Source organism: Symphalangus syndactylus, chromosome 20 (genome assembly GCF_028878055.3).
Source record: "Symphalangus syndactylus isolate Jambi chromosome 20, NHGRI_mSymSyn1-v2.1_pri, whole genome shotgun sequence".
Taxonomy (NCBI): domain Eukaryota; kingdom Metazoa; phylum Chordata; class Mammalia; order Primates; family Hylobatidae; genus Symphalangus; species Symphalangus syndactylus.
In genome coordinates this window covers 49655096-49930273 of record NC_072442.2, presented here as the reverse complement: position 1 = coordinate 49930273, position 275178 = coordinate 49655096, and the positions used below count along the sequence as shown (strand labels likewise).

Sequence of the window (275178 nt, the reverse complement as noted above, 5' to 3'; positions counted from 1 at the left end):
CAAGAAAAAAAAAAAGGCCAGGCGCGGTGGTTCACACCTGTAATCCCAGCACTTTGGGAGGCCAAGTTGGGTGGATCACCTGAGGTCAGGAGTTTGAGACCAGTCTGACCAACATGGTGAAACCCCGTCTCTACTAAAAATACAAAAATTAGCCGGGCATGATGACAGGTGCCTGTAATCCCAGCTACTAGGGAGGCTAAGGCAGGAGAATTGCTTGAAACCAGGAGGCAGAGATTGCAGTGAGCCAAGATCGCGCCACTGCACTCTAGCCTGGGCGACAGAGTGAGACTCCATCTCAAAAAAAAAAAAAAAAAGCTAGTCAAGTACATAATTGGGCCAATTGGGAAAATTGAATATGGAATATATATCACAATATAGTATTAATGTTAAATTTCTTTCTTTTTTTTTTGAAACAGTGTCTTGCTCTGTCACCCAGGCTGGAGTGCAGTGGCATGATCATGGCTCACTGCAGCCTCAACTTCCTGGGCTCAAGCAATCTTTCCACCTCAGCCTCCGAGTAGCTGGGACCACAGGTGTGCGTCACCATGTCTGGTTAGTTTTTTGTAAAATTTGCAGAGACAAAATTTCGCCATATTGCCCAGGCTGATCTCAAACTCCTGGGTTCAAGTGATCCACCTGCCTCAGCCTCCCAAAGTGCTGGGATTACAGGCATGAGCCACTGTGCTTAGCCTAATGTTAAATTTCTCAAGCATGATAATATACTGTGATTATATAGAATGTCCTCATTCTTAGGGAATACATGGTGAAGTAATATTAGAAATATGATGCCTTCAACTAACTTTCAAAATATTTAGCAAACATTGAAATAATTTTTTTTTTTTTTTTGAGAGGAAGTCTCACTCTGTCGCCCAGGCTGGAGTGCAGTGGTGTGTTCTTGGCTCACTGCAAACTCCGCCTCCTGGGTTCAAGCAATTCTCCTACCTCAGCCTCCCGAGTAGCCGGGATTATAGGCGCGCACCAGCACGCCTAGCTCAATTTGTATTTTTAGTGGAGACGGGGTTTCACCATGTTGGTCAGGCTAGTCTTGAACTCCTGACCTCAAGTGATCCACCTGCCTCGGCCTTCCAAAGTGCTGGGATTATAGGCGTGAGCCATCGTGGCTGGCCAGAATAATTTTTTTGAGACAGGATCTCACTCTGTTGCCCAGGCTGGAGCACAGTGGTGAGATCTTGGCTCACTGCAATTTCAATCTCCCTGGCTCAAGTGATCCTCCCACCTCAGCCTCCTGAGTAGTGGGACCACAGGCACATACCACCACGCCCGGCTACTTTCTGTATTTTTTATAGAGACGGGGTTTTGCCCAGGCTGCCCAGGCTGGTCTCGAACTCCTGGCCTCAAGTGATCTGCCCACCTCGGGCTCCCAAAGTGTTGGAATTATAGCCATGAGCCACCACACCCGGCCAAAAATTAAAATAATTTTTAAAAAATGTTTGTGTGTGTGTGTGTGTGTGTGTGTGTACAAACACAGAGGAGGAGAGATAAAGCAAATGGGCAAAATGCTAGCAACAAACGAATCTAGATGAAGGATATACAAGTGTTCATTGTACTATTTCTTGTAACTTTTCTGAAAGCTTGAAATTTTCAAAATTAAAAAAAGGAGGCAGGCACAGTGGCTCACGCCTGTGATCCCAACACTTTGGGAGGCTGAGGTGGGCGGATTACCTAAGGTCAGGAGTTGGAGACCAGCCTGGCCAACATGGTAAAACCCCATCTCTACTAAAAATACAAAATTAGCAGAGTGTGGTGGTGGGCACCTGTAATCCCAGCTACTCGAGAGGCTGAGGCATGAGAATCGCTTGAACCCAGGAGGCGGAGGTTGCAGTGAGCTGAGATCACGCCACTGCACTCCAGCCTGGGCAACAGAGCAAGACTCAGTCTCAAAAAAAAAGAAGGGAGTATCACTTTTGGATACACTTTAAGTTGCAAGAAACTACTTAAGAAGGAGCCCTAGGATGTGTGGCTCAGGCAGCAACAGCTGAAGTAAACTTGAATCCCAACTTAACGCTTATCTCTGTTTCTCTGGCTTATTGTTCTTGAGAGGTTAAAGATCAAACCTATGAGTAGATAGAAAACTGAAGAGATGACGTCCTACGTCTCTGGGCTGTGGAAGGAATGCAGATGGGAAATCAGACACCTGTTTAAAAAAAGAAAGGGCCAGGTGTGCTGGCATTTGCCTGTAATCCCAGATGCTTGGGGCTGAGGCAAGACAACCACTGAGCCCAGGAGTTCAAGACCCTGTCTCAAAAAAAAGATAATTTATTTTCTTTTTTTTTTTTTTTTTTTGAGAAGGAGTCTCGCACCGTCACACAGGCTGGAGTGCAGTGGCGCGATTTCGGCTCACTGCAACCTCCGCCTCCCGGGTTCAAATGGTTCCCCTGCCTCAGCCTCCCGAGTAGCTAGGATTACGGGCTTGAGCTACCAAGCCTGGCTAATTTTTGTATTTTTAGTAGAGACGAGGTTCCACCATGTTGGCCAGGCTGGTCTTGAACTCCCGACTTCAAGTGATTCACCTGCCTCAGCCTCCCAAAGTGCTGGGATTACAGGCGTGAGCCACCGTGCCCAGCAAAAGATTTTTTTTTTTTAAGAAAAAAAATAGGTAGCTTACACCTGTAATCCCAGCACTTTGGGAGGCCGAGGTGGGTGGATTGCTTGAGCTCAGGAGTTTGAGACTAGCCTGGGCAACATGGCAAAACTTTGTCTCTACGAAAAATACAAAAATTAGCTGGGCATGGTGGTAGGTGCCTGTGGTCCCAGCTACTTGGGAGGCTGAGGTGGGAGTATCACTTGAGCCTGGGAGGTGGAGGTTGCAGTGAGCCAAGATCGTGTCACTGCACTCCAACCTGGGTGACAGAGTGAGACCCTGTCTCAAAAAAAAAAAACTGTCATCATGAAATGTCAAGATCTATCAGTGAATGGAGCTCATTGCAAGTTAGGACTTTCTCAGTCACTCAACATCCATTACTGAGCACACTATGGAAGGACGAAGGGTTGGTGGGTTGAAAGGGAAAGTCTGAGTAGAAGAGTTGAGGGCACTCAGCTGGAGGTAGACTGAGTCAGGCAGAAGCATTTCCACTCTGCTTGCTGCTGCACAATTGTGTGTTGACTTCCTTACTGTGAGGGTGGGAGGGCGATGGTCTTTGTTAAGGAAGGGCAGGGAAAGCCCAGGCTCACAGCCCCCTTGGCCTCCTCACCAGGGCAGGCTTAGCCCCTCACAAAGTCTCCAGGGCCAGCAGCCTGGCCTGACGGGCCCATGTGTACAAGCCCAGGAGAATTTCCCATTCTTTAAGTTGCGGGTGAGGGTGACTCCAGGGAAGGGACCTGTCTGGCTGAAAGCTTCCCAGCAGAGCCTGAAGAATCTCTTCAGCTCCTTCCCATCTGGTCAGACCTCTCACCCAGGCAGTTGCCATCTCTGGTTCTTCATACTGGCAGTACCCAGTGAGAAAATAACAGAGCTTGGCCCGGCTTAGTGGCTCACGTCTGTAATCTCAGCACTTTGGGAGGCCGAGGCAGGTGGATCGCTTGAGGCCAGGAGTTCAAGACCAGCCTGGCCAACATGGTGAAACCCCGTCTCTACTAAAATTACAAAAATTAGTTGAGCATGGTGGTGCACACCTGTAATTCCAGCGACTCAGAAGGCTGAGGCACAAGAATAGCTTGAACCCAGGAGGCGGAGATTGCAACAAGCTAAGATTGCGCCACTGCACTCCAGCCTGGGCGACATAGCGAGACTCTGTCTCAAAAAAAAAAAAAAGACAGAAAATAACAGAGCTTTAGGAATAAGATGAAGATGTAACCTCGGGCCTTAGCGTCACCCTGGAATCCTACAGGGGTAGATCCTGCCTTACTGCAAATGGTTTAGGGGGCCCTTTGACCTTCTCTCTGCCCTTCCTATTCCAGCAAATCAGCTTCTTTTCTTTTCTCTCTGTTAACCATTAACTCAACATTGCTCTGCCTGACCCCCAGCTCCACCTATTACTTCTGAGCTGATAACCAAGTCAGAAAATAAAATATCATCTTATATTTATATCATGCTTTGCAATTGACTGAGCTCTTTCAGATAATGTTCTCAATAAGCCTCATCCAATCATGTGAAGAAGGTATGATCCCATTTTAGAGCAGGGAAAATAAAGTTCAGAGAGGTCAAGCAACTTGCCCATGATCACACAGCTGATTGACAGAAGTTTCACAACTAGCCCACTTCCCCCTGCTATCCAACAACTTGGAGCAGAGGTTTACAAATTTTAGCTGCATATTAGAATCACCTGGAGATCTTTAAAAAGCTGATGCCTGGGTCCCATCCTCAAACATTCTCATTTAATTGGTCTGGGGTGAATTTGGACACTGGGAGGTTTTTAAAGCTGCCCAGGTGATTCTAATGTTTAGCCAGGGCCAAGAACCACTACTAAGCATGGCCCCTCCAAGACTGTCCAGACCTTTCACCTTTCACGGGAAACTCTTTAATACCAAAGCTCTTCAGGAATCAAAGGAATGTTGAATGGTGAGTTTCTGTGTGTGTGAGGTTGGTGTGGTGTGGTGTGTGTGTGTTTCCTTTCTTTTTTTTTTTTTTTTTTAGATAGAGTTTCACTATGTTACCCAGGCTGGAGTGCAACGGCATGGTCTCGGCTCACTGCAATCTCCACCTCTCAGGTTCAAGCTGTTCTCCTGCCTCAGCCTCCTGAATAGCTGGAATTACAGGCACCCACCACCACGCCCGGCTAATTTTTTGTATTTTTAGTAGTGACGGGGTTTCACCATGTTGTCCAGGCTAGTCTCGAACTCCTGACCTCAGGTGATCCACCCGCCTCGGCCTCCCAAAGTCGTGGGATTACAGGCGTGAGCCACTGCGCCCAGCCTCAGTCTTTTTTCTATTTATTTATCCACCCTGGCTATGTGTGTTCCAGAGGGGCAGGGGCTCTGTGTGGCTTGCCTTTTTATCCACAGTATCTGGCATGTAGTAGGTCCTCACTGAATATTGATTGAATAAATTATTTCCTTTTACATAAATAGGATTGTTTTGTACAGGGATATTTTTCCTTCGCCTGCTATTCTAATTTAACAGCAGATATTTACTTATTGTCTATACAGGTCTGTCTTATTGTTTTGGGTGTTTCGCCTCATTATTTTTAACTGCCTGGTATCCCACAATATGGAAGGACCCTCATTTATTTAACCAGTTGCCTGTTACTAGGTTTTTGTTTGTTTGTTTTCTAACAGTAGGGAAAATCCTTGCAAATAGCATTATGCACATGTCTAAGTATTCTCTAGGATCGAGTTCCAGAACAGGAGCTGTGGGTCAGAAGATGAGCATATTGAACATTTGAATGAACATTGTCCTCCTCATGGCGCTCTTCCCTCCTAGAAACTTCTCTTTCCCAGCTACATTGTAGATCCTGGAGCACAGGGGAGGGAATAATGGCCTTTTCCAATTTTTTTTTTTTTTTTTTTGAGATGGAGTCTCGCACTCTCGCCCAGGCTGGAGTGCAGTGGTGTGATCTCGGCTCACTGCAAGCTCTGCCTCCCGGGTTCACGCCATTCTCCTGCCTCAGCCTCCCGAGTAGCTGGGACTACAGGCGCCCGCCACCACACCCAGCTAATTTTTTGTATTTTTAGCAGAGACAGGGTTTCACCATGTTAGCCAGGATGGTCTCTATCTCCTGACCTCGTGATCTGCCCCCTTCGGCCTCCCAAAGTGCTGGGATTACAAGCGTGAGCCACCGCACCTGGCGGCCTTTTCCATTCTAAGGCAGGAATGAGCTGTCCAGACAAACTTCAAGAAACTCTGCCGGGGTGCCCTTGCTTGCCAGAGATGGATGGAGGAGGAAAGGGTGAAAACATGAAATATGACAGCTAAGAACATTGAGCTTCGGGCAACATTCTGCGCGGTGGGCGGCCAGTCCCCTGCCCACACTGTAGGTGTAAGTATCTCGGGTGAGATGCTGTCGGCTGAGAGGACCTGCCCGTTAGCTGAGTGTCTGGGGAGAACGAAACGCACAGGCTTCATCCTTCACACGTAGAGAGAGCAAAGCTTTTCTAGGAAAATGAAGTGATGGGTGTTTACAGCGTTGGCAAAATTACCAACCATGCATTGCAATTCTCAGTCTCTGCAAAAAGAAAATAATGAGCCTGTGTGTTCCTAGGATGATTAAACAGTAATTAGGCTTCAAAAGCTTGCTAAATGCCTCTCTTTAAAAACCACCCAGCTAGGCAATTTTTCTTTCACATTTAATAGCAACTATTCTCGTATTCTTTCTTGTCAAAAGTGGCCATAATTGTGGGGGTTTGATGAGACAAGCACCCTCGGAGGCTCCGGTGGGAGAAGGAAGTGGCACAATCTTTCTGCAGAGTACTTGATGATTTGTCCCGGGAGCCTTAAAAACCTGCCTGCCCTTTGGCTCACTAATTCCACTTCTAGGAATCTAAGGCAATAAATAGACCCAGAGACAAACAGTTATGTACAAAGATATTTATCACAACTTTGTAATACAAAAATATTTGAATCACCAGACCCTTAATGATGCATGATGTTGTACTAAAAGTAAGTGCTAGATACAGGGATGGATGAGTTTTAGAATCAGCTGGAATTTCATTAGACACATGTATGCACACATGTATACAAACACACACACACACACACACACACACTGAGACAGCAGCTGGGTGGCCCAGGTGCAGTGTGAGCATCTCTATTTTTAACAAGCTCACCCAGGTAATTCTTTTTTTCTTTTCTTTTTTTTTTTTTTTTTGAGACAAGATCTCATTCTGTCGCCCAGGCTGGAGTGCAGTGGCATGATCTTAGCTGACTGCAACCTCTGCCTCCTGGGTTCAAGTGATTCTCATATCTCAGCCTCCCGAGTAGCTGAGATTACAGGCATGTACCACCACACCTGGCTAATTTTTGTATTTTTTAGTACAACTGGGTTTTGCCATGTTGCCCAGGCAGGCTGGTCTTGAACTCCTGGCTTCAAGTGATCCTCCTGGCTCGGCCTCCCAAGGTGCTGGGATTACAGGCATGTAATACAGCGCCTGGCCAGTTCTTATGTTAACACCAGGAGGAAAATCATTTGCCTGATCCCTCCAGGATTATGGATTTTTCTTATTATTTTTTTAACATCCCACAATGGGCATGAATTACTTTTTTTTTTTTTTCTTTTTTAGAGACAGAGTCTCCCTCTGTCACCCAGACTGGAGTGCAGTGGCATAGCACTCCAGCCTGGGAGCTCATAGCTCACTGCAGCCTCAAACTCTTGGGCTCAAGTGATCCTCCTGCCTCAGCCTCAGCCTCCTGAGTAGCTGGGACTGTAGACATGCACCACCACATCTGGATAATTTAATTTTTTTTTTATAGAGAGACGAGGTCTCACTATGTTACCCAGGCTAGTCTCAAATTCCTGGCCTCAAGCGATGGTCTGGCCTCAGACTCCCAACGTGCTGGGATTATAGGCACAAGCCAATGCACCTGTCATGAATTATAGACAAATATATATATATTAAGAAAATACACTAAAATACAATAGGAAGTTGAGCTGGTAAATATCTGTTGCGTATCAGGCCCCTGTGCTTGGTGTTGAAGATTCTGAAATAAAGAAGACAGTCTGCCCTTTAAGAAGTTCATGGTCAGCTGGGCATGGTGGCTCATGCCTGTAATCCCAGTACTTTGGGAGGCCGAGGTGGGTGGATCACCTGAGTTGAGGAGTTCTAGACCAGCCTGGCCAACATGGCGAAACCCCATCTCTATTAAAAATACAAGAAATTAGCTGGGCATGGTGGCGTGCACCTGTAATCCCAGCTACTTGGGAGGCTGAGGCAGGGAGAATTGCTTGAACCCCGGTGTTGGAGGTTGCAGTGAGCTGATAGCTGAGATCGTGCCATTGCACTCCAGCCTGGACAACAGAGCAAGACTCTGTCTCAAAAAAAAAAAAAAAAAAAAAAAGAAGTTCATGGTCTACAATAGAAGACAGCCACATGAAAATAAATATTATTCAATATACACAGAGAGACAAGCTGTACTAAAAGTAAGTGCTAGGTACAGGGATGGTGCAATCATGGGGGAGGTGATTATCTCTGGTTAGAAGGCTTGGGAAAATGCAGGCCAGGTGTGGTGGTTCACATCTGTAATCCCAGCACTTTGGGAGGCCAAGGCAGGAGGATCACTTGAGGCCAGGAGTTCAAGACCAGCCTGGCCAACATGGTGAAACACCATCACTACTATAATTTAAAAAAAAAAAAAAAATTGCCAGGCGTGGTAGAGTGTGCCTGTAGTCCCAGCTACTTGGGAGGCTGAAGAATGAGAATCACTTCAATCTGGGAGGTGGAGGTTGCAGTGAGCCAAGACTGTGCCACTGCACTCAAGCCTGGGCGACAGAGCGAGATTCCATCTCAAAAAAAAGGCTTGGAAAAATGCTTCTGAGCAGGGGACATTCCAGCTAGTACATTCCTGAAAGCACATAGAGGAGGGAGGGCGGAAACAGAATGCCAGGCAGAGGAAGACCCTCATGGAGGCATGAATACCCTCTCTGGCTGGAGGAACTGTGAGCAGTGAGCCGTAGCCCGAACAGAATTTTGACCCAGGGCACAAGAGGAGGTGAAACCAGAGAAGCAGCACAGGGGCCTGTGAACCAACTGGGCCAAGGGCCTGCAACTTAAGCCAGAAGCCCAGCAGTTCCTAGACTGTGTGCCGAGGAACACCAGCCCTTCAGACTGACAGACGCGCTGTGCAAAAGGCTTCCATGGCAAAGTGCCCTTGGGAAACTCTGGGTTAAAGGGTTTTGGTTTTGTTCTTTAATTGCAGACGCATCAAAGCCTTTACTATAGTAATATGCCAGAAATTCTCCAAGAGGGGGCAACACAGGGAGCCAGTCCCAAATGGATTGAACCACAGGCCTCCCATGCCCTCCACCACATACTTTGTTGTTTAAGGAAAATTTATGGCCAGGTACAGTGGCTAATGCCTGTAATCCCAGCACTTTGAGAGACTCAGGCAGGAGGATCACTTTAGCCCGAGAGTTTGAGACCAGCCTGCGCAACAAGCAAAACTCCATCTCTACAAAAAATAAAAATAAATCAGTCGGGTGTGGTGGTGCACTCTTATAGTCCCAGTTACTCGGGAGGCTGAGGTGGGAGGATTGTTTGAGTCCAGGAGGTTGAGGCTGCAGTGAGTGAGCTGTGATCGTGACACTGGACTCCAGCCTGGGTGACAGAGACCCTGTCTCCAAAAAAAAGAAAAAGAAAACTTATTGTTAACATCTTATATGGTGATGTCCCCAGGGCACAGTTTCAGAAACTCAGCTGTTGGGCGGTGGGAAGCCAGTGAAGGAAACCAGTGAAGTGAAAAGAACACAAACTTCAGAATCCCACGGTCTTGAGTTCAAATGCGTTTCACTGTTTACCAGCTCAGTGACCTTGACCAACCTTGGGCAAGTTGCCTCATCAGTAAAGTGGGACCCACAGAAGCTACCTTGTAGGCTTTTGGAAATTAAATGAAAGAACCTAAGCAATATGGTAGACACTCAGTAGGTTCTGGGTACATAACTGACAGTCACCATTACAATCTTTTCATCATCGTGATCAGAAAGAGCTCATGGCAGCTGGCTTGGGGGGGTTGCTCTGCCCGGTCAGGCCTGGACACAGCGAGACTAGAGAACCGGCTATGCAACCGCCCCAGGAGGGAGGCCAAGGGGAATATCCCACAGCTGTGAGAGGCATGAAATCCACAGGACTGGGTGGTTGGATGGAGTCGAGAGTGAGATCAATATTGAGGACACCTGTGGGGCTAGGACCAGTGGGTCAGGGAGTTGGAAGGGCTTTTAACCAGCACAGAAAGTCCAGGCTGAGCAGCATTGCAGGGACAGAAACAAATTGTTGCGTGGAGCCTTCTCTCTCAAACTCAGGTATTTCTGGCACGACTTCAGACTAGCTCTAAAAGCTACTCCTTGATTTGTTTATTTTCTTTAGAATTGTTGACACAACGATTACTTCCAATGTTAAATCACATTTCATGTTGTTTTCTTTGCCAGACTCAAAGGGTTTTTATTATGTCCTTTCTCCAGACCATAATAACAAAAGAAGGAAGAATCAATTTTAGGTGGAAAAATTAGTCGCTCAGCCCTCAGCATGAAAATTACCATGGATGTGGGAGTCTAGGTGCCGTCTTAGAAGAAATATTCTATAGTTCCTCGGGAGCAGTGGGGCAGGGGTGGGGATGGTAGTGGTGCCCTTTTTTTTTTTTTTGAGACAGAGTCTCACTCTGTCGCCCAGGCTGGAATGCAGTGGTGCAATCTTGGCTCACTGCAACTCCACCTCCTGGGTTCAAGTGATTCTCGTGCCTCAGTCTCCCAAGTAGCTGGGATTACAGGCACACGCCATCATGCCTGGCTAATTTTTGTATGTTTAGTAGAGACAGGGTTTCACCATGTTGGCCAGGCTGGTCTCAAACTCCTGACCTCAAGTGATTCTCCTGCCTCAGCCTCCCAAACTGCTGGGATTACAGGCATGAGCCACCACACCTGGCCGAATTTTTGTATTTTTAGTAGAGAGGGGGTTTCACCATGTTGGCCAGGCTGGTCTTGAACTCATAACCTCAAGTGATCCACCCACCTCAGCCTCCCATAGTGCTGGGATTACAGGCGTGAGCCACCGCACTGGGCCCATACTGTTACCTTTTGAATGGATGTGGTAGCACTTAGATGGTTTTCTACCGAGAGACAACAGCACACCCCCCATTTGTGAACACGTGTGTTCAGGAATCCTAGTCACAAAGAACAAATGGTAGCAAGAGAACTGTGCCAGGCATTTTGCTCAAGGTAAACCTGATCCTCACAACATCCCAGGAAGATAGGCAAAGGTAGCACCATTTTGTAAATGAGGCTTATGATGCTCAGAGAGGTTGAGTCACTTGTCCAAGGTCACACAGCTAATTGTGGCAGATCTGAGCCTCCAGCTCAGATCTTGCTGAATTTAAGTGCAAACTCCACTAGCCTATTTCCATGCTGTCTTTGGAGAAGGACACAAGTCAACTGCTTAACACAGCACCTGGCACGCAGTAAAGGTTAGCCGCTCCTGCTATCATTATTGTTATTCTAAAAACTCAGAGCTGGGCGGCTGTCAGCAGGTAGAATCTTAGGGCCCCACAGCCCCAAAGGTAATGATAGACCATGTTTGCGCAGCATTCCCTTTAAGCTTAACAGCATTTGCAGCAGGAGGGAAGCCTCCTCTTCTACCCCATGTGGGAGTTTCACAGCTGGGGAAACCAAAGGCCTAGGATCACCCAGTGAGGAAGGCAGAACGGAACTTGAACCCAAATCTCCTGATTCCCACATCAGCACATTGATTCCTTGGCTGGGCTGCCCGCCCATTCCCGTGAAGCCTGCTTTGTGTTAAGGCAGAGGTACAGAAAGTCTTTTTAACCTAGCTCTGACCAGGCGCAGTAGCTCACATCTGTAATCTCTACACTTTGAGAGGCTGAGGTGGGTGGATCACTTGAGGTCAGGAGTGCGAGATCAGCCTGGCAAACATGGTGAAACCCCATCTGTACCAAAAATACAAAAAAATTAGCTAGGCATGGTGGCATGCGCCCATAGTCCCAACTACTTGGGAGGCTGAGGCACAAGAATCGCTTGAACCTGGGAAGTGGAGGTTGCAGTGAGCCGAGATTGTGCCACTGTACACCAGCCTGGGTGACAGAGTGAGACTCTGTCTAAAAAAAAAAAAAAAAACTAGCTCTGAAAATAGGATGGGGGAAGGTCATTTGACTTTATTGATGATTGCAGATAATTACTATAGATAATTACTCAATGACTGACTGTTTTAGCTTCCTAGCGCTACTGCAACAAATTAGCACAGAAGACATGGCTTAAAGAAATACACATTTTTTTCTCTCAGTTCTAGAGACCAGCAGTCCAAAATCAGTATCACTGCACTGAAGTCAAGGTGTAGTCAGGGACGTGCCCCTCCAGAGGCTCTAGTGGAGAGTGGATTCCTTATCTCTTCCAACTTCTGGTGGCTGCTGGCATCCTTCACTCCAAGCATCAAAGCCAACATCTTCAAACCATTCTCTGTTCTGTCTTCAGATAGCCCCTCCTGTGTGTCAAACCTCTCTCTGCTTCTCTCTTATAAGAACACCTGTGATTGGCCAGGTGCGGCGGCTCATGCCTGTAATCCCAGCACTTTGGGAGACCGAGATGGGTGGATCATGAGGTCAGGAGATCGAGACCATCCTGGCTAACACAGTGAAACCCCGTCTCTACTAAAAATACAAAAAATTAGCCGGCCTGGTGGCAGGCGCCTGTAGTCCGAGCTACTTGGAAGGCTGAGGCAGGAGAATGGCGTGAACCCAGGAAGCGGAGCTTGCAGTGAGCCGAGATTGCGCCACTGCACTCCAGCCTTGGCAACAGAGCGAGACTCTGTCTCAAAAAAAAAAAAAAAAAAAGAGAACACCTGTGATTGCTTTGTGAGCCTACCTGGATAATCTAGCATAATCTCCCCAATGCAAGATTCTTTTTTTTTTTTGAGACAGAGTTTCACTCTTGTTGCCCAGGCTGGAGTGCAATGACACGATCTCAGCTTACTGCAACCTCTGCCTCCCGGGTTCAAGCGATTCTCCTGTCTCAGCCTCCTGAGCAGCTGGGATTACAGGCACGTGCCACCACACCCGGCTAATTTTTTGTATTTTTAGTAGAGACGGGGTTTCATATTGGTCAGGCTGGTCTCAAACTCCTGACCTCAGGTGATCTGCCCGCCTCGGCCTCCCAAAGCACTCAGTGCAAAATTCTTAATCACATCTACAAAGATTCCTTCCTTTCTTCTTTCCTTCCTTCCTTCCTTCCTTCCTTCCTTCCTTCCTTCCTTCCTCCCTCCCTCCCTCCCTCCCTCCCTCCTTCCTTCCTTCCTTCCTTCCTTCTTTCCTTCCTTTCCTCCTCCTCCTTCTTCTTCCTCTTTCTCTTCTCTCTTTCTCTCACACTCTCTTTTTCTTTATTCTTTCTTTCCTTTCTTGACAGGGACTTGCCATGTTGGCCTGGCTAATCTTTTATTTCTGTGGAAACAGGATCTCACTATGTTGCCCAGGCTGGTGTCAAACTCCTGGCCTCAAGCAATCCACCTGCCTCAGCCTCCCAAAGTACTGGAATTACAGACATGAGCCACTGCACCCAGCTCCTTTTTCCATATAAAGTAACAGTCAGCGAGTACGGTAGCTCATGCCTGTAATCCCAGCACTTTGGGAGGCCAAAGCAGGTAGATCACTTGAGCGCAGAAGTTCGAGACCAGCCTAGGCAACATGGCAAACCCCTGTATCTACAAAAATACAAAAAGTTAGCCAGGGGTGATGGTGCATACCTGTAGTCCCAGCTACTTGGGAGACTGAGGTGAGAGGAGCACTTGGGCCTGGGAAGTGGAGGCTGCAGTGAGCTGAAATCGCACCACTGCACTCCAGCCTGAATGACGGTGTGAAACCCTGTCTCAAAAAAAACAAAAGCCATTCCATTTTCCAGGGATTAGGATGTGAATATCTTTCGGGGGAACCATATTTTAGCATACTGCAAGTGCTAAATAGATTCACTTATTACTAACTAACCTTCAAGACCCTGGGGGAATGAAATCTGGATGGAGAATGCCAGTTAAATGGAGAGAAGAAGAAGACAGGTCTGGGGCCTGGGGTGAGCTCTCATCTACCAGCCTTAGGTAGCCCCTCTGGGTTTTGGGGGTGCTGAATAAGCACTTATGGTACCCACTGGATGCTCTCGGGGAGAAATTGGCAAACTATAGACCATGGGTTGGCTGCCTGTTTTTATAAATAAAGTTTTACTGGAAGACAGTCACGCCCATTTGCTTATATATTGGCTATGACTGCTTTTGAGCAGAGTTAAATAGGCTGGGTTGAGAAGTTGCAATATAAACCATATGGCCCTGGCTGGGCGCGGTGGCTCATGCCTTTAATCCCAGCACTTTGGGAGGCCAAAGCAGGCAGATCACTTGAGGTCGGGAGTTCGAGACCACCCTGGAAAACATGGTGAAACCCTGTGGTGGTGAGCACCTGTAGTCCCAGCTACTTGAGAGGCTGAGGCAGGAGAATTGCTTGTACCTGGGAAGCAGAGGTTGCAGTGAGCCAAGATTGTGCCACTGCACTCCAGCCCAGGGAGCAGAGTGAGACACCATCTCAAAAAAAAAAAAAAAAAAAGGAAAGAAACCATATGGCCCACAAGCCTAAAATACCCACTATCTGTTCCTTTAGGTAAAAGTTTACCTATCTCTACACTAAGAAATATGGGAACAGAAAGAGAATGCTCTGTTTATTTCCCCTCTCCCCCACCAGGGACTATTTCCAAGTTCATTTTTTTCAGTCTTTTTCCCTTCTTGTTTCATTTTGAATATTTTTAAAGGTTATGTCTTCAAGTTTACTGGCATTTTCTTCTGTGATATCTAATCTGGAATTAGCCCATCCAGTGCATTTTCCCTCCACAGGCATTATATTTTTCATTTCTAGAACTTCAGTTTGGATCTTTTAAAAAATATTTTCCATATCTCGATTAAACATGCTCAATCCTTCCTCTACCTTCTTGAATATAGGATATGTAATAGCTGTTATAATAACTGTTTTGTTTTTGTCTACTAATTCTATCATCTGTGTTTTGTTTTTTTAAGAGACAGGGTCTCACTCCATCACCCAGGCTGGAGTACAGCGGCACCAGCATAGCTCACTGCAACCTAGAACTCCTTAGCTGAAGCAATCCTCTCACCTCAGCTTCCCAAGTAGCTGGAACTACAGGTGCATACCACAACGCCCAGCTAATTTTTAAATTTTTAGTAGAGACGATATCTCGTCGTTGCCCAGGCTGGTCTCAAACTCCTGGCCTCAAGCCATCCTCCCATCTCAGCCTCCCAAAGTGTCGGGATTACAGGCATGGACCACTGTACACAGCCTCATCTGTGTACTTTTAAAGGTTATTTCTATCGATTGATTTTTCTCCCCATTATGAGTCATATTTTGTCTTCTTTGCATGCCTGATTGTTTTTTATTGAATGTCAGACTGTGTCTGTACCAGCTGTCAATCTATTCTCTCTCAGCTTCAAATCTACCCTTCCTTGCCTGCCTGTGATAACTGAGCTGGACCCTGTAAGAATTTCTCCTTTGCTATGAACACGATGCTAAACTTTGTCAGTAGAGAACGCTGGAGATGCACTGTAGGTAAAAAGGTGCTTGCTTCTCTTTTCTTGCTTTCGTGCACTTCTACAGATTTCTTGCTCTTATTTCATGGTTGCCAGGGGAGTATGAGGGACATCCAGTGGTACTCACCCTCACCAAATTTTAGAAGTATCCCCACTGACAGCTTCCCATCAAGTTTCAGCAGTCCCCATGGGCAGATTCTCAGTGAGTCCCACAGGCCCCAGGGCGGTTCACTTTCCAGCTTTAGTCCATCTGCACCCTGGTGGGGAGATTTGTGCTTGCCAATCTTAGCCATAGTTCTGTGCCCACCAACCTCTACCTGCTTGCACCCCAGATGGGAGTTTCTGTTTGTCCAGCAACTGTGGACCAGCTGTGGCCTGGGACAACCCAGTGAACTTCATTATCCAGTGGGCCGTAATTTCACTTTGCCCCACAAAGTCTGAATTCCAGCTGTGGGTCCTCTCCCTTAGCCGTAGGATAGTCTTTGTTTGTTTGTTTTTGAGATGGAGTCTTGCTCTGTTGCCCAGCTTGGAGTGCAGTGGCGCAATCTTGGCTCACTGCAACCTCCGCCTCCTGAGTTCAAGTGATTCTCCTGCCTCAGCCTCCCAAGTAGCTAGGATTACAGGCATGTGCCACCACGCCTGGTTAATTTTTGTGTTTTTAGTAGAGACAGGGTTTCCCCATGTTGGCCAAGCTGATATGGAACTCTTGGCCTCAAGTGATCCTCCCACCTAGGCCTCCCAAAGTGCTGGGATTATATGCATGAACCACCACACCCGGTCTGTTTCTCTTCTCTCAAAGATTGTTGTCCTTGAGATCCATTGCCTGACATCCAATGTCTTGAAAACCATTGTTTTATATTTTGTGCAGCTGTTTGTTTGTTTTTCCTTTTTTTTTTTTTTTTGATTCACTGAAATCTTTTGTCCAATTTTTTACTTGTTTCAGGCTGGTCCCTGCTATTCCATCTTCACCAGAGGTGGAAGTCAAATCTAATTTTAAAATATTCATTTACTCAACACGTACACACAAAAAATTGTGGCACACCAGCCATGGGGATGCAGCAATGAACAAAACAAAAATCTCTGCCCTCCTGGAGCTCGCATTCTTATGACAACTGATTAAGAAAATGTCTAATGCTGTGCGTGCTCACCATGCATGTCCTGGCCTGGACCACCAGGCTGGGAATCCACAACAATACCTCCTTCCCCCTCGTTGCTACTGATCTGTCCTCTTTCCTTCCTTCCTTCCCTCTCTCCACCATGCCCACTACTCTGGAGGTGCCCCCTCCTCTTTTCCAAGGTAATTCATGGAATTATTCAAACTGCCTTGTCTGTGCAATGCCTCTGGAAAGCTACATGATAAATGTCTTCCAAGCCTGGAAAGTGTGATTTATATTTTTAATTATATCTTTCTGGCATCACAGGAGGAGTTTTCTTCTTCCCTATCTCCACAGCATCACACTTGGTTGTTTAGTGAATAGATTGAGATCAAACTTTGCTCCTTGCAAGGTCACAGATAAGCAGCCCTCATCAGCACCTTGCATCTGACAGCTACAAACCAAGATCTTATTTATAGGCCCTGTTACATACTCACCCCACGTCCCCAGCTCATCTTTTGTTGTTCTATTTTAAATTGGGAAGACAGCCAACCCCACGTCCATCTCTTTCTGCCTTATCACCCTGCAGCACAGGCTGGATAATAGCTATATATATATATATATTTTTAATAACAGCTTGATTGAGATATAATTCACATACCATGAAATTCATGCTTTTAAAGTGACGATTCAGAGGTTTTTGGTATATCCAGAGTCCTGCAACCAACACTACAATCAATTTTAGAACATTTTTGTCATCCCCCCCAAAAAAACCCCTACTGGCTGGGCGCAGTAGCTCACACCTATAATCCTAGCACTTTGGGGGCAGAGGTAGGAGGATCACTTGAGCCCAGGAGTTCTAGACCAGCCGGGGCAACATGGCAAGAACCCATCTCTACTAAAATAAAAAATACAAAAATTAGCCAGGAGTAGCAGGGTGCACCTGCAGTCCCAGCTATTCAGGAGGCTAACGTGTGAGGATTGCTTGAGCCCAGGAGGTCAAGGCTACAGCAAGCCATGATCACACCACTGCACTCCAGCCTGGGTGACAGAGCAAGACTCTGTCTTCCTCTAACCCTCATAGTCCTAGGAAACTACATATCAGTCTTCTGCCTCTGTGGATTTGCCTACACTGGACCTTCCATATAAATGCAATCACAATATATGACCCTTCGTGACTGGCTTCTTCCACTCAGCGTAATGTTTTTGAGGTTCATCCCTGTTGTGGCATCCATCAGAACTTTGTTCCCTTTTATTGCCAGATAATATTTCGTTGTATGGATACACCACATTTTATCCATTCATCGGTTGGTGGACATTTGGGTTGTTTGGCCTTTTTTGCTATCATGAATACTGCTGCTAAAAACATTCATGAATTAGCCAGTCGTGGTGGCGCACACCTGTAGTCCCAGCTATTGGGGAGGCTGAGGCAGAAGAATCGCTTGAACCCGGGAGACAGAGGTTGCAGCGAGCCGAAATTGCGCCACTGCACTCCAGCCTGGGCGACAGAGCGAGACTCTGTCTCAAAACAAACAAACAAACAAGCAAAAAACATTCATGTACACATTTCTGTGTGGTAGGCATAAATATTTAGCCTCAATTTCCAACAGCACTTTGGCTGAGGGTGGGCTTGGGACGCAGAAAATGAAGGCAGCCACAAAACCCAGCCTGTCTTCTGACTATGACACTGATAGAGCCCTCAAGGAAAAGGAAGACAGGAGAGCTGGCTTCCTCCTAGAAAATTCAGCCTAGACCAGGCGCGCTGGCTCATGCCTGTATTCCCAACACTTTGGGAGGCTGAGGTGGGCGGATCACTTGAGGTCAGGAGTTCGAGACCAGCCTGGCCAACATGGCAAAACCCTGTCTCTACTAAAAAATAAGATTAAAAAAATTAGCCAGGCGTGGTGGTGGATGCCTGTATTACCAGCTGCACAGGAGGCTGAGGCACAAGAATTACTTGAACCCTGGAGGCGGAAGTTGCAGGGAGCCAAGATTGCACCACTGCACTCCAGCCTGGGTGACAGAGCAAGACTCTGTTTCAAAAAAGAAAAGAAAAGAAAATTCAGCCTAATAAACAAGAGTTGAGGACTTGCTGTGTGCCTGGTTCTGAGATGGGAGCTGGGGGCTGCAGCCTCCCTCCCTCCTCCCTCTTCCTCCTTCCTTCTTTCCAGCATTCCTGTATTAGCATCTACTCTCTGTCAGACTCTCTGGGGGTACCCCCCAAGGGTCTTAACCTAATTTTAAAAGGCAGGCAGTTGAATTCAGAATTGTAAGTGCCCCGGTGACTGATGTCGGGCCAGGACAGGAACTACGGTCACCCATGAGAGGGACACCCAACCCAGTTCTGGGGAATTAGGGAAGGTCTCTCAGAGGTGGTGACCTTTGTTCTTCCCACATTATGTTATATAAATTTCCAAACATACAGAAAGCCTTACATGCTCACCACCCAGGCTTAACAGTTATTGGCACCTTGCTAGATTTATTTCTAACTTCCTTCTGAAGGATTTTAAAGTAAACTTCAGACACTGTAGAAGTTCACACCCAAATACCTCAGTGTTCCTTTTTTTTTTTTTTTTTGAGACATAGTCTCACTCTGTCACCAGGCTAGAATGCAGTGGTGCAATTTTGGCTCACTGCAAACTCTACCTCCTGAGTTCAAGGGATTCTTTGGCCTCAGTCTCCCAAGAAGCTAGGATTACAGGAGTGTACCACCACGCCTGACTAATTTTTGTATTTTTAGTAGAGACAGGGTTTCACCATGTTGGCCAGGATGGTCTTAATCTCCTGATTTTGTGATCCGCCCGCCTCGGCCTCCCAAAGTGCTGGGATTACAGACATGAGCCACCACGCCCAGCCTCCTTTTAAAAACAAGGATAGCTGGGCACAGTGGCTCACACCTGTAATCCCAGCACTTTGGGAGGCCAAGGTGGGCAGATCGCCTGAGGTCAGGAGTTTGAGGCCAGCCTGGCCAACATGGTGAAACCCCGTCTCTACTAAAAATACAAAAATTAGCCAGACGTGGTGGCACATGCCTATAATCCCAGCTACTTGGGAGGCTGAGGCAGGAGAATCACTTGAACTCAGGAGGCGGGGGTTGCAGTGAGCCGAGATCACGCCATTGCACTCCAGCCTGGGGGATAAGAGTGAGACTTCGTCTCAAAAAAAAAAAAAAAAAACAAAGATAATTTCCTACATAGCATACCTTTATCACACCAAACGTACGTCATCATATTTCTTTGATAATCCAATGCCCAGTTCATATTCAAATTTCCCCAGTTATTTCAAAGATGTTATGTATAGTTCTTTTGTTTGAAAAAGGATCTAATTACAGTGGAGGTGCCCTTTAATCTGCAACAAGAAGGCAGGGTGAGAAGGCTTTGTGGGCGAAGGAGCTCCTGGGCAAAGGCTCAGGGGGACAGTTAGGGCCTGGGGAAATCGACAAACTCAGAGCTTGAGGAAGATGGGCCCAGTCCGGAGGCCCTACTGGCCCTGCTGTGTTCCCACTGGAGGAGAGAGAGGGAGCCCTCCTGGGCGCAGCTGTGACATGCCCAGAGAGTGGGCCTCTGATGAAAGGGCTTGCTGGTTCTTGCTATAATCCCCAGGGCCTGACTCAGGACACACCTCGGGCTGGAAGGCCTTCTTCAAACCTTCCTTCAGTCAAGGGAGCAGTCAGTCCAACAATCCACAGCTCTGGAAAGTTCCCCCTGAAGATTGGTTCCTTCCTGCTCACCCTGTGCTCCCTATGGGGACAGGCCCTGCCTTGGACTCCAAGGACAGTGTCTTTCTACTGTCTCTCAAGACAGGCAGGGCACTTGTATTAATCCATTTTCACACTGCTGATAAACACATACCCCAGGCCGGTCACGGTGGCTCACGCCTGTAATGCCAGCATCTTGGGAGGTTGAGGCAGGCAGATTACTTGAGGTCAGGAGTTTGAGACCAGCCTGGCCAACATGGCGAAACCCCATCTCTACTAAAAATGCAAAAATTAGCCAGGCATGGTGGCAGGCACCTGTAATCCCAGCTACTTGGGATGCTGAGGCAGGAGAATCACTTGAACCAGGGAGGCAGAGGCTGCAATGAGGCAAAATAGCACCACTACACTCCAGCCTGGGCAAGAGTGAGACTCTGTCTCAAAATAAATAAGTAAAAATAAAAGACATGCCTGACATACCCGAGACTAGGCAATTTACAAGAGAAAGAGATTTAATGGACTCACAGTTCCACGTGGCTGGGGAGGCCTCACAATCATGGCAGAAAGTGAAAGGCACGTCTCACATGGCAGCAGACAAGGGAAGAGAGTTTGTGCAGGGAAACTGCCCTTTATAAAACCATCAGATCTCATGAGACTTATTCACTATCACGTGAATAGCATGGGAAAGACCTGCCCCCATGATTCAATCACCTCCCACTGGGTCACTCTCAACACGTGAGAATTGTGGGAGCTACAATTCAAGATGAGATTTGGGTGGGGACACAGCCAAACCATATCAGGACCCTTCCTCCAGCCCTGTTAGGACATGTGGCAGATACTGACTATAACAGCCCAAGACGGTGCTGTCTCTCCCCCAGGGCCCCATCATCCAGCCCTCTCAACTCCAGGATGGGCTGCCATGGTCCTCTGGGTGACTTTGCCTGGTTCTAGTCACTGTGTTGAATGTCAGAGAAAGAAATAGCTGCAGTCTCTGTTTAGAGCCCTGTCCTTTGAGAACAGCAGGTACTCTCAATGTGGGCTGTAGATGACCTTTTGAAAGTCAGACCCTGCTTCCCAGGAGCTTTTCATCGTGTTTCTGAGATGTTGCTCTTCTCTCTTTGATGGAACTTCAGACAGAAGCCACTCTGCAGCCTGAGGCTGGCCGGGCCTTGAGTCCACTTAACAACCTAGGAGCCCTGTTGGATGTGCCCGAGGAGTATTGATAATCAGGGAGCAGAGATAGAAGAGTTAGGCAGGGGCAGCTGGCCCTCTATGACCTCCTGGCACAGCACCATGAAGCCTAGGCATCTGGCCCCTGACAATTTGCTCCATGCAGCAAGGGGCAGGGTTGGGAGGGGTCTTTCTTATTCATCAGCCAGTCAATAAAGCATCTTTCCAGGCGGGGCTTTAGTTCAGGCCTTACCTTTCCAGAAACTTCTGTTTGTTTGTTTGTTTTGAGATGGAGTTTCACTCTTGTTGCCCAGGCTAGAGTGCAATGGCACAATCTCGGCTCACTGCAAACTCCTCCTCTCGAGTCCAAGCGATTCTCCTGCCTCAGCCTCCCGAGTAGCTGGAACTACAAGCGCGCACCACCACACCTGGCTAATTTTTTGTATTTTTAGTAGAGACGGGGTTTCACGATGTTGGCCAGGATGGTTGAACTCTTGACCTCAGGTGATTCTCCCGCCTCGGCCTCCCAAAGTGCTGAGATTACTGGAGTGAGCCACTGCCCTCAGCCTCTGGAAACTTCTTTATCAGCTTACTTCATTAATCAAGCTGTCAGGAGTTGAGTGAATAATTCAGGAGGCCAATTTCATTCAGTCATTCATTTATTCACTCATTCAACATGCATTTTTGAGCACACACTGTTTTCCAGGTACAATTCTAGGGGCTGGGCATACAGTGGTGAAAAAGACAAAGTTCCCACACTCACAGGGCGGTAGTCTGGCAAATTCACCTGCATTTAATTGGCTTCAGCAAGAAACAGAATGGCCAGACCACTGAGGGCTCAAGTCAGCTGACCCACCATGGATAGGATCAGCAGGAATGGTGTGGCCGGTAGACCTAATGACCAACTGACATAATTTGAATATATATCCCGGCCAAATCTCATGTTGAACTGTAAACCCCGGTGTTGGAGGTGAGGCCTGGTGGGAGATGTTTGGGACACGGGGGCGGATCCCTCATGGCTTGGTGCTGTCCTTGTGATAGTAAGTGAGTTCTCAAGAAATCTGGTTAAGTATGTGGTGCCCCTCACAACCACCACTCTCTCTCTCTTGCTCCTGCTCTGACCACGTGACATGTCTGCTCCCACTTCACCTTCAGCCAGGAATAAAAGCTCCCTGAGGCCTTCCCAGAAGCCAAGCAGGTGCTGCCACCATGGTTGCACAGCCTGCAAAACCATGACCCAATTAAACCTCTTTTGTAAATTACTCAGTCTCAGGTATTTCTTTATAGCAATGCAAGAATAGCCTAATACACCAGCTTTGGTCCCTGGACTACTAGAAGCATCTGAGTACCACAGTGGTGCCCACTTTGGAAAACCCTATTCTAGCGGATCACTTGAGGTCAGGAGTTCGAGACCAGCCTGGCTAACATGGTGAAACCCCATCTCTACTAAAAACACAAAAATTAGCTGGGTGTGGTGGCACGTGTGCACCTGTAGTCCCAGCTACTCGGGAGGCTGAGGCAGGAGAATCGCTTGAAACCGGGAGGCAGAGGTTGCCGTGAGCAGAGATCACACCACTGCACTCCAGCCTGGGCAACAGAGCGAGACTCTGTCTCAAAAATAATAATAAGGGCTTTGGGCTTTACCTATATTAAATAATTATGATTAAATGTAAATATAAATGTAATTAAATTATTACATTAAATAATCTTCACAACAAGCTTGAGAGGCGGGTACGAAGATTATCATGTTCTTTTCACAGATGAAGAAGCTGTGGCTCAGCAGGTTTGGGGGGAGAGCCAGGAGGAAATCTGCCATCTGCCTCCAGAGCCCTGCTTCGATGACATGTGTCACTCTTGAAACAATGCCACACTCTGGAGGAAGTTTTCCAGATTCCTCCGGAAGAGGACAGAGACTGGCAATTCCGGAAAGGTCGTCATCTCGGGAGTGCCAGGTCCCAAAACCCACTGAGCCTTTGTCAATTACAGATCCCCGGGGACCCCACCCCTGACCGCCTGCATCAGGATTTCTGGGCAGACACAACAAAATTATGTCAGAGCGCCCCAAACACTTCAGAGCCAAGTGGCCCCGCAGCTGGTTTAGGGGCCTTCCAGAACAGTTGGCCCCGGGGGGATTCGATGTGGGTGGAGGACGCAGGTATGGGTTCCTCTCGGACCACCCTCTCTCAGGTGGACTTCCAGCGGGCAAGGGCCAGCTTTTCTCTGCACTGTTGGGTGGGCTTGCTCCTCTCTGTACATTGGACACAGTGGAGACAAATTTCCAGAAAGGCTCAGGCTGAACACGGGATAGCCCTAAGGGTGGGCTAGATTCATGGAGAATGTATCGCGGACTAGACAGTCATATAAAATACTTGAGCCATATTTTTGTTCACCTGAAGTCAATTCCGTGAGGCCCCTGGGATACCCACTGGACCCATAGAAGCCCCAAGATAAAAGACCCAGCGTAACATTTTTGCTGCTTATAGAGCTATACCATTCCTCGTTTAATTCTTCCTTGAATTTTTTTTTTTGTCTAAGAGTAGTTGCTTAGTTTGACCACGAGGTAGCGCTAACGGGCTTGGTAGCCAATGGGCGGGGGCGTGGTAAAACTTGTGGACTTAAAAGGAAAATCTCAACATTGCCCCCTTATTGATTAATCAAACTTTGGATTTTTTTCCCCCATTCTACACTTTCCAAATTTTCTGTTATGAGTTTGCATTGTTTTTACAGAAGCAGAATAAGGGCAGGGGTGGGGGACGATAGGGAATCACTACGCAATGATAAACTGTTATTTTGACATATTAACTTTAGACACTGTCTTTATGTGGCTGTAGTTATAGGATATATGTATTTGTTTTATTGGAGTGCAGTGGCATGATCACAGCTCACTGCAGCCTCGACCTTCTGTGTTCAAGTGATCCTCCCATCTCAGCCTCCCAAGCAGCTGGGACTACAGGTGTGTGCCACCATGCCCAGGTAATTTTTTGTTTTTAATTTTTTGTTTGTTTGTTTTGAGACGGTCTCGCTCTGTCACCCAGGCTGGAGTGCAGTGATGCGATCTTGGCTCACTGCAACCTCTGCCTCTCAGGTTCAAGGGATTCTCATACCTCAGTCTCCCAAGTAGCTGGGACTGCAGCTGCATGCCACCATGCCCGGTTAATTTTTGCATTTTTAGTATAAACAGGGTTTCGCCTTGTTGGCAAGCTGGTCTCAAACTCCTGACCTCAAGTGATCCACCTATCTTGGCCTCCCAAAGTGCTGGGATTACAGGCGTGAGCCACCCCGCCCAGCCTGTTTTTATTTTTTTGTAGCGGTCTCCCTATGTTGCCCAGGCTGGTCTCCAACTCTTGGGCTCAAGCGATCCTCCGGCCTCAGCCTCCCAAAGTGCTAGGATTATAGGTGTGAGCTATTAGGCCTGGCCTGTTTTATCATTTTTAAACTTGACATTATAATAATTTTTTATGTTACTACAAGTTCTTCATGAACATTTATTACTGCACATTTTACAATGACCATATATTGAGGGTTCACTCGGAACCATGCAAACACTTTGCTGTCTTTGGTGCATTTTTGTGTAACCCTCACAATGGGAGGGCCTCACCCAAGAGGTGCATATTATTATCACCCATATTTTATCTGTGAGTAAAATGATGCTTCGAGAAGGCAGGTCACTTAATAGTAAATAAATGGTGGAGTGAGTCTGTCTAACGTCCTGCCTTTCTCTAATCACGATGCTATTTCATTGAGTATGACCACGACTTAATTTACCTAGTGTGCCCATTTAATTTGGCCACATTTCATTATCAGTAGCACTGCAGAAAACATCTCTATGTAGAAAGTTTATTCTGCATTCAGGAAATATTTATAGAAGTGGACTTTATAGCCTAAACATTTTGAAGACTCTTGATAAATATTCAATGCCAAATAGGAAGAAAAAAATCAGGAAAGCTTAACTCTGGCTGGCTATTTTATGATATTAAGGAATTATTGTTACTTTTTCTAGGCATGCTAATGCTATTGTGGTCATCTATTTTTAAAGATACATAATGAAGTACTTACAAATGAAATAATATATTTGGAATTTGTTTGAAAATACAATTGAGACAGGAGTAGGCGGTTGATGAAAAAAGATTAGGCATGTGTTGCTCATTGGGTTACAGGAATCACGGGCGTTGATTCCGCCGCTATCCTCTCTGCTTTTGTGTCTGTTTGAAATTTTCTTTTTTCTTTTTTTTTTGAGATGGAGTCTCGTTCTGTCTCCCAGGCTGGAATGCAGTGACAGGATCTCTGCTCACTGCAACTTCTACTTCCCGGGTTCAAGCAATTCTCATGCCTCAGCCTCCCAAGTAGCTGGGATTTCAGGTGCATACCACCATGCCCAGCTAATTTTTGTACTTTTAGTAGAGACAGGGTTTCGCCATATTGGCCAGGCTGGTCTCGAACTCCTGACCTCAGGTGATCCACCTGCCTCGGCCTCCCAAAGTTCTGGGATTACAGACATGAGCACCCAGTCTTTTTTTTTTTTTCTTTCTTTTTTTTTTTTAGAAGAGCTTTGCTCTGTCGCCCAGGCTAGAGTGCAGTGAAGTGATCTCAAGTTACTTCAACCTCCACCTCCTGGGTTCAAGCGATTCTCCTATCTCACCCTCCCATGTTTGAAATGTTCTATGATTAAAAAGCTTAAAATATCCAGATGAGGAAACTACTGAAAGAAAAAAAAAGCTTAAAATATAGCTATAAAACAAAAGATCTGATAGTCTACAGGACAAGCCAGCCCCATGGGATTCCTCTTCTGCCTAATTAGTGATAAATGCAGAAAAAAGGGGTAGCTTTCTAGAACAGTTTTGCTCAACCTCCTCTCCCATCAAACAAAAGTTATGGTCTCCCTAAAACCAAAACACATCAATCTATTTTGTTTTTCAAAAACTTGTATTTATTTATTTTATTTCAATTTTATTTTATTTATTTATTTATTTGAGACAGAGTTTCAGTCTTGTTGCCCAGGCTGGAGTGCAATGGTACAATCTTGGGTCACTGCAACCTTTGCCTCCCAGGTTCAAGTGATTCTCCTACCTCAGCCTCCCAAGAAGCTGGGATTACAGGCATGTGCCACCATGCCCGGCTAATTTTTGTATTTTCAGTAGAGATGGGATTTCACCATGTTGGCCAGGCTGGCCTCAAACTCCTGACCTCATGTGATCCGCCTGCCTTGGCCTCCCAAAGTCATGCCTTACAGGCGAGAGCCACCGCGCCTGGCCAAAAACTTGTATTTATTTTTAAATAGGATTATAAAGTTGGACCGAATGTTAAAGGTCTAGTCCTTATTCTTTTAAACTTCTGATTTTTTTTTTTAATGGAGTCTTGCTCTGTCACCCAGGCTAGAGTACAGTGGCACAATCTTGGCTCACTGCAGCCTCCACCTCCCTGGGTTCAAATGATCTTCTCACCTTAGTCTCCCAAGTAGCTGGGACTATAGATGCGCTACCAAGCCCAGCTATTTTTTTTTTTTTTACTTTTTTTGTGGAGATGGGGTTTCACCATGTTGCTCAGGCTGGTCTTGAACTCCTGAGCTCAAGCAGTCTGCCGTCTTGGCCTCCCAAAGTGCTGGGATTACAAGCATGAGCCGCCACACCCAGCCATAGTCAATAATCTTGTGACAATTTTACATACACACTTCCCAACTGTAGTTTGATGCAGGCTTTGTTAAATTTCTGGAAATGTCTAGTGTTCCCTTTATAGTGCGGAAACTCACCAACCTTTATTGGAGAAATTCCCTTGGGAGAGGTCACAGCATCAAAAGGAAAGAGAGTTACACCTCTTGTAAGTTTGTAAACACACACACACACACACACAGACACACACACAGACACACACACACAGAGACACACACACAGACACACACACACAGACACACACACAGAGACACACACACAGACACACACACACACAGACACACACACACGCACGCACGCACGTGCTTACACGTCCTTGGTTTTACTCACATCCCTATCCTTCCCCCTACTCTGTCTGGGCAGGCACCTCCTGTCCACCCTCCCACATTATTTTCCCAGGACACTCACGCCTTACCTGGCCAACTCTGCCAGAATCAGCAGCCAGGCTTGGGCCTGTCACACAGGACTCATGCTGCTTCCCAGTGGGCTAGACTCAAAACCACACCCCTCTTAATAGATCTTGGTTTTTCAGTCTTCAGAAGTCCTTAAGAGAAAGCAAAATTTAGCATACCCCATTCACTCTTTTTTGTCCAGACTCAGCCACAGAAACAGGAATTTCCTCATGGTACTGCCGTGTTCCCTAGATGAGACTTGTCAGTTTGAAGCTTTTGCAGCCTAGGAAGAAGTGATGTCTGTCACACCTTGCGGAACAAGAACAGAAACTCAGGGCCAGGCAGGTGGCCCACACACGTAATCCCAACACCTCGGGGGCTGAGGTGGGAGGGTCGCTTGAGCCCAGAAGTTTGAGACCAGCCTGGGCAACATAGCGAGACCCTATCTCTACAAAAAATATAAAAATTAGCTGGGTGTGGTGGTGTGTGCCTGTAGTCCTAGCAACTCAGGAGGCTAAGATGGGAGGATCTCTTGAGCCCAGGAGGTGGAGGCTGCAGTGAGCTGGGATGGCACCACTGCACTCCAGCCTGGGCGACAAAGCCAGATTCTGTCAAAAAAAAAAAGAACAGAAACTCTCTGGTTCATCCCAGCAGCTGTTAGCCTAAAAATATCTCAACTCAGCATGCGGTAACTTTTTTCTCTCTCTCTTTCTGGCAGATAAGGCTGGAGTCAGACAGGACCTTTCCAAACGCTAGCTGGATAGAGCATGTTGTGTCTAGAAAAGCTGAGAGAAGGACAGAGAAGAACTGAGAAGTGTTTCCTCGAGTTCAGCAGGCCCAGAGAGGGCCCTTCACGGGCCCCTAGTGGATTTCACTCTTTCAGCAACAAGTGTTTCTGGAGGGCCTCTAAAGGGTCTGGTCTTGGGAAAGGAGGGAGAGGACAAGGTCCAATTTCTGCATTCCTGGAGTCCACAGTTCAAGAGCAGAGATGCTAATAAGTATGTGTATGGCTCTTTTGATGTGTCACAAGGGAGATACACAAGGGGCCTCAGGAGAGGACCGGAGGGACCTAGGCCATTCTTAATTTACAACCCTGGGCCAAAGGAAATGTGTTATCAGGGCGACAAGGCTTGATTTCATCTTTAGAGGAAGGAGAACTGAAGCTTCTGAGTCCAATAAAGGTGAAGAGGTCTGAGAAGGAGATTGGTATTGATCAAAAAAGATTGGGATTGAATATGGATTAATCTCCAGAAAGAGAGAAAAGACAAGGTTTCAAGTTGTTCCCTGGGGCATTCTTTGTCAGCATAAAGGTTAAACAGAATATATAGCAGATACATGGATTCTATAGCCAAGTTGTCGAAAAGGTCACTGAGACACAATCCCAGCTGCACAGGAATCCTGAGTGACACCAGCTAGGCTCCAGCCGTCACATCCTTCAGAGCTGCCGTGAGCAGATCTCCATGAATTGCTGCCTGTGGTGGGGATTCTTTCCTGCTCACCGCCCATAGGCGGGATCCGTGCAGATGAGGGCCAAATCTTCTTATCAGGCATTGTAAATTTTGGCACTCAAATTTCTCTGTTGCCTAAACACCATGTTTTGTTTGTTTGTTTTGAGACAGAATCTCCAGAATCTTGCTCTTTCACCCAGGCTGGAATGCAGTAGCACGATCTTGACTCACTACAACCTCTGTCTCCCGGGCTCAGGTGATCCTCCTACCTCAGCCTCCCGAGTAGCTGCGACTACAGGCATGTGCCACCATGCCTAGCTAATTTTTTTGTGTTTTTGGTAGAGACGGGGGGTCTCACCATGTTGCCCAGGCTGGTCTCGAACCCCTGAGATCAAGTGATCTGCCCACCTCAGCCTCCCAAAGTGCTGGGATTAGAGGCATGAGACACTGCGCCCAGCCCCTAAACACCATTTGAACAGCAATCATGGAAATTGAGAAGGGAGAAAGAAACATCAGTGATCCTGTCACTCCCTGTATCAACGTTTTATTTATTTATTTATTTTTATTTAGATTGATTGATTGACAGGATCTTACTCTGTCACCCAAGCTGGAGTGCAGTGGCACAATCATGCCACATTGCAGCCTTGACTTTCAGGGTCAAATGATCCCCCTGCTTTAGCCTCCCGAGTAGCTAGAATTACGGGCACATGCCACCATGCCTGGCTAATTTTGTTATTTTTTTATTTGGTAGAAATGAGGTCTTACTATGTTGCCCAGGCTGGTCTCAAACTCCTGGGCTCAAGTAATCCTCTTGCCTTGGCCTCCCAAAGTGCTGGGATTACAGGCATGAGCCACTGTGCCTGGACTGTATCAATGTTTTACATTTTCTATTTCCAGCCCTGTGTAAAAGACAAAGAGAACAAGTTCACAGGGACATTGTCTGGTGATCCCAGTGGACATCTCATGGCCTGCCCTGGCCAACATTCCACCCTCGCCTTTTCCAGCACCAGCGGACGGATTGACATCCTTTCTTAAGTCGATCTGCTGGACCACCACAAATGTGTGACCTGAGTGCTGAGACTTGACATCTCTCCAACCTACCATGGGCTAGAGAGAACAGAAGAGCTCATTCTAAGTGAATCAGGCTTGGATAGATTGAGAGGTGGCCAATGGATGTTTTGATCTCTATTTTTGTTTTGTCTTGTTTTGTTTGTTTAGATGGAGTCTCACTCTTGCCCAGGTTGGAGTGCAGTGGCGTGATCTTGGCTCACTGCAACCTCCACCTCTGGGGTTCAAGTGATTCTCCTGCCTCAGCATCTCCATTAGCTGGGATTGCAGGTATGCGCCACCACACCCGGCTAATTTTTGTATTTTTAGCAGAGACAAGGTTTCACCAAGTTGGCCAGGCTGGTCTCGAACTCCTGACCTCAGGTGATCCACCTGCCTGGGCTTCCCAAAGTGCTGGGATTATAGAGGTGAACCACTGTGCCCGGTCTCAATGGATGTTTTGAAAAGAATTGTATAAGGGCCAAGTAAGACAGAGACCCAGACGTGACCTCTGGATTTGGTAGAGTGGAGATCATCAGTGATCTGACAAGAGCAGTTTTGGAGGAGCAGTAGAGGCAGAAGCCACTTATCAGAAACCACTTTGGAGCAGGTGAAAGAGGATGATAGGAGAGGAAGAGAACTCTTTGGAAAAGTTTTGCTGTAAAGGACAGCTGGGAATGGAGTAGCAGCGAGAGGGGTGATGGGCAAGAGGAAGGGCATTTTTCAGAAGGGAGATAGGAGAACATGTTTGTACATTGATTGGAATAAACTAGTAGACAAGAAGAAATTGATTATGCAGGAGAAAGGGGGAAATGGTTGCAATAGTAAAGGCTCAGGAAGCTAGAGAGGTTAGGCCTTCTGTGGAGAGAGTGGTCACAGAGGTCTGAGAGTGAGAGAGTGAACTCACCCAGGTAATGTAGGCTTGCCAGCCAGGGCCCAGTGCCCATTTGAGATTTGTGATGATCGTTTTGAAGTGGAATCATTGAGTAACAGCAGAGGCATGAGGTGAGAAAGGATGATGGCTGTGGGGTTGGATTTGGGACAGAGTTTGGACATGCCTAACCCAGGACTTGCTCATGGATTGGATGTGACCAGGAGAGGATGAAATTGAGGACAAGAATGAAACTGAGACAACTCATTGTTCTTGACTTGAACGAGTGGGTGGGTGGGTGCCATTGATGAAGAGAGGGTGGGCAGAGCCTAAGAGCTCTGTTTGATGCATTTAGACGTGGGATGATTTGAGATGATTATTAGCATCCAACAGGCGAGACCCAGAAGGCAGTTGGGCAAGTCTGGGGTGTAAGGGGACGGTTGCTGTTTTCTCCTCCGCTCTGCAATATATGAAAACATCCCATGGGCTGGGGCCAGGGTATGTGACATTCACCATCATAATGTGCACACAGGCAGAGGCAGGGCTTCCGAATTTCCCACTAGACTGCCAGCTCCTCGTGAGCAGGGCCTGGGTTTTGTTCACTAGCACCTTGTAGGGCACCCCAGAACCCAGCAGGCATTCAATCAGTATTTTCTACTGGATAGATGGATTATGTCATAGTCCCTCCCAGCCTCTGGAAACCAGGTGGCTTCCTAAAGTCTGGGACAGGTACCGTCTTAGTTTAATGAGGCCTTACTAATTATAATGGTGACAATGATGCTTTGGGGATGACTTATAGTCAGGAAGGGCCAACTGGTCTTCTGAATAATGATTTAAGTGGGTCACACTGTGATGGCTCAGAGTGACATGGCAGGCCAGGTGGGTGTAGGAGGGTGGAGTGGGTGACTGGATATAGAAAGAAGGCAATTCCAATTCTGCCAGTAAGCTTGGTTTGTTTTGTGACCTTAGGCCAGAGACTTGGCTTCTCCAGGCCTCAGTTTCCCTTTCTTTTTTTTTTTTTTGAGATGGAGTCTCGCTCTGTTGCCCAAGCTGGAGTACGCAGTGGCATGATCTCAGCTCACTGCAACTGCTGCCTCCCAGCTTCAAGCGATTCTTCTTTTTCAGCTTCCCGAGTAGCTGGGATTAAAGGCGCCCACCACCACACCCGGCTAATTTTTGTATTTTTAGTAGAGACAGGTTTCACCATGTTGGCCAGGCTGGTCGCGAACTCCTGACATCGTGATATGCCTGCCTCGGCCTCCCAAAGTGCTGGGATTACAGTCGTGAGCCACTCCTGGACCCTCAGTTTCCTTTTTACTTATTTATTGTTTTAATGGGAATGACAGAGATCTACTCGTGCCCCCAGATGGCCGTAGACACCACTAGTAAAAGTGATCATGATGTTTCTTTTCTTTTTCTTTTTTTTTTTTTTGAGACAGTCTCACTCTGTCGCCTAGGCTGGAGTACAGTGGCACAATCTTGGCTCACTGCAACCTCCACCTCCCGGGTTCAAGTAATTCTCCTGCCTCAGCCCCCCGAGTAACTGGGATTACAGGTGCCCGGCACCATGCCCGGCTAATTTTTTTATTTTTAGTAGAGACAGGGTTTCACCATGTTGCCCAGGCTGGTCTCAAACTCCTCACCTCAGGTGATCCACCCACCTTGGCCTCCCAAAATGATGGGATTACAGGGCCCGGCCGATCCTGGTGTTTCTATGGCAAATAAGGGAACCTGATAATCCCGAGGCTGAGCATTTGTTCTCAGAAGCAGGGTTCTCATCTCTGCTCTAGGAAATGTAGCCTGGGCTCTGGACACTGTGAAGGAGGCCAGTCATGTTCTAGCAAAAAGACGACTCCAGGATTTGGCCTTGAGGAAGGGTAGATGGCAGACAGTCTGCATGTGTTCCTCTTGTCACCTGTGTGTCGCAGGGCCCTTTTGGGAACATTTCTAGCGTCCTCTGGCTGAACTGAGCAGGTGTAACCCAAAAGGCAGAGGGCCTGTACTGCTCTCCTCCTGCCAAACCTCACAGCCCCATGATCGAAACGCCAGGAGAGCTTCAGGAGGAAGCGGGTACCTGGGGTGTGTGAGTGCCTCAGAAACAAGGGAGGAGGAACTAGCATGCGGTGGAGGACAGAGGCGCCACAGATGCTGGAGTTCCTGCAAGGATAAAGTGTGACCCTGCAGCAGGCAGCTGGGCTAGGAGACATAACACCACAGAGAGGTGGAGACTAGTAGAATGTGAGGCATGGAATAGCCTAACCTCTGCGATGTTACAGAAGAGGAAGCTGAGACTCAACAAGGGACACCCATGTGTTCACCAGATATTTTTCTCCTTTTCTTTTTTTGGAGACAGAGTCTCGCTCTGTTGCCCGGGCTGGAGTGTACAGTGGCGCAATCTTGGCTCACTGCACCCTCCCCCTCCCGGATTCAAGCAATTCTCCTGCCTCAGCCTCCCAAGTAGCTGGGATTACAGGCACCTGCCACCACACCTGGCTAATTTTTTGTATTTTAGTGGGGACGGGCTTTCACTGTGCTGCCCAGGCTGGCCTCGAACTCCTGAGCTCAGGCAATCTGCCCACCTTGGCCTCCCAAAGTGCTAGGATTACAGGCGTGAGCCACCGTACTCGGCCCGCCAGGTATTTTTCAAGAGTCAATTAGATGCCAGAAGCTGAGCCAGCTTATGGTTAAATATTGCAGTACAACACATCACCCCAAAACTGGGGCTGAAAACAACTGCCATTTTATTATGTCACATTTCTGTGGGTTGACGGAGCTCAACTGTGTGTTTTGCTCTCTGTGGTGATAGCTAAGGCTGCAGGTGTCTAGGACATGACACAGCTGGAACCTGCAAGATGATCCATGCACAGAGATGGCAATCAGTGCTGACTGTTGGCTGTGAGGTTCAGTGGGGCTTTCACCTGGAGTGCCTCAGTTCTCTTCTATGTGGTTTCTCCATGTGGTCTGGGCTTCTTACAGCATGGTGCCTGGATTCCTAAAGTCAGGAAGTGAAAGCTTCAGTTCTCCTAAGGCCTGAGCTTAGAAGTCCTGGAATATCACAGCTACTGCATTCCACTGGACAAAGCCAGTCATTGGGTGTTTTACTTATCATTGCATAATAATCCCAAAATGTAGTGGTTTAAAATGATGATAAACATTTATCTTTCATAGTTTCTATGGGTCAGGAATTATGGAGCAGTTTTTCTGGGCAGTTCAGGTTGGGAGCGTCCATCAGATTGCAGTGAAAATGTTGGCCAAGGTTGCACTCATCTAAAGGCTTGACTGGGGCTGGAGGATCCATTTCCAAGGTGGCTTACTCATATAATTGACAAATTGGTGCTTGTTTTTAGCGGGTAGTCTCAGTTTTTCTGCACATCAGCCTCTCCATAGGCTGCCTGAGTATCTTCACAACCTGATGGGTACTTTTCCCCAAGCAAGTAATCCAGGAGACCAAGGCAGCAACCCAAATGCCCTTCATAAGCTGGCCTGAGAAGTCATACATTGTCATTTCCACCATACTGTATCTATTGTGACCCCTGACTCATGGTGGAAGGAGAGATTATGAAAGAGCACGAATGACAAGGAAGTGAGAATCGTCGGGGCCATTCTGGAAGTTGGCTACCTCACAAGGCCAGCCCAAGATTCCAAGGGATGGAGAAATAAGCTATAGCTGTGGATGGGGGAACAGTTACGACTAAGTGGCCATCTTTAACCAATCAGAGCTCAACTGTCAGGATGTAACAGAGGACCAGTCAGAAGGGGCTCATTGTCCACAGAGCTCTCAGTCTAGAGGACCACATAGAAAACTAGCAGCAGAGAAGGGATGTGTCTATAATCTTGCGTGGTGGTGCGTGTCTGTGTGATCCCACCTACCCGGGAGGCTGAGGCGAGAATTGCTTGAGCCTGGGAGGCAGAAGTTGCAGTGAGCCAAGATCACGCCACTGCATTCCAGCCTGGGTGACAGAGCCAGACTCTGTCTCAAAAAAAATCAAAGAAAATGAGTCTTTTCTTCCGTCTTCTATTTTTCTATGTTTCTTTGTTTTAAAAATATTCTAAAGGAGCTTCTATCATGTTCATAACAGAAAAACCCAAACCATTTCTTGCTGCGGTGGATCCCACAGGCTCAGCAGGAGAGGGCTGTGGGGATGGGGCAGAGGTTAAAGGTGGGGGATTCCCCACCTGGGGATTTTGGTTCCTCCTCTGCTGTGGGGTATCCATTGCACTGCAAGTTTCTGGTTCTTCTGAAAGGCCTGTGGCTGTTAATTAACTCACTTCTGCAAACAAAACTGCCCCTTCAGGCGAGGTGTTGGAGGAAGAATCTCAGAAAAGAAGGGTTATGTTTCTGACACTCCAGGAGTGGGTGGAGCAAAGAAAACTAGGGGCCGATGTTTTCCCTCCTGGGTGGGATAGACCTATAACGCTGTTTTCTGGTTCAAGATCGAGGTGACTGCCTCTCAAATATGAGTTTACGTACTGGGACAACCAGAGAGAATATTTCAAATGGATGCTGTCTTGGAAATGCCAGGATACGTCATTGTAGATAGAAGCTGCTTGGTTGTTCAGAACATTTAGAAGTCTTTTTGGTTTCCTGCAACCATATGATATCTTCTTTCACTTCTATTTTTGATTTTTGAGGCTTTAGCACATCACCCCATTGTCTTCCTGCATGCCTTACATTCCATGGTCAGTAATTTTCTCTATAGTAAAAAACATCAGCTTCCATTAATTGGGCAACTATTATGTAAAGATGCTATACTAAGCAATTTACATACACAATCTTTACAAAAACATAGGATGTGGACATCGGCAATTTCTAGATGAGGGGCTCAGGGGAGTTCAATAACTTCTCCAAGGTCACGCAACTCAGAAACAATAGAAGTGGACCCTAAACCCAGGTCGAAATCTGAGCCCAGGTTGAAAAGACCTCAAAGCCACTAGCCTAATGCTGCCTCCCTAAAAGAATACTGTAACATTAAAAGACATTTGATAGCTTATATCCTTCCATCTTAACTTAAGATATCTTTTTTGGCTCCAGATTTATCCCTCTTTTTGAAAATAGTCTGTACCACACACCTCTTAAACACCCTCTGAGATCCTTCCAGCCACTGCTGTGGCAGTGAGAACTGTGAATGTTCCCAGCAGCTCTGGCAGGTGTAAATTGACAGTATCTTGCCTCAGGCCTGTAGCTGCCATCTCTCAACCCCAGCCCAGGGCATCTCTTTTGACACTGCAGCTTAGAAAGCACTGGAACCCATTCAGTGCCAAGCCAGTGCATTCTCGAAGCTCGGCTTAAGCAGGTGTGCAGAGCCTTTTACCTATGGGGAAGGTGCCAGTGGTTAAGTGCCCTCCCCTTTACCCCAGGGGCGGGTCCTGAGACACTTCTTACAGTCCTCAGATAGTCCCCTCCAAATCAAGCAGCCAGGAATGTGGCCACCCCAGTGACACACACTCAAGTGCTTCTGCCTCCCTCCCTGCATCAGTTCCCGGAGCCTCAATTATGCTCCCTGGGCTCGCACCCCCAAGTAGTGTATTCACACACAAGCTTTTGTCTCAAGCTCTGTTTTCTGGGCAACTCTCACAGATCCAAACATTTTCCTTGCCTAAACTCTCACCCAAATATCTTTGCTTCTAAATCAGAAAATGGGTGCTAAGTAACCATATGGAAACAATGAAAGCTAGCAATTCCACCATTTCCACTCACAATTCTGTGGAACAACCCGAGAGGGAGCCGGCATCTCCCACTTATTCCTAGGTACTCTATATCTGGGTGTATAAATCACCTTTTCAAGGTTACGAACCAAAAAACACCCAACCTTCCTCTTTGTTTGGGTGGATGTATGTCGTTAAATGGCCATTTGAGCCCTTCCACTTCTGCTATTTAAGGGGTGGTGTGTTCTGGTGGAGGTGAGAGGTGCCCCAGCTGCAGGGCTGGGGCTGTCATCCATTGGCTGTGCTGCTGACCCTCTGTCCCTGGAGTTAGAATCGTGTTTGGGGGTGATTCCAGGCAAGCTCAAGATTGGATTTCCCATGCTGGAGTGGAGGCAGGAGGATGGTAGTCAGGAGCAGAGGACCTTGTGGTTGGAAGGCTACAAAGATGGCGGGCAATGTCAAGGTCATCAAGAGAGGAAAGGAGTATCTGCTGAAAGGCATATTCCTTCTCTGTGCAGAGTGTTGGGAAGGCCCTGAGAGGCAAGGCGCAGAATCAGGGCAGAAAGGGAGGAAAATGTCAGTCTTTCTCCTTAGAAATTCCACCCTGGCACTGCTCCACATCAGTTAGAAGCCACCATTCCCCAGCAGGCCTTGGATGACAGAGCTTTGAGCCATTTATATTTAATAACCTCAGGCCTCACATGCTAACTGGCAAAGTAAATAATGGGCATCACCACTGTCTGTTGCCCCATTATGGCAGGGAATTATTCTCGTGAGTGCATCCACCACTTGAGGCATCTCTAAAGCCCCTGATGACGTCCCTCAAGGAGCCCTTCCCACAAATGCTCATATCTCAAAGGTGGTGGGAGTCCTGATTATAAACAGGTTTTCATTTTAGAAGGAAAACCAGTCACGAATGAGGCTCTCCCCCTGCCCCCGATCTTGGAGAGCCGTCCCAGTGCTGGTGCAGAGTGAAAAGAAAGTGTTGGAGGCTTGCCCAGTCCTCAGATTGATTATTTCCCATAAAGGAACCAGGGGAAGAGAAAACCCAGGAGTTGAGCATCTTTAGAAACTCCAATTCTGTGGCTGCACCTGACCTTGTCATCACTCGGAATGGTTCACCAATGAACAAAGTCGGCTTCCTCTCACCTTTCCTGCCACCACATATTTCCTCCCATCTATCCCTTCTCCCTTGGATTTCCTATCCAGCATGGAACCCATGACCTATCACTTCAACAACCCTGTTGTCAGTGTCCCCAACTGTTTGGTGTTTCTCCTGTCTGTCCATCCCTAACCCTGGATTCTCCATACCTGGCTTCTGTGGCCAAGCCCCAGAGAGCCATCCATCCAACTCTGTAGACCTGGTGCCACCACAAACACATTGGTCTCCCAGAATCCTCCCTCTCCATCAGGCAGCTCCCACTTTCATTCCTCTTGGTGGCTTTTCCAGACCCTCACGGTTCCCCTCAAAGCCCTTTGTCATCCCCTTCCCACCCACTCTTGAGAGATGACTTTGCTTCCAACTCTGACCCAGGGCCACTCTCTTGTCCCCTTGGGCCTCCTTGGACTCTATCCCATCAGACCTCCACTGCACAGTCTCTTCATTCCTCTTCTTCTCTTTTTTTTTTTTTTTTTTTTTGAGATGGAGTCTCACTCTGTTGCCCAGGCTGGAGTGCAGTGGTGTGATCTCAGCTCACTGCAATCTCCATCTCCCGAGTTCAAGCGATTCTCCTGCCTCAGCCTCCCGAGTAGCTGGGATTACAGGCACGCACCACCACATCTGGCTAATTTTTGTATTTTTAGTAGAGACAGCGTTTCACCATATTGGCCATGCTGGTCTCGAACTCCTGACCTCAAGTGATCCACCCATCTCGGCCTCCCAAAGTGTTGGGGTTACAGGCGTGAGCCACTGCACCTGGCTGATTCTTCTTTTTCCTTAGCTCTTCTCCTCAGCCCAGCTCTAGGGAGCCTCTACATTTCCAGCTGCATCTATGCTGCATGTGTCAATGACCCTAATCTTCTAATTTTGAAATCCCAAAGCATACTTTCAGGCCTCTTCTAATTTCACCCTTCTGAGGCATCTGTTGCTGTTGACTGCTCTCTCTTTAAATCTCTTCTCCCTTGGGTTTGGCAGCTCTTGCTTGGGTTTTTGTAAACTTTCTGGCTTCTCTTCATAATGACCTTCATCTGGCCACCCCTAAAAACATTATTGGGTTCCCCAGGGGTTCTAAGTGCCTATTCTGTGTCCCCACGGCTCCTGGGCTTCCCTCTAAGGAAGCCTATAATGGTCTATCAACGTGTCAGTTTCTCTACTAGATCTAGCGTCTACAACTGCCTTCATCTCTATCCCCAGTACTCAGCCCACCACCTGGTACTGAATGCACAGTGATTGCTCATTAATGGTGTGGCTTGTGGCATAATGATCCCTAATCTTTGTTAGATGTACAAGTGGATCAACTTTTTGGTTTTCTGTACTTAACCATTTCTATCTCCAAGAGTGCAATGTCAAAAACAGAATTAAAAATCTTAGGCTGGGCATAGTGGCTCATGCCTAATCCCAGCACTTTGGGATACCGAGGCAGGAGGATCGTTTGAGCCCAGGGGTTCATGACCAGCCTGGGACAACACAACAAGACCTCATCTCTACAAAAAGTAGAAAACAATTAGCCAGGCATGGTGGCGCGTGCCTGTAGTCCCAGCTACTCAGGAGGCTGAGGTGGGAGGATCACTGGAACCCAGGAGGTCAAGGCTGCAGTGAGCCATGAGTGTGCCAGTGCACTCCAGCCTGGGCGACAGAGAAAGACCCTGTTTCAAAACAAAAACAAAAAAATCTTAGAGCATTTTTTGGTTTGTTTAGAAATTGGTGAGAAAATAGGGATTATCTTGAAATGCAATAATTGGGAATCTTTCAAGTATATCAGAACCTATGTGGGCTTAACCTGATAGTTGAAACCTGGGTTTCAAGAGAGCCTGGCATGAGGGTTGAGGGGGTGGGGGTAGAGAAAGAGAGCAGAGTATTAGCTTGGGCTTGCATTTCTGTGACTTAAGATCCTACTCTAGGTGAAAAAATTTAGATCACTTTGTACATGCTATACATATAGAGTAGCTATCTGGGGGACAAAGTAAGGAATCTTGCTTGATATCTGAATTTAGCATCACAATCCCTAACCTTTTTCAGAGGTCACTACAATGAGTCACGGATGCCAAGCTCTAAAATCACTCTTTTAAGCATGATTTGGGCCAGGCACAGTGGCTCACACATGTAATCTCAGCAGTTTGGGAGGTTGAGGCAGGAGGATCTCTTGAGCCCAGGAGTTTGAGACCAGCCCTGGCAACATGGCAAGACCCCATCTCAAAAAAGCCTGGTGGTTACGGTCATGAACTGCTGGCTCTTCCTTCAACTAGCCCTGCTATCTTGGACACATCACTAATCTGTGAACTTCAGTTTCTGCATCCATAAAAAGGAAAAAATAATGGTCATATCTACCCTAAAGAGTTACTGTAAGGTTTCAGTGAACTACTATGTGCCAGGGACTTGGCATAGTACCTGGCACATAGTAACCTCTTAATAGGTAGGAAACAGGCCGGGCGCAGTGGCTCACACCTGTAAGCCCAGGACTTTGGGAGGCCAAGGCCGAGGTGGGCAGATCACCTGAACTCAAGAGTTCAAGACCAGCCTGGCCAACATGGTGAAACCTTGTATCTACTAAAAATAAAAAAAATTAGCTGGGTGTGGTGGCGCATGCCTGTAGTCCCAGCTACTCGGGGAGGCTGAGGCAGGAGAATTGCTTGAACCCAGGAGTTTGAGACCAGCCTGGACAACATGGTCTCAAACTCTTGGGCTCTCCTCCTGAGCGGAGGTTGCAGTGAGCCCAGATTACGCCACTGCACTCCAACCTAGGCAACATGACAGAGGCTGACTCCATCTCAAAAAAAAAAAAAAATAGGTAGGAAACATTATTGTGTTATGATATGTCATTTATTTTTCAATGCATCCAAATTCCTCACATTTCAAAAAGAAGGGATTCTTCTAAGTGTTCATGCTGGATCTTACTGGCTTCTAGTTTGAGATCTGGTTGGTAATGTATTAATTAATTTAACACTTTTGTGTAGCTTGGTAGGGAAAGGAGGTTGGTGGGCACTCTGAGAGGCACATTGCCAGCTTCCAAGGACCTTTCCAAGGGGCAGCTCCAGGGCCCCTGCCCTTTCTCTCTCTCTCTCCCTGAGGCAGGGGGCTGAAGATGTGGCCAAGGAGAGCTTCAGGCTGTGTCTCCATTGGTAACTGCCTTTGTTGCACATTTCCAGATAACCACAACTGGAAATCTCTCCTGTTGGGACATGAATTCTTTTTCCTTTAAGAAGGGCAATAGAAGCAAGTGGTGATCCCAGGCAGTAATGCCTGCAGCCCAGAGACTGCATTCTCTTGAAGCTGATCAATCCTTGTGCAGAGTTGTCCCTGGCAACACAACATCCATCAGAAATCACAGCACATACAGGGTTATTGTGTGGAGGCCATTCCAAGAGCCGGAGATCTGTGTGGGAGGCAGCTGAGCTGCAAGATCTAGGGGGCGAGGGCTGACCTCCAAGTCTGAGGACAATGACTTCTGGGTCAGGCAGGTGTCTAGACCTGCAAGATCTAGGTGTGAGGGGGCTGACCTCCAAGTCTGAGGGCAGTGACTTCTGGGTCAGACAGGTGTCTGGGATACTAGGAAGGGGAGAGAAATGTTGCCAGGAGGGTAGGCAGGGCTTGCTGGCATTGGAATGAGGCACCAGAGTAGTAGGGCATTCTTCTGGGATTATGACTGGGCCTGGTGGTGAGCAGGAGTATGTCTGCCATTAAGATATTTATGCACTGTCTCATGGGTCAGAGAACTAGCCTGGCTTCCCCCTGCTTGAGGCAGCAAATCTTCTTCCTGCTTGAGGATTTCAAACTTTCAGCTGTTGTTTCATCTGGGTTCAGTGCCCTTCTACACTCAGTTCTTGGCATGACTTATTCTGTTCTGAATATCTTAGTAGGTGACCTCCTCCCTTACTAGCAAGTCTCCCAACCATATTACTAATTCGGAGGATGAAAGGAGTTTGGCTTTCATTTTGCCAGTTGAATTGAATTTCATGACTATGATAGACTCAAAATATGCACCTGAGTGTGGTCCTTGTACCACTTGCATTAGAATCACCTGGAGGGAGGGGTGTCGAAGACCATCCCAGACTTAGTGAATTACAGGTTCTGGGGTGGGACTTAGAGATCTTCAAACCCTCCAGGATGATCTGACGTTGAAGATCTGACGTTTGGGACCCACTAATGCAGGAGACACATGGACGCATCTGTTTGTTGCCTTGGTCCTTTCTTGTGGGTGGGAAGTGCAGAGGGGCAAGGACTACAGGGGAAGGGGGAACTCTCCCTATGTGCCAGTGCTTCTGCCAGCCAACCCAGGTTCACAGAAGATAAATGCACAATGGGCATTGCCATCCCAGGAAGCTCATTCTAAGTAAGAATTTACCTCTAGAAGTCACTTTACCTCTCTGAGCCTCAGATATTGCCTCTCTAAAAATAAGCAGTTAATACTAGATAAGTTCTAAGCTCTAAGAACTCGTGGCCAGGCGCGGTGGCTCACGCCTGTAATCCCAGTACTTTGGGAGGCTGGGGCCGGCAGATCACGAGGTCAAGAGACCGAGACCATCCTGGCCAACATGGTGAAACCCGGTCTCTACTAAAAATACAAAAATTAGCTGGGCGTGGTGGCGAGTGCCTGTAATCCCAGCTACTCGGGAGGCTGAGGCAGGAGAATCGCTTTAACCCCGGAGGCGGAGGTTGCAGTGAACCCAGATGACGGCACTGCACTCCAGCCTGGCGACAGAGCGAGACTCCGTCTCAAACAAACAAAAAAACTAGTAACAGAGTTAGTTCAGGATAGGATGTGGTAGTGTGGTAGTCAGGTGGGGGAAGTACATAATGGGGGAAACTGGGAATTTGCCTTTTTAAATCAATGTCTGCAGTTGGATGGAGATAGATATGTCTGATGGCCCTCTAAAATGCAAATCGAGTGAATTTGCCCAGGGGGATACCCCGGTTCTCCGAGCCTCAGTCACCCCACCTCAACCCCCAGCCCTCGTCTCAAGGGCACTTGTTGCTGCCAGACTGCAGGAAGAGGAAATTAAGAAGTGCAAAGAGCTGGGGACAGTGCGCAGCCCCGTTGGGAGAGTGAAGCTCTTGTCCCTCTCACCTGGGGCTCTTCCAGGTAACCCTCCCCACCACTCCTCTCCCTAGCTCCAAGGGCGGTGGCCCCTTTAACAGACCTGACAAATCGCTCACCCATTTCCGCGGCCTCACCTCGGCGCGCGGTAGAACTGGATTGGTTAGGCCTGGCGTGCCGTTTGCTCCGCCCCCGCACCCTCTGGTTGGCGGCGGCGGCCGCGGGCGCGGGGCGGGTCCGCCGGCGGGGCGGGGCGGCGCGTGCCCGGGGGCGGGCGGGCGGCAGGGCGGCGGGACCGCGGCCGGTGCCCCAGCCTAAGCCGGAGTCGCGGCAGCCGGGAGCACGGGCGCCGGCATAGTACAATGAGGCAGCCAGAGGATCTTGGGTGAGCAGTCTCGGGGCCAGGCGGGGGCGGTGGAGGGAGCGCCCCGCGGATAAGGCCCGCGCTGGGCGCGGATCGACCCCGCGGGCTTCAGAGTACCGGTCGGGTCCGGCGGCCCTTGGCGTGGCGGGGCTCGGCCCCCCACCCCGCTGTCACGGTTCGGGTATTGACGGGGACGCCCACCCGCGACGCCCCCGGGCGATCCCTCCTTCGGGGCCCCGCCGGATGGCTCGGGCTCGACTCCGGCGGGAGGAGCTGCCGGCCCCGTCCCCTCAGCCTGCGGTCTCCGGCCCCGGGCAGGGAGGCACCGTCACGCGCAAACTAGAGGAAAACGGCTTGCAATTTTATGAATGGGGCCCCGGGTTCCTGCCGCCCCCCTCACAGGCGACGCGAAATGCTTGGAAGTCGAGAACCGCAGTTACTTTACTCGAATCTGTCAGAGGTTGTCTGCGCCCCGGTGGTTTTTCTCCAACTCCTGGAGAACGCGGGTGGCGGTGGAGTGGTTTGTGTGCTTTAGCAGGGAGGCAGCGGCGTGCCGAAATCCGGGGGATCGGAAGGTTAACAAGTGACATTGGGCTGAGGCCTAGCGCCAGGTGCCCTGCGGGGAGGCGGTGTGGCCGTGGACGCCGTCGCTGCTGGCTGCTGAGCACGGAAACCATACGGTGGGACCGGGGAAGGCGGGGAACGGCTGGCCACATTGCACCACACGCTGCCTAGAGCGTACGGCTGCCATGGGAGTTGGTGCAGGGGAGTCTTCCCCTTTTTAAAACGATTTTTGGAAAACTTGGCCCCTCAGTGGGTTGATAGTTACTTAAACCATCGGTTGTTATGGTTACAGGACGTCAAATGTAAGGGCAAAGTCTGTTTCCACCCTCGCTCTTTCTCCAGAGGTATGAAGTACTTTGTCACTGTATTTTACAGACACTGCCCAGGGAGGACATCGTTTTTTAGAGTTGAGGGAAAATCGTGGGCTCCTTGAGGGCAGGGCTCCTGCCACATTCACTTTTGAAGTGCCAGCGTCTTCACACCATCACCACTCTGCACATGCATTAAAAGGAATGAGCCTTTTACATGTTTTGAGGATTCTCAGAGGGTTCAAAGGAGTCATTTCAGGAACCAGGTGTAAGCTGGAGGGGAAACAACGAGTGAATTTTATATGGAAAACAATAAGGAAAAATGGAGGGCAGGTTATCCTTGAACTGTGGAGTATGGGGCGTTTGAGTAGTCTAGGTTTGTGAGTTTTAGAGCTGGGTCACACAGAGACGCTTGTCTCATATTGGAAGAATGAAACTGCCGTTTCTGTTAGCTCTTACCCAGCCCATAAGCAATATTCTTTCAGATTCTCCCCAAAAATGGTAGTTGGTCTAAAGTTATGGAAAACAAGCCTCCTGAGGTGATGTGGATAGAGTGGGATTTTGCCATATCATTTCTTTCTTTTTTTTCTGGGCCCCTTTGGGAGTGTGAAGGCTTGGAGGGAGAGGATGTGGAGGGCTCTGGGTGAACTGAACTTGCTTGCATGTTTATCTCCAGTAAAAGGCACTGTGCCCCAGAGGAAGGAGATTAACAAATTGATTCAGATCAGAGATAGTGGTAATTGAGTCTACTGACAAGCAACCCAGGGGCTGGGACAGACGAGGAGGGAGGAAAAATTCAGGAGTTTGGTTTGGGCTGATTGTTGGAGGTTTGAAGAGCAAGTTATGTCATCGTGTGAGAAGATTAGACACAGCATATACCAAACATAATGTTCATTATTAGAGATTATGTTAGAATGCTTCTGGAGAAGAAGCAGGAAAGATTAGGCTTTTAGATAGAATAAATATGTAGCATATTTTGGACAAAAAGCAGTTGCCTGGAGTCAAAAAAGAAATTATTTATTAAAATACTAGTAATTTTGCTGTATGCCAGAAACCACTAGACATTATAGATATGATGGAGGGTTTTTTTGTTTTTAAAGGATGAAGAGTTTGTTTCTATATGCCATATTAGTTGCCTTTCCTTCAAGTCAAAAGCTCCTGTTTTCTGGAAGGTTTTCTGAATCCGTTGAGGAAAGAGGGGAAAACTGCACAGTTTATTACTTAATCTGAGAACAGAGCAATGGGGAAATTCTCCTCACTGTAGATTACTTTCAGTATCAAACTGAATCTTCAAAGACCAGTTTTCTGTGTCAGGTTCAGTATAAAATTATATTAATCCTCACGTCTGTTGACTGGTATCTTTTGATGGAAAGTGCCTGTTCTTTCCTTTTTTCCATTTATCAATTCATTCATTCAGAGTTAGGAAGCTCATTAAACACACACTGTCTCTTGTTCTCTAGGTGTTTCTAGTTCATTTTCTTTTTTTTTTTTTTTCTTGAGACGTGTCTCGCTCTGTCGCCCAGGCTGGAGTGCAGTGGCGCAATCTCGGCTCACTGCAAGCTCCGCCTCCCGGGTTCACGCCATTCTCCTGCCTCAGCCTCTCCGAGTAGCTGGGACTACAGGCGCCCGCCACCACGCCCGGCTAATTTTTTTGTATTTTTAGTAGAGACGGGGTTTCACCGTGGTCTCGATCTCCTGACCTCGTGATTCGCCCGCCTTGGCCTCCCAAAGTACTGGGATTACAAGCGTGAGCCACCGCGCCCGGCCTCTAGTTCATTTTCTTTGCCTGAATATCCCTCAGGGTCTACTTTCTTCTGTCTGATCCTTACCTCCTGAAGGTCTCCTTGGGAATTGCTGAGGTCACAGGGAATGCTTGTTCTTTGATTCTGTCCCAAGGCAGAAGACTAGTATAGAAAAGAGAGCACTGTTGAGTTCCAACTCAGCCAGTTACTGTTTTCTGCCCTTTATGTGTATATCCTCTCCAGTCCTAGAGCAGCCCTCTAAGGGAGATGTGATAGCCTCATTTTACAGAAGAGGAAACCGAGGCTCAGAGCAAATCAGTAACTTGCCCAAGGTGACAAGCTGGTTAGATGGTGGAGCAAGAATGTCAGTCTAGGACATTGATTCAAAAAACGTGCTTTTTTGGGCCAGGCACAGTGGCTCACATCTTGTAATTACAGTACTTTGGGAGGCCAAGGCAAGAGGATTACCTGAGGCCAGGAGTTTGAGACCATCCTGGATGACAGAGTAAGACCCTGTGTCCAAGCAGACAAAACATGCTTTTTCCATTGTACCACGTTGTTTTTCCCTGGAGAGAAATGGCAGTTTATTAGAGATGTCTCTTGCAGTGCCCTCTTGAGTGGACATGTTCAGAGTGATCAGGTTCAGAGATGTTCAGAGAATTGCTGCACTAATGAGCTCCTGTGCTCCTGCTGGAGCCAGAGTTAGATGCCGGTGTCTGTCTCTGCCAGCTGCAGTTTTGAGTAATTCACGAGGCTGTTGGGAAATCTTTTACTGCCATGGAAAGGTGACTGGACTGGCTGGGTCTGTATCCTTGTGCTCTGCCTACCAGCTCTGTGACCTTAAGGGTAAATTACTTCTCTTTCTGTGTACCTCAGTTTCTTTGTCTGTAAAGTGGGAAAATATTCCCATTTCAACAATGCTAAGACAGTGTAATTTATGTAATGTTAACATTCCTGGGGAAAAAAAGCATCTTGTATGGGGCCTTAGACTTGTAGTTGGCAGTGGCTTCCTTTTTCGGCACATAAAATAACAGTGTGTCTTATAGTCAATGGTCTTAGATGAACTAGGGTAGTATATTATTTATGGGTAGTTGTAAGAATTAAATGAGATCACTCATGTCCCTGGTTCTAGTGAGCACTCAATAACAAGTCATGCTGTCCACTGACAGGATGAATGGTTAACTGGGAAAAGCTGGGAAGCATCTCGTAAGATTTGCCACTCAACGCCCAGGCAATAATCCATGATTTGTGGCTGGAGGAACATTTTCCAATTTGCCTGGAGCACTATCCTTTGGCTGACTCTTGTCCCTGTGAGAAGCATTAACTTCAGGAGCTAACGAGCCATGGACAAACAGCTCCCTTTGTCTTCCTATTCATTAAGGTCTTTGTCAACTTTAAGTCCCAAGTTTAAAGTAAATATTGTAATAAGACTGGAAGCCCACGCTGTTGTGAATATTCTTACATGTGAGTTTTAAAGCAACTCATAGGTTATACAAGATTTTGTGTTGCTCCTTTCCAAACTCTTTATAATGCTTAATTACACTGTGTGAAATGTCCATGAAACCCCATTAATGAGAGGGATGCTGGGAGGTCATGAAAGTTCAGAAGCCGTTGACTGGCATTGGTGAGGTGGAGAGAACACTAGACTTTAAGTCAGGAGGCTACAGTCCTGACAGTTTCACCTGTCATCCCCACTTCACCATCAGAAACATATTTCCCAATGGCTGCATGGATCACCCAAAATTGCACTGGGCAGCGAGGCAGGATACCAGCTGCACATCACTTCACTAATTTGGACTTTTAAAAGTCTCTCTTCCAGGACAGGGTGCTGTGGCTCATGCCTGTAATCCCAGCAATTTGGGAGGCCAAGGCAGGCAGATCACCTGAGGTCAGGAGTTCAAGACCAGCCTGGCCAACATGGTGTAAACCTGGCTCTATTAAAAATACAAAAAGTAGCCGGGCATGGTGGCACATGCCTGTAGTTCCAGCTACTTGGGACTGAATCAGGAGAATCGCTTGAACCTGGGAGGTGGAGGATGCAGTGAGCTGAGATCACACCACTGCACTCTAGCCTGGGTGACAGAGCGAGACTCTGTCTCAAAAAAAAAAAAAAAATCTGTCTTCCAAAATGGAGAGGTGATTTCTTAGTGCCATCCCCCACTGCCAGCGTCTCGTAGATTATATGAGTTTATGAATCTAAGAATCTGAGAAATTAAATGATTGAAAGAAAATGATTGTCTTCAGGACTTTTGAAGTCTCAGGTGTTTGTGATAGTGCTTTGAGAAACAAAACAATAGGCAGGTGATAACAATATAAGTAACTATCATTTACGGGGAATCATGTGCCAGGCACTGTTCCTATCTTTAAACTTTACACCACCCTATGAATAGTAGATACTATTATCAGTCTTATTTTAAGATGAGAAAACTGAGGCTCAGAAAGGTTGAATAACTTTCCAAGATTATACAGCAAGGTCAAGGACGGATACCTGGGCCTAGAATGCTGGCTTATGTTGCTCCCCACTGGATGCCTGAAACCATGGATAGTACTAAACCCTATATACGCCATGTTTTTTTCCTATGCAAATATACCTATAATAAAGTTTAATACATAAATTAGACACAGTAAGAGATTAACAATAATAACTAATAAAATAGGACAGTTGGGCCGGGTGTGGTGGCTCACACCTGTAATCCCAGCACTTTGGGAGGCTGAGGCGGGTGGATTGCCTGAGCTCAGGAGTTCCAGACCAGCCTGGGCAACATGGTGAAACCCCACCTCTACCAAAATGCAAAAAATTAGCCAGGCATGGTGGCGTGCACCTGTAGTTCCAGCTACTCAGGAGGTTGAGGCAGGAGAATCGCTTGAACCCGGGAGGCGGAGGTTGCAGTGAGCCAAGATTGCACCATTGCACTCTAGCTTGGGTGACAGAGTGAGACTCCATGTCAAAAAAAAAAAAAAAGAACGGTTATAACAACCACAAACCACATATTGTTCACAATTTTCGGAGATAGAAGATTCGTTCTTAACATAGATCTTAGCAACCTCAGTACAAGATGTTTTTCCTTTCCTAAGTTGTGAAGTTTGACTTTTTCACTTAAAGGAAGCACTTTACAGCTTCACTTTGGCATATCCAAATTGCCAGCGTCATTAATCTCATGCTTTGCGGCTATTACTAAGTAAAATAAGGGTTACTTGAACACAAGAACTGTAATATTGTGAAGGTTGATCTGATAACTGAGACAGCTAAAGGTGACTAACGAGTAGGTAGTGCCTACGGCTTGGATCTGCTGGACAAAGGGAGGATTCACATCCTAGGCAGGATGGGATTGGACAGTGAGAAATTTCATCACACTACCCAGAATGGCATGCAGTTTAAAATTTGCAAATTGTTTATTTCTGCAATTTTCCATTTGATATTTTCAGAACTTGGTTGGCTATGGGTGACTGAAACTGCAGATAAGTGGGGACTACTTGTATTGGGAGAACTTTGTTAAATTTAAAGAATTAACTCTTATGGGAGTTGCAGAAGACTTAAGTCCTTGAAAGGAAAGGCTTTTCTTTGGTGAACAAAAGCCATGTGCCAGGTCACTGTGAGCATAAATGGGACTATTGAGAGAAGAATCTAACCTTTCTGTGTGGAAGCTGGGAGAATGGGAAATGTGGGTGGGCTTTGAAACAACCAGGTAACCTTTGTCTGCTGGATTTGCCTGGAATATTGGTTCTAAGGGCTTTTCCCTAAGAAGATTATTGCAACAAACACATTAAGTGCCTCCCCAGCTTATTCTAACAGTTGAAAGCGGCACTGGGCAAGAGGAGCTGGCTTCAGTCATAAGCTTATTTAGGATTTGAGATTAAAACCTCGTTGGATTGCTCCTGCAAATAACCTTTCAGAATCCCAATATGCATTTTATAAGTTTCATTTCTCTTGCTGTTCAAAGCTGACATAAGCTGGCTTGTTTTCTTATTCAATTTTCAGTCCTTTCTTGGACCTCATGCTGTCTTTTGGGCTGTATTCTTATAGATGGTTGTATTTATTATTTTAGGCTCGAAATAGAGAATTTAAAAATCTTTTTACTGAAAGGATTGACAGAACAATGATCGTCATTCAGCAAGTATTTGAGCATCTACCAGGGCCAAGCGTTGTGCTTGGCACTGGAAATCTGATGGGGAGCAAAACAGATGTGGTTCCTTCCTGCACAAAGCATGTTATCTAGTCTAGACAACAAACAAGTCAATAGACATATGCATCATATATATTGGATTGTAATATGTGTAAAATCTCCTTCCTCTGAAGGAAAAGAACAGGGCACCAAGAAAGAAAAGGAAGAAACCAGCAACTGGGGGTCTTGGGCAGAGCATTTCAAGAGAGGGAGCAACGTGGATGTCTGGCTGCTGTGCAGAGGGGCAGAGAGGGGAATATGGGAAGGGCAGGCTCAGAAGGTGCCAGTCTGCAGAGGACATGTCACAAGGCAGCATAGTGTAGCAGGGAGAGCAGAAGCTTGGGAACCAGACACTGCTCAAGGGGCCTCGGGAAGTTTCTTAAGCTCTTTTGCCTCACTTTCCCACCTCCAAGAAGCTTTGAGGGTTGAATGAGCCTTGAGAGCCATGCCTGGCATGTACAGAAAGGACTGTGGGTAGGGTTTGCTGACTCTCAGGGCTGTGGGGAACTTGACTTCGAGTGGATGAGTTTCTCTTCTTAGTCAGCATTTCCCATGATTCCATGTGTAGCATAACCATAGGGCAGAAGGTAAAACTAAGACAGCTGAGTAGGTGTATCCATGGAGGCATTCTAAGGTAGATTATGTTGGACTTTCTGTGGTGTGCTAAGCATTCAGCACCTGTACCTGGGAGACTTGGCCCTACCTGTAGGCATCTCTGTGGTGGGTGCAGTGCTCAGTGTGGAGCAAGGTGGACTGGAAGCAGCTCTTCCTCTGCTCTTGCCTGCAGTTGTTTGCTTTAGTGTTTGGATGCGGCAGGAGATCTTTAGCCTTTTTTCCTGATAAGAGGAGACAGAGACTACTGGCCTTACAGCCAGGTGTTCAAACATGACAACTTGGAGTTGCTGTGTGCAAAACCTGCCTGAACCCCATCTCCAGCGAGATTTGATGATGTTTCCCCATTCAAAGGAACAACCACACCTCAGGACCATACAAGGAGAGGACTTCATAAAACAGGTCACTGGCTTGGGATAGTCAATAAAGTGCTATGAACCCAGCCATATTAAAGTTATAATTATCTTGTAAAGTATGTGTGAGGCCTCATCAAATTTGTATATAATTGACTAAGTTTTTCAAAATATCTTTTACTCTGGAATTTTTTTAAAAATACACAAAAGTAAAGAATAATGTAATGGATATCAGGCATCTATTACTCAATTTTGATAATTATCAACTTTTGCTAACCTTGTTCCAAGATAATTCCACAATGAAGCATTGTTGGTGGATTTTCTGTCACAGTATAAATGTGTCTTTGGACTATAAAATCATTTGGTAGATATTCTAGAGAAAAAAATGCCTGCACACTGCATAATTATAGGGCTGGTGTTAGGTAGTTGAAATTCAGAATCTGAAATGAACATTTAGTGGAAACCTCTTATAGACTTGTCTATGAGAAGTACGCATATAAAATTAAGAGTGCTTTCAAGATGACCAGTTAGTCTATGTATTTACTAAATAGCAACTGTATTGGGCAGTGTGCAAGGTACATTTTTTTTTTTTTTAAAGGCCAGGTGCTGTGGCTTATGCCTGTAATCCCAGCACTTTGGGAGACCGAAGTGGAGGATCACTTGAGGCCAGGAGTTTGAGACCAGCCTAGGCAACACAGTGAGACCCTGCCTCTACAAAAAAAAAAAAAAAAAAAAGCCAGACGCAGTGGCACACACCTGTAGTCCTAGCTACTTGGCAGGCTGAGCTGGGAGGAGGATCGCTTGAGCCCAGGAATTCAAGGCTGCTGTGAGCCATGATGGCACCACTGCACCACAGCCTTGGTGACAGAGTGAGACCCTGTCTCTAAAAATCAAACAAACAAAAAAGGACAGTGTTTGTCCACAGTAGCTTATACAATTATGAGCCCATGATGAAGTCACAGGTTATTTTCAAACATTCTTAGCAAATGAATTTTACACAAAACCCAAACTTTGAAACTGATTAAGAATCAGTATTTTAGTGGCGTATGTTACTTTAAGTTCAATTTATAGTATTCACTTGTAGCATGAAACAGGACACAAGTTAATATGTTGAAAGTTTCTATATGTTGAATTTCATTTTTATTTTGTAAAGGGGAAATTCAAATCAAACATGCAAACAACCTTGTAGCAGTGCCTCTGTGCATCATAGTACAACAGACCATTGAACATTTGAAAGGTGTTTAGTGCAACTGAGAATTGGAAGCTTTAATTTTAATTAAGCTGAAACCCAAGCTTTAATTTTAATTTAAATAGTTCCATGTGCCCATATTGGACAGTATAGCTCCAAAGTTTATTAAACCACCATTCCTGGTGATAGGATAGAACCCAGCACAAACTAATCTGGGCAGCAAATCAAAGGGCACAAGTCGCATGTAGGTTCCAAACTCAGTACATTTTAGAGAAAAGGAGTTTGATTATGTAGTAGAAGGAAGAACTGCCTGGTGGGACTCATGATCTTCCTTTAAGAGCAAGGCTCAAAGACCTGGGGAGTTTTGATTTGATGCTATGATGTCTCCTGGGGCTCAGAATATTATGAAATGAGGAGTGAATCTCTGAGTGAAAAGAACTCAAGCTGCTTGTTGCATTGCGGAATGTCTCTAAGAGGTAGAGAGGTGTCTGTTAAGTGGCTCGTATGAAGGTTTCAGAAGGTAAGATGAGCCCCGGCTTTGGGAGTTGTGTTTGCTGCCAGGAGGGTTTAGAGGCTGCCTCTAGGCAACACCCAGGGGCTCAAAGAAGACAGACGCAGAGAGCATGAGCTGCTGGTCACCTCTCTATCCCCAGAGCATAATAGATGCTTGATAAATGTGTTAAAAGTGGATGACAGTTTCAGGAATAGATTTAGGAGTAAATAAGAGATGGGCTTGAAATTTTTCTAGCAATTCTGAAAAATAGGTGCCGAGGGAAGTGCAGTGCCAGTGAGCTGCAGAGTTTGCTCAGCCTGTGCTTTCTGCCAGAGGTAATTGACATTTCTCCTCACTACAAATGCAAGCTCGACCTCCCTCCATTCGCCCTTATCTAGTCCTGCACCAAATACTGCTGATTTTTATCTTATAAACGTCTCTTGGATGGTTCTTTTCTCTCAAGCTTCTCTGCCACTGTTCTAGTCTGGTGCAAACCACCATCTTTTTGCTTGGAATGCTCCAGCAGCCCCTCACTGACCTGCCCTCATCTACCTCTACTCCTTTCTAATCTCTTCACCACCCAGCAGTCAGAGTGGTCTTTTAAAAATTCCTAACATGGCCAGGCATGGTGGCTCACACCTGTAATCTCAACACTTGGGGAGGCTGAGGTGGGAGGATTGCCTGAGCCCAGGAGTTCGACACCAGCCTGGGCAACACAGTGAGACCCTATCTACAGAAAAAAAAAAGAAAAGAAAAGAAAGAAAAATTAAAATTAGCTGGGTGTGGTGGCCTGTGCCTGTAGTCCCAATTACTCAGGAGACTGAGGTGGGAGGATTGTTTGAACCCAGGAGGTTGAGGGCGCAGTGATCTGTGATCACACCACTGCATCCACCCTGGGTGACAGAGACCCTGTCTCAAATAAATAATAAATAATTCTAACATGATCATGTCACATCCTTGCTCAAACTCTCTGAAGGTTTCTTTGTTGCCTGTGGGATAAAATCTACATTCCGAACATGTTTAGGTGCTGTGCGATCTAGCCCCTCCTGCCTTCTCCAGCCTGGGCCTCTGTGTCTCTCCTGGTTTATTGTATTCCAGGCACACTGGCCACCTTTCTCTTCTCAGTTGGAAGGGAGTTAGACTTTTTAGGAGCTGAACCCTCTGCAGGAAACAGCTCTACTCCCTACCTCACCCCCACCCCCATTTTCTCTTGTCCTTTGTAGCACTCATCACAGTTTGTTACTACATATTCTGTTGTAGATACCTGCTTTTCCCCCTTCTTCTAAGAAGGCAGGGACCTTGTTGATTTTGCTCCGCATTATATACCCAGTACCTAGCTTCGTATCTGACCCATTAGATATGCTGCTTAAATATTTTCGGGGTGAATGAATGAAAGAGTGCAAGCCACATTAGAAAACAAGGGGAAACTCAACTTGAGGAATTCTCTTTAAAACTTGATTATATGGCTGAGCACAGTGGGTCATGCCTGTAATCCCAGCACTTTGGGAGGCTAGGGTGGGAGGATCGCTTCAGCCCAGGATTCAAGACCAGCCCGGGCAACATAGGGAGACCTCCCCATCTTTAAATTCTTTACAAAAAATTTAAAAATTAGGCATGGTAGTGTGCATCTGTAGTCCTTCTCAGGGTGCTGAGGTGGGAGGATTGCTTGAGCCTGGGAGGTCCAGGCTGCAGTGAGCCATCATTGTGCCATGCACTCCAGCCTGGGTGACACCTCAAAAACAGACAAAAACAACTTGGATTTATTGGAGAGGTTAAGTAGTTTTTAGAGAATAACCCAGGAAGGGAAATGGGGGGAAAGAGTCCACAGGGCTCTATCATGAAAACTGTACAGAGGGTTTAGAGCATCCTACAAAAACATGTTCTGAGAAAGCATGTTCCATGCCCTTGTCCCAGACTTGAAAGGCATTTGCCCGTCATGTTGCAAGGATGGGATTTGAGAATGATCCTCTTGTCTGGATGGGTTTTCTGCACCCAGCCTCAGGAGGCACTGACATGAGGCTCCATTTTGAGACCTTAAGGTTGGAGTCTTCCATATACAGCCCACAGCCAGGGGCGCAGTAGTCTTCCGCTCTTCCTGGAGGGTAGGGATTCTGCCCTGCTCATATTTGCACCTTTCTCCTCCCTCTGACCTCCCTCACTGCCATCAGCAAACTAGAGTACTTTGCCTGTGGGGAGTGTTTGCCAAGTGTTTCTGAGTAGACCCCGGTACTACCTGGTGGACACTAAAGAGGGCTCTAGGCAGTAGTAAGAGGGAATTCTGGTTGTACCTTGTGCAGGGGAGGCTTCCTGCTGTTGCTGGATTCCCTGTTGGAAAGAAGCTGGACAGCTGTGTTTACACCTGACCCTGCAGATGGGGAGGCTTCCCCCTTCTCTCTCTTCCTGGGGGCTACTTCCAGATGAGTGGGGGAGCCTGCCAGTGCTCATCAGGTCCACCTGACATGTCATAAGGGAAAAGGAGAAACCTGGGTCTTCCCCGGGAACTTTGAAGTTATGAATAGGAAATCGAAGTATTTGATGCCAAGATAATGTTCTTTTGGAAGGAAGGGACTGGTTCCCCAGACCAGCACCTCTGGTAACCAGAGGATTGTTTTGTGAAGACTAGAGTGATGCGTTTTCTGGGAGACTGCAAGTTAAGAAGGCTTTAAGCTTTATATTAATTAGAAATTTGTATTAATGTATAGTAATTAGAGAAAAGGCTACAGGAAAATCACAGAATCGGATAATGAGGAGACTTGTGTGACTTAGTAGCATTCTAGGTACCAAAGTGGTGCTTCGGAACTCTCGAGTGGAAACTAGCACCAAAGCTGATTGGGAACACCAGTAAGGGAGGGGCTCCGGTATCTGTAAGTTCATGCCTGAGCGTGAGCAGCTCATGTCCCATGTGCTGGAAACCTTAACAGCACAGGCAGGCAAATACCATCTGGTGGTTGTTAGGATTGGAGTTAGAGCAAAGTACTATGGGGTACACCTAGCCCCAAAAGAAAATCCTGTACGTGATTTACTCTGTGTGCCCTGATCATGGAAACCTGGTGGCAAGCATTTCCTTTTATGATGGAAAGGGGAAAGCTGGGCCTGGTGGCTCAAGCCTGTAATCCCAGCACTTTGGGAGGCTGAGGCAGGTGGATCCCTTGAGTTCAGGAGTTCAAGACCAGCCTGGGCAACATGGTGAAACCCAGTCTCTACAAAATAAAAAACAAAACCAAAAATTAGCTGGGCATGGTGATGTGCACCTGTGGTCTCTGCTACTTAGGAGGCTGAGGTGGGAGGATTGCTTGAGCTTGGGAGGCAGAGGTTGCAGTGAGCCAAGATGGTGCCACTGCACTCTAGCCCAGGCAAAAAGTGAGAGGGGAGCAAGTTATGTTGTTGTAGGATGCTGCCTGCCAGACCGAGACGACAGTGTTATTTTCCATAGACAGATTTTAAAGTAGGCCTCCGGCAGGTGTAGTAGACCGTGCAGATGTTTGTATAAGGTGAAGTCTATTACAAGTGGACCATGTGGTAAACTCTAACCCTACCTTGCTGATAATTTTACATCTGAGAGCAGGTAGAGGGAAGTGTGTGTGTTGGACTTAATGATGACAAATGAGGAAAAGCCATCCAGAGGGCAATGGAGCTTGTGACTGAGGCTGGGAAGTAAGCACAGAGCTCTTGTTCAGGCAGGCCGGCTGGCACCTGCTCACTAAAGTTGCTCACTAACGGCTGAGCATTTCCTACCTTCTATTATTGTTGCCTTTGATAAAAATGATGGAAATGCTCCCACTTAACCTGGAGCAGGAGCCATCTTGGTATCCTCGGTGCCCGGATGTGTGTTAGAAGTGACTGCTTGACAGTTAGTCCCTGACAGTGGCTGATCTGATGTGGCCATCCCAGTTTCCTATCCACCTCACCTACAGTTAGGAGCAGAAACTGCTGTAGGAAGCCTGGCAGGAGCTGCCCTCAGGGATTGAGCCTCTTTGCCTGGCTAAGTTCAGGGGCAAGATCGAAATGGAAAATAAGTCAGTAGCTGAAAACTCGTGGGAAAGGAATTGCTTTTGTTTTAATTTCCCAGGGTAGGCTAATGTCTGTGGGGATACGGTGAGTGGTATTCGATCCTGATGGGGTAGGTTAATAGTGAAGCAGGAACATTAATTTTTTTTTAAGGCTAAAACTCCCAGCAGAAATGGCTATTGATCATGCTCTGAGCCAGAAACCAAACTCATTTGGTCAGCCTAGCTTTTGTCTTAAGGCTGACCGTGATCATTGTTCAGAGGAGCCCTAATAGCCTGAAGTGAATTTTATTTCAGGGAGTACTAAAATCTTAGGGAAGAGAAAAAACACATCTTGAGTTTAGTTTTTGAGTTAGATAATAGAGTTGTTTTGGCAGCAAGTGTAGCAAGTGCAGGGCCCAGAATTTTCTGGGGTGGATGATTAAGAGGTCCTTCCAGAAGTCTGTATGATTTTTTAGTGCCAAAGTGTTAATCTCAAAGAATAAAATTGAAAACAAATTATATATAGATATATATTTGTTGACCCACAGCTCCAAAGAAGCCTTCCAGAAATTGCAAATTTCACTATTTCTAAAACTTAGCTTTCTTATGGTCTATAAGCATTTTAGCCATTTTGTGGGATCTGTCCCAAAACTGAACCATTAGCCTCCATTTTCCCTCTCAGAACTGCCTTCCAGCTCCTCCTCAGCTCCTTCCCACAGTGCTCCAGTGGAGTGTCCTAGCCTCTCACCCTACACACTGCTGAGTAAGCACAGAGCAGGCTGTACTGTCGATTGGTTAATGTTGAGTGAGGTGGGTGCTTTATTCAAGCTAAGGAAAAGAGGAATTTTTTTAAACGATGTTTTTCTGCTTTAGGAGCTCGTTTATACAAGTGCTTAAGTCAGTATTTAAAGTTGGAATGAGAGGTTTTGGTTTCCTGTTCTTACAGCAGTAAACAGTAGGTAAGGGGGCAGGTACCTGGGGTCAGCCCTTTAGGTTTTTTCCTTTTTTTTTCTTTGAGACAGAGCCTTGTTCTGTTGCCCAGTCTCAAGTGCAGTGGTGTGATCTCGGCTCACTGCAACCTCCGCCTCCTGGGTTCAAGTGATCCTCCTTCCTCAGCCTCCCAAGTAGCTGGGATTACAGGCATGCACCACCATGCCTGGTTAATTTTTATATTTTTAGTAGAGATGGGGTTTCGCCATGTTGGCCAGGCTCATCTCGAACTCCTGACCTCGAGCAGTCCACCCTCCTTGGCCTCCTAAAGTGCTGGGATTACAGGGGTGAGCCTCGCCCGGCCAGCCCTTTAGTTCTTATTTCTGTCTGTCAATGTGGATACACAGGGACATCTTTTCAAGTGTGATGCTACTGCTAAGGGAGGGAGGGTGCCTGACAGACAAACAGGAAGCCTACAGTCTGGCATGGGAACCCTCATCTAACCACTGGGATGATTTCAAGCCAAATTCTTTGAGGCCTGATAAAGGGCTTATAAAATAGGCTATACCTGCATTTAGTTAATATGGACGGCTTATCCAGTGATCCCTTCAGCATTCAGCGGATGACACTGCGTAGAAGACAGTGGCTACGCTCGGGGACTGTCACTGGGTAGGTCCAGACACTGGTGAGAGTCAGCCTCCTGTGAATCTTTAAAATGAGGTCCTTACCCATCTTGTGTTTCCTTTTAGGGAAGGTCTTTGAAGAATCTTAAAGCAAGTATTTTAACTCTTTAAGTAGCATTAAGCATGGAAAATTCTTATAAAATAGATTCTTTTCTCCCAAATTAATAGCTTATAAATTAGTGTACCAGTTTGTCTTTTTCTCTCTTGTTCTTTATTATTTCTTATTCTTTCTCTCACTAACATAAAGCACTTAGGTATGTTTTGCAGTTATAGTTTGTTTTTCAGTAGATTGGTTATTTATTGTCTAGAAAGTAATCAGCTGTTTTCCCACTACAGTCTTGGTTCCAGGAGTAAAATTGCTGGCAAAGCTTTGGGAGGCACCAGAAGGCTGTCCTCTTCCTCGAGTGAGATTTCACGTGCTATCTCTGTCTTGCCCAAATGCCCTAGGACCATGCACTCACCATCCAAAGGGATGTAGATTAAAACCCTACTCCTCCTATTCAAAAGAGTGTAATGAATTCTGTACACCTGGGTTTTTTAATCTTGGGGAGGGGGAAGAGAAATATCTGTGTCTCCTTGAAAGTCAAGTGCAAAATCTTTTTTTTTTTTTTTTTTTTTTTTTTCGAGACAGAGTCTCGCTCTGTCTCCCAGGCTGGAGTGCAGTGGCGCGATCTCGGCTCACTGCAAGCTCCGCCTCCTGGGTTCACGCCATTCTCCTGCCTCAGCCTCTCCTAGTAGCTGGGACTACAGGCGCCCGCCACCACGCCTGGGTAATTTTTTGTATTTTTAGTAGAGACAGGGTTTCACCATGGTCTCGATCTCCTGACCTCGTGATCCGCCCGCCTCGGCCTCCCAAAGTGCTGGGATTACAAGCGTGAGCCACCGCACCCGGCCCAAAATCTTGAGGATATTTGTGTATGTATATTTGTGTGGTAGGGAGGGATCTTTGATGTTCATCAGGCTTTCAAGAAGCCCTCAACTGAGAAAGGGTAAGGAGGAACTTCAGGTCTAAATCTCTCATACCTCTCATCTAAAAAGCTCTAAAGCCAACTTTTTAGAACGGAGAGACCAATTCACAGTAGAAGAACCTGGATCACAGACAACATCGGTGAGCGAACTGCAGGTTCCCCGCGCAGGGGGTCCGTGCGCAAGCCTGGCCGCCTCCTCACTGCTCAAACCAGATCATCTCTGGAGCCCCGACATTCTCTTTCCTCACTGCTAGCCCCACTCCCCTCAAATCCTAGAAGACCTTTGAGGGAGAGAATTGGAGATACATGTCCTTCTAGCCAGGTATCCAGTGCCAGGATATTTTCTCCTTCAGTTTTCTTAGTCAATTTGTTTTGACCAGGACCCTACTGAGTTTTCACAGGGCATCTCTTTTTATTTTCCTTGGGTTTGCCTCTTTTATTCCTCTTCTTCCTCCTCTGCCTTCTTCTTTCTTTTCTTTTCTTTTCTTTTTTTTTTTTTTTTTTTTTTTTTTTTGAGACAGAGTCTTGCTCTGTCACCCAGGCTAGAGTACAATGGCCCGATCTCGGCTCACTGCAACCTCCACCTGCTGGGTTTACGCGATTATCCTGCCTCAGCCTCCCAAGTAGCTGGCACCTGCCACCACGCCCAGCTAATTTTTGTAATTTTAGTAGAGATGGGGTTTCACCATGTTGGTCAGGCTGGGCACGAACTCCTGACCTCAGGTGATCTGCCCACCTCAGCCTCCCAAAGTGCTGGGATTACAGAATTACAGGCGTCAGCGACCACACCCAGCTGCCGCCTTCTTCCTTTTTCTGTATTCTGAATAATCTGTTCCCCGTCATTGGCTTTTCTGTTACGTCTGATGATTCTTATCTGCAGCAAGAAAAGGGGGTCCCTGAGGTAGACAGAGCACCAGGAGGCTGGTCCTCCCAGTGCTGTGACTCTGGAAGGTGGATCCTGCCCTTCCCTGGAAGGCCTTAGGGCCTCAGCTCACCCCTTTTAGCCCAGAAGTCCAGCCTTCTCCTCATGCAGCCTCCAGCTGGTCCAGAACACACATCTGCTGTTGCCAGTTACTGACTCCTTCCTTTCCTAATGAACCTCATGTGTGTCCTGTGATGGTGGGCTCTGCTCATCAAAGTATGATTGTTTTATATACCTTTTTTTAAAGACAGAAGTTGCTGCTTTCAGAAAGACCATTTTTCCAGGGGGCGGCCCAATATTTAAGACAATGCTAATAGGCCGGACATGGTGGCTCATGCCTGTAATCCCAGCACTTTGGGAGGCCGAGGTGGGCAGATCACGAGGTCACGAGTTTGATACCAGACTGGCCAATATGGTGAAACCCCGTCTCTACTAAAAAATGCAAAAATTAGCCAGCCGTGGTGGCGCACACCTGTAATACTAGCTACTCAGGAGGCTGAGGCAGGAGAATTGCTGGAACCTGGGAGGCAGAGGTTGCATTGAGCCGAGATCATGCCACTGTACTCCAGCATGGGTGACAGAGCGAGACTCCGTCAAAAAAAAGGACAACGCTGGTGACAAATATGCATGACTGCAGCAGATCCTTGTTAACAGAAATTTAAATTAGAGTCAAGAATGGTCATCTTCTGCCTTTGGCCATTTAAGCTTCTTCCTCTCTCTGAATTTCAGCCTCTAGTGCTCAGGAGGAGGTCAGGGATCTGGCCCTTAAAGGGTGTTGGAGGAAGATCTCCTTTCCGTATTGCTTCTGAGGACTCCTTAGACCACTGGCAGCACACATCCTCACATGAAGGTGGGCGTATGATCTGGGAGACTGCTTAAGAAACTGGATCTCTTTATTGATAGAGCCATCTCATGAGCAAGTAATGCAAGCTGTTGGTAATTACAGAAAACCTACTGTGGAATTTCATCTAAAATTAATGAAGAGTCAGCACTGTGGATTTTAAATACAGAGGCAGTTATGGCTTTAGCTCTCAGCTGTCTGCGGGCTTTCCTTTGCTCTCCGTTGTGCCTGGGTGCTCCCTTCCCTCTTGTCCAGTTGGTTCGTATTCCTATGACACAGACCTGTTTTAATGGAACACCACCAAAATATGCAGTATATTCTAAAGTCAAAGGTTTAGGGTCAGAAAAGTGAAAAAGGTTCCTCGTATTAAAAAGAAAACAATAAAACGTGGAGAATAAAAACTGGGCAGTGAAATTTAGCTAGATGACCATAATATGTCTGCTTTTCTTGACTTTATTATTATTACTTTTTAAGGGCATTGTTCAATCTTCGATTTTGTATCTATGGCAGCAGCTGAAGGTCTCTAGATGAGCATTCACATACACGATGATAAATGGTTAAGGAATTTTGAGGCTAAAATCTTAACTGCTTAGATGTCATGTACTTTATAGGCATAGCATTTCTTGATTTAATAGGAAGGATCTCTGCTCTATATGTGCTTTTATGTGACTTGCAAAGGAACTAACTATTCCATTTAAATAGATTTCAATTAGGATAATGGGTTTGAGACATTTCGTAATGGTACGTTTTCTAGAGTCTTAAGACAGAATTGTCAAATTATAGCAAATAGAGTTAAAAATTATTTTGCAGTTTTCTCAGCAGATTGTAATTTCTCCTTCCATACGTGTAGTCATTGTAAAAGTAATAGTGTAAGGGTACCTTTTATAAAACTGATTATTTTCCAAATAGACTGGTACCTTTTGGTTTAGAAAAAAATGATGGAAGAAGATTGTAGTTTAGGAGAGCAAGCAGAAAGCAGTCATTTTTCAGCCTTTCATTTTATTGTACCTTTGGTCACATTTTTGAAGAAAGGCCCAAAATTACCATAGGTATGAAAGAATATTGGTAATGGGGTAGAGTTGGAATGAAAGTGAGATTTTCAGAGTAACAAGGTCACTTTCTTCTGTGGCTTGTAGAAACAGGTATGTGATCACAACAGGTCCAGCAGCCAGGGTTGGGGGGAGTAGAGAGTTCATGTAATTTGTATCATGCTTAAATTTCCATATTTGAAAAAGCAACTAGAGAACAGGGTTTTGTCAAAACAAAAAAAAAATAATAATTTTTTAAACGGGAGGGGGAAATGTATGTGTTATTCTTACAAGATGTTGAAAAATGTTTAAATAGCTGCGATACAGTTTGTTGAGGGGGCAGGGGACAGTCAGAACAGTGACTAAAGGGTTACATTTTGATGTAGAAACACCCAGTTGAAGAAAAAAGCTTGCCTGGGAGGAAAGTTTCTGTGGAGATGTGCCCTGCATTTTGAGTGATGTACTTAACCATCAAAGACTCGGCATTAATTTTGATCTTTCTTGGGAAGCTGGAGAAAATAATGCATTTCTGAGAAAAAATAGTAACTTATGAAATGTCAAAGCCTGCTCTGGACAATGTCAACATCTATGAGTGTGAGGCAAATTCAAGAATCCAAACCCTAAGTGAAGACCTTCCTGACCTGCTGTCTAGATGTCAGGGGCTGTTTGAGCGGTGAGGTCCAGCAGGTTGTTAGGCATTCCAGGGATACGAGAGGCCCACACCCACATCAGGATTGTGTGTTAGTTCTCAGGCTTCCTAGGATTTTTCTTAGGAAAAGGTTTTTGACCCCAAGTACCTCCCAGCTTGACAGAAATCTTTAGAGGCAGCTCAGAAAAACTTTGGTTTCCCAAAATAATCCAAAGGCTAAAGTTCTGCCACCCTTTAAAAGAGTAGTGTTTTGGCTGGGTGCGGTGGTTCACGCTTATAATTCCAGCACTTTGGGAAACCGAGGCGGGCGTATCACGAGGTCAGGAGTTCGAGACCAGCCTGGCCAACATAGTGAAACCCCCGTCTCTACTAAAAATACAAAACTTAGCCAAGCATGGTGGTGCACGCCTGTAGTCCCAGCTACTTGGGAGGCTGAGGCAGGAGAATCGCTTGAACCTGGGAGGTGAAGGTTGTGGTGAGCTGAGATCCCACCACTGCACTCCAGCCTGGGCAACAGAGTGAGATTCCATCTCAAAAAAAAAAAAAGAAAAAAGTGTTTTAACTTATTTTGGGACATAGTCACCATTAGGACTCTGAACACTATGAACTCTCTCCACAGAAATCCGCACATGTACACACAGACCAAAACTTGCATGCATGTATATGTTAAGAACCCTTCATTTAAAATAAGATGCAAAGTTTTGAAGAGAAAGTTTGCTGCTGTTACAGACACCATTTTCCCTTGAGTGTTAAAGCGTTCAGCTGGGAATGTCCCTTGTTGGTTGTTCCTCAGTAAGATTAGCAGAGCTGGAACCTGCCAGCCAGGCCTCATTTTGAGACTTGTACAGCCTGACAGTAATGCTTCCAAAAGATGCACCTCCCCACTCATATCAGGAGCTGAGGCCCAGTGTTTCCCCTAAGGGTCTTTTTGAAGAAGACATTTTTATCTAATAGCAGTTTTATTATTTTTATTATTGAAAAAGCGGTACCAACTCTGTATTCATTTTCCTGGTTATTCATATGCTTTTTTCCCCTGAGAGTCAAAAGATGGGTTTAAACTTTGACCTTGTGGGTTTTTATAGCCTGAAATTAATTTTTTAGAGAAATTGCTTTATATTTAAAAAAATTTTTGGCCGGGTGTGGTGGCTCACACCTGTAATCCCAGCACTTTGAGAGGCCGAGGCAGGCGGATCACGAGGTCAGCAGTTCCAGACCAGCCTGGCCAATATGGCGAAATCCCGTCTCTACTAAAAATACAAAAATTAGCCGGGTGTGGTGGTGTGTGCCTGTAGTCCCAGCTATGCGGGAGGCCGAAGCAGAAGAATCGCTTGAACCTGGAGGGCAGAGGTTGCAGTCAGCTGAGATTGCGGCACTGCACTCCAGCCTGGGTGACAGAGCAAGACTCCATCTCAAAAAAAAAAAAAAAATTTTTTTTCTCAAACTCTGGCCTCAAGTGATCTTCCCACCTTGGCTTCCAAACGTGTTGGGATTATAGGTATGAGCCACTGCATCTCGCCAAATTGTTTTTTACGTTAGTTATGAAGGAGGCATTGCGTGCTTGTATTATTGTAACACAATTTGAGAATACATGTTTTGAGAATACATGTTTTTAACAAAGTACGTTATGAAACCTGCATATGTTGAATTTGTGTCCTGCTTTTAAGTCCTTTGCTGTACTTTCTGACAGTCTGGGAGGAGGATGATTCTGGTTCAGAGGCAGGCCCTGGCACCACAGGTCTAAAACTGCAGTCCTTTTGGTGGCAACAGCCCTTTGATTTCTACTTCCAAACCCCTGGTAGATCGCATCCTGCAGAGGAGCCTTTATTTGTATGATCAAGATATGACAAGTTACCACCACCCAGAAGTAGTAATTCCTCCCTTTTCTGGAAGGATCCTTTTCTTTGATACAGCAACTGGATTAGATTTTCCATGTCCTAAAAGAAATGTATTTTCCCGGCAGAAACAACATTATACAAAGTGGTTCTGTGGAAGAGAGAGTTACCATGTTATAGTCCTCAGGAAGGCTTTTGTTCCTGGAAAGGATACCATTGAATAGTGACATCTGAGTTTTAAGTTAGATTTCCCTTTCTTATAGCAACAGTGCTGTAATGTTACATTATGGAAGCTAAAACCTGATGCTCAACTTGTAAAATATACTCAACTATAAATATTCCTCTTCTGAACTATATGGAATTTTCTAAAAAGGACATAAACAGGTTACTTAGGTATTATGTGCAGTGTTCGTTCATTCATTCATTAAACTGATAAATATTTCAGTGCCAGCATTGGAATACAGCAGTGAATAAACCTAACTTTCTGCCACATACAGCATATTTTTCTTATGGGGCAACAAGTAACAGGTAGGCAATGTCGGACAGTACTGTTCTCAAAAATAAAGAGAGAGCCAGGTGCAGTGGCTTACTCCTGTAATCCCAGCTCTTTGGGAGGCTGAGGCAGGAAGACTGCATGAGCCGAGGAGTTTGAGACCAGTTTGGGCAACAGTGAGACCCTGTCTCTATTTAAAACATTTAAAAACTAGCTGGGTGTAGTGGCATGTGCCTGTAGTCCTAGCTACTCAGAAGGCTGAGTAGGAGGATCGCTTGAGCCCAGGAGTTCGAGGCTGCAGTGAGCTATGATCGCACCAGTGCACTCCAGCCTGGGTGATAGAGTGAGATCCTGCCTTTAAAAAATAATAATATTAATTTTACAAAGATAATAAGGGGATGAGGAGGCCCCACTTTTAGGATGAGGTAGTCAGGAAGGTCTTTCTGAGGATGTGACACTTGAGCTGAGACCTGCTGTTATTTTTACTACAACAAATTTTAGGAGTAACAATTATCTTTGGGATCTTGGAATTCAGTGAGGCTTCTTTGCAGAGATTTTGATAGATTTGTTTGAAGGATCTCTTGAGGAGTTGGGACTTTGGTGTCAGTGTCCTTTTGAGACATATCTGTTTTTTCCTTATTGTCAGTTTTCCTGCGGCAAGAACTGGAGGAGAGATGAAGTTACCGCTTGGCCTCTTGGCCGCAGTTCAAAGCAGAACTGAGCATCTTCCTGCTCGCTGGTGGGCTTCTGAGCTCAGCACTGAACCTAGCTGCCAGACATTAGACAGTAGTTCCCAACTGTCTTCCAGACGCACGAACCGACCCCTCAGCAGTCACTCCATGAGCTCTGACAACCCCAAATGCTTTCCTGGATTCGTCACTGCATCTGGAGGCCAGCTGGCTTCAGCATGGCCCTGAATCCCAGACACAGGAGCCTGGGCACAGGGTGAAGGATTGCAGCTGTTGGCCTGAGGCGATTTTTCTTCTGAATGTCATTTTAAGCCCTGAGTCACAAAATTCTAAGTCTTTTAAGCAGCAGTATAATACTGCCAGTGATGCTGCTGCTGTTCAAAAATTTTTTCACATGTGATCTGCTCAGCCCTGCAGTTATTCCTATTACTCCAGAGTCCCAGAGTACATTAATAATCAGTATTTGTATAGGGCTGCAGTTGACAGATCCAGTGCCATACATCTTCCTTTAATCCCCACAGTACCCTATTGTTACTCTTGCCTTGCTTTCCCCTTCACCGACCAGGCAACTGACTCTAAACCGATCAAGGAAGAAGAGGGACTAGCCATCCAAGGAGACGCCTATGCCAGGAATTTTGTAGAATTCCTTTCATTCCCCATGCAAATGCTAGGAGGTAGACTTTATTTTTCTCATTTTGAGGCTCAGAAAGTTTGTGTCACTTGCCTGAGGTCACACAGCTGGTGAGGGGCAGAGCTAGAGTTTGCAGTGGGTCAGTCTGAATTGGAAGCGTATACTCTTTCTACTGCACCAGGCGCCTGTCTGACCTGCCTGAGGACAGCCCTGCTTGTTCCGTCCTCTTCGTAACTCCACCTCCACCCTCTTCCTCTTAAGTGTCCCCTCAGTCACCTTGCCCAGTGTCTGAGCCAGGACAGGGTGTCGTGGGTTGGCCCGTGGGTGGGCAGTGACAAGTGCTGTTATCTTAGGTTCCTGGAGGATGAATAGGCTTTTAAACATTTATTAACAAAGAGCTTTACACACACACACACACACACACACACACACACACACACACACACACCCCTGCATATACCCATACTTATATACATCTGTATATATAAAGATCATAGAGGAAAGTTAAGCTTCATATGACCCTACCATAGCAGGCATTCATTTACATTTTTAAACATTGTATAATCAGTGTACTTACTAGTTTGTATTTTCCCCCTCATTTATCATGATTTCATTTATGCATTTCTAGGCAGTGCACATACTTACCATCTGTAAGGACTTGTGATATTTCCTGTTAGCACACATAGAGTCCTTATTTAACAATTCAAGTTGTTAACCTTTTGTGGCCTGGTAAGGAACTTACCAGATAGCATTATTTCTCTTCTCTTCATTTTTTTTTTTTTTTTTTTTGAGACAGAGTCTCACTCTGTTGCCCAGGCTGGAGTGCAGTGGCATGATCTTGGCTCACTGCCACCTCTGCCTCCCAAGTTCAAGCAATTCTCCTGCCTCAGCCTCCCAAGTAGCTGGGATTACAGGTGCCTGCCACCACACCCGGCTAATTTTTGTATTTTTAGTAGAGACGGAGTTTCACCGTATTGGCCAGCCTCGTCTCGAACTCGTGACCTCAGGTGATCTGCCTGCCTCTGCCTCCCAAAGTGCTGGGATTACCGGTGTGAGCCGCCATGCCGGGCCAGCATTATTTCCTTAAGAAAATAAGTTGCTTTTGAAGATTTTTTTGTAAGTTAGGGTTAGTTTATTCATCATCATTTTAGTGGATTTGGGTTGGAAACATGCAGTAAGCATTTGACAGAAAACAAACATTTGTATTTTCCAGGTTTGAGTTTACATTTTGATCTAAATTCTGCGAACAGTTATAACTAAACTTACAAAGCTTTTTTGGGTATGATTATATGTCTAGGTAAAACTCTTTTAAGAAGATGAAGCAGAGAGGATTGAATTGACAAAGACAGCTCTTTAAAAATTAAGGTTATTTCGATACTAAGAACATAACTGCTTAATTGCAGGTAATAACAGAAAAAACTTGGAAATAAACATCCCATCATTTGACCTCCAAGGCAGAAGACTGGCACCAAGGAAATGGCAGCTTCGTCCCTTCTCTGTCTTGGGCATTGGTAAAAGGAGTTGCCTAGACCTGTTTGATTTCTGTTTCAGCCCTTATTAGTAGTTAAGCCATAGGCAAATTATTCAATTTCTCTGACTCAGTTTCCTTATTCAGAAAATGGAAGCATAATTTTTGCCTCATAGGGCCATGAAGATTAAATGAGGGGTGTCTTGAAGTGTCTGGGACATAAATCTTCAATAAAAGCTAATTCCTTTTTTTTTACAGTTATCTCAAACCTTTTAGTGAATTGGTGCATATCAGTGAGCTTTTTAGGTGATGCAAAGACCCTGCTTTGCTCATTTTAAGGAACAGTTATTTTTCTTTCTCCATTTTTAAGTTTCTTGTTTGCTGCCTGGTTGATATGGTTTGGCTGTGTCCCCACCCAAATCTCATCTTGAATTGTAGTTCCCATAATCCCCACATGTCATGGGAGGGACCTGGTGGGAGGTAATTGAATCCTGGGGGTGGTTACCCTCATGCTGTTCTTGTGATAGTGAGTGAGTTCTCACAAGAGCTGATGGTTTTATAAGGGGCTTCCCCCTTCGCCTGGCACTCATTCTCTCTCCTGTTGCCCTGTGAAGAGGTGTCTCCTGCCATGATTGTAAGTTTCCCGAGGCCTCCCCGGCCATGTGAAACTGTGAGTCAATTAAACCTCTTTTCTTTATAAATTACCAAGTCTTGGGTATTCCTTCAAAGCAGCATGAGAACAGACTGATACACTGGTTTAAATTAGAATGCCAAAATTTAAATAATTTTTATCTTGAATAGCAGATGGAATTAACTTTCTCTTGAAAGATATATTTTAAAAAATTGAACTTACACAGACAGTTTTGAAATGGTCTTATTTAATTTTATTTTATTTATTTATTTTGAGACAGAGTCTCGCACTGTCGCCCAGGCTGGAGTGCAATGGCACAATCTCGGCTCACTGCAACCTCCACCTCCAGGGTCAAGCGATTCTCCTGCCTCAGCTTCCTGAGTAGCTGAGATTACAGGTGCCCACCACCATGCCCAGCTAATTTTTGTGTTTTTAGTAGAGACGGGGTTTCACCATGTTGGCCAGGCTGGTCTTGAACTCCTGACGTCGTGATTCTCCCACCTCGGCCTCCCAAAGTCTTAGGATTACAGGCATGAACCACCGTGCCTGGCTGAAATTGTTTTTATTATGGATGTTGCTTATGCAGTTTTGTTAGAAGTTCATGACTTTTAACAGTGATGAAAATACTTCGTCATTCAACAAGTTATTTTTCTGCTGGTTGTAGGTTATTTGTAAGGAACTCTTAGTCTCCTATCTGGGTGGACATGTAATAGTATCAGTTATTGAACCAGAACTTTAAACACCTTTCTGATACTCACACTGGGAGGTCACCAAGTATCTCAGAATAAAATGTCCCAAACTGAACCTACCGTGTTCCCTGAAACCCAGCCCTTCTCAAATTCCCAGACTTGGTGAATGGGAGCCTGTCCTTGCAGTCTTGTAGCCCAAAACCTAGGGCTTAAGAACACCTTCTTCTTTACTCCGATTGGCAACCCATCAAGTTCCATGCATTTCATCTCCTAATCTCAAATCCCTTCATCCATCTCCACAGCCACCCCACTAGTCTGGGCTGCCATTGTCTCTCACTTAAAATGTTGTTAGAGTCTAACTGACCTTCCTGAACCCCTTCTTGCCTCTTTCCAGTTTATTTTCCACACTACAGCCAGAATAAGCTTTTCAAAATACGCATCTAGTCACCTCCATACCTGTCTCCAGACCACATACAATAAGCCTTCACTTGTTCCTCCTTTCCCTTAGGATAAAGGCTAGATCCTCAATGTGGCCTTCAAGGCACTGCATGACCCAGCCCCTGCCCCACTCCTGTCTCATACTGTGTGTATAATACTCACCCCCCAGAAGCTGCTTCAGATTCCCTCATGAGGCTCTGCGCCTGCCTCAGGCCCTTGCTCTTACCCTTCTCGTTTCTGGAATGCTCACGCTGCCATCACTTAGCCAGCTCAACTCATCCTGGAGATGTCAGCCCAATGCCCACTTGTTCAAGGGGCCTCTCTGTGATTAATACTCAAAATGGATCAGGTTTCCCTGTTGACTGTGATCTCTTGGTGCCCTTCACATCATTTCCTAGTTCTTGCATTGATTATGTGATTGTCTCGCTCGTCACCCCTCTCTAAGCTCCCTGAGGTCAATCTGAGTACTGCACCACTTTGCAAATTATAAGACAGGAAACAAATAAGTCCGGAATATTCAATCATTGCCTCCACTCTCAGAGCTCAAATTCCACGTGTCCAGCTGTCAAGATTTGGCTTACATTAAAATGTTTGTGCAAACAGACCTTTAACAGTGAATAAATTGTGAAATTAAGAGAGCCATAGATCTATAGCTAACTCCAAATGTTTGTGTGCATAATAAATTGAGGGAAAAATAAGAGTTTATCTTTAACTAAGTGTTATTTTTAAGTTAATTCCTGTATTGTAGTGTAATCGTCCCTCGGTATCCATAGGAGATTAGTTCTAGGATCCCCCATGGATACCAAAATCGGAGAGTGCTCAAGTCGCTTGTATAAAGTGGTGTTGTATTTGCATATAACCTGTGCACATCCTCCCATATACTTTATTTTTAAATTAATTAATTTTTTGAGACAGGGTTTTGCTCTGTCGCTCAGGCTGGAGTGCAGTGTCAACCTGGGCTCAGGTGATCCTCCCCACTCAGCCTCCAAGTAGCTGGGACTACAGGCGTGAGCCACCACACCCAGCTAATTTTTTTTCTTTTTTTATTATTAATTTTTTTTTGCACACAAAACAATAAACATTTTCTAAAAATACATACAAACAAAAAGATGCATATCAAACATATTAGGAAGGTTGCACATGGGAAGACGGGGAATAGAAATGGGGGGTGGGAATTAAAGAAAATAAATGAGAGAGGGACTTTGTGTGGATCAATGATAACTCAATCCTCTATTTGACAAAGAAGAAGGAGAAGGAAGAGGAAGAAAAAGAAAGTGGGATAAAGGGAGGAAAATAGAAAAAATTAGAGTATGACTCCAGGGTAGACCTGTTTTGTTGTCGCTGGGTTGGTTGGTTGGTTTGTCTGTTGTATTTTTCATATGTTTCACCATGTCGGCCAGGCTGGTCTCAAACTCCTAGCCTCAAGTGATCAACCCGCCTCGGCCTCCCAGAGTGCTGGGACTACAGGCGTGAGCCACCACGTCCAGCCCCCACATTGCTTCTGGCCTCCATGGTAGACCTCCCAGACGGGGCGGCCAGGCAGAGGCACTCCCCACATCCCAGACGAGGCGGCCAGGCAGAGGCGCTCCTCACTTCCCAGATGGGGCGGCCAGGCAGAGACGCTCCTCGCTTCCTAGACGGGGTGGCGGCCGGGCAGAGGGGCTCCTCACTACCCGGACGGGGCGGCCGGGCAGAGGCACTCCTCACATCCCAGACGATGGGCGGCCAGGCAGAGGCGCTCCTCACTTCCCAGACGGGGCGGCCGGGCAGAGGCGCACCTCACTTCCCAGATGGGGCGGCCGGGCAGAGGCGCTCCTCACTTCCCAGACGGGGCGGCCGGGCAGAGGCGCTCCTCACTTCTTCCCAGACGGGGCGGCCGGGCAGAGGCGCTCCTCACTTCTTCCCAGACGGGGCGGCCGGGCAGAGGCGCTCCTCACCTCTTCCCAGACGGGGCGGCCGGGCAGAGGCGCTCCTCACTTCTTCCCAGACGGGGCGGCCGGGCAGAGGCGCTCCTCACTTCTTCCCAGACGGGGCGGCCGGGCAGAGGCGCTGCTCACATCCCAGACGATGGGCGGCCAGGCAGAGACGCTCCCCACCTCCTAGACGGGGCGGCGGCCGGGCAGAGGCTGCAATCCCAGCACCCTGGGAAGCCAAGGCAGGCGGCTGGGAGGTGGAGGCTGCAGCGAGCCAAGACCACGCCACCGCACTCCAGCCTGGGCAACACAGAGCACCGAGTGAGCGAGACCCCGTCTGCAGTCCCAGCACCTCGGGAGGCCGAGGCGGGCAGACCACTCGCGGTCAGGAGCTGGAGACCAGCCTGGCCAACATGGCGAAAGTGCGCCTCCAGCCAAAGGAGAAAAAGCAGGCAGAGGTGGTGGCGCGCGCCGGCAATCCCAGCAGGCCGGGGCAGGAGAATCACGGGAGCCGGAGGCAGGGAGTCTGCAGCGAGCCGACTATACTCCAGCCTGGGCCACAGAGGGAAGAAAAGGAAGGGAGGGAGGAAGGAAAATTTTTTAAACTTTTTGTGGAGACGGGGTCTCACCGTGTTGCTCAGGCTGGTCTCAAACTCCTGGGGCTCAAGTGATCCTCCTGCCTCAGCCTCCCAAAGTGCTGGGATTACACTGGGCCCAGCCCTCATATATACTTTAAATAATCTTTAGATTACCTGTAATATCTAATAAGATGTAAATACTGTGTAAATAGCTGTTATACTGTGTATTGTTTTTAAAATTTGTATTATTTTTTGGTTGTATTTTTTTTCCCTAAATATTTTCGATCTGTAGTTGGTTGAATCTGCGGATGTGGAACCTGTGGGTATGGAGGGCCGGCTGTACCTTGAGCCATTTAGATTGCTGTTTCAAGGAGGAGTTTACATAGGGAAAAATCTGTGTAGCAGCTGCCTGAGGTGGCCAGTGTAAAGGGGAAGACAGAGTCATCAACAAAGTCACCAGGTAACAGTAATATGGATGAACATTTGCTACAGATGGAATTTCATAGGAAAGCTCATCTGATATAGCTTGTTTGTGTCTCGGTAAAGTCCTAGGCTAATGTAACCAACTTCCCTAAAGATGGAAATATATTCCCATAGCACTCAAAAAGGGATGTGCAGAATTTGGGAGTTTTTATGATTTTAGTACTTGTAGTAGAACATTTACTTATGTATAGCAATGAATTAGAGGAGCAGAATAGGATGGGTCATACTCAGGGATGACCTAGGCCTACTGGGTTTCTTTTTGCTATAAACTGTGGTTTACTGTTTTGTAAGAAAGTCTTCACAGTATGGAACATATATCCCTAACAGGCAGCTTTTTACCCCAAACAAGTTTTGAGGAGCCTATCACAATAGACAAAAGTGCTTTGTAGCCTTGTCTGTGAATTACTGTGACTTTAAAAGCACCTTTCAGTGCTTGCCTGAGTTGTCTTTACACTCAAGGTCCCCCAGAATTGATGTTCCCCCTGGGTAGATAGGGTGAAAGTCTTTGTCTTTCCAGTGATGTGCTCAATAAGTACTGAGTGGATGGAACACTTTCTTGGAGCACAGAGCGCCTGCAGAAAGCTTCCGTTGGCTCCAGATTGGTTTGTCAATGGAAATATCTGCATGAGGCAGTGCCGCACAGTGGTTAAGAGGATGGCCTCGGAGCCTGAGTCCTAGCTCTGCTAGTTAGTAGCTTTGTTACCTTGGTGAGTTGCCTAAACCACTTTCTTTTTCCTCGTGTATTAAATGTGGAAATGATGATAGTACCTACCTGGCAGAATTGTGAGGCTTAGATGAGATAGCGTTATAATGTTGGTAAAGTGCTTAGCTAGAGGGCTGGCAGTTATAAACGTTGATCGTTGTTCTCGTTGGTTCAGGGTCCCTCTGATACATCTTCACAGATCAGGACTGCGTTTGACTTGGATCTCTATGGCCCTTTTTTCCAAGAAGAATTCCTGCTGCTTTACTGGACTGGGTCATGCACTGCCCAGTACCTAAAGGTGTTCTTTACCACAGAAATTAAAATGGCAATCATAATGTTTTTGGAGAAAAAAATACCTGTATTTTCTGAAGAAATAAATAACCATTATATCTTTGTATTTAAATAGAGTAACTGCCAAATCAATAGGATCTTTTGAGAACAAGTGGTAATATTTCTTGGCGTAATTTACTCCATCATGAAGATCCATGGGGAGAGAGCAGTGTGGTTAATTATGATGTTCCTGTGCTGTCACTGCCTAAATTGACAGGGTATGAAGTGCCGTCCCATTTATTCTTCCTCCCAACAAGTTGAGGGGTGGGGTTTTACCATCATGGTCCTCATTTGACAGATCCAGACCCAGTGAGGCTGCTCCTGACCTGGTGTTTTTTCCAGTTAGCCTCAGCTGTCAGCTGCACCATGGAGGATGATTTTGGGTGTTGAGTTATCTGAGTGGTATTTAATGGGCTCCTAATTGCACATGGATGGCCAGAAAGTTCTGCTCCTGTTTTGGCGTTTTGCTTTGGCAGACAGTGCTCTCTGAGGACTCACATAAGCTGGAAGAAAAAAACCCACAACAAACTCAACACTAATCATCTGGAAAGAGCAGGATACTGCTGTTAGGCAGTTATTGGACCTGTGAACAGAAAAACATCAAGATCACAATTTTACAGCGTTTATTTCTTTGAAATGTCAAATGGAGCCCCAATACAGCCATCAGATTATAGCACCTCCAGAATTAGATTAGACAGTGTGGTTCCATGCTGTGTACTTGTATTTCTGGTTATGAAATGCTCCTTGTGCTTATTTTCCCCAATCTGCCGAGAAACACTTTTTTCTTGTTCCTTTATGCATTCACTTTTCTTTTTTATTCCACTTGCCTTTCTTCCTTACCCCTCATTTCTGCCTTCTGCTCTCCTTTTGGCCTTTAGAAAGCAATGGCACAGACCTTCAGGAATGGATGTCCATGGAGGCCCTGGCGGGGGCCAGCTCTGTACCTAGGATCTGAGTTGGGGGGTTAGGACCATGTCCCAGGAGGTAAGGCCACAACTCAAGGGCAAACAGTGCAGGCATGTATAGTGAAGATCGGGAGCAGGACATGGTCTCATTGTGCCCTGTGTCTGTGGAAGCAGCTGCCCATTTCTGATTCCTCATTTAAAATATCTAAAGTAGTTCATTGACCTTGATAGAGACTTGCCCTTCTTTGATGTAGTTACACAGCAATAGCCTGTTAGAAAGCACTTGCCTCTAACGTGGTGCCTTGTAAGGTAGGTGTAGACTATATTAACTAGTTATTGGTGCCAGGGAATAACTGGTACTATAGCTCCACCTGAATTCCTCGTGATTCCATTGTCTCTTTCTGTGTATGCATGTGTTTTTTTTGTTTGTTTGTTTTTTGAGATGAAGTCTCACTCTGTCACCTAGGCTAGAGTGCAGTGGTGCAGTCCCGGCTCACTGCAACCTCCACCCTCTGAGTTCAAGCGATTCTCCTGCCTCGGCCTCCCAAGTAGCTGGGATTACAGGCGCCTGCCACCGCGCCCGGCTAATTTTTTGAATTTTTAGTAGAGACAGGGTTTTACCATCTCGGCCAGGCTGGTCTTGAACTCGTGACCTCGTTTTCCACCCACCTCGGCCTCCCAAAGTGCTGGGATTACAGGCGTGAGCCACCACACCAAGCCACATGTGTGTTTTTAAAGTGTAATGCATTCCTAATGGTCCAAGTTGTTTTACACCAGTGAATCTCAGTTCCAGGGTGGGCCCTGGGGCAGGGTATGTGTGTGTGTTTGGGGGTGGGGTAGTTGTGTGTGTGGTTGTGCACATATAGGCTTATGATGACTGGGGAATTAAAAAAATGTCTTCCAATCCATCAGTTATGAAACTCCTCAATCATAAGCCTCAAGATGGATAGGGGTGGGCTGGGTCATTTGTGTGCTGAAGATGTTTCCTAGGATTTTCTGGTACACTAACCCTTCCCTCAATCCCAAATGCCTCTGCCCTTTTAGAACTGTGATTAAGAAGGTAATGATTAGGGATGATCAGTTGTCTTACCAGCACTCTGCTAGGTGGAGCTGACCTGGGCTCATGCCATCTGCAAAGGAACCCATGGGAGCCAGGGGCCATTTTCAGCATTTGAAAAGGCTTAACAGAAACTATGCATTTACCCAGGATGAAAATACAAAAGCTACCCAAACCATCAAGTTTCTTTGCTTTTGTTTGGAATTGCAACCCTGTATGGAAGGTTTCATGCTGACTCCACGTTCTGATTGGCTGTGGATGACATATAGGAGTTTCTGACACAGGATTGGTCTAACCGTAGACATTGTTACTAGAGCTGGTACAAGGTCTCACTTTCCACTACCTTTAGAATGAGGTTGACCTTGAATGTGAGTGCCCTTGACTACGGAAATGAAGCCACTGACTGTTTCTTGCTTGCTCAGCTATGCTTACTATCACACCTGCGGCAGTGACTTGATTTTATAACGTCATTGTGAACTCCTTATAAATATGGATTGTTGATTAAAATTTGGATCAGTATTGAAATGGAAGAATAATACACAGAATTAATCAGTTTACTGGTAAACAGTGTAAGAATATTGAAAAACATGTGGCCATCATGGGGAGGGGACAGAAAAAAAAGAGGTTGATGAAACTACAGATCTTATCCACAGCTCTCATTTAAAAACGATCCTTTTTCATCAGCTTTTCACTGAAATCAAACAATAACTCTTTCACCACGAAACACCAACTAGTAATACTTAGTCTCTATATGCCTCCTAGGATCCCGTTGTGTTCATTTACCTAGGTGATGTGCATCATCCTAAATTCTGCCTTTTCATTTTGTATTACGATGTATATGTACAATACATATTTTTACATTGTCATTGTGTCATTAATGGTCACAGCTGCCTGAACTAAACCTAAAGTCAGACAGTCAGGACAGTCCAGTGCTGGTGATTAGAGAAGGCTGGAAACAACTGTCTGTTTGATCCCAGATAACATGCCGGTGAGTCCAGAGGCCGAGTTGGCACGGATAAAAAGATGTGCTCACACCTGCTGTGGATGCTGATAATAGTAGCTTACATATGTTAAGTGTTATTTCTTAATTCTCCCAGCAGCCCCTATGAGATAGGCACTGTTATCTGCATTATATGTAAGGAAAAAGAGGCCTTTTGCCGTAACTTGTCCAGGGTGACACACTAATAAGAGGTGGAACTGGAATCCAAAGCTGGGTCTGTTTAATTTTAGAGTTTGAGTTCTTAACCAGGTTTTCTGTGCAATTGTGTTGCACCCCAGGACCTATTCACTTCTCACCTCCCTTCAGAGATCTAACCACCTTCCACCTTAATAATGACAAACACATCTATTAATATGCATTAAAGTGACAGAAGCTTAATACTGAAACAAGATAGAGTGGATGCTGCCCGCGAACAGGAGCCTCAGAGACGGTCCTGTCCACATGAGGCTTTGTTAGTTTTCCTAGGGCAGGGTGGTGTGAAGGGCCAGCCTGCATTCAGTCTCTCCTTTGGTTCCGTCCTTTAGTCAGCCTCAAAGTTTTTCAGACTTGAATGGGCACAACAGTGACCACACAGGGTTGCCTGAAGCACATATACAGTACTTGGTGGGAGACTCAAGATTCTTAGTGAGGCTGAGAAGTGGTGCTTGGAGTGATGTTTGTACAGCATAAGAACTAATGAAGCACTGGGATAGAAAGCCCCATGGAGTTCAACCCCATCACAGCCTGAGCAGGAGCAGCCTCAGAGTCACCTTCTGTACTGTTTGGCAGTAGGTGGGGAAAAGATAGGGGCTGCTGAGGAGGCCAAGTTGACACCTGTCCTCTGGTGCCTGAGCACACGCAGGTGTGGCTGATCTGCAGCTCATTCTCATAGGTTGGAAACTCTCCACCTAATGGCCAGCACACATAGGGATGTTTCTACAGCTGGGCTAAGCAAGACAAGTCTGGAAAGTCTAGAAGTATTTGTTAATGGGAGATGAGCTGTTTCGATACTATTTGAAAAATATTTTGACTTAATTGCCTTAGGCACATTAGTCAGCTGATGTGCACTCTGGTTTCCTTTGCTTGGCTTTAACAGTTGCCAAGAATTTCTCTTGTTACAAAAGAGAAAAGTAGGACTCTAAGTATGTTCTGTTCCATGGAAATTGAGTCATAGACTCATAGACTCATAGAATTTAGAGCCTTCTGGAAAATTCCTTGAAGACAATGGAGGAAGGTTCCCTCAGTTTACAGCAGAACCCCAGGCTCAGGGAGGTGAAGTGGGGAGCTCTGTCACTGTCATTTGAGGACCATTTGAGGGCTGTGGTCCTCCATGGAGCTCCTCCCTCTGCTGCCTCATGGCCTCACTCGGTCTGTATTTTCAATGACTGATTTACTACTAACTGAACAATTGTCTGAATCCCAATCATTTCATCACTGGGCAATCCTTTCTTGGCATGATCCACAACAGAGGTAGAGTTGGGTGGAGAATGTTCCCCCTCAGGGCCTATAGGCAAGTGGTTCTCCTCAGGGAACCATAGGGTGGCCAGCCGGCCAGGTCAGGACCATGCCTGTGCCAGGAACCAGTATCTCCTTACCTTGCCAGTTGTGAACATGGCTCTGGGTTTCTTGCCTCTGTTCCTTTTCTTCTGCTCTGTCCTCCACTTAGAATGTACTCTCCACTTTGTCTCGGTGGGGCACCTTGTCAGGTCTCCATGGGCCAGCTCACACGAGGCCCCTGGGAAACCTTCCACCATGCCTTCTCTTATTTCTCCCATCAATTCCTATTTCCCTCAGTCCCACTCTCTCCTACACACACATGTGCACACATACATGCACATACACATGCATGCACACATCTTCAACCTGGTTTTAAAAAATGTGTCTTCTTTGGGCCTCAGATGCCTTACCTATAAATAAAATTCTGATGTAAGATTACACTTAGCAAATTTACTGCCCTATATCAAGGTTAAGTCTGCTGATGCCTGTGTGAAAAGGAGTGTTTCTGACTGGGGGAAACAGCTAATTTTTTTGAGTTCTCAAAGAGTTTTCTCAGTTTTTGAAGAATTAATCTGAAATACATTCCTCACATGGAGAAGCTGAATGGCCAGTGATCAACCTAGATGTAAGCTAGGTTGTCTAATTTCCTAATATGATTTGAAGGGAATAAATTCAATGCTTTACAGTTTATTATAGCTAGAAAATACAAAGAAATGATTGTCCATATCAGTCAGTTTTTCCAAAGTTAAAATTTAGATCCTTGTATAGGAAAGAGCAATATGTGTGTTATGTGTGTTATATACACTATTGTCAGCGTTTTCTAAAAAGATTTCAAAGACGAATGTTTTTATGCTGATGGAATGGGAAGGCTTCATCAGGAAGCTGTAAAAAAATCCAGAAGCCATAAAGAAAAAGATAGAAAGCTTCAACATCTCAAAATGTAAAACTTTGTATATTAAAAAAAAAAAAACCCATACAATTAAAAGGCAAGTCAGAGATGGAAGGAAATATTTGGAACACATACAATGGACAAAGTATTAACTATCCTTGATAAAGAAGTGAATAACAAAAGTCCTTGGGCAAGAAATATGAATGACCAGTTAACAGAAGAAGAGAAGCAAATGAGGGAAAAGTATGAAGTGACTATTAAAGCATTGAGATACCTTTTCCCTGCCCATTGAATGGGCAGAAATTTAAAATAATATTCAGTCTTGACCAGGGTTCAAGGTGGACAATTTATACAATGTTAATTAGGAGGGTAAATTGGACAAATTGGCAAACAGTTTCAGAATTTTAAATATGTACCTCATTTGACCCAGCGACTCCACTCTAGAAATGCATCCTACAGATAGACTTTCTCTGTGCGCAAGATTTATATGGAAACACAGCTTTTAAAGGCAACATTGTTTCTAATGGTGAAAACAGGAAACCCTGCAAATTTCTATCACATAAAACAATGATTAAGTAAATGGTGGAATACCTTACTATGTAGAAAAGGGGTGTGTGTGTGTGTGTGTGTGTGTGTGTGTGTGTGTGTGTATACCTGTCAGTCCATAGGTATAGGCCATAGGAGGTGGTCCAAGAAATAGTAAGTAAAAAACAAATGCAAAACAATTTGTATAGTTTGATCTCATTTAAGAGTAAAAACAAAAACAACTTTATTTGTGCTCACTACCTTTTGTATGCACACAAAATGCCTATGAAAGGTCTGGAAAGATACATTCTAAACCAGGGGTCCCCAACCCCCAGGCCACAGACCGGGAATGGTCCATGGCCTGCTAGGAACCAGGCTGCACAGCAGGAGGTGAGCTGTGGGTGAGTGAGCAAAGCTTCATCTGTATTTACAGCCCCTTTCCATCCCTCACATGACCGCCTGAGCTCTACCTCCTGTCACATCAGTAGCAGCACAAATTCTCATAGGAGTGTAAACCCTACTGTGAACTGCGCATGCGAGGGATCTAGGTTGCCCCTCCTTATGAGAATCTAATGCCTGATGATCTGTCACTGTTTCCCAGCACCCCCAGATAGGACTGTCTAGTTGCAGGAAAACAAGCTCAGGGCTTCCACTGATTGTACATTATTGTGAGTTGTAGAATTGTATCATTATATACAATGTAATAACAATAGAAATGAAGTGCATAATAAATGCAGTGTACTTGAATCATCCCAAAACCATACCCCGCTGCCTCTGGTCCATGGAAAAATTGTCTTCCATGAAACTGATTTTGCAGGGAGGAGGGAAAAATTTCACTTTTCCTCTACATCTGTTTTTGAAGTTTTTTACAATGCGTTTGAAATTATATATTTTTTTCATTGAAGTGAAGATGTATACATATGGTTCAACTCTCTAATTTCACTTCTAGAAGTATTTCCTAAGGAAATAGAGGGCAGTCAAAGGTTTATCTATAGCATCACGTGCAGCATTGCAGTCTTGTTTGTAACAACAAAAAATTCAGGTGGTATTCTTGAATTACATTATGGAATATTCATTCTATACAGCTATTAAAAATCATGCATGAAATAATCTTTGATTTTAGAAAATGCTTATAAGAACAGTAAACAATTAGGGAGGGCCTGCTTTGTGCCAGGGATCATGCTCATTGCTTTGCTTAAGTTGTTTCGTTTAATCTTCTCAACAGTCAGTTGCCATTCCCATTTTACAGATGGAGAAACTCAGGCTTGGTTAGGGTAAATGATTTACCTGAGGGCCAGCCAGACTGCCACCAAGTTGGTGGAACTCAAACTAAAGGCCTTGCTAATGATAGATTACTTCAGTGTGTAATCTTGAGTATAAAAGCAGATTACATACATACATACAGGGTGACCTCATTTAATAAAAATAAATTTTTATTTATTTTTATTAAGTCTTTCTGCCTTAGTTTTCTTGTGGGTAAGGCATAGAGGGTTGGCTAGGGCAATTTTATATTCTGAAGATAATGATTATAATAATGGATTATAATAATTTTTAAAAGATTGACATGTGTTTACATATAATTTTTTTCCAGATCACAGAAGTATTTGGAAATACCTGAAATTAGCAAATAACAATTACTGTTAAGCCTGTTATATGGAGAAAATGAGCATTAATGCTACCCTTTCCTTTTTTGTGCCCAGTGCAGGCATTTGTACATTGTTGTCAGCTTGATGAGTACTTACTTGATGAGTACCATCTGTTTAGGACATAGCTGTCCTGAGTTTTCATTACTTATTCTAGGGTTTTTGTGCCCCCATATTGATGTCATTTTCTTTCTTTTTTTTTTTTTTTTTTTTTATATGGAGTCTCACTCTGTCACCAGGCTGTAGTGCAGTGGCACAATCTCTGCTCACTGTAACCTCCACCTCCCGGGTTCAAACAATTCTCCTACCTCACCCTCCCGAGTAGCTGGGATTACAGGCGCACACCACCAAGCCCAGCTAATTTTTGTATTTTCAGTAGAGACGGGGTTTCACCATGTTGGCCCAGATGGTCTCGATCTCTTGACCTTGTGATCCTCCTGCCTCGGCCTCCCAAAGTGCTGGGATTACAAGCGTGAGCCACTGCGCCCGGCCTGATGTCATTTTCTGATGTCTATGTGTTGTCTCCTTGAGTTTTCCCTGTGGATGCCCCCATTATTTTTTATAAATATTTTATGTTTTTTATACTACGGAAAAGTTTTTACTAATTTTCTAATTTCTAATCTTTTTTTATTATACTTTAAGTTTTAGGGTACATGTGCACAACGTGCAGGTTAGTTACATATGTATACATGTGCCATGTTGGTGTGCTGCACCCATTAACTCGTCATTTAACATTAGGTATATCTCCTAATGCTATCCCTCCCCCCTCTAGTTTCTAATCTTAACAGTTTTGAGCGAAGTTTTTGCTAATTATGTTCCAGCCATTAGTCCAAGAGAGGGTTAGTCTCATTGTGCCCTTGCCAGCATCATACATATTTTAATCATTGAGAGAAATTATTTCATCGGTTTGTTTCCAATTCTGTATTATTTTTAGTAAGGTTGAGTTTTTTATTTGTTTCTTGGTCATTTGAACTTTTGGGTGAGCTGCCTGTCCTTGTACTTGGGAGGTATCTATTGAAGATGCCTTCCTAAATTTGACCACTAAAGAAAGACCTTAAGAAAGACTGTAAGTCCTTCTAAGGGGAAGTTTTACTCTGCCAGGTGGAATGCATTTTTCTTACATTGCATGAAAGTTAAAAACATGATTTCTTAACCATTTGGAATTTATCTGACTTACAAGGTTTGCCTTTAAAATTTTAGGAATGATTGGTGAAAAGTACATGGAACCTCTCTGTACTACTTTGGCAACTTCCTGAGAATCTGTAATTATTTCAAAATGAAGCTTGAGAATTTAAGGAATGGTAAAACTTCAGCTCTCTCCTCTTACTGCCTGGAACCCTGCTTGATAATCCCAACTGGTAGAGCCAATAGGGACGGGAGAGGGGCAGCTCTCACGATATCCCCAAAGCCAAACAGTGGTTAGGAACGCTGCTTTTGTTTTTAATTTGGACATAGTTTCAAACTTTAAAATGGCTGCAAAAGTAAAAACGGAATCTTAAACCCTTTCCCAAATGTACATTGTTGTTAACATTTTACCCCATGAGCATCAGCTTTTGAAAATGTGTTGTTTTGGCGGGCATGGTGGCTCCCACATGTAACCTCAGCACTTTGGGAGGCCAAGGCAGGCAGATCACCTGAGGCCAGGAGTTCAAGACCAGCCTGGCCAACATGGCGAATTCCCGCTTTACTAAAAATACAAAAATTAGCTGGGTGTGGTGGCATACACCTGTAATCCCAGCTACTCGGGAGGCTGAGGCAGGAGAATGGCTTGAACCCAGGAGGTGGAGGTTGGAGTGAGCTGAAATCTTGCCACTGCACTCCAGCCTAGGTGACAGATCGAGACTCTGTCTCAAAAAAAGAAACAAACAAAAAAAAAAAACAAAAAAAAAGAAAAATGTGTTTTGAGACCACAGCCACGACACACTCTTCTCATATCTTGGGCTTTCAACACCACACTCTCTTGGCTTCCAGGCATTCATTCCCCTGAAGAAAAATGCTTACACCTCGTTTTCAAATTTCTCAAGAGCCTACGGTTTAGGAATGATTGGTGAAAAGTACATGGAAAGGTTTTCTTTTTAAGATTTAAATATAAATTGAAGCACGTTTAGAAGTTTGGAACAATTGATTCCATGCTTCTGAACTCAAATATTAATATTCTTTCCTCACCCCCTAGCACCACCCCTCAGCTTCAGGTAACCAGTTTAGTGTCCCTCTTGTGTAGCTGCCTTGTTCCCATCTCAGTGTCCTTCCATGTGCTGTTGCTTCATATCCACAATATTCTTTTTTTGTTTTTTTAAATAGAGATAGGGTCTCGCTGTATTGCCCAGGCTGGTCTCGAACCCCCGGACTCAAGCGTTCCTCCCTCCTCGGCTTCTCAGAGGCTGGAATTACAGGCTTGAGCTACTGTGCCCAGCCTGCAATATTCTCTTCTCTACATATCCTCCTTCTAAGACACATAGATGACTTTTCTGCTTTAGAAAAAAAAAAAGTCATTCCCAGACTTCTTTACTTGATGAGTACTATGTGTTTAGGACACACCTGTCCTGATTTATCATTACTTATTCTAGGGTTTTTGTGACCCCATATTGATGTCATTTTCTGATGTCTATGTGTTGTCTCCTTGAGTTTTCCCCTGTGGATGCCCCCATTATTATTTTTTATAAACCTCCACAGGCCTTGTATGGTTGTGCTGAACGCATGACCTGGTTTTCAGTGAGTTACTGTGAATTGAATTTGATTTTGTTATTTGAGCCGTCTAGCAATCTATAAAGCAAAATTCTAATTGTATTGATGCTTTCGAACCCCCTTTTCCTCTGGGATGTGGCACTCTTCCCAGAGTGGGCTTTCTTTATGGCAGGTAAAAGGTCTGTGCGGTGGTGGAAGGGAGTGGGCCTGCTAGTTTCTTCGTCTAAACCCTGTGCTGTGTTGGTGGTGGTGCAGGACCCTGCTGGGTCGGAAGAGATGGTGAGTAGGGGCCTGGGAACCTAACAACTAATGGGAAAGGATTTCCCATTAGTTTCTTGCCAGTGCTGAAGATAGAGTCTTGTCTTTTTCTTTTCTTTAAATGAAACTAAGGCAAGAGCTAGTTTATTATCTACAATGTAATATTGATTTTTGTTTGTGAGGTGGAGTATTAACAGATTAGAATGGCTGCTGGCAGTTCTCAGCTGCTTCATTGAATTTAAATGAATCAAGGGATAGCTATTAAGATGTACTTGAGATTTGTAGGCTAAATCAGACCTTCCTGCCTTGGTTGGTTTTGACCAGATTCACTGTTTTGCTCTGTGGCATCAAGGCAGAAAATACACAGAATCTTATAGCCTTTTCCCTCCTATTTACAAAACCAACGCCTATTAAAAAATGCACAGGTGAGAGGTATTAAGACATCCTCTGCAATAGAATGCAGCTTGCCTTTTTTCCTCTGCCAGGAGCTTTTGGATTGAAACTGTTGACTGACATAGCCCAAGCTAGCAGATGGTACTCATACATCAAATGTCCAAATGCAAGCTTGTTCAGAGGTAGCAAATGCCTAACAGGCTGAATTTTACAAAGACAAAGAATGTGAATAATGACCTTGAAGGATTAGGGATGGTCCCGAGAAAGGAAGCACACTCCACACCAGGTTTGCCCCTTCATATGCTGTGTTACCTGCCTTGGCCTCCTGGCCAACATGGTAAAATCCCGTCTCTACTAAAAATACAAAACATTAGCCAGGTGTTGTGGCAGGGGCTTGTAATCCCAGCAACTCAGGAGGCTAAAGCAGGAGAATCACTTGAGCCTGGGAGCTGGAGGTTGCAGTGAGCCTAGATGGTGCCATTGCACTCCAGCCTGGGCAATAAGAGTGAAACTCCATTCCAAAAAACAAACAAAAAAAGATGCCGTGTTACCATGCTCACTGTACACTGTATCTGGAGGCTAGTTCCATTTTCAATGAAATTTGCTTTCTTCCCTCCCTGCCTTACCCTGTCTCTCGTTCCTTCCTCCAGTACTTCCTCTAATCTAGTATATGAATTAGAAGTAAATAATATTAATGGCCACACTACTATTTGGCCTAGTGTGTTTGCTATGAACAAACACGTGTTGGTGATAATTGAGTGGCCTGGAAGGAACCATCTTCTCTTTTTATGGCTCTGATTCTAGGACCCCAGGATTGAATTGTTTCAAGGACAGATAGAGCTAGGAAAGGCAGTTATTAGTAGAAAATGAGACCAAAGACAAAAAGTAAAAAAAAAAAAAAAAAAGCCAGATTCGGTGAGGTTATCATTATCTTGGAATTAATAAATGCTAATATTGAGTCTTGAAATGGCTCATTTTTTATTATACAGCCTGATTTATTGTTGATTGGTTTTTCATGGCCTAATTGATGATGATGACCTTTTTGGGTGACTAGAAAGCAAATAAACTTCATCGCTGTTTGGTATGCTCACTCTGACTCCACTGATACAGAGCGCAGTTGGCTCCAGTTTGAGGCCTTTGTTTTTTATGAGTTCAAGTTAGATGGCAGTTAATAATTTGTAAACTAGATAGAACAGAATCCTACATAAATTCTGGAGAGAGAAGCCCTTATTAGAGGCTTTCTCAGTCTTAATGGGAGAGATGAACTTCTTCATAGGGATAGCAACCTTAAGGGAGGATTCTGGCAAAGACCTTAGGAAAGACCCATCAGCAGAAGAGTTTGAGATATCCTGCTTTCTGGAAACATACCTGATCAAGGCTAAGGTTTAGAGAGCATTTGGCTCTAAATAGCCTCCCCGCAACCCCACCCCCGCCCCGCCCCGCCCCGCCCCGCCCCAAGTGTATGGGAGCATAAATACATTTACATCTGTTATCTTAGAACTTAACCACACTGTAGTGTGAACACTAAAGAACAACGTGAAGTTTTTGAACAGAATTGTTTTAGTTGGCATAATAAGTAGTTCAGAGTATTATTTCTTTGTAGTTTTGAAGAGTGAAATCTTTTAAAATTTTATATTATTTATTTGTTTTTTAAAATAGTGGTGGGTCTCCTGTGTTGACCAGGCTGGTCTCAAACTCCTAGCCTTAAGCAGTCCTCCCATCTTGACCTCCAATTTTTGCCTTTTTTTTTTTTTGAGTTGGAGTCTCGCTCTGTTGCCAGGCTGGAGTGCAGTGGCGCGATCTCAGCTCACTGCAACCTCCGACTCCCAGGTTAAAGCGATTCTCCTGCCTCAGCCTCCTAAGTAACTAGGATTACAGGTGCCCACCACCACGCCCAGCTAATTTTTGAATTTTTAGTAGAGACGGATTTCACCATGTTGGCCAGGATGGTCTCAATCTCTTGACCTCGTGATCCACCTGCCTCAGCCTCCCAAAGTGCTGAGATTACAGGCGTGAGCCACCGCGTCTGGCCAATTTTTGCTTTTTAAAATGTAACTAACCTGCACATGTACTGGCCTTCAAATTTTATTTTTAATTATGATAAAATACATATAGCAAAATTTTACCATCTTAACCATTTTTAAGTTCAGTAGTATTAAGTATATTCACATTGTTGTACAACCAATCTCCAGAACTTTTTCGTCTTATAAAACTGAAATTCTGTATCCATTAAACAACATCTCCCCACTTCCTCCTCTGCCAGCCCATGGTAATCTTCATTCTCCTTTCTGTTTCTATGAATTTGGCTACTTTAGATACCTCTTGTAAGTAGAATCATACAGTATTTGTCTTTATGTGACTAGTCAGCTTGTTTCACTTAGCATAATGTCCTCAAGGTTCATCCATATAGTAGCATGTGACAGGATTTCCTTCCTTTTAAGGCTGAATAATATTCCCTTGTATTGTCCATTCATCTGTCAGTGGACACTTGGGTTGCTTCCACCTCTTGGCTATTGTCCGAAATGCTGCTGTGAACATGGGTTTGCAAATATCTTTTTGAGACCCTGCTTTCAATTCTTTTGTATATATACCCAGAAGTGGGATTGGAGGATTATATGGTAGTTCTATTTTTAACTTTTTGAGAAACTTCCATACCAGTTGTGCCATTTTACAATCTTGCCAATAGTGCACAAAAGCTGTAATCTCTGTACAACTTTGCCAACACTTCTTTTCTTCTTTTTTATTGTACTCATCCTAATGGATGTGGGGGTGATATCTCCTTGTGGTTTTAATTGCATTTTCCTAATAACTAGTGATGTTGAGCATCTTTCCATGTGCTTGTTGCCCATTTGTGTATCTTTTTGGAGAATTGTCTCTTCAAGTCCTTTGCCCATTTTTAAAAAAATGTAATTTAATTTTAAGTTCCAGGATACATGTGCAGGACTTGCAGGTTTGTTAACATAGGTAAATGTATGCCATGCTTGTTTGCTGCACCTGTCAACCTAGGTGTTAACCCCCACATGCATTAGCTATTTATCCTGATGCTCTCCCTCTTCGTGCCCCCTGCCCCCTGACAGGCCCCAGTGTGTGTTATTCCCTTCTCTGTGTCCATGTGTTCTCATTGTTCAGGTCCCACTTATAAGTAAGAACATGCAGTGTTTGGTTTTCTGTTCCTGTGTTAGTTGGCTGAGGATAATGGCTTCTAGCTCCATTCATGTCCCTGCAAAGGACATGATCTCATTTCTTTTTATGGCTGCATAGTATTCCACAGTGTATATGTACCACATTTTTTTAGTCCAGTCTATCATTGATGGGCATTTGGGTTGATTCTATGTCTTTACTATTGTGAATAGTGCTGCAGTGAACATATGTGTGCATGTATCTTTATAAAAGAATGATTTATATTCCTTTGGGTATATACCCAGTAATGGCATTGCTGGGTCAACTGGTATTTCTGGTTCTAGGTCTTTGAGGAATTGCCACACTGTCTTCCACAATAGTTGAACTAATTTATATTCCCACCAACAGTGTAAAAGCGTTCCTATTTCTCCACAGTCTCACCAGCATCTGTTTTCTCTTGACTTTTTAATAATTGCCATCTGACTGACGTGAGATGATGTCTCATTGTGGTTTTGATGTGCATTTCTCTAATGATCAGTGATGTTTAGCTGTTTTTCATATGTTTTTTGGCTGCATAAATGTCTTCTTTTGAGAAGTGTCTGTTCATGTCCTTTGCCCACTTTTTAATGGGGTTGTTTTTTTCTTGTACATTTGTTTAAGTTCCTTGTAGATTCTGGATATTAGACCTTTGTCAGATGGATAGATTACAAAAATTTTCTCCCATTCTGTAGGTTGCCTGTTCACTCTGATGATAGTTTATTTTGCTGTGCAGAAGCTCTTTAGTTTAATGAGATTCCATTTGTCAGTTTTTGCTTTTGTTGCAATTGCTTTTGACGTTTTCATCATGAAATCTTTGTCTGTGCCTATGTCATGAATCTTATTGCCTAGATTTTCTTCTAGGGTTTTTATAGTTTTTGGGTTTTCCATTTAAGTCTTTAATCCATCTTGAGTTAATTTTTGTATAAGGTGTCAAGTTGTTTGTTATTAGAGTTCTTTACATTTTCTGGATATTAACCCCTTATCAGATAAATGATTTGCAGATATTTTCTTTCCCTCCATAGGCCACCTGCATTCCTTGGCTCATGCTCCTTGCTCTCATTACTCTAATGTCTGCTTCTGTTTCACATCGCCTTCTCTGAGTTTCTGTCTTCCTTTTATCTTTTAAGGGCTCTTGTGATTACACTGGGCCCACCCAGGCAATCCAGGATAATCTTTCCATCTCAATCATATCTGCAAAATCTCTGTTGCCATGGGAAGTAACAGATTCACAGGTTTTAGGGACTAGGATGTGTCTCTGAGTGGGGGAGGGGAGGAGCATTACGTGCGTACCACGTCCCTCATCTCCCCTGCCTGCCTTCATGGGAACTAGACTTACCTCTTTAGTGACTTAAGTCAATTTAGACTGTTCCTCATGTTTTCTTTTCCTTTCCAACCTTCCATCTGGTCCTGTTGTTTCATTGTTTTCCATCTCTTTCCATCTGCCTTTTCTTGGTAGCTCCACATCCACTCCTCTAGTTTAGGCATTTCTTACCTCATGCTTAGGCTGCCAGAATAGCCTTAAAACTGGTCTGCTTGCCTGTGATTCTCCCTATAGATATTTTATTTTATTTTATTTTTATTTTATTTTATGAGACAGAGTCTCACTCTGTTGCCCAGGCTGGAGTGCAGTGGCCCAATCTCGGCTTACTGCAACCTCCTTCTCTCAGTTTCAAGCGATTTTTGTGCCTTAGCCTCCTGAGTAGCTTGAATTATAGGTATGCGCCACCAGGTCCAGTTAATTTTTGTATTTTTAATAGAGATGAGGTTTTGCCATGTTGGCCAGGCTGGTCTCGAACTCCCGACTTCAAGGGATCCACCCACCTCAGCCTCCCAAAGTGCTGGGATTACAGGCGTGAGCCACCGTGCTTTGACTCCCTGTAGATATTTTAAACTCATCTTGATGCATACTTGTAAAAACAAGTCTATACCTGATAATTCCATTATCTGAAGTCTTTGTTTTTCTGTCATATTCTGTTTCTGCTGGTCCTTTGTCTTGTTTCCTCGTCTGCTTGGTTACCTTTGGTTATGTGCTTACCATTCCTTGTATTTGAGAAAGTATTTCTAGGAATAACTTGAGGCTTCGGGTGAAAGTGCTTTGCTTTCATGGAGAGAATTTCTTCTGCCAGGTCCCTGGAGGTATTGCTGGTCCAAGACCACCTTGAAAGAAGCTCATGGTTGAGATTCCCTGGTTCTTTCAGAGGAGGCAAACCTAGGCCTCCAGTCTAAGTGAGGCCTGGTTTGCGTCTGGTTCACCTGTTACCTAGTAGTTGTAGTCCTGTGGGGTCCCGGCTCCTTGAGGAAGAGTCTCCAGTTGGTGTTCTACGCTGGCCAGCCCTGGATATTGACTTCTGCTCAGGATGCTGTTAAAGTGAAAGGCTGCCAGGTGTGGTGGCTCACGCCTATAATCCCAGCACTTTGGGAGGCCAAGATGGGTGGATCACAAGGTCAGGGGTTCAAGACTAGCCTGGCCAATATGGTGAAACCCCATTTCTACTAAAAATACAAAAATTAGCCAGGTGTGGTGGCGGGCACCTGTAGTCCCAGCTACTTGGGAGCCCGAGGCAGGGGAATCACTTGAACCCGGGAGGTGGAGGTTGCAATGAGCCGAGATTATGCTACTGCACTCCAGCCTGGGTGACAGAGCAAGACTCTGTCTTTTTTTTTTTTTTTTTTTTTTTGAGAAGGAGTCTCGCTCTGTCGCCCAGGCTGGAGTGCAGTGGCGCAATCTCGGCTCACTGCAAGCTCCACCTCCCGGGTTCACGCCATTCTCCTGCCTCAGCCTCTCCGAGTAGCTGGGACTACAGGCGCCCGCCACCACGCCCGGCTAATTTTTTTTTGTATTTTTAGTAGAGACGGGGTTTCACCGTGGTCTCGATCTCCTGACCTCGTGATCCACCCGCCTCGGCCTCCCAAAGTGCTGGGATTACAAGCGTGAGCCACCACGCCCGGCCCAAGACTCTGTCTTTAAAAAAAAAAAAAAAAAAAAAGTGAAAGTGTCCTTTGCCAGACTAGGCTAGGCCAATGCTTGAGGGCAAGGTGGCTTCTCTAGAGCTCATACCTCGGGGTTCCTGTTTTCTTTAGTTTCTGCACTGTTATTCCTTGCTCAGTTCTTGAAGCTTCAAAGCCTTTCAGACTTTTTTTTTTTTTCCTCGAGACAGAGTCTCACTCTGTCACCCAAGCTGGGGTGCAGTGCCACAATCTCAGCTCACTGAAACCTCTGCTTCATGGGTTCAAGCAATTCTTCTGCCTCAGCCTCCCTAGTAGCTGGGATTACAGGTGTGAGCCAACGTGCCCAGCCATTCAGAAATTTTTTTTCAATGTATTCATTGTTAGTTGTGTTCAGCAGAATTGTGGGCCTGATAATGGAGCCTGCCTTCCCAGACACCAGACTCCAGACCTGTTTTTCCATGTTGCCTCTGCCACGCTCATCCATTCTGGGATGGGACGTGATTAATTTTGCGTACCACTTTGATCACGTCATACTTTTGCTTAAACACCTCTCTAGCATGAAATCATACCTATGGGAGCCTGGCGACAACATGAGCCACAGCCCCCCTTCCCATCACAAGGCTTGGAGGGGTCAGTGTTAAAACTCCAGGGCTTTGTAGTCTGCTGGAACTATGGGAAAAAGAGACTATTGAGAAGGAAGCTTTCTTTTTGGCCTTTCAGTTCCTGAGGGCTCGAGAGAAGCTTGTCTCTTTTTTTGAGCCTGGGTATAATTGAGTTTCAGGAGTAGAGGGCAGGAGGCTAGCCATTTTATATGGTACCAGATTGTCAGATGGATAATGAGACCTTTCATTTCTCAGTGCGGCCAGTCACATGCTGCTGGTTGAGAACTGAGGTCTTAGCTTGTAAGCGAGCTGTCCATGACGGAGCACAGAGGGCAGGTACAAAGGCTGGGACAAAGCAGGAATAAAGAGCGTGTGTGGCATGTTTGAAAAGGCACCCTGCCGCAGAAGGGCATCGGGCCTCAGTGTCAGGAAGCCCATGTTGTCAGTGCTGTGCCCTTGGACAAACCATGTAGTCTTCCTGGGCGTCAGTCAGGTCCTTCCTCTTGGCCTTGGCTGTCCTGCATGGCTGTGGCTGTGGGAGGGTCGGCTCAGTTGGCCTTAGCAGCCAGCCATTGGGAGGACAGAGAGAAAAGGGAACTTGAAGTGGTCCCCAGGAGGAGGCAGAGGCAGTGACCACTTGACAGGTTGTCTAGAGCCCAAACCATGGTCTCTGGTTCTAGCACACTCAATTACCTAGCAGTTTGGGGCCTCGAAGCAGCCTTTGTTTAGCCTAATCCCCTCATTTTGCAGATGAGCAAACAGAAGCCTGGACATTTTCTTGTATTTAAAAAGAGCAGTAGTGATGCTCCAGACTCGTGTGGCTTATTTTAGTAAAAATCTGGAGAAGTGGAGCCAGGCTTTGGTTAGTGTGGGTTTGGGGGCATTTACTATGAACCTCTGAGGCCACTGTCTGAGTGAGCCCTGGAAGACAATAACAACAGTGAGCCAGAGCCTACCCCCATCTGGCCACCTGACTGACACCCAGCTCTCCCTGGGGCCCACCTTCCGCTCTCTGCCCAGTCTGATCAGAGGTCACTTTACCTGGCCAGTCAGGGGGCCCAAATGTGTGGAGGATTAGGCAAGCAGGACCCTGGTGACCTCCACACAAAAAATAACTCTGCTTCCTGAGCAGGTGCCAGCCTTTTGTTCCCTGGGGCCTGGCCTGACTGCTGAGACCGCAGGCTTCTGAATGCATTGCTGTTTTCGCCCTTTGGCGCTAGGCTGGGCCTAACTTTGCCCTTGGATTTCCAGGCCTTCTTACCCTCAACTGCAGACGGGCCTCTCCACTCTTGCCTTGGTTCCTGAAGGACCCATTCACTCTGTTCAACCTCAAAATCATGCACTTTGTACTTGGACTTGTGCCCACAGTTACCTTCATTTACAGCCACCACTGTGGGTGAAGCAGCCTCAGAATAGCAGAGCCTTACATATCATCCTTTTATGTTATGAAAGCAACTTAAATGAGTTTTTCAGCCCACTGAGAATTATCAAATACCAAACTTTGTTTTTAAATTACCTCTATAATTTTCTTTTTAAATTGCCCTTATAAAACTAGATGATAGTTAAATGAAAAACATATGTTGCTTCTGATATTTTTCTTAGTAAGCCTACAAACTCCTTAGCTTAAGATAACAGGGAAGGATTGTCCTGGACCCGAGGCTGTGTTTTTCTGGCTGCTGCCAGTTCCTGGATTTAAATTGCTTTGTTGGTGGATGGAGATCATTCCCTTTTCCTGGGTTCAGGATAGGAAAGCCTGAGGGTCACAAATGAGCCTGGACAGAACTGTGTGTGAAAGTTTTTATGAGTAACTTCTCTCAAATATTTGATACTAAAATTGTGTAGTTTCAGCTTGAGTCCATGTTGCGGCTGGGCCCTTGAATGTAATTCTTGTCATCCTTGGAATATTTCCTCCTTCTAGTGATCCAGGATCACTGTTTCCCAAACCCCCCATTCCCCTACCCATTTTATGATTTCTCTTGTTGGCAATATCAGTTGCCAGCATTTTGAACCTGAATATTTAGCAGAAGGCTTAAATTAGGAGCTCTTCAAATTAAAGAAATAAGGAAGCCACATAATGTTGATTGCGGTAGATTACTTGTAAGTGTATTGTGTTGGCTTGTTCAAAGTCCCACAGAGTCAGCTGTAGAAAGACAAGTACTAGAAGCCCTATGTCCTGGGCCCAAGCTGGGTGCTCTTTCCACTGCCCCACGATGCCCCTCTTGTCTCAATGGCCTCCCACTGCTCCCCACACTCACCCTCTGTCCTGGAAACAGAATAGAGCCAGGTGGCTGCACACACCATGCCCATTGCCATCTTTATGCCCTTGTCCCTTCCCTCTGCCTAATCATGCTCATCCCACTACAACTCACCCATCAGTTCCAAAGACCCGTTTGGTGTCCCACCTCCCACACTGGTGTTATCCTCCTCAGAATTCCTAAAGTGTGCCCTGTGTCTTGGCTCCTTTTACATGGTCTCTGTCCAGGGGTGGTCTTAATTTTTACATAGTTAGGGCTAGTGCCCAGTAAATGGGCCATGAGTGAATAAAGAGAGATGACTGTCCCATGTTACAAGGTGGGCGTGGCATCTTGTTTTGCTGCCCAACCTTTCAGGCTTCTGACTTCATTCCAGCTAAGCTCCAGAAAGGAGCAATCAGCTATTAAGCTCCAGAAGGGCAGAAAGCATAGCTTCCACGTGTCTCACCACAGTCCTTGGTAGAGTTCTTGGTTGGTGGTGGGTTACAGCAGTGATACTTCATTTCCCTGACACGTGAATCTTGCATTCAGTTTAAAATATGTTTACTTTATCCTGACACCTCAGAACGTGGCCATGTCTTCATGGCTGCCTAAATACTCTGGTCTTACGGTACCTACCATTTGAGGAGGCCAACAGGTCATGGTAATTAGTTTACAGATTTCTGCATTTGGATACCTTGCTACTTATTTGCAATAGCAGGAAGTTGGGAGATGCAGGCCAAATAATTGTTAGGATTGCTGTGAAAATTGCAGTGAACGCAATACCCCTCCTTGGTTAGCTTGTTACAGCTAGAAGACCCCTAGTGAAATTTTTTTTCCAAGATCCTCAAACTCAACAGGATGCTACATTTTATCCTGTTGGACTTCTGAAGCAATGCTGGTAACATCTATTGTTCAGGTATTTCAAGGCTTAAGATAGAGAATTGTTGGTAGAAATTAACCAGTTAAAAGGGAGGAAACGATTACTCAGATGTTGTGAAATAAGACAGATTGTACGGCATTTATAACATTGGTTATGTAGTTTGCTCATAAAAGAGAATGCCTAACTGGAATTTAGTGAAAATTAAACCATTAAAACCAATGAAGTGAAAAACAGTGGACATCTGCCAAGTAAAAGCATAATCACCACTTAAACAGCTTCATCTGTGCTCCTATCTGCGAATGACAGTGTCTCCTGTGGAAAAACTGCTCTCTGACTTCTGGTGTTCTCACTGTTTTCACAGAGCCTGAGCCCTTGTGAAGCCGGCAATGACAAGTCTGTATGGTCGCCATGCCGAGAAAACCACTGACATGCCAAAACCATCAGCCCCTAAAGTGCACGTGCAGAGGTCCGTGTCCCGAGATACCATCGCCATTCACTTCTCAGCATCCGGCGAGGAGGAGGAGGAAGAGGAGGAGGAGTTCAGGGAGTACTTTGAGGAGGGGCTGGATGACCAAAGCATTGTAACAGGGCTGGAAGCCAAGGAAGACCTCTATCTTGAACCCCAGGTTGGCCATGACCCCGCCGGCCCTGCTGCCTCGCCTGTCCTGGCAGATGGACTGTCCATGTCCCAGGCCTCTGCCATTTTGCCCGTCTCCAAGAACACTGTAAAGCTGTTGGAGTCACCTGTTCCAGCAGCACAAGTATTAAGTACAGTGCCATTGGCTCTGTCCCCAGGGTCGTCTTTGTCGGGGCCCTTAGCTAGCTCTCCCAGTGTGTCATCCCTTTCTGAGCAGAAAACCAGTTCTTCCTCCCCATTGTCCTCTCCTTCTAAGTCTCCCATCCTCTCATCCAGTGCCTCAACCTCCACCCTTTCCAGTGCAAAACCCTTCATGAGCCTTGTGAAGTCCCTGTCGACTGAGGTGGAGCCAAAAGAATCCCCACACCCCCCAAGGCACAGGCACTTGATGAAGACATTAGTCAAGTCTCTGTCCACGGACACTTCCCGGCAGGAGGCGGATACAGTGTCCTATAAGCCACCTGATTCCAAACTGAACTTACACCTGTTCAAGCAGTTCACACAACCCCGAAACACAGGTGGAGATTCCAAAACTGCACCTTCTTCCCCACTGACTTCTCCCTCTGATACTCGTTCCTTTTTTAAAGTGCCCGAAATGGAGGCTAAAATTGAAGATACTAAACGACGCCTTTCAGAAGTCATCTATGAGCCTTTTCAGCTCCTTAGTAAAATTATAGGGGAAGAAAGTGGCAGCCATAGGCCCAAAGCCTTATCTTCAAGTGCTTCAGAACTCTCCAATCTGTCCAGCTTGAACGGGCACTTGGAAAGCAATAACAACTACAGCATCAAGGAGGAGGAGTGTGATTCTGAGGGGGATGGCTACGGAAGTGATTCCAACATCCCCAAAAGTGACCACCCAAAGTCCACTGATGAGCCCGCAAGAGAGATGGAACTGAAAAGTTCCCAGGGGAGCAGTCTGAAGGATTTAGGCCTGAAGACAAGTTCTCTAGTTCTGGAGAAATGTTCTTTGTCTGCCTTAGTGAGCAAAGAAGATGAAGAGTTTTGTGAACTGTACACTGAGGACTTCGATTTGGAAATGGAGGGGGAGAGTAAAGTTGATAAGCTCCCTGATATTCCTCTCAAGCCAGAGGTGCTCGCGGAAGATGGTGTGGTCCTTGATAGTGAGGACGAGGCGGACTCAGCCGTGCAGCACCCGGAATTGCCAGTGAAGACGTTGGGCTTCTTTATAATGTGTGTCTATGTGTACCTCATCCTCCCCCTCCCCCACTATGTGAGTGGACTCTTTCTGGGAATTGGCCTTGGATTCATGACTGCGGTTTGCGTGATTTGGTTTTTTACACCACCAAGTGCTCATAAATATCACAAGTTACATAAAAACCTGCGACACTGGAACACAAGATCTCTGGATATCAAAGAACCTGAAATACTGAAGGTAAGCCTCTTCCCGGGAGCTGGCTAGTACACACACTTCTCACATACAGCAGTATTTTAGATCTGACTTGTTTTTTGGTTAGCTGTTAAAGATTTTTGCACAAGCCGTGTTTTTTAAGACCTTGGGGCCACTTCATTCTCCAGGCACCCAATCAACTGATCTGGTAAACCTCATTCTAACCCAAGCTTTGCAGATTCACAAAGTAGTTTCTGAAAGATCTCCGTGACTCTAGAGAGTAGTGTTTACATCAATTCCTGTTCTGGTCTGTCTCTAAACTTGCTTGGAATGTGCTACTTGCTGAGCATTTGTAATGGCTGAATCTGTTAGGGTTCACTATTCTTGAGACCTTGAAGAAGGGTTAAATACTCCCGGAATTGCAAGAGGAGGGAAGGAAGAAGAGAAGGCAAATTAATGTCAGCTGTTGGCCCCTGCTGGTGCTCCTCTTTCCTCTGCACAGTGGGGAATGGGATGGAGAAAGAGATGTCACCTTTCATTGCATATCAGATGTCAGGCTTTTGGGTCTCCTGAGGGGTACCTGGGATAATTCATTGGGAAGCAGGAAGAAACATTCATCTAGCTGTCTAATCTTTCAATTGAGATGGAGTCTCACTATGTTGCCCAGGCTGGTCTCAAACTTCTGGGCTCAAGTGATCCTCCTGCTTCAGCCTTCCAAAGTGCTGGGATTACAGGTATGAGCTGCTGTGTCCAGCCTAGAACTTCTATTTATTATTATTTTTTTGCATATTAAAATTTCTGGTTGTGTGTATACACACTATAAAAGTACAATTAGAGCTTATATAGTTTATAAGTTATATGTACACACACATTTATGTACAGTATCCAAGGGGGTGTTGGTTTCAGGACCCCCCACGGATACCAAAATCCATGAATGTTTAAGTCCCTTATGTAAAATGGCATAGTATTTGTATTAATATATAACCTATGCTCATTCTCCTGTATACTTTTAAATCATCTCTAGATTACTTATAATACCTAATATAATGTGAATGGTTATTATGCTGTATTTTTAAATTTGTATCTTTTTTACTGTTGGATTGTTATTTTTTGCTTTTTTTTTAATTTCATATTTTCAATCCAAGGTTGATTGAATCCATGGATACAGAGGGCTGACTGTATATGTTTTTAGAGATAAGGTGGAGAGCCAGAAAAGTTTAGAGACCACTGCTTTATAAAAGTTATCTAATTCAGCTTCACAACCATCCAGGAGTTTGATGCTTTCAGTTTTACACATGAGGAGATTCAGGCTCTGAGAGAGGTAGTCATTGTCCAAGGTTTCTTGCTACTTAATAAGTAATAGAGGCCGGGCATGGTGGCTCACGCCTGTAATTCCAGCACTTTTGGAGGCTGAGGGAGGCAGATCACTTGAGGTCAGGAGTTCAAGACCAGCCTGGCCAACATGGTGAAACCCTGTCTCTACTGAAAATACAATAATTAGCTGGGCTTGGTGGCGTGCACCTGTAATCTCAGCTACTTGGGAGGCTGAGGCAGGAGAATTGCTTGGGCCTGGGGGCTGAGGCTGCAGTGAGCTGAGATTGCACCACTGCACTCCAGCCTGGGTGACAGAGTGAGACTCTGTCTCAAAAATAATAATAATAATAATAATAAAATAAGTAACAGAGGTAGGCTTTGGAGCCTTTGTGTGTCCTCTTCCTGCTTTTCCCATGACACCTCTCTGCAGAAAGTTCACACCTAGACCTGTCTGGAGAATTCCTTGTGTTATAGGAGATGTATGAAAAGGAAAACTTGAGCCGGGCGCGGTGGCTCACGCTTGTAATCCCAGCACTTTGGGAGGCCGAGGCGGGCGGATCACGAGGTCAGGAGATCGAGACCGCGGTGAAACCCCGTCTCTACTAAAAATACAAAAAATTAGCCGGGCGTGGTGGCGGGCGCCTGTAGTCCCAGCTACTCGGAGAGGCTGAGGCAGGAGAATGGCGTGAACCCGGGAGGCGGAGCTTGCAGTGAGCCGAGATTGCGCCACTGCACTCCAGCCTGGGCGACAGAGCGAGACTCCGTCTCAAAAAAAAAAAAAAAAAAAGAAAAGGAAAACTTGGTTTCCCTGAAGCAATTTTGAACCTTAATTATTGGTTTTAATCTTTAGCTTTTCAAGTTCAAAGCTTGTTTGGCTTCTTGGTTAAATGAAAGGTATTATTTGCCCATCTATTTAAATGAGAATGCTCTAAAAATGGCAGCATGATCTCTCTTTTTTTTTTTTTGAGATGGAGTCTTGCTCTCTCGCCCAGGCTGGAGTGCAGTGGCGCAATCTCGGCTCACTACAAGCTCCGCCTCCCGGGTTCACGCCATTCTCCTGCCTCAGCCTCTCCGAGTAGCTGGGACTACAGGCGCCCGCCACCACGCCCGGCTAATTTTTTTGTATTTTTTTTAGTGGAGACGGGGTTTCACCGTGGTCTCGATCTCCTGACCTCGTGATCCGCCCGCCTCGGCCTCCCAAAGTGCTGGGATTACAAGCGTGAGCCACCGCGCCCGGCCAGATCTCTCTTTATTGCAAAAAAAAAAAAAAGCCAGGGATTGGGGAGAACTCTTTTAGGATCCAAAATAGTATTTGTTTTTAAATTTCATTGACTTTTTTCCTTGTTCAAAGGAAATACATGGTTAATGTTTTAAAAACACAGGAAACCCAAAGAAAAACAAAATTTGATCACACTAGTGGAAGGGAATTACAGTTAATGATTTGGCGTATATCCTAGTTTTTTGGGTTTTTAAAATTTCTGCATATAGGAAGATATACATCACATACATGCCTACTCACCCACTCTTTTTGTTTTGATTTAATAGGATCAGATATTTTGCAGTCTGACCTTTTTTCTTTCTTTCACATGGCAATATGTTATGACACTTTCTTCTTTAAGAGAAGCTGATGTTGAATCTTGTGGATGTGACACCCTTAAGCTTAGCGTTAATAAATGAAGTGGAGCAAAAATGACTCACACGTGGTTGCTAAGCTTTTTTTGATAGGGTGGTGCAGTGACTACCTGAAGTACATGCCCTCCAAGTAAGTTAGTGCTAACTTTAGCAAGGAAAAATTGCGCTTATATTAACTCCAGTACCTAATGACTGACTGTGGCATTCGGTTTAAACTGGTTTGAGCACTGACTTGTCTTAGGAAGATTTTAATTTTAATCCAGTCAATCTTTAGTGTTTTTTCCTACCCTCTTCTCACATGTAAATTATTTAGTGTCAATCCAATCACTGCAATGTGTCAAGAGTTTACTAACTACACAGGGTGCCGATGGAATGGGATTTTAATGTTATGGCACAGCCTGGTTGCTTTGATCCGATCACTGGAAGAATAAAGGCAACACTGTGATGCTGAGCACTGCAGTGGGCTAAGTGTTGGGTGTATTATCTCATTCAATCCTCGTCACAACTCTGTTCAGTTAGCGTATATGTGCTCATGCAGATGGAGGCCCACAGAAGTTAAGTTATTGCCCAAGGCCACACAGCTAGTGCGTGGTGGAGCCTTGTAGGACAGTGTTTTCTTTTAAGGAAAGTGTTTTGCCCACAGTGGCTGGGATAAATGTATTTGAATTTTCCTTGTAGAGAACAAGTACTTTAATGCTTTCATAGACTGACACCCCTAATCCAAGCAAATTGTCATAGACTAAGCATTTATTCTTCCTTATTGCTGTTTGGACAACTCTGATCACTTTGGTAATTCTTTTTTCATTCTTATCCTTAAGTTGTTTAGAATGGTTTCATTACTAAAGAGAAAACTATATTTTAGCCTGAAGTCTTTTGTTGGGTATGCAGTGTTGTGTTTAGAAACTGGGCTGAATGCATTCTCTATTTAGAAAAGGGACACTACTATGAATTAGAAGGATATGCTGTCTGTTACAAGCTAATTTCAAATGCAAATGTTCTTTGGACTTAGTTAATTTTACTGAATGGGAGATTATACTCTTGGGAACCATTTTTAAACTATAGTACTTTAAAACATTTAGCAGCGTTGACATTAACTTTAGGACCCAAGTTTTATTGTTAATATTCCATAAGCTTCATGAATGCATAGGCCCTGTCCATCTTGTTCATCTTGTATCCTCAGCACCTGCCATGTATTAGGTATGTGATAGGTAATTGTTGGCTGAATGGATGGGTAGATGAATGAAGGAGTGAGATTTTATCAGAAAATTTGAGCAGTGAGTTGGTATTGACCCTGTCATCTCCTGGTGACTTTGCTTTTTGAAAGAAATCCCTAGCTGGGCATGGTGGCCCACACCTGTAATCCCAGAGCTTTGGGAGGCTGAGGCAGAAGGATCACCTGAAGCCAGGAGTTTGAGACCAGCCTGGGCAACATAGCAAGATCCCATCTCTACAAAAAATTTAAAATAATTAGCCAGGTATGGTGGTACATGCATGTGGTCCCAGCTACTCAGGAGGGTGAGGTGGGAGGATCACTTGAGTCCAGGAGTTTGAAGCTACAGTGAGCCATGATAACACCACTACACTCCAGCCTGGGTGACAGAATGAGACTCTGTCTCTAAAAAAATAAAATAAATCCTTGATACTTGCTTTAAAAAAGAATAGGGTTTGATAGGAGTGATCTTTTAAGAAAATGAAAATAATTACTAAAAAGTAAAGCTTTTGGTTGGGCGTGGTAGCTCACCCCTGTAATCCCAGCACTTTGGAAGGCCAAGGCAGAGGCTTGCTTAAGGCCAGGAGTTCAAGACCAGCCTGGGCAACATAGTGGGACCACCATGTCTATAAAAGTTTTATTTAAAAAGCCAGGTGTGGTGGCACAGCCTGCAGTCCCAGCCACTCGAGAGGCTGAGGCAGGAAGATCGCTTGAGCTCAGGGGGTCAAGGCTGCACTGAGCCGTGATCATGCCACTGCACTCCGGCCTGGGCAATAGAGTGTGACCCTGTCTCAAAAAAAAAAAAAAAAAACAGTAAAGCTTTTCCTAAGCTTTTTTTCTGAAAGTGGACAAGCCAAGACAGTCCATCTTTAACAGGATTTGAAGCTTGACATTTGTTGCTTAGAAATCGACTGGTGGGTGACAAGTCTGCTCTCTTGTGACCAGTGCTCACGCAGTGCTGCCCTCCTGAATGCAAAGGGAGTAGTAGAAAGGCAAATACTGGCTGGGCGCGGTGGCTCACGCCTGTAATCCCAGCACTTTGGGAGGCCGAGGCAGGCGGATCACGAGGTCAGGAGATCGAGACCATCCTGGCTAACACAGTGAGATCCTGTCTCTACTAAAAATACAAAAAAATTAGCCGGGCGTGGTGGCGGGTGCCCTATAGTCCCAGCTAGTTGTGAGGCTGAGGCAGGAGAATGGCGTGAACCTGGGAGGCAAAGCTTGCAGTGAGCTGCGATCGCGCCACTGCCCTCCAGCCTGAGTGACAGAACGAGACTCCGTCCCAAAAAAAAGAAAAAAAAAGGCAAATACTAAGTGGAGGATTGGAGAAATGGCCAGTGATGAGTTCCAGATTTCCACTCTGCCTCCAGGTTGATGGCTTTAAAGTGATGTAGGAGATAGGCCTTGGTTTCTTTATAAAACAGGCCTGTGAACTTGTTTCTAGGGCAAGCCAAAAGAGCTACTTCTTGAAAATGTTTGATTTCAGGGGATAAGTGAGTTTGAATTATTTTGTGTATATCTGATCCAATTTAGTTGGTATTTACAGAAGATGGTGCAGTTCTTGAGGGAAGGTACAGAAGGAAGCCTTTTTTTTAAAAAGCTCACCAGTATGGGAGACTATAATACCTGCCTGCGACCAAGATCTCTAAGACAGGCCCAGCCCGGGACCGAGATCCCACATACTTTATGCCCTAAGAGGACTCCATATATGAGCTGTGAACCAGTCAGGCAGCGAGCTGGGTGCTCAGGGACTGTTTTAGGAGACCATGTGGTTTTGAACCTCTGAGCCATATAAGTTCTCACTGATGGGTCCAGGAACTGCTTGCAGCCAGACTGGACTGAGTCCTGCTCCTTTACTGGTTCCATGAACAGTTCAAGGAGCATTGCAGTTTTTCTTCTGGGTAATGTCACATGATGAGGAAAGAATGGAGAAAAGGAAAGCTTTTGTGTACTTTATCAGGGTCCTCACTGCAGACATATGTATTTATATATGACGCTGCAGCAGTGATGCATTTATGGGATGACAAACCAAGTAGTAGCTAATCTCAAAGACTGTTGTGTGGTTGTCTAGGCCCTATGGTACTCCGCCGTCTCCCCCTCTGAACCCATTTGATCAGCAGCTGTACTGTCTGGAATATAAGTAAAAAAGAGGCCGGGTGTGGTGGCTCACGCCTGTAATCCCAGCACTTTAGGAGGCCGAGGTGGGTGGATCATGTGAGGTCAGGAGTTCAAGACCAGCCTGGCCAACATGGTGGAACCCCCTTCTCTACTAAAAATACAAAATTAGCCGGGTGTGGTGGGGCATGCCTGTAATCCTAGTTACTTGGGAGGCTGAGGCAGGAGAATTGCTTGAACCTGGGAGGTGGAGGTTGCAGTGAGCTGAGATCGCACCACTGCACTCTTGTTGCCTGGGCAACAAGAACGAAACTCCGTCTCAAAAAAAAAAAAAGTAAGACCTCTATGTGGCCAAAGAGCTGTCACCAAGTCCACAGAAGAATTCTTAGGACCTCCTCCAAAGCTTGCTTGTTCTTAGTATGTTGGAGTTCATACCTGATGAGAAGCAGCAAATAGGAGAAAGGTTGCTACAGGCATTCAACAGGAAGTGGCACGTGAATGCGTGAAAGCAAAGGCCAATAGCAAAATGTGAGAAGAAGCTCACAGGACTTAGAGCATGGTGGGCTGGCCAGGTTAGCTCAAGGTAGAGAGCCTCGTGTGTGCCACAGACCAAGGGCATCCCTGTAGTGACACCCCCTGTGTGGTAGCCTTCTGGAGTTCTTATGTTGGGTGACTGGCTAGATGCCCTAAGCTGGGGACCTTGGGGAAGGGTGGGTTTGGGCATGGGGAAAATGGGGCATTTAGAGTCAGCAAACTGCACTTGGCATGTTTGCTTAGCCAAATCAGATGGTCCCTTGCCCAGGATTATTTTTAATTCAGAGCCATTCCTGGTGCACACTAACTTTCTGCATGTTTATAATGAAAAGCTTCCTGAAGATTTCATATAATGGTCTTAGATTTATGTTTGAGTATATGACTGATGCAATTTTGAATTATATTCATGAGCAAATTCTTTATCTCAGATTTATAAACCACTAGCAGAACACAGCAGTAGCATATTGGTTTCCAGAGTGATAATCCATCTCTTTTTTAAAGATACGGACTGCAAGTTTGACTAAAATTATATTTAGGCCATGGCAGAAACTAATAGAAATGAATTTTGGAGAACCTTTTTTTCTTTAGATTGTGTCACATGTAGATATTTAATAAGAGGGATAGGTTTTAAAAATAGGTTCCCTGAATATAGGCTTTGGTTTTGATATATAAAAGAATAATTTTGGGGGGAGGACATGATCAATTTTGAGAAGAAATTCCAATTTGTAAATTTAATCTCAATTTCTTGAAATTCTTTCAAGAAATTAGAGTAAGCAAGTCTTTAGGAGAAAATGGCCATTACATGCAGCCCAAAGAGACTTGGATTGCTTTTTGTGGTCTCTTATAACTTAGAATAAGAACAAGAAATTTGAGTGCATTTCTTTCGACATTATACTTTACTGAAAATATCCTGCCCCTATAATGGGTTACCTGATTTTTTATGTATGGTTTTTATAAACATGGCTATTTCCCAGTGCCCCTTGTTGTAGAATAGTTTTCAGATGAGATGTTTGTTTGTTTGTATGTTTGTTTGTTTTGCCTCGCTCTGTCGCTCAGGCTAGAGTGCAGTGGCACGATCTCGGCTCACTGCAACCTCTGCCTCCCGGGTTCAGGCAGTTCTCCTGCCTCAGCCTCCAGAATAGCTGGGATTACATGTGCGCACCACCATGCTCAGCTAATCAGTGAGATATTCTGATGCAGGCAGCCCTCACTTACTAGAAGGTACCCCTTGTGTTGAAGTTGGAGAGGCAGCTGTGTGCAACATGCTTCCTGAATTCCATAGGAACAATATGGTTAAGGATGTCAGGTAGTCCCAAAATGACTTTTTTGAACTTTCATTTTTAAACTATTTATTGATGAAAATATTAAATACAGACAAAAGTAGAGGCAATAGTAAAATGAACCCCCCATGTGCCTGACACCCAGTTTCAACAATTGTCAGCCTTTTGCCAGTTTTTCACTCAATTCATTAACTTATGGCATGGCTGAATTGTAATTCTGGTTACCTATATATAAGTACAGTTTCTAGCATCCTGAAAATGCCTCCTGAACTCTGTAAGAAAAGTACCAAAAACATCGAAGATTCTTATTGTAATTGTTCAATAATTAGCCGTTAAGAAGGGGTTTGCTGCACTCCAAAGGTAAGTTTGCCAGCAAGATGGTTCTAGGGCATGAGTGTGTTTTTGTGTGGGTGCCCAGGCCATAGCTGTTGACTCACTGTTTTCATTCCATTACTTCTTGCAGTGGTGTTCAAATGGGTTGCAGAAGACACTAATCAAGAAGAAAATAGTAAAGTTTCTGTCTGTATCAGTCTTTGCTCTTTCTAGCTAAGAAAGTAAATAAGCCTTGCTGATATTTAACATACAGATGACCACATATTGACTTTTGGCCGAAAACCTTGGAAATTATCAGTAAGACTCTGAAATACAGATTTACACTCAGGATCATCAACAGTGATCCTCACCTTGAGTGTATGTATCGTGCCTTAAGGTATCAGCTGAAGATAGTACAAAGCTGTCATACTGGAAAAACTAAAAATTATCAAAAGGATAATTATTTCATCTTTTGCTCTTTATTTCTATTCTGTACTTTATATAAAAGCTGTATATATTGGAACATGTGTATAACTTATAAGTAAAGGTTTGTATTTGTACATACCCAAAAAGTTGTTTGATAGAATGCGTGATCTGAAAAGTGACAGAGGCTGCTAATTTATTTGCTTGCTGATCTATTTATCTTACAATTTTAACCCTTGTTAATATGATTTAATGTTTATCATGTATTAACGTAACTCAGACCTTGGTCATTTCAGTGGTTCATCTGAGATCATTTTACCTTTCTAATTTGAATCCACGTTATCTCCTATTCTATTACTGTCTGTCAGTGCATTATAATTTCAAAAATGTTCTGTGGCCACCTGAGTTTGGGGGATTCTGCACTGGAGGATAGGAGAGCAGGATAAAGCTGTGGCTTTAGCCCCGACTCCAGTGCTTCTAGTGGCATTGCTGGGAAGGTGACCTTGAAGCAGGCAGTTGGAGGATGTGGACGGTATTAATGGCACTTCCCTCCCCTAATGGGCTTTCTTTCTTTTCTTTTTTTAATGTTCTTTAGTGTCTTTGAGCAGCATTTATTTTGAATGTTGATTCTCTGCTTAAGGCTATCATTTATAGTATGAATTCTGGATGTCTGTGGGTCTGCTTGTCTTTCATGGGTAAAATCAAATTTGTGTCTCAGGACCTATAAAGTTTATTAGACTGTCCCGCCCCTGCCATATTCTCAAACTCCATGATCTATGATGCTGTGTTTATGATACCGATGATGCCGGTTCTAAACCGTTAATACATCAAAAAAGGTTTAGGCCTGGTAAAGACAAAATCCTGCTTATGTTTTAGTTTTGGAGACAGAGAGTAATTACCTTTTTATGTGCTTCAGAGATGATTTTCAACAGGAGTGGCCTCAGGCCCTGGCTCTATTCTTGTGTATGGGATTTTCTCCTTCCCTGATACACTTGAAGGAATGATACAGGGATCTGAATGACAGGTGGACTGAAATGCCAGCACAGCCACATGTCAGCAGGGTGAAAACATGCTGCATTGTTACTGCTTTCAGACAGGCACGCAGTGCCTGAATTCTCATCACTTCCTCGGGCTATAGGGCTGGCACTTTTCTCTAGTCAGCTCAGCATCAAGCTGAGCAATAGAGCATTGGCCTTGAACTTCTGATTGGCACTGTAACTGAAAGCACGGTAGTAGTTCTTCCAGACTTTATTATTTTGCAAAAGGTTAATTGTAGCTTTTAATCTTTTAAAATATTAAATGGCCCCTTTATAGATTGTGGTTTTATACTTTCAGCCATACGTGTCTTCTGAATCCAGCAGAGAATTGAGAGAAACCCCTGACCTTTTACAAATGCCATCACAGGACCAGTCTGTGGGCCAGACAGCTGCAGCCTGGCTGACTGGGTCATTGTCCCCACGGGGTGCACTGTGTCCATTTTAACAGCTCTAGCTTCAGAAAGAAACAAAGCTTGTCTGAGTCGCTTTAGTGTAGGTTGAGAGCATCTCTGAGTGTTTTCGGTTGAGCTGTTGAAATGGAATGTTGCTATCTATATGCCGTATCTCTCTATACCCATTCTCATGTCTCATAACAAGGTTGGATGAATACTTTACTTGGTAAGAAATTCAGGGTTAAGAATTTTAGAACAGCTGAGCACTGGGTAGTTGGGCACTATATGGAGAACAGGGTGAAGACCTTGGAGTTGCTGTGCTTCTCTCAAGATTTGACAATTGCTGAAATCTGAAAATTTCATTTGCAGCTTAATCCAGGGACTTGGTCAGATCCTGGGTGGGGGGAAATGGCTGATTAATGGTATGAAAAGGTGATTAGGTTTGCACTGGGAGATTGCTTTCTGCAAGAGCAACCTGGTTTCAGGTCAATAAGAGTGTGAGGGGGCAGAATTAGGGAGGCTTGGAGGAAAGTTGTGCCTCAGCCTCTTGTCCTGAGCCTCCCTAAGGCCAGTCTGCAACCTGGTTCCTGACAATGGGGTCAAGTAGCAACTCCTGTGATCCTCTCAAGATTTCCTGTCAAAGCCTGTAATGTTCTGGAAAGAGCCTTAGATAAGGGGCAGGAAACATGGGCTCCAGTCACAATACCCCTCTCTGCTCTAGATAAGACTAGCTCATCTGATTTCTGTCCTGAAAATCTTTGGTTTCTGGGGTTATTTTCTTGTTCTGTGCTATTTTGTGCATTTTTACCTTGGTTTTTCTTTTTGAGAAGAGTGACCAAGTCTTCTAAGTAACCTCTACAGCTCCTTGCACTCATTAGGGCGTTAGCTTCTTCCTTTGCTTGTTCGTCTCACACAGCTAGCACTGTACTTACAAGCTGTGAGGGGCTTGCCAGCCTTCCTGCTTACTCCTGCTTCCCATAGATTTCATTTAATCCTCACAGCCACCTCTGAATTAGGCTTCCCTCATGTATTCAGTCAACAAACATTTGTTACAGTTGTGGTTGGCAGACATGATGATCCCTGCTCTTGTGGAGTTTATAACTCAGTTTAGTAAACCAGGCAGTTAACAGATACAGTGATGGGAGAGTACCAGAGAACTGAGCCTAGGTGAGGAGGGAGGCTTCCTAGGAGAAGTGTCGTCTTTGCCATGACCTAAGGGGTGACTAGGCACAAGCCAGACTGCAGGTGGGGCCGCGCCATGGAGCTGAGATAGCATCCCACACCTTGGAGTCAGGAACACTTGGTTTGAGTCCCAGACTTGCCACTCTGTAGACATTGGAAGGCAAATCACATCCCCTCTCTCACCACTTTTCTTTCCTGTAAAATCGTAGGGAATTGACAGAAATACAGGAGATAATGCACCTGGGGTACCTGGGCCATAAGGTGAGCTTAAATGTCAGCTATTATTATGAGTAGTAATATTAGTGTTTAAAAAACCATATGCTTATGATTTCTTTATAAACTCTAAACAAATTATACCTTAATAAACTGTCAGTAGGAGAAAAATCATTATGGTTTGAGCAGAGGGTGAGGTGTAGGGGCCAGGGAGGCGTGAAACTGGGCAGTAAACCACCTGGACCCTTTTACAGGTGAGCAAAGCAAGTGTCTGAGGGATAAGCATCACCTACCTTGGCAGGAGGTAAGTGGTGCAGGCATGATTGGCACCCAGGTCTGTCAGATTCCCAGTACTTCTGCTAAGGTAGGTGAGTTGGTTTCAGTGCATGTGTTTTGACCAGCAGTCTTTTGTGTAATTGGATATGATCAGTGTAGGGTCTCATTTAGGCTAACAAATGATTGTTCATAATAAATGTGTAATTCAAATTCTGATTTGTGTGCTGTGTTTGTTTTTTAGCGGCTGTGGACTTTAGATTTGATGAATCTTTAACACAAAGATAGGAACATGGTAGTTCAGGAAGGAGGAAATTTGAAGATAAAAGGGAAGGAGAAACCACAGTAGCTGGTGATTCTGAAAAGATGGGGGTAGGGAGAAGAAGGGCCAAGCCAAGCCCAAGCAGAATAAAGGAATTTGGGTCCCCTCCAGGCTTTCGCAAGAGAAGGAAAGCATCTCCTAGATTCTCTTTCTATGCCTACCTACTTCTTGCCTCTCACCTCTGCCTCCTGCAGTGCAGCAGGTAAGGTTTTGTGCTTTTGAACTGTGTAGGTAGGACTTGAAACTCCCTTCTCTCTTTCACATTCCTCTGAATCAGGTTGTTCTGGGATTCCTGAATTTGGCAAGTGGTAGAGGATGACCTTTATCTGTCAGAGCTGTCAGCAAAGAAGGTAATTGCATACTCATCTCAGAACTGTGCCCATGTGTGAGCACACAGGCTGCAGCCAGCAAGAACTCCACAGCGGCTGTTCTTCAGCTAAGGTGGTAGCTCAGGTTGCTGGGTTGAATGCCTGGTTTTGTGGCTGAAAACTGAATCCCTGAAGCACTGTGGAAATGGTTGCTCTTGTTATCCAGGGACAGGAATTTTCCTAGGAATAATAATTGAGCAGCAGTTGGTTAGACTGGAGCAGAGTAACAGCTCAGCACCTGAAACTGACCTGTGAACAGATGAGCTGATGTATTTGTATCTCAACACACATGCCTGTATGTCTTGTTTTGTTTTCTAAATCTAAAAATCAAAGGAATAAGCTAAAAAAATTGATATGTTTGTCTGTTAATTATCTTAATTTTCGTATAGAACGATGAGTTTTTCAAAAGCCTTCTACATAGAATACTCTTATTAATATTTCTGAATTTTTAATATTGCAGGTTAACTTTTAAAAGGGATTTTGAATTTCTACAATAGACGATTTCATTAGGTGATTACTTAGATTATCTTCTCTCATTTAATTATGCAAAGCATCTAATAAAATGGCAGAAAACTGCCATGTACTGAATGACTGTCTCTTATCACTAAGACTGAGTGTGTTGAAAGCATGCACAAGAAGAGAAAGGAAGGCTGTGCCCATTCTATTCATAGTTGAGCCAAGGGTCTAGGGCTCAAAAGCTTGAACTCAAGAACTGGCACTGTACTGTCCCTTCTATACTAGTCCTGAGCCATATGTGGCTGTTGAGCCCTTGAAGTGTAGCTAGTTGGAATCAAGATGTGTTCTAAGCGTAAAGTACACACTGGATTCTGAAGACTTAGTATGAAACAGAATGTAAAATACCAGTAATAATTTTTAATATTGATTACATGTTGAAATCATAATTTTGATATGAATTTAAATAAAATACATCGTTTAAATTAATTTTACCTGCTTTTTCTTTTTTAATGTGGCCCCTAGACCATTTAAAATTACACATTTTTGGCAAGACGCAGTGGCTCACGCCTGTAATCGCAGTACTTTGGGAGGCCAAGGTGGGTGGATCACTTGAGGTCAGGAGTTTGAGACCAGCCTGGCCAACATGGTGAAACTCCGTCTCTACTAAAAATATGAAAATTAGCCGGGCGTGGTGGCACACACCTGTAATCCCAGCTATTCAGGAGGCTGAGGCAGGAGAATCGCTTGAACGATGGAGGTGCAGGTTGCAGTGAGCCGAGGTCATGCCACTGCACTCCAGCCTGGGCAACAGAGCGAGACTCCATCTCAAAAAAATAAAATAAAAATAAAATTACATTTTTCATCACTCACATTTATGGCTCGCATTATATTAATATTTCCATTGTACAGCACCTCCCTGGACAAGTCTGCATTTTCTGACTTAGGAAAGACAAAATGAAAGCAATTGGAGAGAAACAACCTTTTATCCCTAAGTTTCTCTTATTCATAAATCAGATAATTAACGTGTACAATCCCAGGAGTTTCAAATGGGAAAAATCCCCACAGCTTACTTTACTCTATTTCTCAGAGACTGTCCTTTTCTTGGAGAACAGTTTCATGTAATATAATACTTGTCTTTTTTTTCTCCTTTAGCCCTTCTGTTTGTTGGTGAGTGGTTGATAAACATAATGCAGGGATTTTTGTCTAAAATTCCAATATCATGTTAATCCTTTTTTTCTCTTTTGGTGCCAGTATCATGTTAATTCTAATGTATCTGTAATTCTATGTACCTAGAAATAATGAAAAATATTTTATATGGAGATTTGTTGCAGTAATGTCTATCTTATATCAAATTGTGATTATCATAATTCAAAAACAGTCATTAAATAAATGTTGAGCATCTCAGCTTAGGTATTAGGATGGACGAAAGCAGTATCACACATAATCTATGTTAGCCTCTACTCTAGCCAGGAAACATATGCTCAGAGCGAAATGATTAGAGAAGAGCAATTGCATGCAGGGACTGTATGGCCAAATGGCTCATAAATGACACTGATAGCAAGTGGCTGTTTTGATCTAATAGAGTTCTCATCAGCTCCAACTCCCCCCCCCCCCCCCACTTCATGGATTCTTCTTGGTTTTAGTAGCCTTTAGAACTTTAGCCCTGGTAAACCTGTTATATATGTAAGACAGTATTTTCTGCAACCAAATTGGATAAGAAGAAAGCTGTGTGTTCTATGTCAGGAGATCGTTAGTGAAAATGGTTGTGCTTAAAAAGACAAATAAATATATTTATAGAAAACCCTACTCAACAGCAGAATGCATTTTTTTCAACTGCGCTTGGAACCAAGATAGACCATATAACAAGCTTAAAAGAATTGAAATTATACAAAGCCTGTTCTCTATTATGAAATTACACTAAAAACCAGTAAGAAAGATATCTGAAAATTTCTCAAATATTTGGAGATTAAGCAAAATACTTCTAAACAGCCTGTGGGCCTAAAGATAAAGTCATAAGGGAAAATAGAAAATATTTTTAACTGAAGGAAACTGAAAATACAACCTATCAGAAATTGCAGGTAATACAGTGCCTAGAGGGAAATTAATAGTATTAAAAGTTTGTTAGAGGATGGGCGTGGTAGTTCATGCATGTAATCCCAGCATTTTGGGATGCCAAGGTGGGAGAATTGCTTGAGACCAAGAGTTCAAGACCAGCCTGGGCAACGTAGCAAGACTCCGTTTCTACAAAGAACTTTTTAAAAAAATCCGCTTGGTGTAGTGACACGTATCTGTGGCCCTTGCTACTTGGGAGGCTGAGGTGGGAGGATTAATTGAGCCCAGGAGTTCGAGGTTACAGTAAGTTATGATTGTGCCACTACAGTCCAGCCAGGATGACAGAGAAAGACCCTGTCTCAAATACATAGATGATAGATACATACATACATACATATATATGTGCATACATACATACATACGAAAAGAAAGATTTGAGAGAAGCACAGATTACCAGTGTCAGGACTGAAAGAGGGGGCATCACCATAGACACTACCGATATTTACAGGATTGTAGGGAAATATTGTAAACAACATTATGCCCAGAAATTGGACAACATGGATAAAATAGATAAACTCTTTGAAAGATACAAACCAAAGCTCACTCAAGAAGAAATAGACAACCTAAATAGTCCAATAGCAAGTAAAGAAATTGAATTCATAGTTTGGAACCTTTCTGCAAGGAAAACTCTAGGCCCAGATGGCTTCATGGGCAAATGCTATCAAACCTTTAGGAAGAAATATTATTAATTCTACACAAACTTCCGAAAAATAGAGAAGAGGGAACACTTCCCAAATGCACTTACCTGCATTTTCTGAGGCTCATTAATACCAAAAACACTGCAAGAAAACTATAGACTATTTTCCTTCATGAACTTAGAGGGACAAATGAACAAAATATCAGCGAAGTGTTATGCTGGTAAACTGGCTCTCCAGAAAAAAAAATAAAAAAATCTTGATTTGACTATTCCCTGATTTCCATGATGTCGCAACTCCCACCATTGCCAGTTGCAAGCTACCAACGTGAAGTCACTGAACATGGAGTTGGGAAGAGATGTGTAGAATCCGTTCTTGTGAGCTAATACACCCCAGTTTCAGCACATCATGACTCATACATCCTTAATCCTGAGAATGCAAGACTGGTTCAACATTTGAAAGTCAATGAATATAATTTGCCATAAGAACAGACTAAAGAAAAAGACAAACTGTGAGCCAAAGAAAGTACTTAGTTCTACATTTAGCAAAAATACACCCACCCAAACGGATGCTCTGACAATACAGTCCACTTCAGGCCCCACTGTGATCTGTAATTGTCATCTTTTTCTCTTCATTGCTCTGATTGTTGCTGTTTTCTCACAAACACCTCTTCCCATGGCCACTGCTTCCTCACTCAATATTGTTGAATAGATGCTGCTCCTGTCCGGTGATTCTTTGGGAGGAGGGAGAGTTCCTCCCAGCTCAGGCCAAAACATCTACTGAGGTATATAAATCCATATAACTGGCTCATAAGTTTCACACTCTTTCCCCCATGACAAAGAGATATGTTTGTCCATTTTTCCTTCCACTTCACACTTTTAGGTGCTCTTTTTGTGACAACTTGTCTCTATTATGTTTACTACAGTGGGGTCATAGGATAGGGGAATGAAGACCTAATTCTCTACTCTTTTGGAGGCACCTTTGGATCAAGAATCCTGTCCTTTTAAAAAATCTTTGTCCCAACTCCTAACCCATTACTTCGCACATAGATTCAATGCGTGTTTTAATAAAAGGATGAATGAATAAAAGAATTCTGAGGAGTCCTCCTTCTCACAGGCTTTCAATTCAAGACTTTAGTGTGAGACTCAAATACTTAGCATGGAAATGGCTATTGCTTGAAAAGAATGACAGTCCCAATTCCCATGTAGTGATCTTTAGCATCTCTCTGCTCATTACAAAGACATGTATTTTTTAAAAGTTGGGGAGAGTAGGAAGATATCAATTAAAACTCCCCAGAGAACTTCTTTTGTGAGATCTGGGCTAGTCATAACCTGAAAAAGTATTTGAGGCAGGAGAAGCGTTCAGTGATGATTGATGATGACAGCTATGAGATTAGCTTTAACACAGTGTATAGTGTATTAGGCTTTTGTGTATGTATTTTTTGTCGTACATTTCAATGTTTGCTCTTTTAAAAAATCAAGATATGTAACAAAAAATCATTTATGTCCAATTTGGCAGGGGGACCTGGAGCACAATTTTACTCATTTAAGTTACTATATATCTTTGAATTTTGATATATTATTGATTATATTTACAATTTATTTAATGCCTAATTCTCAATCATCTGCTTTACCGCGTGGTTTCAATGAGGTACATGTTGTAGTGCAACAGAAGTAGAGAGGTGGTTCTCTGAGTCCTGTGATAACATGAATTAATGCCTGAAATTTCAAAGATTCCAACTGGGCTAGAAAGAGCATGTGTTTAGCTAATTAAGAAGGCCAGACTGGGTGGGATTAATCACCCCAAAGAAGGTCAGGCAGAGAGGCTTGCTCAGTCACATGAACAAATCTTCTGAGTTTCCTGATATGCTTATAAGCTTTCAAAAAAGAAAGAACCTTTTATTTAGGATAATGAACATTGCCATTTTTCCTCCAAATCCAGATTTTTGGTTATCAAAAACCTCCTCGGTTCCAATTATCCTCCCAGCTAAGCACTTCTCTTTGCAACCTGTAGTCATTGGTGAGCTGATGTCTGCATCATGATCAAGTTTGGTTTCAGTGTCCCAAATACCACAGTGTTCATCCTTTCACACTAAATCAGATTTGCGATTATTCTGATTTTACTAATGGAAGTTTTTCTTCATCAGGGATGGATGAATGAGATTTACAACTATGATCCGGAAACCTACCATGCGACTTTGACACATTCAGTTTTTGTTCGACTTGAGGGTGGAACCTTAAGACTTTCAAAGCCCAATAAAAATATATCCAGGAGGGCCAGCTACAATGAACCCAAGCCAGAGGTCACCTACATCAGCCAGAAAATCTATGACCTCTCAGACAGCAAGGTGAGCCTGAGCAATTTTGGAAGGATAGCTTAGATGAATGAAAAGCTTATGGCATCTTGGATGCTTAACTGCATTTTTTTATATCCTAAAAAGATTTGTTGTTGTTGAAGTATCAGTATACCTTAGGACAGTACCTCTCACACTTTAAAGCTTATGCACATCACCTGGGCATCTTGTTAAATGCAGATTCTGATTCAGTAGCTGTGGGTAGGACCATGGGCCTGCATTTTTATGAGCTCTCCCAGATGATACTCAGGCTACTGGTCTACAGACCACAACTTGAGGAACAAGTGTTGTGCACTCAGAATTCTGACTTTAAAAGCTAATTATTTCAGTCAAACAAAAAGCTGTGTGGCTATGTGTGGTGATTCTAGGGTACTTAACTATTGAAGTCTTTGTATATGTGAAAATGATAGATATGCAAAATAACTACATTTTGATTAAGTATTATATACTTCTATTTTTGTGAGAAATGTAAATTATGTATTCCACAAAGCTATTGTTTCTCTGTTCTTACAGTTCATCTGAATGATCTTTAGATTTCTCCAAAGTGAGAGAAGTACTTAAAATAGTTTTTATGTAAGTTTATTCTTGAGTTTGATACTCAAGGTTGACTTTAGCTTCTCATCTAGATTTTAACTTTTTTTTTCTTCCAACTTAAGTTTGGTCCAAGGTCATTAAATTCAGTTGATAGCCAAACGTAGTTGATGATAAGCAGCTAAACATTATTATTCTGCTACTGCCACCTGAAAATTACAAATATTTACAACTCTCGCAAAATTATTAAATATCTACTTTCTAGAATGATTTTGAAGAATAACAAGACACTTCTGAAAATTCCAGTTTCTGTAGTCATGTTATGAACAAGTGTTAAAAGTTATTTCATATTCATCATTTTAGTCAAAAAGTCTATAAGGTTTGTACTTTGTGCTATGCATAATATTAATGCATAGTGTAGCCAATCTTTAATATATAAATCATCATTTTTCTTTCTCTGTAGATTTATCTTGTACCTAAAACTTTGGCTCGAAAGCGAATCTGGAATAAAAAGTACCCCATTTGTATCGAGCTTGGTCAACAAGATGACTTTATGTCTAAAGCTCAGACTGATAAGGAGACTTCAGAAGAGAAGCCGCCAGCTGAGGGAAGCGAGGACCCTAAGAAGCCACCCCGCCCTCAGGAGGGAACAAGATCTAGCCAGCGAGATCAGATACTCTATCTCTTTGGGAGAACTGGCCGAGAAAAAGAGGAATGGTTTAGGAGATTTATTCTGGCATCTAAGCTAAAGTCAGAAATCAAGAAGTCATCGGGTGTCTCTGGAAGTAAACCAGGTAATGATGTTTGTGCTAAATGCTTCTGCATTTTTAAAGGGCCACTAGGGAGAATAGAGAAAGAATGCCAGGTAGGAAGGAAAGAAGGAAGCCCACCCTGAATTGATGGTTGTCTGCCACCTAATGTGCGTTCTCATGACTCATTTACCATCTAGGCTGATCACTGCAACCCTCTGTCCCAAATCCATTGGATCCCAATCCATTTGTAGACGATGTTTATTAGCCTTTGCTGGTTATGTTTTATTTGTATATAATGTGACTCCCCTGAGAGAAGCAGCAACAGAAGAACCCTAGTTCTGAGATGGCAGGTGAGTCAGGGAGATCCTTCAGGCTGGTACTTTCGAGCACCTGACCCTCAGTATGTCCTCCAAGCCTGAGCTTGCCATAGAATGCAGAATCCTTGCACTTCCTGACCGTTCAGGTCAGATCGTGGTCATTCAGATTGATAACCATGCAGCACCTCTTTGCTAAGCTTTGGCTGGGCTTGGAGCTGCAAGAGACACAAAACCAGTAAAAAGCAGTAACTCTCCTGTCCTTCAGGTGTTGTGCCTGTTATGCAAAACTGGCACGTATGAGTCAGGTGTTCCCAAATTGCCGTGCTAAAATGAGTGTGGTGTAACCAATAATTGGCACAAGACCAGTGTGGGAGTTATTAGGGAAAGCTTTCTTACATGGATCTGGAACAAAGACTAGGAGGGAGCCACTCTGGGGCTTTCTCTAACAAGGCATTTGTGTTGATCCGGGAGTTATGCTGGTCACATGAGTGTCACACATTGCTTCAGAGTGCTTTGGTTCCTTCCCCTGGAACATTTGCCCTAACTCCCTTGCTAACCTTCCATTCTGTCAGCTTCAATACCAGATTCCATCCCAATCCCAGCACTGAGATCCAAGAAGTCCCTTTTAAGAATCAAGATGAATGGGGAGATTACTAGATATATTTATTTCCTAGGGCTGCTGGGACAAAATACCACAGGCTGGGTGATTTACAACAGAAATGTATTCTCTCACAGTACTGGAGGCTGGAAGTCTGAAATCAAGGTGTTAGCAGGGCCATGCTCCTTGTGAGACTCTGCATAGAATCCTTCCTTGCGTGTTTGCAGCTTCTAGTAGTGACCATCAATACTTGGCCCGCAGCTGCATCACTCCACACTGGCCTGTCATCACATGGCATTGTCTGTCAGTGGCTCTGTCTTCTTGGAAGGACACCAGTCATATGGGATTAAGAGCCCACCCTGTTTCTAGTATGACTTTATTTTAATGAATGGCATCTACAATGACTCTATTTCCAAATAAGGTCACATTCTGAGATACTGGGGTTAGGACTTTAACATATTTTTTGGAGGACACAATTCAACCCATAACACTGAGTAAAAGAAAATTCGGCCGGGCGCGGTGGCTCACGCTTGTAATCCCAGCACTTTGGGAGGCCGAGGCGGGCGGATCACGAGGTCAGGAGATCGAGACCACGGTGAAACCCCGTCTCTACTAAAAATACAAAAAATTAGCCGGGCGCGGTGGCGGGCGCCTGTAGTCCCAGCTACTCGGAGAGGCTGAGGCAGGAGAATGGCGTGAACCCGGGAGGCGGAGCTTGCAGTGAGCCGAGATCGCGCCACTGCACTCTAGCCTGGGCGACAGAGCGAGACTCCGTCTCAAAAAAAAAAAAAAAAAGAAAAAAAAAGAAAATTCAAGTGGGTAAGAACTCCTCAGCACCAGGCACTGCCTAGCTCTCCTGGTAGGCCTAAACCTGTGCTGCTTCTTACGGTAGCCACCAGCCCCATGTGGCTTTTGAACACTTGAAGTGTGGCCAGTCCAGATGGAGATGTGCTCTAAGTGTAACATGCACATGGGATTTCAAAGTCTTAGTCCAATAAAAGAATGTAAAATATCTCATTAATAGCTTCTTACATGTTGAAATAATATTTTAGATATATTGGGTTAAAAATATATTCAAATTAATTTTATTATTTCTTTTTACCTTTTTTTTTTTAAGATGGAGTCTAGCTTTGTCGCCCAGGCTGGAGTGTAGTGGCACGATCTTGGCTCGCTGCAACCTCCGCTTCCCAGGTTCAAGCAGTTCTCCTGCCTCAGCCTCCTGAGTAGCTGGGATTACAGGCGCCCGCCATCACACCCAGCTAATTTTTGTGTTTTTAGTAGAGACAGGATTTCACTATGTTGGTCAGGCTGATCTCAAACTCCCAACCTCAAGTGAACCGCCCACCTTGGTCTCCCAAAGTGCTGGGATTACAGGCGTGAGCCACCGTGCCCAGCCTCTTTTTACATTTTTAAATGTGACTACTAGAAAATTTAAAATTGTTTATGTGGCTTAGATTGTATTCCTACTGGAAATATAAAGGTCTACTGGTCTAGGCACTGAAGCTCAGAATCAGGTAACCCACGGGGGTATATGGGACCACCAGGAAACACCACCTTAGGTACTTAGGGGCCCCTCAGAGCACCTTCAAAAGAGGCATGTTATTCGTGGACTTAAATAAAGCATTTGATTTTTTTTTTTTTTTTTTTTGAGACGGAGTCTCGCTCTGTCGCCCAGGCTGGAGTGCAGTGGCACAGTCGCGGCTCACTGCAAGCTCCGCCTCCCGGGTTCACGCCATTCTCCTGCCTCAGCCTCTCCGAGTAGCTGGGACTACAGGCGCCCGCCACCACGCCCGGCTAATTTTTTTTTTTGTATTTTTAGTAGAGACGGGGTTTCACCGTGGTCTCGATCTCCTGACCTTGTGAATCGCCTGCCTCGGCCTCCCAAAGTGCTGGGATTACAAGCATGAGCCACCGCGCCCGGCCACATTTGATTATTTTTAATGAGTTCACATTTTTGGAAATCCTGCCAAAAGTTCCACTCACCACACAACAAACATAATGGTAAGAGTCAGAGATGTGGGAAAACCTTCAGTGCACTCACTTGTACTAAAGCAAAGCTTACACACCACTAATGTCTTTTTGTATATCTGTAAGTCTGGGTTGCCTTTGAAAGCTATGAATTGAGATATTTATGGTAAGTTTAAGCCACCAAAAGTGTGATTAAACTAGTAGCAAGGTAAATTGGTGAGCACTGTGCTGTTCTTCAAAACCATCTCTGAATCACTGACTACATAGGTGGTCAGCCGTGAAGGTGTGACTGATTCTCTGAGGCCAGGTACATCTGTCAGTACCAAGAAGTTAGAAGTCTCCTGCTCGATGACCTGCCCTGTCCTCTCCCTCAGGGATGCTGTAACCAAAATCATAGATTTCTCTAGCAACGCGGATTGTGCTTCTCAGACTTGAATGTTTGATGGGATCTTAAGATGCAGGTTCTGACTTGAGGTCATGGGTAAGGCTGAGAGTCTGCATCTCCAGCCAGCAGTGCCCAGGCTGCAGGCCAGAAAAGGCCTCCAGGAGGAACAAGAGTCTGGAGACAGCAGGAAAGCCACATGGTCATTTGGCAGAATTCCAGTATGGTCTCTGCACAGGAAGGTCCTTGACTTTATCAGGGGCTCTTGTCCATGAGACCCACAGTGCAGTGACGACTCCCGTGCTTTGTCCCACTCAAGGGAAGGGTGAGCTGATGTGAAGAGGTTGTTCTGTGGGCAGTGAGCACCAGCCAGGCCTCGTAGGGGGTTCCTTTCCTCCTCTACATGGAGCGTGGCTCAGTCGCAATGGGATCATTTTGGTTTGAAGTGTTGGTATCATGCTGCCCTGTTTATTTCATCTTTTTTTCTCTTTTTTACTATTAACTAAACTGTAATCTTTATTTGGATTTCACTGATTTTTCTACTAATGTCCTTTTTCTCTTCCAGGATCCAAACCAGGATATTAAATGTAATATTAGTTTACATTTATTTTTTAATGTTTTTGGTGTAGCTTTTATCCTAGCAGTTAAATAATGCTAAACATGAAAATGGTATAAGGATAATAAAAATTACAAAAAATGTATTTTTCTAGTTATGCAGTGTAAAATACTAAATATTGAAGTGCTGGAAATTATTTGGCTAAAATTTAAATTAAGAAATGGCTTGCATGACCCTTTGTGAGGCTCTGGGGAATTATGGTTCTGATGGTTGGAGCCTCTCAAGAAGAAAATGGTTTGATTTGATTTTTTGATTTCTTTTTTCTTTTCTTTTCTTTTTTTTTTGAGACAGAGTCTTGCTCTATTGCCCAAGCTGGAGTGCAGTGGCTCTTGGCTCGCTGCAACCTCTGCCTCCCAGGTTCAAGTGATTCTCCTGCCTCTGCCTCCCCAGTAGCTAGGACTACAGGTACGGGCCACCGTGCCAGGCTAATGTTTTGTATTTTTAGTAGAGACGGGGTTTCACCATGTTGGCCAGGCTGGTCTCGAACTCCTGACCTCAAGTGATTCACCCGTCTCAGCCTCCCAAAGTGCCAAGATTACAGGCATGAGCCACCGCGCCCAGCCTGGTTTGATTTTAACCACTTTACATTTCACCTGGCCATCAGAGTAAATCTAAATAAAATTGTTAGCATCAGGCACATCCCATGCTTAAAACCTCTCTGGTGCAACAGGGTCAATGTTAAATCCAAGGTTGGCTTTTGAGGCACTTTGCAGTCTGTTCCTGGCTAATCTCTCCATCCTCATTTCCTACCCTCTGCCCCCTGTACTATGCTTAGAACTTCACTGAATCTCTCACTGGCCTCCAAACATACTGTGCTCTGTCACTGCTTTTTGCATATGCTGCTTCCTCTACCTGGAATACTCTTCCCCACCTGGGCCAGGAAAATGGCAACTATTCCCTCAAGATACAGCGTAGATGTCACTGCTGTGAAAGTCAGCTAGGGTAAGCACCACTCCAGTCTCTTGGGCAAAGGTAGTCACCCCCTTCTTTTTGCCCAGAGAGTCCCTTAGTCGTGCTACAATTATGACACTTGTTACAGAAGATTGTGATTTATCTGCTTAGGTGCGTGAGTTCAAGGGCAGGGATTATGTCTTCTTCTTTTTAGCATGGTGTGCTTGAAAGTGCTTGATGCATAATTTGTCGAATGAAAGATGACATCTTTGGAATTGCTGTGAGCTTGTGGATGAACAATTAATTAGCTCTCTACCCACTTTCCATTTACCCCTGATAGCACTGACAAATTCACCACTACTTGGGATGTGTTGGTCCTATATTTGATCTTTTCCTAAAAGATCATCAGGAGAAAAGAGAATAGTACCTACCAACTGTATTTCTTCACTCCCGTTACTCTAATTATCTTGGAGAGGAATAAAAACTGTTCTTAAAAATTACCTTAGAGAAAAAGGTACTTTTCAGGGTGGGAAATAACCTTATAAATTTTTTTTTTTTTGAAACAGAGTCTCTCTCTGTCGCCCAGACTGGAGTGCAGTGGCGTGATCTTGGCTCACTGCAAGCTCCGCCTCCTGGGTTCACACCATTCTCCTGCCTCAGCCTCCCGAGTAGCTGAGACTACTGGCGCCCACCACCACGCCTGGCTAATTTTTTGTATTTTTAGTAGAGATGGGGTTTCACCATGTTAGCCAGGATGGTCTCGATCTCCTGACCTCGTGATCCGCCCGCCTTGGCCTCCCAAAGTGCTGGGATTACAGGCGTGAGCCACCACGCCCAGCCCCTTATAAATATTTTTAAACAGTCATTTGATAGCATTGTAGCTGCTTTTCTCAGGAGTCCGCTTACTTTGCAGTCGTTTTCTTCATTGTGTGAATAGCCCCCTCTTCTTGGCTCCAGGGCTTTTGCCTGCACACAGCAGACACAACAGTCCGTCCGGGCACCTGACCCACAGCCGCAGCAGCAGCAAAGGCAGTGTGGAGGAGATCATGTCGCAGCCAAAGCAGAAGGAGCTGTCAGGCAGTGTGCGGCAGAAGATGCTTCTTGACTACAGCGTGTACATGGGCAGGTGTGTCCCCCAGGAAAGCCGAAGCCCCCAGAGGAGCCCCCTGCAGAGTGCGGAGAGCAGTCCCACAGCTGGGAAGAAGGTAAAGCTGGCTGCTGGGCCGGACCTTTTTCACTTTTCGACTTAGACACATTTCTTCATGCATAAGTGCTCCGAAGTCCTGTTCTGGGCACTGGGATAACAGTGGTACACAAGACAGAGAAGGACCCTGCCTTTGGGGAACTTGTAATCTACTCAGGAAGACAGCAAGAAATAAGCATCAGGTGGTGGGAAGAATGAAAATAAAGTCAGATAAGGGAGGAGGGAAAGTGGCCAGAACTATTTTATTTATTTATTTATTTATTTATTTATTTATTTTTAATTTTAAAAAGTTTGTACTGTTTTTCTCTGCTATTTTGGATGGGTGGTCAGGAAGGGCCTCTTTGAGGAGGTGAGTTTTGGGCACAGACCTGTTGGTCACAGGGGGAGTGAGCCACGGTGATGGGTGTGGGAGGAGCACTCCAGGTGGGAAAAGCAGCAACCCAAGGGCCCGCTGCAGGCATGTGCTTAGAATATTTGAGGAACAGCAAGGAGGCCTGGCTGGACAGTGAGCAAGGGAAAGGGGGAGGTAGGGAGGCTGGAGGATCAGCAGGGACCTTGGCTTTGTTCTGAGGTGAGGGAGGGATGGGAGGCCATGGGAGGGTTCTGAGCATGGTATGATGTTGACTGATCTAAGTATAAAAAGATAAGTGGCTCTTGGTGGAGAACTGGCTGTAGAGGGAAAGAAGGAGTGGGAGGCGACTGTCATAGTGAAGGCTGGACCAACGTGAAGGTAGTGACAGTAGGTGGTGAGGAGAGGCTGGGCTGGGGTGTGCGTGGCAGGAGGCGCTGGCTGGATTTGCTGATGTGAGAGAACGCAGAGGCCAAGATTTGCACTTTGACCTGAGCAACTGGGTGATCACTAGGGGTTGTTACAGAATCACTGGTGATTCAGGTCTCATTCCTCCATAACCATTGTATTTTCAAATTCTCAGTCTCCTCGGCTATGCCCAGTGCTTTTGAAGATTCACCATGAACATTCTTTACAAAGTGTAACCGGACATGGACTTAGGATGATCTCTGATAAGATAACTCCTGTAAGCTGCCAGATGCCAGGCTCTGTTAGGCACTTTAGTAGAATTACTCTGCTGTCTTGAACAGTCCTGCAAACTAGACAGGATTGTCTCCATTTTGTAAGTGGAGAAACTGAGGCTTGATGAAGTTAGGTAGCCTAGTCACACAGTTGCTAAGTGATGGAGTGTGCAAAACCTGATCTGAGACCCCGGGGACCTCTTGGCTCGCTGAGACTATTTTGCTGGGTTATTCTGAAAGCCTGCTTGGCCTGAGGCCTCCTGCCTCTACTTTGCACACTATTCAGAGTCACAGTCTCTGCCTGGGGGACACTTAGCCTCTCTTTCACATCCAGGTGTTTGACCTCTTTTTTTTGAGACAAGGTCTCGCTGTGTTGCCCAGGCTGGAGTGCAGTGTCGTGAACACGGCTCACTGCAACCTCGACCTCCTGGGCTCAAGTGATCCTCCCACCCTCCTGGGCTCAGCCTCCCAAGTAGCTAGAACTACAGGTGTGTGCCACCATGCCCAGGTAATTTTTGTATTTTGTGTAGAGATGGGGTTTCACCATGTTGCCCAGTCTGGTCTTGAACTCCTGAGCTCAAGAGATCCACCTGCCTCAGCCTCCCAAAGTGCTGAGATTACAGGCGTGAGCCACCACCCTTGGCTGTGTTTGACCTCTTACAATGACCATGTGTATTTCTGTTCTTAATGAGAAGCAAGCCATTGCTCTTTATCCGTTGATCCTCTTCAGTGTGGAAGAGGTCACTCACCTGATCTGTTTGAATTTGTCAGGGCAATAAAAGACCATATACCTCTGCTGGCCTGCAACCCACTACCTCTGCACTGAGTCACCGGCTTTAGTGGGTAGCAGACCTCCCTCTAGGCAAGAGTGCAGTGATATAAAACTTTTCTACAAATGGTCCTGTTTACCACTGGTGAATTTCACCTCCCTCCAAATGCTAGGCTGTCAGCTGTCTGGACTCTCATCAGACTCAGGAAAATCAAGAGGAGAATTGTGCACTGATGTAAGAAAATTATCCAATAAAATGCTTCCTTTTTGAAAGATTTCCCCAAATTAAAAAACAAACCTGATTTTAGAGCTTTGTTTCCTTGGTTTGTGTTACATGTGCATATTGTATGCTATGTTCACTGGGGTCCCTGATGTCACAGCCCAGCATTGCTGTCAGGGGTTCTCTTGTTCCAGCCACCTGGCACTTACCCTTTGTGCACCCCGACATTTTTTTTCCCTCTTCTAAGTCTGATGACTTTTTTTTTTTTTTTGAGACGGAGTTTTGCTCTTTTTCCCCAGGCTGGAGTGCAATGGCGTGATCTTGGCTCACTGCCATCTCCGCCTCCCGGGTTCAAGTGATTCTTCTGCCTCAGCCTCCCGAGTAGCCAGGACTACAGTCACACGCTACCACGTCCGGCTAATTTTGTATTTTTAGTAAAGACGGAGTTTCACAATGTTGGCCAGGCTGGTCTTGAACTCCTGACCTCTGGTGATCCACTCTTCTCGGCCACCCAAAGTGGTGGGATTACAGCGTGAGCCACTGTGCCTGGCCTCTGATGAAATTTTTTTTTTTTTTTTTTTAGACGGAGTCTCGCTCTGTGTCACCCAGACTGGAGTGCAGTGGCGCTGAAAATTTGAATTAGAAAATATCACTATTCTGGGGGGCAAGGGCCTAGTTTTCCAAATGTTTAGTGCCTGGTTTCGGAGGGGATTTAATTCAGGAAACAAGGAAACTCTTTTTTTTTTTTTTGAGATGGTGTCTTGCTCTGTCGCCCAGGCTGGAGTGCAGTGGCGCAGTCTTGGCTCACTGCAAGCTCTGCCTCCCGGGTTCACGCCATTCTCCTGCCTCAGCCTCTCCGAGTAGCTGGGACTACAGGCGCCCGCCACCACACCCGGCTAATTTTTTGTATTTTTAGTAGAGACGGGGTTTCACCGTGGTCTCGATCTCCTGACCTCGTGATCCGCCCGCCTCGGCCTCCCAAAGTGCTGGGATTACAAGCGTGAGCCACTGCGCCCGGCTTTTTAAAAAAATATCTGAAAGTGCAATGGTACTACTTCCAGCATGGGTACATCAGGAAGAGAGACCCCACAGATCGGCTGCAGATTTGCTCAGGGGTATGAGTCCAGGGAGGCTGCTGGTTCTGTGTGCCCTGCATTGCCTGCCCGGGAGAGAGGCCATGGTGCCTGTCCTCCAGTAGTGAGGCTCTGGTGTTCAGGTTGCATAAGGCACTTCCACTCTCCATTTCAACAGACAGTTTTAAAAATGTTAGAGATAATATTAACATATGCCACCCCGGTATGGAGAGTCCTGTCCTTATTACTACTAGTCGTGCTCATCATCTCATATCTATAAACTGGATTACAAGATATTATTACCTGTTTGGTGTTATCAGAAGATGAGAATGTTACAAACCAAATAGGAGTCAAATAGAAACCAGGAAGTCTGTAACTGTCAGAATAGTTTTCCAGGGCTTCCCTTGCTGCCCCCACAAAGTAGGCTTTGTAAACACTTAGAAGTTGAATTGGAAAATGTTTATGTTGCACTAAGTAAAAAAATGAGGCTATATATCCAATTTGAAAATAAATTTTAAAAAGAATACAGACGAGTGCTAAAACAAATCAGTGGAGAGAAAAAATAGTCTCTTCAACAAATGATGCAGGAACAACTGGGTATCTACGGGCAAGAGAATGGAGTTGGCCCTCTACCTCACACCATACATAAAAATTAACTCAAAATGATCATAGACCTCAATGTAAGAGCTAAAACCATAAAAGTCTCAAAACAGAAGTAAAATTTGTGACTCGGGTTCGGTAAACCTTCTCAGCTAAGATACTAAAAGCATAAGCAACCAAAGAAAAGATAGGTAAATTGGACTTCATCAAAATTAAAAACTTTTGTGCTGCCAACAATACCATCAAGAAAGTGAAAAGATAACCCACAAGATGGGAGAAAATGTTTACAAGTCATTTATCTGATAATGGTCTGGTACCTAGAAATATAAAGGACTGCTACCTAGAAATGTATAAAGGACTCTTACAACTCAATAACAAAGAGATAAATAACCAGATTAAGAAATGGGGCTGGGTGCAGTGGCTCACGCCTGTTATCTGAGCACTTTGGGAGGCCAAGGCAGGAGGATCACTTGAGCTCAGGAGTTCAAGACCAGCCTGGGCAACATATTGAGACTCCATCTCTACAAAAAAGAAGAAAATAAAAATTAGCCAGACATAGTGGCATGTGTCTGCAGTCCCAGCTACTCAGAAGGCTAAATCAGGAGAATTGCTTGAGTCAGGGAGGTCAGAGCTGCAGTGATTAGTGAATGCACCACTGCACTCCAGCCTGAGCAACACAGCAAGACCCTGTCTCAAAAAAAAAAAAAGGGTAAAGGATCTGAATAGACATTTCTCCAAAGAAGATACACTAATGCCCAAATAAGCAAGCACATGAAAAGATGCTCAGTATCATTAGTCATCAAGGAAATGTGAATCAAAACCACAGTCAGATGTCACTTCACACCCACCCAGATGGCTACAATGAGAAAGGGAAATGATGGCCAGGCATGGTGGTGGCTCACACTTGTAATCCCATCACTTTAGGAGGCTGAGGCGAATGGATCACTTGAGCTCAGGAGTTTGAGACCAGCCTGGGCAAGATGACAAAACTCCATCTCTACCAAATAAATAAATAATAAAAATTTTTAAAAAGATAGATGATAACAAGTATTAGTGAGGATGCAGAGAAATTTGAATCCTCGGCTGGGCGCGGTGGCTCACGCCTATAATCCTAACACTTTGGGAGGCCGAGGTTGGTGGACTGCCTGAGGCCAGCCTGGCAATATGGCGAAATTCCATCTCTACTAAAAATACAAAAAATTAGCCAGGCATGGTGGCGCATGCCTGTAATCCCAACTACTGGAGAGGCTGAGGCATGAGAATCACTTGAACCTGGGAGGCAGAGGTTGCAGGGAGCCGAAATCACGCCACTTCACTCCAGCCTGGACGACAGAGTGAGACTCTGCCTCAAAAAAGAAACAGAGAGAGAGAGAGAGAGAGAGGGAGGGAGGGACGGAGGGAAGGAAGGAAGGAAGAAAGGAAGAAAGAAAGAAAGAAACTGGAGTCCTCATACATTGCTGGCAGGAATGTAAAATGGTCCGGCCACTGTGGGAAATAGTTTGGTATTTCCTCAAAAAGTTAAACAGATCACCATATGAGCCAGCACTTCCACTCCTAGATAAATATCCAAGAGAAATGAAAATACATGTTTAGCCGGGCGCGGTGGCTCAAGCCTGTAATCCCAGCACTTTGGGAGGCCGAGGTGGGCGGATCACAAGGTCAGGAGATCGAGACCATCCTGGCTAACACGGTGAAACCCCATCTCTACTAAAAATACAAAAAAAAAAAAAATTAGCCGGGCGTGTTGGCAGGCGCCTGTAGTCCCAGCTACTTGGGAGGCTGAGGCAGGAGAATGGCGTGAACCCGGGAGGTGGAGCTTGCAGTGAGCCGAGATCGCGCCACTGCACTCCAGCCAGGGGGACAGAGAAAGACTCCGTCTCAAAAAAAAAAAAAAAAAAAGAAAATACATGTTTATACAAACACTTGTATGCAAATATTTATAGTGGCATTACTCACAATAGCCAAAAGTGGAAAATGGTGGGGCACAGTGGCTTGCGCCTGTAAGCCCAGCACTTTGGAAGGCTAAGGTGGGCGGATCACTTGAGGCCAGGAGTTCGAGACCAGCCTGGCCAATATGGCGAAACCCCATCTCTACTAAAAAGACAAAAATTAGCCGGGCATAGTAGTGCACGCCTGTAGTCCCAGCTACTCAGGAGGTTGAGGCACAAGAATGACTTGAACTCAGCAGGCATAGGTTGAGGTGAGCCGAGATCACGCCACTGCACTCTAGCCTGGATGACACAGCAAGACTCTGTTTAAAAAAACAAAACAAAAGTGGCAAACAACCCATATTTCCATTAACTGGTGAGTGGATAAAGTGTGGTATATGTATAGATGATAATACTATTATGTGATAAAAATAAGTTTATTATGCAATAAAAAGGAGGCACTGCTACAACACGGATACACTTTGAAAACATTAGTGAAGGGAGTCAGTCACAAAAGAACACATTGTATGACTTCATTTATAGGAAATATTTGGAACAGGCAAATTCATAGAGACAAACTAGTTGTTTCCTAGACTGGTGGGCAGGGGGATGGGGAGGAATAGGAAGTGACTGCTAATGGGTACAGGGTTTATTTGGGGGGTGATGAAAATGTTCTAAAATTGACTGTGGTGATAGCTACACAACTCTCAATATACTGAAAACTATTGGATTGTACTCTATTTTTAAAAAATATTTTTGTGGTAAAATACATAGACATAAAGTTTGCCATCTTAATCATTTTAAAATGTATAGTTCATTCATAATGTTATGCATTGATCACCACCATTCTCTTCAACTTCTATAATTGAAACTCTACACTCATTAAACAGTAACCCCCCTGTCCCCTCCTCCTAGCCCCTGGCAACCACCATTCCCTGTCTCTCGGATTTTGACTATCCTAAGTACCTCATGTAAGTAGAATTATACAGTATTTGTCTTTTTGTAACTGACTGATTTCACTTAGCCTAATGCCCTCAAGATTCATCCATGTGGTAGCATAAGTCAGAATCACCTTCCTTTTTGAGCTGATCATGCTCCATTGTGTGTGTTCCCCATTTTGCTTATCCATTCCTCCATCTGTGGGTGCTTGGCTTGCTTCCACATTTTAGCTATTGTGAATGATGCTGCTCTGAACATCAGTGTACACATATCTTGTTTTGAGATCCTGCTTTCAATTTGTTGGGGTATATAGCCAGAAGTGAAATTAGTGCATCTTAAGGGTGATTCTGTTTAAATTGTTTAAGGAACCACAATACTGTTTTCCACAGCAGCTATGGAAGGGTGCTCTTTAGATGGACGAATTGTTATGATCTATGAATTACATCTAAGTAAAACTGTAAAACAAAAAAATACAAAACCAGCCAGGCACGGTGGCTCACGCCTGTAATCTCAGCATTTTGGGAGGCCGAGGCAGGCAGATCACCTGAGGTTGGGAATTTGAGACCAGCCTGACCACCATGGAGAAGCCCCATCTCTACTAAAAATACAAAAAATTAGCCGGGCGTGGTGGTGAATGCCTGTAATACCAGCTACTTGGGAGGCTGAGGTAGCCTCCCTTGAACCCGGGAGGCGGAGCTTGCAGTGAGCCGAGATCACGCCACTGCACTCCAGCCTGGGTGACAGAGCGAGACTCCTTCTCAAAAAAAGAGAATACAAAACCATGTAGCCAGATCTAATTTTGCCTTTTTTTTTTTTTTTTTTGAGACAGAGTCTTGCTCTGTTGCCAGGGTGGAGTACAGTGGCACGGTCTCGGCCCACTGCAACCTCTGCCTCCTAGGCTCAAGGGATTCTCTTGCCTCAGCCTCCTAACTAGCTGGGACTATAGGCATGCACCACCACGCACGGCTAATTTTCGTATTTTTGGTAGAGACGGGATTTCACCATGTTGGCCAGGATGGTCTCAATCTCTTGACTCCGTGATTTGCCCATCTCGGCCTCCCAAAGTGCTGGGATTACAGGCATGAGCCACCACGCCCAGCCTAATTTTGCTTTTTAAAAGTTCTATATTCTTAAATGTATATATACACTGAAAAGAGACTGAAAGAAAATATAGTAAAAATGTCTTAAATAATGTTTAAAATATTTTAAATCTGAGTAGCGGGATTATGGGTGTTTTCTACAGTGAATATACATTGTTTTTATAATCAAGGGAAACAAACACACAGGGGTAGGGTCCTCTGCTGTGTCATCTCCTGGACCACACAGTCCCTCGTGCAAGCCCCCTGGCGGTTCACTGGGTGCAGCCAAAAAGGAGTGGGGGCACTACACACTCTTTGTAACAGAAAAACTGGGCTGGCCTCCTGGCCATTTGTAATAGGAAATGTTACACCACAGACTTCAGTAAATCTGTCCTACTTTAGTTTTAGAGGTTAGTTTTAAATAACATATATCCCAAGAGCGACGCAGTTTTGATGGGCTTGCTTCAGCTTCAAACCATTGAATTTTCTCTACACTTACTTGGAAGCCATTTTTGGAAAGTTACCATTTCTTAGCGTGTTTATACAGTTGAGATGGCAAAATGAATATCCTCCACACATTTAATCCTATTGCCAAATGGCGATATTGGGAAATGTATGCACATTGATTCTTTAAGCTCTTAAATTTTTATGACATTCGTTGGGCCTTCCTAGCAGGCTGTTGAATCTAGGTTTTGCTCATAAAGCTTCTTTGATGCATTATCGATGTTCTGCTCTGGAATTTTTCTTTGTTCCCAATGAGTCTGTGGAGAGAAGCTTGCTTTGGAAAAAGGAACTGTTGAAAAAACAACCTGCTTGTCGGTTATTTCAGAAATTTGTTTACCACATCATATGCCATTGGCTTGGACATACATTGTGAAATAGCCTTTGTTTCTTGCTATTTTGTGCTAAAACTGTTTCCTGTGAGTAACTAGGGTTGTAAAGAAAGGCTAATAAAAAGTAGATGCTCCCTCTAGGTAAGGGAAAAAGTAACTTACTCTCTTGTGTAACCTACAAATCTCAAATAAGACACGTGGTGTCTTACGTGGGCAGCAACTTAATACTGTCTGAGGGGCCGGGTGATCATTGCCCTTGGATGAGTGTTTATGCAGAAGTCTGTATAAATAATCGGATGGGACTCAAAGACAGTAACCTCAGAAAAGCTGAACGAGTTACCCTTGGGGCTGGGAAGGAGATGTTCAGTCAGAGAGAAAAGGGATTCAAAAAAACAGTGCAAGTTGTAGCATGGCCAAGCATTCACCGCTGCAGACTCTTGCCCTTCCATCCAGGACCTAGTGGTGGAAAATGTCTTGGTTAATGACAGAAAACGTCACAGCACTAGAAAAGCCCAGATAGAATAATCCATGTCCATTAAGAAGGGTGAGGCAGATCCATGTCTTCTGAAATGGGCTGACCAGCATGCCTTCTTTTTTGAACCTTTTTTTTTTTTTTAAATGAGACTCACCAACGTTCATAAGGGAGACCTTTGAAAACTCAAATGTAAAGGACTCCTGTAGAATATAAAGTCATGCAGTGACATGTGATTGAAAAATGTAAGCGAACCCTAGGCCCCCAGAAAGAGAGAGCACAGGCTGTGGCAGTGTATCTGGAGTTGGTTCCTGCTGGTGGGTTCGTGGTCTCCCTGACTTCAAGAATGAAGTCATGGACCTTCGCGGTTAGTGTTACAGCTCTTAAAGGTGGCACGGACCCAAAGAGTGAGCAGTAGGAAGGTTTATTGTGAAGAGCAGAAGGACAAAGCTTCCACAGCGTGTAAGGGCACCCAAGCGGGTTGCTGCCGCTGCTGGCTGGGGTGGCCAGTTTTCATTCCCTTATTGTCCCCTCCCATGTTCTGTTTTTGTCCTATCAGAATGCCCTTTTTTCAGTCCTCTCTGCGATTGGCTGCTTTTAGGATCCTGCTGATTGGTGCATTTTACAGAGTGCTGATTGGTACATTTTACAGAGCGCTGATTGCTGCGTTTTACAGGGCACTGATTGGTGCATTTTACAATCCTCTTGCTAGCTACAGAGTGCTGATTGGTGCGTTTTTACAGTCCTCTTGTAAGACAGAAAATTTTTCAGTCCCCACCCAACCCAGGAAGTCCAGCTGGCCTCACCTCTCAGCAAGACTAGCAGAGGGGTGGGACTGAGCAGTGTGCTGGCTCAGGCACAGCCCAGTGACTGGTGAACACCAAACTTCAGAATGAGTGCACGGAGCTATGTGCTGTAGACCTTGGGAGTACTCACTAACAATTGGATCTGCAGGTTCAAATCCATACACACCAAGCAACAACGTGTGCACCATACCACTGACCCAGGCACACAGCTTCAATGTGGGCACAGTCACAGCTGCTCAGAATGGATAGCACTGGCATGAATGCACAAGCACAAAGCGTGGAGGTGATGAGAGTGTCTGGTGTGTGTTATAGCTGCAGCCAGCCCATGAGGGCAGAACAGATGCACTTATAGAAGCCATAGAGGGAGGGGAAAGGGGGAATGATTCTGCATTTCTAAATCTTTTCATCTTTGCTTTCCAAAGCTCACTGTGTCTGCAAGGCTACAGTCTAATTAGAGACCTCAGCACAGGAAAATGTCTGCCATATCAGGGGGCCAGCTACCCTTCCCCCACCCCCACCGCCACACACAGGACAGAGCAGATAGAGGATGGGAGAACGGGACTCTGTGTCAGGCACCGCACTCATTTCTAAAATGGAAGTAAAGTTCCTGTCTTTCCAGGGTATTGTGAGACATGAGTGGACCTGAGACAGGAATGTGCCCATAGGGCTGGCATGTGGTCAGTGGACAGCTGCTACATTACTGAGTTCTCAGCCCATGCCTGCACCAACCACATAAACCTTACAACACCGTCTGTGGATGCTGCTGTTTACCCCTTCTTTATCTCCATCCCTGACCTCCTCCAGGCCAGAGTGCATAGTCTAATGATTAGCCAAGGAAATCGGAGACTCGGGTTTACTTTCTTCCCCACCTCACACATTGGCCACAGCAGATGCTTCAGATGGATTGTATCAAATGGAAGTAAGGATCAGGGTATTTCACTGGGCGGAGATTGGTGAGAACAGCTGTAGATGTTTCATGTGAGCCCTGAGAGCAGCTCTCTCTAATCCAGATCTGTGATTCTTCGTCTTGCCTGTTCATTACATTACCAAGGGAGCGTCTGAAACTCCTGATGCCCACTGAAATCAGTGACTCTGGGGGTAGGATCCAGGCATCAGTATTTTTAAGCATCCCGGGAGTATTTTGACCTCACAGGGTTCAGGCTGAACTTGAGTCCTGGCCATTGGGGAACTGTGGCGTCTGCCTGGATGAGCACCAGCTTGACAATTACACGTCCAAGCCTTAGCTTGAAGAAAGATGGGCAGGCATTTTATCAGATGTGTCACTGATGCATAATGTTGATAGCAAGCTAATTTGGAGGCAGAGCAGTTTGGCTAAGCTAATTGTATGAAATATTAGCTGGTTTACAGGAAGACTGGTAGAAAAAGAAAACAGACAAAGAGAAGGTTTTAGCTGTGATGGCAGCTTTCGTTTCTCCCCTTTCCTAGTGACCAATATAATGTGGGACTTGTAATTTATAGGGAAGGAGTATGACTTGTGTGGTCTCCTGTTTCTATAAGGAGGGACCTTCAGTGACTTTATAAAAATAAGCACCTGTCTTATTCTCCAGTTGCTTTCTAGCTAATTTTGGTCCCTTTTCTTTTGCCAGTTGCCAGAAGTTCCACCCTCTGAGGAGGAAGAACAGGAAGCCTGGGTGAATGCCTTGCTTGGAAGAATATTTTGGGACTTCTTAGGAGAGAAATACTGGTCTGATCTGGTGTCTAAGAAGATCCAAATGAAACTCAGCAAAATAAAGGTATCACTTTCCACACAAGAGGCTTCTAATCCTCTATACTTCTTCATTTCTGGAAATTTTGTACCCTTATGTCCTAAGTGAAAAATAACTTGGTTTAAGCATATAGAATATGAGGGTAGTACGTTCTCAACCAGCACATCTGACCTTGATCACAGACTGACCTTATGATTAACTACATCTGGGGGCTTAGTGAACATTAATATTTACTCATTTTCTTGTGTTGCCCTCGTTGTTATCCACTCTAGGTGATAATCCAGAATTTAGTTTGGGAAAATGTGAGCTCTTATAACTGATTCGTCTTATATAATTGTTATTTTTAAGCTGGAAATAAACTTAAATTGTACATCCAGAGCCCACCTAGCCCCCACAGCAGTCTAGGCCACATGGTATATCCTCTGAGGAAAATACAGATTACTTAAGGCCTCTTAGTGTTCTCACTGAAGAAAATACTAGACTACTTAAGGCCTCTTAGTATACTGACTGAGGAAAACACCAGACTACTTAAGGCCTCTTTCCCAGGCTGTGCTCCCTCTCAAGCTGGGAAAGTTAGCACTGCACTTTAAATGTGTCTGTGTTTGACCTTTACTTTTTGGCCAGATGGCACTTTATTTTGGGCTCTCTCTTTCCTGAAGAAACACTCTGGTGCTAATCCAGGCCCAGTTGGAAGTGAGTTTGAACTGTTTAAGTGTGCCTGTCATTAAATGACTCATTTGCCAACCAGGAGACCTTATTGAGGATCTTGAGGTTCTTTAAAATTAAGTTTTTGACCCAATGAAGACCCAGCCAAGAAGAGTCACTTTGGATCCCAAATCTTCACTGAACACTGTCAATAGCTTAAGTCAGTAGCCCTGAAGCTGTATGGATCAGAGATATTTTTGAGAAGCAGAAGCCTATCAGATCCTTTCACTAGAAAAACATGTTGACACAAAATTTTGCCCATTATTTCAGAAAGTTCAAGGACTCTAGATTAAGAAACTGTGACCTATGGTAAACTAGATTAGAAGGAAAATATGGGCATAGAGGAGCTTCAGGTTGATTTCTGTTGTTCCTTTGGGTAAAGAACAGAGCTTTTCCTGGCCTTGTCAAGCTCTGGCTGCTGTCTGTGGGCCAGTGTCCCTTCTTCCCCAGCTCCTGAGAAAGAGGAAGGAGGGGCTGCCTTCTGAGCCAGAAGGGTGGATTTCAAGGCAGATTTTGGGGGAGGGCTCTGTTGACAGGTGTCAGCCTGTTTGTGTTTCTGAGGTAGTTTGAGGGTTGAATGTGCTTCTGCTGGCCAGTTCTATAGCAGCAGACAATAAGTAGCAGTAACCCTCTGTGTTGGGAGATGCAGTGTCAGCAGCCAACCTAGAGCTCACTCTGCCTCTCCCCGTTTTTGGAAATGATGGAGGGCTTGAGTTCCCAGGTCAAGGCATATGGGTAGGGCTGGCCCTGCTCTTTTCCCAGAGTCTATCTCGAGCCCTTCCCTAAGCAAGAGGGGCCCTTCCCTGAGCAAGAGGGCTGCAGTTCTTGGCAGTGTGCAAAAAGAAAGCAGGACATACTTGAACTCCAGATGGGATGCTGCTCCCCTGCTACATGCATTCCAAAACCAACTTGAGCCAGGAGTGCTGGTGCACACCTGTAGTCCCAGATACTTGGGTTGCTGAGGCGAGAGGATGACTTGAACCCAGGAGTTCTGAGCTATGATTGCACCACCAAACTCCAGCCTGGGTGACAGAGCAAGACTCTCATCTCTAAAAACACCACCACCAACAACAAAACCAAACTGGTTTGAGAGGCCCCACCCTTCTCTCTTGAGCTGGAAGTCCACAGAGCCTCTGCCCTATTTGTGAAGGTGCCCCCCTCCTCCTGGAGAAAGTCGAGGGAAAGTCTGTTTTCATTTTCTCCCGTTAATAATCATGGAGGCGTTGGTAGTTCACAGACTTAAACTTCCTTTTGTTTTTTGAGGTCAGAAGTACTAAAAGGTTAGAATGGAGAAGTGTGGCCTAGATCCAGCAGTGCCAGAGGCTAGAGGTGGGCATTGCATTCCCTCAGTGTGTTCCATCCATGCCCTCCACCCCCCTCCTGAACTGCTGCACTGTGAAGTGCCTGCAGACCAGAGGAGCCCCTGGTTATGGAATAAACAGGAAAGCAGAAGGACATTACCAAATTCTGAAGCTGTCACCACCCCTATGAAAAGAACTGATTGCCACCAAATATCCAAGTACCCCTGGGAGGAACTAAGCCTTAAGCCTAGTAGTGAGTGGGTATTGGTTAATAGCCAGTCAAGAGCCAAAATGGGGATAGGGAAGTGGTATCTAGAGAAGCCTGAGCTTTCCCCCGTGACACAGATCTCCCTGATCCCCTGGTTTCCCTGGAAGGCCTGACATATGGAGAACTCTTTGCTGGCCTTGCCCTGTAGTCTCGGATTGTCAGCCTTGCACATGATCGTGACTCATGTTGTGAAAAACAGCCCTGTGTGTGCATCTGGTGCCCAGTGATGGGTTTAAAACAAGCTGCGTTTCTGCCCCAGTAGTAAGTGTGCTCTTGGCTTTAGCCAGCTGCTCAGATAACCACCCTAGGGCCCTCAGTGGTTATGAGCCTCTTGTGCCTATGTCAGCAAATGTTGCTGAGATTGCATACAGCTTCTAACTTAGCACCCACCAGCCTGAGAACGTCCCATACCGTTGAATGCCTAGTCCCTAATTGAGTTTACTCAGGAGGGTAAAGAATGTGCCCCTAGATTTCTGTCTCACTGTGGTACCCTTTGGGTGGGAAGAAAAGAGTTTCTTGTCAAAAAGAACAGGAGGAATGACCTTAACAGAAGAAGCCTGCTCAAGGGCAGGGATGTGAACTAGGAGGGGAGTGTATGAGTGCTGGAGGGTTGGTTATAGATGTTCTGGGGTCTTGGGGTTGGATAGACGGGTGAATAAATAGGAAACCAGGCCCTCTGATCTCCCCTCCCCATTCTGCTTACTAGTAGGTACAGCCCACCTTCCTCTGCCAAGTCCTCCTCAGTCCCCAAGTCCTTCAGGTCCCTCCTTTGTCTCAGGTCCTGTCTCAGGTCCTTCCTTTGCCTTTGCAGGGACTAGAGGTTGCAGAATGGCAGGTAGTGGCTGACAGGGAAAGAGAAGGGACAGTTGTGTTCCTGCTGTCTCTTTATTCACTCCTGTGGCTCAGTGTCAGACTGACATTCCCATAGAAACACGGTTGGATGTCTGGGCATGGTGGCTCATGCCTGTAATCCAGCACTTCGGGAGGCCGAAGTGGAGGAAATCTTGAGCCCAGTAGTTTGAGACCAGACTAGGCAACATAGTAAGACCCTGTCTCTACAAAAAATGAAAAAATTATCCAGGTGTGATAGTGGCACATGCCTATAGCCCCAGCTACTCAGAAGGTCGAGGTGGGAGGATCGCTTCACCCCAGGAGGTTGTGGCTGCAGTGAGCCATGATTGCACCACTGCACTCCAGCCTGAGTGACAGAGCGAAATCCTGTTTCAAAAATAAAAAGAAACACCATTGGAGGTGACAGTATTCCCTGGCTCACCCTTGGAAGTCTCTCTAACTTGGCTTGCTCCTGAAGCACGGCATTTGAATGACAATAGTGGACAAGAAGGACAGGGCAAGTGTGCAAGACTTTGGTTACATTCTTGGCCAAGTAGCATTTTATAGGTTGATAGAGAGGCCAACACCACTTATAACATTGATGCTTTGGAAAAAGGTTCTCCAAATACAGCAAACACCAATTCAAAACTACGCCTTTGAACACTGTCTCTACTCACATTTTGTTCGTCATAGACATTATAACCTCTTTAACATAACCCTTCCCCTCCACAAAAAATCAGAGATTACATTCTCTGATTGGTGAATCCTGAAAGCTTATGTTTCTCTGCAGAGAAACAGCTGAAGAGGTCCAGCCAAGTTAGGTATTAAATCCATGCCTGACTAGATGCTACCTCATTTTATGCGGAATATTTAGTTTACATTTAATTTTTAAAAACCTCTTAATTTTATTCTAAATTTTATAAAACTATTGTAACATTCAACTGGAAAAATACTTATGAAAATAACTAAGAGAATTCTGGGAGAAAAAAAAGGAGAGAGACTTGCCAGATTTAAAAGTATATTATAAAGCTAAAAGTGTATTATAAAGCTAAAGTAGTCAAAGCAGTTTGATACTGGTGGAAATTCAGTACAGACTCCAGTGCAGTGGGAATTTAGTACTTAAAGGTGGCGGAACAGATTAGTAGGGCAAGTGTTGGTTGCTGAATAAATAGGTCGAGATTGCTGACCAGCCATTTGGGGGAAAAATTAAGCTAGATCCCTACATCTTACATTAAAATTATGAATGGAATAAATATTTTAAGAAATACATATACATCCACAAATCCAAGCAGAGAAAATATAGATGAATTAATTCTATAATCTTGAGATGAAGTAGGAATTTTTAAGCGTGATGCCAGTATTCTTATGTTATTTCCTGTAGAAGATTCCTATGGATAGATTTCGGGTGTGTATTAGTCAGGGTCCCAGCAGGAAGCAGATGGCACACTCAGATAAGTAACTCTGGGGAGAGTTTGCTGAAGGGAAGATTTATAAAGGTGTGGGCAGATGGAGAAAAACCCACAGGGAGAGTGCTACACTCCAGAGCTAGCAGAAGTGGGAGCGGTTACTCTCCCTGGAGCGGCAAAGGCAAGGAGAACTTGGGCAGGGCAGCTGTGTGGAGAGGCTTCCTGTGTTACAGGAGCTGTGGCCTTCAGTAGATGGGGGGGACAAATGCCCAACACTCTTCTCCGTGTGCCTCCCCATCCACTGCCCATTGGTGTATCCCATTGGCCATGCCCAACCAGAAGCTGGAAGGTAAGAGAGAGACCGTTGGCACAGTTCACGCAGACCAACCACTGGGGATAGAGTGCAGATCTGGCAGGGCAAACAGAAAATGTCCAGCATGAGGTCAAAGGATGTGCTATTTTTCTTTTTTTTCTTTTTTTTTTTTTGAGACAGAGTCTCGTTCTGTCACCCAGGCTGGAGTGCAGTGGTGCGATCTTGGCTTGCTGCAACCTCCGCCTCTCAGGTTCAAGCAATTCTCCTGCCTCAGCCTCCTGAGTAGCTGGGACTACAGGCATGTGCCACCACACCCTAATTTTTTATATTTTTTTGTGCTAATTTTTTGTATTTTTAGTAGAGACGGGTTTCACCGTGTTAGCCAGGATGGTCTTAATCTCTTGACCTCGTGATCCGCCTACCTCGGCCTCCCAAAGTGCTGGGATTACAGGCGTGAGCCACCGCGCCCGGCCAGCATGTGCTATTTTTCGAGGATTTTCATACACGTGTAAGTTTGCCTATCGGAAATGTAGCAATTTCTTTTCTTTTTTTTTTTTGACGCAGAGTCTCGCTCTGTCCTCCAGGCTGGAGTGCAGTGGCACATTCTCAGCTCACCGCAACCTCTGCCCCCAGGTTCAAGTGATCCTCCCACCTCAGCCTCTCCGAGTAGCTGGGACTACAGTGCATGCCACCTCGCCTGGCGGATTTTTGTATTTTTTGGTAGAGATGGGGTTTCACCATGTTGGCCAGGCTGGTCTTGAACTCCTGACCTCAAGTGATCCATCCACCTTGGCCTCCCAAAGTGCTGGGATTACAGACATGAGCCACCGCACCTGGGCTTGTAGCAGTTTCTTACTACCCACTGAGAGTCTGAGAGAGGTCTGTTTTCCCATACTGCAGCAAATGTGGGGTACTGTTAACCAGCATGGCTGGCTCCTTCTCCATAGGTGGCCTCTGCTCAAATGCCACTCCTCAGGGAAGCCGTCCCTGACCTCCTCAGCCAAAACAGCCACCCGCAAGTTCCCTCTGCCCATTACCTGCTTGATGTTCTTTGCAGCACTAATCACTCTCTGGAAGTATATTGTCTACGTATGTACCTGTTTCTGCCTTTCTATTATAAACCCCGTGACAGCCAGGCCCTGGCCTAACCTCTTCATGGCTCTGTCTGGAGTATGAAGCCTAGTACATGATGTGTGCACATTACGTTTTCGTTACATAGATGATATGTCCCCAAAACCTTGGCCACCATCCTCTCCGGAAGCATGTTGACTTCCAACAGCATGTTTTGTAGGTTGCTCATGGGTCTCACTCATTGTTTGCTTGTTTCCTCTAGCTCCCCTACTTTATGAATGAGCTCACTCTGACGGAACTTGACATGGGCGTGGCTGTGCCAAAAATCCTCCAGGCCTTCAAGCCTTACGTTGATCACCAAGGTAACTCCTAACTGACCATTTTATGAGTGTTAAAATATATCCTTTGCTGCAGATTCAGTACCATGATGGCTTTGTGTTTGGAGGGTGTTGAGGACTTTTTAAATCATCTATTTCATGTTGAGTGTCTTTCTGTTCTTACCAATCATGGCCTTAAAACTGATTTGGGGCCGGGCGTGGTGGCTCACGCCTGTAATCCCAGCATTTTGGGAGGCCAACGCAGGCGGATCACCTGAGGTCAGGAATTCGAGGCCAGCCTGGCCAACATGGTGAAATACCGTCTCTACTAAAGAAGTACAAAAATTAGTTGGGCGTGGTGGCAGGCGCCTGTAATCCCAGCTACTCAGGAGGCTGAGGCAGGAGAATCGCTTGAACCCAGGAGACGGAGGTTGCAGTGAGCCAAGATCGTGCCACTGGACTCCAGCCTGGGTGACAAGAGCGAGACTCTGTCTCAAAAAAAAAAAAAAAAAAAAAGATTTGGAATAGATCCAAGCTCCCGTCCTAAGTCTTCTAGTCTCTTGGTTATTATAGGGCCTCCTCCAGCCCAGTGATGCACACATGCCAGCTGATGGGGCCCGTGCTTTTGTGGCGGTTGCAGCCCTTGCCAGGGCATGAAGCAGTGGCTGGATTTCAGTTCTGCTCCCCTCTCATGGCCCTCATGGGTACAGCTGCCCCAGCCCTAGCTCCTTGCCAGGAGCTGCCTCTCCTCACATGTGTTCACATCCTTACCTCCCCTGAGTTGTAGGTTCCAGATTTTTTGACTGTCATGTCTTCTGTCTTTATGTTCCTTGCTACTCCTAGGAGGTGCTCAGTACATGTTTGAGAAATGAAGACATACAGTATATTCAAAGGCAATATTTTGAGAGTAGGGCTCCTTGCTGGAGGAAAGTTCTCAGACTTGAGTTTTTAAACATGTTACTAAGACATTATTTATGTCTGCTTTTGTGGGTGGGGGGTTAAAGAGTTGATCAGATTGTAGAGAGTTTGCATGACATGATGATGATGATGTAAAGATTTGTATCTCTTGTGTCACATAAACCGTAAATATGGTTTTAAAAGGATCTTGACAGAGGAAATTTAGTACACAGGAGTTTGATAAAAAAGAGGAATGAGCCAGGTAGGCCAGAATAGCCCATTAGCATGCAGAGAGAATTCTCACTGACGTTTTTACTGTAGCCTCCCTTGGCAAGTGAGCGTCTTTCCACTTCAACCATATTTACATTTTTCCTAAAATGGCTTAGGAACAAGGTAGGAGAAAAAATAATTATAGGTTTTCAAGAGAGTGATAGTTGTTTTAAAGTAAATGTTTTATAAAATTTGTAGAGCATGGAAGCTACTTTTCTCTCTGGTTGTATCAGATGGTTCTTGAATTGTGTTCAGTGAAATCAGTTTTTCTGCTGTTATGTAGATTTGATGTAAATATGAAGAGATTTTTCTAGCACTATAGTTAGCAGCTCTAGCATCTCTCTCCAGCAATATTTCAGCTGACAACCCATCCATGTTTTTAGCATCACATCAGTTTCAGAGAAAGATAGACCAGGGTACTATTTGCACATCCAGAGAAGTCCATCTAATTCCTGCATGTTGAGCTCACCTGTAACCCCTCAATTAGGTCTACACCTTGATGAATCTGGGTGTGTCTAGGTTTGGGAATTTCAGGTTCACTGAAAGTAAAAGTAGAAAACATTTCAATTCTTGGCAAATGGCTTAACTAGAGTGTTTTTAACCCCATGCAAAATTGTAAAAGATGCATTGGCTGAGCACGATGGCTCACGCCTGTAATCCTAACACTTTGAAAGGCCAAGGCAGGTGGATCACTTGAGGCCAGGAGTTCAAGACCAGCCTGGCCAACATGGTGAAACCCCGTCTCTACTAAAAATACAAAAGTCAGCCGGGCATGGTGGTGGGTGCCTGTAATCCCAGTGACTCAAGAGGCTGAGGCACGAGAATAGCTTGAACCTAGGAGACAGAGGTTGCAATGAGCCAAGATTGTGCCACTGCACTCCAGCCTGGGTGACAGAGCGAGACTCTGTCTTAAAAAAAAAGAAAGAAAGAAAATAACAGAGCTTTAGAAATAAGATGAAGATGTAACCTCGGGCCCTAGCATCACCCTGGCCTGTAATCCCAGCTACTCGGGAGTCTGAGGCCTGGACAACAGAGTGAGACTCTGTCTCAAAAAAAAAAAAAAAAGCACCATCTATGTGTTCACTGCATAGCTAGCTAGCATCTTCACTCCATCAGTGTACAACTGCTACCTTTCTTCCTCTAACTCAGGTGGCCTCTCTATTCCTTTTTGCTCTTTGCCTCTTTAGAAATGTAAAACAAGCTGGTGAATGATCAGCTAACACAAATCTCATGAGAGGCTTAAAGAAAGTAAATAATAAGTGTGCATGCTCTATTTTCTAATGTGTTAGCAGCCTCTTATCTCAGGACTGCCCTCTGCTGACTTTGTAGAAATTTCCGAGGAGAGGGGAGCAGGGCCACAACTGGGCACCTGTGGCTTTGAACTCTGCAGCCTCTCAGGGCAGCTTTGGTCAGGCTTTGAGTAAAATTCACCAAACACCTAAGTGTCAAGCTTCTTAACTGTTCTTCTAGAGCAGGAGCTGTGGTGAGACATTTCACTATATAGATCAAAGCTTTGCCAGTTTTTAATCCATTTGAGGCTATTTAACTCCTTTCAGGGTACGTTTTTAGAGATTTGCCTGCTTGTGTAACAAGGGAGAAAATGGTATTAAAGGAACAATAAAGACATAAAGCCAGTGGGGTTTTTTCAAAGTTTGATCAAATCAGGTTTTTCCAAGTCCACAAATGATGCATGTATGATGATAAAACAGAAATGACCATGAAAAAAAGAAATAAGCATTTTGGATTCCAGTGCTCTACGGGGGAATCTTTCCTTTTAGTGAAATTTGAATGTGGGTGACAAGCAAACTGACTCTGAAAAGCAGAGCTCACCTTCCAGGGAAATGCGACCCAGGTGAAGGAGGACTTCACAGCTCTAAGGAGCGCCACCTCCTATGGGATCCCCTCACGTTCTTTTTAAAAATATTTCCCGGCTTGTGCTTGTTCGTTGGAGGCATATGTTCGGAAGGGATATTTTGGCCACAGCTGGTTGGATTATCCCATCCTAGGGATGCTCTTCTTGAGGCAAGAGGCAGCACTGGTTTTGAGCACCAGCTCTGGACCCCAACTACCTGGTCCACAGCTTCGTGGCCTCAAGCAAACCCCTGAACCTCTTCACTTCCTCATCTCTCAAATAAGGATTCTTTTTTTTTTTTTTTTTGAGATGGAGTTTCACTCTTGTCATCCAGGCTGGAGTGCAGTGGCACGATCTCAACTCACTGCAACCTCCACCTCCTGGGTTCAAGTGATTCTCCTGTCTCAGTCTCCCAAGTAGCTGGGATTACAGGCACCTGCCACCATGACTGGCTAATTTTTATATTTTTAGTGGAGAGGGGGGTTTCTCCGTGTTGGCCAGGCTGGTCTTGAACTCCTGACCTCAGGTGATCCACCCACCTCAGCCTCTCAAAGTGCTGGGATTACATGCATGAGCCACTGCGCCCGGCTCAAATAGGGATTCTTATAGCACCTACTTCATAAGCTTGTCGTGAGGATTAAATGAGTCAATACAAAAAAGGCACTAGAACAGCATCTGGAGCAAGGAGGAGCTCTATGCATGCCAACTAAGATTGTTAGTATCATGGCTGCCTGGATGCTGCTGTTAGGGCGTTTAGCATGGAGGCGGCCATAGTGTCCAGTTGACCATCCTACAGATCAAAGCTGGCAGATCCTTCTAGGATAAACAGAAAAAACAAAACAAAAAAAATGGCATTCTCAGCTTCCATGGCCTTGCTACTGTAAGAAGTCAAGTCTGTGGTTCTTCTGAATGAAATCGCACACAATGGCCATGTTGGCTTGTCCCTGTTCCAACACAGACAACCTGTCTCAAGTGAATTGAATGAGGTTAAATGACCACCTTTTCCAGAGCAGCCTCACTTCCCACCAGAGGCAGATGGCTGGACGATAGACAAGCTGTGTCCCTTAGAAACTGGCTGTGCTCCTCCTGCCTCAGCTCTGACGCCTCCTCACTCCACACACACCCTGGAACTAGCCACTCTACCTGTGGGATATATATGGATTTCCTTTCTTTCCTTTAGGCCATACAGCAAGGTCCAGAAACCTGTGTATGTTACCCTTCCCCAACCAGACTGGCCTCTACCAAGCCCTCATCCCTACCCTGGGCTGCCGCCTCCAGGGCCTTCCACTCAGCCAAACTCTTTCCATTCGTTTTATTAACTCCATTAGGGTAATGTTTGTTCATTCATTCAACAAATACTCATTGTAGGAAAAATAGAAATATTCAGGAAAGGTAAAAAGGAAAATATTACCCATCATCCCACCATTCAGAGATAACCAGGGTTACCTTTTTGGTACATTTTTGGTATATGCTCTCCAAATCTTTTTTCTTATGGCTAAAAATTTAGAAAACATAGCTCTTTTTCAAAACCTTTGAAGAACTGGGGAGACTTGAAAGGGCAGTCAGATTGCCTCACTCCACCCTGCCATGTGTGTATGATGAGCCAAAGCCCAGAAAGGGGTGACTTGCCCGGGTCAGCAGCAGCCTCACACTTCCAACCTGTTCCATGGGGTCTAGGCCCAGTCAGAGGCTGCCCATGAGCACTGACTCTACAGCCGGGTCACCTGTGTTTGGGTCCTGCTTGTACACCATTCAGCGGTACAACTGTGGAGAAGCCACTAACCACTCTATACTTCAGTTTCCTCATCCTTCAAGTGCTGATGGCAGTGCTGCCCACCTCGTTCGGGTGTGGCAGAGATACAGTGTTACATGTAAAGCACTCGGAGCACGTGGCACGTAGTAAGCATCAGTGTTAGCTGCTGCTCTCTGGCCACTTTGTTAGTATTAATAAAATCATCCTGAAGAGGCTGGGTGGAGGCCGCTTCTGTCAGCAGGTATTTATCTTCTGTGCCTGAGTCCAGTGGTTTCAGAACAGGTGCCCACAGGTGTGTCAGCAGGGTCAGAATGATCCAAGGATACAGACCACAACCCCTCAGGCTTAGATTAATTCATTTAGTCTTCAGGATGTTTGCAGCATGAATTTAAAACTGCAAATAGCCACTGAGTGTCTACATAGACAGAGGACCCTATTGGGTTTTGCCTTGTTTTCAAGATACCCAAATAACAGTCCAAATTTAGACTGAATGCCTCAGATTCTGTGGAAATATTACCATGTCCCACAGAAATAGAAACCTTGTCTGTCTCCGGAGCTGCCCTTAGTCATCTGGACTGACGTTCCAGACCTTAACCCACGTGCCTGGTGCCTTCACCTCCAGTGTTCCAGACTGGATCCTACCAGGATCCACTACCTACGTGCCTGGTGCCTTCACATCCAGTGTTGGGACTGATGCTACTTTGCCACCTAAGTAATAACAGAAAACTGGAGCCAGAGTCAGTCATGACTTGCCCACTCCTCCTGCCACACCTGCTTCAAGAGTGACATTACAGGGCAGCTATAGCCACTGGGGCTGCCTGGGCCTGAGCACCAAGGCAGGGCCATACTCTAGCGCATGGGGCTGATAGGAGTAGCTCTGACCAGACTGTGCTGTGGGAAGAAAAACAGTGTGCAAAGGGCTTAGTGTGGGAAGGGGAAATCATACCTCCTGTGGAACATGCGTCGGGTGGGGGACAGGGGATCCTGATTTGCAGCTTGTCAACCTTGAAGGGGTGGAGCTCTATTTCAGAGGACAGTTACAGGTAGATAAAGCTAAAAATGATGTCTGTCATCAAAGACACACCCACACACAAGGACTTGCTAATTTTCTGTAGTATCTGAATGAGCAATATGGCACCAGTCTCTTTGCCAGGAGCACAACAGTCACTGGTGTGTTCTTCCCAGAGCTGAATAACTCCAACATCTGTTCTTGATAATATGTTATCAAATGTTCCATTTTACGAAGTTTTGTTCTTTGGTTGCCAAATATTGACTTTCAGAGTGAAATCAGCTATTAATAGTTACAGGTAGAAGGAAATGGAGGTGAAAATAATGTGAGGACCAAACTCAGGTTTGCAGGGTTTTGGTTCCCTTAACTACTCCCAAGCAGCAGGTGCCCTCTCAAGCCTACTCCAGTGAGACAGATGCCTAAATAGTAATAAAACAGCGAACCGCTCTGTGAGATTATTAGATTCACATGGCCACGGGAGGACTGAGGCCATGGGGTCTGTTAACTAGAAAACCAGGCCGAAGGCAGAAGAGCCTCTTCTGGTTGTGGCCACCCCTTGTCTGTGGGGACATATGCCAAGGCATTTTATGATACCATCTGGCATCATGGTCTGAGCTGCACCAGCTGGCCTAGGCCACTTTTATTTTTCTTCAAACATACACTTCCTGAGGGCAGGGGTTCATCTCAGTGCTTTTGGCTCTGATATCGTACGTTAAGAACGCATACACGCTTTTTGGTGGAATAAGCTGTAATTTTTGCCACAGTGTCTATGCATAGTGGTAGTGGTGGTAATTGATCCTGCCGCCTTGAAACTAAAGAGTGGAAAAACAGCATCTGAGCTCCTTCCAGGTCCTTGTACACAGACTGACTAAGTCTTACTTCATTGTCACTCGTGTTGCTGCATGAAGTGCCATTGTTTTTTTTTTTCTTCTTCTTCTTTTGAGACAGAGGCTAGAGTGCAGTAGGGCGATTGCGGCTCACTGCAACCTCCGCCTCCCAGGCTCAAGCCAGTCTCGTGCCTCAGCGTACCTAGCAGCTGGGACTACAGGTGCGCACCACCATGCCTAGCTAATTTGTGTATTTTTAGTAGAGACGAGGTTTCACCATGATGGCCAGGCTGGTCTTGAACTCCTGGCCTCAAGTGATCCGCCTGCCTCAGCCTCCCAAAGTGCTGGGATTACAGGCGTGAGCCACTGTACCCAGCCTGAAGTGCCAGTTTTATAGGGGCTCGTTAATAATCGGGTGCCACTGGTTACCATTGGACAACCTCTCAACATGATGTGGAATAGACCCTTCATATGTGTGCCTCCAGCCCCCCTTTCCCAGAGAACCTCTCAGGACTGCCTGCCTTACTTCTATTTAAAGGCATCAAAAATTGTCCAGCTCCTCAATTTCTGGTTTTGTTCTTGAACACCAGCCAGGGCACATGGTTATAGAAAGTATTTTCGGTGAAATGCCTACAACTAAGTCTTACCATTTGTCAAGAGTTCAAAAGAAAGGGCCCTATAACTGCATTCCTCTAGATTAAGTAGCATTTAGCTGGGTTACAGTGGAAGATCCCGCTCATGGGGCAGTGTGTGTCCCAGTGTGCTCATTGTTGCTACGTTAGTCCCCAAGGGGAAGACAACCTTTCTAGTAACTGTTAATTTCATCTTTCAGTCTTGCAAGGCAGGGGCCTCCTGACTCACCTGTCACATAACCAGTTGGTCTTTGCTCCAAGTTTTGGGAGTTGCCCGTGTCCCCAGGTTTTCAGGTCACATTCTGCCTGCTGAATCACTGTTACAAAAGCAAATTTCTCATACACTTAATGCTAAAATAGTCCTCTTACCCTCATCTGAATGCAAGCACATCATATTAGAGTCATTTGTTGGAGTATTTATTTACCATTCATGTCTGCTTTTAAAAGTTCTTAAACCATTCCCAGGCCAGGTGCAGTGGCTCACACCTCCCAAAGTAATCCCAGCACTTTGGGAGGCCAAGGCAGGTGGATCACTTGAGTTCAGGAGTTTGAAATCAGCCTGGGCAACATGGCAAAACCCCATCTCTACCAAAAATTATATATATATATATATATATATATTAGCCGGGCATGGTGGCGCACCCCTGTGGTCCCAGGTACTCGGGAGGCTGTGGTGGGAGGATCACTTGAGCCTGGGAGGCGAAGGTTGCAGTGAGCCAAGATCGTACCAGGTAGCACTCCAGCCTGGGTGAGAGTGAGACCCCATCTCGGGGAAGAAAAAAGTTCTTAAAGCATTCTTGACTCTTTCATATTTGTATGAGTGCCAGGGCTGAGCAGGGCCCTGTGGGTGGGTCTCATGAGGCATATTCAGTGTTTAAAACAGACGCCTCCCCCAGGCAGAGGCTCAGTCAGATGCCCAAGCCTCATCCTCAGATATCAGGCTCCATGGCTGCCCAGTACAGCCTCTTCCCTGGCAACAGCAGCAAGGGAGACAGAGCAAGAAGTAAGGGTGGGCTGGTGAATGCAGAAAAAGGGAGGCTGCCTAGTCAGACTGTGCCAGGTGCCAGGGTGTACACAGCTCTCCCTGGAAGAGGCAGTATAGGTCTCCTTGGTGCAGACAAGGGTACTGATGGCACAGAAGTGAAGAAACTTCCAGTGAAACACAAGCCCCAGTCTATGTGACTGGGCTCTTTGCTCTTCCCTGGGCCTTCCTCCACCCCCCAGCTCCTGACAGGGCCTCTGGACCACACATCATTGGGTGGAATGTCCCCGTGACTGGGCATGAGCCAGCAGTTTTACTAAGCCTAAATCCATATATCTTCATTTAAAAAACAGACTAGCAAAACTTTCCATTTTGTAAGAAGTATAATTCTGGGGCCTTTAATATGTCCATTTTCAAAGGCAATGCATACTATTAATATTTATTAGAAACTTGACTAGAATTTTCAAAAGAAACGATTATGTTTGGATGGTTTGAATATTAATTCTCAAAGCTGGAAATACTATACAACAATAAATATCTTCTTTATTGTTTTTTTTTTACATTGAGTTTAAATCTATTAATATTAGCCTTTTGCTCTAATCCCTTCTCCTGAAGTGATTAAAAACTAAATGTCTTTATTAAAGCAGATATACCCTTTATTTCCATTAATAGTACCTTTGAAGAGCAAGCTAATTAATTCTTTCTAACTGCTTAATGTAAACAAGAAATACAACAGTTTTGTGAGTGTTGCTGCAAGGAAGAGAATCACAATTGATCTCCATATCACTTAATTAAACCAGGTCATTCATGGAAAATAATTATCTTCCATTATGGTAAAAAGAATTGGTTGAAAACAAAATGGAAATCACCCTGCTTTTAGTGAGGAATGACACCATTAGTGCTGGCTGGGGTTAAGCAGTGCTTTTATCTGAGGTGGTGGCCATGTAGGGGATGGGCTGTTTACTGTAATTGCTTGAAAACAATGCTGTATGTGAATGATGGTTTTAGATTAATTTCCTGCTTCCTTTTAGATGTTGTCATTTGTCATGTGAGGATCTATAAAAGTTTATTAACATTTAAACACCCACTTAAAGGATCACATTTTGATAAAAAGTCCATGAGGTCTTCTGGAGGCCTGAGTCTGAAAAATCACAGAAAAATACTTGACAAATCATAGAATCCTCAAGTAGAAGAGGGTCATGAGATAAACCCTGTTTGTATTTTAAACCTCTGATCAGCGGCCATCCCAGTAAAATTCCATGAAGCTACAAGCCTTTCAGATATGATCTCATTGGCATAATATCTTTCCTAAGGAGCTGATTTTTAGCCTAAGGTACAAAGTGATTACCCAATTGTATCTGGATAATCCTGGGAATTGAAAGTTAATTCTTTGATTCCCATCAGTGGGCAGTTTCCAGAAAGAAAGGAAGGTCCTAAACGTTTTTGTTACTCTTCCTGTTAAATCTGAGCCATTTTCTGTGTCCCACTCCCAATACTGGAGAATTTTAAGAAAGACAGCGGTTCTCATATGTGTCTTTATAGAACAACCCAGCTTACAGAGAAGTCTTAGCACTTCCCTTGTGCCTCGTAACTGGCTGGGCATCAGCATGCCTTGTCCTGGCTTTGCCCTGGGTCAAGCCATTTTCTTCCGCCGGGCATATGTCTTCTTACTAAATACAAGGAGATTTTAGAAGCCAGAGGATGGGACCCTTCCAGTGCTGACTTGTGCACTGAATTCCCCAGGATCCTGTGAATGGGTCCTGAGGTGCTGGCTGTTTACCAGGGGCTCGATGTATTCCGTGACCTGTTCTCGTGTGTGTTGATGGCATAATGCGCTCTCAGTCCTCTTCTCACCTAGATTAGTAGACGATACATAGACTTTCAATATGGTGCCTATTTAGATATTTTTAAATGTAAGTTTTTATACTGTCATTTATAGTCATGTGTTTTTTGGGGGAAAAAAAACCTTCTGTTTTTTCACCATTTCTCCAGGACTCTGGATTGATTTGGAAATGTCCTACAATGGGTCCTTTCTGATGACTCTCGAGACCAAAATGAATTTGACCAAACTAGGTAAAGAGCCTCTTGTTGAAGCCCTGAAGGTTGGAGAAATTGGCAAAGAAGGGTAAGGGGCTATATATGAATTTACTAATCCAATCCTGGGGCACCAGCCTCTCCCTCCAGCCTTTGAGAAGCAGGTTTGAAGGCCGGGCGAGGTGGCTCACGCCTGTAATCCCAGCACTTTGGGAGGCCGAGGCGGGTGGATCACGAGGTCAGGAGATCGAGACCATCCTGGCTAACGTGGTAAAACCCTGTCTCTACTAAAAATACAAAAAATTAGCCGGGCGTAGTGGCGGGCGCCTGTAGTCCCAGCTACTCGGGGGGCTGAGGCAGGAGAATGGTATGAATCCGGGAAGCGGAGCTTGCAGTGAGCCGAGATCGTGCCACTGCACTCCAGCCTGGGTGACAAAGCGAGACTCCGTCTCAAAAAAAAAAAAAAATAGAGAAGCAGGTTTGATGTGTAGTGGCCCCTAGATGTTGAGTGAGCTTCTGTGTAAGTGCTCCTGGACCAGAGCATTTCAGGGAATGGTTTCCTAGTCTCATCCCCAGTGGCCTGTGAGTTCCCAACCCAGCTCAGCTGTGACAGCGCCTTTGACCTCAGTGCTGGCGGTGGTACACATGGAATTGATTACCCAGAAAACATCACTGACTCAGACAAGTGGGGCAGACTCATCCAAGCAATAAAATGATCCTCGAATAGAATCATGAAGATCCTTCCGGTCATAAACAGCAATATGTGGAGCAGGCTGAATCTACCTGCTTTAATCACAAAGTCAGAATTATTTATAATTAGATGATTGATTTTGTAGTGTAGAGCGTGCTCCTAAAAGTGTTTTGAGAAGCATTTTCCCTAAATAATACAATATTGACTTGCCTAGTAAATCCCTCTCTTCGTAGATAGTTTATCTGCTGCCTAGGGTTTGTCTGATTTAGCAAATATTCCAAAATTGTGAGTCTTTCCCTCTTAAATACCTAGAATAGATAAACTGGAACTTTTACATCCTACTCTCCTTAAAATGACTGCTCTGACTATAAATTTAAATTATATTATTGTTTTTACCAATTAAAAATGTTGACTAGAGGCTGCTTCTCACATCTTTAGCCCTTTGCATGGAATCAACAGTATGATGACATGAAAATGTCACAAGGAGCTACCTCCACGGGGCCTAAATATAAGATACTGGCTGTTAGACTTTTGCTTGGTTCTGGTACTGACCTAATGCTTTTATTCATGCTTGTGGTAGTAGCAGATTGGGGGAGCTGGGTTATACATTGGAGAATATTCTTTTACTTAGATTATTCTGATTTATTCAAGTTACTTAATGAAATGTTTCTATTTTAGTAATTGGAGAATTTTACCAGCTATATGCAATCTAACCTGTGTCTGTGCTATTTTCCTTTCATTTTTCTATTTGTTAAAATATGTTTGGATTCGGCAATCTGTGGATTTATATTTTCTGGTGAGTGTGGTATTTATCAACTCTCCACATAGCATTTCATACCCTGTAACTTCTGAGTCATGTTCAGTCCCATGTGAAACCATGAGGAAGCCTGTCTTTTCATCACATTCTTGGACATAAAGGCACAGTTCGTGAGCCTGAGAGAACCGAGACCAGGAGTAGTTAAGAGGCTTTCCTGACAGGCAAAGTCTTATAGACTTCCCCAATTTGAATTGCTGGAGTCCTGATCTAGTCAGACTCAATTCCTGGTCCTGCTGTCCCCACCCCACCCCCACGCATAGCTGAGCACATTAAATCCAGCTCATGACGACAGAGTTGCAGAACCAGCTGCCTAGAAAATGAAGCACCTGAGGCAGACGCAGTCTTGAAAATGAGATCTAATAACAAGAGAGTGTGGCAGAGCAACCTCGGGCGGATGCATTTGTGCAAGGAGCCCTTTCTAGAAACAGCCCCTTGCGGGCACAGAGGCACAGGGACTCCATTGCAAAGGGGGTCTTGGACACCAGGGGCAGCAACCAGGCCGGTCCCTGAGGTGCTTGCCACGTAGGTGTCCACATTCACTGCTATTCATGCAGCCCTCGTAGCCCAGTTTCAAGTTCATAGACTCTGGCTGACCAGAGGATGGACATGTTTCTGGAAAGCTGTGCTTCTCTAGAGTGAGTGGAAAAAAGATCCTCTGCTTTAGGAATGTGATGGTATTATATTTCACTTATATTTCTAAAGTGCTATTTTTTTCTAGAAGAGTCTGTTATAAAATGTTTTGCTTCTTCCTGTGAGGGTGTTAAATTATATGTTGATGTGTAGTTGGCTGTCATTTGTTTTTAAAAGTAAGGAGGAATACAATCCAAAAGCACTTCATTTGGGAGAAGAAGGCCCGGAAAAATGGACCCTTACCCCTTTTTTCAGAAAGGACCCTTTCGGGAACCTGAGAGCACTGGGTCCTTCTTTCTGAAAATGCTTCCACATGCACCATTTGGCTCACAGTTTCTAGGAGCATTGTGAGCCTCTGAAAGCCCATCCGTGATCCCAGAAGTGATTCCAGAATCCACTTCACTTCCTTAGTCATGAGGTTTATGGAATCACCGTGTGGCTTAGTAGCAGAGGAGGGACAGGAGTCAGCATACATACTAGCTGTTTGAAGCTTGTGATCTTTGGAACTGATATCTTCCTTAATATTAAACCTCCAAAGCGCAGAATGTCTGAAGAATTGGCCAGCAGCAGCCCTTTCCTCCAGGCCCTCCTTTCAGCCCGTGGCCACCTGTCCAGGGCCTCACTCCACATCAGGGTCTGCTCCCTGGTGTCCTGCCTAGCAGGGCCTCGGCTTCATCTCACTGCTTTTTTCAGTCCCTGTTCAAGTGTGCAAATGATTGTGCTCTTGCGGAGTCTCTGAGGAGATGCTGCTCAACCTGTGAGATGTCCTCCTTACTGGTAGGAGGTTTGTTCACCTTTAGTTAGTACCCTGAGGGTGAGACTGAGATTTTAACCTGTGTAGCTTTGCCCTAGCAAAGTCTCTTCCCTTTGAAATGTGTGTCTGCTGTATTTTCGTGGGCATTTTTCCTTTAGTTTTTTCATTTCCCAAATAGTCCTTTTGTCACACACTGCAGGTAACGTAACATACGACATTCAGATGGGATTGAATTAGTGAGCTGAGCAGCCTCTGCTTTAGGAACTGCCCTGCAGAGGGCTAGAATGAGTTAGTAAAGGGAGTGCTCTGCCTTTTGGGTGGCCTTTAAATGGAAAGGGGCATGGGAGTGAAGTGTTTCCTATAAGGCACTTGGCCTCTTCCTGCTCCACCACTGCATTCTGGGCCCTTTGTACAAGTCCCCAAGTCAGAAGGTGGCCCCATCTGACCTCTTTTCAGTTACTAGTTCATATCTACCCCAAACACCCGTCTGCCCCCAGGCCCCTGGTGTTCTGGGCGCTGAGTGCCTGCAGTTTACGCTGTGACTCGGTCTAGTTTGTGGGTGTGTATGCACATGTGTGCCTGTGGCAGGTGTATGGAACTGATTTTCTCAAAAGAAAATTAGTGCATTCTTGAGTGTGGTCTCCCTCAAAGCAAACATCTCACAGGGCTTCTTAATTTAATTATGCGTTCTTCATTTAAAGCATTTTGGGGGCTTCTTTTTAGAGCTGCCTCCAGAGTCCGTGACATTCTTTTAGCTATCCTGAGTGACGGCAAATTATCTTGCTTTGTAGATGGTTTGGACCTTTGAGAAATTGCTAGAAGTCATCAGAGGTGGTGGCGATTATGAGACCAAGAAATAAAATATTTGGTCTAAGAGTGTCAGTGATAAAATAATTCACTTTTTCTTATATATCTGACATTTCCAAAAGATTTTTGGCAGAAGGAACATAACTGGAATAAGCCTTTTAAGGTGTCTCTTTGAAAGGATATCACACTCATCTGGAATTCTGAGGTGTGTTTAAAACAAGTAGGCTGATTACATTCCAGCACGTCTTCTACAAGGAAGTGCGGTGTACCTTTCTCTGACGTTCATGCTGAGGTCATAAAATGCATGTTCATTTATAAAAGTGAATATCAGGCAAACACTGGGCTACACTTATAATTCCTAAGTATTGGGTGCTGCATAATACTGCCCGCCGTGCGGGGAGCAGAGGTACCACTCGGTCAAAATCAGATTTTCACATCACCTCATCAGCTTGAACTGGTACAGCATTACCTAAAGTGTTCACTTCAAGCCGCAAAATTTGTCCTGTTCTGTGACCTGCAGAGGATTAACTCAGTAACCTGAGAGTTTGCCACAGCGCTCAGCCTCTGGCATCTTCTGCCCAGGGTTGGAGCTGCCAGATGGTATGTCCCAGTGGGGTCACAAGGAGCAGTGGCTCAGCAGATCTCACTGGGGTCCCAGAGCTTGCAGGCAGCCTTTTGTGCTTTGTGGGTGAGGAGCAGGCTCCCTGTGCTGTGGGGACAGATTTCACACCCGGCAGCATGAGGTCAGAGAGCCTCAGGCACTGCCTTCCTACTGATGGAGAACTCCGATGCTCTTCTGAGAGGGTGTGTGATCTTTGGGGATTTACATCCTCACCCAAGACCCGGTTTAGGCTTTCATAGGAATTGAATTTTGCTATATACATTTTAAATATAAGATTCCTGTGAGGGCTGCCTAACCACAGCACACTCTGATATGGCTCTGCAACCAGCAGATACACATAAGCATTTCCTGGACCAGCCAGGCCTCTGGTGGAAGGAGGAAGAGTCAGTTATGTGCTGTCCCGTGGCCAGGGACAAGAGGCTTTTGTTTCTGCAGAGGGAGTTTCCCTTTAATGTAGAAGTCCAGCCTGTTGGCTGGAGCACTGGCTCTAATGTTTCAGAGTGGGGTTGAGGAGGAGCTGTGTGTCCTGCCAGGGAGGACACAGTCTGGGTCCTCTTACAGCCGGCTCCTGTTTCCAGGGTAGAGGTTTCAGTCCTGCCCTCCCAGTGCACAGGGCTGGGGCCGTTGCTGGGCCTTCAGTTCCACACTGGCATGTGTGCTGTGCCCTTGGGTGCCTTTGGCTCCTGTTGGTCAGGAAATAACTGTCCCCGTGGGCCTCTGGTGGCCCAAGGACAGCATCAGGAAAACCAAAGGACTGCAGCTGCAGGGAGACAGGCCCCGAGCTCCACTGCCTTCCCTTGTCCATGTAATTGTGTGCTTGTCAAAAATACAATGACCAGCCTCTGCTTGGTGACCATTTGGTTGTGTAATAGTGTTCAGAGACTACTCTGTCCCTTGTTCATTTTGTCCCATTTAAGTCTCTGGGCTCAGACACAGCCCTGCCAGTACTTTCTGAAGCAAAGCCAAGGTCCAGGGAGGAAGCTGCTTTCTGTAAGCCCGAGGCTCAGCCCAGAAGCCCCCAGGTCCCCTCCGAGGGGAACTGGACCCCTCACCTCTGCAGGTAATCCAGCAACCCCACACCTCTGGAACTGAGCATCCGCCCTGGAGAGTTGAGTGAGGGACACTGCTCTCCCATGAGGCTTTCCCTTACTTCAGGCAAAGGAATGGTCTTTAGATGTGAACTTTTCCAGAAAATTTCCTGGGTTCTCATGTCAGTTGCTTCCTAGAGTCTCCTGAGACTTTTTGTGTGTTGGCTTTTTCTGTGACCCTCAGGAGATAGGGCAGGTGTGGAGTGAAATATGTAATGTCACTGGAAAGGAGTCATGAGTCAAAACTAACTTGGAGGGTTACTAATCCAGAAAGCATCAGAGTTGCTGAACTAAGCCAGAGCCAAGGGACTTGCCTCAACATCCCATCATCGGTGAGAAGTGGCCATGTCACCAGTATAAGCTGTCACCTCACTCTTGCAACCATCCGCTCTTTCTGTTCATCCTCCCGTGTGGCTCCCGCTGCACTGCTGGTTGAAATCACTGCATTTTATGTGCGCATCACACTCCCACCTCCTGTCCTTCTGACGCATGCTCAAAAGCAACCTCTTCTGGGTCCAAGGCCTCTGTGGTCCTGTCAGAGGCCTTGGTGCTGAAGAGTGTCCTGAGCATCTGCGCTGATCCAAGGATTCTTGGATTGGGCCTCTTCTGTTTTGGGTGGGTTGGAGAGAATGATGAGATGTAGTAACAGTTACATCCCAACCCTGTTGTGGTTGAGTGTATGTGCATGGGTGTGTGTGTTCTCTTTCTAAGCAGAGCTTGGGTGAGGGCAGGCAGTGGTGGTGACTCTCTCTCTGTCCAGTTGCAGGCCCCGGGCATTCTGTCTGGCAGACAGTGATGAGGAATCCTCCAGCGCTGGCTCCTCCGAGGAAGATGATGCTCCAGAGCCCAGCGGGGGAGACAAACAGCTCCTCCCAGGGGCCGAAGGGTGAGTGGATGAGTGCTTCTGTGCCTCTGAGTCTCCAAGGATCAGGACAGCAAGTTGGGAGTGAGCCTTGTTTCCCCCCCTTCCTCTGTGATCTTCCTTCCTCTTTCATGTTGAGTAGATGGTTTTTGTATTAATATCCCAGGTCAGTGGTCTGTTTAAATTCCAGGCCGCCAAGCGAAAAGACCCATATAGCTTTCCTTACTAAAATGGCTTTCTGCTGCTGTTTGATTAAATAATAGAGAAGTTGAAGGGTGTGGTGATGATGAAGAGCATCGCCCTGAGCCTTCAGAAGAAACCCAGCACACGCCCCCTCCCCCTGGAGCCAGCGGAGAGCCTCCCTCCCTTCAGCTTCAGCTGGAGTGCGTTTGCTTCTGTTGAGCTGCAAGTTCCTGCAAAGCAGAAACATTCAGATGATTTTCTTTGGCGACTTTTGAAAGCGCTGATGACTGAGCTGATCTTTTGGATCATGAACTTCATTTGGAGGGGGGCACTCTTTGCCTGTTACTTGGGCTGTGAAATGATCAAAGTGCCTATCCACAAGGATCTTTTAATTACATAAAGTGAATTGAAGAAACTAAGATTAAAGGAAGCCAAATAATTCGGAAACTTTTATAAGAAAAAACCAACCTATTCACTTTTGAAATCCTACAGGAGATAAGAATTCAGATGTTTGAGGAGTTGGTGCCAAAGTTTGTGTGTATTATTTACAGTCTAGCTGCTTGACCTTCTTAAGAATGATTGCTTTTCCCTGAACACATACTATTCCTCATGTTCTGGAACTGTGGGGTCTTTTGAAAAGCAAATATCCTTTCTTCTGAGGGCAGTCTCATGGTACATGTGACCTGATACAACAGCTTATTTTGTTGGCCTGTGAGCACGTCAACTTGGTGTAGCATTTTGTTTGTTTGTTTGTTTTCTTGAGACAGCATCTTGCTCTGTCACCCAGGTCTGGAGTGCAGTGGCACAATCATAGCTCACTGCAGCCTCAAACTCCTGGGCTCAAGTGATCCTCCCATTTTAGCCTCCCGAGTAGCTGGGACTACAGGTGCACACCACCACTCCTGGCTAATTTTCTGTTTGTTTTTTTTGTAGAGATGGGGGTCTCACTGTGTTGCCCAGGCTAAATTTTTCTTTAAGAAGTTCCAAGCCCTTTGAAAAGTAATTGCCACTCAAGGTAGCCATGTGACACCACCTAAAGACAGTCTGTTGATTACTGATTTGTGTCCTACTGATGCAGCATTATTTGTTACTTGCTGCATGGAGATTATGAGATTGATATGTCATTGGATTTCTGTCTGGTATTGGAGTAGTATAAAGGAGGACAGGTGAGAAACCTCTGCATGAGGACTTTGTCCAGCTCTCCATTATCAAGATTTGGGCTGTTTCAGACATTTACACCTTCTCTAAAGTAGTAGTTCTCAACTGGGGGTGATTCGGCCCCCCAGAGGACATTTGCCAATGTCTGGCGACATTTTTCATTGTCATAACTAGGAGGATTGTTGCTGGCATCTGGTAGATAGAGACCAGGGATGCTGCTGAACACCCTGCAATGCACAGGATGCCCCCTGCCCCAACACAGAATCACCCCATCCAAAACATCGAATGGTGCTCTAAAGTAAGGAGAATGAAGAGCCACATGTTTTTGTCTGTGAAAGTGCAAAGTTCATGCTAACTGCCCTTTGTGTTCCACATTTGAAGGTACGTTGGAGGTCATCGAACAAGTAAGATTATGAGGTTTGTTGATAAAATTACCAAGTCAAAATATTTCCAAAAAGCAACAGAGACAGAGTTTATTAAAAAGAAGATCGAAGAAGTCTCCAACACACCCCTGCTGCTCACTGTTGAAGTACAAGAATGTAGAGGAACCTTGGCGGTCAACATTCCACCACCCCCGACTGACCGAGTATGGTGCGTAGAGGGCCCTCAGGGACAATAAGTGATTCCTCCTATTGCATGGCCACAAAAATCCCAGCCTGCTTAACCTTGAGGTTATGGAAAGTACCTTCTCCCGGGCAGAAGCACTTCCAAACATTTTTCATGGGACCTTAATATTAGTTGCAAATCTGACGGTACTTTCTTCTGTGAGTGGTGAATTCACGTTCAAGAATTCATGTTCACATGGTAGGAAAAGTTAAAGTCAATACATGAAGTTTATGAAATAAGCTGTTTCTATTATTGGTCTTCCTCCTCTGTAAAGCCAACTGTTCTGCCAGTAATAACAGCTGTCATTTGTAGATAGCACCTTTATTCTCTGCCTGGCCCTGGTTGTAATTGCATTACCTGATTAGTCCTCATGGCATCCTGTTGAGGTAGATGTCATTGTTATCCCTACTTTAAAGATGAGGATCACACATCCAACAGAGTCTGGGAAGTTAGGGAGACTTCCCTGAGTTAGGCCTCGATGCTGAGGAGTCAGGAGCATGTGCATTTGGTGTCTGAGGACTTGATTCTCAGCCCCAGCTGCATGTTAAAATCACCTGGGGACTTGCTAAAACTATAGATATGCCTGGCCCATCCCCCAGGATTTCAGGGGTCAGGGGTGATGAAGCCAGGGTTGAGAGTCACTGAAATAAATTATTGATGAGTTCAGCATCACTGTCTGTGAATCTCAATTTAAAATTGACATGCTAAGTCCTATAAAAATGGGCATAAGTGTAAATAGTGATTGCATAAGAGATCTCATTGTACCATAAACTACACTCATAACAAAAATATAGCTCTGTTCTATCATAGAGTGAAACCAACATGCTAGTACATATCATTGGTATTCAGAAGGATTTCTAGGAATGATCAGAAGAGGGGTTTTGAATTGACTAACCATTTAACGATAATGCTGGTATTTCCCAATAAAACTTTAAAATGCCTTTTTATACTTTTTTAAGTAATATTTTCATTGTAAAAAAAAAAAAGAGAAAGATTGGGAAAAGGTGAAAAATAAATAAATAAATAAATAAAAACCCATAATCTCACCATCCAGAAATAACCACTGTTAATATATGGTCTTTCAAACCTTAAAAAAATTTTAATAAAGTTGATACATTTCTTCTCCTTACTGCCAATTCTTTAGATTTATCAGTTTTCAATGCCTCTGCTCAGGGGGAGATAAAATAAAAGGGCTCTAGGATAGCGCTACCCAAGGCATGCTCAAATGCTGAACTATGTGTTATTGATCCATAAAGATAAGTATAGAGTGTTTAGAAATATTTATTGCAACTTGACATTTTTACTGTATTTCCAAAAGCACTGGTCCATGACAGATTTAAGGTTTTAGATAGTTGATAGCACACAGGGTCTTGTCTGGATACTTTGCCAGCAGTTCTGATTGCCAGTCTGCTCCCTCAGGAAGTCATAAAAAGCATATTGTTGGGGTGTAGGGTGAAAAAACAGGTTTCAAACCTTACCGATCGACATATGCACAGGAGAATGTAAGGGCAGTTTACCCCACTTCTGTCAGTAGTCCTCTCTTGGGGATGACATTCGGAGAGAGGCAGTGTGTCTTTTACTCTCTGCTTTATCTGCTTGTATGTATGTTTTGTTTTTGTAATATACATATACTACTTTTATAAAAATTGAAAGAAAAAAGGTTATTGCCATTTTAGAAAAAAACAGAAACCAATACCCAGGTCATGGACTTTTCCAGTGGTGCTTCCTGGCTTTCCCGGTTTGTCGTAACTGTTCTAAATCCGCCACAGCCCTAACACCATCCAGGGAACACAGGGGATTCACAATTCATACTTTGTGTGTGGAGTATTTTTAGAGGGCATTTTCAGAAGAAAATAACATTTTAAGTAGTGATAAAACCCCATGTAAATGAGAACTGTTTGCTGTCAGTGCCTGTCTCATTCCTTGCTTTGCTTCTAAATGTGGTTATTACTTGTCTTCAAAAAGGTATGGTTTCCGAAAGCCACCACATGTGGAGCTGAAAGCTCGGCCAAAACTTGGAGAGAGAGAAGTGACTTTAGTTCATGTGACAGACTGGATAGAGAAGAAACTGGAGCAAGAGTTTCAGGTAAGGTTTACCTGAAAGGTAAACTAGAGGCCTAGTGTTATCTAGTATTTCACACAAAGTATAGAAGCTGTGGGTTTAGCCGAGGTTCTGAACTTCAGCTGGGTCACGATCCTCTTTTGAAAATCTGATGGTGACCTTCATCCCAGAAGAGTATTACATTTGATCAAATATGGGAATAAAATGTTAGGTACAGTATCAAAGCCCTGAAACTTATCCACAGAACATTACTAAGTCATCTTCAGAGGAAACCCAAAAGATTTGGGTCAGAGCAAAATGATGATGTCTTTTCCCAGCAAGCCTGCCAGAACTCTCAGGCTTTGTTTTCTCTTATGCAAGGCCTGGTCTTGCCCAACTCTTAGCACCCGGCCTGTGGGCAGGGAGGCTGCCCCGTTCTTGTGTGCTGTTCACCTTGCTCAGTTTGTTCAGTTCAACAAACATTCCTGGAAACCCTTCTGTATGCCAGGTACCACCTGTCCTGGGACTCCAAAGATGAGTCAGGCCTCTCCCACCCTGGGTAGCTTCTAGTGTAGTCTGGGAGTTTATTAAGCCAGAGCTTACTCTCTCAGCTTTTTTTTCTGCATTTGGCCACCAAAGGTAATAGCAGTATAGCTGGAGGCCCTGGGATGAGCTATTTCCATCAAACTTTTATCAGATATTTGAAGTACAGTTGTCTGTCAGGGTTTTATGGATTAGCAAACGATTTACTTTTAATGAAATTCACCTTTTGAAGAAGACCTACATTCTTTTTGCAGTGGTGTATTTTGAGTTACTGCCTTAAAAAAATCCTCTTATTTAAAAACTAGAGATTAAACATAACTGGTAACCAATTTCTGAAAAAGCTTAATGTCATCACCAAATAGAAAAGTACTTTGAACCTAGTGAGGGGAAAGAACATCATGCCTTTTATTTTTCCCTTTTTCTTTCCTTTTTTTTTTTTTTCTAAGACAGAGTCTCACTCTGTCGCCCAGGCTGGAGTGCAATGGCGCCATCTCGGCTCACTGCAAACTCCGTCCCCCAGGTTCATACCATTCTCCTGCCTCAGCCTCCCGAGTAGCTGGGACTACAGGCGCCCGCCACCACGCCCAGCTAATTTTTTGTATTTATAGTAGAGATGGGGGTTTCACTCCTAACCTTGTGATCCACCCACCTCGGCCTCCCAAAGTGCTGGGATTACAGGTGTGAGCCACCATGCCCTGCCTAATTTTTTTGTATTTTTAGTTGAGACAGGGTTCACCATGTTGGCCAGGCTGGTCTTGAACTCCGGACCTCAGGTGATCTGCCTGCCTTGGCCTCCCAAAGTACTGGGATTACAGGCGTGAACCATCGCACCTGGCCATTAGCTTACGTTTTATTGCTAGGATTTGTTAATAAAAGGATAATTCACATGGAATATGTGTTCTAGACGTAGTAACTGGGAACTACTGTGAACAGCTTAAGCCAATTGTTGGATATATATCAGTGCATATGGGCAACCTTATTATATGTACACAAAATCAAAGGCCACTTCTGCTTCCAAGCTGATATATTAGAGGATTCTCATATCTATGTGCTGGTATGATTCCTCAACTCTTTCTAAAGTATGTATGGTGGGAGAATTCGTTTGGAATGCATAGGAAGTTTTTTTTTTTTTTTTTTTTTTGAGACGGAGTCTTGCTCTGTCACCCAGGCTGGAGTGCAGTGGCGCGATCTCGGCTCACTGCAAGCTCCGCCTCCCGGGTTCACGCCATTCTCCTGCCTCAGCCTCTCCGAGTAGCTGGGACTACAGGCGCCCGCCACCACGCCCGGCTAATTTTTTGTATTTTTGGTAGAGACGGGGTTTCACCGTGGTCTCGATCTCCTGACCTCGTGATCCGCCCGCCTCGGCCTCCCAAAGTGCTGGGATTACAAGCGTGAGCCACCGCGCCCGGCCATAGGAAGTTTTTATATATATTTTTAAAAATTAGTCTAAGGCCTAAAATTATCAGAACAAAGGAGGGTGACAGCCTGGCAAGGCATTCTTCCACATAGCTGTTCTTTAATATCTTCCTACAGAAAGTTTTTGTCATGCCAAACATGGATGATGTTTATATCACTATAATGCACTCAGCCATGGACCCTCGCTCTACTTCCTGCCTCCTGAAAGACCCACCTGTGGAGGCTGCTGATCAGCCATGATGGGTGATGTCAGATGTTCCCCATATTGTGACATCGAGCTGGATGTGTGGGGTTCTTGGCTGCCATCTGTACTGTAGCGCTGGCCTCTGTGCCACAGCTACTGTTTCTTAAAGGACTGCTTCTGCCCTCTGCCTGCCAGTGCCCACTCCACTGTGAGGTGTCATTCCCCGCATCCAGTGACAACTGTCTGGATTGCCTGCTGCAAAGCTTTGATTTGGCGAAGGAGACCATGCAAGAATCATGGTGGATCCAGAAGTTATAGGTGACCCACACCATGGCTTTTAAAAGTCTACCCATGTTTGTGGCAGCAAATGAGCACAGTAAGAGCAAAGCTGAACAACTTGCCTCCTCTACTCCTCCAAAGCTTTTCTTCAGGCAGCCGATGCACAGTGGACTTTTTCACTTCTATACTTTGTATGTGGCCTTCCACACTTCCAGAGAATGTCAGTGTGCAATGTGTCTGGAGGGTGGGGAGAGGAATTCTGTGAGCCTTTTCATTTCGGTGACAGAAGAGATGGGCAGAGCAACTTACTTTTTTTCACATTAATTTGTGCATTTGGGAAGCAAGTAGCCATAGAACATACACAAACAACACGCTATCAGCTTGGGTAAGGACAGTGGGATTTATGTGAACATCAGGCAAAGCCATGAGATCAAACCATCCCAAGCCTTTCACCAATGGGGTACAACCACCTGGCTGCTAGCTAATCTTGAATGTTTTCCTGAGACAGGAGCGTATGTGAAAACATCAAACACTGCACATGACAGGATGGGTCCTCTCATACAGATGGGATGGGGCTAGAAAGCCAGAGCCACACTTTTTCCATCTGGCGTTTCCTGTGTCCTCCAGGTTTTATATGGAAATTGAAAGAGTTTGTTAATCTGATTGGGGGGGAGTTCCATGGGCAGATTTCCCTTCCTGAAGGCCAAAACAGAGAACTGCTCTCTTAAATTATTTCAAGAGTCAAGACCAAAAGTTTGCTCAGCATCACACTACATCTCAAAATTAATGTTGCCAACTTAATTTTGTGCATTTGTGTCAGAATGTTTAGTTTACAAGGTTGGGGGCTCTCTTATTGTATAATTTGCTTCGAGAAGTAAACCTAATACCATTTTTTATTGCTTAAAGCTGCATTCAACGTCAAAATTACCTTGGGTAACTTTTGATAACTTACATGTGTGGACAAAGCTAATAGTGGTTTTTTAAACAGCACCTTGCCTGAACGTGACTTTAAAGAAATTAATATATTGAAAACATGTTTGAACCCTTATTTTAATTGCACCATTAAAACATTTGACTTAAATTGTTTGACCATTCCAGTTGGTATACTGTTCTTATTTTTCATTGTGTAGGCCGATCTGCCTGTCAGAGTCCACGTGTCCTGGTCACTGGTCTTTACAATTGTGCAATAACTAAAGGCTAAGGACTAGATGCACTATCGTGTAAAGAGATTACACATGACTGTACCATGTTGCACTTAATCAAATAGTATGTGGGGATTTAAAATCGCTTGCATTGTTTCACAAAATAAATATCTCATGTCAAATACTAGATAAGCATCTAAGTCATTTCTACTGAATCCTGTTCAGATAGGGGCACAATAAAATGAGTACAGAGCACCGGGGCCCTCCCTGGTAATCGGAGCTTTCATTTACTGGGTTGATCACTGCCCAGTCCTAAGGCTGCAAAGCCATCCTCACCACATCCTTCGAACTATGTGCCATTATCTTCAACCCACATTTAAAGAATCCAGTGAAAGTTCGTAACTGAGGGGGTAGGGCAGTGGTGCTCCTGGGCTGCAGTTTACACCCTTCATCGTCTACTAATCTTAATTCGGGACACCTTCATTCATCGAATGCCCATGTAGTGAACGCATACGTGCATCCTTGCCCACCATTGCTGCCCTGTACTCAGAACTGATGCACATTTCACTGGAGCCCTTGTGGAAGATCTTTTACCAACCACAGAATCTGGACTGTGTAACTAGGTGTCTATGTTGTCCCCAACCATATATAAAATCTAATTCACCTTCACAACCGCCCTATAATTTTTAACTGTTTAGGAGTGACAGATTGACCTGCCCAAAGCTTTAGTCCCATGCTTGTCAGTACTCCTGCATGGTTATTTGTAAACAGGTCGATTACCCTTTAGTCAGGAGTTAACTCATGCAGTTCCACACCGAATCCGTTTATGTCAAGTACACAGTAGCCCTGCTGACGCCATTCCACGCTGCCTCCAACTAAATCTGCGCGTCTGATGGCAGGCGCGACAGCTTGGGACTTATGTCGAACTCCCGGCGAAGGCACAGCGCGCGCGATACACTCGGGGAGGGCTGGGCACGTATGGGAGCAGAGGGGCACTCATTACGCAGTAGAGTCCGCGTATCCCCGTCGGCCACCGCCCCCCTAACACGCCATTCTAGCCTTGGTATTACGGATTGAAGCCTCTCGTGGCAAACACCTGGAAAACTGCCCAGCCTAGCAGCCAGCCAGTCAGGTTACTTACTGTCGCTCGCGGTTAAAAGGGCCGCCCGCGGGGGGCCAGGCGGCCCCAGTTATGCGCAAGCACATGCTCTAGCGCTGCAGATTGACCCCCGGCGCCACGAGGAGGCTCGGCGGGGGCTCAAAGACAGCGCGTCGCCAACGACACACACCGACACCAGGGTTGGGTTCAAACCACTTTATTGACGGGAATGGGGTGGCAAAGCAGCAACGACGATGACATCCGACGTCCTCGGCTGGGAGCTACAAGAACGAGTGATAGATCAGCGGGTGTGCGCGCGCGCGACCGCCCGCCCCCTCCCAGCTCCGCTCGGGCAGGCTCAGACTCCAGTTCGCATCACCCGCGTCAGCAGTCTAACACGTGCTTTAATTGGAATGTCATCACAGCAGGCCGGCCCCCAACACACACCTCCCTGCTCCCGTGCCACGACCTCCGGGGCCCACCCAGCCAGACGACCCGCCAGAAACACAACCTGAGCACCCAGAATCCGCAGGCGCTGAAAGACAGGCGAACGGCGATAGCGTCCTCTTAAAGGAGCCGACCAGCGCTGATGGGCGGGCTTTACTGCCCTTAACCAATAGAAAGTTCAACTTTCGACCACGTGCGGTAAAGTTGTCTGGTGATTGGTAGTCCTTGCTGAGTCCTCCAGAGGATAGATGGGTCACATCCCAACCATAGAGATGGGAGTCGCTCAGTCTCAAATCCATTTGCATTTCAGCGTCTCCATCGCCAGCTGCTAATGAGCGTATCTCTCTGCAGTACGCAAAAGAAAACTTCACCAAGAGCAGGGTACAAGTGATGCCTAACTTGGATGACATGTTCTGTGCCAGGAGCTAGGATACGAGTTGAGAACGTAAAGTTAAAAACTGTCCCCAAGTGCAAAGTAACCTGTTGTGGTAGAAAGAGCTTTTATTGAAAATGGACCGATCTGCACCACATTCTGACTTTGTGATGCGTTCTTTCTGTGACCTTGTTCAGTTAACCTTTCTGAGCTTCGGTTTGTGGAAATTAGAAATACCTCCTCTCCCCGCCGCGCGCGCGAGCACGCGCACACATACACTCACACTCACACACACACACACGCACCGTGAGAAAAAAAAAAAAAGTTGTAAGGATTCGATGAATTAATACCAATTGCCTGGCACATTCTAAGTGGTAAACAAAGGTATTTAAAGGGCAGGAAGATGTGGAAAACTTCCTGCGACTGCAAAACTTTAATAAACACTAACATAGCGCTATGAACAGCCTACTGTAGAAGCCCAAAGAACAGAAAGCCTGACTTTGGGAAAACTTCGCAGAGTTGATTGAGCCCATTCCCTGGAAATACAGGTGGATGAATGAGAGTTTGCTTAACTGGGGGAGGACACAGTACACCAGCAGTCACAGTCGCCAGTTATCTTTATTGCCTCCCTATTTTCCTTGGGAATTCTTTTCCTTTTTTTCCTCTTAATACGGAAAATTTATTGTTTTGTGTGTGTGTGTATGTGACAGTGAAACCATTTCACCCTATGGGTTTGTAGTTGAATGGGCTCTTATTTTCATTATTTTCTATATAGACTTTAAATTCAAAAAATTCCTCTTTGGCCGGGCGCGGTGGCTCACGCCTGTAATCCCAGCGCTCTGGGAGGCCGAGGCAGATGGATCAGGTCAGGAGTTCAAGAACAGCCTGGCCAACACGGCAAAACCCCGTCTCTACTAAAAATACAAAAATTAGCCGGGCGTGGTGACAGGCACCTGTAATCCCAGCTACTCGGGAGGCTGAGGCAGGAGAATCGCTTGAACCCGGGAGGCAGAGGTTGCAGTGAGCTGAGATCGCGCCATTACACTCTAACCTGAGCAACAGAGCGAAACTCCGTCTCAAAAAAAAAAAAAAAAAAAAAACCTCTTTAATCCAAAGCAATAATGACTTTGGCAAATGTTTAGTAGTCTCTATATTATTTTTGTTGTTGTTTTAACTTTCGTTATCTCAACATTTATTACATTATGGTACAGTTTCTGCGTTGGGCAATGTATGAAAGTTTTGTTTGTGACCTAAAATACCAGTTTTTATAAGTGTTCCACAGATTGTTGAAATGAAGATGTTTTCACTATCAAGTACAAACATGGTATAAAATATTTATTTATTAATTCAACCTTAGTTGTGTTGTAATTACATTGTCCACAGCTCTGTTTTGTGTATTATGTACTTGCTTGGAAGTTGGCTGTTGGCTTTGATTGTGATGTGTTAAGATTATGCCTCAAATACCAAATGCCAGTGAGGATGTGGAGCAACAGAAGCTTTGCTCCATTACTTGTTTTGTTTTGTTTTGTTTTGTTTTGTTTTTTGAGACAGTCTCGCTCTGTCGCCCAGGCTGGAGTGCGGTGGCACAATCTTGGCTTACTGAAACCTCCACCTCCCAACTTCAAGCGATTCTCCTGCGTCAGCCTCCCCAGTAGCTGGAATTACAGGCATGCACAACCATGCCTGGCTAATTCTTGTATTTTTAGTAAAGATGGGGTTTCACCATATTGGCCAGGCTGGTCTCAAACTCCTGACCTCATGTTCCTCCCGCCTCGGCCTCCCAAAGTGCTGGGATTACAGGCATGAGCCACCACGCCCAGCCTGCTCTTTTCTTTTCTTCTCTTCTTTTCTCTTTTCTTTTCTTTTTTGAGACAGAGTCTGGCTCTGTCGCCCAGGCTGGAGTGCTGTGGCACTATCTCGGCTCACTGCAACCTCTGCCACCCGGGTTCAAGCGACTCTCCTGCCTCAGCCTCCCTAGTGCTGGAACTACAGGCACGGACCACCATGCCTGGCTAATTTTTGTATGTTTAGTAGAGACGGGGTTTCACCATGTTGACCAGGCTGGTCTTGAACTCCTGACCTCAAGTGATCCACCCGCCTTGGCCTCCCAAAGTGCTGGGATTACAGGCATGAGCCATCGTGCCCGGCCTGCTTTTTTGTTTTCTTGACAGTGTCTTTCAAAGAGGAGACGTTTTTAATTTTGATGAAAATCTAATTTATCAATTTTTTTATAGATAGTACTTCCGGTTTCATATCTAAGAAATCTTGGCCTAATACAGATTTTTCTTTTATATGGTTTCTTCTAGAAGTTTAATTTAATTTAATTTACTTATTTATTGAGACAAAGTCTCGCTCTGTCACCAGGCTGGAGTGCAGTGGTGGGATCTCAGCTCACTACAACCTCTGTCTCCCGGCTTCAAGTGATTCTCCTGCCTCAGCCTCCCGAGTAGCTGGGATTACAGGCGCACGCCACCATGCTGGGCTACTTTTTGTATTTTTAGTAGAGATGGGGTTTCACCATGTTGGCCAGGATGATCTCAATCTCTTGACCTCGTGTTCCACCCACCTTGGCCTCCCAAAGTGCTGAGATTACAGGCATGAGCCACTGCGCCTGCTCTTCGAGAAGTTTTATAGTGTTTGCTCTCGCATTCATGTCTATTATCTTTTTCAAGTTAATTTTTGTGTCTAGTGTGAGACAAGAGTTAGGTTCATTTGTTTGTATATGGATATTCACTTGTTCCAGCACCATTTGTTGAAGAGAATATCCTTTCACTTAAAGTACCTTGTCATGTTTGTAAAAAAAAAAAAAATTGACCATATATGAGTTGGTTTGTTTCTAAGCAGTATCTTCTTTTGCACTGTTATTTATCTCTCCTTATGCCAATACTATACCCTTTATTACTGTTGCTTTATAGTACGTCTTAAAATCAGATATACAAGATCTCTAACTTTGTCCTTTCTCAAAATCATTTTGACTATTTTAGGTTGTTTGTATTTCCAGAAACATTTTAAAATCAGCTTGTCAATTTCTACAGAAGACCTGTAGAAATTTTGCCTGAAATTATATTGAATCTGTAGGTCAATTTGGGAATAATTGACATCTTAACACTCAGTCTTTCATCCCATGAATACAGTATATTTCTTCATTTATTTTAAGTCTTATTCATTTCCCTCAGCAATGTCATAGTTTTCATTGTACAATCTTGCATGTATTTTGTGAAATTTATCCCTCAAGATTTCATTTATAATGCTATTATGAATGATACTATTTTTATTCTTTTTTTTTAGTCAAGCCTCTAAGATGAGAGATACTATTTTAAAATTTCAGTTTCCAAGAGATCATTGCTGGTATATAGAAATACAATTTCTATTAATTTAAATCTAATTTTACTAAAATCATTTTAATAAATTTTTGTAATTTTGTAAATTTTTGTAAATTGATTCCATATTCTATAGGGTGGGTACAATCAAAGGTGAACTTGAGAACTGGCTTCTATTTTTTGCCCCACCTCATCACAAGCTTTTTCACAGGTGCCCTGGAAGCAGTTGAGGCAGAAAAGGCCCATGGGTTATTTAGAAGAATGATGTTTAATTTCCAAATAGCGACCGGGAGTGGTGGCTCACGTCTGTCATCCCAGCACTTTGGGAGGCTGAGGTGGGCAGACCACAAGGTCAGGAGTTCGAGACGAGCCTGGCCAATATGGTGAAACCCCATCTCTACTAAAACTACAAAAAATTAGCTGGGCGTGATGGCAGACGCCTGTAATCCCAGCTACTCGGGAGGCTGAGACAGGAGAATTGCTTGAACCCAGGAGGCAGAGGTTGCAGTGAGCCAAGAATCGTGCCACTGCACTCCAGCCTGGGTGATAGAGCGAGACTCTGTCTCAAACAAACAAACAAAAATAGCCTGGGTGTGGTGTCTCACGCCTGTAATCCCAGCACTTTGAGAGGCTGAGGTGAGTGAATCACAAGGTCAAGAGTTCAAGACCTTCCTGGCCAAGATGGTGAAACCCCGTCTCTACTGAAAATACAAAAATTAGCTGGGCATGGTCACGGGTGCCTGTAATTCCAGCTACTCAGGAGACTGAAGCAGAGAATTGCTTGAATCCAGGAGGTGGAGGTTGCAGTGAGCTGAGATCATACCACTGCACTCCAGCCTGGGCAACAGAGCGAGACTCGGTCTCAAAAAATAAAAATAAATAAAAAATAGCAATTTTCCAGATATCTTGTTTTACTAATATCTAGTTTAATTCTGTTGTGGTCAGAGAATATGCTCTGTACAATTTCAATCCTTTTAATTATTTTGTGTATTAACTTCTTTATTACTGCATAACAAATTAATTACCCTGGAGCCTGGTGGTTTAAAGCAACAGGCATTTAGTATCTCACGGCTTCTGTGAGTCAGAAATTGGGGAGCACCTTAGTGCTGTGATTCTGGCTTAGGGTTTCTTATGAGGCTGTGATCAGGATGTCACTGAGGTCTGTAGGCTTGACTGGAGCATCCACTTCTGGCCTCATTCATATGCTGTTGGTAAGAGGCCCCCATCCCTCACCCTACAGGCCTCGCCTTCACACCACTTGTGACATAGCAGTTGGCTGGTGTCCCGAAGAGTAAGTGCTTCTGAGAGGTGGGGAAGATGGGGGGACACAAGCTGTGATGTCTTTTATGATCCAGTCTTGGAAGGGGCATCGTCACTGGACACATTCTGTTGGTCACTTGGACCAACTCTGGTACCATGTGGGCAAGGACTACACCAGGGCATGAATACCAGGAGTTAGGGATTTGGGGGAGCCATCTTAGAGGTTGGCTATCATATTAAGACTTATTTTATTGCCCAGCATATGCCCTATCTTGCACTTGAAAATAATTTTTATTTATTTATTTATTTCAGACAGAGTCCCACTCCATTGCCCAGGCTGGAGTGCAGTGGAGCAATCTCAGCTCATTGCAACCTCCACCTCCTGGGTTCAAGCAATTCTCCTGCCTCAGCCTCCTAAGTGGCTGGGATTACAGGCACGTGCCACCACACTCAGCTAATTTTTTTTTTTTTTTTTTTTTGTATTTTTAGTAAAGACAGGGTTTCACCATGTTGGCCAAGCTGGTCTTGAACTCCTGACCTCAAGTGATCCACCCACATCGGACTCCCAAAGTGCTGGAATTACAGGCATGAGCCACTGCACCTGGCCTATATTTTTAAATATTTATTTATTTATTTATTTTTATTTTATTTTTGAGACAGGGTCTCACTCTGTCACCCAGGCTGGAGTGGAATGCAGTGGTGCAATCATGGGTCACTGCAGCCTCAACCTCCTGAACTCAAGAGATCCCTGGGCCTCAGCCTCCTAAGTAGCTGGGGACTACAGGAGTGCACTACCATGCCCCGCTAAGTTTTTTTTTGTTTTTTTTTTTTTTTTTTTTTTGAGACGGAGTCTCGCTCTGTCGCCCAGGCTGGAGTGCAGTGGCACGATCTCAGCTCAGTACAAGCTCCGCCTCCCGGGTTCACGCCATTCTCCTGCCTCAGCCTCTCCGAGTAGCTGGGACTACAGGCGCCCGCCACCACCCCCGGCTAATTTTTTGTATTTTTAGTAGAGACGGGGTTTCACCGTGGTCTCGATCTCCTGACCTCGTGATCCGCCCGCCTCGGCCTCCCAAAGTGCTGGGATTACAAGCGTGAGCCACCGCGCCCGGCCGCCCGCTAAGTTTTTAAATTTTATTTTAGAGACAGAGTCTCATTATGTTGGCCACACTGGTCTTGAACTCCCGGTCTCAGGCAGTCCTTCCACCTCTGCCTTCCAAAGTGCTGGGATTACAGGTGTGCGCCACCATGCCACCCTCCTTTTATTTTTTTTTTAATTGGCAACACTTCATTCCATAAAATAGAATAAGTGTTTCCAGAATGTGTATTCTTTTGTTGTTGGGTATAATGTTTTATAAGTGTAAAGGAGATCAAGGTAGTTGATAGTGTTATTCAAATCTCAATGGGACAGGTGGCGATTTTGCCATCCAGGGAACATTTGGCAATATCTGGAGACATTTTTGGTTTTCACAACTAGGAGGGATGCCCCTGACACCTATTAGGTAGTGTTATGGGTTGTGTCCTCCAAAAGGAAATGCTGAAGCTGGCCAGGCATGGTGGCTCATGCTTGTAATCTCAACACTTTGGGAAGCCGAGGCAGGAGAATTGCTTGAGGCTAGGATTTCAAGACCAGCCTGGGCAACAAGCAAGACCCCCATCTCTACAAAAAAATTTAAAAAGCCAGCCACAGTGATTTGTGCCTGTAGTCCCAGCTACTCAGGAGGCTGAGGCAGGAGGATGGCTTGAACCCAGGAGTTGGAGGCTGCAGTGAGCCATGATCGTGCCACTGCACTCAAGCCTAGGTGACAGAGACTCTGTGTCAAAAAAAAAAAAAAAAAATGTTGTAACCTTAACCCCCATCACCTGTGAATGTGACCTTATTTGGAAATAGGGTCTTTACAGATATAATCAAGGTGAGTTCATAGGATGGGCCCTAATCCAATTTGGTGTTCTTATAAGAAGCGGGATAAATTTGGACACAGAGACACACAAGGGGAAATCAGCCATTTGAGGACAGAGGCAGAGATTGGAGTTAGTCTGCCACCAGCCAAGGATACCTGGGGCTCCCAGAAGCTGGAAGACGCATAGAAGGACCCTTCCCTAGAGGATTCGGAGACAGCGTGGCCCTGCCAACACTTTTGTCTCAGACTTCTAGCCCCAGAACTGTGAAAGAATAAATGTCTGTTGTTTTGAGCCACCCAGTTTGCAGTACTTTGATATGGCAGCCCTAGGTAACTCATACAGATAAAGACCAGGGATACTGCTAAACATTCATATATATGTTTGTTTGTTTGTTTGTTTGTTTGTTTGTTTGTTTTTGTAGAGACGGGGTTTCACTATGTTGCCTAGGCTGGTCTCAAACTCCTGGACTCAAGCGATTCGCTCTCCTCAGCCTCCCAAAGTGCTAGGATTACAGGCATGAGCCACTCCACCTGGCCTGCTGCTAATCATTCCACAATGCACAAGACAGCCTCCCACAACAAAGACTGAGCTGGTCAATTAAAAATAAAATTAAAAACTTGGCCAGGCACAGTGGCTCACGCCTGTAATCCCAGCACTTTGGGAGGCCAAGGTGGGCAGATCTCCTGAGGTCAGGAGTTCAAGAACAGCCTGGCCAACATGGTGAAACCGGGGCTCTACTAAAAATACAAAAATTAGACAGGCATGGTGGCGCACATATAGTCCCAGCTACTCAGGAGGCTGAGGCAGGAGAATCACTTGAATCCGGGAGGCAGAGGTTGCAGTGAGCCGAGGTAGCGCCACTGCACACCAGCCTGGGCAACAGAGCGAGACTCCATCTCAAATAAATAAACAAATAAATAAATAAACAAAAACAAATTATCTGGCCAAAAATGTCAGTAACACAGAGGCTGAAAATCTTGTCTTATAATTTAGTGTCTGCCTACTTATTCCTATCAGTAAATGAATGTTGAAATCTAATCTAATGGTGGGTTTATTTTTTTCACCGCATCAGTTGTTTCAATTTTTGCTTCACGTATTTTCAAACTGGTTTTAGGTATTCACACGTTTAGGATCACTATGTTTTGTTCATGAATAGACTCTTTTATCATTGTGAAATGCCACTTTTTATCTCTGGTAACATTCCTTGTATTGAAGTCAGTTCCAGTATCAGTACAACCTTTCCAACTTTCTTATCGGTTTCACAAGGTCTATCTTATTGTTCTCCATCTTTTCACTTTTAGCCTACCTATGCCTTTGTATCTGAAGTTTAATTTTTGTCATCATATAATGGTCTTGATTTTTTTCTTTCTTTTTTTTTTGAGACAGAGTCTCGCTCTCTCACTCTGTTGCCCAGGCTGGAGTACAGTGGCATGATCTCAGCTCACTGCAAGCTCCGCCTCCTGGGTTCACACCATTCTCCTGCCTCAGCCTCCTAAGTAGCTGGGGCTACAGGCACCCGCCACCATGCCCAGCTAATTTTTTTTGTATTTTTTAGTAGAGATGGGGTTTCACCGTGTTAACCAGGATGGTCTCGATCTCCTGACCTCATGATCCACCCGCCTCGGCCTCCCAATGTGCTGGGATTACAGGCGTGAGCCACCGCGCCTGGCCGATTTTTTTTCAGCTTGGTCATTTTCAGCCTTTTACTTGGCCTGTATAGACCATTTATATTTTTGTAGTAGCTTTATTGAAGAATAATTTACATACCATACAATGAACTCATTTAGGTAAAAATTCAGGCTGAGCACCGTGGCTCATGGCTGTAATCCCAGCACTTTGGGAGGCCATGGTGGGAGGATCGCTTGAGCCCAGAAGTTGGAAACCAACCTAGGCAACATAGCGATACCTCATTTCTACAAATAATTTTTTTAAAAAATTAGCCAGGCACGGTGGCGGGGCACCTGTAGTCCCAGCTACTTGGAAGGCTGAAGCGGGAGAATTGCTTGAGCCCAGGAGGTTGAGGCTGCAATGAGCCATGATCACATCACTGCACTCTAGCCTGGGCAACAAAGTGAAACTTTGTCTCAAAGAAAATAAAGTACAAATTCAATGGCTTTGGTGTATTAACAGAGTTGTGTAGCCATCACTGCAATCAACTTCAAAATATTTTCATTAACCCAAATAGAAATCCACACTCCTTTATCATCACTCTCCAGTCTCCCTCATCTGCTTCCCCTTCCCTAAGCAACCGCTCACCTACTTTCTGTCTTTCTAGATTTGGACATATTATATACACAGAATGGTACAACATATGGTCTTTTGTGACTGGCTTCTTTCACTAAGCATAACGTCCTGAAGGTTCATCCCTATTGGAGCATGTATCAATACTCCATTGCTTTTCAATTGTTAAATATTCCATTAAATAGATAATGCCATATTTTGTTGATCCATTTCAGTTGATGGACACTTGGGTTGGTTCCACTTTTTGACTATTATGAATAATGCTGCCATGAACATTTGTGTACAAGTTTTTGTATGGGTGTATTTTTTTTTATTTTTATTTTTTAGACAGAGTTTCGCTCTTGTTGCCCATGCTGGAGTGCAATGGTGTGATCTCGGCTCACCGTAACCTCTGCCTCCCGGGTTCAAGTGATTCTCCTGCCTCAGCCTCCTGAGTAGCTGGAATTACAGGCATGTGCCAGCACGCCCAGCTAGTTTTTTGTTTTTAGTAGAGACGGGGTTTTGCCATGTTGGTCAGGCTGGTCTCAAACTCCTGACTTCAAGTGATCCGCCTGCCTCGGCCTCCCAAAGTGCTGGGATTACAGGCGTGAGCCACTGCGCCCGGCAGTGTGTTTTAATTTCTCTTTGGGAAGTATTTGCTTTTTAATTGGGAAGTTTCCCTTGTTTTTTTGTAATTTACTATGCTATGTTTTGTTTCATTTTGTTTCATCTTCTGTAGTAATTTGTAATCAAGACACCTTTTAAAATTTTCTAAGTTCTCTCTAGTGTTGTTAGTAAATACTATGTAAAATTATGTAATTTTTACACATATATAAATTATATATATATAATTTCAGAATGCTTTTTATTTTAATGGAAAACATAAAGTAACTAACCAGCTGACACAACTTGAAAAAACCCAGAGGAACCACAGCCGGGCATGGTGGCTCACACCCGTAATCCCAGCATTTTGGGAGACTGAGGTGGGCGGATCACTTGAGGTCAGGAGTTCGAGAGCAGCCTGACCAACATGGTGGAACCCCATCCCTACTAAAAATACGAAAATTAGCTGGGCATGGTGGCACACACCTGTAGTCCCAGCTACTCGGGAGGTTGAGGCACGAGAATCACTTGAACCCAGGAGGCGGAGGTTGCAGTGAGATGAGATTGTGCCATTCCACTCCAGCCTGGGTGACAGAGCAAGACTCCATCTCAAGAAAAAAAAAAAAAAAACAGAGGAGCCAGACTCCAGGTAACCCTTGCCCCCACGGCCCCACTCAGCCACCGTGCTAACAGCATCATCCTAAGGGCAGACCCAGCAGCTCCTGGGCTCCCTGCTCCCTCACATGCATTCCCCCTGAAGGTTTTTCATATCATGGGTTCACCCTGAACCAATTACTGTGGGAAGGGCTTCCATGAAGTTGCTCGGTGCTTTCCTTTCCCCACGCCTTTGTTCAGATCCTCCTTGTCCCCCTAGAATGTCCTTTCCAGTCAAATCTGACAGATGGCACATTCCAGACCTCACTTCTTCCATGAAGCCCTCCCAGCTCTATCCATCCACCACCTTCCTTCCTGATCTCTCTCGATGACCAAAGTTCTGTTTCTCTAAGTTTATTCCCTCCCTCTTGCACTTTTCACAGTCAGTCTTTATTATTATTATTATTATTATTTTTTTTTTTAGACAAAGTTTTGTTCTTGTCACCCAGGCTGGAGTGCAATGGCATTATCTCGGCTAACTGCAACCTCTGCCTCCTGGGGTTCAAGTGATTCTCCTGCCTCAGTCTCCCAAGTAGCTGGGACTAAAGGCATCTGCCACCACACCCAGATAATTTTTGTATTTTTAACAGAGACAGGGTTTCACCATGTTGGCCAGGCTGGTGTCAAACTCCTGACCTCAGGTGATCTGCCTGCCTCGGCCTCCCAAAGTGCTGGGATCACAAGCATGAGCCATCACGCCCGGCCTTCACTGTCGGTCTTGTACCTTGGTTATTTCTGTGCATGTCCGGTATCAACCTGAAAATTCTCTAATATTCCCTTATGGCACTAATCCCTGGTACTTGGAAGCCTTCAGTGATTTTTGTTGAATGAATGAATGGTAATTATCCATGTAGAGGTCAAAGGTGAAGTCATCTGCAAAATGAAGCTGACTACATTATGGCTAAAGTGCCTTTCTGCTCTAAAATTTGGTATATAAAAGGCTGGGGCTGTAATCCCAGCACTTTGGGAGGCTGAGGTGGGTGGATCACGACGTCAGGAGTTCAAGACCAGCCTAGCCAAGATGGTGAAACCCCGCCTTTACTAAAAATACAAAAAAATTAGGCAGGCTTGGTGGTGGGCGCCTGTAATCCCAGCTACTTGGGAGGCTGAGGCAGAGAATTGCTTGAACCCGGGAGGCAGAGGTTGCAGTGAGCCAAGATCACGCCACTGTGCTCTAGCCTGGGCAACAGAAAGACTCTGTCTCAAAAATAAATAATAAAATAAAATAAAATTTGGTATATAAAATATGTTAAATGAGCCCTCCTAGGAAGAAAGGAAAGAGAGAATAGATAAGGTCTACATATTAAGCCTCAAGCAACGTACTGGCTGGCCACAGGGGCTCATGCCTGTGATCCCAGCCCTTTTTTTTTTTTTTTTTGAGACGGAGTCTTGCTCTATCGCCCAGGCTGGAGTGCACTGGCACGATCTCGGCTCACTGAAATCTCTGCCTCTGGAGTTCAAGTGATTCTTCTGCCTCAGCCTCTCGAGTAGCTGCAACTACAGGCACGTGCCACCACGCCCGGCTAATTTTTGTATTTTTAGTAGGGATGGGGTTTCACCATATTGGCCAGGCTGGTCTCGAACTCCTGACCTCGTGATCCGCCCTCCCTGGCCTCCCAAAGTGCTGGGATTACAGGCGTGAGCCACCGCGCCAGGCCAAATTCCAGCACTCTGGGAGGCTGAGGCAGGCTGATTGCTTGAGCTCATGAGTTTGAGACCAGCCTGGCAACAAAGTGAGACTCACTCGCCCGGCATCTACAAAATATAAAAAAATTAGCTGGGTGTGGTGGTGCCTGTCTGTGGTCCCAGCTACTCCAGAGGCCGAGAAGAGAGGATGGTATGCCCCCGGGGGTTTCAGCCTGGGAGGCAGAGGTTGCAGTGAGCCTAGATCACACCACTGCACTCTAGCCTGGGCAATAGACCCAGACCCTGACTCAAACCCCGTCCCTACCCCAACCCCCTGTCCCCCAAATAAACCACACAGAATCTGGAAGGAGGAAAAAAAGCAGAGACACAGGAGGAAAGCCAGAAAATGGTAATATCCAAGGAGGAAAAGTTCAAGAGAAAAGAACCCTTAATATACCTGAATTGAAAAGAGGCCCGGTGGGGGGTGGAAAAAACAAACCCAGGAATTAGGTCCAAAGAGATTTTACAAGAGGAAGAATGTTTATGAGGTGCTTGAGAGAAGTTTCCAGAGAGTTCTGTGGAATTAAGCCAGACCTCAGGGGATTAGGACGGCCTGGCCAGTGAGGAAGTGGAGGTACTTTGAGAGATGGCCATTTCCATCTTGGTGCTGCCTTGGCCCTTTGAGAATATTAATGTATAGAAACTGGGGACATGGATACTTCTGTGGCGGCATCTAGACTTGGCACAAGTGGGTGTGAAATACAACACCCAGAGACAAGTGAACAAATAACCAGTCAGGATTAGCCTAAGCTACCCCACAGGGTAGAACCTGGGAGTGGGGTAGTGAGTGACGGGTGCCAGGTAGTGGGGCAGAGGCCTTGTCTCTTAAAATTAAATAACATCCACTACATCAGGCAAAGGTCATGGTCTTAGAGTAAAGATAAGACAAGACGGTACCATAAAGCATGTAGTTGCACATTTCCAAACAGCAAACGGCCAATAAAAAAGATAATAAGAAATAATCACTTTTTACTCCTTACGGTATAATGGTATAATGTGAAAAAAAAGAAATAATCACTTTTGCAACCTAAGAAAGTGTGTAGTGGGTGGGATTCTGTGGTAAAGGGAAGTTCTTAGAATGAGTGTCACAGTCTTTTCAAATCCAGTCATCCTAGAACAGGAAAAGCCAAAGTCCTATTTACCTAAAAACCAAAGTGTTCACAGTGAGAACAACTTTTAAAATGTCCCTTAAATATGAGGGGAAGATGGAGATAAGAATTTAGCTTGCTATCAGAGAGACTCTTGCTTCATTGTTTTTTGTTTGTTTCTTTGTTTTGAGACAGGGTCTCGCCCTGCTGCCCAGGCTGGAGTGCAGTAGTGCTATCACAACTCACTGCAGCCTCCACCTCTCAGGCTCAAGCGATCCTCTCACCTCAGCTTCCAGAGTAGCTGGGACTACAGGTGTGCACCACGGCACCTGGCTAATTATTTTATTTTTTTGTAGGGACAAGGTGTCACTATGTTGCCCAGACTGTTTTCAAACTCTTAGGCTCAAGATATCCGCCACCTCAGCCTCCCACAGTGCTGGGATTACAGTTGTAAGTCACAGCGCCTGGCCCCTTTATGGTTGTATTAATATTTATCCCATAACTACTTCCACACACTCTGTAAGTTCAGTTCAAGAAGCAGCAGCAGCGATATCACTAAAAAAAAAAAATTGGACTTGATTTATTCTGATAAAGATACTGTTCCTTTGAAATGTTACTGGAGTTTTCCACCAGGACCTTTCTTTCTGGTTTTACTAGATTTTTCTTTCAAGTCTCCTCCTTCAAAGGTATCTATCCTCTCACTAGCTATCTGCAAATCAACCTCACAAACATTTTTAAATGAGATTTTGAAGGGTTTTAAACACAAATGAGATAGGCACAAGCTTCTTTTTTGGGTCATAATTTATTCCACTAGAGGGCGACATTTCCTAAACTAAAAGGGATTCATGGCTGCAGGGCTCAAGGCTGGACATCATGACTGAGCTGGAGCCCTGAATCTTGACTGCCTTCAGTGTACAGTGGAAACTGTAAAACGCACAGGTCTCTGGGCTCTGCCCCTGGACATTGTGAATCAGTCGGGGAAAGGGGTACAAGAAGTTATTGGAAATAGATTTTTTATTTCTTTTTTCTTTTTTTTTTTTGAGATACAGTCTCACTCTGTCACCCAGGCTGGAGTGCAGTGGCGTAGTCTCGGCTCACTGCAACCTCCGCCTCCCGGGTTCAAGCGATTTTTCTCCCTCAGCATCCCGAGTAGCTGGGACTACAGGCGCACACCACCACACCCGGCTAATTTTTATATTTTTAGTTGAGACGGGGTTTCACCATGTTGCTCAGGCTGGTCTTGAACTCCTGACCTCGTGATCGACCCGCCTCGTCCTCCCAAAGTGCTGGGATTACAGGTGTGAGCCGCCACGCCCAGCTTTTTATTTCTATTTTTTTGAGACAGGGTCTTGCTCTGTCGTCCAGGCTAGAGTGCCACGGCACGATCAAAGCTCACTGCAGCCTTGACCTCCCAGGCTCAAGCCATCCTCCCACCCCAGCTTCCCAAGTCACTGGAACTACAGGTGTGAACCACCATGCCTGACTAATTTTTTTTTTTTTTTTTTTTTTTACAGAAACAGGGTCTCACTATGTTCCCCAGGCTGGTCTTGATCTCAAGCAATCCCCCCGCCTCGGCCTCCCAAAGTGCTGGGATTACAGGCATGAGCCACCATGCCTGGCCTGGAAATCTGTTTTTTTTGTTATTGTTGTTTTGTTTTGTTTTTTAGCTCTCCAAGTTTGGGAACCAGTGGTTTAAAGAGAAGTGAAAATAAGATTTTCTCCCACCTCCCCACAGTCAGGTCCTGCTGTAGTTCTTTGTTGAATCTGATGTATGTATGTTTTTTATACTGGTGGAAAACAGGGCTTATCTTTACACTAAGACCATGACCTTTGCTTTATTCAGTGGATGTTATTTAATGTGAATTGCAGAAAGGTCATTTACTGCCCATTTGCAGGTTTTTTATATGGGCAGGTCCACTTCAAAGGCACCCTACAAAATATTCCATTTCTGTTTGTGTTTATCAGTGCTACCAGCTTTTACTTTATCATAAGCAAAAAGCTGCCTAAAGAAGTACTTGACTGTGGAGCAAGATTATGGGCAATGCCACCATAAATAAAACCAGTGCTTATCAGTCTGGATCGTCAATCAAGTGGAGAAGTGCATGAAGCATGTGGACGATGCATAAGAAATTCAGAGAACAGGGCCGGGCGCGGTGGCTCACGCCTGTAATCCCAGCACGTTAGGAGGCAGAGGTGGGCAGATCACGAGGTCAGGAGTTCGAGACCAGCCTGGCCAACATGGTGAAACCCCGTCTCTACTAAAAATACAAAAATTAGCCAGGCGTGGTGGCGGGTGCCTGTAATCCCAGCTACTCAGGAGTCTCAGGCAGGAGAATCTCTTCAAACCGAAAAGGCAGAGGTTGCAGTGAGCCAAGATTGTGCCACTGCACTCTAGCCTGGTCGAAAGAGTGAAACTCCGTCTCAAAAAAAAAAAAAAAAAGAAATCCAGAGAACACGTAACAGTGCAATTAAGCCCTGGGGATTTGGTCCAACTGAGTGTAAGATAAATAATACCTACCTGTCCAGGCTTCTTGGAACAGATTTTTTTTTCTAAGATCTTTAAAACTGATTTATGAGTGAAATTGAGGTCAGTATTCCCCTTTGTGTTTCATCTGCTGATGTTACAGGGTCACAGTGACATTTTGAATTGTAAAAGGGCTGCCAGAGTTCCAGTACAGCAAATTTTCCCCTCCTAGACTTACTCTGTTTGAGAAAAAGCACCAGAGGGGGGGATGTGAAAGTGACATTTTTCAATCAAGCTTCTCTTTTAAGTCAAGTATACAGGGTCTAACAGATGCTGCTGTCAGCTGGCAAACTGGACAGGTAATCATTAAAGAGGTCCTCGCAAGCCAGGTGTTGTGGGGCACACCTGTAGTCCCAGCTACTGGGGAGGATCTCTTGAGCCCAGGAGTTTGAGAGCAGCCTGGGCAACATAGTGAGATCTCATCTCTAAAAAGAAAAGATAAAAGGTCACGAAATAAAGAGCTCCTCCCAGTTTCAGGGCTGTAGGCCTCCCTGGACGCCCGGCTATACTGCCCAGGAGTGCTGGGCCTCTCAGTACATCTCTCTGTCAATCCCAAACCTCTGTTTGCATTATACATGCAGGTAACACTTTTCAAAATGTCTCTACTGTTTTCACAGTTGCCAAGATTCTTCCCACTCTTACAGAGATGTGTTGGAGTCTCCAGCATGCGGTAGGGATTAGTCCCCTCATTGTAATCCAGGCCTGGGGGTTAGGTAATGGGGAGCTCTATTTGCAGGATTTGGGCTTACTGTCATTTTGGTCTGTTTTAGTTGGATAAGATTGACCACATTGCACACAGACTGGACATTTGGCCAGTCCCCCACTACTACTTTGTTGTTTTGTCTAGAATTGCTTATTCTTTTCCTTCAAACCTGAAAAATCTTAGGCTCTCATATGAGCAAGTCTGGAAAAATTAGATAATTTCATAGCCGTTTTCTTTTTCTCCTAGGATAAGTTAGATACCTTTCCTTGGGCTCCAAATCTCAGTTTACTCTCTTTCCTTGCAAAAGACGTGTCCTCCCTCCCCATGTCCCTCTCCGTAGAGGCCAATGCCAGTGACCAAACAGCTGCCGAGCTCTTTAATTAATACTCCACACCCTCACATAGACCTTGCAGGAGGCCTCAACCCACCCACTCCCTCCAACGAGTTGTGACGCAGGCCATCTCAAACTTCACTTCCACACGTGTCACATCAACGCACGTGACACAAGTGGCCGAAATGGTTTCCTCCTTATAATTTTTGGTGAGTGACTTGGCCGTGGTTCATTCCAAGCGGAACTGATGGCTATTGGATATGACTTGAGGGGAATTCCTGAGGGCAAGGAAAAGGAAGAAAGGGGCCCTGGAGAAGACGAGGCACAGCTGGAGAACCCTAGGGCTGTGAACACTGCGACTGCCGCGCAGGGCAGCTGCGCCGTGTTTGCTGGAAGCCTCCGGTAGCTGCTGAAACGTTCGCTCCGGAGGTCGCCTCAGTAAACCTCGCCGATAATTCCACCACGGCGGAAAGACGAAAAGGAGGCTTCTAGGCACCCGGGACCTCCCGTGTCCCGCCCTTTTCCCCGATGAAGTCTGACGCGGCAGGTCCCTCGGCAGGGTTAATGGGACCGCCTGGTGGGGCACTGCCGGTCTTTCCCAGCCACAGACAAGCTTCGCGCCTCGATCCCTCAGCGCCCCCAGACGCTGGATGCCGAGGCCTGGTCCATTACAGCCGCCGCCGCCTCAGGAGCGAAGCCAGCCAGACGCCAGCACCGCCTTTGGCCCCGCCCCGAGCCAGCCCCTCCCGCATCCCCGCCCGGGGCACGCCCTCGGACCGCCCTCATCCCCGCCCGGAACACGCCCCTAGGTTGGCCCCGCCCCTGTCCCCGCCCCCAACCCCGCCCCGACCGGAAGAAGCCGCGGCACCCGGCGCTTATAGGGCCGAGAATGGGGGTGCCGCCGCCGCCTAGTCAGTTCTGCGTCCGCTGAGGCTCGGTCACCGCCTCGCTGTCGTCGCGGCGCCCCCGCCCCGTCCTCTGTGCGTACCGCCCCCGGAGCCAGGGCCGAGTCCTCGCCATGCCGGCCCAGCGGCTGCTGCTGCTGCTGACGCTGCTGCTGCCCGGCCTCGGGGTGAGTGACCGGGGAGCGTGGGGTGGAGGACAGCTCGCGACGGCCGGGTCGGGGCCGGGGCAGCGTCGCGCCGCCGGGGCTGGAGTCCGAGCTGGGAGCGCGGCGGCGGCCAGAGGCCCCGTGCGCCCAGCCGTGGGAGGCTCGGGCCGGGCGTAGAAGGCGGCACCGGGCCGGGAGAGCTTCCCTGACGGGAGTCGCGGCCCCACCGAGGCGTCGGCCGCCCAAAGAGCCTCCCAAGCCAGCGCGGCTGTCACTGGCAGCGGCTCCCCGGACCCCGCGGGCTCGGGCGCAACTTCGTGGCGCCCTGGACGGCACCTGGGGGTCCCAGAAGGCCCCGGCCTGGGGAGGCTGCCCACCTGCGGGACCCTCCTCGTCGCGGGTGGGCGCCGGCGCTGCCTGGCGGGGGCCGCGGGAGGAGCCGAAATGGCGTTGGGATCCAGGGGAAGGGTCTGTCCTGCGCTTCGAATCCTTGTTTGAACTTTTTAAAAATTCGAAAACTTTGGGGAACGAATGCAACAGGGATTAAGGACTCTCACCCGAGAGCTGGCTTCTGCCACTTGCCCTGCCGGTTTCTTGGTACTGGGAGGCTGCAGGCTTCCTTCTGTGCACCAAGATTTCCTTGAGCAAGTGGAGCTGTGGGAATTGCACTCTTGGAAGATCCCGCATGGGTTCGAGGTGAGGCCGCTTCAGAACCTCAAATGAAAGACTGTCTCCTCGTGGGAGAGCACCTGGGGCCATCAGAAATGTCTTTTCATCTTTTTCTGGAGGAGACGAATGATAGGGCCTGGTTTGCATTCATTTCACTCTTTATGACCTTCACTCAGCTGTGGATTTGGGGGCATTTTGTGGGAGACTTGGCTTTTTTTTTTTCTTCTGGTTGGAAGAACCTAAATTAGCGAATGTTTTTTACAAAGTGTATTGTTCAGGATGTGAGCGTGGCAAATTTGTCCGTGTTCTGTTTAATGACCTCTTTAAAGGTACTGTGTACTCTTTAATAGGGATATCATGTACCAAGTGTCCCAGTAAAGCACTGACATGTGTGTGCCTGCCAGCCACCGCGTGAACTCTTTGGAGGTTTTGCATTTTAGGTAAATAACTGTCTGTACTCTTGGAGTAACAAGAATTTGGAAACAGACGAAGTAAATAAATAAGGTTACCTTTTTCAAATTCAGGTTTTTGTTTTTTTTAATAAAGGAAAATTTGTAGACTATAATAGAACTTGTGGAAGTTAAGTTTTTCTTTCAAATAAAAACCCCACTTTTACAACTAAGGTCAGGTTTTGAACTTGAGCACCTCACCTTGGATTGGTAACTATTGCCTGGCATCTGTTCACAAATGAGAGTATAAGCAGAATGACCAAATGTTTGACATGGAATTCGATCATTTCATATCGTCAAGGGATAGGTATATAATGGTTTCCTTTGCCACATCCTTCCTTTTGCTACTTTTTCACTGGATTCTGGTGTTTGGTTACTGAATAACTTAGGCTAAAGAGCCAAAAATAACGATTTAGCTTTAGTTGGAACTATAGTTTCAGTTCATGTAAATATTTCCAATTTGTATTTAGAAATCCAAACTTCTCAGAGTTCATGATAAAATATTCCAGACCCTTATCAAAAGGTTATAGTTTAGTGTAACTACTATTTAGGTGAAAGGTCAGGCCGGGCGCGGTGGCTTATGCCTGTAATCCCAGCACTTTGGGAGGCTGAGGTGGGTGGATCACTTGAGGTCAGGAGTTTGAGACCAGCCTGGCCAACATGGTGAAACCTTGTCTCTACTAAAAATACAAAAAAAAAAAAAAATTAGCCGGGCGTGGTAGCGCAGGCCTGTAATCCCAGGTACTGGAGAGGCTGATGCAGGAGAATCACCCAAACCCGGGAGGCGGAGGTTGCAGAGATGGAGCCACTGTGCTCCAGCCTGGGTGACAGAGCAAGACTCTGTCTCAAAAAGAAAAAAAAAAGAGAAAGGTCAGAATTTCACTCCTACAATTTTCTCCCAAGTTTTTACCCCCAAACATAGTAAGAATTATTATTTTAAAATTGTAAATGAAACTCATAGCAAAGTTTGCAGTTAAACCAGGCAACAGTGATGTGCAGAACTCAGTGGGTATAAAAATCAGACAAACCTGCGTTCTAACTGGTCACTTGCTAGCTGTGCCCTAGGCATATTCTTTTACTACTACTACTACTTCTTTTTTTTTTGATATGGAGTTTCTTCGCTCTTGTTGCCCAGGCTGGAGTGCAATGGTGTGGTCTCAGCTCACTGCAACCTCCGCCTTCCGGGTTCAAGCGATTCTCCTGCCTCAGCCTCCCGAGTAGCTGGGATTACAGGTGCCTGCCACCACACCCGGCTAATTTGTGTATTTTTAGTAGAGACGTGGTTTCACCATGTTGGCCAGGCTGGTCTCAAACTCCTGACCTCAAGTGATCCACCCACCTTGGCCTTCCAAAGTGCTGGGATTACAGGTGTGAGCCACCGCGCCCGGCCGTGATTTTACTTCTTAGAAAGTCCTTCCTGATAGGTGAAATGGGGACAGCTAACATGTGAAAGAAGGCACCACCTTCACACGTGCTTAATAGGTAATAAATGTAAATTCTCTTTATGCTCCAAAGATGCTTTTTTTAAGTCATCATTTTTGAATGTTATACTATGCCTCTGCAAGAAATAGTTTTTGATATTTCTTTTTGATTGATGTAGTAACTATTGCATTGGAGGCAATACTGTGATTTTCTTTCAGTGTGTGTCTTATTGAGCCAGACATTGACTCATTATGAGTTGAGACTTCAGGCTACCAGATCCAAAACGCAATAACACTGGTATTATTAAGCACTTGAGGCTGTCTTTTGTTAATCCAGAATGTGCTTATTTAGTCAGTGAGTTTTTCCTTTCTTCCTAGACCTATATCTTGCTCCTAGAGTTGGTTAGTATTACATCATCACTGTCAGCAGTCCCCATTTTATGGTGTTTAGATGCCACATCTCTCAATTATCAAAGAGATCAGTACAATGTGAGGCAAAGTACCTTTTTTTAAAAAAGCTATAATATATCAGATTTCTTTCATTTAGCCAATATTTTGGTTTTAGAGGGAGGTTTTTTAAAAAGTCACTGAGAACTGAGGATCATGTGTGTATAGAAACACTGTAATCTGATAGATGGGTCTTAACTAGCAATGTCTTCGCTTATCATTTATTCTGACAGTGATCACCTGCATTAATTATCCTAATAGGCGATATCAAGTGTTTATACTGAGGCCATAAGTAGAATGTTTCATTGAGTTGGTTATCAGGGCTGCTGATCATGAAATTAAACTGTAGTTGTGCACATGTGTATTGTTTCATTAACTTGCCTGCCTACTCAGCCTTCTGCAGTAATGTAGCTTCTCAGAGCACAGGAGAAAAATGTATCTGAGAGTTATTCGAGAGAGTTCAACAATAGACCATATTTCCAAACATAAATCCCGTGAGCCGCATAAAAGTTTCTTCATGTCTGGATGGAATAGTGTCACTTGCATGGGTCTGAGGGTTTCATTTTTTGCCTGCCCCAGATTTGGACTCCATTTTTCAGCTGAAAGAATCCTTGGATAACTGTTTCATTTTCATAGGAAACCTCTTTGGTTTCGGGATCCAAAGTAGTATGTAGGTTCAATATTTTGTAGGTTTTATAATCAAATGTTCTCCCTAAAGAGATGACATAGGGAAGAAAAGCCTAATGTATCATCTTAATGGATTCAGTTTTTATTATGCACAAATAACTCTGGGCTTGTAACCTAGGAATATGATTAGAGTGTGATGCTGGCTTAAAAAATAGGACTGGTGAATCACAGTTTGTGAATAATAAACGTACTCGTTGGAAATATTTCTCAGAAGCAGTTTTTTGTTTCTTTCTCTCTATCTTTACCTATATCCCATGTTTGATTTCAAACTTCCCTGCCTTAGAGCAACACAGCTGGTTTTAGACAGTCTCTATATCAATATCTTATGATCTTTGCTCATGTACAAACATACAGCAAATACAACAGTATAAAAATACGATGTTATCTATTTTTGTTCACCTTTTCCCCACAGAACATCTTCTGTAACCTGGTAGGAAATGTTCTGAGTGCACCATCACATTTGTCACTTTAGTAGCACCTTAGTAAACCATCATCCATGTAAAAAACATTGAGCTTCTCAGCGGGTGTTGTGGTTTGCGCCTGTAATCCCAGCACTTCAGGAGGCCAAGGTGGGTGAATCACTTGAGGTCAGGCATTTGAGACCAGCCTGGCCAACATGGCAAAACCCCGTCTCTACTAAAAATACAAAAATTAGCTGGGCAAGGTGGCATGCACCTGTAATCCCAGCTACTCGGGAGGCCGAGGCAGGAGAATCGCTTGAACCTGGGAGGTAGAAGTTGAAGTGAGCTGAGATCGCACCACTGCACTGCAGCCTTGGCAACAGAGCGAGACTCTGTCTCAAAAAGAAAAACAAAAAACAAAAAACATGGAGCTTCTGTGCCCAGCCGTGGGTTGGGGACTGGGGTTATAACTGATCATGGTTGATGTGGTAATAAGCCGAGCTTTGCCTGCCAGTCGTCTTGCTGTGGCCATAGGGATCATAAAGAAAGGCGTATTTTCATTTTTTCAATTATTTTGTGTTTGGTGCTTTCTGTATGATAACAGGGGAAGTTTTTTTTTTGAGGCATTATCTCAAAGTAATCATATTCATTATAGAAAAGTTAGAAAGGATAGATAAGCCTAAATTAAAAAATAAAAATCAAGCCTTCTATTATCTTATTTTCCAAACATTACCTCTATGAAGATTTTAAACAATTTTATTGAGATATAATTCACCTGTCATCACAATTCACCCATTTAAAGTGTACCATTCGGTGGGTTTTAGTATATTCACAGAATTCTGCAGTCATCACCACAGTCCATTTTAGAACATTTTCATCATCCCAGAAATAAACTTCATATCTATGAGCTGTTACACACCGTTTCCCCCCAAACCTCCTAGTCCTTGGCAACCACAAATCTACTTTCTGTCTATAAATTTGCCTATTCTGGACATCTTACATAAATGGAATCATACATTATGTGGTCTTTTGTAACTGGCCTCTTTAACTTAGCATCATGTTCTCAAGGTTCATCCATGTTGTATAATAGCACGTTTCAGTACTTTGTTCCTTTTTATTGCTAAATAATATTCCATTATATGAATATACCACATTTTATTTATCCATTGTATTAGTCCATTTTCATGCTGCTGATAAAGACATACCCGAGACTGGGCAATTTACAAAAGAAATAGGTTTAGTGGACTTACAGTTCCATGTGGCTGGGGAGGCCTCACAATCCTGAAAAAAGGTAAGGAGGAGCAAGTCACATCTTACACTGATGGCAGCAGGCAAAGAGAGAGCTTGTGCAGGGAGCTTCCCATTTTTAATATCATCAAATCTCGTGAGACTTATTCACTATCACAAGAACAGCATGGGAAAGACCCACCCCTGTGATTCAGTTGTCTCCCACGGGATCCCTCCAACAGCACATGGGAATAATGGGAGCTACAAGATGAGATTTGGGTGGGGACACAGAGCCAAACCATATCATCCATCCGTTGAGGGACATTTGGATTGTTTCTGCTTTGGGGCTATTAATCTGCCATGAACATTTGTGTACAAATTATTGCGTGGACATTTATTTTCACTCTTCCTGGGCATATATCTAGGAATGAGATTGCTGGGTCATATGGTAACTCTTTGTTTAACCTTTCAAGGAACTGCCTGACTGTTTTCCAAGGCAGCTGCACTATTTTACATTCCCACCTGCAATGTAGGAGGGTTACAGTGTCTCTTATACCCTCACTGATACTCGTTATTACCTGTCTTTTTATTTTTATTTTTTTTATTTTTTATTTTTTTGGAGACGGAGTCTCGCTCTGTCACCCAGGCTGAAGTGCAGTGGCGCAGTCTCGGCTCACTGCAAGCTCCGCCTCCCGGGTTCACGCCATTCTCCTGTCTCAGCCTCTCCGAGTAGCTGGGACTACAGGCGCCCGCCACCACGCCCGGCTAATTTTTTTGTATTTTTAGTAGAGACGGGGTTTCACCGTGGTCTCGATCTCCTGACCTTGTGATCCGCCCGCCTCGGCCTCCCAAAGTGCTGGGATTACAAGCGTGAGCCACCGCGCCCGGCCGAATTACCTGTCTTTTTAATCTTAGCCATCCTGGTGGATGTGGAGTGGTAACTCATTATAGCTTTGATTTGCATTTCTCTAATAACTAATCTAATATCTTGACATATGTTCTTTCAGATACTTTTTCTGTGCACATATTTACAGGTAATACTTTTCTTCCCACACTGGAACATATAGATCTATGTCAATAAACTGAATTCTGCAACATTATTCTTAATTGGCTGCATAGTGTTTCTGTGAATGGAATGGATGTACCATAATTTGACCACTCAATCATTTAGATATTGAGGCTGTTTTTATTTTTTTTTTAATTTTTTTCACTACACAGATATGTTTTTATTTTCATTATAAAAATTATAACAATGTAATGAACTTTCTTGTTGCTAAACTCTTGAATGAGTTTTAACTGCTTAGTTATTTCCTTGAGATAGATTCCTAGAATTGAAATTTGCTGATTGTATGTAGTATTTTACAGCCCTCTCCCCCAACCCCTAAGCAATGTTGAGGGTTTTAAAAACCACAAAACTAACCTTAAATTGTTTTTATGATAGGCAGTTTAAAGTATGCCATTTTTCTTTTATCAGTTTCATCCAACTTTAAGTTGGATAAAAATAGAATGTTTACATTTTGTTTATATTTTGAAGATGTAAATAAAGCAAGGCAGTCTCTGGATGATACCTTTTGTACCTAAAAGCTATTGAGAAAATGTTTTATTTGGATTTGTTAAATGACTCATTTGTGGGGTCCTTTGGTCTGCAGTGGTTTCAGATCAACTTTCTAGAAGATGTGGCGCCCATGAGCACCCTGAAATACCTTGGGATAATTCTCTGGTTTTGAGGGTAGCCCGCCTCCTACAGGTAAGATTCTTTGTATGGTCGGTTGTGAGGCCATTTAAAATTTTGCCTCAAGACTGTTCATAAATCAGAGTTGATAAGTGATTGTCCCTTTTGGAGGCCGCAGTTCTTAAAACATGTGGCTGTTTTTCCTAGGAATATTAAAGTACCACTTGATGATAAAGTAATACCTTTTGCTGGGATTATCTACCTGGGAAAAAAAAGGGAACAAAAAATTAAAAAATGTAATATCTGTAGTGTTTTATTTTTTGTTTTGTTTTGCTTTTCCTGCAAATATACCTGAATTTATTCTTCCAAAAAAATGTCCCTTTCAAAATAATCACCCCTTGGTGTGGGTTTATGGGTTATTGAAATCAGTCTTAAAAAAAATTTCCAGTTAAATTTAACAACTTATCTAACCCATTTAATAATTCAACTTTAAAACAAAAAGGAACCTTTGAAAACAAGTATTTACTCTTAAGCCAGTTATCCTTATACAAGTTAAAACATTCTCAAATTCCTTCCAGTCTGCTTAATAGGATTTTTACATGATTCACACTACACTTTTGATCAAAATTGTTATTACCCAGTTTGATCACACAATTTATTGAGGACACTTGGATTTGGTTTTCAGCTATTTATTAAAATGAAATCCATCCTAAAGTGAGCAGGATTTTTACCATTTAGGGGATTCAAAAGTATATTATTTGAAGGGAATTTCCAAAGAATTCCAGAAATATTTTGAGCCGTAGACGCATGTATGAATAGATGTGTAGCCTCCCAAGATAACTGGAATCAGAGTGCATTAGACTGCTTGATGGGCTCTCGGCCATGTAGTCCAATGAGTCTCAATTTTTTCCCCCCCCAGCTGCACATAAGAAATATGACGCACATCCCTCAGTAACAGTATGAGCACATCAGAACCTAGGAGGGTGGTGTTCGGGGCACCCTCTCTCAGGCATTACCCTCCTCTCTCAAGTTGAAAAAAATCACTACCCTGCTCTGTCTTCCAGAGCAGACAGATGGGAAAAGCCAACCAGCAAGGGCTGGTAACCTATCCAAGGTCATGTGTGAGTGGCAGAACCAAACCTTAAAAACTTGATCCTCCTACCTCCGTTTGAAGAGCAGCCCCTGCAGTGCTTATGTTCTGGTGCGTATGTTGGGACAAACCAGTCTGGCTACCCTCAGTCATACCCTGAGGAGCTGACCAAACTATGTGGCCATGAGAGGAGGATCTAGAGAAGGTCTAGGCCAGTAGGCTTTCTTGTAAGCTTCAGGAAAATACCCAGGTAACGCTCTTTTTCCTCCATTAAGAATCATGGCCTTCTACCCTTTGTTGCAGTTGTGCGAAGATGCCATTTTGAGATGGGAATGCTGCCTTCACCTGAGAGTCTCCATCAGGGAAATTGACCATTTTCAACTGTAGAGTCAAATCCAGCAATCATGGAGAGAGTAGGGATTAAAAGCCTGCTCGGCCAGGCATGGTGGCTCACGCCTGTAATCCCAGCACTTTGGGAAGCTGAGGCGGGCGGATCATAAGGTCAGGAGTTCAAGACCAGCCTGGCCAACATGGTGAAACCCCGTCTCTACAAAAATACAAAAAGTAGCCAGGCATGGTGGCAGGCACCTGTAATCCCAGCTACTCGTGAGGCTGAGGCAGAAGAATCACTTGAACCTGGGAGGCGGAGGTTGCAGTGAGCTGAGATCCCGCCATTGTACTCCAGCCTGGGCAACAGAGACTCCGTCTCAACAACAACAACAAAAATTGCCTGCTAAGCCTAATTCACAGTTTAAGCTAATTTCTTTGCTTGGAGTCTAATAATATCCAAGCAGGTGCATGTTTTCAGTAACATCTCACCTAGTCATATGTCTGAAAGAACAAAACTGAAAGTTCTTTCCTTACAGGCTTTTAACCAAAGCTGCTCTTCTCTAGCTCAGTCACAGCCTTCACCAAGAAGTCCTGAAAAGGTAGAACTCTTGCATTACTATGCTGGTTCTGGGTGTTTGCCTTTGCAGAGGTGCCACCTGCCAAGCAGTTCTGGCACCAGGGAGCAGGTCTGTGATGAGGGGAGAGAGACAGTGGCTGTGACTCTGGCTCTTAACCACAATGGCAGGATTCAAGTTAGCTTAGGTAGCTCTCAGAAGAGATTAATGAGGGAAGGAAGGAGCAAGGGGGGCAGGAAGGTGCCCCTGGGAGTGTATCTCACTTCCCTTGCTGGTTCTTCAGAGAAAGCAGGGACCCTGGCTTTCTGATGGTTGCATCCTCTGTGGCATTTAACGTGGCATGCTGGTTATACCCACTGTAGGGGGCACTCAGCAAATATTTATTGAATTCTTCTTTGAGACTCATTAAGACCAATAAAGGGACTGTATTATCATCAAGCAAGTGGGTTGTGGATGGGGATGGGAGGTGTAGCTTCAGCTATATTTTATATTCTTTAATGGGATTGCACCAGTTGTGTGTCTTTCTACAGAACTAGAGGAGCTTTCAGGATATTTTCTTGGGTGGATGTGACCCATAGTGTGTAGTGTTCTTTTGGTGGGCTCCTCTTATCAGTAATAAGATTAATTTTTCCATTGCCAAACCCCATGAGGTAAATGGTTTGTGATTATTTCATGTCAGTTTCATTTTTCACTCAGCATGATGTTTCACTGTTAAAAAAATGAACCTTGGCCCAGAGTTGTCCTCTCATGTATTAAACATGACTTCCTTTGTTAGTAGACTAATTTATAATTACAATTCAAAACCATCCCATTCTCCAGTGGATTATTTCCCCCCTCTCTGTCAGATGAAGGAATAATTGTTTGTCTGGGCTGCAGGAGTGTCTGTCATGGAAACTGAATTTTTCTGTACATTCTCTGAACAAACAGTGCTGTCACATCCCTAGAACCTGACATCGTCATTGATCTCCAGTTGAGTCAGAGGAGTTTGTTGACCAAGGTAAATCAGATCTCTCTTCTCTTAAAGCAAATGGCCCATGACTCCTGAGGGGCCACTAGGAGTGACAGAATCACCTGTACAGGGGGCCACAACTGTGGCTGGGAATGTGTTACTTGAGGCGGTGCTTCCCAGCCATGACTCAGTCACCTGGGGAGCTTTTTAAAAACCCTGTGCTGGGGCCCCATCGTAGGTGAATGAAGTTGGAATCTCTGGGAGTGGGGGCCAGCATCTTTTCTTTTTTTAAAAAAAAAATGTTTAAGGCCAGGCGCAGTGGCTTACACCTGTAATCCCAGCACTTTGGGAGGCCAAGACAGGAGGATCACTTGAAGTCAGGAGTTTGGGAACAGACTGGGCAACAATGAAAGACCCCATCTCTACCAAACAAACCAACAAAAAATGTTTTAAGGCCCAGGTGACTCTGATGTGCAGCCAGGATGAGGCCTTCAAGTAATTTTTGTACCTTAATCCTGGAAAGAACAAGTGCATCTCCAAATTCCCAGTCACGTCACAGAGCACGGGACCAGACTAGAGACAGCATTCGGCTCATTTTATAGAGAGGTTAGGATTGATAGAGTCTGCTAGTTAGTGTTAGAACTAGAAATAAAGTGCCAGGCGCGGTGGCTAACGCCTGTAATCCCAGCACTTTGGGAGGCTGAGGCGGGTGGATCATCTGAGGTCAGGAGTTGGAGATCAGCCTGGCCAACATGGTGAAACCCTGTCTCTACTAAAAAAATAACAAAAATTAGCCAGGCGTGGTGGCACGTGCTTGTAATCCCAGCTACTTGGGAGGCTGAGACAGGAGAATCGCTTGAACCCAGGAGGCAGAGGTTGCAGTGAGCCAAGATCCCACCACTGCACTCCAGCCTGGGCAACAAGAGTGAAACTCTGTCTCAAAAAAAAAAAAACCTAGGAAATAAGGAACCTAATATTACGTTTTCTCTACTGTACGATATCATTCACCTTTTAGAAAGCAGGTAATTTAGTGGATTTTTTTCTTTGAATACAAACTGTTGAAATTGCTTTTATCAGCTTTAACTAATGGGCCTTATATTAAAACATATTTAGTTACTGAATTGTAAGATGTTTAAGTGTTTATTTAAAGTTACCCGACTTACGCTTATTTATTTATTTATATATTTGTTTATTGCCTTTTCCATATATTAAGAGGCTTAAGAAATCAAAACAATATTGTTTTCCAGGTTCCTTCGCAGTACCCTGATGGGTAAAATCATCTTCATGGTTTTAAAAGAACCTTCTATAACAAAAATGAAGTAGCCAGTAGGAGTGAGGAGAAGGGATTTGTAGAAGGAGTGACTTAGTTAAAGCACAAGAAGAAGCTTGTGAACAAACAGGAACTTTCCTATCAGGGTGGGAACGTATGTTTTGGAAGCAAATGGTGGGAGGGTGCAGGCTGTGACACTCCCTTCCCCTTTTCATGTGAGAGCTGGCTATTAGCCTCATTGCCTGAGTCAGGCAGAGTTCCCTTGAAGGGTTTTTACAGCAGGTGCCGAGTTGACAAGCCCAACTGTAGAACACAGGAGAGGACCAGTCAGTTGTCTCAGCCCCTGGACCCATCTCAGTTGTTTCTCAGAGGATCTTTATTAGCTGGTTTAGAAACAAGAGGACACTTGCTTCTAAGCATCACACTGAGTGGGCTGGACCAAATCCAAAGCTCTGCTGGAACCAGGTTGACAAATGTCAGTAGAATTGGGAGCCGGCTCTTTGAATACAACCTTGGAATGGGGCTTGGCACCTGGCCTGAAAGCGCTGTGTGGACTCCAGCACCAGGGCTGTTTCCTAATTTAACTTAATGCTTAAAGGAAATCCCAAGTGGCAGACCAGTTCTGCACTCCTTGAGCAGATAGGCATTTAGCTGTTTTTAAATGTAAAATCGTTTTAGCTGTTTTTAAATGTAATCATAGGGCCAGTATCTTGTTTCTATATGTGTTTTTGCCCCATTTGATGAAATTTATGCATTCTTTCAGCAAGTGCGAGTCCGGAGGTTCTGTACTAGCTAGCTGTGCAACTTTGGGCAAATGAGTTATTTCCCCCTCTGCTTCCTCATCTGTAAAACAAAGCAGTGGAACCAGAAAATCTCTTTGGTGGGCCTGTTTCCAAATGTCTTCCTAAATTAGGATCCCCATTTAGGTGAAAGCGACTAGTCCCCCAGCCGCCTCTTTTTCTGGTGTAGCCTCATACAGGGAGGTAGAAGATGGGAGGGCTGCTTTGCTTTGAGCCTCCCAGCTTCCTAGCTCTTGAATGTAGTGAATTTCATCTGTTCATCCATTTATTTATCCACTTTTTGAGTACATATTTTATGCCAAGCACTGTTTGAGATGCTTGGGACACATGAACAAAACAAAGACCCCCGCCCTCATGGAACTTCTACCTAGTTGGTTGGGATAGACAATAGCATGGTAAATACATTATGTAGACTGTGACAAGGTGATAAAATTCTGCAGGGGTTACAGGGGAGAAACATAGAGCAGAGCAAGGGAGATGGAGGCCTCGTAAGTTGCCACACACCGTGGTGTGGTTTCATCGGCTGTCGCTCACCTGTCTTGTATAGGGCCTAGGGCCTTCCCTGACCACTGTACTCTCGTAGACTAGATCCCTTCCTGCACTCCAAATAGCACCACCTCACTTAGTGTTGGGATAGTGTACAGGTTGGTGCTCCCGTTTGTTTCTTTTTTTTTTTTTTTTGAGATGGAGTCTCGCTCTGTCGCCCAGGCTGGAGTGCAGTGGCGTGATCTCGGCTCACTGCTAGCTCCGCCTCCTGGGTTCACGCCATTCTCCTGCCTCAGCCTTTCTGAGTAGCTGGGACTACAGGCGCCCGCCACCACGCCCGGCTAATTTTTTTTTTGTATTTTTAGTAGAGACGGGGTTTCACCGTGGTCTCGATCTCCTGACCTCGTGATCCGCCCGCCTCAGCCTCCCAAAGTGCTGGGATTACAAGCGTGAGCCACCGCGCCCGGCCCCGTTTGTTTCTTGTCTAATCTTCTGGAGGACTAGTGTTGATAGTCCTCAGGTATGTCTGAAAATCCTGAGCAAATATGAGGGACTGAGTGTGAACATTGTTGATTTTTCTTTACTTTCTACTTCTTTTTTCTTTTCTTTCCTTTTTCTTTTTCTTTTTTTTTCTTTCTTTCTTTTTGTGAGATAGAGTCTCACTATGTCACCCACACTGGAGTGCAGTGGCGTGATTTTGGCTCACTGCAACCTCCGCCTCCCGGGTTCAAGCGATTTTCGTGCTTCAGCCTCCCGAGTAGCTGGGATTACAGCCATGTACCAACATGCCCGGCTAATTTTTGTATTTTTAGTAGAGATGGGGTTTTGCCATGTTGCCTAGGCGAGTCTCGAACTCCTGGCCTCAAGTGATCCACCTGCTTTGACCTCCCAAAGTGCTGGGATTACAGGCATGAGCCACTGCGCCTGGCCACATTGTTGATTTTTGTTTTTAATTTTTATAATTTATTTATTTATTTACTTTTGAGATGGAGTCTCGCTCTGTCGCCGAGGCTGGAGTGCAGTGGCACGATCTCGGCTCACTGCAAGCTCCGCCTCCTGGGTTCATGCCATTCCCCTGCCTCAGCCTCCTGAGTAGCTGGGACTACAGGCACAGGCCACCACACCCGGCTTTTTTTTTTTTTTTTTGTATTTTTAGTAAAGATGGGGTTTCACCGTGTTAGCCAGGATGGTCTCAATCTCCTGACCTTGTGATCTGCCCGCCTCGGCTTCCCAAAGTGCTGGGATTACAGGCATGAGCCACCGCTCCCAGCCACGTTGTTGATTTTTAAGGATAACATGATAAGACATTAAATCCTGTCAGGGAAACCTCAGAAAACCCCCACAACTCAGAGGGGTCAGAACCAGCCATTCTTTGATTTTTGTGATGGCTGTTTTCCCAAATACACAAATGGGTGTGTGTGTGTGTGTGTGTGTGTGTGTGTTATTTTTTTTTTACATTAAATAAGATTACATTTTTTTTTCCGTTGTAGAAGTATTTGTAACATCTCCCGATAAATTCAAATGCGGTAAGACAGTTGTAAGAACAAATTTGGGGAATCTCTGACCTTTAAAGGTACTACCTCATTATGAGCAATCCAGTGACCTTATTCTAGAATTCTGTTAGGGTTCGTTTTCCACCTGCCATGAGCTGGTTTCGCAAAGAAGAAAACGATTTCCTTTATGTGTGGAGATTAAGAACAAGTTTATCTGTAGTTTTGGTGCTCAACTAACTGGGAACCAAGCCACAATTGCTTGTAAAATGGACCCTAAGTTATCTTGATCTTGATAGTTCAGTGCTTGGAAATCTCTGGGGCTTTCGGTGCCTGGTAAAAGTTCAGTCACTTATCTGATTTGTGGTTGGCAGAAGAAAAGGTATCACCCTTTCAGTTTAGGAGATGGTTGCTTTTAGAGTCTATAGTAGGTTTGTGTGCCTGGGAGTCAGCCACCTGGTCCCACGTAACGTTAGTTGATTTTCGTGGTATTTCTTTTCCCCATCCTGAACCTGAAGGTGAGTCAGATTATTACTAATTTCTAATGTTGCAATATTTTGAGATAAGCGGAGACACTTAGATGTTGCAAGACCAGGCTTGGAAATGACTATGTTCAAAGGCATCGGGACTTCCAAACTCTCTCAAATTCTTATGTGGATTTTGGGCATGTTTTGATTGGTTGGGGCTAGAAGAAGCTGCAGCAAAGCCTGAGGAGAGATGAGGTTCTGGTAAGTCACGGATCGTCATGCTTCAGAGCTGCAGCCACCATCCACCTCAAGCTTCTTACTTTCTCGGAAACCCATGCCTGGAGAAATCTAATGACTTGCCCAGAGCTCAAACCAGAACATGCATCTGTGTGCCCACCTCATCTTCTGTCAGCTTCATTCACCCCCAAAAGCATCTATATGTTCCAGACTCATGAGGATACCTGAGGAACTTTGGTTTTGTTTTTAAACCAAAGAGTTTTGAGTGGATAAAATAACAGGTTTTGGAGCTATATGGACACAGGCTAGGGCAAGGAGTGGGAAGACAGCTGAGCAGAGTAGGGTGGGCCCAGACTCTTGGAACTGCTCTGGGCAGGACCTGGGTATGCTGCCAAGTCAGCTTTCGGGAAGCTCGGCCATGGAACTTGCCGTCTTTTTTTCTGCATTACACGACTCTCCTGCTAGACGGCAAACCCCTCGAAGGCAGGAGTTTTATAGGCCTTGGGGCGGCATTGCCTTGTGTGTAACAGCACCCTTCTTTCTGTATATATGTAGGATAAGAGTCCAGCCTAGGGGCGGGGTTGGAGTAAGTGAACTAGCACACAGGAGTTGAAATAGAAGAGTCAGCCAACAGGAAGAAGTATGAGGCAGGGAGTGCCTGGAAGAGATTGGCAAATCCTGAAGTCCTTGCCAGCCTACTTGAGTAATGTGAGACCATGAGCCAATGACTTACCTTGTCCTGTAAGTTTAGCATCCCCAAGATTTCTGCCTCTTGTGATGAAAATAGTTCTGGCACTGACTACAGGTACTGTGGAGATGGGGCGCCTGGAAGATTAAAAAGACAGGAAGGTGCAGGTTTAACTCCTCAGCCCTTCAGAGGGAGCTTTCTGATTCCATGCATGATGGCTAGTCAGAGAAATGGCTTCCCCTCAAATGAGGAGTCTCAGGAAGCAAGAAAACCTGCATTGGGGTTTGTCCTGAAGGCCACATTTCATCACAGAAACAGCCATATTTACTACACTCTCCTACGAAGTTCTAATGTGTTCTGCTAATTTTCAGCTGTAAACCAGCTAGGCAACATCAGTCGAATGTTAGTATAAATTAAAACACTGGAGGAGACTCACCGAGAGTGTGAACAGATTGTGGTTGGTGTATTACACGCCTCACCTTAGGGAGAATGCTTGTTTTTCTTCCAGGTGGCTTTACAACGATGTGAACAGCAACCTTCCTGTTCTTTCCTTCAGCTGCATAGATAACAAGACACGTAAAAAAAGATTCTGACTCTTGTGGCCCACTCCATTCTGGGGCTTCTCCCCCAGCCTCATTGTGTCCCATATCCCCTCTGCTTTCTCTGTCCAGCTACACTGGTCCACTGGGTCCTCAAACACAACAAATTCTCTGCAGTCTCAGAATTTTGCATAGGCTGTTCCCTCTGCCCAGGAAATTCTTCTTTCCTTCTCCCTTTCCTATAGATCTTAACTCAAACATCATTTCTTCAGGAAAATCTTCTTTAACACTGTGCTTCCCCCACCATCAAGACCAGATGCTCTTCTTCTGCTATGCTGTCGCAGTTTCCATTATGTCCCTTTCATGGCACTTACTACAATTCGTCATTTTATGTTTGTGTCATTATTGATTACTGGGGTCTCCTATTGGACTGTAAGCTCCATGAAAGCAGGAAACCAGATCTCATTTGTTGTGATTAGATCCTAGTGTCTCATACAGTTCTTAATGAATAATAATAACGGACACTTACATGATGCTTACTGTATATTAGGCCCGTTCTAAGAGCTTTACTTATGTTGACTCAACTGTCCTTGCAACAGCCTTTTTTTTGTTTTGTTTTTTTGTTTTTTTTTTTTAGCATTTACCTTCTTATTACAGTCTTTAAAAGCCCATGGAATTATTCGAGGGACACAGAGGACTTTGTGGCATAGATTTAGGTAAAGGTCGCCGGGCACGGTGGTTCACGCCTGTAATCCTAGCACTTTGGGACGCCAAGGCGGGTGGATCACAAGGTCAGGAGTTCAAGACCAGCCTGGCCAAGATGGTGAAACTCCGTCTCTGCTAAAAATACAAAAATTAGCCGGGCATGGTGGCGGGCGCCTGTAATCCCAGCTACTTGGGAGGCTGAGGCAGAGAATTGCTTGAACCCAGGAGGCGGAGGTTGCAGTGGGCCGAGATCATGCCACTGCATTCCAGCCTGGGCGACAGAGTGAGACTCTGTCTCCAAAAAAACAAAACAAAACAAAACAAAAAAATTGCCTGGCGGCATGGTAGCTCATGCATATAATCCCAGCTACTCCAGAGGCTGAGGCAGGAGAACTGCTGGAACCTGGGAGGCAGAGGTTGCAGTGAGCTGGGATCACGCCGCTGCACTCCAGCCTGGGCGACAGAACAAGACTGCGTCTCAAAAAAAAAAAAAAAAAAAAAAAGATTTACGTAAAGGGCAAAATGCTCTGGAAAAATAAAGTGTTAGATACCAGGGAGATTTGGCCGTAGCTGGAAATGTTTAACTCTGCAAATACTTGGAGCCACTAATTATGTACACTTGTTTTATTCATAATTTGTAATGGTCTAGGATAGCAAAAGTAATGTGAATCATGGTTGAATTTAATCAAATGTTTTTAACCTCATCCTAAAATATCCACTGATCCATCTCATTCAATGGCAATATGCAGTGGTTAAGGGAACATAAAAACAAACATCCACACAGCTGCACAGTTTTCATCAAAGTCTATCTCATTATTGGTGGGGGTAGCACATTTAACAGCTGAAACATATAGGTCACTGCATGATGCCACACTGGTAACTAGATAGCCAGGGAACCAACTAACCAGTAACTGTTAGCTTTTGTTTAGATCATCCTTTGGATCACCTCCTTGGGAGAAAAGCCTGCTAGTCACAGTGGAAATATATTAAGGCCAGATCTTCTGATATCCATTCCCAGAGGTTTCTTTCAGCTAGATTAAGCCTCCACCTCCACAGCACACCCAAGTTTGTGGTCTCCAGCATTGATGATCTCTTGTCTACCACAGCAGACAGTGTGAGCCTCACACCAGGCCTCAGAGTCTGTGTGTAGCCCACTCCAATTAGACTAGAGTTGGTGACTTTTGCATTTACTGGTTTATGATAAAGGATACAGATGAAGAGACGCATAGGGCAAGGCATGCGGGAAGGGGCATGGAGATCTCATGCCCTTGGGGTATGCCCCACCCATTAGGAACCTCCATGTGTTCAGCTGTGCAGAAGCTTTTCCCAACAACTTTTTAAAGTTAATTAGCATTATCCCCATTTTATGGATGAGAAACTGAAGGCACAGAGAGGTAAGTGATTGCCTGAGGTGGTCTGGCTCCAGAATCTACCTTTCTAACAACCACATTATACTGCTCAGGAACTACACTGAACTTAACAAGTATCTATTGAATCGTTTAGCAGCAGCATCATGGGTGAGTTTCCAAATGATTGAAATACAATCCCATAACTTAAAATGTAGTAATGTTTACTGACAATCTCCTCAGCAGTTATACTCTGCTTCCTTCTTCTTTTTTTTGGAGACAGAGTCTTGCTCTGTCGCCCAAGCTGGAGTGCAATGGTGCAATCTCAGCTCACTGCACTGTCCACCTCCTGGGTTCAAGTGATTCTCCTGCCTCACCCACTCGAGGAGCTGGGATTACAAGCATGTGCCACCGTGTCTGGCTAATTTTTGAGTATTTAGTAGAGATGGGGTTTCACCATGTTGGCTAGGCTGGTCTTGAACTCCTGACCTCAAGTGATCTGCCCACCTTGGCATTCCAAAGTGCTGGGATTACAGGCATGAGCCACTGCGCCCGGCCACTGCTTCCTTCTTGAACACCACAAGCCAAACATATTTTAACTCTTCCTTAATTATTCCTGGTTGTCTCCTAGCACCAGTTGTTACATTATTGCTGTCTGCCCATGAGGGTAAGAGTTGAGGAACAATGGAGGTAAGAGATGAGGAGCAGTGGATAATCAGGTTTTTGAGTTTTGTTTACTTCCTGATGATTTCTTTGGCTGCCACCAATTTTTTTAATTAAATAATCTCCCTTAATATTTGTATAACTCTTACTTTTGAAATTCTCAATATTTGTTTTGCTTTCTTAGTGTTTAGAGAGATGTTGCTATTCTTCAGTTTTTAAAAGAAAAAACAAATGTGGAAGCTTAGCCACCTTGCCCTACAATCCAGATGCCCATGTCCACTTCTGGGACCTAGAGAAGATGGCAATAAGATTGGATGACCTGGCCGGGCGCGATGGCTCATGCCTGTAATCCCAGCACTTTGGGAGGCTGAGGTGGATGGATCACCTGAGGTCAGGAGTTTGAGACCAGCCTGGCTAACATGGTGAAACCTCGTTTCTGCTAAAAATACAAAAAATTAGCTGGGCGTGGTGGCGTGTGCCTGTAATCCCAGCTACTCGGGAGGCTGAGGCAGGAGAATCGCTTGAACCCAGAAGGTGGAGGTTGCCGTGAGCCGAGATTGTGCCATTGCACTCCAGCTTGAGCAAAAAGAGTGAAACTCTGTCTCAAAAAAAAAAAAAAAAGATTGGATGACCTCCAGGCTAGGCAGAAGCCTGCCCGGGGTAGTGACTTTAGAAAGAGAGATTCCTGGGAAAACTGAGAATGACAGCAGAGAATATCCTTTATAGGATCATTATAGCCATTCCACAATGTGTACATATATCAGAACATCATGTTGTATACCATAAGTACATATAAATTTTATATGTCAATGTAAAAAATAAAAACAAACTTTAAAAAAATATTTTATAATATGGTCCCTTGCCCATTCCTGCCTGGGACAGCCATTTTTCCCTTTTCACGAGGGAGTTCTTCCTTTGATGTCTGGAAAGGCCTCCTCTTTGAGCCCATAGGTTTGCTATCTTCTCGTTGGTAATTCTTTCCTGCTTCTGTTTCCTGCCGACCACTTGATAAGCTGGAGAAAGCAACGTTGTTCGCTTTTGGCCGGTTCCTCATGCTTTGCCCCTTTTTCTGAGTCCTGTTTTCGAGCCTCGACTCGGAAGGTTTGGTTGTGCCAGCACAGTCTTCCCAGCAGTTTCTTGTGCTTTCCAATCTCTTTTCAAACGTGTGAGGATCGTAAAGATCGCCTCTCAGAGAAGCCTAGATAATAGAAAACCTATGCTGAAGTTACAGACATCTTATCTAATATTGACATGAAAAAGTCAGTATCAGAATATGCTTTCTTTTGTGTGAGCATCTTACTCCTACCAAGTGAAGCAGTCGTAGCTTACTGTGTGGGGTCCATCAGTTTATGCTTGGTCATTAAAATGGGCCTTACAGTTCAAAGGAGTTGTCCTGTGCTGATCAGTAATGCGTGTTTCCTTGGCACTGACATTAAAAGAATGTTGGCTTCATCAAAGGAATTGGCAGTGGTCACATTATCATCGTCTTCATCAAAGGACATTTTTTAAAACCATTAGAACTGGGCTGTTCAGGAGATCTATTATTTAACATGGTGACTATAGTTAATAACAACATATTATATACTTGAAAATGGCTAAGAGAGTAGATTTTAAATGTTCTCACCACAAAAAAATGGTAAGTATGTGAGGTAATGGATATGTTAATTAGCTTGATGTAGCCATTCCACAATGTATACATACATCAGAACATCATGTTGTACACCGTAAGTATATATAATTTTTATATGTCAGTGTAAAAAATAAAAACAAACTTTTTTTAAAAAGACTGGTTTGGGTAAGGGTATTGTAGGAATTTTTTTATGGTGGTTAAAGCTGTGACCTTTGACTTTTTGTTGTGTTATTCCCACCCACTTAGATGTACAGTGGGATCTCAGGAATTTTCATGCTGAACCTTTTTTAAAGACCCCTCCCTGTATAATTTGCAGTGCCATTTGGTATATTGGGTTTCTATAGAGACTCTAAAAATTACATTTTGGTCTCATCCAAAAGATCCAACCCTCATATCAAAGTGGAGTGCCGATCTTCATCTACCCCAGCAGGATTCAAAGGGGGAGCTTCAGGCCTGAAGTAATTTAGGCTTTGGCTCTCAGTGAACCATGATTTAAAGTAGTGAAATTATAGTGTGGCATAGTGGGCAAAAGGACTAGACGGGGAGGCGGAGACCTTGGTTCCAGTCCTGTGTCTGTGGTTAACTGTCTGTGGTACCCTGGGCAAGGCACTTCACCTCTCTGAGCCTTGATTTCCTTTCCTGTGAAATGAGAGGGTTGGGTAAGGTAATCTCTTCGGTCCTTTTCATCTCAAAAATTACACATCCCAGAAGCAGTAAACAGTCCTTACTGGTTGATCTGCGTTGTGTGGAGCCTCATGGACTTAAAGGATTATCCAGCTAATTGGAGAGAGGAAGGTGGTATGATGGCCTGGGCCAGTAGAGAAGTGTGTGATTCTCAAATCAACTTCAAACAATGGGGGTCCTGGCTGGCAGAAGTCAGTCAAGCCAGATATCTCAACTCGGGGTGTATTTCATAGTACTTCTTTTCTAGCCTAAAGTTTGGCAACATCTGGCCAGTGTAGGTAGCAATTATGTCATAAATACAGTTGTTTGTAGGTAATTTTAATTTAACTAGAGTATTTTTCCACTTTCTACTTGACTCTCCTGTCTACTCCTCTACTGTCCCCTGCAAGAAATTCCTAACTAAATATGAAGAGCAAAATTGACAGTTTCACATTAGTTGCTGCTACCAGGACTGAAAAACTTGGTATGTAATTAAATTTTTTTTCCCTTGGGATTTCTACATGAGGACTTCTTTTTTTTTCTATTTTTTTGAGATGGAGTTTCCCTCTTGTCACCCAGGCTGGAATGCAATGGCGCGATCTCAGCTCACTGCAACCTCTGCCTCCCGGGTTCAAGTGATTCTTCTGCCTCAGCCTCCCAAGTAATTGGGAATTGAGGTGCCCGCCACCACGCCCAGCTAATTTTTTGTATTTTTAGTAGAGACAGGGTTTCCTCATGTTGACCAGGCTGGTTGCGAACTCCTGACCTCAGGTGATCCACCTGCGTCGGCCTCCCAAAGTGCTGGGATTACAGGCATGAGCTACTGCACCCGGCCAGGACTTCTTAATAGTAGGTTTAACTGCACATAAGTAGACATACTCAAATGGATAAAATTTGACTTTTTGTAAGACTGATGGTGCACATACAAATTTATAGTCTGTCAGGCCTGTATTAGTTTAGTTTGTTTAGGATGTTTCTCCATCAAAGTAAATTAGCCCGATACATTTCTCTGTTGTTACTAGATATCAGTTGATGCTGTTTCCCTTTAGCAAAGACAACAAAATACAGTAGTGACACGTGCATTCTAAAGCTCAGCCACTAAATGAGCATGTAACCTTGGGTTTCAGTTTTCGTATATGTAAAGTGTGGGATTTGGCTTAGCTCCCCAGGTATCCTGAGGGACCTTAGGGATTTGATACCACCCTAAGAAAAAGGGCTTATTTTCCTAACCACGTCAGGGAAAAGGATTTCAGGTAGCACCATTCATGTCCAGATATATTTCTTCTTCCAATGATGGCAATATAAGTTGATGGCAGAGCAACCATGAACATAAACAGAACTGCAAATGGTTGAACTCAGACACTCAGCCCAGGCCCCAAAACCAGTTTGGGGGGAACTGTATTCACCTATTATGAAATTAGCATACCTTTGCATTCAGGAATACAGTGGATTTATGAGGTACTTTTTTTATCAGATCTATTAAAGGAAGGACAGTAGCCTAAACTGAAGAAGAGTCCTAACTGTCTTGGGTGGTGGTTAATTACACCATACGCCAGACTTGCCACAAACACTAAAGTTTAACTCTCTCAGCTGCTTAGTTTGGAAACCACACAGTGCTGTTCAGTTAGGCCTTGGCCTTTACTGCATCCCAGCTAGACACTTGACTCCCATCCAAAGCAAATGTCATGGTTGCCTTTATTGACTTAATATCAGGAAACATAACAGCCGATAGACTGGTTAGAAGGAACTGTATGGTTGATGGATTATTGCTGACCTACACGCAGGTAAACGACGTATAACAGAATTTGGAATGATTTACTAGTGGACTGAAATCTTTAAAACAGTAAGACTTTTGTTTGTGTCTATGGCTGATGTTTTAATTCGGTTCTGAATGTTCTTCCATAGACAGGAGACTAAAAGTAGTGAAATTTCTGTTACTCACTGTTCAGGTGGCTGTATAGAAATCTCCATATTTGGGTATAAGTACTTTGCTGCAGTATGTGTAAATGAGATGAGGGTCAGGGAACAGGGTTTGATTTGAATAAAAATCTTTTTTGTAGGCCAGCCGCTCAGGCCTGTAATCCCAGCACTTTGAGAGGTGAGGTGGGAAGATTGCTTGAGCCCAGGAGTTCAACACCAGCCTGGGCAACATAGTAGAACCCCATCTCTACAAAAAATGAAATAAAAAGCCAGGCATAGTGGTGCATGCTTGTAGTCCCAGCTACTCGGGAGGCTGAGGTGGGAGAATCGCTTGAGCCCAGGAGGTCGAGGCTGCAGTGAGCCATGATTTGTGCTGCTGCACTCCAGCCTGGGTGACAGAGCAAGACCCTGTCTCAAAGAAAAAAAAAAAACAAATTTTTTTTGTATCTGTCTTAATTAGGCCTTTACTTAACATAACTTCAAAGATAGTCCTTTGTGAGCCAAGAGCTGAGCCCCTCCTGATCATTGTGAGGCTTTTACTCTGAGGGCTTGCTTTAATCATTGAGAGAGTTTTATGTCATGGGCCTTTGCACTTACTAGGCACTGATTTCAGTGTTCTACTGCTTTGGTGAATTTTTGATGTCTTTTTGGCCATGATCGGACAGTCTCCTACTACGTGATGAAATGGTATTAGAAAGCGGTACTCTGCTGGCTGCCTTTATAAAGCAGAGAATCACAAATGGCCAGGCTTTGAGTTTATAGTCTGAGATAGATAATATTGCTGCAAGTAGAAGAATTGTAGACACAAATGTCCTTGTTTTGAATATCCTTTAGTGCCTTTCAAGGGTCTGTGTTATAGAATACCATTTCGAGGTACTTCTTCCTGTTGTTTTGATGTTACCGCACAGGTTGAGTGAGAGAGAGAGAGCGTGTGTGTGTGTGTGTGTGTGTGTGTGTGTGTGTGTTTGTGTGTATAAGAAACCCTGGTGGGGGGCGCCTGTAGTCCCAGCTACTTGGAGAGGCTGAGGCAGGAGAATGGCGTGAACCCGGGAGGCGGAGCTTGCAGTGAGCCGAGATTGCGCCACTGCACTCCAGCCTGGGCGACAGAGCGAGACTCCGTCTCAAAAAAAAAAAAAAAGAAACCCTGTAGGACTGGTGTCCTATGAGAGAAAGAGACAGCGAGCTTGTGTGTGTGTGTGTGTGTGTGTGTGTGTGTGTGTGTGTGTGTGTGTGTGTGTGTGTAAGAAACCCTATAGGACTGGTGTCCTGTTATGGCATGCCAGAAAGTGTCTTACTGGTATCTCTTAAAATCAGCTGATCCATCCTGTGGCTTTCAGCCGGTTATAGCCAGCAGAATAATACAGTCTATTTGCCATTACTCATTATTAACTCCTACTTTCTTATCCATCTAGACAGCACCCCTCACCACATCCACATGTGCGGTGGATCAGCCTTATCTTCCCTTTTTTGATAGGTGCTTTGGCATAGGCACATTCTCCTGTGTAGCATGCCCTTCCCACCTCCAAGCATGATTGCCAAGGTTAATAATTACAAGCTCTAATTCCTTAGCACATTCTAATCCACTTGAAATCATTATTCTACATTTAGCAACATGCACTTTTAATTGTTCTCAAGATTTCATATGTCCTAACTGGGCAGTAAAACAAAATATCTTGGAAATCTTTCTTATATAATCCTTCTCTCACTTGCATAACCTGTTTCAAGTCTTACCTTTAATACTGTAATATGTATTCATTAGCCAACTAAAAGGAACCTGTAACGCCAATTTATTGCTTTACCTCTGTGCCAACCATCCAGTAGATTTGAGTCCTGGCAAGGAACCCTGCACTGCAAAAGGCAGCCTGGCTGTTGTTGGCAGGTTGCAGGTTCCAAGAACTGAGGTACACATGGTATTGTATGATATTCTATTGTCCTTGCTCAAATTATGTAAGTATTTTTAGTTTGGAGGAATGGTTTTCTTTCTTTCTTTCTTTCTTTTTTTTTGAGATGGAGTTTTGCCCTTGTCGCCTAGGCTGGGCTGGAGTGCAACGGCACGATCTCGGCTCACTGCAACCTCCGCCTCCCAGGTTCAAGTGATTCTCCTGCCTCAGCCACCCAAATAGCTGGGATTACAGGCACCTGCCATCATGCCTGGCTAATTTTTGTATTTTTAGTAGTGACAGGGTTTCACCACGTTGGCCAGGCTGGTCTCGAACTCCTGACCTCAGGTGATCCACCCACCTCGGCCTCCCAAAGTGCTGGGATTACAGGCGTGAGCCACTGTGCCCGGCGGTTTTCTTCACCTTAAATAAATAAAACTAAAGTTAGGATTATGCAATTTAACAGTAATCCAATGAACATAGAGAACTATTAGCAAAACAAACAAAAACACACACACAGAGAAAAAACCAGCCTCTGAACAAATTCTAGACATTGGTGTGATATTCCTAAACAAATTTTTATTATTAGCCAGATGATTGTATAAACTTCTGGTCTGTTGGAGTGGAGGTGGGATGGGGAGAAGATTCATGGAAAATATTTTTATTTTAAGTCTTTTTTTTTTAATCATTATTTTTAAGCTTATGCCTGTAATCTCAGCAACTCAGGAGGCTGAGGTGGGAGGATTGCATGAGGCCAGGAGTTCAAGACCAGCCTGGTCAGTGTAGTGAGACTCCCGACTCTACAAAAAATTTAAAAATTGGCCAGGCTGGTGTCACACACCTGTAGTCCCAGCTACTTGGAAGACTGAGGGGAGAGGATTGCTTGAGCCTCAAGGCTGCAGTGAGCTCTGATCGCTCAGCTGCACTCCCGCCTGGGTGACAAAGCAAGACCTCATCTCAGAAAAAAGAAGAAAAAAGAGAGAGGGATGAACAGTTGGGTTGGACTTGATCCATTTACATGCCACCTGAGAAGTGTGTGACTCTCTTTTTCACAATCGTAGGTTTTCTGTGTGTGTGTGTTTGTGTGTACACGCAACACGCTTTAATTTTTTGCAGGGGTAAGATGCTCCAGTTTTGTAAATGGAACAGAGATTATAAACCTCGTTAAGTGTAGATCACTGGAAAACTGTGGGTATGGAACACGTGTGCATGACACTGTATGTTCCCACTGACTTAGAGGTGAAAATTCTGTGCCATTTTAATGATCTTATTTCTGACCCTTTTTTTTTTTGAGATGGAGTGTCTCTCTGTCACCCAGGCTGGAGTGCAGTGGCGCGATCTTGGCTCACTGCAACCCCTTCCTCCTGGATACAAGCGATTCTCCTGACTCAGTCTACTGAGTGGCTGGGATTACAGGTGTGCACCATCACGCCTGGCTCATTTTTGTATTTTTAGTAGAGACAGGGTTTCACTATGTTGGCCAGGCTGGTCTCGAACTCCTGACCTCAGGTGATCCACCTGCCTGGGCCTCCCAAAGTGCTGGGATTATAGGCATGAGCCACCACACCTGGCCCTGACACTTGTTATCAGGTAGTCAGTTAACCTGGGAATCAGTTCTTGAAATGTATGTCTGAAATTGACAAGCTGCATTTTTTTGGCAAAAGCAACATTTCTGAAACCCCTGATAGGGAACATTCGGCTTTCATATGTTCTGAATCTCAGAGGAGCTTGCAGGGTCTTCCCTGCTGTACTTATCATTGTAGGGGGTGACAGGGCAGTGGTAAGTGGAAACAAGCCAAAACTTCAGTGATAAGGCTGCTGAAATCAAGCCCTGTGTTTTTGGTTTGTTTGTTTGTTTTATTTTGAGATAGGGTCTGGCTCTGTTGCTCAGGTTAGAGTGCAGTAGCACTGTCTTGGCTCACTGCAACCTTTGCCTCCCAGGCTCAAGCAATCCTCCCTCCTTGGCCTCCTGAGTAGCTGGGACTACATACATAAACCACCGCACCTGGCAAATTAATTTTTTTTTTTGTCAAGATGGGGTCTCCCTATATTGCACAGGCCGGCCTGGAACTTCTGGGCTCAAGCAATCCTCCTGCCCGGGCCTCCCAAAGTATTGGAATTACAGGCGTGAGCCACCATGCCCAGGAAGCTGTGGGTTTTTTGCTGGTTGTTCTCCAGCCACTGATGAGCTTGCCTCCCTGCTTGAGCAGTCAGTCCCAAATGCTAGTTTACAAACTGGTAGTTTTTTGCTAGAGGTCATTTCATTTGTTTTTGTGCTGTTTGAACACCTATCTGCCCCTGTGTCCATAATTCTCTTTACTGAAGACTTTTTCTAAATGAAGTTATTTCAGAAGGCATTTAAGAAAATATTTTTTTCTTACCTGAAATATATGTAAGTAGTTAATTAATGCAAGAGCCCTAACAATTAGCTGAATTCACAATATTAGGGAATGATTAAATTGTTGGTGATGTACCTTTCAATCATCTCTGCATAAGCAGTTGATAGCCACTTCTATATCTTTGTAGTAAATGCAGAGTGAATGGTGGATTTTATGAATGGGGAAGCTGCTGGATTTTGTGTAACATTGCTTTTTTTTTTTTTTTTTTTGAGATGGAGTCTTACTCTGTTGCCCAGCCTGGAGTGCAGTGGCGTGATCTCGGCTCACTGCAGCCTCCGCCTCCTGGGCTCAAGCGATTCTCCTGCCTCAGCCTCCCGAGTAGCTGGGATTACAGGTGCCCACCACCACACCCAGCTAACTTTTGTATTTTTAGTAAAGACAGGGTTTCACCATGTTGGCCAGGCTGGTCTTGAATTCCCGACCTCAAGTGACCCGCCCACCTCGGCCTCCCAAAGTGCTGGGATTACAGGCGTGAGTCACCATGTCCAGCCATAACATTGCTTTATAATCAGAACATTGAACATCAGGATCCAGTGCTGGTCTTGTGTTGGCTTTCATGGGAGGGAGACTCTTGCTGCAGTCCAGCTGAGTAGGGCTGCAGTGTGGACCCTTATACTGCTGAAGCCTGCTAAGTGACACATGCTGGACAGAGTCTGATGTCTGTGGGGACCAATTAGCTAATGGATGTTTAGTTTTAGGCGAGACTAGATGCCTGCCACTACCCTTCTCACTCTCCACAGTTACTGTTGGTTACTTCCTACAAGTCACCATCAAAGCCAGGAGTATATATTCCACTTTTTTTTTTTAACCTTCCAACTACTAGTTTTAAAACTGAATCAAATTCCAAATAGTTGTTAACTTGAAACAGATCTGCAGACTCGACATTTTCTTTCCATTTTCAGGCTCTCTGGAAACCAGTGTGTGTGCCGTAGGGTATGTTGCTTGTAGCGAAAAGTGAGCACTAAGGACTGAAATGGCTGGGCAAAGACAAGGCACAAGTTCATCTTTGTGAAGCAGCATTTTTCAATGTTCAGGTACAAATAGTTCTAAGCTGCGCTCAGTATCACACAAGGCATCTGGAAACATGTTTAATTCATGTTAGCTATAGCAACTACATTTGAACTCAGGCATGTTCATGCTTTTAAAAATGCCAGAGGGGAAAAAGCCAGAAAATTTGTCATTTTTATTTGCCTTATGAGAGAATAACACTGTTCCGAGTGGCTCCCAGGAGTTTCGATTTGGTACAGTTGAGAGCCTTGAGAAGAACCTGCCAATTGTAATCGTTTGTGGCATTTCTGTAGACATTGTGATTGACAGAATTCTCTGTTGCCAAATTCAGCTTCTCTCTAAACTTTGTGAGATTTTTCCAAGACTAAATTAGTCATGTGATTAGTGTTGTTGTTGTTGTTTTTGATTTTGAGACAGAGTCTTGCTCTGTTGCCTAGGCTGGAGTGCAATGGTATGATCTTAGCTCACTGCAACGTCCGCCTCCTGGGTTCAAGCAATTCTCCTGCCTCAGCCTCCCAAGTAGCTGGAATTACAGGTGTCTGCCACCAGGCCTGGCTGATTTTTTAGTATTTTTTTTAGTACAGACGGGGTTTCACCATGTTGACCAGGCTGGTCTCAAACTCCTGACCTCAGGTGAACCGCCCGCCTCAGCCTCCCAAAGTGCTGAGATTACAGGCGTGAGCCACCGGTCCCGGCCATGATTAGTGTTTTATTTTGATCCATAAACCAACCGTAGACTGTTGCTCTTCCAGTGGCTTCCAAGATGCTCAGACAAGGCAGGTGGCTTTTGTTTCCACTAGTGCTTCCGCTAGTAGCAAAGGAGCACTGATATGTTTTGGTAAATATTAACCCTTTTAAATATTAATACTGTGATAAGATATACTTGGGGGCACTTAGTTCATTATGGTTGTACTGTAGGCTTTAATAACAGCAAACTCTTCTTATTCTTGGATGCATACATTCTTATTGGGAGACCCCTGTGTTTCTAAACTCTGGTCCCTTGTTTGGTGGAGATGAATGATCAAAGGTGGTTGACTTGCCTACTATCCTGAGGTGGAAAGTGCTTCACGTGGAACTTAGGCGCTTGCCGAAGCTCCTTTAAATTCAAGCTTCTCTCTCTGCTAGCTTGTCCATCTCCTTTCTACTTTGTGAAAAATTCACTACAGATTAGCAAATCATATTATTGGAAGTTTAAAAAATGAGAAAAGAAGAAATATTGCTGTAATTTTGCAGTATTGTTTTCCCTTTATTTTTATTTTTATTTTTGGAGACAGAACCTCGCTCTATCCCCCAGGCTGGCGTACAGTGGCGCGATCTCGGCTCACTGCAACCTCCAACTCCTGGGTTCAAGTGATTTCTTTTGCCTCAGCCTCTCGCGTAGCTGGGATTACAGGCACCCACCACCATGCCCGGCTAATTTTTGTATTTTTAGTAGAGATGAGGTTTCGCCATGTTGGCCAGGCTGGTCTCGAACATCTGACCTCAAGTGATGTGCCTGCCTCGGCCTCCCAAAGTGCTGGGATTACATGTAGGCGTGAGTCACCGCGCCTGGCCCTTTTTTTCCCTTTTTCTATCTGCATTTTTCCTCATTGGGTGTGTGGTGGGGACTGTTTAGGCTACAAGTGACAGAAACCTAATTCTAACAGGCTTAAGCAAAGAGGGGAATTTATTGTAAGGACTGGAGGGTCTCTAAGCCCAAGGGCAAGAACTTAGCTAGGCCTCAGGAGCTGTGGAAGCCAGGGTGGGCTCTCCCAGTCTTTTCAGTCATGTTTCTTCTCAGGCTGCTTTCTGTTTCTGTGTCTTTCTCATTCAGCTTTTTCCATGTGACAGAAAACACATTCATAGAGCTCTCTCAAGTTTTATTTCCATTTATTTATTTATTTATTTATTGAGACAGAGTCTCATTCTGTCACCCAGGCTAGAGTGCAGTGGTGCAACCTTGGCTCAGTGTAACCCCCCTGCAAACTCCACCTCCCAGGTTCAAGCAATTCTCCTGCCTCAGCCTTCTGAATAGCTGGGAATACAGGCACATGCCACCACGCCCGGCTAATTTTTGTGTGTTCAGTAGAGATGGGTTTTCACCATATTGGCCAGGCTGGTCTCGAACTCCTGACCTCAAGTAATCCTCCTGCCTTGGCATCCCGAAATGTTGGGATTACAGGCATGAGCCACCACGCCTGGCCTTATTTCCACTTTAGCCACCCAGAGTTTAACTCACTTTCTTGTGTGGCCTCCCAAGACCTGTTGTACAGAGTGGTTATTCCTGTGGTATCTTTGGGTGGGTGGAAGAGGGCTCAGCAGGGATTTCCACTTCTTGGCCCCAGGTATGCATAATTTGCCCTTTCATTTATTCATCCTCCAAACTGTCACACCTAACATAATCCAGCCATCCCACACCAAGCTGCACACCCATTCCCCCTCCTCGGTGGCAGATAGCCCCAATTCACTTAGCCCCTGTTTACTCATGAACTCCTGGTGGCTTTGTCATAGGGCCACAGTTCTCCAGGCCCAGGTACCTGTGGTTCAGCTGGCTTGTCACCATCTGGACCCTCTGGGCTGAAATAATTCTAACCACTCCCAAACAGTGACCTTTGCATCCCCGGCTAGGGCAGATACCACCCTTGAGGCTTATGTTTTCCTAGCCGATTCATACTCTGATATTAATTTCCTAGTTCCAAAGGTAGAATTAAAAGCACTCTTCTTCCTCAGACTTGAGGCTTTGCACAGAGTAGACTTGGCAGGTGGCAACACAGCTTGCTGTCCTTTCTCCCATTCTAGGGAGTGGGCCCAGGCCCTGGCCCTGGGCAAAGCGAAGAGGTGGGATGTGCAAAGTTCTGGCAGCCATTTCACTCCCTCTGTTGGTGGGTCTCCACCGTGGAAAAGGAATACAGGACCCCAGAGTATTTGTCGTGCCACCTCAGGCTGCCCCAGAGAGAGCCTGTGGGGCCTTCCCTTTGAAGGATTAACTAGGCATCCTGGCTCTTACCGAGAGTAGCCAGGCTTTCTGGGATCAGGCTCCCATGCACAGATAACCCCAGTCCTTTTACATTTAATGCTCCATACTTCTGTATTTCAAAAATAGCATTTGTGCCAGAATTCAAACTGTTGCAGTATTAGCAAGTTGCATTGGCATGTTTTTTTTTTAATTGAAGACCCGGGGAAAAAGCTATTTGCAGGATAGTATGTGACAAAGGAAGAGAAAATCTCATTACAAGGGTGGGGTTGCTGAAGGGACCCCTACCTCAAAAGGGAAATCTTATCCAGGAAACCTTACCAGCTGTCACCTGCATATGCGTCCATGTGTGTACATGTGCGCACACACCTGCTCTCATGGAAACCCTGTGGAATGAGGGTACAATTCCTAGCAAAGCCAGAAGACAGGCAGGCAAAAAAAAAAAAAAATCAGTCCAGTATAATTGTAACCACAGTGAATATCAAATCTTGGATTCTATATTTAATTGATAATGTATATAAGCATTTTTCTATATTGTAGATTTTTCCAAGTGTTATTTTAATGATAATTATTTCACTGAACATATGTCTTTATTTATCTTAGCCATTTAGATATTATTGGAAATTTGGTTCTTTCCAGTTTTTGTGTTTATAAATGGGACATCATGAGTATCATTTGCACAGAACTTTTTCCATTTCTGGAGTTATTTCTTTAGAGTATAGAAGTGGAATTATAGGATCAAAAACTAAGAGCACTTTTATATTTTCCAGAAAGATGATACTAGTAATTTTCAGTGCTACTAGCAATGGATGAGAAATGTCACAGCCTTTGGTTATTTCCTTTAAAATGTTTTTTTGTTTTGTTTTAAGTTTGTTGAGAAAAAAAGGTACATTTTAATTTAAATTTTATTTTTATTCTAAGTGAGGACCAGTTTGGGGTTATGCTTTTTATTCATTTACTTTTATAACATATCTTTACTGGAACCTTGGTGTTTTATTTTATAAATTCTTTGTATAATGAAAGCTGTTTTTCCTATTTTGCTTTAAGCATTTTCCCCTAATTCTTTGCTTTTTAAAATTTCATGAGCGTGTGTGCGTGTGGGTGTTCGCATTCTTTTTTATCATAATGTCTTATGAGATGACCAGGTTTTAGAGAATAGAATAGACCCAAGAGAAGGAAGTCAGAAAGCTGAGCCTACTTTGCCCCTCTGTTTCAGTGGAGGCTGCCCCATGGATTATTTCAGAATTCTTGTCCTTGTAATGTTAGGTCAGGATCACTGCTTAGAGTGAGGTGACCTGGGTTCTAGTCCTGACTGAGTGGGAATTTAGGCTCTCCACCTTCCATTTCTTCATCTGTAAAATGGAGGGTTTTAGCAGGATAACCTTGGGGGTGGGGGGTCTGTGATTGTACATGCCCAAGGTGAAGAATCATATCAACATGAAGAGTCTTCTACATCTCGTTGCAGATTTTTGGAAGTACCAGCACAGTGACGCTTCCTGAAACCTTGTTGTTTGTGTCAACGCTGGATGGAAGTTTGCATGCTGTCAGCAAGAGGACAGGCTCAATCAAATGGACTTTAAAAGAAGGTAATTTGGATTTGGTCCTTGGGCAACATGGACATTTGCTTAACTGGGTCCACAGAAACATATTCTGAAGAAAGAGAAAACATTACTCATTATCTAATAAAATAAATATGAAATAAAGAAGAATGGGATCAAGAGAGGAAAAGGCATTCTGCTCCAAGGATGTTTATAGCTTTGCTGTGGTTATCCACTAAGTGCCTCAGTTAAAGAAGCACGTTTCATCTTCTTTTTTGCTTCTGTTTAGACTTCATGTTAAAATGGCTCTAGGCTTTTCTATTAATAGCTCTAGCTAGTTGGTCTTTATGAAGACATGCTGCACTAAATTTGTTCTCATGATTAGAATCTTGTAATCATAATTACAAGAAGGTATCTTCTTAACACCTCAAATTACTCATTTGTTTTTATAGAGGCTGAAATAATAGAGGGCTGTAAGATTTGACATTCATCCAAGTTAACCACTTTATTGGGTTGTTACGGTGAGGGGAATAAAGACTGAGCTTCTTTCTTACTTAACATACCGTGCGTCCATGTTATGATCTGATCTTCCTGGTGGTAACTAGCAGAGTCAAGCCCTACAGCTGGGAAATTGTATTTGATTTCCAAAGTAATCTTTCCAGATAAAGCCATGCAAATCCCAGGATTTGGGACTTTCAGAGTCATCTATATTATTTAATCTGTCTAGTAATAAATCTCATTTGGCCCGAGGTTCGGGTCTGAACAGCATCGTTCTCTTTCGTCACTGCTCTGTGACTCATTACTTTCATGAGCGCAGCCAATGTTTTTCCTTCCTTAATAAAGTGTTCCAAAACAGTATGCTAGATGGAAAAATATTGGCATATGTCAGAAGGTCACACATTATCTTGTGAATTCAGCAGCAAACCTCGTTACCGTCCATAGATGATGGCAGCTGGGTTACCACAGGCCATCCTGCCCCACCTGTATGGGCCCTGCCTGGATCAGCAGGAACTTTAAACAGCGCAAAGACCAGCTCTCTCAGGAGTGTGTGGCCACAGGAAGACTGTAGAGTGTTTTATTACAGGTTCCAAGAACGTCATCTGTACTGTATCTCCATCACATTTAAGCCTTTTAATGTTTTTAAAATGAAACAGAGTCCTTCAAACTTCAGGATTTCCTATTTTGTCCAGAGATGAAAATCAACAAATCACACAAGAATTGAGAGAAACACATTGGCTGTGGAATGTTAGGGCATGTCCTTCAGCTTCATTGTTCCCAGGCAGGGCATCTTCACCCTGAGCCACTTCATTCTGCTTTGCTTTTCCCTGCGCATAATGCTTTAAGTTGATTTTTTCTAAGTCTTCATTTCTGCAAGTAATGTCATCTGTATCCAACAAAACTGTGTCCTATTACTTAGTCAAGCATAAGAATTAACCTGTTTTCTCTTCTAACTTAGAGCTGAAAGAATTTGCCTCTTTTTAACTCAATTGAATGTGTATTTAGAGAACCTAGAATGTGAGAGATACTGTATATCAGCAGTCCCCAACCTTTTTTGCACCAGGGACCAGTTTCGTGGAAGTTTTTCTGTGGACCGGGGAAGCAGGGGCAGGGAATGTTTTGAAATGACTCAAGTGCATTATGTTTATTGCGCACTTTATTTCTATAATTATTACTACATTGTGATGTAGAATGAAATAATTATACAACTCACCATGATGTAGAATCAGTAGGAGCCCTGAGCTTGTTTTCCTGCAACTAGACGGTCCCATCTGGGCACGATGGGAAACAATAACAGATCATCAGGCATTAGATTCTCATAAGAAACATGCCACACTATGCTCACATGCGTAGTACACAATAGGGTTCACACTCCTATGAAAATCTAATGCTGCCACTGATCTGACAGGAGGTGGAGCTTAGGCAGTAATGCCAGTGACAAGGAGCGGCTGTAAATACAGATGAAGCTTTGCTTGCTCACCCACTGCTCACCTCTTGCTGTGTGGCCCGGTTCCTAACAGGCCGTGGACCCGTCCACAGACCAGTATGGGTCCACAGCCCGGGGGTTGGGGACCCCTGTTCTATAGGACACCAAAATGAAAAAGGCAGACCTTGTCCTCAAGAAGCCCATGGTGTAAACCCACGGTGAAAATATAAGAACACAGGACTTCAACACAGCCGAGTCCTGTAACCACTCATGAGAGGGACTAGTAATGTGCTGTGAGCCCACATCCATTTGGAGGGCAGGAGGCTCTGTGAAGTGGGGTGTCGGAGGTAAGCCCTGGTGGGTGAATTGAGTTCAGTCAGGAGTGAGGCCTGGAGAAGAGCAAAGGAGGCAGCAGGTCTAGGGTGCAGGAGCTGATCCTGTTTAGCAGGAGCTTAGCGTTTCCAGGTAGAGGGAGGGAGGATTACGAGGGGATGTTGAACCTTACTGGAGCACTTTGGCGTTTGTATCTGACTGAACAGGAAATTGGGAGCTGTTAATGTGATTGAACAGGTGAGTGACTCAACAGGTGCTCACTTTTCGATGACTCCAGCAGCTGTGTGTGGGATGACTGGAGGCAGGAAGCAGACCTGGAAAGGGAGGAGGGATGGGAAGGGTGAGAGGCAAGCCAGAAATAGAATCAGTAGAATCTAGTGACTGACTAGGGAGGAGGAGTTACAAGACACTTAAAGGAAGAATTAGAGAAATCCAATTAAGGTCTAATAATTTCTTTTCTTTTCTTTTTTTTTTTTTTTTTTGAGACAGAGTTTCCCTCTGTTGCCTAGGCTGGAGTGCAATGGTGCAATCTTGGCTCACTGTAACCTTTGCCTCTCAGGTTGAAGTGATTCTCATGCCTCAGCCTCCCGAGTAGCTGGGATTACAGGCATGCGCCACTATGCCTGGCTAATTTTTGTATTTTCAGTAGAGACGGAGTTTCACTATGTTGGCCAGGGTGGTCTCAAACTCCTGGCCTCAAGTGATCTGCCTCTCAAAGTGCTGAGATTAAAGATGTGAGTCACTGTGCCCAGCCTAATAATTTCCAGTAGTATTCATGATGATCTAAGTCTGTTTTTCTAAGAATAAACTGGCATGTTTTAGTTCAGACCTGGATACCAGTGGCCTTAACTTGTATTTCTGTACAAAGATTAAAGATGGCAATGTGTAGATACCCTGAGTTTTCAGTTTAACTTTAATCTTGTGGTTATAACTAAAGATTTCAACGTTTTTCTAAATTGTTAAATATAGATAAATGATAAAGGTATCCAGATGCTACTCTAGGTCCTGAGGATACAGCAAGTGAACAAAACAGGCAAACCCTTTTGTCATAGAGCTTTCATTCCAGTGGGAAAACAGGAAATCAGTTACTTATTAGTAACGAGAGGTTTGGAGAAAAAATGAAGTGGGGACATGGAATGGGCAGTGCCAGGCTGGGGTGGGAGTCTGCAGTTTTAAACAGGGAGGGCTCCACTGAGAAGGTGTCATTTGAGCAGGAGCTCAAGGAGACAAGGGAGTCAAGGGAGTCTCGTAGACAGCCGGCGTAGTGGGTCAAAGGTGGAGTGTCCTTAAAAAAAAAAAAAAAAAGAAAAAAGAAAGGGTGGGAGCGTCCCTGGCACGGTAGAGGAGGAGCACAGAGTTGTGGCGGGTGGAGATCAGCTCAGAGAGAGATGGGCCAGTCATACAGGGCAGGAGGGACCCAGCACTTCCTTTACTTCACATGTACTATAAAGATGCTTACTGAAACAAAATTTATAGTCAGTAAACTACATATACACAGTTTCAAAAAGAAATAAACATATTACCGAACTGGTAATCTAAAACAAATAATAGGAAAGTATTTTTTAATCACATAGATATAGCATGTAAATGCTTGGACACACGCTGACACTCCCCCCAGGAACAAATGCTGTGCCTGTTAATGCAGATGGAGACAAGTGCAGGATAGTTTACCACCATAGCCATGGCAACTGGATTTCCAAGATGGTGCACTGTTCTTGGTAGTGTTTCAAACAAAAGAAGTACAGCCTTACCTGCCTTACACAGTAGTTACGTTCCAAGAAAATTCTATATATTATGAAAAAGTACATTTGTGCTTATGTGTAAAACAGACTGTAGGCTCGGATAATTAATAAAGGGTTTTGGCCCGTGAGAATGTCTGGCAGGACATCAGAGTGGCGTGCAGATGCAGGGCAATCCTTGGTTGTGCAGGACCACTAGCATCCCTGGTCCCCCACACTTAGTGTCTGTAAAGTCCGCTAGTCTCTGTGACCACCAGAAAATACCTTCATCGATTTCTCAAGCATTCCCTAGGGAGCTGTGCTCTCCCTACAGATACCACTGGTGTAGGGCCTAGTGGCTGGTGTGAGGACATTAGCTTTTCTCAGCCGATAGAGGAACCTGAGGCAAGGAGCAACGTGCCCTGTTGTTCTGGACTGAATGTTTGTGTCATCCTTCCACTGCCATTCATAAGTTGAAGCACTAGCCCTCGGTGTGATGGTACTTTGAGATGGGGCCTTTGGGAGATAATCATGAAGGTGGGGCCCTTAGGATGGATGAGTGTCCTTATGAGAAGGGAGAGACCAGAGCTCACTCATTCTCTCTCCATGTGAGGACATGGTGAGAAGGTGGCGGTCTGCAAGCCAAGAAGACAGCCTTCACCAGAAACCAATCTCAGACTTCCAGCTTCCAGAACCATAAGAAATAAATTTCTGTTGTTCAATGTTGTTCAAGCCCCCTAGTCTATGGTATTTTGTTATAGTAGTCTGAGCAGAATAAAGCACATGGCCTCCACTTTACAAGATCAACAAGTGCTGTGTTGAAACTGAACAGATGGGCCCAGGAAGAAACTGGGAGGCCAGGCAGGGGTGTACTGCACTAGTCCAGACAAGAGAGGATACAAGCTTGGGTCTGAGTCTCAAAGAGGGATTCAGAGTTGAATGGAATAAACTTGCTGATGCAAACACATACCTTTAACTCACCAAACTGGGGTTCTTCAGAATAGAGGCCTGCAACTCCATTCGGCTGTTTACTTTTTTCAGGAGCCAACAAACAGGGCATTTTTTTTTTTTTTTCTTTCTGTGGTGGTTTGGCAGGTGCTTTTGTTCCTCAGCCAAACGTGTTGTAGTTCCCAGAAATGGTGGTTTCTTACACCATAGTGGCAAATTATACCTAATAGAGAAAATGCGTTTTGTTTTCTGGAACTCATTTGGGTTGTGACATTTTACTTTAGGGGCCATCCTTCTAAGCACTGATTTTGTAACTGTAGTCTGTCTTTCTCTAAAACCTCACCAGTGAATAGAGTTGAATATATTTCATCTCTGTACTTTTAGACCAAACGCAAACTGAGAATGTTGCCACCACGTTTTGTTTTAGATTAGCTTGCTTTGGCCTGATGGAGTCAAGAGGACTTTCTTTAGTATTTCCAGGGCTGGTGTAGGGCTTCTTGAGCTCACCTTAAAATACTAGTTAGTGCTGATTTTTAACACTCAAATCCCCATCAAATTACAGGTTATTCTGTAGCAACCCGGCTCCATTCTTTTCTGTCTCCTTTCCAATAATAGCAGGCATGAAGGGCTGGGTCAAATTAGAACCATTCTTTACTAATCATGAAAATCTGCTAAATATGCAATATGACTACTCTCCTAGCCAGCTGGGCCCAGACTCCTGAGATGTCCCTTGAGTGGACATTTAGATAAATTATAAAGCTATCAAGATACTACTCCAGGTTCTGAGTATACAGCAGGTGAACAAAACAGGACATAATACTGGAGATTTCTTAGGAGGGAAGAGTCAGAACAAAGTTATTTGAAATTTGAAGACAATTTTATTCTCACATGAATGTCTCTTTCTAAACATGTGCCTCTTGCCACAGTTCCTCCCTGTGCCGACAGAATCACCGCCAAGCAGTATAGAAACTAGAGAAAACAGAACTATGCTGTGCTACTTCCCCCTTGATGCCCAGTGGTCACCAAGCCCTGTCATGTAGACTGGGAAGGACCTTGCAAACCTGACTCCTCCTCTCTGGCCCCATTGCTGGTGCCTTAGCCAGGCTCTTGGCATTCATTTCCTAGATGAATGCAGCAGCCTCCTGACCACCATCCATGCCCCCCGCACCTTAGCCCTCTTGTTCACTCATCACACTGCCCTCAGATACACCCTCCAAAAAGACCAGTTGGACCTAGCTGTGCCCCTGCCTGCTGAAATGCTCTTGGTGTTGTCTGTAGTGGTGGTGTTGCGCCTGCGCCAGTGTGTGTGCTATGTTACCTGTGAATGATGAGGAAAGGACAAATAGGGAGCGTGAGCATCATCTATGATGGGTTGGCCATTTCAACAACTGGCCCTTCACCACTGCTAGTTTGAGAAGTGCTGCTCCACAGGGTCAAGTCTAAGCTCCTTAGTGCATGTGCAAGGCCATTCGTGGTCTCTCACCGCCACCCCCCGCCAACTCCCTGGGCTCCCTCCGCTGCCCAGCAGGTGCCCTACTTGCAGCCATGTAACTCCTTGCCAGGCCTTGGAGACCTCTGGCCTTTGCTCATGCTCCCTCTCCACCAGCAGCCTGCAATGTTAGACAAGCTCCTGTTCATCTGTGAAGACCCCTTCCCAGGTTACCTCTCTGGCTTCCCAAGCAGGGTGAGCCCCTTTTTTGTCTGGGTGCTGGAGGTGCTTTTCTGCACCCTCTGTTGTGGCACTTCTGGCTTGCGTTGTGAATTTTTGTTCTCATTTGCTTCCTAGTGGATTTCTACCTCCTTGCTGGGGCGCTGGGTAGCCAGGATGCTCAGTAAATGTCCGAGGCACTTGATGCTGACTCGGGTCCCAGAACTCTTCTGCCTGGACGTCTTTTGGGAGTCCTGAGAAACAGATGGGACTTGACTGCTTTCTCAGGATGAATCATTTGTTGCTTGTATCATAGTCATGACAGTTTCCGGTTCTGGTTTCTGATCTTGAGTTTTGCATGGCTTTTGGCGGTTGGTTTTTCTGTCCTGCGCTTTAGGCAGTGTGTGTGACTCTGGAAGAGTTGGAGATCCGTCTTCAGAAGTGCAATGGAAACATGAGAAGGGGAAATTGTGAAAAGTGATGATGTTTTGTTAGTAGATCTAACCTGTTTTCTCTCAAGGACTTTTCTAGGCTTACAATATGCATCATCTACCTTTTTACCCTCACTGCTTAAGTATAAGAAAGGTGTTTATTTCCTCTCCATTGTTGTGAAGGATTGAAAATTAAGTTTTATGAAAGGGGCTGTGAGAGAAACCTGTTTTTACTTTTGAGCATCTTGAAAATGTGTTGGTTCTTTCTTTTTTTGTATTTTACTTTTAAACATAGAAGGTTTAAAACGTATCCAAATGTAGAAGTATTATATAAAGAACCTCCACGTACGCATCATTCAGCTCCAACAGGGACTGGTTTGTATCTAGCCTTGTTCATCTGCACCCCCACTCACTTTCTTCCCTTGTTTTTGGGACTTGCCTCAAAGTAATGCATTTCTCATTTCGGATGGCTCCTCTTAGCAGCTGCCACACGTGCAGTAGCGTGGATCTCAGCTCTGATGGGTCGTCTTTGCAGCATTGGTTGGTGTGTGTTGGAATATGGTTGTGATTGTTGAAGTACATGGATAAAGTGCCTTATTTTGTCTGTGACTTAGTTACCTGTCCCTTTGTTCACTTTTGAGTGTCTGGTTTGATGGCACCCCATCACTCAGGAATGAATTCTGTGAAGTTATGACATCCTGAGAGGCATTTGGACACAGGCTGTAGTGTTGAATTGTCTTCAGTGCCTTCATGATGGATTATAACGTTCAGTGTGTTTTTTGGCTTGAGTTACTTCTGCCAAGGTAGAGATAAATGAGAACGCAGTAGACTTCAGCTGCTTTTAGTATGGGCAGTTTTCCGGATTACTTGGTCATTTCTACATGATCGTCTTTGCCAAAGGTGACATTTCGTGACTTAATGGAGGTTACCTCCTAAGAAAACTTGTTACATCCTTTTCCACTTCTGCTGAGATTAGAAATCGAGGAGCTTTTGATTAGATGTCTTTAAAAAAAAATGCTTTCCTCATGAAAGCTGAACTGTAAAGAATGTCTGAGACTTTCTGTCCTACAATTTGGACCTAACAGCTTTAATGGGAGTTTATGGCTTAGGTTAATGAAGTGCGTTTTCTCTGGAGGGAAGGAATGAGCTGCCATTGGGGAGAAGTACTCCCTAATTGGGCCACTCGAATGTATGAAACATATTTGGGAGACTGAAGGTTTGAGTTAAGGAAGGGTGAATGGCTTTGTTTCTGCCAGTAATTTTTTTTCAAATGAGAAAACAATATTAGAACCTTAAGCACATTCTTGAGAAAATAGCAGTTGTTTACCTCATTCAGACTACGCCTTTCTAGTTTCACTGTTATCTGTCAGCCAGGGTTAAAATCTCCATGTCACCTTTAACTCGCTCCTTTCTCCCACTGCATTTATCTAGACAGGGCTCAGTTTTGCTGACACTCTTTTCCCTCCTGTCTGTTTCTGACTCCCCTCCTCCCCGGCTCGGGTCTGTCTGTTGCAGCACCTTTGTGATTCCTTCTCCCTTTTTCCTTCATTTTGTGCCTCAATGCCCGCCTGTCTAACTTGCCTTCAGAGGACTTGTACAGGTTGAGTATCCCTTACCCGAAATACTTGAGCCCTGAAGTGTTTCTGATTTTGGATTTTTTTAGGTTTGGAATATTTGCATTATATTTACCAGTTGAACATCTCAAATCTGAAAATCTGAAACCCAAAATGTTCCAGTGAGTATTTCCTTTGCACATCACATTGGCGCTCAGGCTTCAGATTTTGGAACATTTCAGATTTTGGATTTTCGGATTTGAGATGCTCACCCTGTGTCACATTCCTGTTTTTTTTTTTTTTGAGACGGAGTCTCACTCTGTCGCCCAGGTTGGGGTGCAGTGGCGCGATCTCGGCTCACTGCAAGCTCCGCCTCCCAGGTTCACACCATTCTCCTGCCTCAGCCTCCTGAGTAGCTCGGACTACAGGTGCCCGCCACCACGCCCAGCCAGTTTTTTTTTTAGTAGAGACGAGGTTTCACCGTGTTAGCCAGGATGGTCTCGATCTCCTGACCTTGTGATCTGCCCACCTTGGCCTCCCAAAGTGCTGGAATTACAGGCCCAAGCCACCGTGCCTGGCCCACATTCCTCTTTTTCTCAGAGGCTTCCAGTTGGACTCTAGTGCCCAACATTCCACATCACAAAGTTTTCAAGGCTTTCTTCCCCATGGTGTCACTGCCTGCAGTCCAGCCTCATTTGTGTTGTTCCTCAGGAGGAACATGTCACACTTGCTGAGCCTGCGTCCTCTGTACCGCGAACACAGTGACAGTTTTTCACTCATGTTGTCTTGTCATCCCTGTGCTCGGGGCCGGCTGCCTTTATGAGGGTTTTCTGCTCCGAGTATTCCGGTCCCCACCTAAGAAAGCCTGTGGTGCATGCCCCATGTTCTAACAGTTCGTTATGTATGGTTCACGTATATTAGCTTTGTAACTCAAACCATAAGCTCCCTTCTTTATCCTGCATGGCACTTAACAAAGAACCCAGCTGAAGCAGATATCTGACAGTTGTTTCTGAGATGTGTTTGGTGCATCTCAACAGAAAGTTACTAGTAGCAGGGTTGTCAGTCCTCTTCCTCCTCGGGGGGGAATGGGGGTGTGTACATGTAGCGGATTACACAGGCTATAAAGCAGTTGAGACTTCATCTCTGCTCTCTGGGTCCTTAAATACCTTTCAAAAGGTATTTTGAATACCAACCCAGAACATTTAAAATCACTGGTAGGGGTACACTTAGAAGGGACTGGTTTGGGGACTTTCTAACCGTGTGGTGATATCTTAGCTGTACAGAAGAGAGAGCTGATTTCCATTGCTGCGTTATGGGGGTCAGAAGGGTGGTCAGATGGGGTCAGAAAGAACAAGGTGGAGGAGGGCAGTAAAGCCAGAGGTCATCTAGATTCCACCGGAAAAGCAAAAGCAGTATGTTCTGGAAATACCCGTACTCATCTGGGAAAGAGAAGAGAAGGATCTTGCAAGGCTCCTTGAGCTCCAGTCAAGTGAGCAACCTGTTCTTGTGGCTTCTATAATCAAAGGGATCTTATTTCTTCCTACGTGGAAGGAAGTCTGCCCAGAGCTACCTCCAGAGAGAGGCCGTCAATCTCGAAGTCTGGTTTGAAACAATTATTTAAATTTTGGTTGATTGCGTCAAAGACATTTTTCTGTTCAGCTGACTTATCACCCCATGTTTTCTCCAGGCCCTCACGAATTTTGCCAACCCTGCGTTTAGGGAAGGCTGAGATGGTCCTGACAGGGTCCTTCATGCTCTTAACATGGGTTTCCCTTCAGTCTCTCTGTGCCCCGTGCAATTGGAAGAGCAGGCTCTTCAGAATTATGCCACAGGTGAGAGTAGGAGGAACAGGCCATTCTTTCCAACCTATTGCAGATGTTTGCCTTAAATAGCTTCTGTTTTCAGCTTTTTTTTTCTTTTAACTTTTCATTTTATAAAAACTTTATACATACCCCAAAGTAAGGAGAGTAGTATCATGAAACCATCGACCCAGCACCCAGCTTCAATAATGATCAACGTGGGGTAATCCCCGTCCCTCTCCCTTAAATACTTTTCAAAAGGGCCAACCCAAAACATTTACAGTCACTGCTAGAGGTACACTTAAAAGGGACTGGTTTGGGGACTTTCTGAGTTTCTAGATTGTGTGACTGGGTAGAAGTGGGACCCACCAGCCAATCTGGGGAATGTGAACTGAGGAGCAGGTCCTGGGGGTGTGGCCTTGGGCTGAGACACCCATAGCAGTTGCAAGTGGGACTGGGTCAGGAGTCCAAGGGAGAACATCCTCAGATGCCATGTGGAGGATTTGCAAGTGTTGGTTTTGATCAGGGGAACTTGGCAGTGGTAGTTCTGATCTTATTCTGAGGGTAGGGACCAGAGGGCAGTGAGTGGTGGAAGATAAGAAGGCAGGAAGGTGGAACAGAGGATTCGGAGCAGTGTAATTTCCCCACATGGATCAATCACCCAGCTTGGGTTATAAAGGCAAATTCCTTGTCTCTACCTACAAAGCCAGCTTCCTGGGGGAAGAACCTAGGAATCAACATTCTAAAAATTCCATAGGAATCTCTAATACATTGCTGGTGGAAATATAAAACAGTACTACCATTTTTGCAAACTGTTTGTCAATTTTTTGTCAAATGTAAACAATATGATGCAGCCAGTCCCCCTCCTTGTTTTAAGAAATGAAAATAGGCCGGGCACGGTGGCTCACGCCTATAATCCCAGCACTTTGGGAGGCCACGGCGGGTGAATCACGACGAGGTCAGGAATTCAAGACCAGCCTGACCAGTAGGTGAAACCCCGTCTCTACTACAAGTACAACAATTAGCTGGGTGTGGTGGCACATGCCTGTAGTCCCAGCTACTCGGGAGGCTGAGGCAGGAGAGTCACTTGAACTCAGGAGGTGGAGGTTGTAGTGAGCTGAGATTGTGCCACTGCACTCCAGCCTGGGCGACAGAGCAAGACTCCATCTCAAAAAAAAAAAAAAAAGGAAAGAAAAGAAAAAAAAGAAATGAAAATAGGTCCAAATAAAGACTCGTACACAAATGTTCACAGCAGCTTTATTCACACCAGCCAAAAAAATAGAAGCAACTCAAATGTCCCTCAGCAGGTAAATAGGTAAACAGATTGTGGTAAATTCTTACAGTAGAATACTATTCAGCAATAAAAAAGAGCGAACTATGATACACACAACAATATGGATGAATTTCCAAGACATTATGTGAAATAAAGAGGCCAGGCACAAATGAGTATCTATGACGTGGTCATTTGTGAAATTTTAGAACAAACAAAATGAACTAATGAACTGGTACTTATCTGGAGCAAGATTTGGAAATACTGAATCGAAAAGGATGTGAAAAAATGTTTTAGGGTGATGGAAATGTTCTGTATCTTGATGGTGAAGATAGTTACATGGGTGTGTGTGTTTTTCAAGATTCATTGAACTGTAAACTTAAAATGGATGCATTTTGGAGGAAAAGGAGAGTGCAGAAGAGCGGGCAGAGCCAAGAGGTTTTTGTGTTTATAGGCAAAGGAGGAGTTGAAGATCCTTGGAGACAGGATCTAGATGTGAGTGTGAAAAATCTATGAGCGTGAAGATAAAAGCATTGTCCCTTTATAGAGATGTGAAGGGAAGGGTGGAGCTGGGCAAATGTAGAAGGCAAAGGGTAGGAAGTTGCAGCAAGCTCACTCAGTCTCCCTTAATTTCCCCTGTGACACAGAAGGCAGAGTCATTTGTGGAGAGATAGGGACCTTGAGGCAAGGAGTAGTTTGAAATATCGGCTACAAGGGCGAGAACAGAGTCAGCCAGGATCTCCTAGTGGCAGGGGCCTAGCTGGCCACACCATGGAGGTACCATGTATGATGGTATCTCCACAAATGATCACAGTGTTTTCTACAGCTGTGCTCAGAAGCCTGGGTGGAGGAACAGGGACTGCTATGCAGATCCTGGGTTCAGGGTGAGTAGAGCTTATCTGCTGGATTATTAAAAGTGATCAACGATGGATTTCCAGGCTGGCCAAGAGCAGAAGTAGGAAAGAAACTGCTCTAGTTTGAATATTTGACCCTCCAAACCTCATGTTGAAATTTGATTCCCAGTGATGGAGGTGGAGCCTAATGGGAAGTGTTTGGGTCTTGGGAGTGGATCCCTCATGAATGGCTTGGCGCTGTCCTCACTGTAGTGAGTGAGTCCTCACCCTATTAATTCCTGTGAGAGGTGGTTGTTAAAAAGAGCCTGGCACCTTCTCCCCTCTCACTGCTTCTCTGTGATCTCTGTACACTCTGGCTCCCCTTTGCCTTCTGCCAGTAGTGGAAGCAGCCAGAAGCCCTCATCAGAGGCAAATGCTAGTGCCATGCTTCTTGTACAGCCTGCAGAACGTGAGCCAAATAAACCTCTTTTCTTTATAAATTACCCAGCCTCAGGTATTCCTTTATAGGAACACAAACAGACTAAGACAGGTAATGACACTTAATTACTACATTCAGCAAATACGTTGGTTACCACCTGTGTGTCAGGTATTGTTTTAGATCCTTGGGAAGATGCAGACAACAAAAAATAAATCCCAATCCTCAGTGGCCAGAGTCGGGCATTAAGTAAGCAATAAAATATACAGAACTACAGAGATGGTAAGTGACATGGAGAAAAATTAAGCAGGGAAGAAGGGTTGGAAATCCTGGGCAGTAGGAGGTGATCATGGAAGACCGCTCTGAGGTGGCAACAGTTGATCAAAGACCTAGGCAGAGGAACAGCCAGTGCAAGGGTCCCGAGGCAGGGGCAGGCCTGGCAGTGCTTGTTGAATACTTGGAGGCCGGCATGGCTGGAATGGAGTGTGTGGGAAATAGTGGGAGATTGTTAAAGGGTGACAGGTTGAAAGGGAGGGACTGCTTGGGATTTATGAGCCATTGTGTAAACACTGGCCTTCACTGAGTGAGATGGGGAACCACCAAAGGATTTTGACAGAGAAGCTTAATCTGATTTATACCTTTAAAAAGATCACTCAGTGTCAAGGCACTGACTTACAGTCTTGACAAACATTTAATCCACATAGAGATGCCCCATGAGGTTGATGTTATCTCTATTTTTTTTTCCTTACTGATGAGGAAATTGAGGCTCCGCGAGCTTAAGTAACTTTGCCAAGGTCACTCAGCTGGTGATTGGCAGAGCCAGGATTTACGCCTTGGTTTGTCTGATTCCAAAGGCCACACAGATTAGGAGAGGAGGGAAGGCTTGAGAGACAAAAGGTTCCAATGGTGTTGAACAGGACACAGAACTATGATTGGCATCGAAATAGACCACAGAGTTTGGCAACTGATAGCATGTATTAGGGAGAAATAGGCGTTAACAGTGTCATTTGAGTCACGGCTCTCTTCTAGGAGAATGGTGGCACTGTTAATAAAATACGGTAGTCAGGAGTAGAAGCCAGTCTGAGGCAAAAGACAGACGGCGTGACTTGGGCAAGCAGAGGCTGAGGCGTTGGTGGGAAGTAGTGGGCGTGTCCAGTTGATCCAGAGAGAGGACCCGGGAGAGGGGAGCCTAGAACCCCACTGTGGTTAGGGTGGAAGTTATAAAGAGGCATGTGCTCTCTGAGTGAGAAGAAAGGCTGAAGGGAGAAGCTGGCAATGTTCCTCCCTGTGTGGAGGAGGGAGTGGGGACAAAAATTCACTGCTTTGGGGGACAGAAATATTTAAAACTTTACCCTTATGAACTTGGACAAAGGAAAGATGTGGATGTCTGTTTTGTCATTTGAGCTTAAAGAGGTGATTTGGATTAGCCTAGCAATGAGCATCTTGTGACCTCACCCAGGATGTCAGTTCGTGCAGGTGTAAAGCTTGTGCCATTCCAGGCCTCAGCTGGACACACGATGGGGGCCGGGGAGTGGAGTTGAGGCCAGTGGCTGCTCCCAGGGGATCAGTGAGCAGGTTTGTTTCTTTCCCGTGTTAATCCTGGGAGACCAGACCTTGATTTCAGCTATATTTTCCCATATCTCTACCTTTACCAGATAACCTTACCTTTACCTTACATAACAGCCACTTTTTATACTTGTGAAGTAACTGCCCCCCAACTTTTTTTTCTGAAAGTAAAACAACTTGGTGACACTGGCTTTTATTCTTATCGGGCCCCATATATAGTAGCTTATTTTACAGCAGTATTTGTTTACATCCCTACAGGTAGGACAGTGTTTCTTTTCACATGGCTGAAAACTTTTTTTTTAAAAGCAAGAATCTTACCTGATAGCAGTTCTCATTATTAAATCAAAACCACTTTTTCATGTTACTCTTTTATTGCACATTTTCAGATAATGCTCTTTGTTTTTATTTTTGCTGACTTTTCAAAGATAATTTTCTCTTTAAGCTTTTTTAATATGAAAAAATTTAAGCCTGTGTACAGAGAGTAGTAAAATAACACTCCAGTGTTCCCATTTCTCATCGTTAACTGTTATCAACAGCCTGCCACTTTTTGTTTTATCTGCCCTCCCCGCCCCCATATAATTATTTTCTGTAGTATTTTAAAGCAAATCTTGAATTCAGATGATTCTTAAAGAAAAACATTTACAGAATTAGGTCATTGTTACATTTCAGAAGCCAAGCAGCAGTGTGTCTGCCTCTGTCAGAACTGTCTTAATAATTGATTGTGCCTTTACCTGGCCTGCAACTTTGAAGAGGCTTATTCCAGGTGCTTATTTTACTGAGTGGATGGGAAATGCTAGGATGACCGTAAGGTCCTCCTGCTGGAGTTTGTCTTCTCCTAAGCCTAGAAAAAAAAAAATCACAGTTCTTAAACACCAATGTAGTTGTCCCAGGCATCTTCCCCTGTCTCCTGCCGATGTCCTGAATCTTAACTGGAACCTTCCTGATACAGGGCACATCTTGGGACCTGAGGCCTCAGTGTCAGGTGACCAGTGGATAAGCTGTAGAAAACCAGGAAAATCTGCATCTGAAGACGAGTCTGTGAGACTGAGCAAACACTGTACAGTAAAGATCAGGTTATGAATAGGAATTTAAATCATGTTGGTCTCCATGTCTTATTTCTGGTGAATTGCTGGAATTTGGCCATGTCCTCTTAATCTGCGTTTATCTGTAATACCTTTAAGTGGCTGAAACAAACAAAAAAGATGCCATTTTACTGCTGTGTTTTCTTCGGAATATGATATTCTTGCTCTTCTTGGCTTGCATGGCTTCAGGTCGGTGTTAAAATAACTGGGTTATTGCACCTTGACTAGCTTGTTTCAGTGGGATGAGTGTGGTGTGCCTTTATTTCCTGTCTCTTGCATCAGCCTGTTTGTGAGAGTGTACCGAGAGGTGATTAATGGGAAAGATAAACATATGCTTACTGACTGAAAGTTCTTCCTGTTTCCTAAAGTGTTTTTGGTTTAGTGAATTGTTTGTTTGCTGCCCACAGGCCACATATGGTGTGTGTACCTCTGTTGTTGTGAACACCATATGCCTTTGTATAGGAGCTGGGCTTTTAAGCAAAGTCAACGTATGATAAGACTTAAAAGATTTTCCTTCATCCAATAATTGGATGGATTGGACAGCTGTCTGTCACCATAAGCAGAGCCTACAGAGTCTGGAATTCTGCATACAAAATCATATAAGAATACTTGCTGTTCTTGCCCCCAGAGTTCAAGTTGTGTACAGCATGGCTGTGGGGTTTTGGTTGCTGGAAGTACCTCATCGCTGTGAGTCTCCTGCCTGCGGACTTTTAGATCTGTCACTACACAGTACTGCTGTGCCAGTGTTCATGCACTCTCACTGCCACCACCGTCTGCCCCTGGAATCAGGAGCTTCCTCTTGCTTTGTGCCCAGGAAAATCTAGCGAGGGAAAATTCTGCCATTAATTGCTGCAAATGTAAAATTGACTTAGAGAAAAAAACATGTTCTCAATTTAAAAAGTAATGCCTGCTCTTGCAGAAATTTTAAGATATAGAAAAGGTTGGGGGGAGTTGCATTTCCAACAAGGATAACTTACAGTTAGCATTTTTGATCTTTCCATCTAGTTAGGTACCTTGAAGCCTTTCCCCGTAGTTGCATTAATATTCTATGTACAATGTTATCTTTTCTCCTGAACATAATAGCATAGGTTTGTATATGTCTTAAAATTTTATTAGCCCTCTTAGAAGCCTTAATTTTTTGCCAAGTGGACATTCTATAACTTAACCATATTATTGGGTAGGTCATTTGTAATGCTGCTACGTACACATCTTTGTACAAAAGCCATTTTCTGTAGTTTATATTATCTTTAAATTAGATTTTATAGAAATGCAATGGGGGGGCCAAAGGGAATGAACACTTGGAGGCTCTAGAATTGCTGCTCCAAAGAGGTGTGTCCATTTACTAGCCAATTGAAGTCAGTTCTTAAACCAGTTTTACTTTTCCTAATGGGAATATGTAGAGCTACTCCAGGCATGGGACAAGGTAATGATTTCGGTTTTAGAAGTCCTTGAGGTGTCAGGTAGTGATGCTCTGACCCCTTGTCCACTGTGTGTGGTGACTGGTTCTTCCTTCTGCATCCATCCCCCAAGTTACATGCAAGTTTCTTGAAAGCAGTTCTGTTCCGGTCTCAGTTCTCTATCCAGCCTCAGTGACTATCCAAGAGCTTACATTTGCATCATTGTGGATATGTTTTCTAAAAGATATGCACGATGATGCAAAAGTGCATATAACCTTCATGTACACTAGCCCATGTAGGTTAACATGAGGGAGAAAGTTACTACTGGTACAACTTGACCTGGTCCTGGGAAGCCCCTGGGAATCTTGACATTTTGGGATGTTTCTGATGATGCCTTTGTTGTTCTTTTGCACAGATCCAGTTCTGCAGGTCCCAACACATGTGGAAGAGTAAGTTTTCTGATTTGCTCAGTACTTCCCTTTAATTCAGTCTTATTCATTCAATCAGTGTTTATGAGGCCAGTTGCTGGGAGTGCATATATGTGTAAGTTTGAGGAATAACAATGAGTGACATATAAAGTCTTGCAGGTGCTATGATGAAAGCCTGTGTTGAGGAGGAGGTGGTCAGTTTCCTGGGGGAGAAGGGTAGTGGTTTTAAAAAGGCTTATTTGAGATGAAACTCAAGTTGAGCTTTGAACTTAAACTTCCAAAGTCCTCAGGGGCACTGGACCTCTTCCTCTTTGCTGTGTCATATCATGGAGAAAAACGGTGAATGTGACCTGCTACTACAGAGTGTGTGTTGGGGTAAAAGCTGGATAGCGCCTGTAAGAGCCTTAAATGATGGCGCAACCTAAGGAACGATTCAGCCAAGGATTTCTGAGGGACTGTAGTTACAGTTCAGTCTTTAGCAGATTAACTTGACAAAAGACCACTTCACATCTGCTTCAAGGGAAGCTACTGATGGAGGGACTTTGATCTGTCCCCTTGGCGTGTTCTCTCTGATGTCAAGCTGTTAGAGTCTGCTTTTATTGCCTCCAGTTAAACAAACAATATCTCTTGAAAACTAAAAGCAGATTTGTTCTACCTGTTTGTGTACCATGCCATGCTATTAAATGTTAATGGCTGAAGTTCTATATACAATTGATGTAGAAATTGAAAAGTGGACTTGCTGGGTCCTTTTCACATATTTTGCCTTCATCCAGAGTGCTTTGACCAAATGATGATTTGTCTTCTATGGTTTTGTATGATTTTTCCTTTCAGGCCACTTTTCTCCACTCGAGGATGGTGTATACCACCATAGGGGTATTTTATTTGTCTGTGGTTGAAGTGAGAGAGAGTAGTGAGTGGAATTGTCTTATATACTCACTTACACACCTACACACAACCACCCTCCACTCTCTATTCCTCCATCATGGGTTTGCATGGCTTTGATATGTTGTTCCATGCCCTGGGCTGTAATTTATCCTTGATATTTATTATTTAATCTCTAGGCCTGCCTTTCTCCCAGATCCTAATGATGGCAGCCTGTATACGCTTGGAAGCAAGAATAATGAAGGCCTGACGGTGAGTATATTTAGCTGCTTTTGTATTCCAGGGGTTCTAGACCACCGGTCCTTAAGTGTGTCTGCACAGTGTCTTACTGTGTCTCCTGCCTGGAGCTTTTAAAAACAACCCCTGGGGATTCTGATTCATGTGGTCTAGAGAGGAGCCTGGGCATCATTCTTTTCAGAGAGCTTTCTAAATGAGCTTTTAAATGTGGTGCCAGAGTTCAGAAACACGGATGCAGACCAGCGGGTTCTCATGGCCCAGCCCATACACTGGAGGATATAATGTTAGGAACAGGGTTTGCTTTAACTGGTGACCCTCACCTTAGGAGGGAGAGATATAGTTTGAAATGCTGTCTCCACCTGCCCCACCTTCCGATGACTCCTTAGGGGAGTCATGTGATATTCTACCCTCATCTCCATTTGAGAATCTAAACCAGTGGTTTTCAGCCTTAATTATACATTGTAATAACCTGGAATTCGAAAAAACAGTATTAGGACCTAGAACATAGGGCCCAATCCCAGAAGGTCCCGATTTAATTGATCTAAGTCATCAGGACTTTTTAAAAGCTCCCCAGATAAGAGAATTTAGAAACAGGCCCACACATATCAGGTGACATCAGGTCACCTGCTTTATGACAAAGGTGACACTGCAGTGTCCTGTCTTTTCTCTTTTTTCTTTTCTTTTCTTTTCTTTTGAGACGGGGTCTCACTTTGTCACCCAGGCTGGAATGCAGTGGCACAATCTTGGCTCACTACAACCTCCGTCTCACAGGCTCAAGCCAGCCTCCCACCTCAGCCTCTTGAGTAGCTGGGACCACAAGTGCACATCTCCACACCCAGCTAATTTTTTGTATTTTTGGTAGAAATGGGGTTTCATCATATTGCCTAGGCTGGTCTCCAACTTCTGGACCCAAGCGATCCACCCACCTCGGCCTCCCAAAGTGCTGGGATTACAGGCGTGAGCCACCACCACCTAGCTTACAGTGTTTTTGCAATAAGTGGTGTAGGTCAATTGGGCTATCCATATAGGAATAAAAGTCTTGACTCCTACCCCCCACAACACATATAAAATCAGTTCCAGATAGATCACACATCTAAATGTGAAATGCAAAATAATAAAGCTTTAAGAAAAAAAGTAATGGAACCATCTTCATGATCTTAGAGTAAGTAGAGATTTATTAAGAGGATATTAAAGAACACTATAAATTTAGGAAAAAATCAATATATTGATTATATTAAAATTAAGAACTTTTCCTCATTAAGAGGCCACAAAGTATTTGTAGTATACACATCCAACAAAAGTTCATATTCAGAATATATGAAGAAATCCTATGGTACATTAAAAAAAGACAGCCCAATGGAAGAATAACAGAAGAGAATATCCAAATGGTCATAAACATATGAAAAGATGTTCCATTTTATTAGTCATTAAGAAATGCAAATTAAAGCCACAGTGCCATACTGCTACTCACCAGAATGGCCAAAACAAGGAAAGTAGAAAAAGAAAACGTGTTGGTGATGTGGAGCAACCAGGACTCTCACCTACTGCTGGCGGCAGTGCAGGGTGGCACAAGTGGCTTGGAAAACTGTTTGGTAGTAAGTGCTAAAGTCCTTAGGACCCAGTAATGCCCTTCTAGGTTACAGACCCAAGAGAAATGCACGTTTGTGGCTGGGCACGGTGGCTCACACCTGTAATCCCAGCACTTTGGGAGGCCGAAGCGGGCGGATCACGAGGTCAGGAGATCAAGACCACGGTGAAACCCCGTCTCTACTAAAAATACAAAAAATTAGCCAGGTGCAGTGGCGGGTGCCTGTAGTCCCAGCTGCTTGGGAGGCTGAGGCAGGAGAATGGCATGAACCCGGGAGGTGGGGCTTGCAGTGAGCCAAGATCGCGCCACTGCACTCCAGCCTGGGCGACAGAGCAAGACTCCGTCTCAAAAAAAAAAAAAAAAAAAGAAATGCACATTTGTTCACCAATGGACATGTGCCCAAATGTACAGCAGCACCATTTATAATAAGCAGAGGGTGGCCAAATAACATCCTCAGTGGAGTGGAAAAATAAACTCTAGAAGAGGCATGCATGGTGCTGAGGACCAACAGTCTATGACGACACACACCACGGATGACTCACAAGCGTGATGTTGAGCAAAACATGACAGACAAAAAAGGTCACACACTGCCATTCACTTATGTAAAGCCAAAAACAGGAAAAACGAGTCTCTGCTGTTTTGAAGTTAGGATAATATTTACCCTGGAGAGTTATGGTTCGAAAGGGGGGCAAGAGAGGAGGCGGGCTTCTGTTTCTTCACCTGGATGCTGGTTACGTGGGTATGTTCACTTTGTGAAAATTGACTGAGCTGTGTGATGATGAGTGCTTTTCTGTTTGCGTATAATGCATCAGCAGGAAGTTTTTAAAGCTTCCAAGTAATTCTCATGTGCAACCGAGGATGAGAACCACTGGTCTAGGCTATAAGTGGATTGTGGACTTTAACTTGGGTATTTTAAAATTATTTTGTGAATGCGTGTGACCAAAACAGAGGGGAGGAGGGCAAGCTTGTATAGAGCTGTGTGTATTTCACCTTCAACACTGCTCTCCGTTGGTTTCTCTCCACAGCTCTGTAGTCCCCATTTCTTAAGCAATTTGTTTGCCAGAAACTGGGGTGAGTGAGTTGTATAAGTTATCTCATTGGAATCTCTCAGCAGCCCTGTGGGTGATATCCCCATTTTAGAGGTGTGGAAGCAGCATGGAGAAGTGAAGGAATATGTCCAGGGCCGAGTCTTCTAGTGTTGGAGTTGGTTCTTAAAGAGGATGCCCAGCCGGGCATGGTGGCTCACACCTGTAATCCCAGCACTTTGGGAGGCCGAGGCGGGCAGATCACAAGGTCAGGAGACGGAGACCATCCTGGCTAACATGGTGAAACCCCGTCTCTACTAAAAAATACAAAAAATTAGCCGGGCGCAGTGGCAGGCGCCTGTAGTCCCAGCTACTGGGGAGGCTGAGGCAGGAGAATGGCATGAACCCAGGAGGCGGAGCTTGCAGTGAGCCAAGATTGTGCTACTGCACTCCAGCCTGGGCGAGAGCGAAACTCCGTCTCAAAAAAAAAAGAGGATGCCCTTCATCACTCCCTTGTGCTTCTTCCCGGCTTGTGGTTTAGCAGCTCCAGAAACAATGTTTCCCAAGCTCGGGCCTTGAATCAGGGCACCCGTGGCAGTGCTCAGCAGAGACCACAGGACTCCAGAAGACTGGAAGATCTGCAGTGCCTTTCTGATTCTCAGAAACACGTGGCAAAACCCAGTCATTGCAGCCTCTCTGAAGCATTTTTCCTCCTCTGAGGCTTGGTTTGAATGTTGGGATGATGGGAAAATCCAAGTTATTTAGTATGCAAAGCTCTGCTTATTAAAGCTAGAGAGAAATGTTTTCTTTCTTGGAGAAAAAGGTGACCATGCAGTAGAGGTGTTTCTATAAAAGCAGGTATCTATAGAACAATTTCAAGAACACAGAATGTTCTAAAAATAAAGTATACTGAAACAAGCATTAACCAAAAGGGCTCGTCAGATGTCAGCTGTAGACTCAGAAGAATCAGTTTTATGATGAAATGCAGTTGAAACATTTGGATTCATTTGAGTTTCTTTTCCTGGCGCCTATCTTAACTTCCTCTTTAAAACCAAAAGTCTCAATTTTTCTTGTTTTTCAATAGTGAATTATTTACTGAAGAAAACATCAAAACTCTTTTCCACCTCAGACTCTTGTGTTGCCCCTGTAATGGTGACTTCTCCTTTCCGTCGAAGCTTGAGCTTGGCACCTTGGTGCATCCCTTCAGCATCAATGTCGTGATGAGGCTCTACAAAGCACTGTCATTTTACTCCGTCTAGCCAGCTCTGGCTCCGTATTCCAAGTCAGGACAATTCTTTCTCCCACTCTTAGAATTTCAAAGAATGTATAACTCTCCATATTTGTATAAATCTTTTCAGAAAAGGTTTGTGTCACCCTTGGGAAGCACCCTGGACAGGAGACCTTGAGGGGCCTCCGCACATGGTGTCAAGTAAAGGAGTGGATGTTTACAGAGCTCAGGGACCTGGGAGCTTGTCAAAATAGACGTGGAAAATTAGCTGGGTGTAGTGGCAACATGCCTGTAATCCCAGCTACTTGGGAGGCTGAGGTGGGAGAATCACTTGAACCCAGGAGGCAGAGGTTGCAGTGAGCCAAGATGGCGCCACTGCACTCCAGCCTGGGCGACAGAATGAGACCCTGTCTCAAAAAAATAAAAATAAAAACAAAGTAGATGTGGAAGCATAGGGTGCCCCCTTCTCCTTGGTATTCAGTTAGGAAAGCTCCCATCTGCAAAGTGCTTCTCTCTTTTTAGCAGAATTAGGTAATAGAAACAGACTGCCTGGTAAAATTGTAATAATTGCACAAGACTTGGTTAACTTTTTTCTTTTTTTTTTTTTTTAAAGAAACTTCCTTTTACCATCCCAGAATTGGTGCAGGCATCCCCGTGCCGAAGTTCAGATGGAATCCTCTACATGGGTAAGAGTTCCTGTCTCCAGCTCTGAAACTTGTGTCTCTTTGATGTAAGTCCCGGAATCTGGGAAAGTGGCGTGTGGAGAGAGAGGGCGCAGTCACCGCCTTGCCAACCCTTTCTTTCCTGGGTTGTGCTTCAGGTGCTGTTCTCCCCAGGGTCAGCTGACCAGTTAAGAAAGGGCTCCCCCAACTTGGGAGAAGAATTGACATCATTAATATGGTTACTCATTTAACAAGCTTTTAGTTGCTGTGTTGACTTAGTCCTGAGATTCCAAGATTGCAACATACCCAGTGGCAAATGGATGAAATTTAAAGTGAATACAATCGTCTAAGCCAAGAAAGGAAAGCCAGGCTCTGCCTGTTAATTATAGGGCTTTCTTAGTATTTCCTGCTATCGGAATATTTGATAAAACAGCACTTATAGCTTGCCTAGATAAACTGCCTTCATACCTATGGGGTCACAGCTTTCAAAGCATCAGATCACCTGCTTTTCTTTTACCATGTTGCTGCCAAAATGTCAATAAAAAAGCATTTGCAACACAAAGGAGAGCTGTATTTATCTTGAAATCATAGTAGTAATAATAGCCCGTATTTACACAGCAGCTTTCTTTTTGAGGAACTGAAAGTGCTTATTGCCTATTCATGCCTCGAGGAGCTTTATGTGTATTTCTGGGTCTCAAGTGCAGGCCAGACTTTTAAGGTTTTGCTCAGGACACTGGGACTCTTGCTTCCTTCCACACCTTCAGAATGAGGAACTCCCAGCCTAGGAATTTGGAGGAAACGATCGGCATAGATTTTTCTCTCTGTGGGCCATGCCCTGGGAACATCTGATAATCTTCTGACCATCCATGTCACTGTGTCGTATCTGGTCTTCCAGCTTTTGCCAGCAATTCGTCACTTATAGTCTGCTTAGGGTATTGTCTTCTCATCATCTTTGTGCTGTGGCCTCTTAAGCGAGTTCATTAAACATATTTAAGAGCATGGTAGTTGCCCAATCTACCCATTAAAGTAATAGCTGAGTTATGTAAACTCTAGTGGTCCTTGAAGTAACCAGCTATGTCATGCTAGATGGAAAAGGTTCGTGGTCCTAGCTCTGTTCTCCTCTACCTTCAGATCATACCCATATTATGATTTTGTCATTGAGAACAGAGTTGCGATCCATGGGTAAGTTGCACACATGTGGAGCAGACATGTATGCAACATCTGTTAGAACTTTAGAAGTATAGCTTTAGCAAATTATAGGCCAGGCGCAGTGGCTCACAACTGTAATCCCAGTACTTTGGGAGGGTGAGGCAGGTTTGCTTGAGGTCAGGAGTTTGAAACTAGCCTGGTCAACATAGTGAGACCCTGTCTCTACAGAAGAAACATTTTTTAAAAATTAGCCAGGTGTAGGCCAGGTGCAGTGGCTCACGCCTGTAATCCCAACACTTTGGGAGGCTGAGGCGGACAGATCACGAGGTCGAAAGATCGAGACCATCCTGGCTAACACGGTGAAACCCCGTCTCTACTAAAAATACAAAAAATAAGCCAAGTGTGGTGGCACGTGCTTGTAGTCCCAGCTACTCAGGAGGCTGAGGCAGCAGTATCACTTGAACCCTGGAGGCGGAGGTTGCAGTGAGCTGAGATTGCACCACTGCACTCCAGCCTTGGCGACAGAGCAAGTCTCCGTCTCAAAAATAAATAAATAAATAAATAAATAAATAAATAAATAAAAATTAGCCAGGTGGCTGGACATGGTGGCTCACACCTGTAATCCCAGCACTTTGGGAGGCCAAGTTGGGTGGATCACGAAGTCAGGAGTTGGAGACCATCCTGACTAACACGGTGAAACCCTGTCTCTACTAAAAAAAAAAAAAAAAAAAAAATTAGCTGGATGTGGTGGCACACACCTGTAGTCCCAGCTACTCAGGAGGCTGAGGCAGGAGAATCTCTTGAACCTGGGAGGTGGAGGTTGCAGTGAGCCAAGATCACGCCACTGCACTCCAGCCTGGGTGACAGAGCGAGACTCCATCTCAAAAAAAAAAAAAAAAAAAAAGAGCCAGGCATAGTGGCACATGCCTGTAGTCTCAACTATGGGGAGGCTGAGGCAAAAGGATCACTTGAGTCCAGGAGTTCAAGGCTGCAGTGAGCCGTGACCACACCTCTGTACTCCTCCTTGGGCGACAGAGCAAGACCCTGTCTCAAAAAAAAAAAAATTTTTTTTCAAAGGCTCTGTGACCTTCTCCAGCATCTCAATATTCTGCTTCTAAGAGTCTCCAAAACAGGAGACTTTTCCAATAAGTTAGGAAGATAAAAATGACCACCAGAGATCATGCTTTACAAAATAGAAATATACACGTCACAGTGACTGTGTTGACCTTCACATTGGATGCCCTTGCTACAGACTCTCCATTGCTAGGATGCTGTTGGGTATATACCATTGATACATATGCTTTGGGTTTTCTTAATATATAGTGTTATTTACTGTGCTGTCTGTCTGTCATAATCAGCTGACCAAGATTAGGGGTATGGCCCGAGGCCAGGGAATTACTTACTGGCTGGGAACAGAGGCCGAGACAACTTTGACATCCTTAGCATTAGGTTGCAACCAACTCCACTGACTAGTCCCAGGTACTAGTTAATTATAGTCATAAACAGTAACTGTAGGTCCTTCTCACATGGGGGCTGGTCAGTAGGGAGGTTGAGAAATGTGAATGATGGTTATTAGGGAGATGAACCCCTGGGCACGTTTCTGTATTTCTATAGATCCCAGTCCATGGGAAAAGGATTTCCCTTCACAGGCAAGACTTTTCATATTTAAAGCCACTCATCAAAGCAATAAAATCTAACTCGAAAGTTTGGGGAACTTTTTGAAACTATAATTATGTTATTAGGTTTGGAGGAATTTGTATACCATGATTAGGTTATTAAATTATTATAAGACCTATGGACCTAAGAATTTTTATTATCTCTGCATTACCATTTATATCATCACCTTAGAAATGACATCCTAAGAATTTCAGGTCTATCTCTCTCAATACAGAGCATCTTGGCTGCTAGTTTGGCAGCGATACTTTTTTCCATATAGTGTAAACGGCAGTGTGTTTTTGTGTCCTTTCAGGTAAAAAGCAGGACATCTGGTATGTTATTGACCTCCTGACCGGGGAGAAGCAGCAGACTTTGTCATCGGCCTTTGCAGATAGTCTCTGCCCATCAACCTCTCTTCTGTATCTTGGGCGAACAGGTAAGAAATGAACCTTTGTCTTCTACAACCTGCCTGTTTCCAGAAGATCGGAAGAAGCTCCCCAGCCTCCTTCCCTAGAAGGTGGTCAGAGCTGCCTTTTTCCAAACACAGGTCCCATTATGTCATTTTCCTTTATAAGACCCTTCAGTGTCCCCCTACTGCACAAGGGATACAGTCCAAACTGCACCACAGCCCAGAAAAACCCCTGTGACCCAGCTGCCACCTCTCTCGCCTCATTTCTCTCATTTCAAAGTTGCCCGGCCGGGTGTGGTGGCTCACGCCTGTAATTCCAGTACTTTGGGAGGCCAAGGCAGGTGGATCACCTGAGGTCAGGAGTTCGAGACCAGCCTGACCAACATGGCGAAACCCCATCTCTACTAAAAAAATACAAAATTAGCCAGATGTGGTGGCATGCGCCTGTAATCCCAGCTAGTCAGGAGGCTGAGGCAGGAGAATCGCCTGAACTGGGGAGGTGGAGGTTGCAGTGAGCCAAGATCAAGCCACTGCACTCCAGCCTGGGCAACAAGAGTAAAACTCCATCCCAAAAAAACAAAAACAAAAGTTTCCCAATTAGGATGAACTACCTGCAGCTCCCAGAATAGCAGTGCTGTTTTTAAAGACTTGTAGTGGTGTGGTCCTCTCCACCAGGTATGCCTGTTTTTGCCTATCTGGCAAATATTCTCTCGCACAACCGTGCTCAAAAGTCACCTTCTCTGTGAAGCCTCTTCTCCAGCCTCACAGTCCGCACCCTGCTCAGGAACACCCAGCTCTCCCATTCTAGGGGCACACGTAGCAGTTAACAGGCCTGTAGTGGCAGCCATCTCACCCCTCGTCATTGTCCCTTTACAGGCATGGTTTGCACCCTCTTCACCACACCATTTTGTGTTTCCTCCCTTTTCAGCCTCTTTCTTCTTAACACTTGGCACTGCATATTTATAAATTCTATGTGCCTACTTCCTGCCTCCCTCACTAGAATATCAGTTCCCTGAGGGTGCGACTTTGTTTTGCTCAGCTGCTGTCTCTCTACACCAGGCACATTGCCTGATGTGTAGCAGGGGCTCAATGTTTGAATGTATGAATGGGTGGGCCCCATTATTGCAGAGACCTGCCTTACTCATTATCATATGCGCAGCACCTCACACATGTCGGGGATGCCATTAAAATTGTTGAACGATGCTTAAAGCTAAAAGGAGAAACAAAAAACATTTAGAAGGAAAAAATTATACCAAAAACCTAGGATGAATTCATTACAATTGAGCACTACATTTAGGTCTAAACTTTCAGGCAGCCAAGGATTTGAAAAAAGAGAACCTTCCTGAAAGTGTTGGGGAAAGCACTGCATTTCTAAAACTCAGTGAGACTAATCTTGGGCCCTGTAGAAGCTGGCTGGGCTCTCCTGGAAATGGGTGGAAGGTCTTAGACTGTAAAAATCAAGTATTCCAGCTTCTAACTGTAGTGACTGCTTAGGATTTACATGTTTACCTTTTCCATTAAGTAAATTCTTACAGTGGCCCCAGCTTCATCCAGATATAAAAATTGTGTCATTCTCAGGTGAAATTGTGGTGTTCGAAGAAGCTGGGATGTGCATGAGGTGGAATGTGTGTGCATAGGTGTGTAAATCCATTGCCTCCATTATCTATTGCTGCATGACAAACCACCCCAACTTAGTGCCTTAAAACAAGCATTTTATTGTTTATGATTCTGTAGGGAATTCAGGAAGGACTCAACAAGGACCCTTCCTCTTTACTCCACATGCTTGGTTGGCCTCACTCATGTATCTGAGACTTCAGTTCAGTTCCATGTGACGTTTCTCCATACAGATAGCCTGGACTCTTGACATGGCAGCGGACTCCCTCTTGAGTAAAAATGGGTGTTACAGTGCCTTCTAAGGTCTGGGCTCAAAAGTTCCAGAACCTTCCTTCCACTGCAGTCTGTTGGTCAAAGCAAGTCTCAAGGCCAGCTGAGAATCAAGGGTAGAGATATAGACTCGGCCTCTTGATGGGAAGAGTAACATGCATATTACAAGAATGGGAAGAATTGGTGGTAGTGACCTTTAGAGATGTTCTACTGCAGTCCTCCCTCAGGCTGCAGTAGTTTACAACCCTCCCACTCCCTCCAAAGACCCCCGAAGTCCAATCCCAGCATCAGTCCCAAAATCTCACGTCTCGTTATCTGCATGAGGTCTGGAGGTGGATGATGCTCCTCAAGTGTAGCACCTCTTGATCGGAGACCTGTGAATTAAAGAGACAGGGTCTTTCTTCCCTTCCCATCCCCTACCCAACATACAGTGGTGAGACAGAGACAGGATAGCTGCAGTAAACATGTTCACTCAAAAAAGGGCAGGAAAGAGAGACACATATCACACATTGGGTCTTAGTAATTCTGAAACCCAGCCAGGCACATGTTTTCGGGTTCCCCTCCTCCAGGGGTAGGGAATATTCCTTCATTAGGGCCCAGTTTTGCCCTCTGGGATTGGTTCCCTAATATAGTGCTCTCAGTGGCTCTTGGTTCTGCCCTCTGAGAAGTCCTTTCTTTTCCATAACAAATGGCCAGTTTTGTATCTTTCTCAATCCGTTCCTTGTCCATTGAAATTTGGGGATCTAGAAGCCTTTTTTTTTCAATTTGACTGTCTCTGATCCTTTTAGTCTATGCTGATACCACTCCTTTAAAAACTATGTGGGCTTCCCATGTGTCAAATTATAGTTTATCCCATTAGATAAAAGCCATACCCACAAGTCTCTAGATTTTGGAATGTGAGTGCAATGGGACAACACATGGTTTTTAGAACTCCCTTGATGCAGAGGGTCTGTGAGGGGCCACCTTAAAATCTTTCGGAGGTCTCAAAGAAGGATCTTACAGCTTCAACTTTGATTTGATTGATCTTTACCCTGAGCCCATTTTTTGTTGCTGGCAGTACCCTGGATTTGATCTTTTCCCTAAAGTTATTTTTTATATTGAGAATCTTTTCCAGCGGTATTCAGTCCTGGACTCTTTATAGTTCCTCTGTATTCTGCTGACTGATTTCTTCCTCAGCTCATTTGTCTCACAATATATCATAGACAGCTAAGAGAAACGATTCAACATTTTCTGCCTTCTGTCTGGAAATCTCCTTAGTTGGATCCCTGAGTTGATTAGGTACTTTTTCTGTCTTCCGAGTTACTGCAAGCAATAGTCATACTCATCATGACACCCTCCACAAGTTGGGTCACCCCTTTTCCACTTTGAATAGCAGTGCCCCCTCTGCACTAGCAAGTCTCCACCAACCTTTTTGTCAGCCTCCCAGCCTCCACCTGCCAGCTGGTCCTAAAGTCAATGCCATATGTTTTAGGTGTTTGTTATGGTGCCATCCTGCTTCAAGGTGCCAATTTTTAATTGTCAGCAATCCATTGCTATGTAATAAGGCACCCCAAAGCTTAATGGCTAACAACAACATTCTATTGCTTACACTTCTGTGAGCCATGAGTCCAAGAGCATAGCAGGGGTGGCTCGTCTCTGCTTCCACATGCTGTCGGCCAGGTTCACTCATGTGTCTGGGCCTTCAGTTCTGCTCACATTGCCTTTCTCTATTGACATGGATAGTCTGGACTTTTTGGCCTACAGTTTAGGGAGGATTTGTTTGTTGTAATTAGATAAGGACCACACCTCAGTAGATACTATGGCCCCTCCGTGGTAATGGGCTGGCTGATCTGTGTTCTTTAGAATACACCATCACCATGTATGACACCAAAACCCGAGAGCTCCGGTGGAATGCCACTTACTTTGACTATGCAGCCTCGCTGCCCGAGGACGACGTGAACTACAGTAAGTGCTCTCTGCTGGACTTCACAAGCTTGGGCCAGTACTTTTGACCTATGTGGAAACAGTTGCTCCAGAAAGTAGGATTTTCTTTTAAGATACTCTTTGTCACCAGGTTCTTTCTTTCCATGGACTTTTCATGGGCTTATCGTAAATACTTCCCACAGTCAATGTGCAGGGGCCTTGGTGAAGTCTGAAGGGAAACCGAAATAAAATGGTGACAAGCTTAGCCAGAGAGGAAGGAGGACATCCCTCGTTGAGTCTTTCTATGTCACAGAAGGAATTTACTGCAAGCCCATGGAAAGTAGAAGTAAAATCAGCGTAGGACATTAACAACCCTGTCAAGAAGGCCACTCTACAAATGTGACTCATCCCTAGTTATTTCTGCAGTTAACATTCACCCAACTCAAACGAAAACTAAAAACCAATTTGCCACCTTAACATTGGTATGAAAGTTGGACTCTGCCTTTTCTGGTCAAGGACCTAGAATATTTTCATTTTTCTCTGAGGACTCCTTTGTGAATCTGATGGGACAGTGTCAGTGGTTCAGGTCTGACTTTCAGGGTGTTTTTTTGTTTTTTGGGGGTTTTTTTGAGGCAAGTTCTCCCTCTGTTGCCCAGGATGTGTGCCAGGAGTGCAATCGTGGCTCACTGCAGCCTCAAACTCCTGGGCTCAAGCGATCTTCCCACCTCAGCCTACTGAGTAGCTGGGACCACAGGCACATACCGCCACTCCCCCACCTCCCTGACTAGTTTTTTTTTTTTTTTTTGTAGAGACGGGGGTCTCACAATGTTGCCCAGGCTGGTCTTGAACTCCTGGACTCAAGTGATCTTCCCACCTCAGCCTCCCAAATTCTTGGGCTTATAGACATGAGCCACCACAGCTGTCCCTGACTTTCAGTTTGAGCGATGGGTTTCAAGTGACTGCTATGAAATGCCAGATTAATAGGCATCTCCATTGGCTCCTTTCTCCTCAGTATTTACTCTCACATATTGAATAGAGTGGTAAAGAACATCACCAAATAAATTGCCTTTGGGAGAGTGATCTTGTCTTGTGTTTATAAGCCAGCCAGCTCTCAGCGTCTTAATATAGAGACTAAGCGAGTTCATTGGAAACAAGTGACATTGCTCAGAGGAGATCTGAGAATATTCCAGAAGTCTTGTTTCCTCTAACTGAGTGACCACAGCCTGCCACAAGAGTAGAGGATGTGGTTGCAGGATGGGGTGAGACTCAGCATGCTTTGTTTATTTGATCTGTACAGAGATGTCCCACTTTGTGTCCAATGGTGATGGGCTGGTGGTGACTGTGGACAGTGAATCTGGGGACGTCCTGTGGATCCAAAACTACGCCTCCCCTGTGGTGGCCTTTTATGTCTGGCAGCGGGAGGGTCTGAGGAAGGTGATGCACATCAATGTTGCTGTGGAGACCCTGCGCTATCTGACCTTCATGTCTGGGGAGGTGGGGCGCATCACCAAATGGAAGTACCCGTTCCCCAAGGAGACAGAGGCCAAGAGCAAGCTGACGTGAGTTGGGAGCTCGGGGAAGGAGAGGGCGGCCGTGGCCTTTGTGTTCTGGTGCTGTTGCAGTGTAGCAGGCCTTGCACGGGAGGCCAAAGACAGGGCAGTCTCTGAAGCCATGAGGAATATTTAGAGCCAAGACCGCTTCATTTGGAAACCTCAGAATACAAGAGCTGAGAGGCACCCATTGACGCTTCAGAGTTCTTAAATATTACATAAAAATCATGGGTGGGAGGTGCCGGGCACCATGGCATACACCTGTAATTCCAGCTACTCGAGAGGCTGGGGTGGGAGGATTGTTTGAGCACAGGAGTTTGAGGCCAACCTGGGCAACATGGCAAGACCCCCCTCCTGCCACCACACACACACAAATAAAGGTGGGGATAGGAAAGAGACTGCCAGTGTAAGTATAGTTTGGATCTATCTTAGGTGTTAGGGATGCAAGAGATTTATTTTTTTAACTTTCTATATTTTCTAAATTTTTAGGTTATATTCATTTTAAAAATCAGAAAAAATAGTTACAGTGTGTGTGTGTCCAAGACTCAGCAGGCTTCTGTTCTCCATCCCCCTCTTAATAGCCTATCACTGAGTCACTTAAACTCCCCAAGCCTCAGTTTCCTACCTTATATATAGAGTTGTGTGGAAGATCATATAAGGTAATATGCCGAAAAGTGTTTAGATTGTAAAACACCATTCAAATGTAAGGTATTCGTTGAGAGAGGTTTAGATAATGTAGTGGATGACCGATCCCAGGTGGGTTCTTGACAGTAAGCAGAAGGGCCCAGGGGTGTAGCTCTCACCATTTTCCATCTCCCTGATGTCCCACATGGGGACAGACTACACAGTTGGGGAACCAGAAGTCTCACCAAGTCTGGAATTTCTTATGCATCCCTTTTGCTCTCAGCATCCAGAGTGGAGCAGCTGACCATTTCTCAGAAGTTCTGTAGAACCTCCAGGATCCTTAGAAAGCACAAGGCAGAATGGGGGTAGTTCGGGTGGTCGCTGGAGTGAAAATGTGTTGTAGAGGGTCATCTGAGGGGCCTCGGCGGTGGTGGTAAGCACTCAGTCTCCTGGATGGCCACTGGACGTAGTCCTTTCTGCAGGCATCGTGGGCATCGTCTAGTCCAGCCCTGCGGTTTTGCTGAGGCTTGACGTTAGGTGGCTTGTCCATGTTTCTGCAGTGAGTGACAGCTGAGACTGAAGTCCTGTGGCCCTGTTCCCAGGGCAGTGTCCCTACCTTCACACCCCTACTGCTTTCCTCCATGTCTGGGGGGTTAATGTGATCATCCCTGTGGGTGGTATTTGGGATTATGATTCCTCCCTTCTGTGGGATCTGGAAATTAAATGACTCTGGAATGCATATATCTGTTTTTCTCCTAGGCCCACTCTGTATGTTGGGAAATACTCTACCAGCCTCTATGCCTCTCCCTCAATGGTACACGAGGGGGTTGCTGTCGTGGTAAGTCCACTATGGAGGGCTCACAGCTGCCTAACCACTTCTGTTCCATTTTAGCAAAGAGTGACTTTGCTATGCACAAGCATCCTGCAGGTTAAGAATGAAAAACACAAATCTTAAATTCTCAAAAACAGTTTCTGCACATGCCACGTTCTACTTTGAAAGAAAGATACATGACAAAACAGCCTCTTAAAGCCAAGGAATCCCTGATTATTCCCTTTTGCTTTTGTGGTCAAATCTAAACTCCCCAGGCTGGTGTTCATGGCCCTCCTTAATCCAGTCCCACAATGCCCTTCCGCCACCCTGTTAGTTTCTCTGTGTGCGTTGTGTGGCCCAACCATGTGCACCTTCTCCCTGACTTCTACAAGCTCCCTGTTCATCTTTCCCCAGGGCCTTTGTTCAGGCTTCTCCTCACCTCACACTTCAAATGCCCTTTCTTCTTCCTTTTCCCTCCTCAAACCCTTTGCATGCTTTTGCCATCTCGCCGAGCCTCCCTGGGCCTCACCAGCCTGCCTCAAGCATTCTGTCTCCGAAAGTCCAAGGCATCATAATCCTAGCTGTTTGTCCTGATCCCTACAATGCTTGGGCTGTGTGGTTGGCTCTCTTGTCTTCCCAGTGATTTGGGCGGCTGCTCCTGTGAGTAGACAGCGCCTGCCTCTGTCGTAGTTCCAGCAGCACCTGAGCCAGCACCGGGCATGTGGCTGGACTTCATTCCGCCCTGTTGGTTGCATCAATTGTGACTAACAGAGATATCCATTCGTTCTCCTTCACTTATGTCTGCTTCTCATAATAGCTTCTTGGAGTTCTATACACACACTTCTTGTTCCCTGGTACCCAGACATAAGAATCTAAAAAGACGTCCATAAAGACATCAGTGCTGCTTGTCACATCCTGAGGGAGGAGCTTCTTTGCCCAGACGTTGGACCTTTGTGTCTTGCTCTGTCCTAGACTAGCCCTGCACTAGAAATCACTCACCTTTCAGGACAGTGGCTGGGACGGTGTGCCGGTGGGACCTGCTCTCCCTCCAGGGCTCCCGACCCTCACTGCACCCTCTCCACAGCCCCGCGGCAGCACACTTCCTTTGCTGGAAGGGCCCCAGACTGATGGCGTCACCATTGGGGACAAGGGGGAGTGTGTGATCACGCCCAGCACGGACCTCAAGTTTGACCCCGGACTCAAAAGCAAGAGCAAGCTCAACTACTTGAGGAATTACTGGCTTCTGATAGGTAAGAGCGGGTCTCCCACAGTAGCCTGAGGTGACAGTGTGCTGCCTCCTGGTGGGCGACCGCCGGCCCTGGTAGTTACACCGTACTCAGCTCCGAAGGGCTTGTGCTCAGAGCCTTTCCTGGCTGGCCCCTGAGACCTTGGGACATTTTTACCCCCAAGGAAAATCAACAAGGTATCTGTGTTTCTGAGTCAGTTTTTGAAAACTGTTTAATGTTCCAAAACTCAGGTACTAAATTATGTAAACCTTGTGTGATTATCCGACATTAAGCCCTTTAGAATGCATTTCCTCATTCCTCACAGCGACCCTGTGTGAGGTAGGTACCCTCGTCATTTCCATTTTATGGTTAAGAAAACTGAGACTGTTTCTATGGAAGAATTAACTTGAAGTCCGTGTGGGCGTGAGGGTGAGGGGTTGGAGAGGTGAGGGCTGAAGACCCAGGAGGGATTAAATCCCAGGATGGGTTGAGAGCAGCAGAGTCAGGGGCTGGTCGTGGTTCTAGGGCAGTATCGTCCCAGGTGTGTGGGAAGGTCCCTTTTTCCTCTGTCTCTCGTTTTTGCTGCAATCACTAATGGCCAGGGGTTGAATAGAGGCCCTGTCCCAAGAGAGATAAGAAGTTGAGATGACACCCAAAGGCAGTGAGTGTGACAAACGAAGGCGGAGGTGGGAAGAGCTGTGTTCCTGGCGAGTGTGCCAAGTCATTAGAGCAGGAGGGAATTTTCTTGAACCCCATCTGCCCTTCCTGTGCCCCACCCCCCACTGTTCTGCCACCTCCCAGCCCAGTAGGGGCAGAGCAGGGCAGGAGGTCAGTCGGGTGCTGGAGCACCCAGGGGCCGATGCAGTTTCTTCGCTCTGTTCTCTTCCTGTCGTGCTTGCTGGTGACAGGTACTAGGGGAGAAAGAGGTCAGGGCTGGGGCTCTGGAAAAGAGATGTGGGGCAGCTGGGAGCATGTGGGGACTAGGAAACAGCAGGATCTGCCAGGCAGTGCGGTGTAGGTGGGGATGTGTGTGACCAGGTATTACGGGGGGAAACCAGGTATCCTTGAGCCCTGATCGTTTTCTTTATAGATTGTCAAGGTCCATTTCTTTTTTCATCCTGATTCCTTGTAGCCATTTTTATTTTATTTTTACCACATAACGAGTAAAGGAGATGACAAAATAATAATACGTTTTTATTAACAGAAGTAGTTGGAGGAGCACATATGAATAGGCCCATGGTGAGAAAAAAATAGCTAATGAGCAGAGGTCATTGCAATTACAAGGCTGCTCAGCATTATGTGCCAGTTAAGGGGCTCACAGACTGCCCACCAGTGATTAAGAAGTGGAATTAAGGAAATGTGTATATATGAAAATACAGAAAATATGGGGGCAGGGAGTCCTCATGGTTAACTTGTAAAATGAGATCCCTTTAAGATGGAAAGGTTGTCCAAGTAAGGAAACTACGAAAACAGCAAAGTATAAGGAGTCTGTTAAGTGTAAGGATCCCACAATTCGAAAGCCTCTTTTGAGGAGCTCCAAAGCTCGTCATCTTAAAATATGTCACTGAGACTACGGCGGTGTCTCCTGTTGACGAGGGCTACAAGTAAAAGGATATGCCCTTCTATGTCCAAATGTGTCCTTTCATTTTCTCTTTGTGGAAAACATTAAAGATATTCCAGGTTGTCATTAGTCTTGAAAATACAAGGATCCAATTAGCTTGAGAGGCATGGTCTGTGGGTTGCCCCAGAGCCATGGCCCTGACCTTGGGTGCTTTCGGCATCAGAGCTTAGTTAACTAGGCATCTATAAGCCCGGGAGAGCCTGATTCAGTAGGTCTGGGGCAGGGCCTAGCCATCTGCTTTTTGCTCTGGAGTCTGGACCTAAGAGATAATGATAGATGAATACATCAAGAAGACCAGGTAATATTTGTACAAAATGTTTAGCGGTCTCATGAGTAAGGTTGTACAGTGGTTGGTCCAGCGTGTGCAGCGTGATATGAATGAAGGCCCAGCTCCAGGAGAAGCCTGTTTACAAGAAGGTTGACAGGAGAACTAGGGGGATTCAGGCTAATGCCTTCCATAGCAGTCTCTTGGCAGGTGTCCTACCAGACAGGTAGGACCCTGAGCACTGAGTGGGTGTTGTGGGAAGGGCAGGACACTGCTGCACAGCGTGGCGTGTGGAAGAACACCTCACTTTCTTAGACCATAGGTCTCTTGTTAGTGAGCCTCAGAGTTACCCGCACATACTCACATTCAGATTCCTGGGCCCTACCAGCAAGTCTGATTCAGAGGTCTGAAGTGGGCAGACCACACATGGAGAAATCCTGCTCCCAAGCAAAGCATGTCTCAGAGCTCCTTGGTACACAAGAGAAACTAGTGGTGGCTCAAAACAAAAGTAGGTTTCCCTTAAAGAACGATATTATGTTGTAGATAGAGAACTGACCTAAAGATGGGGAATCAAAGAGGAATTTTCCAGATCAAGCAATGTACACAGCTTAGACTAGTTCCTATTTGTTGTCATCTTGGCATGTATGTCATGAAATCTTTGATAGGTTTAGGGGAACAATGGAAATATAAGGTGAAAGAGACATGACTGAGAGTGAGATCTGCTCACAGCCAGAGAACAGAAAGGAAAGTCAGCCAGGCTGCTGGCAGCCTAATCTGAAAAAGTGACCTGGCTCTTTGGGGCAGTATGTGGACTCATTTTTAGAGCTGAATGGATTATCAAGCCCTATCAAATCCCAGTTCCCTATTCTAGTCAGCTTTGTATCTCTTACAGCAATTTGCACACAATAGATGCTCAATAAATGCATAATGAATGCTCACTCAGTAGCCATGCGATAGTTGTGTGGAGCAAATGAACGTGGAGCGAGCTATGGCCCCATCCATCTAGCAGGTGTGTTCTACTGCTTTCTCGCAAGTAATGTACCACTTTCCCCGATGGAAGCTCACATTTAGATAATAGTAGGACTAGAACTCCAACTGAGCAATTTAAATACCAAGATGGGAATTCGGCGGCCATAGAAGAGTGACGTTACAGGAAAAAGCATTGAAAGGAGAACTCCTTGAACTTTTAATGAAGCCTCATAATACTTCCGCTGTGGATTGGGCCCACGCAGCCCCACGAGCCTTGCATCTGGTGCCTATCAAATGTCCTGATCCCTGTCATGACAAGGACACTTCTTTGCTCCTCAGTAGGAGACTTGGAATACTGTATTCTGCCATCAGGTAGTAAAGGTCCTGCTTTGATGGCATTTTCTGGTAACTGCCACTCATTTTCTCTAACTCGCAGTCCTGCTGAGAGTTTGTGTTGTGGACCCCTCAGTGGGTAGCACCTGTTGCCTAAGTTTAGCGTTGAGTGCCACCACAGCTCAGGAAACTGTTCTCACTAAAGGTTTTGTTTCCTGTCATAGGACACCATGAAACCCCACTGTCTGCATCTACCAAGATGCTGGAGAGATTTCCCAACAATCTACCCAAACATCGGGAAAATGTGATTCCTGCTGATTCGGAGAAAAAGAGCTTTGAGAAAGTGAGTGAGGAAGCGACCAGTTGGGGGTTGTTGGTGTTAGTGTTGGGAGGGTGAGGCATTAGACTTTGCCATTGCCTTCTGAGCTTGCAGCCTAGTCTGGGAGGGAAGAGGAATGCACCAGAATCCAAAGCAAAAAACATAAATGGTTAAGGGCTAGTGGAGAGAAATAGGAAGCAACTTGTGAAGGAAGGTGCAGGAAAGGCAGCAGGACCAAGCTAGGCCTGGACCTGGATGAATGGGTAGGATTTGGCCAGGTAGAGGGAGCAAGAGGGCACAGGAGGGAATGGAACAGCAAGGGCAAAGGCCTGGAGTGGGAAGAATGCTGTTGTGCCCAGCTCCCAGGCTGTGGGGAGAAAGGCCTGGCCAGACCCGAGGCTACTAAGCAGGGAGCAGTAGGAAATGGGCTCGCATGGGTAAAAAGGAACCATGTTACAGGGCCTGAAACAAGCCCTGTGGAGGAGTTAAGAGTTGTTGAAGGCTGGGTTGGGTGGCTCACACCTGTAATCCCAGTGCTTTGGGAGGCCAAGGCAGGAGGATCGCTTGAGCCCAGGGGTTTGAGACCAGCCTGGGCAACATAGCAAGACCCTATTGCTAAAAAAAAAAAAAAATTGTTGAAGAAGTGATGAGACCTGAAGTTTTATGAAGCAGACAGAGAGTGGTCTGGGACTATTTGCACAGAGTTCCAGGGGCTCTCCTAGCACACCTTGGCCTAAAGCCAGAGGAGAGGGAGTAGAAAGGACTCCAGACTGGGAGCTGAAAGCATCAGTTGAGGAATTCAGCAGCCCCACAGAAGTCAGCCTGTTTCTCCTACCTCTCTCTCATCTGCTGGTGCCCCCTGTTAGCTTTACCCAATCAGAAACCCCAGGGGGTTGGGGAGGCCATTGCTTTGGCCCATACAGGTCAGCCTTCTGGGGCACAGAGCTGGTGGAGGAGGTGGAAGGGTGGCTCTGCAGGAGGGAACCCAACATGGCCAGGGAAGGGGAAGAGGGGACATCTGAGGCTTTAGTGAGCTATTCAGGCTTGGCAGCTTCTGCAGCCCTGCCATGGGGGGCCCAGGGACAGAGACGCACCTGGGCTACCTGAGCAGGGTCAGAAGAAGAGAATGGCTGACTGATGCGGAGACCAAAAGCACAACAAACTCATTTGAGAGATTTAGATTTTATTCAGAGACAAAGGAAATTGTAGACTTTCAAGATTCCAGGGCACAGTATCTGTTTACCATCATCTACGGAAGTAGCCAGGTTGGAGAAATACGTTGATTCCTAAAACAGCAATCTTAAACAGCATTGTCCTATAATCTTATTAAAGTCCTGCATATTCATTATTGAACACTTGGAAAATAAACACATACAGAAGAAAATAAGACAGTGCCCTTAATTTAACACCCAGAGGTAGCCACATGTCAAATCTTTATATTTAACCATCTAGTCTTGGATAACGGTCTTTGAAAAAGTATGTATTAAAATACTCTCAGGTGCATCTGTATGGTGATGAGACATACAGATGTCCCTGGCCACATGCCCACATCCCTCCTATACACTCTGCAGGCCACAAACCCCCAAAAATGTGGGAGGCACTGTGGGAGTGGCATGAACAAGAGGGGTGCACCTGGAAGGGGAGAGAAGAACATTCTAGGCAGCCATCTGGGGGGAGGGGTGAAATGGTGTGAGCATGCGGGAAGTTTAGCATGTGGGAAATTCAGCATGTGCCAGGGAGGCTGTGTTCGTTTTGTTGGGCAAATGATAAGGGCATACCTAGAATACTAGACATTTGAAAAGGAATCAATGCATTTCTCTAAATGCATGTTCCATGAAGTCTTAGAGATCTGGGGAACTCTAGGGAAGCTCCATTTATATCCGATTTAATTTTGGGCTTCTAAATTTTCTTTAACGAACGCTTCTGATGCTTCTTAAAAACTTTGAAGAAATAGTGGACTACTGGAATAAATTATATTTTTGGGATTGCACTGACAGTTTACAGGCAACACAAGAAAACTGCTTTATTACTTTCTAGCCATGTGCCTCTGTATACGTGCAGATTTCCTTTTAACGTGAAATGGTGTTATTAAATCAAATACCAATTTTTCACCAGACTTTGTTACAGATGACTTCAATGTTTTCCTGGATACTGAACCTACCATCAAAGGAGGAAGTGTTTGCCTTTTTGAGGATTTTTGAAAAAAATACGTAGGGTCTGAAGACACCTGCCAAAAGTATTGCTCAAAAACTAATTTTGAATAATGATAACCTCACTGCAAAGATGCATGGCCTCTCAAAGCAATTGCTTTGAAAGAGGCAACAATTATCTGGCTACATGATCTTTGGTGAGCTTAAAACAAATACAACACCCTGCAGTACAGTCATATCCTTGTAAACAGTGATTGCTTCTCTTGATTGCTGGCCTCATCTGTATCTGGCTAGAAATTTTGCAGTGATGTCGCAACTCTCTCCCACGCAAGGTTATCAACCTGGTTGACCAGACTTCAGAAAACGCACCTACCACCGTGTCTCGGGATGTGGAGGAGAAGCCCGCCCACGCCCCTGCCCGGCCCGAGGCCCCCGTGGACTCCATGCTCAAGGACATGGCTACCATCATCCTGAGCACCTTCCTGCTGATTGGCTGGGTGGCCTTCATCATCACCTATCCCCTGGTAAAGCTCCACACTTCCCCTTTGCCATCCACCTATTTCTGGGGCTTCTCTGCCTGTCGCTTCATGTCAGTGAGATCCAGACAAAAACAGCCAGCACATTTCTTTCCCCATTTAAAAGTCAGTGTTTGTTGGCCGGGCGGGCTCGGTGGCTCACGCCTGTAATCCCAGCACTTTGGGAGGCCGAGGCAGGTGGATCACGAGGTCAGGAGGTCGAGACCATCCTGGCTAACACGGCAAAACCCTGTCTCTACTAAAAATACGAAAAATTAGCCCGGCGTGGTGGTAGGCACCTGTAGTCCCAGCTACTCGGGAGGCTGAGGCAGGAGAATGGCGTGAACCCGTGAGGCGGAGCTTATAGTGAGCCGAGGTCGCTCCACTGCACTCCAGCCAGGGCGACAGAGCAAGACTCCATCTCAAAAAAAAAAAAGTCAGTGTTTGTTTATCTTCAAAAACATAATTAAAGAGACACTAGCCTCCCAGAAAAGGACAATTTTGTTCCTAAATCTTAGTGTTTTTCAACTAAGAGCTGATTTATAAGCCTTGCTCAAAGATGATTTTGAATAGTTATCTGTATTTTTAAAGAATAAGGATAATAGATGAAGACCTTTGCTCCCTTAAAAACTGCCATTAGAACTTCTGCTGGGGAGAAGAACCAAAAAAAGAAAAAAGAAGCTGCCTATGAGATGAGCTTGTGTGAAAAAGGCAGTGTAGCCATCCCTTTACTTCCTAGTTGGAAATGAGCAAGTTCTGTAGCAGAGCAGGTCGTGGGTGGGGTGAAATATGTGAGGCGGGTGGTCCTTCAGCAGGTTGCTCAGAGCATCGAGATGCTGTTACCTGAGAGCTCAGGAAGCTAATGACCCGCCCAGGAATGGGAATGACAGACTCTTTACGGCACTCCCCACTGGCACGTCTGCACCTGATGGTTTCACTTTTCACCTCACTCAGTCCTGTGAGGTCATTATTATTGATCCCTTGTCCACAAAAGAAGCAAGTAGACCCTGAGAAGCTAAGTAACTTTCCCCACGGGTACCCAGCTAGTAGACGGCATTTCCAGGACTCCACCCCGTGGTGGAGGGAAGAAGAGACGACTCCCTGGTGGGTTGGTGGCTCACAGAAGTCCCTTCAGTCCACCTCCTGCACATGGGTAGGGATGATCACAGATTGCTGCTACTTCAGATAATGACAGAATGAATCCTTCAGAGTATTTGAGAGGCATGTGGCCTCGGGGAAGGCAGTGGGATGAAAGGGGGAAGCAGGACCTCAGCCAGGCTCACCATGTGTCAGCCCCACTGCCATCTCCTGGCTGTGGGTGTGCAGATGTACTCTGCATACCTAGAATACTAGAGCTTCCTCACCTGCCCTCTGGACTACTGAGCGTCTGTGCGCTAGCCTCTAGCCAACACACAGACGTGGTGGGTGGCGAACCTGGGGCTTGCTCTCACCCACCACTGGCTCAGCCAATGCTACCTGTGCTTCCTGTTTGGTTTCACCTTTGCAACAACTCTCAGACTTCCATGAAAATCACAGAATTTTAGAACTGAATGAAACTGGCACAGCCCTCAACCTAGGGCACAGTCCCTCCCCTGGTGGCCATCCAGCCCCTCCTAGGGTTGGGGAGTGGGCTCTACGAGCAAGGATCTAACTAGTCGGCGGAAAGACCTCCAGTCATCAAAGCAGTTCTGCCTCCAGGTGCCTTCTCACTGGTCTCTTTGTGCCCTGTGGGGTCACATAAAGTACACATGCTCCCTCCGCCACTGGGACCTGTCCCTTCCCAGCTACTTGTTTCCCTGTGGGAACAGCTGCCCTTGTCTGGATGTGGGTTTCTCTTCCCAGAGCATGCATCAGCAGCAGCAGCTCCAGCACCAGCAGTTCCAGAAGGAACTGGAGAAGATCCAGCTCCTGCAGCAGCAGCAGCAGCAGCAGCAGCTGCCCTTTCACCCACCTGGAGACACGGCTCAGGACGGCGAGCTCCTGGACACGTCCGGCCCATACTCAGAGAGCTCGGGCACCAGCAGCCCCAGCACGTCCCCCAGGGCCTCCAACCACTCGCTCTGCTCCGGCAGCTCTGCCTCCAAGGCTGGCAGCAGCCCCTCCCTGGAACAAGACGATGGAGGTAAAGCCAGTTGCCATCTTGGTGCTATTTTATGTTTTATTTGAGCACCTCCTGAGAAGTCCAACGAGTCTCCGTAAGATTGTAAAGTGCCATTCTCAGGGGTTCACTGTGTTCTCCTCTAACTTCCACTCTGGGGGTCTCTGTGGGAAGGCTTCTGCCCCATCCCTTGGCATCTCCCCCTCAGAGGGCCTTCTGGGGACCACCCTGGCCATCCTCCTGTCTTTCTCCACAAGGGCTGGGTGTTGTGGCTGACTAGGGGATGAGCTGCCCATTGGGCTGAAGAGAGTTCCCAGGGCCAGCGGGTGGCCAAGTGTGAAAGTGTCACGGTTGATCTGCTTTCTTCTGTGGAATTTGGCTCAAGCCAGTTGTCAGAGCCCCAATTCTGAGGGAATTGACACAGAGCTGGTGCAGGGAACTCAGAGTCCCCTGTCCCAGGCAGTCTCCTCGTTTTACGTGTCCACTGCCACCACCTGAATGTTTCAGTGCAGATCTTTACAGTGGCCTTTGTGGTGGTTGTTAACTATTAAACCATTCTAACTATATCACAATGAATATGTATAAGTGTATGAAACGCTATGGAGAATCCCTGCCTTCCAGAAGGTTTTAAGATATGCAGTCGCACAATAACGTAAAGGCAGAAACAGAATGCAGGGGCGGGGGAAGAAGCAGCCCTGGGTGTACATGGGGAGCGGGCCCGGCAGGCTCTTGCTGAGCAGCAGTCTGGGGTGCAGTGCCTCTTAAATCCCATCTTTTCATCTGAGGTCAGGAAGCTTGTCACTGTTAACCTCAAGGTTCTTTAGGTGATACCTGTTTGAAACAATGTCTCTTTTTCCTATTTTGTCCCAGATGAGGAAACCAGCATGGTGATAGTTGGGAAAATTTCCTTCTGTCCCAAGGATGTCCTGGGCCACGGAGCTGAGGGCACAATTGTGTACCGGTGAGTGGATTAGCCAGCCCCCCTGCCCTCACCACCTGGTGTCTTAAGTGCCTGTCAGGTTGCGAGCCTGGTGCCAGGCTCAGAGCACAGCAGGGTCAAAGCAGTGACCTAGGCGCGTAGAGTCCCGCCTCCAGGGAGCTTGCACACTGAGACAAGCGATGATTCCGGGGCCACCAGGCAGTCAGTTGGGGCCCTCTAGGCTGGGAGGCAGTAGGTGAATGCTATGGACCTAGGTTCTCACCTCGTTTACACAGCCTGACTTGTGCTTACCAGACACAACTCCCGCTCCTCATCCCGCAGGGGCATGTTTGACAACCGCGACGTGGCCGTGAAGAGGATCCTTCCCGAGTGTTTTAGCTTCGCAGACCGTGAGGTCCAGCTGTTGCGAGAATCGGATGAGCACCCGAATGTGATCCGCTACTTCTGCACGGAGAAGGACCGGCAATTCCAGTACATTGCCATCGAGCTGTGTGCAGCCACCCTGCAAGAGGTGGATTTATTTTTTTTATTTTGTTAACTTTATTAAAGTCATAGCACTTTGGGAGATCAAGGTGAGCAGATCACATGAGCTCAGGAGTTTGAGACCAGCCTGGACAACATGGTGAAACCCCATCTCTACAAAGAAACCAAAAATTAGCCAGGCCTAGCGATGTGCTCCTGTAGCCCCAGCTACTTGGGAGGCTGAGGTGGGAAGATTGCTTGAGCCTGGGAGATCGAGGCTGCAGTAAGCAGTGATTGTGCCACTGCACTCCAGCCTGGACAACAGAGTGAGACCCCATCAAATTAAAAAAAAAAAAAGTTACAGTGAATTTTACTCATTTTAAATGTACAGCTTGATGAATTTTGACAAATGTCTATACCCATTTAACCACATACACAGTCAAAATGTGGAGCATTTTTATCCCTCTAGTTGTAACAGGGTGGTCCCCCCAGCATGCCTGGGCAGTCTGCTTGCAGTTGGCATGTCTCTCCCTCTTTGCCTCCAGGAAACCTGGACAGTTGTTCTTCCCATCTTCAGTCATAGCTGGTGTGGGCTTGGAGGATGCCAGTTGGTAACTCCAGGCTTTAAGATCATCCAGCAAACTCCTTTTGCTCATTTTCCAGGCTCACCTTGAAACCATATCAGTATCATTTGGATTCCTTTGTAGGTTTACTTATATGAGGCAGTGAACTTGAGTTTCTTGCCTTCTTATTTTTCTCATTGTAAATTAGTAGATTTGGAGGTTTGCTCCTTGTGGGAAATACGGATTTAGACAGAATGTTGTCAGTAAAACTTCCCATTTCTTTCTTAAAATGAGAAAATGAGCCGAGGGGCCAAGTCCTGAGGACTGTGTGCCATGACCTTGCTGTCATGTCTTTTGCAGTATGTGGAGCAGAAGGACTTTGCGCATCTCGGCCTGGAGCCCATCACCTTGCTGCAGCAGACCACCTCGGGCCTGGCCCACCTCCACTCCCTCAACATCGGTGAGAGGCTGCGCTTTACCAGGCCAGCGGCCCGGGTGGGGGTAATGAGTGGCCCAGGTGGGGCTAACCAGTAGCTCGGGTGGGCCTTGCTTCTGTTCAGGCCCTTGGCTACATCACCAGTAGCAAAGATGAGTGGTGTAAGAATTTGAGGAGGAATCCGTCATAGTTGAAAATCAGAACCTTTGAAGGTGGCAGCAGGCATATTGGGAGTCTGACGAGGACACACTCCCCATTGGAGGAGGAGACCTGGGGTTGCTCCTGGTAAGCATTGGACTAATCTGAAGTTCTCTGTTAGTTCACCGAGACCTAAAGCCGCACAACATTCTCATATCCATGCCCAATGCACACGGCAAGATCAAGGCCATGATCTCCGACTTTGGCCTCTGCAAGAAGCTGGCAGTGGGCAGACACAGTTTCAGCCGCCGATCTGGGGTGCCTGGCACAGAAGGCTGGATCGCTCCCGAGATGCTGAGCGAAGACTGTAAGGAGAACCCCGTGAGTAATAGGCTGTGGCCCTTTGAAAACTACAGAACCAGCCCATTGCATCTTCAGGAGTAGAACCTTGAAATTCGAGGTTTGGGGGCTGGTGCCCGTGTAGCTGGAGAATGGCATTCCTTTCACCAAGAGCTTCTGTGTGAACTTTCCATGTCATCTCATGTTCAGCTGATTAAAGGGGCAAATGTGGGCAATTATCTATTTTTTTCCCCTATTCTTCCAATCACTTGTTTTTTTTTTTTTTGTTTGTTTGGTTTTTTTTTTTTTTTTTTTTTGAGACAGAGTCTTACTGTCACCCAGGCTGGAGTGTAGTGGCATGATCTCAGCTTACTGCAACCTCCACCTCCCGGGTTCAAGCGATTCTCCTGCTTCAGCCTCCTGAGCAGCTGGGATTACAGGTACCTGCTGCCACACCCAGCTAAATCAATCACTTTTTAACCCCTTTTTAATTTTGGTAAACTGGGAAGTCAGGACTTGCTTAGCATGAGCAAACTTCCAGTTTTCATTATTTTTAAAATTTTGTTTTTGTTTTCTCAACTTATTTTGATAATTTTTAGACAAAGAGAAAATTGAAAGAAAAAAATTTTTTAGAGGTGGGATCTCGCTATTTTGCCCAGGCTGGTCTTGAACTCCTGGGCTCAGGCTTAGCCTCCCAAAGTGCTGGGATTATAGACATGAGCCACAGCATCTGGCTGAAAGAATGTTAACATGAATACCTGTGTATCTCCACCTAGATTCAACATTTGTTAATACTTTTGCCACATTTGCTTTATCTTTACCTATTACTGAACCATTTGAATATAAGTAGCAGGCATCCTGACCCTTCACCCCTGAAGACCTCAGCACGTGTCTCCTCAGGAATACATTGTGTTTCCAACCACGATACCATTATCCCACCTCAACAATTAATACTGTTTCCATCCATCATCTCATATTCAATCCATATTCACATTTCCCCAATTAGTCCCCAAATGTCTTTTATAGAGTTGGTATTTTGCTACCTACTGGGTTTTGATACCTACTAGGTTTTGTATACCAGGATGGAATCAGGTGTCTTGTGTTACATTTGATTCTGTCTCTTGGAATTTACAAATCTTTCCACCTATATTTTGTTCCATGTTGAAGTTCCATTTTGAAGAGTCCAGGCAGTGGGTTATAGGATGCCCCATTCTGATTGGTTTGCTTGTTTCCTCATGACAGCGTTGAACATTTCTCTGTATTCCTCGTATTTCCTGGAAACCAGAAGTTAGGTGTAGAGGCTTGATTAGGTTCAAGTTAAATGTTTTTGGCAGGAATAGATCACAGGTCTCTACATCAGAAAGCATGTGATGGCAGATTGTATCTGTAAGATTATTATCACCTCCTCTTAGTGATGCTACAGCTGATCTCTCTACCATAAGGGTTCATTTCCTCCTCTGTTGTTAGTATTTGGGGTGATACTTCAGCTCAACATGAATATCCTGTTTACTGACAGTCACTCACCCAGTGGTTTAGCATCTGTTGATCACCCTTGCCTGAAGTACTCAGTTGAGTAGAAATTCTTCTACATTATTAGCTGACATTTTTCTGTAAAGCAGAGCTTTCTTTTCACTTTCTTCTCTCTCTCTTTTTTTTTTTTTCTTAATCACTATGGGCTCAAGGATTTTGAAACTAATGTTATAATCCATTTTAGTCCTTTTTTGTTATTTACTTCTTTTGATACACAAATTGTTCCAAATTTGGCTAACCTGGAACCCCTTCAAGCTGGATTCTGCATCCATTTGCTAGGAGTGCACTCACATTTAAGCACCTTATTCTAGCACAAGTCGCCGAGGCTCACCTTGGACACTCCCCAATGGAGACCTGGATGGGTCAGCCATCTTGAGTGGATTAGATATGGTCCCCTCTTATCCAGCTCACTGGGGACCAGCAGCTGGTCAGATCATCAAAGAAGTCAGTTACAGCGAAGGATCGTAAAAACGCACACACGCCATAACACTTAATTTTAACTTAAAGCAAGTAATATTAGCCCTTACGTCATAGAAATCTTGTGCTGTAGGCTAAGGTCTTTTCAGATTTCGGTCTGACTGACTGGAGTCCTCATTCTCCCCCTTGCATTAAGCACACTTCTGTACCACTTCCGTGACTTCTGCGTGGAGGCTTGGATACTCCAAACGCTTCCTAAGCGATTTGAGAGCAGAAGCCTGGTTGTTAACGCTTCATGACCCAGTCCCTTACAGTTGAATCCATGACACCAAATGCTGCAACAGCTCTTGTAACCATTCCCTTTCCTTTGTTGAGTCTTTCTAAAGATTCAGCTTACCTCAGACTTCGTGGCACTCATGTTTAACAGCTTATGGAATATCCAAATTACAAGGACAAGTGACAATAATAAGTTTGGGAAAGAACATAATTGGGGCCAGGCAGATAGGAAAGATGCCTCTTCACCTTAGTGTTGACTGTACTGGGGACAGCAGGCTGCAGAGAGTGTGGGGGGCGTGGAAGACCCGGAGAGCTCTGGGAGTCAAGGGCGAGCTCCAGCTGCGGTGGCCATGTTCCTCCTGTCCTGATTCCAGCACCTTCCTAAGGGAAAACCTGGTGAGGTGGAATAAAGCATGGTAGGTTTGGGGATTGGAAGACCTGAGTCTCATCCTGGTTTGTCACATCCAGCAGTGATCCTCAGCTTGTCATGCAACCTTTCTGTCCATGTTCTTATCTGGGGATGAAAGCATTTGCTCTGCTTGCCTCACAAGGTTGTTGTGAGGCTGAATGAGAGTGCTGTGTTGTTCAAGGTGTGTCTTCTCTAGCATGGGAGGCGATGAGCCCCTGCTTCCTCTCACTAGACCCTCACTTCACCTGCTGGAGAATCTCAGAGGTAGGACCTACTGACAGGGACCCCAGCTGTGCTCAGGAACCACCCTGGTGTTACACCCCAGGTAGCATGAGCTAAAAAACACAAACGTACATTTCCCTCAAAGGAAGCTCGTCTATAGACACAGAATGGTTTCATGGCATAAGTGAGAGGCTTTCTCAGATTAACATCAAAAATGACCTCCTTGGTAACTTGTCAGATAGTTTCTTTCTGGGGCTGTTTTTGAATCATAAGCTGTTTTATTCACTTATTAGCAATTTTGAGACCTACTGTGTGCAGGCACCATTCTGGGCCCTGCGGGTACAGCAGGAAAGCAATGGCACAGAGACCCTGCCTGTGAGCACTTTCATGTTGGGGGTAAGGAGTATATAACAGCCAGGAGGGCTTTTGATGGGCCAAGCACTGTCGCAAGCAACCATTTTTGCATATTAATGCATCTCTCTTGACAACAACCCCATGAGGAGCATGCTGTCAGCGTCCTCATCTCACATGAGAGGGAACCAGGGGCTTCAGGTGGCTCCAAGCCCAGGTTCTCCACTGTGACCTCTGACACCTGTGCAGTGCTGCAGGTTAGCCCTCGCTGCTCTGTGCAGCCACGTATGTCAGCTGATTCTCCCAGGACACCTTCTAGGTGGCAGAAGCAGCAGCAATGCTCCTCCCTCCCTGGCTGTGAGTGAGGATGAAAACTCTGCTCCCAGACCTCTCACGCCTCATGTCTCTTTTCAGACCTACACGGTGGACATATTTTCTGCAGGCTGCGTCTTTTACTACGTGATCTCTGAGGGCAGCCACCCTTTTGGCAAGTCCCTGCAGCGGCAGGCCAACATCCTCCTGGGGGCCTGCAGCCTCGACTGCTTGCACCCAGAGAAGCACGGTGAGTGGTCCAGGGGTTGGGGTTGGGAGCGGCTCCTCAGCTGCCTCAGGTGGCCCCACAGAGCTGGGCTGGTGCCGCCTCTGCACTCACAGAGGCCCTGGTGCCCCAGCTGCTCACCCCACAGGCCTTAGGAACCTACAGACTTGTGCCAAATCTGGTAGAGGGTTGGTAGGGTTATCCCTGGGGTGCCACCTTCTAAAGCTGAGACGCTCCAAGGTTCCTCCAGGTCACCAACTGCTTGTGTGACCTAGGCAAAGCCCCCTTTGGAGACCTTCTTTTTCTACCTGGTGACATGGGGGCTAAATAATCTGAGGTCCCTTCCTGTACTGGCATTTGGGAAGACAAATTGTCTTCTCTCTTGGGAGGGCCAGTGGTCAGCAGGTGCAGTCCGTGCTGGGCTGGGGACAGACAAGCTTTATCCTCACCCTCCTGGTCTCCTGGTATGGGTGCAACAAGTCTTTCTTCCAGACTTCAGGTTTTCCTGGGTGGTGATTGGCCCATGACACTCCAGTGCTGCCTTTTGAAAAAATTACAACTGAATTATTGTTTTGTTTATGCTTAATTTTCCTTATTATAGAAAACACAGATTAGCATAAAGGCCCATATATTCCCATTATACAGGGATGAATGATGGCTGTTGATAGCTTTGCATGTATGTTATTCCAGTCATTTATCTAGACGTGTATGGATATTTTATAAAAATATGGTTAAATCCTGCATACTGTTTTGCAGCATGCACGTTTTTCAACATCACCTTGAATCTCTCTCCACGTCAATCCATATTTAGCCACAGCCGCACTTTAACAGCTCATGGTCCAGCGTAGGGAGGCACCATAGTGTATCCACTTGGGCCTCTGATACTGGATATTTACAGTCACTCCCTTCACAGACCATGCAGTGAGGACTCACCTCATTGGCTGAGGTTTTGTGTCTTCCTAATTATTTTATTGGAATAAATTCCTGTAAATAGAATCATAAATGAGAGGGTATGCAGCTTTTTAAAGTTTTTGGTATTTCGCTGTGGCTTTGGACTGAAATCATGAGTTGCTTATTTTCCTCCTTTATAGAAGACGTTATTGCACGTGAATTGATAGAGAAGATGATTGCAATGGATCCTCAGAAACGCCCCTCAGCGAAGCACGTGCTCAAACACCCATTCTTCTGGAGCCTAGAGAAGCAGCTCCAGTTCTTCCAGGTAGAGACGTCTGTTCTCTTTATCTAGAGTCTTCATTTAATGCTTTTCAGATTTTGAAAATACAGAAAAGGACAAAGAATAAAACAAATTGCCCATTACCCTAAAACTGAAAGATAATCATTACTGATGTTTTAATGTTTTCTTCAAATATGAAAGTATAATTGGGCTCTAACCGTATATACAGTTTCAGAACCTGCTTTTTTTTTTTAACTGTACATGATATTCTAAGTATCTTTCATGTTAAAGTTCTAAAATTCCAATGACCATAGTATTCTATCATATGGATGTGCCATAATGGTTAAGCCTTATATTATGGAATTTCCAAATATATAATACATAAATGTTTAAACGCTATAACGAGCACTCCTTTATTCATCCCTCAGGTTCAATAAATATTAACCTTCACCCTGTCCCCACCCCAGGTTATTTCAAAGCAAATCTCAGGCATCATACATTCAAGTGTCATAAGTTTATTTATATATTTATTTATTTTTTGAGACAGCATTTCACTCCGTTACCCAGGCTGGAGTACAGTGGTGCAATCTTGGCTCACTGCAACCTCTGCCTCCTGGGTTCAAGTGATTCTCCTGCCTCAGCTTCCTGAGTGGCTGGGATTACAGATATGCACCACCATGCCTAGCTAACTTTTTTTGTATTTTTAGTAGAGATGGGGTTTCACCATGTTGGCCAGGCTGGTCTTGAACTCCGGACTTCAGGTGATCCGCCTGCTTCAGCCTCCCAGAGTGCTGGGATTACAGGCATGAGCCACCAGGCCCAGCCCAAGTGTCATAAATTTCAGTGCTTTCTTATATTGTATTTGTTTCTATCATCTTTTACACAGTCTTTGCCCAGATCTCATTTTGCTTAAAATAGGTTCTGCAAAGTTAGAACTCCTTTGGTGATTTGACTGTTCTAAAGCTTTGTGACAATGTCAGGTGACTTTTGAAGAGGTAATGTGTTTTTCAAAGTCTTCCACGTATGAATTGAGCATAACTCACCTGAATGCCTCCTGCCCAGCACGTGGCTCCGAAGAGCAGGCTTGTGGGGCAGTGCTTTTCCCCTTGGGTCCGGGCAGAGTGCAGCTTGGTGGGCACCATACTGAGAAGTGACCATCATGCTCTCCTGGGGTCTGACTGGGGCCTTGGCCAGAGGGAAGCCCCCAGAATGTAAGCTCCTCGAGGACAGGAGCGCTTGACTGCTGCATTCACTACTGTGTCCCTGCCTCCTAGGGAGGACGCTGCCTGGCCCAGGGTGGGGGCTTAGTAACCATTCAGATGGATCGGGCTGGGGAGAGTTCAATGCTGTCTTCCATGTTGTAGCATAAGGATTGGTCACTGTGTCCATGGACATAATGTGAAAATTCTCAAGTCCATATATCTTCCAGGGACTTGTGAAAACTAACCAGGTCATTTTGATTGCAAAATATAGAACAGGAATAAAACCCACACAAAGGGACCTTCACCCACCAAGGGACAGGATTTAAATGCTTAGTATCTCCAGGTTATATGTCTCTCGAACACACCTGGCTTCCACCCAGGTCATTTAGCCGTAACAGCTTTGCAGCTCTGACACGTGTGTTCCCAGTGTACCCAAGTCGACAGTCTAACCTCTCCACAGCTTTTCTCTGACAATTGTAAATTAGGAGTTCAGCCAGTCTGGCTTCATCTTCATCATAGAAGAGGCTGCTCTGAGAAAAGGGTCTCCTAAGGCTACTTAACATTGATGTAGACAGGGCTCACCCCTCCCTGTGTCCTCAGCTGTTGACCTGTCTTACTGGTGGGACTTCAAGAGGCCCGTACTTGGGTGCTTCCTGACCCTCTCCTTATTACCGAAGTCAAATGCAGAGCAAGGTTTGAATCCCAACAGGAGCCCCTGGAGCCCATACTCTTGCCACCAAGGTTCCTCTTTGAGAAGAAGGCCCAGCTTCACCGGTCTTTTCCACTGTTGGAGGGAAGAGTGGCGACCCTCCACCAGTTATGGGCTTGAGCATACCCTGTTTCAGTGAGTAGACAAAACACGGGATACACATCAAATCTGAGCTTTCCTTTTCTTTTTGGCTTTGGTTCATTGGATATAGATTGCACTTGAGGCTCCGTACACATGGCATGTGTGTGCACATGTGAAATTCAGGGTATGCGTTCGTGGTCTATATGCAAGTGTACTCTGTGACGCCTCTCTGACATGGAGAAGCTCTGTGTGGGCCTGTCCTTCGTGAGGAACAGAGCAGCTCACAGGGAAAGTCACGGATGAGGGAGGCGGGGGGGGCAGGGTGCCTGCTGCCCAGCTCTGGGGCAGGCTGCAGTCTGGACCTAGGGGCCGTCATCCCTTCATGGCTCATGTGCCAGTGACCATCTGTTACTCAGAGTCCCAATCGCACAGCTCTCAGCGTCTCCAGCACCGACCATCATCTGCTGCCCTTGTTTCTCTCACAGGACGTGAGCGACAGAATAGAAAAGGAATCCCTGGATGGCCCGATCGTGAAGCAGTTAGAGAGAGGCGGGAGAGCTGTGGTGAAGATGGACTGGCGGGAGAACATCACCGTCCCCCTCCAGACAGGTGATCATGCTGCAGCATGTGAGAGGGCACATTGCAAAAGCCACTGCTGCCTTTCCAAAAAGTAAACGTGGAAATGGCGGCTCCAGGCTGTTCAGGGCCCAGATCCCACCTGTCGGGTTTGAGACTTTCTTGGGTGTGTCCTCTGTGGTTTGGTTACACTGATGTGTGTTTCATTTTTGTTCCCTAGAGTGACAGGTGAGTGATGGTGTCGTGCTCTAGGTGGTCATTTCCGATCTGGGTGCGATCACCAGGTGGGGTTCAGGGGGACACCACCCTTGGGTTGGATGGGAGAATCTGCTCCCATGACTGGGTGTGGAGTGACCTCACCTTTCAGTCCAACTCCCTAATCCCCAGGACCCCATGAATTGTTTTCATTCAAAATTTATTAGTTTTAAATTTGATTACCCATTGCTTCCCTCAATGTTTTTCTAGACCTGCGTAAATTCAGGACCTATAAAGGTGGTTCTGTCAGAGATCTCCTCCGAGCCATGAGAAATAAGGTAAGCGGTTTGGAAATACTGGGGAGGAGACCCAGTGGCCGTGACATGGACACCTTCCTCATTTCATCCATTCTTTATAAATCTTTTATCCGTACTGGCATTCTCATCTCTCAGGAGCTAGGCGGCTTCAGCTGGACTTGACAAACTGCAGGCTGTTGCTTCTCTTACGCTGATATTCCCTTCAGGGACGTAGGTGCAGGTGAAGCTCTGGGAAGCAGTGCTCTGCGGCCCGTGTCCCTCATGGTCTCTGGTTGCTGACTTTTGTGGGGCCCTCTCCCTGTCTGATGCAGCCACTGTATATAAACATGTATAAACATGCCTCGAATGTGGGGACCCCGCTGGGACAGACACTCCAATCTCAGGCGACTTCTCCTGAGGTGGCCAGGAGTGTCTCCAGGTCCTGACTGTCACAGAAGGCCTGAGCACCCCCTGGACCGGCTGGGCCTTGCTCACTTCGAGGCCTCCTCCTGAGTGAGGGAAGCAGGCGAGATGACGGGGCTGCATTCTTGGATACATAAGCCTTTTTCCTTTTTCTTTACCAAAAACCAACCAACACTCACATTCTGTCTCTTCCTTGCATGATGAAAGGGTGTTTTGCCAACATTTCCCGAGCTTTCTAAACCCTTTCTAACCTCCTGAGCTTTCTAACTCTCTTTGCAGAAGCACCACTACCGGGAGCTGCCTGCGGAGGTGCAGGAGACGCTGGGGTCCCTCCCCGACGATTTCGTGTGCTACTTCACGTCTCGCTTCCCCCACCTCCTCGCACACACCTACCAGGCCATGGAGCTGTGCAGCTACGAGAGACTCTTCCAGCCCTACTACTTCCACGAGCCCCCAGAGCCGCAGCCCCCAGTGACTCCAGACGCCCTCTGAGTGAGGGCGGCCCCTCTATTCTGGTGGCCCCAGCTGTGACTGAGGGCCTGGTCACCACAATTAGAGCTTGATGCCTCCCGGCTTTGCAGGGAGACCAGGCTTCCCAAACCAAGTGCCTTGAGCTGCCTGCTCTGCAGCCCACAGAGGACAGTGCTGACCCCAGGAAGTGGGAGAAGTGGCCCCTCGTGACCTACAGGGAACTGGGAAGATGTTGGCCCCAAAAGCCTTACAGTCATGATGTCTGCAAAGGAGGGCCTCAGAGACAGCGCGAGTAGCACCCCCAGCCATCTACTGGATAAACTTGCTTCAGACTTTTTAAATTCCTGCTTAATGTCAGTCTACGGGCCTTTCAGGAAGGGAGAGGAGGGAATCCTACATTTTGCTTGTGTGCTGGGACAGCTAGGCTGAGACGCACCAAGTGCAGCCTTCACTGGAGACCAGACTTGAGAGGTGGGGGATGCTGAGGAGGGGGAGGACGGAGTTCAGAGGGTGTCATCCTGCAGTATGAGATGCCTCATTGATCGCAGATGTGCCCAGAGTAGCCCAGGTCACTGTTAACTAGTGTTTCTGCAGAGGCAGCAGGAGCCATGAGCATGAGGCGTGGCATTAGGGACCGGTCAGCTATGCATGCTGGTAGGTGGGGTCGTGTCTGCAGGTCTCAGAAATGAAGAGGCTGCTCTGTTTTGGAGGCAGCTGTGGCCCAGTGCCAGGGGGCAGAACAGTGGCCTTTGGTGGGTGTGTCCTGGGCCATCTGGGGGTGGTGCTCAGGAGCGCCTGGGGCAAGAGGTAAAGAGTTCCCTGGCCTTCAGGGAGAGCAGCTAAGACCCAGACAGGGGCTAGCCTTCAGGACCAGAGGGAGGCCGCCGAATGGGACCCTCCTGGTCACCAGGAGAAAGCCCTGGGCCAGCGAGTAGGCAGTCAACCTCCTTCGTCCCCAAGGCCGGTGGAACAAGAGGCTCGTGGTGAGTCAGGGCCAGGGTGGGCGGCCAAGGCCAGGGTCACCGTGTGCTTCATGGGCCAGCTTTTTTGTCTTGCTTGGCAAATTTTAATAACTGTATTTTGATTATACTGTAGAATGCTGTGTCAGCATAAGTGAGCTAAACTTGAAGCTTACTTGTGAAGAGTAAATGCAAGATAGAATACATTTTCTATTTTTTGTGGTACCAAAAATCACCATCTCCTCAAGAAAGAGTGTTCATATATAGAACATTCTCTAATGCTGAAGAGTAAAACATTATAGCAACACTATGTAAATGTATTGAACAGTATCAAAGAAATAGTCTCTAAATTGTTTGTACCATATTTTTTTTTCTAAACTTAACATAATTTTTAGCTTTAGTTTCAGTCAAAACTTTGTCTTTTCTCTCCCGAGAGCCTTAGAGGTTAAAATGCAGTCAGCCTACCGTGTTAGGAGCTGTTGTCTGTGTACTTTCTCCAGCCAGTTGGGGGATCATTGCAGCTCAGGCCTGGTGAACTCAGAGATTCCATTCAATATTAAGAATGGGATTGTTGAATTTTACTCACAGAGAAATCACTGTTTCTTCATGTTGTAAGATGTTTTCTGTTTGTGTATTTGTATCATGGTTTCTCATCAAAAGCTCTTATTCTGCCTTTGTAGAATTCAGTTCCCTTCCTTTCATCATATCTAAAGTGGCTTTTTTCCCTACTATTAACGTGATCCTACATCCTTAAATGTCATCGATTACCTCACTTAGGCCTTGGAAGCTTGGCCCTTGGTCGGTGTCCTTGGCGTCTTCTAAGCAAGGCTGTGCGTTGGTCAGAAACGTGTCCAGACTGCGTTTCCTGCTGCTCCCATGCCGCGTGCCAGGTGGCCTGAGACAGAGCTCCCCATACGGCTGCAAGGCACTTTACCTGTTTTGGCAGTAACCCAAGAGGATCAGAAGGTGGAGAAGGTGCCATGAGTGATTTAACAGGACTGCCACAGGGAGTGCCCCCACCTCGTTCTCAGCACAGGTTTTCTCTTTGAGAGTACCCAGGTGATTTCTAGTGGCCCAATTTTGTGTCATCTCCCTGTTTTAGCCCCACTTGCCTAGAGACAACTGTTTCCGATGCCTTTTCTGCTTATCATACTAGTTTGTAACCACCCAGATTTCTCAAAATCATTTATTCAGTGTATTTTATCTGAGCACTTACTGTATTGAGCTAGGCAGGATATAGGGTGCTGGAGATACGGCGATGAACAAGACAGGCAAAACTTCTGCTTTCCTAAAACTTGTGATGAGAGAGAACAATAAAAAAGTGTTGCTGCCACAAAGAAACCAAAGTGTGTGGCGAAGGGCGCGTGTTTGTGGTTTGCGTCTCTTCTGTCCCAGAATCACAGGGATCTGGTCCAGTCACCTCTGGTCTTTCCTCTTAGTCGCCTTTAGGAGCCCAGGTTCCCGTCCATCCTCTGGGGGATTTGTTTGAAGAGATCTCCCGTGGGGACTTGTCATGAAAACACCTTGGGCATCATCTGGTGTATCTAGTCTCGAGAATTCTGGTTTCCCACTGTGCTCAGCAAGTGGAAAGTTCTTTTCAAGCCAGAACAGCTCTGCACCATCACATATCGTGTTGCAGCTTAGCTGTTTGGTCTGTAGTTCAGGTTATGGGACTTCTCCAATCCTGGAAGGCTGTTGAACTTTTTAGAAGTACTGTACGCTATCTTCATCTTTAAGATGGAACTTGGTCACATCTGTTAGGAATCCAAAAGGAACTATGACTTATTTAAATCTTGTCTTACTAAACTTCTCTTGGGCACGTGTGCCAGAATTTCTCTTGTTGCTTCTTGAGTCTTTTTAATTTCAGTGTTTTCGTTTGTTTTTTTGAGACAGAGTCTCGCTCTGTCACCGAGGCTGGAGTGCAGTGGCACAATCACAGCTCACTGCAACCTCCGCCTCCCGGGTTCAAGCAACTCTCCTGCCTTCTCCTGCCTCAGCCTCCCGAGTAGCTGGGAGTACAGGTGCGTGCCACCATGCTCGGCTAATTTTTTGTATTTTTTTTTTAGTAGAGATGGGGTTTCCTCATGTTAGCCAGGATGGTCTCGATCTCCTAACCTCGTGATCCGCCTGCCTCGGCCTCCCAAAGTGCTGGGATTACAGGCCTGAGCCACCGCACCCAGCCTAATTTCAGTTTTTGAAGTGCTCCACAAGTCATTAGGCACCAAAGCATTTTCACCTGGGGAACATTGGTATTCCCTGATTAGCTGTGAAGCAATCTAGCGGCTAAAGTGTGAAATCCTGGGTGCGCAGGTGTTCTCACTCCCGCCGTGTTCTCAGTGCAGTGGTGGTCAGAGGCCCTTCCAAGGAGACATCACTCTGATCAGTTACAGCTAGATGTTCGGGAAGATCTGCAGGTGAGTAGATCCAGCAGAATTTCTTCCCACCAACTCGAGAAGAAAGGGCCTTATCAGAGTTGACCCTGAGCCTTAGGTAAGGTTTTGTGTGCATGCGATTCAGTTACCTTCGGCAATTCTTTCTCGCTGCAGTGAGAGAGATTAACTGGTTGCTGATCAAACCGTTCATGCAGATGGGGGGACCTTTGGATTGTACAGCTTTCTCCTCTTGGCTGCTTTCTTTTCAGGAAGTTGGACTTTGGCCAGGTTTGGCTTTCCCGGAGCCGTTCCTTTCTCTGTCCTTTCCTTAGATCCTCATGGTGTGCCCATTGGATCCTCGGCCTTGTGATCCTCTGGGAACTGGGGGGCCAGTTCCACTTTTGCAGCCTTCTGTGCTGGAAGAGAGGCCCAGTGCCCTGGAAGGAGCCTCTTTAAGTTCCCTGTGTCGCTTTCCCTCTCTGCTCTTTTAGTGTCTGAGATTTTCTTTCTTTGAATTTCCCAGCGTTTCTTTTCCTTGTCCCTTCCCTCACCATCCTGGAGTCATTTTGGTTGACTGTGTCCTGGCTTTGGCTTCTCCTGGCTGGAAGTCATCAGGCATCCTCGCCAGGTGAGCCGAAATTCCACCCTCTCAGGTTGGACATCATCTTTTAAATCCAGTGGTCTACTCCCCTCCTCTACTTTGTTTTCGTTATGAAACAGTGATTTCCCATGAGTAACCCTAGTTCTGATTTTTTGTACCGGCGCTTAAATCCTTTCTGTAGACGTTGGAAAACCACAAAGAACATGACTGCAGTGAGCCTCCCACTGGAGCAGCCTTAACCAACACTTTGGCCAAAGCCCCCCACCTCCCCTGTGTACTGTGTGTGTGTGTGTGGTGGATACAGTATTCCTTTTCAGTGTCCCTAAAGCTGTGACGGGGAGTCCCCACTTACCTAGAAAGCATTACCAGCCACCTACTCTGCATTCTCAGATGCAAACCTTGTGTAGTGTTCTTTTTGCAATGACCTATTTATTTAACCTATTTATATTTATTTAATTTTTACTCTGAAATGTATCCAGTTACAATTGTACTTGCTTAAAGCACATCAGATTTGTTTTGGACAACACCCCTGACCATTTTAAAACTGGAAAAGTGATACTGTATCCTTCCATGGGATGGATGCTTTACAGTAGTCTTATTATTAAAGGGTGATTAATTTGGTCGGGGTAAAATGTTAACTTTTAGGTGATTTTTAAGAATTCTGTGCCATTGTGTCTTCTATGTGGATGGTTAATTGTTTAATTAGTATGTGTTAATTGTGTGATACAGTCTTCTTTGTGGAACCTAAAATCCTCTTTTTAGCTTTATATTTTATAAACTGCCAGATTGTACAACTTTTATGTGTATTTTTAAAGCTCGAAGACATGAGGGTCATTATCTAAGTTAAACAGCATATTTTTGTACCTCCTGTACAGTTTTATAATTCTGCTGATTGATGGCAGCATCTTATGTCAAACCAACCACAATAAAGGTAGTTTTAGATTTTGGAGTCAGTCTCATTTTCTTAAAGATTTAAATACTATTCTCAGACAGGCTGTGCTCACTGTCCTCCTGGGTGTCCGGGGCTGGACTATGAGGCCCTTGCAGCTGGCTCGGCCAGTGGGGGATGGGTGTCCTCATGTCCACAGCAGGGTCCAGGGACTGGAACACCCTCCATGGTGGCTGTGTGTCAGAAAAGCTTCTTTGAAACCTTGCAGGAAGTTCCCAAAAGTACTGATTCGGGCTGAATTCCAGGAAGGTGTCCAGCTGGGACAGTCATGCCACATGGTGAGAACTGGGCTTCAAAGCAGAGTTTGGGGCATGTGTACAGTAGGTAGGATACTGGACCAGGAAACCCAGGAGGGGAGAAATGCCATTGAGGCCAACAAGGGCTGGGAGTGCCCCAAAGAGTGGGTCAGCAGTGTGTGGAATGAGCTCAGCTGACGTCTGCTTGGACTGCAATCCTCCCAACACACCTGCTCCTTGCCCTACACCCTCTCTATGGAGAAGTCAGGTGAGGCTCCACTTGCTCTTGCAGTGCCAGGCCCGGGGCAGCTTACAAGGGAGGACCCCAAGGACCCACCTGCCTGGGGACAGCTTAGCGGGGGCTGCATCCAGGCTGGCTCCTGCCCTCCCGCAAGCTCCACCTACCACCATCCCATCCTGCTCCCCTCACGCCTCGCAGGGCACCAGGAGTGACCCTGAGGCTTCTGGACACACACCTCCTCTGAGATGCAGTCTTGGACACAGCCAACTCCAAGGGCGAATGAAGGGCAGTGAGGTGTCGTCGTGTCACCGGTAGAGGGTTGTGACTGCAAGTTGCCCAGTTTCTTGGTGTTTTGAGCAAATAATTGGACAAAACGCCCAGAAAAGCACAGAAAGAATGAAGCAACAAAAGAACGAAAGGGATTTATTGAAAACAAAAGTACGCTCCACAGTGTGGGAGCAGACCTGAGCAGTGGCTCAAGGGCCCGGATACAGAATCCTCTTGGGTCCAAATACCCCCTTAGAAGTTTCCCATTGGCCACTTCATGCTCGCCTCAGGTAAATGAAGTGGTAGCCTGCAATCAGTTGGTTGCAGACAGCAGCCAACCAGAGGCTTAAGTGAAGTTACAAAGGTCACACCCCTGTGCAAAACATCTGATTGGTTGCCAAAAGCAACCAATCAGAGGCTAGGATGAAGTTACAAAGTTATACTTCTATGCAAATGAAGACTCAGTCTGCAATCAGTCTGATTTGTTGTGGACAGAGAAGATCAACGGGAGTAGCCTCTGGTCCTTTTGTTACTTAGGCGTGGAAAGTTAGGGTTTTCCTTTCGATTTAGTTC

At 45.2% G+C, this 275178-nt stretch overlaps 2 protein-coding genes, 1 long non-coding RNA gene and 2 other non-coding genes across 10 annotated transcripts; 2 read left to right on the top strand and 3 right to left on the bottom strand.

Annotated features, from left to right (window-relative positions):
* Positions 1–42652: 42652 nt before the first annotated feature.
* Positions 42653–163093, top strand: TEX2 (testis expressed 2). Of its 5 annotated transcripts, none has more exons than XM_055255854.2 (12): positions 42653–42787; positions 94095–95763; positions 113675–113875; positions 114876–115206; positions 120894–121141; positions 132496–132642; positions 138773–138872; positions 149042–149174; positions 155253–155378; positions 157077–157286; positions 159267–159387; positions 161419–163093. In XM_055255854.2, the coding sequence occupies exons 2-12, from the start codon at positions 94120–94122 to the stop codon at positions 161539–161541; spliced, it is 3384 nt and encodes a 1127-aa protein (XP_055111829.1). In that variant the 5' UTR covers positions 42653–42787; positions 94095–94119; the 3' UTR covers positions 161542–163093. The 5 variants fall into 5 exon arrangements, with proteins under 5 accessions (XP_055111829.1, XP_055111831.1, XP_055111833.1 ...); XM_055255856.2 differs by having other exon boundaries at positions 42661–42787; positions 155259–155378; XM_055255855.2 differs by lacking the exon at positions 42653–42787 and adding an exon at positions 77253–77387.
* Positions 163094–164044: 951 nt separating this feature from the next.
* LOC129470854 (small nucleolar RNA SNORA76) lies at positions 164045–164177 on the bottom strand. Its single transcript, XR_008653374.2, has one exon. It is a non-coding gene; the product is annotated as a small nucleolar RNA SNORA76 (small nucleolar RNA).
* A 184-nt stretch (positions 164178–164361) lies between these two features.
* LOC129470846 (small nucleolar RNA SNORD104) lies at positions 164362–164431 on the bottom strand. Its single transcript, XR_008653366.1, has one exon. It is a non-coding gene; the product is annotated as a small nucleolar RNA SNORD104 (small nucleolar RNA).
* Positions 164432–181974: 17543 nt separating this feature from the next.
* ERN1 (endoplasmic reticulum to nucleus signaling 1) lies at positions 181975–273854 on the top strand. 2 transcript variants are annotated; one of them, XM_055255860.2, is made up of 22 exons: positions 181975–182185; positions 214691–214811; positions 232117–232150; positions 233191–233263; positions 237703–237775; positions 240870–240992; positions 244692–244793; positions 246049–246310; positions 247685–247763; positions 248821–248986; positions 252375–252493; positions 254952–255143; positions 256977–257256; positions 258103–258193; positions 258494–258683; positions 259558–259657; positions 259953–260152; positions 263730–263877; positions 264945–265072; positions 267505–267628; positions 268061–268128; positions 268789–273854. In XM_055255860.2, exons 1-22 carry the CDS (start codon positions 182132–182134, stop codon positions 268999–269001), a joined length of 2940 nt encoding a protein of 979 aa, XP_055111835.2. In that variant the 5' UTR covers positions 181975–182131; the 3' UTR covers positions 269002–273854. The 2 variants fall into 2 exon arrangements, with proteins under 2 accessions (XP_055111835.2, XP_063485416.1); XM_063629346.1 differs by lacking the exons at positions 181975–182185; positions 214691–214811; positions 232117–232150; ... (1 more) ...; positions 237703–237775; positions 240870–240992 and adding an exon at positions 242132–242602.
* Positions 215227–221632, bottom strand: LOC134735260 (uncharacterized). Its single transcript, XR_010118248.1, has 3 exons — positions 221350–221632; positions 219709–219909; positions 215227–217334 (listed from the first exon to the last, which is right to left on the bottom strand). It is a non-coding gene; the product is annotated as an uncharacterized lncRNA (long non-coding RNA).
* Positions 273855–275178: the final 1324 nt, after the last annotated feature.

What these genes read in the sequence shown, in the direction of transcription:
- TEX2 (XM_055255854.2), top strand. Translation starts at nt 94,120, where the DNA reads ATGACAAGTCTGTATGGTCGCCATGCCGAGAAAACCACTGACATGCCA. An exon ending in GTCCCACAGCTGGGAAGAAG is followed by an intron (nt 121,142 to 132,495) that starts GTAAAGCTGGCT and finishes TTCTTTTGCCAG; the next exon opens with TTGCCAGAAGTTCCACCCTC. An exon ending in GGAGAAATTGGCAAAGAAGG is followed by an intron (nt 149,175 to 155,252) that starts GTAAGGGGCTAT and finishes CTCTCTGTCCAG; the next exon opens with TTGCAGGCCCCGGGCATTCT.
- ERN1 (XM_055255860.2), top strand. Translation starts at nt 182,132, where the DNA reads ATGCCGGCCCAGCGGCTGCTGCTGCTGCTGACGCTGCTGCTGCCCGGC. An exon ending in GTCCCAACACATGTGGAAGA is followed by an intron (nt 232,151 to 233,190) that starts GTAAGTTTTCTG and finishes TTTAATCTCTAG; the next exon opens with GCCTGCCTTTCTCCCAGATC. An exon ending in CCTGGAACAAGACGATGGAG is followed by an intron (nt 257,257 to 258,102) that starts GTAAAGCCAGTT and finishes ATTTTGTCCCAG; the next exon opens with ATGAGGAAACCAGCATGGTG.